Here is a 261,664-nt window from a genome sequence, read left to right as displayed (position 1 = left end):
TTTTTGGCAGTCTTAAACAACTAGAGATTGTTGGAGATGACTCAACTTGTTTTCCAATCTGGAACGTACTGGAGAGATTTCACAATCTCGAAATACTCACACTGCTTTTTTTTTCATTCGACGAAGAGGTATTTTCGGAGGAAGGAAGCTTAGAGAAACATGTGGGGAAGTTGGCAATGATAAAAGAATTAAAGCTGTACCGGCCCTATCATCTGAAGCAGCTGGGCAAACAAGACTCCAAACTTGGCCCCATTTTTCAGTATCTTGAAATTCTGGAAGTATATTATTGTGCGCGGAATGCGGAATCAAGCACACCAAATAATTACTGAAAAATAAAGGACACAAGAATTTACGTGGTTCGGTAATTAAACCTACATCCACGAACGCAAGAAATAATAATTGTTTATTTAACAATTAATAGAATACAATATTTGAGTAACGAATCTCACTTCCCAGAAACTCAAATATACCCAGTACTCTCACACTCTGCAGGAAAGATAAATTCCTCAAACACACTTCTCTCACTTCTCTCAAAAGCTTAGAAACTTATAAGCTTAACAATTTTGGGATAATTTAGAATGGAAGAAGTGTCATCTATTTATAGGGAAAATAATGGCACTATTGCACCAACCCCTTTACTATTCCACCTAACCTAAGCCAATAGTCAATGGTGTCCATTTGGCAAATTTGACAAATTTGCCAACTTTTCATTTTTTCTTCAAATGTTTGGTAGCCATTTGAAATTTTGCATTCATTTTTTAATTTCAATGTCACGTGCATGACTTTTCAACAATTCTCCACCTCGGCGAAAATTTGTCCAAATCTGAGCCGACTACCAACGAACCCTCATCCCCAAAGTGATCCTTCAATAAGGATCCAGAATGACTGTGTCGTTTCGACTGCCTACATACTCAAAATTTGGGATCAAGCCAACCGTAGTTCAAAATTCCCGAAGGACATATCTTTAACACAATCGAAGGATTTGAATTAATTTCAAGCAATGTTGAAACTTAACTCCAGAAACTACCTTCGTCAACATATCTGATGGATTATCTTTGGTATCGATCTTTCTCAACAACACAACACCGCTCTCGATAATCTCTCTCACATAATGATATTTCACATCTATGTGCTTCGTCCGAGCGTGATATGTTTGATTCTTCGCAAGGAATATCGCACTTTGATTATCACAGAAGACCGTAATGTTCTCCTGGATTACTCCCAAATCACCTAACAAGCCTTTCAACCAGATAGCTTCCTTTACAGCTTCAGTTGCTGCCATGTACTCTGCTTCCGTAGTGGACAGAGCAATTGTCGATTGCAAAATTGACCTCCAGCTAACCGGACCTCCACCCAATGTGAATACATAGCCCGTTGTTGATCTTCGCTTGTCAAGGTCTCCAGCAAAATCAGAATCACAATACCCAACACATTGTTGACCACAATCCTTCTTGAACAATAACCCAACATCAACTGTCCCATACAGATATCGAAGAATCCACTTTACTGCAAGCCAGTGACTTTTACCCGGATCGTGCATGTATCTACTAACCATGCTTACTGCTTGAGATATATCGGGCCTTGTACATACCATAGCATACATAAGACTACCCACAGCACTAGCATATGGAACACGAGCCATGTAATCGCGCTCCTCTTGAGATTTAGGACATGAAGAAGAGCTTAATTTGAAATGAGGAGCTAGAGGTGTACATACCGGTTTAGTTTTGTCATCCATACCGAATCTTTCTAGCACTTTCTTCAAATAAGATTTTTGAGTCAACCATACACTCTCATTCTTCTTGTCTCTACAAATCTTCATCCCAAGTATTCTCTGTGCATCACCCAAGTCTTTCATCTCGAACTCAGAAGCCAGCTGCTTCTTTAATCTTTTGATCTCATCTCTATTCTTCGAAGCTATAAGCATATCGTCGACATAGAGTAGCAAATAGATGAAAGCTCTATCTGATAGTCTTCTAAAGTAAACACAATGATCGTGTTCACTTCTGGTGAATTTCTGCCCTTGTATAAATTGATCAAATCTTTTGTACCACTGCCTTGGCGATTGCTTCAGTCCGTACAAAGATTTAATCAACCTACACACATGATTCTCCTTTCCAGCAACTCTGAAACCACAAGGCTGAATCATATAGATTTCCTCCTATAAATCTCCATGTAAGAACGCCGTCTTAACATCCAACTGAGCCAACTCTAACTCATATTCTGCAACTAAGGCAAGTAGGATACGAATGGAAGTATGTTTTACAACTGGAGAGAAAACTTCATTGTAGTCAATACCTTCCTTTTGAGAAAAACATTTTGCCACGAGCCTTGCCTTGTATCGAGGAGTTGTTTGATTCGAAGATCCTTGCTTTTTGGTGTAGACCCATTTATTGCCAATAGCCCTTTTCCCCTTTGGTAACTTTACAAGTTCCCAAGTCTGGTTTTGATGGAGAGATTTCATCTCTTCCTCCATGGCTAGCTTCCACTGATCACTTTCATTGCTGCGTAATGCTTCACCGAAAGTATTGGGGATGTCATCATCAATAACTGGAAGTGCATAGGCTACCACCATATCTTTAGTAAGCCATCCGGGTTTCTTTATCTCTCTTCTTAGCCTCCTTGTTGCTATAAAATTATCATCATCTACATCATCAATTGTTTCTTCATTTTGTGGGACATCAGAAGAAACAACCTCTTCTTCAACTTTAGGTGTCACCTCCATAGTTGAACCATTCTTTGATGTAGAACTAACTGGTACATATGGAGTTGCATCAAACTCCACCCGCTGCAATACCTCTGTGGTCTTGTTCTCCACCTGCTGAGAACTTGAAGCTTTTATCATTGAAGTTTCATCAAATGTGACATCTCTGCTACACACAAACTTTTTGTCTTCGAGATCCCAAAGCTTGAAGCCCTTTACTCCACCTTTGAATCCCACAAAGATGGATTTTCTAGCACGAGGATCCAGTTTACCATCTTTGACATGATAATAAGCTGGACACCCGAATACACGAAGGGAATCATAGTCTTGTGCATGCTTTCCAGACCACATTTCCATAGGAGTTTTACCTCCAATTCCAGCAGAAGGCAACCGATTTACCAAGTGACTTGCGTAGCTCACAGTTTCAGCCCAAAACTTTTTATCTAAACCAGCATTAGATAACATACATCGTACCTTCTCCAGTAAAGTACGATTCATACGCTCAGCCACACCGTTCTGTTGCGGAGTATGTCTCACCGTAAAATGTCTTTTAATACCCTCGTTCTGGCATACTTGCAAGAATGGATCAGAAGTATATTCACCTCATTATCAGATCGTAATACTTTGATCTTTCTGCCAGTTTGAGTCTCCACCAATTTCTTCCACTTCACGAAAATCTCTAGAACCTCATCCTTTGCTTGCATGGTGTACACCCATACACGTCTAGAGAAATCATCAACAAATATAACAAAATAATGGCTTCCACCAATTGATGCAGTCTTGGTTGGTCCCCATACATCACTATGAACATATTCAAGGATCTCACGAGTATCGTGATTAGCTGTACCAAACTTGACCCTTGTTTTCTTGCCTACTACACAATGCTCACAGAAATTTAATTTACAGGTTTTGGTACCTTTTAAGAGTCCATGCCTCATCAGAGTTTGCAAAGACTTCTCTCTTGCATGTCCCAGTCGTACATGCCATAGCTTGGTGGTGTCACTGTGCGCCTCAACAACATTTGCTTCATCAGTTGTACCTCCCTTCAAATAGTACAGATTGTGACGCCGAACCCCTTGCAGAATCACCATAGCCCCATGTGTAAACTTCATTGTGCCATCTTCAATGGTAACTTTGTAACCTTTAGCTTCCAAAGCACCCACAGAAATTAGATTTTTCTTTATCTCTGGAACAAATCTAACCTCTTTGAGTTCTCTGACCATTCCATCAAACATTTTGAGCCGAATTGTTTCTATCCCCATTGTGCGACAAGGTTGATTATTCCCCATCATAACTGCACCGGATTCCAGATTACGAAAATCCGTAAACCATTCCTTAATAGGACACAAATGATAGGTTGCTCCAGTATCAAGTATCCACTCACTCGAACTAGCCACGTATGCTGCAGGAGTAATACTTAGTGAATAATCAGAGTTCTCATCTTTCCGTGCCATGTTTGCTGTTGCTGGTTTCTTCCCATCTCTCTTTTGAGCCTTTGGACAATCTTTTCTCCAATGGCCCTTTTCATGACAAAAGGCACACTCATCTCGAGCAATATTTCTGCTTCTCGATTTGGATCGAGAATTCTTTCCACCACGCTTCTTCTGTTTCTCCATCGCCCAATCTCTGCTCACCAAAGCTTCAGACGATGCTCGTTCAGAATTTTTATCATTATTCCGAATCTCCAAACTAGTCAATGCTATGCAAACATCTTTAAAGACGATCACACTCTTCCCATATATCAAAGTAGTCACAAAATGGCTATATTCCTCTGGTAGTGAGTGTAACAGAATCATAGCATTGACTTCATCTTTAATATCTTCATTAAGATTCTTCAAATCAGCAAGTAACTTTTCAAATCTTGAAACATGATCGTGCATTGACACCCCAGACTTCATTCGAAAGCCATATACTTGGCTCATTGCATGAAGACGATTTTCAGGACTTTTCACCAGGTACTTCTCTTCCAATGTACGCCACAAAGTCACTGCACACTCCTTATCTTTCACCAAGTATTTCACCTCCTTGGTCAAACAAGATCTGATCTGACCACAGGCTTTCTCGTTCATACGATCCCAAATTTCTTCATCATACAAGTGTCTTTTATTTTTCAGAACAACATCGAGATCGATTTGAATAAGGGCATCCATAACTTTGCGCCTCCACATGCCGAAGTTGATTTTCCCATCAAACTTTTCAACATCGATCTTCTGGCCTCCTATAACAGGTGCTGAATAGCGATTTGACAAATCTCGCCTCCCACCTGAATTGTCTCCTGAAATAGTCTCGGTAGATCTCTCCCCAATTCTGGAAGTTTCACCTTCTACCATTTTTCTCAACGAACTATTTCCACTTGAAAAACAGCCTCTATGATGTTAATTTCGCGTGAATAAATGCACCAGGAAAGTTCCCAGGAAACTGGACAGGAACTCAGTCCCAATTAAAAACCAGAATCCTTAGACTCTTATCGCCTTTTTTGACAGAACTTTCCTAGACATGCAAAAATACTTTTGATGGGCTTCATCTAGCATATTCATAATATTTTATCTGCTGTTCCTGTTAAAATTTCTCTACTTTATGATTGCAGAATGCTTGGATACTGATGAAGATTTAAGTCACTCTTCTTCTGTGCACAATTTGAAATAAGGTCGTTTTTCTTTTTTCCTCTATTCAAAGTTTACATTCTGAGGGGTTCTTGTTTCCATCTTCGTGATCTTCTTGTGATTCACTGCATCGTGTCGCTACATCTGTGATAGTATGAGTTACAACTTGTTTGTTTCCTTTGTTTGATCATCGCAAGTTCAAAGACATTTTATTCTAGCTAAGCTCTTTGTATGTATTATAACATTTTTATTCTCAATATATATGACTCAATGAGAGGTCTTTTATTATACATATGTCATGAATTTCTATTGTATTTTGAGATTTGATGGTGTGTTATCGTCCCATTGCAAGGTCTTGTAATCACTCTGATTCTCATTTGAGGAGGTTGGTCTCGTCTATGTGTATGTATTTATATCCACAAGAAATTTGTAAATGGTCTTGTCATTTTCTCATTAAAACATCAGGGCCAGATTTTTAAACTCAGTTCTTCGTGTCATTTTTTAACAATAATAAGGAAGCCCAAGAGAAAATCTAGAAGTCCTAATAAGGACCGCTTCTGCATTGTTCATTTTCTTAATTACCTTCATTATTATTTTCGTTTCCAGTTGATCAAACTTCAGTTCCTTAGCATTAATCTAATTATGTACTTCATCTAGAAATCCTTAATTTACTCATCAAAATGTGAACGCTTAGAAAACTAAGGCACTAAATATAAAGGTACTACCTAAGTTTATCATCACATACGATCACCACTTGATAAACAAATAATCGTAAAAACATATAAATTCAAATTAGTGTATCATTTACACTACAAGAAATAGTAGTATTACCGACCAGACATTTCCACAATATACTTTTTACACTATAAATACTTTTGATGGGCTTCATACTTTTTACACTATAAATACATTCTGCCTTCAAGCAACAACACAACTCCCACTCTAAATGTATTTTATACACTCTCAAACGCACCGTTTTGATTTTTGTTATAAATTTGACGCTGCCATTGTTTTTTTGTTTTTGACAGGCATGGCTTTTCTTTTTAAGCCTTTCCTTTTATCTTTTATAGCCATCTTCCACATCATTTCTCTTCCAAGTAATCTTAAGAAATGCTGTTCTTCTTCCAATTAATCTTTCTTATCATTTCTCTCATTTTATTCGTTCTTCTCTTTTCAAGTCTTCAATCTTATACTCAGTAAATACATTAAACTGCTTTTTCACTTCAGTTCCAGACAACTGAGAAGGTACATGTCCCTACTCTCTAGTTTTATTCAAAGACACTATATTTTCGAAACCTATGATTTGTTGGGAAAAATCAACGGTGACCCACGTGACAAAATTTTCTACTATGTATCAACCAATTAGATCTAGTGCTTTGTTGGCAAACAAGACATGCTTATTTACCTTTAATACTCCACCCAGACAAGTTGCCACTGATAGTTCATAACAATGCTGCAGGTAACTTGAACATTTGATTACGTGATGCACTGTATCATTCCAACCATATCATCATCAGCCACTTCCCTTATAACGAAATATAGATTACAAAACTTATCAAGAAGGACAATAAATTCTTGTACCACCAACAACATTCTCAAATACAAAATCTATGAATTTTTCAACGCCATCAGTATATGACTTGGATATCTATTTGGCAAACCAACCCAACACTTGTCCATGACTATCTCCTTTTAATGCGCTACAAAAATTAGTTCTTCATTTCTACTACTAAACAAGATATTTTCGTGTGTGCACAGTTTTGCAATATAATAAAAAGATCATTTTACAATTTTATGGTTAATTTCATTAGAATTTACATATATGAAAGCAAGCAAAGCCACAAGAATCAGAGAAAAAGATGTGACAATCAAAGTATATAAACAACGATAATTAATGTAAAAAACAGTTTCCAATACCTTCTGTAAAGAAATATCCTCGCCAAGCGCTGAGAACTTCACTTGGCTATCAATTACAGATATATAAAGCCTGTAACCTAGAAATAAAAAATTAGGTCAGCAAGTCCTGAAACATTTTTATAAACCAACATTGGAGATAGCACTCCATTTACAAACAAAATTACAAGCTCAAAACCAAGGTCAGCTCAGCAAAATCATCACCAATTACATTCATCCAACTCAGCTCCTACACTATCCCCAATATATCCAACATTCCCTTCATATTTACAAAAGGTAAGTAATCCTACATATCCCACTCAAGAATGCATAAGTTTCTTCAATCTCAAGTACCTAAAGTTTTCTTCCACGTTTACAAAAATTTCGGCACCATCTCCCTATAATTCTCCTAGCACCCACATAGCTATATAAGTGTTTATGCGTTATGCCAAAACAACACATGACACCCATTCACCTAGTACGTACCCAGAGAACACGAGGAGCAGCTACCGAAAAACCCATTTTTACGTGGGAAAAAACTTCAGCTACTAGCTACCAGAGTGAACTATGCATTCCCAAACTGTCCAAGCCTGGACAATTCAAGAATTATTAATAGACATATGATCCTCACTATCATCCAAAGATGACACTAATAAAACATGTGTCTATTAATAATTTCTTAAACAAGTCTAAGCTTTCAATGCACGTATCAAAAGTTTAAAATTGAATCTGAAATTTGAATAACACATAAATATCATACATCTCTTCAATTTATTCCTGATGCAATGTAGCATTATTTCACATATCATTTCTTTAGCAAAACCATAAAAAATACAAACGATAAATACATTTTCGCACTGATGCAGATTATGTTTACTGAGCAATAAGTTTTAAGTCATTCATGTTGAAATACTTCTTCCTATTCTTTCAACATATAACTAGCACGTACACACAATTAATAAATTAAAAAAAACCTGGTGGTGAATCTTGCAAAATTTTCCTATTTGTGTTTTTTTTTTTTTTTGGGGGGGGGGGGCCACTTTGAATCTTGCAAGTCCTCGGGAGGCCATGTTAAGACAAGGCCAGCTTACTCTTCGGGTATGAAAGATAAAACCTTTTATTTCCTTCTCAGAATAAAAAGAACATTGACAGTGTTAAAAAAAATCAAGAGGATTGAGGCCTCCAGATCCTTACAAATCAAGGGATATTAAAAAAATTTACATAGAGGAGAAAGGTTTTGCTCATTTGTATCTTGTTAGAAGAAATTGATCCAAAGCCTCAATTTTAATTAGCTTCATATAGCCAATGATTAGGTGTTTAAAAACCAATGAATATTTTTATAAGAAATCAACAATATTGTTGAAAGAAAAACCAAATAAAAATAATAAAGCCAATGAATAGATCAAGGCTCTTTATGGTCTAATAACTAATCAAACTAAGTTGTGGGCAAAGGCGAATACATTTGTTTGGTCAATAATAAGCTCAACAAATCACTAATAATCACCTAATCACTATTCCTTATGCTATGCAATATAATGGCCTGGGTAATGGCGCCAAGGCAGACAATAACTAGCTAGCCAGTTATGATAGTTGATTAACTTAACCTACTGGAAATCTGAAGACCAAAACAAAGAAGCTTTGCCTAGAACAAGAATAGGAACATTCATACCCAAAACTAATATACAGGATTAAGAAACTTGATTATATGTATATTTCTGTTCGCCACACTTAAAGAGAATTTTCAAAAGATGCTAAGGTACACCAAATCCCACTATTTCAAACTCATAAACACAAAAAACCATGGCAAAAATTAATGACTATATAAAATAAAATCAGTCATAGGACATTGAGATTAGGACAACTTGATTTGTATACCGTAAAATAACTATATCTGCATAGTGAACTATATTTCTGTTAGAACTCTGAAGTTTTCTATTAAATTTTTTTCTCTGTTACGTAAACCACTTAACTGAAATGCTTAAGCCAATATTGACAATCATAGACATAAAAGTATTAATAGGCTCATTCATGTGAAATGAGCATTATTTCACATATCCTTTAGGTTTTTAAGTCATTCATGTTAAAAAAAAAAATTCATATACTTTCAATATAATCAGTACATACACAATTAATTAATTAAATAAATCTGTTTCAGCTAGTATAGGAACTTAATTAATCAAAGCTAGTAGTTATAGCTAGGACTTGAACGAGGCACCTTTCAATGTTCAAGAAGAGCATCTGAACAGAATGAAAGTCCTTTATAGAAATGGTAATGATGCTTTACATCTACATGCTCTTACACAATATGAACTTTCATTTATTCAAGAACATAACACTACTCCAAGCTCTTATTCTACAAGTCAATTCAGTTTGTAGATGCACGCCATTGTAAAAACTTTTGTATTATAATTTCTGAAAATAGAACATAACATTATTAATATAGAATCAGCAATGTATATAACTTATCAGACAATATAACAAGCACTTGGTGAGCATACAAGATAAACTAAAACAAGTTACAGAAAATGAAACTAAAACCCAAGCTCCGCTATTCATTGTAGAAGCTTTAAACATAAAATTAAAGTAAATCTAATAGCAAAACATTAGAATGGATATTGAAATTAAAGCTAAATTCAATAGTAATTCAAATGAATCCATTTTCAACTTGTAGGAATAAAAAAATATTGCTGGCGGGACAAAAATTGACAATAACGGCTACAATACGAATTAAAAAGAATCAAAATCTATAATTACAAGCTAAGTAAGAGAAGAAACTCATAATCACAGGCTTAACTCAAAAGATGAAAGGAGAATATGATGAAGAAGAAGATGGCTGGTGTTTTACGCCGTTCGCCGGCAACCGGTTAGGCTTACGATGGTGGCTAGTAATACGGAGTCCAGCGAATAGTTTTCTAACTGGAAATAAATTTAAAATTCTATTTGAAAATTGCTAAGTATTTTAGATTTGTACGAATTCATTTTTGTGTGCTGGTGGGATAATAATATATCATAAATTAAATTTTTGGTGTAATTTTCACAATATTGTATTATAAATATGTCTCGTCGAAAGGTTTTGAGATCGTTTTGATCGATCATAATTGATATTTCCACACTTGCAAAAGATGAAATCTAATTATCTTAAGAAATGAGTGCATGAGATATGAAATCAACCATACAATAAAAACAAATTTTATTGCGTCATCCTTCTTGGTTCAAATTTATGGAAACAATAATCCATCTTAAAAAAAATCCTCCGACGCTCAAGTCAGCGATTTGGGTCTACTTGGAAAAATTCGTACCACAATTCACGCAGCTTAATTATGAATACTTTAAACAAAAAGCTTTTAAGTAAATTTATGGGAAAAGAATAAAAAATAACCAATCTTAAAGAAAAATAAATCATGAGTGAAAGAGAAATTTCTCAGTGGTAGAGAGAAAAAGATCCCATGGGTTCAATCACCCAAAGAAAGAGAGATAAAAAGAATCTCCCTATTTCCCTCCCTTTTCCCAAGGTTTTTATAGCAAATTATAGCGGTTTTTATTCTCCCACCTAAAACTCTCAAGAAAACCACTAATTTTCAGCCCACTAAGAATATGGTCTCTAATATTTCGAAGAAAATAAGTTAGATTTGTTTTGACTGAGTCGTGCTTCCTGGTAACCTCCTGGTCAAGTTGATCTACTCAAGGTCACCAAATAATCTCCTGATCGAGGTGATATACTCAAGGTGACCAAATAATCTCTTAGTCAAGATGATATGCTCGAGATCACCAAATAATATCCTGGTCGAGGTGATGTGCTCGAGGTGACCAAATAAACTCCTAGTAGCCTATCAACTATTTTTTCACTTTTTACTTTGAGGAGAGCACGATAATGTATGAGCAAACACCTTATCTTAGTCACCCTATTTCATTTCCCAAACACTTTATATGTGCACTAAATGATAGATACTACATAAATTGGGACACTAGTAACTACGTATCCCAACTATGTAATATTTGTTTGTTACTAACCCAGTCATGGCCTGATATTCTGAATATTATTTAGGATACCATTTCAAGCCCCATAAGGGCTCTTTCCGTTTAAAAAAAAAAGTATGAAATAAATGTAGATTTTTCTTTAGATATTATTAGTGAGAGTACCTTTGGTGGCAATGGTCCGGGATAATTTGGGATTTGACAATTCCACTCTCATCTTAATTATCAAATGGAATGTAAGTATGGATAAACTCATCCTGCTTATATATTTGTGATCAAAATTAGGGCCAATCTCAAACTGCTCACAATCATGTCCTATCCTAACAATCCTGAATGTCTCGAATGCCTCCCTTAATTATCATTTTAATTCTCATTAACATATTTTAAAAATTTCCATATATTAAAATTATTAGGGTCTGACTATCTATACTTTAAAATTTACTATGAACACTCAATTATTTTATCCACTCATCTAATAAATTTAAAAAATTAAGTTTTACTTTGTACACTTTTTAAATAACAAAAACGTATTTACATGAACCTAATAAATTTCTTTAAAAAATTAAATCAATTATTTTTATTTATTCAAAATACTAATAAAACTATTCTGCAGACCGTGAAAGAAAATTTTTAAGAAATTTAGCATATACAACATTGAAATCAATTTATGTTTCAACTAAATTCTTTAACACAATTTTAGTAATTACTTATTGTTTATTAAAGAATGCGTTCACTATTGTTTTTAATTTTGTGCAATCAAAAAAGAAGAAGAAGTTTGGGGTTTAAGATGCATTCAATTTTTAGTGTAACAGTTGTATCAAACCAATAAAAACTAAATGATCCAAAAGTTACAAGTTCCAACACCACCCAAATAAAGGCCCGTTAGGATTGTTTTTGGGAAGCTCAAAAGTGATTTTAAAAACTAAAACCTAATTTTTAGTTTTTTATAATTTTTTAGCAATTATTTTTGGAAAAATCATCTCATCATACAGTGGATTTTGAAAAGTATGGAAGGAATAGTTTTTCAAAATTTGATTTTGAAAATCACTTTCATACTTAATCCAATTCTATATATATATATATATATCCTCATTATATAATAAAAATCCAGAATTATATTTATTAATTAAGAAATAAAATCATTAACTTTAAAAGATTATTATTATTATTACCAATTATATTGAGATAACAAAATAAAGAATAAAATTTAATAATATAAAATATTTATTTTAGTTATCAATAATTATATGTACATAATAAAAATATTTTATATACATGTTTGTAAAAGTGTAAATAAATTTTATTTAGCATTATGTCTAATTTAGTTATTTATATTCTTGCACCTGTTTAAAAATAAGATTTACGAAACACATACAACTGCTTTTAAAACTAAAGTACTTTTAAAAATAAATTTTACTAAATGTTCAGCTGATTCTCTTCACGATTGATCAATTTCTACAGCAGAGCTAACTGTAACTATTTTAAAAATTACAAGATTACCAAAATGACCCTAAATCAAACCAATAAAAATGTCTAAAAGTAACAATAATAAACCAAAGTAAACGTACAAAAATTCATGCATAAATTGATAATCAACAAAAACATCCAAAAGTTCAACTCCAAGTTTTCGGTTCAATTGACATAACCCTTAAATTTCAGAAGGCATAATCAATTTTGTGTCTAATCCTATAAAATTGGAAAATTAAAGAATATTATATACTGATAATTAAATAATATGCAATTAATAATGTTAAACATATTATCAACTAAAATAATTGGGAGAATTGGAGTTCCAATATAAATTCTTTATCTAGTCCCAAATAAAAAATTGGGATTAATTTCAATTTTAAACTGCGACTGCTTTTAAAATTGGTCCTAATAATATGGACAAATCTCATTCTGATCAGTATGGAATCCCAATCCCATACCTTTGGGTATCAATGGTGTTTAGTTGGAGGGATGAGACGGGAAGGAAATGAATTCAAATTCCTTTCACTTTTCTGTTGTTTGGTTTTCACTAATATATGGGAATTAAATTTCTATTGAAATTTAATTTTCATCAAATTGTGCATTTTGAATTCCTCACGGAAGGTTGTAAAATTCAAATTCCCCTCCTATTAGAAATCGAGTCTTCCAAAATTGCTCCTCTCAAATATTTATCAATTATTTTAATTCTTATCAAATAATTCTTATTTATGATTTTATTTTTTCAATTTAAATTGTCACTAAGGATTCTTGACTTACTACCGTAGAAAAGCAAAAATACAATTTATAGATTATGATAATTCTATGTATTGTATGAGAATTGCAATCCAAAAATTTTCCCTACAAAACGATTTTTAATCGACAGCAAATCCATGCTTTCAAATTTAGTCAGCTGAACTAATTTTTGTTTTTTTGGATTAATTTTGAAATGTTGCATACATAACGAGCTGCTATTGAAATTAATGTTAACAACAAAAGTAGATGCAAAAGGAGAAACAAGCATCATGTGCAGTACCAACTGTGAACTACTGTTTTGGAACGACTTTGATGCAGTGGATGGTTGTGTAGGATGCGTAGGGTATCTCTCTAAGGTAATAACTTGAGGGGTAATTTTTAAAAACCTCCCCTAAGGTTTGAGTTTGTTGCAAGTAGATGGCGAGAATCTGTTTATTTGTAAAAAAACCCCTACCGTCAGTTAATTTTAACATTGACCGTTAGTTGACTGTGCAAAGACAATATTGCCCTTAACAACAGTTTGTAGATTGACATAACTAAAAAAAAAATTAAAATTGTTGGCGCGAAAAGCACAAACCCTATTTTTTGACAATTTTATCCTTGTCAATTCCAAAGATTTACAATATCATAGGTAAAGATTATGACTATTTCATTTTCAAGTTTTTAATTTTATCTTTCTTGTAGAAACTTTAGGGAAATATCAATAATTTAAAGAGGATTTTTCAAGTTTTTAATTTTATCTTTCTTGTAAGAACTTTAAGGAAATATCAATAATTTAAAGAGGGTAAAATAACTAACAATTTTAGTTTTTTTTTTAGTTATGTCTGTCTACAAACTATTGTTAAGGGTAATATTTTCTTTGCACAGTCAACTAACGGTCAATGTTAAAATTAACTGACGGTAGGAGATTTTTTACAAATAAATAGATTCTCACCATCTACTTGCAACAAGCTCAAACCTCAGGGGAGGTTTTTAAAAATTACCCTAACTTGAGCTATAAGTACCTATATAGGGTGTATAATATACCATTTCGAAGTTAGCAATGAGGGAAATCTAATCTAATATTGTAGCACCGCATTAGCCTTGTGGTTCGATTGAGAATTCTATTTATTTCATATTAGTTTACAAGTTTAAGTTCTATTTTCCTATTGTTTTCAAGATTTTTATCTTTTTTTCATTTAGATATAGAATTTAAGCAGCATTTATCTTATTTCAGTTAGGAGAATGTTATTATGCAATAATATTTTAGGTTTACTATATTGGTAAATTCGTGATATTTAGGCTTAGTTTAAAAGGAGTCCAAAACCATAATTTTGTTATTCAGACTTTCATTAATAAAATATAAAACTTTCTAAAAGAGAAAATGCTCGTCCGGTACTTGTATTTTAACTTCAATGCACGTTTATGTTGGGGAAAAATTAGGTTTTTAAATTTTTATAAAACCTTTTGAAGATCGCTCTCATATAATATATAAGAATTTGTATTCTAGAAATCGTACCTTGAAAATCTGAGTTTGTTTTTTCCGCTGAAGTGATTTAGGCTCCTAGATCACGATCCGCCACCACCACTCCTGTTAGATCACGATCCGTCACCACCACGCTTGTTAGATCACGAACTGTCTCCAATGATCTTCCAGGTTATGACTCAGGTTCGATCTGCACTTGACGTGTGGGCGCCTTTATCACTACCAAAGCAACTAGCACGAGAAAATTTTTCTCTCAACAATGGAGAGAAAAATCTTTTTCTCTGATCTGTATAAAGTGGCTTCTCCTTTTGCTTTTAAGAAAATAAGCCTTATATATCACCCTTTAGTGAAAACCCTAGGCTCCAAATAATAAAAAACAAAACCCACGTTATTTGCTTTTTCAATAGGGGACCCACCTTGTAAAATAACATAAGGCCCCTTACACAAAAGCTAATTAAATGGAGCCTCTCACTAAATGATATATTTAGGCTTTTGACCCAAATAGCTAGTTATCTTACTTATTAGTCCAGTAGTGGTGCAATCAATTAAATGAGCTAACCCGGAGATCATTTGGGAACATACAATAGTGGCTACAATAATTAGGCCTGTAATTAAACTAGCCCAATTATTTAATTCCAAATCTACTACACTAAAAGATTGGAACTGACTTCCATAATTGTATGCTCGAATAATAATTCGTCCCAAGCCACATTGATTTCTTTACTGCACAATCCTTTGTACCACATCGCTAATTAAATTGATATCTCAACTGTCCAATCAATTTAATAACATCTTATTCCTTGATCCTTACTGATTTTCTCTAATGATCATTTTCAACATACTAAATATGTTGACACACTCTGGCCAGAGAATTCTATGATCAAGTGCCGAAAACCCATCAAGAGATGTGTTGTACAAATTCTATATTGTTAATCCATAACTCCAATACTCATAATTGCTCCCACCAAGATACCGGGTAATCTTGACCACAAGGATGTGTCGTGCCCATTGGTAACTCAAATGGAATAACAATTACAATCATGAAATCATAATTAACTCAAGATTAAGATTACAGTAAAATCAACGCCTATGAGATTTAATAAGTCTGACAGTTATTACAAAGTTAATTAAATCTCATATGTGATCCTGTTCAATGTAGTCGTACTACATCAATAAATTCATACATGATTAAGACAAATCATTCAATGAATTCATTACAGTCTATACCTAAATAAAGTGCCCAACTTTATTTATCAACTGCGAACAAAATTTATTTAATCATAAGATAACTTGTATTTATGTCTTCTGTGAATCCACATGGTGATCACATAAATACATATAATATGATTAAATGGACTTTAATAAAAATATTAATGCAATTAAGATATTTGAATAAAATACCTCATTAATTTTATTAATCAGAAAAAATGTTTATTACAATTAAATAAACACATATGCTTTTAAAGAGCATATTTTCCCAACAGTTTAGTCTTTATATTTTGAAAAATACCTCAATATATCTTGATATTAAATACGTTACATTTTTTCTTTAAATTTTATTTACTTTTACAATAATATCCTAGCAATAATATTCTTAAATTAATTTATTTATTTATAAAAAAGTTAATTGGTAAATTAATCAATAAATATCAATATGAAATAACTAGTATTTTTGTACTTTTACAACAATCTTGCTAATGATTATTTATAAATAAATTAATATCAACCAACTCAAAGTAATGTTTAATATTCTTAAAGCAATCTTACTAATAAATGCATAAAATTATTTATGAAATTAGTCCTAAAACTAAAATAATAACATAATTTTTTTATTAATATTTATTTTGTTTAAGGCTGGCTGGATGAATTACCATTTTTTATTTTCATTAATATTCCCAAAAATATTATTCCAAGAATATTATTGTAAAAAGAAAAAAATAAGGATAGGAATGAAATATATTTCATAGTAGGGGTGTCTTGAGGTTGAGGCACTTTTTAAAATATAAGAACTAAATGTGCTCTTAAGTCAAAATATAGAGATTAAATGAGCATTTATCCCTTTTAAAAAGCTTGTGTTTCTCTATCTTTTCAATCTCAACGCTTTTGTTTCCGTTTCATCATAAGTTCAAATGTTTGGATCTCAGCTTTATGTGCAAATTTTACATCATTGAAGGTCTTTTGATCTGAGTTAAGATCATAAAATTATACTTGCATTGGTCAGGTTATACGAAAATTGTACAAAATAATATTCTTATATAACTGTTGTCCTCTGTTATTATGGAATCCCCAAGTTCTGAAGAAGATCGAAATCAGGTCTCTCTACTGTGAAGCCCCTGGAATAAGAGCTCCAAATGTGTTACCGTTGAAAGCATGGCAGAAAACTTAGTACTTAATTAACACTCTTTATGGCTTCAATATTTTACTTAACATGAAAAATTCTTCCTAGCTTGCATCATTGTGAAGATAAATTGTCGTAGTTCTGACAATGAACAAGTATAAATGTCGACAGAGATAAGTATTGAAGAATTAATGTTACCAGCAATCGATTGGTGTGAGCACCAACAACCATTTTCATATTTAACCCTTTAGAACAGTAACACAAAATATGGCAAGTGGCAACCACATCAAATAATCATATTGTTGATAGAGTTTGAAAGCTTTAATTTGCTGGGCGCGTTGAGTTAGAAACAGTTTGAATGTCAATATTACTCCAAGTGCCTCAACCAAATTTAGAAAAACCATCTGGTTACCTGCACTTTAGTTTAAGCAGCTAATTAAGCTAATTAGCACAAAGTAATTCACCAACTCGTGAGAAATTTCATTAGTAGATCATCATACCTGGGAGGAAACCAGCATCTTGACGCTTTTGTGATCAAGAAAATCTGCCAGAACCCCAATTAATGAAAAAAAATTATTATAACATCATTTACATATAATTTTACAAAATCAACAGGACACTCACAGAGCACCTCCTACAGCTGGACCGGCAGTTTTGGTAAGCGACACTACAGTCATAGCAAGTCCATTAGCAGCTCCTCTTTGATGCTGTTCCTTTTGTTGTGGCATAAACCAACAAATTAAATTTAAACTTTGACACATACAAAATTTGAAAAAGCTGAAAGCATGTAAATGTACTAAACAAACAAAAGAAAAAAACATTTACCACTGCTCTGTTTTGCAGAAGGAATAATCCAGTTATTATAGACACCTGATGTTATAATTCAGGAAGAGTTAAATAGAATTACAACATTTCTAATAAAAAAAGACATAAAATAATTTTATACATACTTGCTGATGGATAATATAACCTAAGTATATGGATCAATGATTAGGATATCCACTTACAGCTAAAACATTTTTCATCACAGAAGCACAGTTTATGAAAAAGGCAAGGCTGAACCCAGATAACATTGCTATGTAAGTGTAACTTGTCAAAAGAGGTATGGATAAAACCTGTACATACATAGAAAATTATGGGACCAAAACCATGAAGAAAAGTATTTTATAAACAGATATGTTTGAAACAAACTATCAAATGGTCCAAATTCCACATGATGTGTTCAAAATTTTACCCCCTGCAATAAGCAGTTTTGTGGGGTTGATGCATGAGAAAACAAGTTAAGAGGAACGAGTAACATTTTCAGTTTCGTAATAAGTATAAATGGGGAGCAAGAGTATCAGTTTTGCACCTGACATGGCAAGAACTTGGCCGACATTTTCAGTTGAATAACTCAGACCCCCGTACTTCCTCGGGCTGACATCCCTAAGTGAAAATGTCTAAAAAAATAGTTGCAACATTTACCCATTTGATTATGATTCAAAAAAATACACAAACGGAGAAATTATTTGGATTGTTAAGATAGTTAAAATGGTTAGTTATTGTTTCAGTTTGTTAAGCAAGATAGGTAGAGTTACTGACGTGTTAGCTGAGCTGGCATAAGTTATTCAACTCTCAGGTGCTTAGAAACCTTGTATAAATACATTTGTAATCAGCTAAAGAATGGATGATTCAGATTTATTCATCAAATCCAGCTCTTAGATGATCTCTGTTCTTTTTTTCATTTTCTCTCATTTTCTTACTTATCAAACAGATTAGAAACTTTAACTTGGTATCAGAGCCTGAGCTATCAATTCTCATGGCTTCGTCAAGGATTTTGTACTTGAGAACAAATAGCAGTTACTCAAAATGTGGCAACCACACCAAATAATCAATTTGTTGAGAAATTTTGAAAGCTTTGCCCGATAAAATTTGAAATTTCTGAAGAAGATTCAGGTCACTCGCGTGCAGCCTCTGGAATAAGAGCTGTGTTACTGTTTAAAAGTTTTCATGCTGTGGGGCTTCCATCTTCATTATTCTTCGAATGCTTTACTTCACTAAATTGACAGCGTTGAAAGTGTAACTAAAACCCTTGTTTTCACAAGCAAACATCGATGAATGAAAAAGAAAGTCTCTCTCGAAGGTAATTGACAGAGGAGCAATCTTCTTACTCTTTAACTAAATATCAGAAATACAAGGTTAAGGCAGCTAGGGTTGGGTAGGAGATGGATCGTTCCCGGATTTCGCCTGCTTCAAGTTGTTGGGCTTTGTGAACCAAGTTGTGTACACGAATTGCCTATGAGGGTCCACATGGTTGCAGACGAGCCTGAGCTTTTGTCTCTCCCTCATGTCTCTCATTTTATGATGAATCAAATTGAACTCCCAACACGGTAGTTCATAAAATATGCTTTTCTTCGTCCAAGTAATCTTTTCATTTCTCTGATTTTGTTCATTCTCCGTTTTTCAAGTCTTCAATCTTAAACTTAATAAGTATATTATTCAACTGCTTTTTCACTTCAGCTCCAGACATCCGAGAAGGTGCTTGTCCCCACTCTCTACTTTTTTCAAAAGGCACTATATTTTCGAAACCTATGATTCGTCGGTAAAAATCGACATTACCGACGTGACAAAATTTTCGACTATGTATCAACCAATTAGATCTAGTGTTTTGTTGGCAAACAAGAAATGCTTATTTGCCTTTAATACTCCACTCAAACAAGTTGGCATATGCTAGAAAGTCACTGATAGTCCATAACAATGCTGCGTGTGAATTGAACATTTGATTACGTGATGTATCATGTATTATTCCAATCATATCATCATCAGCACCCGAGTCATGACCAACCTGTTTCTTGGCTAGATTCCAAAGATGAAGATGGCTCACCATGCAATATCCAGTTTTAATACTTTAAACAAAAACCATTTATAATGATATGGTCTCTTGCAACTTCCCTTAAAACGAAATATTCGACAGTTATTACAAGGATAATAAATTCTTGCATCACCAACAACATTCTCAAATGCAAAATCTATAAATTTTTCAACCCCATCAGTATATAACTTGGATATCAATTTGCCAAACCAACCCAACTCTTCTCCATTACCATCTCCTTTTAATGCACTACAAAAATTAGTTAGATAAATCATTTTAGTTCTTCATTTCTACTACTGACCAAGATATTTTCGTGTGTGCTCAGTTTTGCAATATAATTAAAAAAATCATTATACAATTTTATGGTTAATTTCATTAGAATTTATACATATGAAAGCAAGCAAAGTGACAAGAATCAGAGAAAAAGATGTGAAAATTAAAGTATATATACAACAATAATTAACGTAAAAAACAGTTTCCAATACCTTCTGTAAAGAAATATCCTCACCCACAGCTGAGAACTTCAGTTGGCTATCAATTACAGATATAAAGCCTGTTACCTAGAAACAAAAAATTAGGCCAGCCAGCTGAAACATATTTATAAACCAACATTGGAGATAGTACTCCATTTATAAACAAAATTACAAGCTCAAAGCCAAGTTAACTCAGCAAAACCATAACCGATTACATCCATCCAACTCAGCTCCTTCACTCCCATCAATATGTCCAACACTCCCTTCATATTTACAAAAGGTAAGTGGTCCAATATATCCCTCTCAAGAATGCATGAGTTTCTTCAATCTCAAGTACTTTAAAGTTTTCTTCTACATTTATAGAAATTTCGGCAGCCTCTCCCTATAGTTCTCCAAGCACACGACATAGATATATGAGTGTTTATGTGTTATCTAGTATGCACCCACAGAAGATGAGAAGCAGCCAGCGAAAAACCCATTTTTACGTGGGAAAAAAACTTCAGCTACTAGCTACCATAGAAAACTATGCATTCCCAAACAGTTCAAGCCTAGACAATTCAAGAATTATTAATAGACATATGATCCTCACTATCATCCATAGATGACACTAATAAAACATGTGTCTATTAATAATTTCTTAAACAATCTAAGCTTTCAATGCATGTATTGAAAGTTTAAAATTCAATCTGAAATTTAAATAACACATAAATCTCTTCAATTTATTCCTAATACAATGTAGCATTATTTCGCGTATCATTTCTTAAGCAAATCCATAAAAAATACAAACAATAAATACATTTTCTAGCACTGATGCAGATTATGTTTACTGAGCAATAAGTTTTAAGTCATTCATGTTAAAATACTTTTTCCTATTCTTTCAACATATAACTAGTACGTGCACACAATCAATAAATTAAATATAGCCTGGTTGTGAATCTTGCAAAATCCTTTTTTTTTTTTTTTGGGGGGGGGGGGGGGGCTGCTTGTGAATCTTGGAAATCCTCAGGAAGGCATGTTAAGTCAAGGCCAACTTACCATTAGGGTATGAAAGATATAACTTTTTTTTTTCCCTTTTAAGAGTAAAAAGAACATTGACAGTGTTAAAAAAATCTAGAGGATTTCAGGCCGCCAGATACTACCAAATCAAGGATATTAGAAAAATTTACTTAGAGGATACAGGTTCTGCTCATTTGTATCTTGCTAGAAGAAATTGATCCAAAGCCTCAGTTTCAATTAGCTTCATTATAGCCAATGATTAGGTGTTTAAAAATCAATGAATATTTTTATAAGAAATCAACAGTTTTGTTGACAGAAAAACCTAATAAAAATAACAAAGCCAATGAACAGATTAACGCTCTTTATGGTCTAATAACTAATCAAACTAAGTTGTGGGTAAAGGCGAATATGTTTGTTTGGTCAATAATAAGCTCAATGAGTCACTAATAATCACCTAATCACTATTCCTTATGCTACGCAATGTAATGGCCTGGGTAATGGCAGCAAGGCAGGCAAGAACTAGCTAGCCAGTTATGATAGTTGATTAACAAACTTGATTATATGTATATTTTTGTTTGCCACATTTAAAGAGAATTTTCCAAAGATGCTAAGATACACCAAATCCCACTATTTCCATACTCATAAAAACAAAAAGCCATGGCAAAAATGAATGACTATATAAAATAAAATAGGTCGTAGGACATTGAGATTAAGGCAACATGATTTGTATACCATAAAATAACTATATCTGCATAGTCAATTATATTTCTGTTAGAACTCTAAAGTTTTCCATTAAATTTTTTTCCTTGTTATGTAAACCATTTAACTGAAACGCTTAAGCCAATATTAACAATCATAGGCATACAAGTATTAATAGGCTCGTTCATGTGAAATGAGCATTATTTCACATATCCTTTAGGTTTTTAAGTCATTTAGAAGTCATTCATGATAAAAAAGTTTTCAAATACTTTCAATATAATTAGTACATACACAATTAATTAATTAAATAATTAAATCTGTTTCAGCTAGCACATGAACTTAATTAATCAGAGCTATTAGTTATAGCTAGGACTTGAATGAGGCACCTTCCAAAGTTCAAGAGGAGCATCTGAACAGAATGAAAGCACTTGGTAGAAATGGTAATGATGCTTTACATCTACATGCTCTTACACAATATGAACTTTCATTTATTCAAGAATGCAACATTACTCCAAGCTCTTACTCTACAAGTCAATTCAGTTTGTAGATGCATCCCATTGTAAAAACTTTTATATTATAATTTCTGAAAATGGAACATGAAATTATTATTATAGAATAAGCAATGTTATATAACTTATCAGACAATATAACAAGCACTTGGTGAGCATATAAGATAAACCAAAACAAGTTAATTAGAAAATGAAACTAAGACCCAAGCTCAGCTATTCAATGTAGAAGCTTTAAACATAAAATCAAAGTAAATCTAAATACATAATTGTAAAACATTAGAATGAATGTAGAAATGAAAGCTAAATTCAATAGTAATCCAAATGAATCCATTTGAACTTTGTAAATTCCGCCGAACGAAATTAATTTGAGTGAGCAAAGTCACCAATGGAACAAGAACAGAAGGGCTTCAACTTGTAGGAACAAAAAAATTGCCAGCGGGAGAAAAATTTACATTAACGGCTACAATACGAATTAAAAAATCAAAATCTATAATTACAAGCTAAGAAAGACAAGAAACTCATAATCACAAGCTTACCTGAAACGATGAGAGAGAATAAGATGAAGAAGAAGATCACCGCCGTTTTACGCCATTCTCCGGCAACCAGTAAGGTTTAGGATGCTGGCCCGGCACGCACAAGAGAGAATTTGGGACTTCGGTTTTCAAAATATTGACACCAGCGAATAGTTTTCTATTTAGAAACAAATTTAAAACTTAAAAAAAATAGTATGCCAATTGGCTCTTTACCGTCACGTGGATAGTAACATAAGTGACAGCAGTCTAGCCGTCGCATAACGGTCACAAAAGCAGCTGACTGTTAAAAAGTTGGCGATACATGTAACGGCTGCTTTTGCAAAATTGGTTTAAGGGTCGTTTTGAATTTGGGGTTTAAAATTAATTTTAAAAAATTAAAAGTTAATTTTAGTATTTAGTAAAAAAATTAAAATTATTTTTGTCAAAATCAACTTCTCCTATAGTTGATTTTGAAAAGTAGGGATGGAGTATTTTTTAGATTCTGATTTTGAGAATTAATTTTATCCTTTAATATAATTTTATAAATATCCTCAAAATTATTATGTAAATCCAAAATTATCCTTATTCAACTTGAAAAAAATAATATTTTAATAAATTTTTATTGTAATTCATCAATATAAATTTAATAATATCAATTTGTTGGTCGAATTATTATTAAACTTATTTCACTATATTATAAATTTAATTAACAATTGTTTTAAGGTAAAAATATAAAAAAATCAATATATTATAAATTTTATTTTTAGTAAAAATTATTATAATACATAATTAAAAATATTATATGTACATATTTTTATATGTATAAGTGAATTTTATTCTACATTATATACATTTTAATCATTTGTTTTCTTTCAGCAATTTAACAGTAAAATTTACCAAATTTCCGTAACTGTTTTCAAAATTCACAGTATTTCTAAAAATAAAATTTACCCAACAATTAACTGATTCTTTTCACAGCAAATTATTTCTATAGCACAACTAACAACAATTATTTTAAGAGCTACAGCATTCCAAAACTAAATTTGTACAAATTCATTTTTGTGTGCTCATTGGATAATAATATGTAATAAACTAAATTTCTGGTGTAATTTTGACAATATTGTATTATAAATATGTCTGGTTGAAAGGTGTTGAAATCATTTTGATTTATCATAATTGATATTTATACAGTTGCAAAATATGCCAGATCAAATTTGATTATATTAAGAAATGAGCACATGAAATATGAAATCAACCATACAATAAAATCAAATTTTATCATGTCATCCTTCCTAGTTAAAATTTATGAAAACAATAATCAAATGCATCTATGAATTGGTGTATTCCAACATATGTATTATCAAATTTTTGCTATGTCATAATCCAAATGATTTTGAAATTTTAATAAGCACATAATGATTCTTGAAGATTTAGGAGCCTCCATCCTAAAAAAAAGACTATTCTCAATCTAATTCCTTTAATTTTAAGTTATTAATTATATTATGAAATAAACCCTCTTTACACTAGATTTATTTCACCCCAAGATCTAATTAAGACTCTAAGCAAGTCGTAACAATCACCAGATCAAAGAAAAAGCAACACAAAGAATCAAGAACACAAAGACTTAAGTGGATCATCACCTTTAACAGTGCCTACATCCATTGGAGAACACAACTCAGGGAGTAATTTTATTAAGGTTCAATGGTTACAGAGGTGACAAACACAATACAGAGAACACTCAGAAAAGTTTCACTCTCTCTAATGCTTCCTTATCACTCTCTCTTCAATCGATCTAGATGAAACCAGAACCAGCATATATATCAGCTGTTGCTGGCATTACAGATCCAGATGATTCCCTCCAAAACCAACAAACTTAACTGCTTGATCAAGAGCCTTTCACGTGAAACTTAAGCCCTTCCTAAAACAACAACAAGGCGTGCCGTTTAGACTTAAGACATGCATATGTTACTCACGTGAGAGTTTAATGACCTTGGACGACAGCACCAAGTTGTCGGTTCTGGATCCATGATCAGCTTGAAATGACATGTCACTCGTTTTTCCAACCTTTAAATGACAAATCAATTGACGAGTTTGAGTTCATTTGAGTTTATTTCAACAATCTCCACCTTGAACCCAACACTCATAACTCCCTCTTCTTTGTTTGTTTTCTCCTCATCTGCAGCTTCTTAAAACCTAAAGATTCCTGCTAAATACATGCAAATGATGAACTTGGTAGTGGGCACAACCTTGGTTAACATGTCAGTTAGATTTTCTTCAGTATGAATTTTCAGCAACTTAACAGCCCCCCTTGACACTTCAAGTCTCACAAAGTGTAACTTAACATCTATATGTTTTGTCTTCTCGTGATGAGTTTGATTTTTACTAAGATGTATGGCACTCTGGCTATCACTGTATACTGTTATAGTCCCTTGCTCAGCTCCTAGCTCAGTTATCATGCCTTCAGCAAAATGGCTTCTTTAAAGGCTTCAGCTGCTGCAGTATACTCTGCCTCTGTAGTGGACAAAGCCAATATGTTCTGTAATGTTGCTTTCCAGCTAACTGTGCATCCCCCCAGAGTAAACATATACTCTGTTTGTGACCTCTTTTTATCAAGGTCACCAGCAAAGTCAACATCTACATAACCAATCAATGTGTGTCCATTGCTATCCTTTCGACCATAAATCAAAGTAACCTCCAAAGTCCCTTTGAGGTATCTCATAATCCACTGAACAACTTTCCAATGTCCATAGCCTAGATTTGCCATAAACCTACTTACCATACTCACAACATGTGAGATATTAGGCCTGGTGAGTTTCATGGCGTACATGAGGCTACCCACAACACTTGAGTAGGGTATACAAGCCATTTTTTGTTGTTCTGCATCAGTTTGGGGGCACTGTACAGAAGACAACTTGAAATGGTTTGCCAATGGTGTCTGCACTTGCTTCGCATCATTCATTCCAATCCTCACCAGAACCCTTTTAATGTAGCTCTGTTGAGTTAAAAACAAAACCTTCTTGCTCCTATCCCTGATAATATCCATCCCTAAAATCCTATTAGGTTCCCCAAGTTCCTTCATTTCAAATTTCCTGCTTAAGAGTTTCTTCATATGATCATTTTCTTTCTTGTCATGACATGCAATCAGCATATCATCTACATGCACTAAGAGATATATCATCCTTCCTCCACTTATCTTCTTAAAATACACACAACAATTATAACTACATTTATTAAAGGCATGTGTTATCATGAAGTTGTCAAACCTCAAATACCATTGTCTAGGTGATTGCTTCAAACCATATAGAGACTTCTTAAGTAAACAAACATGATCTTCTTTACCAAAAACCACATACCCCTCTGGCTGCTACATTATAATCTATTCTTGTAACTTACCATGCAAAAAAGTTGTTTTGACATCCATTTACTCAAGATATATGTCCGGAACAGCAACAAGTGCAAGAATAATTTTGATGGAAGCATGTCTCACCACTGGGGAAAAAACTTTAGTGAAGTCAATACCTTCCTTTTGTGTGAAACCCCTTGCCACCAGTTTAGCTTTACATATTCTAAGCTCAACACCAGATATCCCTTCTTTTTATCTTGAAGATTCATTTATAACTTACTATCTTCCTCTTTTCTGGTTTTATAATCATTTCCCAAGTTTTATTCTTCATTAGAGATGTCATCTCCTCATCCATTGCCTTTCTCCATTCCATCTTGCTTTTGCTTGTGATAGCTTCTTGATAAGTCCTAGTTCATCATCATTCAACTTTTAAGTAGCAGTCAAATCATATGCAATTAAATCAACCATTGCATATCTCTTAGGTGGTCTAATAATCTTTCTATTTCTGTCTCTTACCAATTGATAGGTGTCCTCTTCACTTTCTACTGATTCATGCTCAACACCAGCTTCAAGTTCTTTTTTAGCACTCTTAATTTCTAGATCAAGCTTTTTCAAGGTATGAGGCTCCACTTGAAACTTCACTTTATTAGACTCAGCACCTAATTCAGAGTCATTGACAAGACTCCTTGATTGATTCAAGATCTCATATTCATGGAAAGTTACATCTCTATTTATTATACACTGAGGTGGCTTGGAATCAACACACAACAATCTATAGCCTTTGACACCTTCTGGATACCCTAGAAACCTACACTTTAATGCTCTTGGTTCCAACTTATCTTACTTTACATGAGCATATGCTATGCAGCTAAAGATTCTGAGTTTTGAATAGTCAGCTATTCTTCCTGACCACAGTTCCATTGGTTTTTTACATCCTATGGCAGTTGATGGGCTCCTATTGACTAGATAGCATACAATGTTTAAAGTTTCTACCCATAGAGTTTTTGGAAGTTTAGAGTAGATCAACATGCACCTTACTTTCTCCACCAAGGTTCTGTTCATCCTCTTAGCAAGGCCATTTGGTTGAGGAGTATAGGTGATAGTTTTGTGCCTCTAAATCCCATTCTTCTCGTAGTACTCCTTCAAACAACATATTACAGTACTCCAAGCCATTATCTGTCCTCAATGTTTTCACCTTCAAGCCATTATCTGTCCTCAATGTTCCATTGTAGTTCTTTTAAGCCTCTCTCACTCATATGCCCCAGCCTAAAATGCCACAACACTGATTTGTTCCCACCACTATCAGTTACACTTGCCTCTCCAACAGCAGTATGTCCATCCAACACATACAAGCTATTTTCTTTTATATATTTTATAATCACCATTGAGCCTTTAATTATCCTCAACACTTATTTTTTAGCCCTAATGACACAACCTATTGGATCTAGCATGCTAATTGAGATCAGGTTTCTTTTCAAGTCAGGAACAAACCTAACCTGTGTTAATTCCCTCACCACACCATCAAACTTTTTAAGGCTAACAATCCCAATACCAACCACTTTACACATTTAGTTATTACCCATTAAAATCATACCTCATCACACAATTAATATGTAGTAAAATAGCTTCTATTTGGACACATGGAAGGTACAACCTGAGTCAAGAACCCAGTGGCCTTGAAGTTTTTCATTTGAGGCAATGAGCACTCTAGATGTTTCAAAGCTTGCATCTTTTGTGGCTATGGCTGCATTTCTTGTCTTTTCCTTGGTTTCTTTATTTTTGTTCTTTCTTTCAGGGCAATCTCTTTTGAAATGCCATTCTTTATGGCAACAAAAACACTTCAAATGCTTCTATTTGGACATTGATCTGCCTTGTTTCTTTCCCTTGTTTTCCCTTTTTTCAGATATGCCTCTAACCATCAACTCCTCACTTGATTCACTTTTTGGATTATCTTGCTTGTCTTTCAACTTCTTGGTGCCAAGAGTAGATTTAACCTCTTCCAGAGAGAGTGTTTGTCTCCCATATAACAAGGCATCCACAAAGTGCTCGTATGACTTTAGTGAAGAACTAATTAACAGCAGAGCCTTGCTCTCATCACTCAGTCCTTCATCAATGGTTTCCAATTCATCACAAACCTTATTGAACTCATCTATATGCTCATCAAGTGATGCTCCTTCAATTATCTTTACTGAGAACATCGTCTTCTTGATGTAAAGCCAATTAACTAAACACTTTGTCATATACAAATTCTCCAACTTGGCCCATAAACCAGCAACAATCTTTTCTTTCGCCACTTTTTTTATTACAGAGTCACCCAGACTCAGAATAATTGTGCTTCTAGCATTCTTGTCTATCTCTACTGCTTGTTCTGGGGTCTTGGATGATGAAGCTTCATTTCCTTCAAGTTTAGAGATTGGATCTATGGCATCTCCCAGACCCTGAGTGATCAACAAAGCCTCTATCTTGATCTTCCACATATTAAAGTCATTTTGCCCTGTAAACTTCTCAAGATCCACCTTGGAAGCCATTCTTGAACCTTGGAATCAGAATTAAAGCTCTGATACCAATTGTTGTGAAACAAACCCTCTTTACACCATATTTATCTCACCCCAAGATCTAATTAAGACTCTAAGATTTAAAAACCAAGTCTAAGCAAGTCGTAACAATCGCCAGATCAAAGAAAAATCAACACAAATAATCAAGAACACACAAACACTTAAGTGGTTCAGCACCTTTAACAGTGCCTACGTGCACTGGAGAAAACAACTCAGGGAGTAATTTTATTAAGCTTCAATGGTTACAAAGGTGACAAACACAATACAGAGAACACCCAGAAAAGTTTCACTCTCTCTAATGCTTCCTTATCACTCTCTCTTCAATCGATCTAGATGAAACCAGACACAGCATATATATCAGCTGCTGCTGGCATTACTGATCCAGATGATTCCCTCCAAAACTGACAAACTTAACTGCTTGATCAAGAGCCTTTCACGTGAAACTTAAACCCTTCCTAAAACGACGACAAGGCGTGCCGTTTAGACTTAAGACAGGCGTATGTTATTCATGTGAGAGTTTAACGACCTTGGACAACAGCACCAAGTTGTCGGTTCTGGATCCATGATCAGCTTGAAATGACATATCACTCATTTTTCCAACCTTTAGACGACAAATTGATTGACGAGTTTGAGTTCATTTCAACAAATTAAGCTTTCTTACTTATTTTCAAGAGCTAGTTTTGTGATAATTGACAAATATGATTTACAAATACTGTACTTGGCATTTGTGTCGCTAATTAATTAGATTTTAAACTTTATATATTAATTAAGTCAATTAATACCTTATGGGTGCGTTTGGTACACTGCATTGTATTATGCTGTATTGTATTATTTTAATGCTGGTGTATTGTATTATGCTGTATTGCATTAGCATTGTATTATAATAATGTTGTACAATGCTTGGTGCTACACTGTACTGTATTATTTTTTTAATTAATTTAAATTAAATATTATATTATATTAATGTTTTATATTATATTAATATATTTAAATTGCATTAATATTTTATGTTATTATTTATATTATTATTAATTTTAAATTAATATTATTAATATTTATTCATATTTAAATATTTTTATTAGTTATAATAAGTTCTAAATTTATTAATAAATTATAATGTAAAAATTAAAAAATACTATTATTGAATGATAAATTATTTATTTATTAATTTATATTAATAATTATAATGTAAAAACAAATAAAATAAAAATATTATATTAAATTAAAAACTATATTTATTTATTATTTTAGTATTATAATAATAATAAAGCAAAAAGCAAAAGTTAAAAACAAAAGAAAAAAAAAAAAACAAAGCTAATGCGTCAGTTGACGCATTAGGCCCCCACCCCAATCCTTTGCAATTTTGTTCCAAACATGGGTTTGGTATTATTTTAATGTAAATAGTGTTATAATACACCATAATCACATGCACCAAACACACCCTATATGTGCAATAAATGGTAGGTGCCACCTAAACTAGGACACCAATAACTATGTACCTCAAATATGTAATTTATTTGTCACAAACCCAATCATGGGCTGATACTCTTCAAATTATTTAGGATACCAGTTCAAGCCACGTGAGGGCTCTTTCCTATTTGATAAAAAAAATGGAATAGGTGCAGACTTTTCTTTAGATATTTTTAGTGTTTTGGGTAAAGATGGCAATGGTTCGGGAAAGTTTGGAATTCGACAATCACATTCCCATTTTAATTACTCAAATGGCACATAATTATGGACCGAAACTCGTCTTTTTAATATATTTGTGATCAAAATTAGGATCAATCTCGGATAACGTAAAATCCCGTCTCATCTCAACTATTCTAAAATCTAAATGTCTTAATGTCTCCCTTAATTATTAGTTTAATTCTCATCAACATATTAGTAAGATTTTCATATATTAAAAATATTAAGGTCCAATTATTTGTACTTCAAAAATTATTCTGAATACTCAATTATTTTATGTGCTAATCTAATAAATTGTGATTTTCGATTCCTTACCAGAGGGTGAAAAATTAAAAATGTTATCATATTAGAATTTAAATCTTTCAAAATTATCCCTCTCAGTTATTTATCAATTATTTTAATGCTCATAAAACAATTCTTACTTATAATTTTATTTTTTCAGTTTAAATCGTAACTTGAGAATCTAAATTACTATCACAAAAAAAGCAAAGATGTAATTTATAAATTATGATAATTCTATATATTGTAAAAGAGTTACGATTCAAAAATTTTGCTGCAAAATAATTTTTAACCAACAGTAAATTCATTCTCTCAAATTTAGTCAGCTGAACTAATTTTTATTTTTTAACTAATTTTGAAATGTTGCCTACATAACCAGCTGCTACTGAAAATAATGTTAACATGAAAAGTAGAGAAACAGGCGTCACGTGCAGTACTCAATGTGAATTACTCACATGGGATTATTAGAATGAGTTGTTGACAGCTGATCTGTTTGCCCATCATTATTTAAATGCTCGCAACTCTCGTAAACGGGTAAAAGTTCATTTAATTTCTTTATTTTATAATTAGTGTTTATTTAATTTCTGTATTTTTAAAAATATTTTGAAACATTCTTATCGTTAAAGTATTAATATTTCTGCCGTTATTTTTTATTTCTTTTGGCTTACTTTTACAATATTACATTTTTATAATAATTTTTTTGTTTGGATATTAATAAAAAGAAAATAATTAAATTATCAATTTAACCCTAAAAAATAAAAATAAAAAATTTATTAATTTTTTCGCAAGCACCATTTGCACACTTGGTAGTTTGCATACAATTTTTTGACTTTTTTGATAATTTAATTTTTGACAATTAAAAATTAATGTAATTTTTTATTTTTATTTTTTAGAGTTAAATTGGTAATTTAATTATTTTTAATTAATATCTAAACAAAAAAATTATTATAAAAGGGTAATATTGTAAAAGTAAATAAAAAAATAAAAAGTAACAGTAGGGGTATCATACTTTAACAGTAGAGATGCTTCGAGATATTTTTAAAATATAAAAACTAAATAAACACTAATCTTAAAATATAACGACTAAATGAGCTTTTATCCCTCGCAAACAGATGATTTACTCTCTCGAATATATTAAAGCTCTATTTATAGTATCAGGATGGCTTGAGAAATCAAACTTTACGGTAAAAAATCTAGTCAAACAGCCGCTCTCTCAAGCAAATCTTGACAAAAGGAGCACCAATTGCCAATCGTCAACTTGCCATCATGTGGAAGTTACTACTCTCAATGCATGCATTAAAGCCATGCACAGAACTGGCTGTTTTTGCATTTATTGAACATGCGAACATGTCTTCCAAACGTGGCTTCATCTTCAAGGGTCCCGTTACGTTACGTTTAACGTAACGTACATCTCACACACAGCAACAAGTACATCTCACACACAGCAACAATTTTTGTGGTGAAATCCACAACTGTTGCTGTGTGTGGCGTACGTTACGTTAAACGTAACGTAGCGCCAGCCCATCTTCAAATATTTCCACCAACATCGCCGTCTAGTATTTAATTCGATGATTGATTTAATTGATTTGTGGGAAAAGAGGGTTTTCCACAGGAAAAAAGATTGGAATCGGATCAATGAAATCTATAAAATACATGGACAAACAAATTCCACACAGCTAGACTTAAACATAGCGTACACGGCAACATAGCGTACACGGCAGGTTTTGACAATTGATATTTGATTTTATAGCCATGGCTAACTTATATTATTAAGGTTGTGATTAAAATTGAGATTCGACATCTATAAAATATACTAACTATTATAGTTTAAAAATTAAATTAATTTAATTTTATACTTACATGATAAAAAAATTAATAATTTTATTATATTTTTATTTAAATTATTATTTATTATAAATTATAAATTATTAATTCATTATTATATTTTTTTTATAATAATTATAACTTAAAAGTTGTAGTACCTCAATATTATTTATGGCCTAAGAATAGTTACGAATCGGTAGATTTGAAAATCTATAACCGAGTGATGGAAAATAATATGACCAAACTAATAACAGGCTGTAATGAGTCAAAATGTTTTTCAATAATTGGTGGCCAGGGCAATGGTTTGAATATAAAAGCAAGTGACCGAAATCAGTGAACTAGAAATATTGGGTACTCTATTTTAAAGCGACATTAATAATATGAGAAATGATATTTATACCTTCAAAATTTAAAAAAATGATTATATAGATTTCAAGTTCTTAATAAAAGATATTAAAATTCTCTTTTGACTATAATAATTTTTGGTTCTATTAATTCAAAAAAATTAACTCTAATGTTTTATATTAAATAGAAATATAATATTAAAATAAATATAATAATATAAACATTTTAAGGTAATTTTAATATTTAAAAAATATTTTAATACTTTACAATCTTATATTATATTAAACTAAATTTTATAACAATTTTTTTAAAAATTTACATTATTTTGAATATTATATAAAATAATTTAGATATTATGAATACATGAGATATATTTTATTAACTATAAAATCAATTTAACCGAAACATTTAATTAAAATTTTATAATAAATAACATATATTATTAAAATAAATACACTAATTTACATTTTAAAAATTATATTATATATTAAAAGTATCCTAATATTATTAGTCTACTTGACAAATTAAACTGTTTAAATTATATTTGTGTTTATTAAAAAATTTTGAAGTAAAATTTTTAATTACTATTTACAAAAGATATTACAATTAAAGGGGGTTTTGATATTCCTTATTGAAAACTTAAGGATTTACTTGACTTTTTCTCTAAACCTTCGGGTGTAGATATTTTTTCCCCTTAATACTACAAGAATTTGCACAATTTACATTAAAATTTCATTAGGTTGAAAAAAATGAAAAGATTCAATGGTTTAATTAAAATTAATCAATTAAGTCATTAAGTTAAAAAATGAACAGTACCTTAATTTCAAGTTAATAAATTATTAATTTATATAGTAGATCAGTCTTAATATTTTAGTAAATATAAAATATTTATTTTTATTATTAATAAATTTATCAAATTATTAATTTAATATGTTGACCCAATTTGAGACCAATAAAAACTATTATTTAATCCTGGTAATCAATTCATTGAGGTTCAACTATATTTATCATTTTTATTTCAAAAATTGTTTTTTTTTTATTTATGTAACAAATTGCAAAGATTAAAAAGAAATTAATTTTTGCGACCAGCGAGGAACTCTTGAAGCCAGTTGCGTGACCGGACGGGAACTGTTTTCGCTTTTCTCTATCGTAAAGGTAGAGAAATTCTAATTGCTCACTTGTCAAATCTTTGCATACGATGTAAAGGTAGCAAAGAGCCAAAGACCCTTGACTATTTCACAAGTTGACATCACACCAAAGCGACCTCTTGCCAAAGCAACAAAGGAAAAATCTCATTCACTCACGAAAGTGCCAAGGCAACTTGCACTCAGAACAACGACGAGTATCAATCTAATCAAGGAACTGGAGTACCCGTGACTTTTAACGACCACCCACACATTTTTAGCAAAAGCTTTCATTAGCCTTGCCTAATCCCGCAGCCGCAGTTGAAAAAAATATATGTACTGATAAAATTCTTTTACAATGATATTCCATAAAAGTCATTTTCACATAATTTTAAAAATCTCGGTAACAATTTGATCAGTTATAAATAAGAATATGAGTCAATTTGGTAATACTATAACTTTTAAAATAATTATTGTTGATTGTAATATAAAAATAATCAGCTACGACGAAATCAGTTAAACATTTAGTTAAATAAATTTTTAAAAGTACTGTGATTTTTAAAAATAATTAATTTGGTAAATCTTGATGTTAAATTGTTGTAATCATGTAAATGACTCAATTAGATATAATGTTAGTTAAAATTTATTTAAACATTTATAAACATGTGTATAAATTTTTTTTTATAACATATAATAATTGATAGCTAAAATAAATGTTTTATATTATTAATTTTAATTTTAATTTTTTTATCTCAATGTAAGTGGTAGTAATAATATCTTTTAAAATTTAATGATTCTACTTCTTAATTAAAAAGGATAATTTTGAATTTTTATAATATAAATGAGAATATATATAAACTTGTATTAAATATAAGAATGATTTTCAAAATCATCTTTTAAAAAACTATTCCTTACTTTTTAAAATCTATTGTACGATAGAGTAATTTTGCCAAAACTAATTCTTAAAAAATATATCAAATATGAAAATTAATTTTTAACTTTTCAAAATATCTTTTGAGTCTCCCAAAAACAATCCCAAACAAGCCCTAAATTTTATATTGTAATAGTCTAAATTTTTTTAAATTTCTCTTCATGAACTTGCCTCCATAAAATAATAATAATTACCTTTATGTTGTAAAAAATTTATGATAGCTTTTTGAAATTATGTCTATCTCTTTTGTCAATGTTTATATATTCAAGGGAAAAGGACACAGAGACCCCCAACGTTTGAAAAAGGGACACAAAACCCCCTAAGGTTTCAAAAAAGAGACTCAAACCCCCATTTATTACCAGAAATTATAATTTTAAAGTGCAATTACCATTATACCCTTATAGCATATTAAAAAATAATTGTTCATTGTCTAATTTATTCCTATATTATTAATAAAATTACAAATATAACTTCATTATCCAAATTTTCCATTTAATTTTTGTCAAATTTTCTCTTCAACTAAATAAATTGAATCCATTGCTCAAGAATAAAAATAAATTAAATTGATTACTAATATAATAAGAATAAAAATAAATTAAATTGATTACTAATATAATAAGAATAAAAATAAATTAAATTGATTACTAATATAATAAAAATAAACTTAATCCATTTTCGTATATATCAAAATAAAAATAAATTAAATTTATTCCTATATTATTAATAATCCATTGGGTAATGAAGTTATATTTGTAATTTTATTAATAATATAGGAATAAATTGGACAATAAACAATTATTTTTTAATATGCTATAAGGGTATAATGGTAATTGTACTTTAAAATTATAATTTCTGGTAATAAATGGGGGTCTGAGTGTTTTTTGAAACCTTAGGGGGTTTTGTGTCCCTTTTTCAAACGTTGGAGGTCTCTGTGTCCCTTATTCAAACATTGGGGGTCTCTGTGTCCTTTTCCCTATATTCAATTTGACATGTTCTACCAGTTGATTATTAATATAAAGCATACTTTATCTCTATGTCACTTGCACTAAGGTTAACTATACCAAAATAATAAGTTTTTTTAACTAAACCTTAATTAAATTATAACCTTCTCATAAAAATAATTTACTCTTCATATTATAACTATAAAGAGATTTTACCGTACACTCATTTTTTGACTTTAAAAACCCTTCACATGAACTTCAAACGATCACGCCACGCTTTTCATTAGTCTTATTATCTTATACCCTGCAGCCGCTAAACATGTTTAGCTCCATTTTTACTACCACTACCAGCCTTGCAACTCTTATATGGTGCTTCAGTTCGTTGCTTAGTTCACACAGCTTTTCTGTCCACACAAACGAGACAGATCGTGTAGCATTACTTGCTATAAAGTCACAGTTCCATGATCCACTAGAAGTAACAAGTTCGTGGGACACTTCTGTAAACTTATGCCAGTGGACAGGAGTGACTTGTGGTCGTCGGCATCAAAGGGTAACCGAGTTGTATCTGAGGAACCAAAGTCTAGGAGGTACCTTGTCTCCTTATGTTGGCAATCTTAGCTTCCTCAAGTTAATCCACCTGGGAGACAACAATTTCTATGGCGAAATTCCGGATGAGGTTGGTCGTCTTTCCAGACTTGAAACTCTAGTCGTGGCAAATAATTCTTTTTCAGGGAAAATACCAACAAATTTGTCCCGTTGCTCCAACCTCATCAACTTTTTATCCCATAAAAACAACCTCGTGGGAGAAATTCCAGCTGATATCGGTTACAGCAGCTGGTCGAAGCTTGAGAAACTGTCCATTGCTGTCAATCATTTGAGAGGACAGCTCCCTGCTTCCATTGGGAATCTTTCTGCTCTGCAGGCATTTGATGTTGGAGAGAATACACTGCACGGGAGAATTCCTGAAAGTCTTGGTCAATTAAGAAGCTTAAAGTTTCTTAACGTAGAAGAAAATAATTTCTCCGGTATGGTTCCTGTTTCAATTTACAACATCTCATCGCTTGAGATGATTTTTCTACCGGCAAACAGACTCGAAGGTATTCTTCCCCTTAATATAGGTTTCAATCTTCCAAACCTGAAATCTCTTATTGTAGCTCAAAACAATCTGACAGGACCTATCCCACATTCATTGTCCAATGCTTCAAATCTCATGGAGCTTAACCTTGGACAAAATCATTTCACAGGAAAAGTGAGCATAGATTTTAACGGTCTTTCGGATCTAGCTTATCTAAGTTTTGAGGCTAATAATTTAGGAGCTGAGGCTAGCAATGACCTTGATTTTGTATTCTCCCTGACAAACTGTAGCAAATTGGAATGGCTTGGGTTACGTAAGAATCAATTTGGAGGAAACCTGCCGCATTTTATAGCCAATCTCTCAAAAACAATGACCATAATCGACATGGGGGAGAATAAATTATCTGGAACCATACCTCTTGGGATAGGAAATCTTGTCAATCTAAATTTATTTTCTTTACATTTAAACCAATTAATTGGCACTATTCCTCATGTTATCGGTAGTCTTAAAAACTTACAATTACTATATCTGTATGGAAACTCTTTAGAAGGGAACATACCCTCCTCTCTAGGTAATCTAACACTACTAACACAGCTTGCACTGGACTCCAACAACTTGCAAGGAAATATCCCCTCATCCCTTGGAAGTTGTCAGAATTTGATGGAATTGATTGTCTCTCACAATAAGCTTATTGGAACTTTGCCACAACAAATTCTTGAAATAAGGACCCTTTCATTTCAACTAGATTTGTCTAATAACCTTCTCAGTGGCTATCTTCCTTTTCGGGTGGGAAACTTGAAGAATCTCGCTCGATTAGATATTTCCATGAACCATTTTTTTGGTGAGATTCCTGCGACTCTAAGTGCTTGTACAAGCTTAGAATATCTTTATATGGGAGGCAATTCCTTTGGAGGAAGCATCCCTCTTTCTCTGATTTCCTTGAAAAGCTTGAAAGTGTTAGATCTGTCCCGTAACAATTTGTCCGGCAAGATTCCAGAATATCTTGAGAATCTACCATTCTTGCAATATTTGGATCTTTCTTACAATCATTTTGAGGGCCAGGTACCAGCAAAAGGAGTTTTTCACAATAAGACAAGCATTTCACTGGTTGGGAATGAGAATCTTTGTGGAGGGTTGGATGAATTGCATTTACCATCATGTCCTTTGAAAGGATCAAGAAAATCAAAAGTTACTTTCCTAGTCAAAGTGATAATTCCAGTCATTATGTCATGTTTAATCTTATCAGCATGCTTTCTTGTTGTTTATGCTCGAAGAAGGAGATCAGCACACAAAGATTCTAATTCGTTGCTAATAGAACAAAAGTTCCCATTTGTCTCGTACGCGGCGCTAAGGAAGGCAACTAATGAATTTTCAACATCAAACATGATTGGTCAAGGAAGCTTTGGCATTGTTTACAAGGGAATTTTTAGTGAAAATGGAATGGTAGTTGCTGTGAAGGTGATTAATCTTAATCAGAAAGGGGGTTTCAGGAGTTTTGTGGCAGAATGTGAAGCCTTGAGAAATATTCGCCACCGGAATCTCATTAAAATCATCACCATTTGCTCAAGCATTGATTCTAAAGGAGCTGATTTCAAGGCTCTCGTTTACGAATACATGGAAAACGGAAGTCTAGAGGAGTGGTTGCATCAGAGGAATGATCACCTAGAAGCGTGCAGTGTAATTCTCATTCAAAGACTGGACATAGCCATTGATGTAGCTTCTGCAATCGAGTATCTCCACCACCACAGTCAACCACCAATAATTCATGGTGATCTAAAGCCCAGCAATATTCTTTTTGATCATGACATGGTTGCCCATGTGGGTGACTTTGGGCTAGCACGATTTCTATCCGATGGTCCACTAAGTGCTGCTCCTCAATCTCAATCAAGCTCAATTGGGATAAAAGGAACAGTTGGTTATGTAGCTCCAGGTAATTATATATATTCCTCTTTAGATAGATATTTTGATATTGTAATTTTACATTTTTTGAATTAATCTGCTGTTTGTTAGAACTCGTATATGTGCCAACTAACTGAGTAATATATCTAACATGTTTTTTTCAGAGTACGGTACGGGTGGCGAAGTCTCCATGCGAGGTGATGTGTACAGCTTCGGAATTCTTTTGCTAGAAATGTTCACAGGAAAGCGGCCCACGGACAGCATGTTCAATGATGGCTTAACTCTCCATGAATTTGCCAAAAGGGCTTTGCCAGAAGAAGTGGTGAATATTGTTGAGCCTTCACTTCTAACCGAGGAAATTGCAAGAAATAGTGATGGAGAGATAAGAGTCAGGACTGAGCAATGCTTGTCTGCTGTAATTAGAATTGGGGTTTCCTGCTCAATCGAGTCTCCAATTGAGCGAATGGAGATGAGAGATGCTGTGGCAAAATTATGTGCTGCAAGGGAAACCTTTCACGGCAATAGGATTTGATATATCAGAGGAGGTAAAGCCACAAAAAGGCAAAAAATATTTGAATCTTTGGACATGTTTTTAGTTTATTATAATTGGCTGACAAAAGTTTTATAATTTTTTTTTTTTTCTGAATGGGCAAAGCAGAAGGCTGAAGACGGCGGTAACAATGCAAGTAGTAGTAGAAGTTAAGTGTGGCTTTGATCAATTTATGACGGCTGAGTTAGCTTCCAGGTCGAGGCCCCATTTACAATGTTATGAACTACTCTTTTCACTGTTAGAATATTGTAAGACTTTATAAAATCCAAAATTCCTGGATTGATAAATTTTCTTATGATAGCAATTATGTACTAATGTTGTCAGCAATAAGTTCATATGTAACATTAGTTTTTACTTCACATTAAAAAGAAAGTGTGCAAATGTAATATACAATAAAATCTCAATAAATGAATGTTTTATAAATTAATATACTTGATTAAATAACAAAATCTTACGTTCCTAACTTGGGCCAATATACTAAATTAATAATCTCATTAGATACATAAGATAATAATTATGTAGTTGTTATTTCAGAAAATACTTGTACTAAACATTAATAATGGGTCCGACTATGGTGTCCCTGTGACATCATACCCCAATTTTTGTCCTTTTCTTATTAGCTATTACTAACCATTAGATTTAACATAAACGTAGCTTAGTGGCTTAGATGGATTTAATAGTTTATTAAGTCTATAGTCCCTATTATTTGCTTGCACATTAAAAAATGATAAAGTTTCAATATTTTGACACATAACTCCAAATTATTTTAAATTTTCACATTTAAGTCCATTACCTAGTTTGACTTTTTAAAATAATTTATTTTTAAATTTTCATTAATATATATTATTAATTGACTATATAATAGATCTATATATTATTTAATAATCACTATTTATCATATGATAAATTTGATTGCAACCAAATAAATTGACATTTGCTACTCCACTCTTAATATTTTGAATAGTGATTAGTTGCAACATATGCATTTTATGTTTAATCAAGTGCATTATTTTATCCTCCTCTTTGACTTGAAGTTTTAAAAGTCATTATTATAATTGTTATTGGCAGATTTGACACGACTCAATTACTCAACATGAATAAATGAGTGTGGGTTGTTAAATTTGACACGCTTGTTAAATGGTTCGAGTTTGGACTAGTTTAAACTTGTTATGACATGGAATCGAGGGAAAGAGAAAAACAAAGAGAGGAAGAGCTATCACTATTTTCGGCCACTCTATCGACAACAGAAGGTATCGATTGAATCCTTAACCAATGCTAGTCATTCCCTAACCATCATGGTCACTAAATAACTGCTAAAAGACCACCGATCAAGAATGTGAAGAGCTGTGGTACTACCACCTCGATTCGATGAGATTTCGTCGAACTTGTGGCACACTACTGCTTAGTTTTCTCCCTAACGACACCCTCTACAATTTTTAATCACCCATGTCACCAGAAATGGTCAATTTGCCACCATTAAATTCAGCGTGGTCCAAAGCATTTATCTTGACCATTCCAACCACCATCACTTGACTCCCGATCACCATTGACCAACGAGGGCATTTTGATAATTTTATATTTTGATGGTTATTTTTTAATTTGACTTTGTGGATATTTTAATAATATTTTATAGAGGATAGTTTGGTAATTTATGATTTTGAGGGTTGTTTGACAATTTATGATTTTGGGGGTATTTTTGGTAACGTTACAGACATAGGAGTAGCATATTGTGGATAGATGTTCGTTTCGAGTATATTACATACAGTTAGTTGTATTTCACATTTATGGAAAGTAATTATGTCGTATCCTTGATTTAGGAGGAATAGTGAGTGAGAACCATCCTGCAGACATTAATGATAGCCGAGTTTGAGTATTGTCACGGTGAGTGAAATAGGCAAAACCTATTTTTCATATTTTATTATGATTTTAAAGTATAGTAAAGCATGTTTGGGAAATAAGTGTTTAATGCTCCGATCTAATGATTTTCTAGAAATAGCTTTTATTTAAGTATTGATATTTATTATTAAAAAGTATGATTATTGGTTTTATTATCGATTTTGAGTATATACATGAGAGTAATATAAAGAAAAGAAAATCAAATTTAAAGTATGTAATGAAAATGAAATAAGAGTTTAAAGTATGATTAAAATGTTTATGTGTGTATATATATAAGTTTGTTCTCAAACTCGTTGAACAATGCCCTTCCCCTCCAATTACAATTATACAGATGAGATGAGAGGACTTTGAGGCCCGTCTGAACACACAGAGAGGCTTTGGACCGTCTATTTGGGCACTTTTGCCTTTTGGGCGCTTATGCATGAAATATGATGATAACAAAGATTCAGTTACTAAGATACAGATGAGATAGGGGCCTTTGGAGCTCACAGAGGCCTTGGATTATGTGCTTGGGCACCTTTGTCTTTTGGGGACTAGTTTATGCATGCAAAGATATGATAAGATATATAAGATGACACTTCATTGATCTACCGGTGCTAGCTCCGAGGATGACAGTACCTAGAGAATATGTCATTGCATTGCATGTATGAGCTCTAGGTACGACAAGATTATTCCCTTAGGTACTTGTTTTGTGATAATTTCATAATCATGTATTTTATATTGTGATACAATTTCCATGATTATTATGCACCTCTTAATGTATTCTTTTCAATGTCAATTACTTGATTCAAAGGTTAAATAATTTATTCATGTTTCTTACATATAGTTTGATAAAATCATATATAAAAGTGGTATAATTATTTATGGTAAGTTATTTTCAAAAATTATTATCCACTCACCGAGCTCACTGAGTTTTATACTCACCCGTTTTATTATAATTCCCTCCCACCCCTCAGGAGGTTGCAAGACACCAGTTGACTTAGCAACTATAGTATTTTGAATTTTGGCCATGTGATGGTACTAGGAGATATAGATTATATTGTCAGGGCATTTTGATTTCTTATTTTTTGGATTATATAATTTGTAATATTTTTTGTGATTAAAAATAGCTTAATATATGTCAACAGTAGGTATAATATAATCTTTTGATACTTTGTAGATATTTTGGGTAATAATATAGTTGAGGAGGTTGATCAATGAAGTTGGTTGTATACTGATTTATTTGAGAGTGCTTGTTTTACACATTTGCAAGTTGGAAATGTTATATTCAAAGTGGAGACTATCAAATTTTCGGCAAAATCCTTACTAATTAGATTATTATCAGTCAAGTAAGACGATATTACATAGACTCACCTTGTGGAGTTCGGGGTGGGTCATTTCATTAGTCCATCCTCATCTGTTTTATTTATTTATTTATTTAACTATTGACCACTTTAATCATATAAAATTTAATTATAACCTTATCAAAGTTAAGGTAGAAAAAGATTAATCACCATCACAATAAGTCCCAAAAATTTATTTCTCCTTTTGGTTCTAATCATATCATATGTATCATGGCATATACGAATGCAATTGTACCTAGAAATTATGGGTTTAATTTCTTCATGTCTGGAAACACCTAAAAGGTTTGATAGCTGAAGCAGAAAATTTGAGCAATTTATTTGTAATCACGACAATAAAACTAGTAGTGATTGTAAGCAATTATTTTTTCTTACTTATAATTATTATATGCAAATGAATACTAAAATGTTAAGTTATTTCATCATATGCAAAATATAATTCTATGAAACAATAAAATCTAAAAAAACTTTATTGTATAATGGATGTTTGGGAGGTGAGAAAATGAAAGAAAGTAGATCATATGCATGACATCAAGATTATGATGAATCAAGTTGAACTCCCAATACGTTAGTTCATAAAAAATGTTTTTCTTCTTCCAAGTAATCTTATCATTTCTTTCATTTTATTCATTCTCCTCTTTTCAAGTCTTCAATCTTATACTTAGTAAATATATTATTCACCTGCTTTTTCACGTCAGTTCAAGACAACCGAGAAGGCGCTTATCCCTACCCCCTAGTTTTATCAAAAGACACTATATTTTCGAAACCTATGATTCGTTGGTAAGAATCGACCGTAACCCAGTAACAAAATTTTCTATTATGTATCAACCAATTAGATCTAGTATTTTGTTGGCAAACAAGAAATGCTTATTTACCTTTAATACTCTACCCAAACAAGTTGGCATATGTTAGAAAGTCACTGATAGTCCATAACATAACAATGCTGCGTGTAACTTGAACACTTGATTATGTGATGCATCGTGTATCACTCCAACCATACTATCATCAGCGCCCGAGTCATGACTAACCTGTTTCTTAGTTAGATTTCAAAGATGAAGATGGCTCACCCTGCAATATCCAGTTTCAATACTTTAACCAAAAGCCATTTGTAATGATATGGTCTCTTGCCACTTCCCTTATAATGAAATATCGATATTACGACACTTCTTACAAGGACAATAAATTCTTTTATCACCAACAACATTCTCAAATGCAAAATCTATAAATTTTTCAACCCCATCAGTATATGACTTGGATATCTATTTGGCAAACCAACCCAACTCTTGTCCATGACTATCTCCTTTTAATGCACTAGAAAAATTAGTTAAATAAATCATTTTAGTTCTTCATTTCTACTACTAAACAAGATATTTTCGTGTGCGCGCAATTTATAATTAAAAAAAATCATTATACAATTTTATGTTAATCTCATTAGAATGTTTATATATATGAAAGCAAGCAAAGCCACAAGAATCAGAGAAAAAGATGTGAAATTAAAGTATGTATACAATACTAATTAATGTGAAAAACAGTTTCCAATACCTTCTGTAAAGAAATATCCTCACCCACTGCTGAGAACTTCACTTGGCTATCAATTACGAATATATAAAGCCTGTTACCTAGAAATAAAAAATTAGGTCAGCCAGCTGAAACATATTTATAAACCAACATTGGAGATAGTACTCCATTTATAAACAAAATTACAAGACTCAAAACCAAGTCAACTCAGCAAAATCATAACCGATTACATTCATCCCACTCAGCTCCTCCACTCCCATCAATATATCCAACATTCCCTTCATATTACAAAAGGTAAGTGGTCCACTATATCCCACTCAAGAATGCATAAGTTTCTTCAATCTTAAGTATCTAAAGTTTTCCTCTACGTTTATAGAAATTTCGGAAGCATCTCCCTATAGTTCTTCAAGTACATGACATAGATATATGAGTGTCTATGTGTTATCCCAAAACAAAACGACACCCATTCGTTCATCTAGTATGCACCCAGAATATGAGGAGCAGCTACTGAAAAGCCCATTTTTAGTGGGAAAAAAATTTCAGGTACTAGCTACCATAGAAAACTATGCATTACCAAAATGTCCGAGCCTGGATAATTCAAGAATTATTAATAGACATAAGATCCTCACTATCATCCAAAGATGACACTAATAAAACATGTGTCTATCAATAACTTCTTAAAGGAGTTTAAGCTTTCAATGCATGTATCAAAAGTTTAAAATTGAATCTGAAACTTGAATAACACATAAATATCATAAATCTCTTCAATTTATTCCTAATACAATGTAGCATTTTTTCACATTTCATTTCTTAATCAAAACCATAAAAAATACAAACAATAAATACATTTTCTAGCACTGATGCAGACTATGTTTACTGAGCAATAAGTTTTGAGTAATCCATGTTAAAATACTTCTTCCTATACTCTCAACATATAACTAGTACACACACACACAATTAATAACTTAAATGTAACCACGTTGTGAATGTTGCAAAGTCTTCCTATTTGGGTTTTTTTTTTTTTTTTTGCGTTGGGGGGTGGCTAGGCTGCTTGTGAATCTTGCAAATCCTCAGGAAGGCATGTTAAGTCAAAGGCCATTTTACTGTTAGGGTATAAACGATATAACCATTTTTTCCTTTTCAGAATAAAAGGAACATTGGCAGTGCTAAAAAAATCTAGAGGATTTCAGGCCTCCAGGTCCTAACAAATCAAGGATATTAGAAAAATTTGCTTAGAGGAGATAGGTTATCCTCATTTGTTTGTTGTTAGAAGAAAGTGATCCGAAGCCTTAGTTTTAATTAGCTTCATTAAATAGCCAATGATATAAGAAATCAACAATATTGTTGAAAGAAAAACCAAATAAAAATAAGAAAGCCAATGCATAGATTAAGGCTCTTTATTGTCCAGTAACTAATCAAACCAAGTTGTGGGTAAAGGCGAATATGTTTGTTTGGTCAATAATAAGCTCAACAAATCACCAATAATCACATAGTTACTATTCCCTATGCCATGCAATGTAATGGCGTCGGTAATGGCGACAAGGCAGGCAATAACTAGCTAGCCAGTTATGATAGTTGATTAGCTTAACCTACTGGAAATCTGAAGACCAAAATGAAGAAACTTTGCCTAGAACTAGAATAAGAAAACATTCATACCCAAACCTAATATACATGATTAAGAAACTTGATTATATGTATATTTCTGTTTGCCGCATTTAAAGAGAATTTTCGAAAGATGCTAAGGTACACCAAATCCCACTATTTCCATACTCATAAACACAAAAACCATCGTAAAAATGAATGACTATATAAAATAAAATAGGTTGTAGGACATTGAGAATAGGACAACATGATTTATATACCGTAAAATAACTATATCTGCATAGTCAACTATATTTCTATTAAAACTCTAAGGTTTTCCATTAAATTTTTTTCCCTGCTAGGTAAACCACTTAACTGAAACACTTAAGCAGTATTGACAATCATAGACATACACGTATTAATAGGCTCGTTCAAGTGAAATGAGCATTATTTCACATATCCTCTAGGCTTTTAAGTCATTTAGAAGTCATTCATGTTAAACAATTTCTTCATATACTTTCAATATAATTAGTACATACACAATTAACTAATTAATTAATTAAATCTGTTTCAGCTAGCATATGAACTTAATTAATCAGAGCTATTAGTTATAGCTAGGACTTGAATGAGGCACCTTCCAAAGTTCAAGAGGAGCATCTGAACAGAATGAAAGCACTTGGTAGAAATGGTAATGATGCTTTACATCTACATGCTCTTACACAATATGAACTTTCATTTATTCAAGAATGCAACACTACTCCAAGCTCTTACTCTACAAGTCAATTCAGTTTGTAGATGCACCCCATTGTAAAAACTTTTATATTATAATTTCTGAAAATGGAACATGACATTATTATTATATAATCAGCTATGGTATATAACCTATCAGACAATATAACAAGCACTTGGTGAGCATATAAGATAAACTAAAACAAGTTAATTAGAAAATGAAACTAAGACCCAAGCTCAGCTATTCATTGCAGAAGCTTTAAACATAAAATTAAAGTAAATCTAAATACATAATTGTAAAACATTAGAATGAATGTTGAAATGAAAGCTAAATTCAATAGTAATCCAAACGAATCCATTTGAACTTTGTAAATTCTGCAGAACAAAATTAATTTGAGTGAGCAAAGTCACCAATGGAACAAGAACAGAAGCGCTTCAACCTCTAGGAACAAAAAAATATTGCCGGCAGGACAAAATTTGATATTAATGGCTACAATACGAATTAAAGAAATCAAAACCTATTTTTGCAAGCTAAGAAAGAGAAGAAACTCATAATCACAAGGTTACCTGAAACGATGACAGAGAGAATAAGATGAAGAAGAAGATCGCCGCCGTTTTACGCCATTCTCCGGCTACCAGTAAGGTTTAGGATGCTGGCCAGGCACGCACGAGAAAGAACTCGAGACTTTGGTTTTCAAAATATTGACTCCACAAAAGAGTTTTCTATTTAGAAATAAGCGAGTCTCTAAGTTACATTTAACTTAACATACACAGCTCATCTCAACCGTATAAATTACGAGTCTCATAATTTTATGTGGTTGAGATAATTATATAAGTTACGTTTGAATGTAACTTAGCACTTATCTAAAAATAAATTTATAACAGTTCCGATATTCTTACAACATTGAGTACAACAGTTAGCACAAAATGGTGAGTTTTGAGGCAAGCATAAAAGGTCACAGTAAATTCTCAATGCAACATTCTCAACCACAACACATGCTCTCTCATTCTCTCCCTCACGCTCTTCCTCACCAATCCACTAATCTCACTACGCTCCGTTCTTCCTTACCATTCTCACTGTCGGCTACCTCTCTCTACCCCCCATCGATTGCATCTCTCACGGCACCTCACTCTCTCGGCTGTCTCAAAGAGAAAGACCAGATGCTAGTGATGTCATCTCTAGTTCAGAAAAACATATCCCAAAAAGAATTACGTCAAGTTCTATTAGGGGCCATACCAGAGGCAAAAGGAAATGAAATCCAATACATAATATCCCGAACAACAAAACCTAAGAAATAAACTAACAAATAAGTAACATTGACAGCACAAAAATAAATTTCCTTTCAAAAGTCGACACAAGCCAACTATTGCATAAAAGAATTTTGCCTCAATTATTTCGACATCTAACATCCCCAAACACAACCTATTGCTCTATTGTACACTAGCAACCGAAGGAGCTGAGTTTACGGCTGGTAATTATTCTTCACTAATATCTGATGCAATTCACTGATTGTTTTTGGCATCTATATGTGTACAGAATTGATGGTTTCCTTGCTGGTTTCCTCGCTGTACTTAGCATTACTAGGGGAAACTTTTCACCACAATCACAGAAGCTGTCATTTTCTGTTACTAGAGTGGATGGGAATTGCTATTTACTCTATTATGCATCCATAGGTCTTGGATTTGGAGGGGGAAGAGCGAGAGTAACCCACGGCTGTTGGATTTGGAGGGGGGAGAGAGAGAGCCGTGTGTTGTGAGGGAGAACAGAGAGAGCGTGAGGAAGAATGTGAGGGAGAGAGCGTGTACTGTAGTTGAGAACGTGTGTGTTGCAATTGTCGATTACTGTGACCTTTTATATTTGCCATTAAACGCACCGTTCGGTGCTATGTGTTGTGCTTAATGTTGTAAGAGCATCTCTAAAAGTCTCTCTAAATTTTACTCTTTAAATATCTATTTACTTACTTATGTGGTAAATAAAAGGGTAAAAAAATATAATATTCTCTAAAAAAACTCTTCAAATAGAAATAAATTAATATTATTTTAATCAAATAATTATTTTTTTAAAGGAAAAGTCAATAACAATTAAAGTATTTCTCTCTTTTTTTTCAATAAAAAGTAATAAAATACAAATTGAAGAGAGAGAAATTAACTCTCCAAATTTGAAGAGAGAGAATCAATTCTTATTTGAAGAATTTTAATTGAAGTGTCTTTTGGAGCTTTAAATAGTAATGTGACCCTTCAAATAAGTAATAAAATCTTATTTGAAGAGCCTTTTGGTGATGCTCTAAGAGTCTCATTTTCCAATTTATAACTCTAAACTAATAGCATGCCAATTGGCTCTCTACCGTCATGTGGTTAGTAAGGGCGTCAAAAAAGCCTGCCCGGACCGAACCCAGGCAATCCAGTCGGGTAAAACCCGGACCGCATACATAAAAAACCAGACCCCGGGTTTGAAATTCTCAACACCAAAAACCAGGAAGCCAAACTCAGACCCGGTTTTTTAATAAATTAAAAAAATATATATAAATATATAATTATGAATTTTATGATATATTGGATGTTATTTAGATTTATTGTGTGACTATTGTGTTGTTGAATTTATTTTATTTTTCTATAGATTGAATGAGTTCAGGTTAGAAATTGGATGAATTTAGGTATTAGAAAGTAGATTGAAACAATTTTTATTTATTATTTGTGTAAAATTTGCATTGTTAGTATGTTATATATTTGTATTTGACTATTTTCTTTTCTAAAGCTTGAGATTGAATGAATTTATTTGACTATTTTCTTTTTTAAAATTTGCATTGTTAGAGAAATGAAAGAAAAAATTGAAGAAAAAAATTAAAGTTATCACATGCGGGCTTAAAAGCCCGGATCATAAACCCGAGCCCGGACTGCACCCGAAAAAATCAGATTTTAACCCGGGTCTGGTCTTGCGTTTCACTCATCCGATCCGATCCCGGGCAATGCCAAAACCCGGACCGGACCCTGATTTTGCCAAGCTTATTAGTAACATAAGTGAGAGCAGTCTAGCTGTCACATAAATGGTCACAAAAGCAACTGGCTGTTGCAAAGTTTAAGGGTGGCAGAAATCCCCCCGGGGATAGGGATTCTCGGAATTTTTCTCCATTCGGAGAGGGTAAAGATATAATTTTTTATCCAATTTCTTATTAAGGGAAGAGACGAGAATAATTTTTTACCTAGTTTCTTATTCGAGAAAGAGATGAGGATACAGTAGAATCCTCATCCCCTCCTAATTTATTGATTTTAATTTTAATTTTATTTTATAAATTATTTGTAAATAAATAATAAAATGTAAATTATAAAATATAAAATATAAAATATTAGTATAAATAAAAAATATCAAAATAATTATATTATTAAACTTTTAGGCCTAATTGACTGCATTAATATTTGGATGAGAAAGTTATGCTACAGATGAAAGATTTTAATATTTTGAGTTGGTGAAAAACAAATGTCCATAGGTATCATATATTGGCACGAATTGCTAGAGATATTTTGACAATTCCAATTACAACTGTTGCTTCTGAATCAACTTTTAACACCAGTAGTAGAGTATCGTAACACGCTTCATTCAAGCACATTGGAGGATTTAATATGTTGTCAAAGTTGACTACAAGCTTACAATGGCAGTATGAGTTTATTTTACATTGTAATTATATTATATAATAATTAATATTTTTGCTTGTAAGTTACATTACTTCTATTATTTTTATTGTTTTAAATTTGAAATCTGAGGCTATCTTTCAATTTGCCACATTCATCGAGGAAGAACAAGATGAGCAAGAGACGCAAGAGGTAAATACTTTTATTAGAAATATTGATTAAGTATTTATTTATATTTATTTTATTTATTTCATTGTTGATATAAAAGTAATTTCTTTTTTTTTATTGTAGGATTTTGAAAATTGACGAAGATAATTATTGTGGTGATTTATACTTTGTAATGTGACTTTTGTAATGGATTAATGTTAATGTGAGATATATCATCAAACTTTATTTTTATTTAAATTTTTATTTTAATATGATTAAATTAAAATAAAAAACTAAAAACATATCAGTTATTCAGGGATCAATGACCCACAAAGATCCCATATTATTATTCAGGGAGAGGAGGGGATTCCCTAAAGTAATTTTGTCGGGGATAGGGAGAGAGCGATGATATATGCAAAATATCGAGGATAGGTACTGCAAGATTGGTCTCCTCCTCTCCCCTTCCCATTGTCATCCCTAACAAAGTTGGTGATGTAAGTAACGGCCGCTTTTGTAAAATTGTTTTAAGGGCCGTTTATGATTGCTTTTGGGAATAGCATGCAAGATATATACAAAAAATAAAATCGTAGAATAACTTTTACCTCTAATTCGATTTTTCCCTTTTTTTTGGTAAAATATTATGCATTTATATTAAAGTCACTGTATATGATTGGATTATTAAAAGTTATTTGAGAGAATATGAATTGACTTAATAAGTTATTGCGTGATTGATAATGATCAGAGCTTACCCAACTTAGGAGGAACGGGCATTAAGTGGAAAAGACTCGAGGATGACTTTGCAGAGCGATTTCCCACAACACCTTTTTGGCAGTCTTAAACTACTACAAACAGTGGATGATGACTCAACTTGTTTTCCACTTGATTTACTTGAGAGATTTCATAATCTGGAAACTCTCATACGGCGTCGTTGTTCATGCGAAGAGGTATTTTCGAATGGAGGATACTTGAAGAAACATGTGAGGAAGTTTACAATGATAAAACATTTAGATCTGCACAAATTTAATCATCTGAAGCAATTGTGGAAACAAGACTCCAAATTGGACTTCTTTGTTCAATGCCTTGAAATTCTAAATGTACATTATTGTCAAAATCTGTTATATCTTTTGTCTTTGCTGCTAATTCTTTAATTCTTTTCGGTTCTTAAGTTTCTCTGTGATTTGTTCTGGATTGATTCTTTTTGCATCTTGGTTGTTTGATTTGCGATCTTGGCGAGTATTTGGAGTTGATCATTATCGAATCTGTCACTCCAAACTCTACAGCGACTCTTATCAATGTTGGTGTATGGATGCAGAGCAATGAGAGAGGTGGTGATAAATGACGAAGATGGAGCAGCAAATTTTGAAGAAGAGATTGTTTTCACCAAATTGAAGATTTTGTATCTGTATGATTTGGGTAGTCTCACAAGTTTCTGCTGATAGTCTCAGAAGTTTCTGCTCTGCCAATTACACCTTCAAATTCCCATCTTTGGAAGATTTATCTATAATTGGTTGTCCCAAGATGAAGATTTTCACTAAAGGAGAATTAAACGCGCCTCTGAGAGTAAACTTCTACTATGGAGAGAGAGATGATCAACAGCTTTGGGACCAAACTAAATTCGTTAATCATTAGTTTTTAACTTCATTACTGTATGGAAGTCCTGTCAAATTAAATTGCTGCTGTTAAATTTATTAAATCTCTTGCTTCCCTGCAAATCTCTGTGTGCTTTACTTTTAATTGAAACTAATGAATGAAAATTTTACTTTCAGCTGTTGGAGGGGTCCTCATCTTATTCAACGATGTATATGTTTAATTACAAGCGAGTTGTGAATTTGAAAAACAAAGTCCCAGGTAATTCAATTTCATTTCATTTTATTTGATTTCTTGGCTTGTTTTATCGCTTCATCTAAATTGTTTGGAATACACCACTAGTTTATTTTACTTTAATTACAAGCGAGTTGTGAATTTGAAAAACAAAGTCCCAGGTAATTCAATTTCATTTCATTTTATTTGATTTCTTGGCTTGTTTTATCGCTTCATCTAAATTGTTTGGAATACACCACTAGTTTATTTTTACTTTTAGAATGAGTTTTAATGTTTTGTTCTGAGATTTATATGCTTATTTTATATCATTAAAGGTCTTAGTGACTTAGTTTGGTCTTCACTTATTTATTTATTTATTTTTTTGACGGTGTGGCTTTATAATGTGCTATTTTTTTTTTAATTTTGAATTTTATAATTCCTTGAAAATGTCATTGAAAGGGCCAGCACTTTTATGTGGAAACCATCTCATCCTCCTTATTTCAAACTATTAAACAACCAAATGTATCCTAACATATATGTTTAGAATCAATCTACTCATTAAGATATATGGTAATGGTGTCATCTGTTTGCTATAGTTTGATTACAAGAGAACTTTTCCATTTGTTAGTTGCCATCTTTGTTTATGTGTTAATTCAGTCTTCTTCTGTTTGTCCTGTTTCTCTGTTTATTTTGACCTTTCTTTCAAAACTTAGAAGGGATGGAAAGAGCAAGTACTTAGAAATTGCAAGAATTATATCAAATCATGCATATATGCCCCTGCCTATGAACTGTTAGGAACAATTGGATATCATTCCTTGAATAACATAAAACAAAATCTACAGATCATTAAACCATCAAAAGTTAGCTATGAACAACTATATAAAAATCATTTGTTTCTCACCTTTTCGTGAGTCTGAGAAGTTGTAAATTCTACTGAGTTTCTCAGCTTTTTTTTTTTTTTTTCTGACAATTGGAGTTTTTAGTTTATGAAATTTAATGCCTATTTTTCTCACATTGTAAAAGTGTTTTGAAAAGATGGTTTATATTGCACCATAAAAATGTGGTCTGATAAACCAACAGGGGAGTAGTTTGATCCAGTTACGTGAAATGCATGCAAAATAATATTTTCTCTATAGTTACTGAAGAGAATTTTGGTCACTCTGGTGTGCATTATCTGGAATAAAGTCGTTTTCCAGTTTCTTCAAAGTTTATGTGCGGAGGACTTCCGGTTTCCATCTTTATGATATTCTTGACATGTACTTCATTCTGTCTCTCAAGTTCAAATACTAATAAAGATGAGTAAATTCATCATCCGTGTGTCTGCTCTTTCTATGCATTTTGACATTTTTTTATTAATGCGTCTCAATGAGATATCTTGATTATATGTAGCGAATTAATATTCTGGCGTTTTTTGAGATTTGAAGACGTAATAATTTCTCATTGGAAAGCCTTTAATTATTGATTTTCATCAAAGGGGGTTGGTCTTGAATGCAAATGAAATTTGATAAAGGACCTGGACATTTTTTAAAATCATCTAGCCTAGTAGTACTTTATGTGTTGGAAGTGTCCCAGACCGGGAAAGATTTCAACTTGGAGGAATTGACGTAAAGCAAAATGGTCTTCATCATCATATGTATGGCAGCAGGGCCAGCTTCGTAAACTGTCATTTTCTACGAACCAGCTGTTTTTCAAGTTGGATTGCTTCGGAATACTCACAATCTGGAAAAGCTTGTAACCGTACATAGAAATATTTTCACGTGAGGAGGTTGGGGAACATGCTGAGAGGCTCACACATAAAAACCTTTAAAGCTAAAAATGAATTTTGGTGCATTAAAAAATTAAAAAAAATATATCGGAAATATCATATCAGTCATTAAAGTAAATAATGTTATAATATGTGTTTATTTATTCTGAGAAATCACTAATCTGTAATGTATTTTAGAATTCCTCCCGGTGGATAGTGGAGCACTTATGGAAAACAGATTCCATTTATTTCTTCAAAATCTTGAAATTCTAAAGGTATAAAATTGTCGCCACAATTTGATAAATCTTGTACCATCCTCAGCATCTCTCCGAAATCTAACAGCATTTACGCGGCTGTTCGGGACGAATAAGTTAATTAGTATTTACTAACCCCAAACAGCTACGAAGGATACTAAAATTTGGACCCTAGCACTTCATTCGGTGTAAAAGTAGATAAATAGATAGCTGACAATATCACAAACTATTTTAAATTGATTATTAAAGTAATGGAATATATTAAAAATATATATATATATATATATATATACACGCACGAGCGCGCGCACGTATGTATATATAAAATAAATAATATATATAGTCATTTTTTGGTATAGGCGCGTTCATTTTTTCATGCGAACATGCTTTTAAGCCATACAATTTAAGAGAGCTAGTTGAAAGTTAGTTTTTAATGTTATTAAACTAGTTTTTAATGTTATTAAACTACACGGCTTTATAGTTCATTCAACAATAATCCTATTAAACCCTACGGCTTAAGAGGGTGTTTGCATTAAAAAAAAAATGAGGGCACTAGCACCTAATAATGATTATATATATATATCAATTTAAGATTTTAAAGTGCAAGAAAGTCCAAAAAAACTTTAAACAGTGGGGTTTTAAAAATTTTCCGGACCTTTCTTGCACTTTAAGATCCCGGAGGCTCTTGATTAAATCTTCATCATACTTGGAGAAAATTAAATATATATGGAAGGATATTTTCAAGCTTGGTAAGGTCAAATAATTGTGGAGTTAAAAAATTGAATGATGGGCAAGTTCAAACTACAATACAATTTAGAAACTTTTAGCGAAAAATAATAAGTGGAAAAACTTTAAAGTTCATACAAATATGAAATATGTATTATGGGCTTGGCTAAGTTACGGTTCGTGTTAATTTAAGGTTCATGTAACTAACAGCTTTAATGATAAAATTGAATATAACAGTAGTTTTTTTTCACAGAAAAAATTGTCAATATTTTGTGTCAAATAAAAAATTAAAAAATATATGTATTTTGGGCGAAACTTTTTGCGAAAAATAATGAGTGCCAACACTTTATAACTTAATATGTATTTTGGGCTTGGCGAAGTTACGGTTCATGTAATAATCAATTTAATCATTACCGGATAAAATTGAATACATCAGTAGTGTTTTTCCACGGAGATATCGCCAAATTTTGTGTCAAATAAAGAATAAAAACCATAAATACCAGTAGTGTCCGATTTTGAAAGCAAAGCAGCACACATATTAACTACTAGGCTTTGATGGTGGTTGCAGTAAAAAGGATTAAGAGAGAGAGAGAGAGAGAGAGAGAACTTGAAAACTATGGAATGGAAGATAAATCAAAGTTATAAATTTGGACTCAATAGTTTTGATGTTCAATCAAATATGGAGGGGCGATTAGAAATTATCAAAAATTTAGAGGGATTTCAACCGTTCAATTCATTATTAGGCGTTGTAGACTGCAGGGATGCAGAAATTTCCACAGGGACGATGGCCCCGAGGGATCTTCCTCCTTCGGGAGTTTGATAATTTTAGATCTAATTTTTCTATGTGGAGACAAGACTGTGATAAATTAATATGTGTGGGTGTAAGTTACATGAAATATAATTTAGTGTTTGCCCTAATATTTTATTTGGCTCCACATTTTTTTATTTCTATCTTTAGTTTCTATTTTTAATTCATTTTTTTCAAATTTATAGTAAATAAATTTAAAATTTCAATTGTAATAGTGTGATGTAAATAAAAAATATCATAATACATTTATAAAAATAATATAAATAACAGCCAATATAAAGTAAATATAAACACTTTAAAATTGACAAAGATAATTTAATTGATGGTTTATACTATATGACATTTATGGATGAGTTCAACTTTGAAGATTTACTTTTGCTTAATTAGTTCAAAGATTATCTTCTAATTTGATGGAAATGATTTTAATCACTTTAGTTAATTTGATATTTTTTGTGTTAATATGATTTTATATTTTTACTTTAAGATGATTAAATTAAGAAAAAAAAGAAATTAAATAATCAAAGATCGGATGCCATAAGAGATCCCTTTGTATTATTTAGAAACATCCATCCCCTCGTTTCAAGTAATTTTGAAGGAAATGTCTAGAGTACAAAGAGATAGACAGAGTATTAAAGATGAGTATGGGGAAATCAATCCCCTCTCCTTCCCATCTTATTGACATCTTTACATATGAGCCCAAGGGGAAATGCACCGTGCCTGATAAAAGTAAAATTAAAAATAAAAAATTTCTTTTATCAAATCATTCTATGTGGTGGAGATTATTGTATAATCAAGTACACATGGCATTTTTAAAAGATTTTTCTTTATTTAAAGCTCTAAAGGTCTGCCTAAGAGTCTAGGTTGGTGCCGTTCTTCTAGAAGAACAACCCGTATCTTTTGATATTCAAAGTTTGAATATCAAGTTCAAACTTTAAATTTTGAAATAATAATAATAATAAATATAAAAAGTGCCCAAATTTTTAGCTATAAATAGAGGGGTTCACCCCCTCATTTCATTCATTCTATTCTTTTCTTCTTTAGTTCTATAATGAGAGATTAAGAGTTTTATACTCTTGAGTGACTAGTGTTTGGAGAGATTGGGTGTATTAAGGTTTTGAGAAGTGAAACAAAATACTAAAATACTTATAATCCTCATTTCACTAGTAAAGTTTTATCCTTTTGTCCTTACCTATGGGCATAAGTTAAAAGTCGAACCAAATAATTTATGGTGTCCTCAGTGTGCTTGCTCTTCATTTTCTTCCAATTTCATTTTAGTCGCGGCCCTACTTCACAAATTAATTTTCTAATAGTGGTATCAGAGTCGGGTTGTATTTTTTGGGGTCAAGATACTGTTTACATATATTGTACTGTTCATGTATATGATATTGTTTATGTATACAACACTTTATTCATATATACAATTACTGCTCATGTGAAATGGTAGGAATCGATCTTAGCAAAGGTAGCTCGTGGTGAACAATGATGGCGGAAAAATACAAAATTGAGAAGTTCAACAAAAATAATTTTTCGTCATGAAAAATGAAGATGAAGGTTGTATTGAGGAAGAGTAATTGCTTGGCAACAATTGAAGAGAGGCTCACAAAGATAACTGATGATGACAAGTGGAATGAGATAGACAATAATGCCATTGCAAATCTACACATACCACTTTCAAATAAGATATTATTCAATGTGGTAGAGTAAAAGAGAGCAAAGGAAATATGGTTTACTCTCACAAGACTATACGAGGTCAAATCACTACAAAATAAAATCTTTTTAAAGAGGAGGCTTTATACTCTTCGAATAACGGAATCTACATCAGTGATCGACCATATCAACACTTTAAAGACTTTATTTTCATAACTTACAACGTTGGGTCATAAAATAGAGGAAAATGATCATGTAGAGCCTTTACTTCAAGGTTTACCAGATTCGTATGATCAATTCGTCATTAATCTAACTAATAACAATCGAGCAGACAAGTTAGTCTTTGACAATATGGCAGCCTCCGTATTAAATGAGGAGAGTAGCAAAAAATAAAAAAGATAGACAGACAAGTTCGCAGCAAGTAGAAGCGCTATTGATGATGAAATGAAGATCCATGGAACGTGGCCCTAGTGAGAGCCACAATCACAGTAGATCGAAATCAAGAAGTAAGAAGAATGTTAAATGCAACAATTGTGACAAGAAAGAGCATGTCAAGGAAGAGTATTGGAACAACTAGAAAAAAAGAGAGGGTAAAGATCCTGAGTCATCAAATGCTCAAGGGTATGTAGTAAGTACCTCGTATGATGGCAAAATTCTCTACAGTAAGGCAACAACTGCTTCAGAAGGCAGAAAACCACTATATGACGTCTGGCTTATAGACTTAATAGTTGTCTGGCACATGATCTCTCCAAGAGAATGATTTCACAAATATGAACCTATTTCAAGAGAATCTGTATACATAGGTGATAATCATGCCTTTGAGATCATTGATATTGGTACTGTCAAAATAAATATGTTTAATGGTATGGTTCGCACAATTGAGAAGGTAAGACATGTCAAAGACTTGAAAAATATCTCTTGTCTTTAGGACAAATAGATAGCCTTGTGCACAAAACTCATGTAGAAAATGGGATCATAAAGATAGTCAAAGGCACACTTGCATTAATGAAGGTGGAAAAGATCGGTGCTAATCTATTCATGCTTAAATGGAAACACTACAGAAAGCTTTTGTGTGTGTCACATCAAATAGAGAAAATTCAGCGATGATGTGGCATCTTAAACTTGGCCACATGTCGAAACAAAGAAGCAACATAGATGAAAGTTTAGCAGATCCACTTTCAAAAGTAAATGTATTTTAGACTTGATTCATTCTAATGTTTGGGAATCAATTGATATATCTATGGGAGGTGCAAAGTATTTGGTGACTTTTATTGATGATTATTCTAGGAGATATTTAGTGTATCCAATCAAGAAAAGGTCAAATGTATTTCCATTGTTCAAAGAATTCAAAGAATAGATTGAACTTAAATCAGGGCAAGGGATCAAGTGCCTGAGGACAGACAATGGTGGAGAGTATACAGATAGCATGTTTCTTGCATATGTAAGTAAGAAAGTATCTAGAGATAGTTCACAGTGGCATACACTCCTCAATAAAATAGAGTAGTAGAGTGAAAGAACATGACTCTTATAGAAAAAATAAGAGTTATGTTGAGAACTGCTGGTCTACCAACTCATTCTAGGCGGAAGTAGCAAAAACTACTTATTATGTGGTAAGTGGGTCATCATTCAAGGCAATCGGGTTGAAGATTCCAATGGAAAAATGGACAGGAAAGCCAACTGATTACTCTCATCTCAGGCGTTTTGATGTCCTTTTACGTGATATACGATACCCAAGTGAGATTAAAGATGGATCCAAAATCCAAGAGATGTATCTTCTTAGAATCTAGTGAAAGGGTATTATCTGTGGGACCTCAATGCCCACAAGATCGTTATTAGTAGAGATATTGTCTTTGTAGAAGATCAAATGCAAAAGAGAGATATGGATGATAGCACTATTAAAATTTAGAGATTGTGCTAATATATGTTGAAAATAATCTGGAAAATGAAGATTCAGATTTTTTTGAAGCAGCACCAAAGTATGAGAACAAGAACCAATCAAGTCTGAGGCCCCAAAAGTTTGTTGGTCAACTCGTGATAGATAACTGTATGTGTGGCATTTGGATTATGTCACAAATATCAATTTTGCATACTGTCTTTTAATAGAGAATGGAAAGCCATCAACTTTCTATGAAATTTTAAACAGCTCATATGTTACTTTGTGAATGATAGCAATGCAGGAAGAAATTAAGGCTCTACACAAGATTATGACATAGGAACTCGTACTACTACCATATAAAAAAAACCATTGGTTGCAAATGGGTTCACAAGATCAAACGTGATGGTAATAACCTAGTGGAGCGATATCGTGAAAGATTGGTGGTGAAAGAATGTATTAACGTCAATGAGATATTTTCTCCAGTGATTTGACCCAGGACAGTCAGAGTGGTCTTGTCGATGTGTGCTACATTTGACCTATATATGGAGCAGTTAGATGTGAAATTTTCATTTCTTTATGGAGAACTTGAAGGAAAGATTTATATGCTCTAACTAGAAGGTTTTACTAAAAAGGGACACTTGGTTTGTAAGTTGAACAAATCTTTATACGATCTCAAACATGCACCGAGATGTTGATATAAGAGAATTGATCCCTTCATCATAAACCTTGGATACAATAGAATCAGTTTATACTGTTGTACATATTACAACAAGTTTGATAATAATGATTTCATCATTCTACTGTGGTATGTGGATGACATATTGGTAGCAAGCCCCAACAAAGATCGAGTCCAAGAACTGAAGGCACAGTTAACTAGGGAGTTTGAAATAAAAGACTTAGAACCAGCAAACAAGATTTTAGGGATGCAAATTCACCGAGATAGTAATAGCAAGAAGATTTGGCTTTCTACCCCGCCTCCTATTAATTTCAAGTTATTCTTAAGTATTCATCTAGTAATGAAGTAGAGAAGAAGAGATGTTTTGAGTACTGTATGCATCAGCAGTGGAAAATTTAAGGTTCGCTATGATTTGTACAAGTAGTGGGAGCAGTTAGTCGATACATAGCGAATCCTTGCAAAGAACATTGGAAGACTATTAAGAGGATTCTGAGAAATATCAGAGGAACATCAGATGTTGCATTATGTTGCGAAGGATTAGAATTTACTGTCAAGGGCTTTGTGCATTTAGATTTTGCAGAAAATCTTAATAAAAGGAAACCCACTACTGGCTAAGTATTTACACCAGAAGGCGAAATTGTTAGTTGGATTTCAAAATTGCAGACCATTGTGGCTTTATCAACAACAGAAGCAGATTACATAGCAGCTACACAAGCTTGGAAGGGCTATTTGGATACAAAGGTTACTGAAGGAGCTTGGGCATAAAATTTTTTATGGTTTGTGATAGTTAGAATGCAAGGAATCCAACCTTTTATTTCAGGACAAAGAATATAGGAGTACAATATCACTTCTTCGTGAAGTAGTGAAAGATACAAGAGTGGATACCAAGGAGAACTTAACAAATGTTTTGCCCAAGCCTATCAATGCTGATAAATTTGTTTGGAGTAGATCATTTTATGGCCTAGTAGAGACATAAGCAACATGATAGCGACGAAGCAGAAAGGATGGTGTGGAGATTGATTGATTCTCAATCAAATTTCTAAGTGGGAGAATGTCAAAGTCAATGTCACTTTTCTAGAAGAGTGACCAATACCTTTTGATATTCAAAGTTTGAATGTCAAGTTCAAACTTTTAATTTAAAAAAATATATATAAAAATATAAATAGTGCCCAAATTTTTAACTATAAATGAGGGGTTCACCCCTGCATTTCATTCTTTTCTTCTTCAATTCTAGAGTGAGAGACTAAGAGTTTTAATGCTCTTGAGTGATTAGTGTTTTAAGAGATTGAGTGGATTGGGGTTCTGGGAAGTGAAACAAAATATTATAATACTAGTAATCCTCATTTCACCAGTAAAGTTTTATCCTTTTGTCTTTACCCGTAGACGTAGGCTAAAAGTCGAACCATGTAATTTTTGGTGTCCTCTATGTGCTTGTTCTTCATTTTCTTCCAATTTCATTTTAGCTGTGAACCTACTTCACCAGTCAATTTCCTAACACTGATAGGGGCGGATCTGCATTGGGAGTTAAATATATGAAATTTTATTAATTTATGACTTTTTCTAAAAAATTTTTTTTTTGTGACTTATATATGATTTTTAAGCATTTACATTTGAATAGAAAAAGTAATTTTTGTGACTTTTATTGAATAGAAAAAAGTCTAAATAAGAATTAAATATATATTCTAAAAATATTTTTATAAAATATATTTATTTCTTAAACTATAAAATCTAACTACTTTTTTTTTGTTTTTATTTGTGAAAATATAAATATCAAATAACCATATTTAAGATAAATAAGATGTCACTTATATTTGGGTATTAAGAAAAAGAAAAATAAATATATCATTCATATATTTGTACTCAACTCATTCATGCTTACGAAAAATTTATACCTATTCAGATTATAAAAACAAACAAACAAATAAACAAACGCCTTAGCCTAGCGTGGGCAATTGACTTTACTGAAAAATAGTTTTCATTTAATTTTATTTTAATTTATGGAAAATTTTTCTTTTAATGTGGCAATTTCGTAGACGACTTTCTTAGTGGGATTAATTTTATAACGCAATTTTATTTTTCTCACATTTGAAATCTGTAATTGTTTTTATTTTTATTCAAAAGATTATCTTATAAATCAATCTCCAGGCTCCGCCCTTATTTCTAAGTATGAGACGTTCGCATCATTAAAAATGGGGAAGCAGCAACAACCTACTGGCCAATAGTATAGGATAGGAGTTATTAATGCATATCAGCTATTTGGTGAAATGCTCACAAGAAATGGAAATTTGACATGTATGCATTTCTCGAACTTTACCAACAAAACTTTTATAAAAGCATATTTGTGAATGATTTTCCTAAAATTTAATGTTTATCATCTCCAATCTTTTTACTCCTCCAGTCTTGAGTAATTATGGTGTTGCCACCCATGCATGCTTATAGATGCTTTGGTTCCTGAGATAATTAGTTCATCAAATTAGCAGCCTTAGCCTTATATTTGCATTTTATTTTTGTCAACGTTAACTGGTTAAATTGAATCAGAAGTGAAACTGAAATGAAAGTAACTGAATGACCCGAATTTCAAAATAATAATAATTTTGTCAACTAAATGATCCTTCTGTTTGCTTTAGTATTATTTTTTTCCCCCTTATCAATTCAAGTTTGAAAGACAAGCAATGTATGTACCTAAACTGAAGTTTATGGTTTCTCCGTGCTCCTGGTATTACAAGTATCAAAGCTGTGACTTCACATGAACCTTAGCAGAAGCTTCTGTGATATTATTTATGTAGCTTTTAACTTTAACAAAAAGCATATGGATTTTTATTTTTTGACTTGATTTGCCAAGATGACGATGAGTGGAATTCAATTCATTTTCTATTTTTTTATTTTTTTTTCATTCTTTAAAACCAATAATTGTGTTTTGTTGTTGCAATTTAATACATCAATAACATTTATTGAAAAATTGGCTAAATTAAAATGTGTTAACATAATGTACAAAGTAAAATGCAACTTATAATTCATAAAATTTTAGATGCTGATCAGTCTAAATAGAAAGGATGTGTTTCACCTACTCTGTTTTGTACTAATAATCAACTACGCTTACCAAATAATAATCTTTCTGCAACTGTCTGGGGGTGACTTTATTCCCATCCCTTGATCTTTATTTATTTATTCTTTGCTTCACTTCTGAACTTAGCCAAGGAACTTGAACTTTGGCTTTTCAAATGGACTAGTTTTAGCTTTTAATCTCGTCCATGATCTTCATTGTGAAGATGACGAACTATTATTCTTTTATTCTTCACTTGTTGAAGTTACGGAATATATAACTTTCTCAAAATTTTAGCAAATCGTTATTCGTCAGCTTCAGAACCTCATTAAAAAGTCATCCTTTGCACTCGTTCTCAATCAAGAAACACATATGCTCCCTTTTGCTGTCAACTCTCTTGAATTTCACTGGATGAAGAAACCCTTTTCTCTTGGCATCTGTTCTGTTGTAATCTCCAGTCTTTGTTAATTTGTTTCTCTCCATTCCCAATCTAGTTGTGGCCTGTTGTTGTCTCTGTTTGGTTCCATATCTACCCTTTGTACATCCACCGTGTGAAGATAATTTCTTTTTCTCCATCTGTATTACCAGTCAATAGCGCGGTTGTTGTCTCTAATATTGTTTGCATCTTTCTTCTGGTCAATACATAAGTTATTTTGACTGATTCACTTTTCCTCTATTATCTAAATCATTCCTTATATCAATTCAATCACTTTTGAACTACAAACCTTTTCCTTGTTTCCATCTTCTCACCAGATTCACAACAGTTTTTAAGCTTTCTTTGATTGCTCCGCTTCCACAACCAGATACACTTGTCATCTTTGTTGTTTCATTTTCTTTTTTTCATTTTTCATTTTTTTTTTTTTGCCTCTCTCTCTCTCTGTGTTTCGCTCATCGTTTATTTTCATTTCGGAACTTTGAAAAAAAGAGGATCGAAGATGGTGGAAAGCATTGTTACTGTTCTGTTAGAAGTTGTGAAATGCTTCGCTCCTCCAACAGAACGCCAACTTGGTTATTTGCGTAACTATAAAGCCAACTTTGAGAATCTCAAGGCAGAAATAGACAAGCTCAAGGATGAAAGTAAGAGCATTCAGCACAGAGTTTCTGAGGCTGAAAGAAAAGGAGAAAAGATTGAAGAGAAGGTTGAGAACTGGCTGGTTAGTGCGAACAACACCATTGAGCAGGCAGCCAAATTCATTGAAGATGGGGAGACAACAAGTAAGTGATGTTTCAAGGGCTTGTGTCCTAATTTGAAGACCCGCTATCAGCTTAGCAAGAAAGCAGAAACAGAGGTGAAGGCCCTTGTTGAACTCAAAGAAGAAGCTAGGAGATTTGATGATAGAATTTTCTACCGTACCATTGCGGAGGAGGTATGGCTAAAGTCTAACAAAGGTTACGAGGCCATTAAATCAAGACTTTCTACTCTGAAGTCTATACAAGATGCATTGACTGATGTCAATGTCAGCATCGTTGGGGTATACAGCATGGGCGGCATTGGAAAGACAACACTGGTGAAGGAGTTTGCAAGGCAAGCCAGTGAAGAGAAACTCTTTGATCAGGTGGTTTTTTCAGAGGTTTCCCAAACTCCAGACATAAAAAAGATTCAAGGGGAAATTGCAGAGAAACTAGGTCTTGAGTTGTCCGAGGAGGCTGAATCTGGAAGAGCTAGTAGACTTTATGAGCGATTGAAGAAAGAGAAGATGGTCCTTGTGATTCTGGATAACATCTGGAAATATCTTGATTTAGAGACTGTTGGAATTCCTTTTGGCGATGATCATAGAGGTTGCAAATTATTATTAACAGCAAGGGATCGTAATGTCTTGTTAAGTATGGGATGGTCCTTGTGATTCTGGATAACATCTGGAAATATCTTGATTTAGAGACTGTTGGAATTCCTTTTGGCGATGATCATAGAGGTTGCAAATTATTATTAACAGCAAGGGATCGTAATGTCTTGTTAAGTATGGGATCTGAAAATAACTTCTTGATTGGCATTCTAAATGAGCAAGAAGCTTGGAGGTTGTTCAAGATGATGGCTGGTAATTATGTTGACAATCGTGAGTTAAAATCTACAGCAACAAATGTAGAACAAGGCATGTGGAGGTTTGCCTATTGCCCTAACCACAGTAGCAAAGGCACTGAGAAACAAAGAGCAGCCTATGTGGAGGAACGCCTTGCAAGAACTCCAAACGCCTTCAGAGGCAAGCTTCGATGAAGGAGTACCAGTAGAGGCATACTCAACAATTGAGCTAAGTTACAAGTATTTAAGAGGTGAGCAACTCAAGAAAACTTTTTAACTGTGTAGTCTAATTGCACCAACTTCAATTATGGACTTGTTCAAATATAGCATGGGCTTGGGTGCATTTGAAAGTGTCTATAAGCTAGAAGATGCACATAACAAATTACATGCATGGGTCCATCAACTAAGAGACTCTTGTTTGTTGCTTGAGGATGGTAGCAGTAAATTCTTTTCCATGCATGATGTTGTTCGCGATGTTGCCATTTCAATAGCACGTCGTGACAAAATTGCATTTGCGGTGAGAAATGAGGATGTGTGGAACTGGCCAGATGCAGATGCACTAAAAAAATATTTTGCAATTTGTTTAAAAGATAGTATTATTAATGACATTCCTGAAGTGTTGGAATCTACACAACTTGAATTTTTATTCATGTCACCCAAGAACTCTTTTGTTGGGCCCAATGTTCCTGAGAACTTCTTCAAAAGGACGAAAAAGCTTCGGGTTTTGGATTTGACTAGAATGCGGTTATTGTCATCGCCATCTTCAATTGATCTTCTAGTAAATCTTCGGACACTTTGTCTTAATCAAAGCATTTTGGGAGACATGGACACAGTCATTATTGGAAAGTTGGAAAATCTGGAAATCCTTAGCTTTGTGCTGTCTGATATTGTACAGTTACCTAAAGCACTAGGGCAACTGACTAAGCTAAGGCTGTTAGATTTAAGAGACTGTTTCCATCTAAAAGTTATTGCCCCAAATGCCTTATCAAGCTTAATCCGATTAGAAGAATTGTATATGGGTAATTGCTCCGTTGAATGAGAGGTTGAAAGAGCCAACAGTGAAAGAAGTAATGCTAGCCTTGATGAATTGATGCTTTTACCTTGGCTAACCACTCTAGAAATTGATGTTAAAAATGACAGTATTTTACCGGAAGGCTTTTTGGCCAGAAAGCTCGAAAGGTTCAAAATATCCATTGGAAATGAGTCATTCATGCCTCCCAAGAGTGTTACAAGAGAATGGTTTCAAAGCCGGCCGCACTTTTTGATCAACAGTAATCGTGAGAGTTTAAGAGAATTGAAGCTCAAGCTTGATTTTATGGACATTTGCTCCATGAAATTGCAGGGCATCAATAACGTTGAATACCTATGGTTGGACAAGCTGCAAGGTGTCAAGAATGTTCTTTTTGATTTGGACACAGAAGGCTTTTCACAATTGAAGCATCTCCATGTTCAAAATAATCCTAACTTCCTGTGTATCGTGGACTCAATGGAGATGGTAGCTTGTGAAGCCTTTCCTCTTTTGGAGTCACTTATCCTTCACAATTTGATCAACATGGAGAGGATATGTATTGATCAGCTCAAAGTAGAGTCTTTGAACGAACCCAAAATCATACAAGCATATAATTGTGATAAATTGAGTAATATCTTTTGGCTCTTGTTAGAGTGCAATTTATGCACTAGTTTTGCATTGTTTACTTCCCTTAATATCGATGTTTTGCACTTAATAATAATGATTTACTTGTGTTTTACTTTTATAGGTGCAATTCTATTGATTGGTGATAAAATTGAGCTAAAAGATAATGTTTAAGGATGATTGTTCTCTTGGAGAAATTATGAGCGTCAGAAGAACTTTGCTGATAAGGCGTGGGCGCGTGCTGTCAACTGCGGACCTGCAGTTTTTAGTTTAACGTGTTTTGTATTTTTGGTTATTTTTGTAATTACGAATTTAATATTTCAGATATTAGGATTTTATTTTAAATAGAATTCTAAAAGAGAAGAGAGAGAGAGTATTTAAGGGAGGAATCTATTGTGAAAAGGGAGATTGTGGATTGGAGAAAAAGAAACCCTAGATCTTAATTTTTCTCTTCTCTCTATGAAGAACTAAACCTATTTTTCTGGTTGAAGGATAATGAAGCTTTGATTCATCACTACCGTGAGATCTTTCTTATGCTTTAATTGTTTTATTACTTTTTGGGTATTTGTTTATTCTCTGAATTAGTTTCATGATTATGTTTGTTAATTAGGTAATTGGCCACTATTTAATTATCAACTTAATCTATTGTCAATTAAAGGATTCATCGTATGAAGAATTTAATGTTTGTGACAAATAACATAGCAGAGAGTTGTGTTGTGAGAATAAACAATCTAATTTAAATGAATCATCATATGTGTTGATTAGGATTTGGGTCTCTCTGGTTTTTCAGGCTGTCAATTGATTAAATCCTATGATCGTATCTAGGGTTGTCCATTGATTAGGGAAATAACCAACGGTCGTACCTTGGTTATCGACTAGTTAAGGAGAGATTGGCTATTAGAGGGTCTCAATAGCTATAACCGGTCTATTCATAAGTAATAATAATCTATATTTGAATCAATGATCAGTAGTCGAATCAAGCTGAGTTAATTCCTTCAACCAGAGCTTTCTCCAATTTGAATTACAACTTTAATTTGCATTCTTATTATTTTAATTTGATTTTTATTATTGTCAACAAAACCCCCATTTTATGTTTTGCATTTTAAAAGGATTTAAATAATTACCGATCTCTGTGGACACGACCCTGCTCAATCACTATACACAATTTATTTAGAGTAGGAATTTATTTTTGTTGGCTTCGACACCCATCAGCTCTCTACTACAAAATGCCTTCCAAGACTTGAGAGAATTGCAGTTGTTAATTGCAACAAGATGAAAGAGATTTTTGCAATTATGGAAGAAGTTGATAATGCAATTGAGAAGATAGAGTTTGCTCAATTAAGATCTTTGAGTCTGGGGAATCTTCCAGAGGTTACAAATTTCTGCCGTGAAGTAAAGACTCCTTCAGCATCACCAAACAGACCATCGTCGTAAGAGGATACTTCAACTTTGCTTTTCAACGAGAAGGTGCGTAGTGTCACGGGATAAGTATTTTGCGCAGCTAACCCATGCGTCACTTAGACAACTTTGCCGAATATTGCTAAGTAAGCCTAGAGCTTCTCGAACTAGAGAAGAGAGCAATGGAGCCAAATGAGAAAACTTATATTGCACAAAGAGATATTACAATGTTTGAGTTGCTTACAAAACTTGTTGTTGTGTTTGTTGGATACAAATACCTAATGCCATCCCATATTTATAGGGTCGGCTTGCCAAGCTCTAGAGATTCTAGAGAATTCTACCACTTCCTAGCTATTTACATGTGCTGGAATTCTATGGAGAATTCTAGAGTATTTACAAGCTCACATGTGCTAGATTTGCCTAGAACGTTCCGGAATTGGGCCAAGCTAGCACTCTTGGCCTTGTGTTGGCTCTCTAGCCTGAAATTGTGGGCAATTGGGCTAGCGAATTGGGCGGTCCGCAACATCTTCCCCCACCTAAGCTCGCGGCGTCCTCGTCGCGCTCTCGTGCTTGAACCTCTGGATGTGCTCAGTGAACTGCCACAAATCATTTTCACATTCCCAAGTGGCTTCGCTCTTGGGGAGGTTTTTCCACTTCACCAAGTACTCAATGTGTGCTGGCACGCCCCTCCTTGAAACCACGCGGTCCGCAATGATGTAGTCCACATCTTTGTCGAACGCAGTGACAACGGCGGTTGGCGCGCGCCTCGATTCTCCACGACTTGGGTCTCCCATGTCTTCATGATATGGCTTGAGAAGACTCACATGGAAGACCGGATGGATCTTGAGTCTTCTCACACATCGAACAACTCGGAAGGACCCCTTGTAGCGCCTCACTAACCCCTTGTGGACTTTCCGCAACATCTTGAATTGTTGGGGTAGGAGCTTGATCATGACTTGATCACCTTCCTTGTACTCAACATGCCGTTTCCTTGTATCCGCCTATTTCTTCATTTTCCTCGCGGCTTTGTCGAGGTAGGCTCGCGTGATGTCCGCTTCCTCATCCCATTCGCGGGTGACCTTGTGTGCCGCGAGGCTTTTCCCTCCATAAGTCGAGGCTATGGCGTTGGGAGTCATGGGCTGGAATCCCATGATGATCTCGAATGGACCCTTGCCCGTAGCCTCACTTCGCTGCAAGTTATAAGAAAATTGGGCGATGTCAAGTAGTTTCGCCCAATCCCGCTAATGAGCGCTCACATAATGCCTCAAGTACATCTCGAGAAGGCCATTAATGCACTCGGTCTGCCCATCCGTTTGTGGGTGGAAGCTTGTCGAGAACTTGAGATTTGTCCCCAACATCTTGAACAGCTCCGTCCAAAAACGCCCAATGAACCGAGGGTCTCAGTCGCTCACAATGCTCTTCGGAACTCCCCAAAGTTTCACGATGTGCTTAACGAATAGGCGGGCTGCCTCGTCCGCTTTGCAATTGACTGGTGCGGCAATGAATGTGGCGTACTTGCTGTATCGGTCGACAACGACCATGATGCTCCCGCAACCTTCGGACTTGGTTAGCGATGTGATAAAGTCCACAGAGACACTTTCCCATGGCCTTGTTGCTAGTGGTAGCGGCTCCAACAATCCCGCTGGGAGTTGATGATCCACCTTATCTTGTTGGCACACGAGACAAGTTCGCACATATGCCTCAATGTCGTCCCTCATGTGTGGCCAAAAATACGAGGCTTGGACTAGTGCGGTGGTGCGCTTGATTCCTGGGTGACCAGCCCACTTGGAGTCATGGCACTCCTTGATTACTTCCTTCCGTAAGTTTCTCCACCTTGGCACGAGCAGCCGATCTCCCTTGGTGAAGAGGATGCCTTCCTCTTGCCAAAAGCGCCTTGTCTTTCCCTCGTGCACCTTCTCCAGCAAGTCCTTTGCTAGCGGATCTTGTTGGAGGCCTTCCTTGATGCGTGAGACAAGGTCGAACTTCGGTTGGCTCATGCTAAGTGTCGCCAATTCGGCCTTGTGGCTTAGAGCGTCCGCAACGACATTGGCTTTACCCGGTTTGTACTCGAGCCGATAGTCGAATTCCGCAAGGAAGTCTTGCCACCGTGCTTGCTTCGAACTCAACTTCTTTTAAGTTTGGAAGTAGCTTCTCGCCACGTTGTCCGTCATGATCGTGAAGTGTGAGCCAAGTAAGTAATGTCGCCACACTCTTAGACAATGGATAATGGCTGTCATCTCCTTTTCTTGCACCGTGTAGTGGCGTTCCGTATCGTTTAGTTTTCAACTCTCGAACGCTATAGGGTGGCCTTCTTGCATAAGGACTCCACCTATGGCGAAATCCGAGGCGTCCGTTTGAATTTCGAAGGGCTTTGTGTGGTCTGGAAGAGCGAGGACAGGTTCCTCCGAAATTGTCTTCTTCAACTCCTCGAATGCGCGTTGGCACTCTTCGGACCAATACCACGTTCTATTTTTCTTGAGCATATCCGTCAAGGGTGCCGCCTTGGCCGAATAGCCCTTGATGAAGCGGCGATAGTAATTCACCAGTCCAAGGAATGAGCGAAGCTCAGGCACTTTTGAGGGAGGCTCCCAATTGAGGATGGCCTTTACTTTGGCGTTCTCCATCATAATCTTCCCGCCCGCTATCTTGTGGCCAAGGAACTCCACTTCTTGTTGTGCAAATGAGCACTTCTCCAACTTGAGGAAGAGGTCATTGTCTCGAAGTACTTAGAGGACTTGTCGCAAGTGTTGGGCATGATCCTCGAGCGTGGTGCTATACACCACTATGTCGTCCAAGTACACGACCACGAAGTGGTCGAGGAATGGTTGGAGCACCTTATTCATGCGCGTGTAAAATGTGGCGGGTGCATTAGTAAGGCCAAAAGGCATCACAAGGAATTCGAAAGACCCGTAGCTTGTTGTGCACGCTGTCTTCGGTTCGTCTCCATTGGTGATACGCACTTGGTAGTACCCGGAGCGCAAGTCGAGTTTGGTGAAGTACCGCGCTTTGCCAAGTTGGTCGAACAAGTCCGCAATCAAGGGAATCGGATACTTGTTCTTTATGGTGATCTTGTTGAGCGCTCTATAGTCGATGCACATCCGTAACGAGCCATCCTTTTTCTTTTGGAAGAGTACGGGTGCACGGAATGGGGCCTTTGAGGGGCGAATGTAGCCTGCGTCTAGCAAGTTTTTGAGTTGTCTCCGCAACTCCTCTAATTCGGGTGGCGCCATGCGGTAGGGCGCCAAGGCTGGTGGCTTCGCGCCTTGTTCCAGCTTGATCGCATGATCTACCTCTCGTCAAGGTGGGAGCTTCTTAGGAAGTTCTGGAGGCATCATGTCCTTATACTCATTGAGGATGGCTTGAATTCGCGAAGGGACTTGGCTTGGCGACGTTCCGCTATTTCCTTCCTCGTTTAATTCCCGGATGGAGACCAAGAAGCTTGGGTCCTTTTTTAAAGCCCTTTTGAATTGCATGGCGGAGAGTGTCTTCTCCTCGAACTTGCCTCGCTCCGTGGGTACCATGCATGCTTTGCTCCCGTCGAGGATGCTTAGGGAGTTTGTAGCGGGCAGCGGGAAGGCATGGACTTGGTCAAAGAATTTCATGCCGAGAACCATCTTGAAGTCGTCCATGGGCACGATGGAGAAATCAAGCTTTCCGCTTCAAGTACCGAGTGTTATGTGCACGCCTTGTGCAATTCCTACAATTGGCTTGGCGGGTAAGTTTACGGCCTTCATTGTGCCTCCTTCCTTGGTGGCCTTGAGGCCTAAGTGTTTGGCCTCGTCTACGGGCACAAAGTTTTGCGTCGCTCCCGTATCTAGCAGCGCGCGAACGGACTGACCGTTTGCCTTTGCGCTTACATGTATGAGCCCTTTCTTGACGAGTGCGGGCTGTTGGTGATTGAGTGCGCCGAGGCGTTGGAGAGAACCCATGCTGAGTTGGGGTTCCTCCGTGGATATTGCGGGGTTGCTCTTGAGTTGGGCAGCAAGAGCATTAAGCAACCTCTTCTCCGGACGGTTGCGTACCCAATGAGGACCGTTGCATATGAAGCATGGGCTTCGCGACTTTGGCGCCTCTTTCTTGCCCTCCGATTTTCCTTGCCCGCTCTTGTTGCTAGGTGGCTTTTTCTGTCCCCAATCTTTGCGGTTGTTGCCCTTGTCCTTGCGACTCTCTCCCCCACCTTTGTCTTGGTTGGCCTTTTTGTCCTTAGATTGGGTAGAGTATTCGGTGAGCGATTCGGCAACGGTGATGGCGTCGTCAAGTGTTTGAACACCACGCCTATCAAGCTCGGTCTTGGCCCAATCCTTGAGGCCATCTTGGAAGTAGAAGAGTGAATCCTTATCAGACATGTCACTTATCTCCAACATAAGGGTAGTGAACTCGTTGATGTAGTCCTGAATGCTACCCAATTGTTTTAGGCGACGTAGGTGCGCTCGTGCTTCCTTCTCTGCATTGCTTGGGGCGAACTTCTTTCGGAGTTCTTGCTTGAAGTCGGCCCAAGTGTCGATGGTGCAAATGCCCTTACCCATCTTGCCATGCTTGCGACGCCACCATAGTTGTGCAGCGCCTCTAAGGTAGGTGGGTGCAATGCCCACTTTCGATGCCTCATCTCGAACACCCATGGCATCGAAGTATTGATCCAGTCTGAATAGGAAGTTGTCCACGATTGTGGCGTTACATGTGCCATCGTAGGTGTCGAGCTTTGGCACGTCAATGCGGTGCGCATCACTCGAGTTTGCGGAAGCTGGACTTGCGAAGAGTGTGCGCTTATGGCATGCCCAATCCGAGCGGACTTCATCCACTTCCGCAGAGACAGCTCGTATTTCGTCCTGAACAGAATTACAAAGTTTGAGCAACTCATCATGAAAAACACGAAACTCACCTCGGAGAGTGTTCGCTTGCTCTTAGATGAGAGCTTTTGTTGCCACCGTGAACTCGGCGTATTCCCCCTCGAGACCATCCACTAGTTCCTCCAATCCCTCGAGGCTATCTTGAGCGGCGGACAATGTGATTTCGAGAGTAGTCACACAAGGCTCCAGCGCATCCACGGATGGGGTCTTGGACTTGCCGCGAGTCTTGCCTTGGGCGCGTTCTCCCTCTCAGCCGCCGCTTGGTTCCGGTGGAACATCCACACCAACAACACCCTCTTGTGCTACGTTCGAAGGGTTGGCCATTGCTAGTGAACTAACTTGCGTAGGTGCAAACCTTAGCTCTGATACCACTTGTCACGGGATAAGTATTTTGCGCAGCTAACCCGTGCGGCACGTAGACAACTTTGCCGAATGTTGCTAAGTAAGTCTAGAGCTTCTCGAACTAGAAAAGAGAGCAATGGAGCCGAATGAGAAAACTTATATTGCACAAAAGAGATTACAATGCTTGAGTTGCTTACAAAGCTTGTTGTTGTGTTTGTTGGATACAAATGCCTAATGCCATCCCATATTTATAGGGAAGGCTTGCTAAGCTCTAGAGATTCTAGAGAATTCTACCACTTCCTAGCTATTTACATGTGCTGGAATTCTATGGAGAATTCTAGAGTATTTACAAGCTCACATGTGCTAGATTTGCCTAAAACTTTACGGAATTGGGCCAAGCTAGCACTCTTGGCCTTGTGTTGGCTCTCTAGCCTGAAATTGTGGGCAATTGGACTAGCGAATTGGGCGGTCCGCAACAGTAGGCTAACATTTTCTTCATATATATATATATAACAGATTTTATTCTATGATGTGTTCTCTTTTGACGTCATACGTGGAAAATAATTAAATCATTTAAAGAATTGAAAGAAAATGGAAAAAAAGGATAAAAAGAATCTCACGCGCTCACTAATTGAGCTCTTAACAAGTAGTATGAATTAGAATGCATCAAACTCAGTTGCCAGTTGGAAATTGATTCTGACTTGCATTAATTTGTAATCAAAGAAGAAAATTTCAACAAGTGCTTCCCATATGGATATTGGATCTAACAAGAAATTCTTCTTTTTTTTAGGTAGTGTTGCCTAACTTGGAGGCTTTGGAGATATCGGCAATACAATCTAATTATGCACTTCATCTTGAAATCCTTAATTTACTCATCAAAATGTGAACGCTTAGTGTATCATTTTTACACTATAAGAAATAGTTGTATTACCGACCAGACATTTTTAGGTATTGTCATTGACGAGCCGTTGGATAAATATGAAAAGTATCATAACTTGGTGATAAAGAAAATTCGTTTGTCGGAAATGGAATGTCGAGCCCAAAATTACTCTAAACGTGGTAAAGTTAGATTTTGGCCCAATTTCTTTGAAAGTTTTATACATAAAGTACTTTTTTATGTAATTTGTGCAATCTGAAGGGAGGTATTGTAAAATTAACATAAATAAATGTAATATGCCAATACCGTTTAAAACAAAAAAGATATCAGGAAATAGAAAAAAAATAAAAAATAATAATAACAACAACATTAAAAGAAAAAGGAAATTACGGAGAAGAATAATCGCTTCTTGATCTCAACTCTCAATTCTAATACAATCTCTGAATCTCACTTCTCAATGGGGCGAAGGAGGATCTGTCTCCATTCTTCATTCGCATTTACTCTGTGGTAATCAATTCTTCACTCTCACTCACCTTATTTCCTGTAGATTTCTTCATTTTCCTTCACTGTTCGTTTTTAAGGTTCCATTGTATTTCCATTGAGTTTGCAACTGTTCAATTGCTCGATCCTTATTAGTTTTGGGACTTCAATGACCATAGAAGACAAATCTCACAGACAACTCTTCATTCTTTTGTTTACTTCTCTTAATATCGATGTTTTGCACTTAATAATAATGATTTACTTGTGTTTTACTTTTGTAGGTGCAATTCTATTGATTTGTGATAAAATTGAGGTATAAGATGATGTTTAAAGATGATTGTTCTCTTGGAGAAATTTAGAGCGTCAGAAGAACTTTGCTGATAAGGCGTGGGCGCGTGCTGTCAACTACGAACCTGCAGTTTTTAGTTTAACGTGTTTTGTATTTTTGGTTATTTTTGTAATTACGAATTTAATATTTCAGATATTAGTATTTTATTTTAAATAGAATTCTAGAAGAGAAGAGAGAGAGAGTATTTAAGGGAGGAATCTATTGTGAAAAAGTGGGGATTTTTGGAGAAAAGAAAGAAACCCTAGATCTTAATTTTTCTCTTCTCTCTATGAAGAACTAAACCTATTTTTCTGGTTGAAGGATAATGAAGCTTTGATTCATCACTACTGTGAGATCTTTCTTGTGCTTTAATTATTTTATTACTTTTTGGGTATTTGTTTATTCTCTAAATTATTTTCATGATTATGTTTGTTAATTAGGTAATTGGCCACTATTTAATTATCAACTTAATCTATTGTCAATTAAAGGATTCATCGTATGAAGAATTTAATGTTTGTGACAAATAACATAGCAGAGAGTTGTGTTGTGAGAATAAACAATCTAATTTAAATGAATCATCATATGTGTTGATTAGGATTTGGGTCTCTCTGGTTTTTCAGGCCGTCAATTGATTAAATCCTATGATCGTATCTAGGGTTGTCTATTGATTAGGGAAATATCCAACGGTCGTACCTTAGTTATCGACTAGTTAAGGAGAGATTGGCTATTAGAGGGTCTCAATAGCTATAACCGGTCTATTCATAAGTAATAATAATCTATATTTGAATCAATGATCAGTAGTCGAATCAAGCTGAGTTAATTCCTTCAACCAGAGTTTTCTCCAATTTGAATTACAACTTTAATTTGCATTCTTGTTATTTTAATTTGATTTTTATTATTATCAACAATTTCCCCATTTTACGTTTTACGTTTCAAAAGGATTTAAATAATTACCGATCTTTGTGGACACGACCCTGCTCAATCACTATACACAATTTATTTAGAGTAGGAATTTATTTTTGTTGGCTTCGACAACCATCATCGATCCTTATTAGTTTTGGGACTTCAATGACCATAGAAGACAAATCTAACAGACAACTCTTCATTCTTTTGTTTTTGTTTTTTTATTGGCTGATTTATTTACTTATTTCTTTCTCTGATGTCCTAATTTATCCTATGATATTTTAATTGATGTATTACGGTCATGTTATGTTTATGGATGCTTGCTCTACTGTCCTAATTTACAATTAAATTTTACTCGGTCCTTAGCTATCGATTCACAATGGTGTGTCATTAATATGTACTTTTGTCTTATTTTATATTTCATTAACTATTATTTCAACAATTGCTGGAGGTGTCAAATAATGAATTTGTATGAGCTTCAGTCCGAGGTAATTATCATTTTCATTTCGTTTTATTTGATCTCTAGGTTTATTTTATCGTTTCATCTAAATTATTTGGAATGCATCAGCTGATTTATTCTTAATTTTGGAATGAATTTCATGCAACGGATGGTTACTTAGGATGAGTAGAGTATCTCTCTAGGGTTACAACTTAAGCTATAAGTACCTATTTAGGGTGTATAATATACCTTTCGAAGTTCGCGACGAGGGGAATCTAATCTAATACTGTAGCGCCACATTAGCCTAATGGTTCGATTGAAAATTATATTTATTTCATATTATTTTACAAGTTTAAGATCCATTTTCCTATTGCTTTTTGAATTTTTATCTTCTTTTTTTTTAGACAGAGAATTTAAGTAGTATTTATCTTATTTCAGTTAGGAGAATATTATTATATAGTAATATTTTAGGTTTACTTATTTTGGTAAATTCGTGATATTTAGGTTTAGTTTAAAAGGAGTCCAAAACCCTAATTTGGTTATTCAGACTTTCATTAATAAAATATAAAACTTTCTAAAAGAGAAAATGCTCGTCCGGTACCTGTATTTTAACTTCAATGCACGTTTAGTCTTTATATTTTAAAAAATACCTCAATATACCTTGATATTAAATACGTTATATTTTTCTTTAAATTTTATTTACTTTTACAATGATATCCTGGCAATAATATTCTTAAATTAATTTATTTATTTATAAAAAAGTTAATTGACAAACTAATCAATAAATATCAATATGATATAACCAGTATTTTTGTACTTTTACAACAATCTTACTAATAAATGCATAAAAAAATTAATTTACGATATTAGTCCTAAAACTAAAATAATAACATAAAATTTTTTATTAATATTTACTTTGTTTAAGGCTGGCTGGATGAATTACCATTTTTTATTTTCATTAATATTCCCAAAAATATTATTCCAAGAGTATTATTGTAAAAAGAAAAAAAATAAGGGTAGGAATGAAATATATTTCATAGTAGGGGGGTGTCTTGAGGTTGAGGCACTTTTTATAAAATATAAGAACTAAATGCGCTCTTAAATCAAAATATAGAAATTAAATGAGCATTGATCCCTTTTAAAAAGATTGTGTTTCTCTATCTTTTCAATCTCAACGTTTTTGTTTCCGTTTCATCATAAGTTCTAATGTTTGGATCTCAGCTTTATGTGCAAATTTTACATCATTGAAGGTCTTTTGATCTGAGTTAAGATCATAAAATTATACTTGCATTGGTCAGGTTATACGAAAATTGTACAAAATAATATTCTTATATAACTGTTGTCCTCTGTTATTACGGAATCCCCAAGTTCTGAAGAAGATCGAAATCAGGTCTCTCTACTGTGAAGCCCCTGGAATAAGAGCTCCAAATGTGCTACCGTTGATAGCATGGCAGAAAACTTAGTACTTAATTAACACTCTTTATGGCTTCAATATTTTACTTAACATGAAAAATTCTTTCTAGCTTGCATCATTGTGAAGATAAATTGTCGTAGTTCTGACAATGAACAAGTATAAATGTCGACAGAGATAAGTTGAACAATTAATGTTACCAGCAATCGGTTGCTGTGAGCGCCAACCACCATTTTCATATTTAAGCCTTTTGAACAGTAACACAAAATATGGCAAGTGGCAACCACATCAAATAATCAAATTGTTGATAGATTTTGAAAGCTTTAATTTGCTTGATATATATTTAAATATTTCAACAGATGATCTTTTCGCTACTCACGGGGCACGCTGAGTTAGAAACGGTTTGGATGTCAATATTACTCCAAGTGCCTCAACCAAATTCAGAATGAAAAAAAACCATCTGGTTACCTGCACTTTTGTTTAAGCAGCTAATGAAGAATTAGCACGAAATAGTACACAAACTCGCGAGAAATTTCATTAGTAGATCATCATCCTGGGAGGAAACCAGCATCTTGACGCTTTTGTGATCAAGAAAATCTGCCAGAACCCCAATTAATGAAAAAAAAATTATAACATCATTTACATGTAGTTTTACAAAATCAACAGGACACTCACAGAGCACCTCCTACAGCTGGACCGGCAGTTTGGGTAAGCGACACTACAGTCATAGCAAGTCCATTAGCAGCTCCTCTTTGATGCTGTTCCTTTTGTTGTGGCATAAACCAACAAATTAAATTTAAACTTTGACACATACAAAATTTGAAAAAGCTGAAAGCATGTAAATGTACTGAACAAACAAAACAAAAAAAATATTTACCACTGCTCTGTTTTGCAGAAGGAATAATCTAGTTATTATAGACACCTGATGTTATAATTCAGGAAGAGTAAAATAGAATTACAACATTTCTAATAAAAAAAGACATAAAATAATTTTATACATACTTGCTGATGGATAATATAACCTAAGTATATGGATCAATGATTAGGATATCCACTTACAGCTAAAACATTCTTCATCACAGAAGCACAGTTTATCAAAAAGGCAAGGCTGAACCCAGATAGCATTGCTATGTAAGTGTAACTTGTCAAAAGCGGTATCGATAAAACCTGTACATACATAGAAAATTATGGGACCAAAACCATGAAGAAAAGTATTTTATAAACAAATATGTTTGAAACAAACTATCAAATGGTCTAAATGCCACATGGTGTGTTCAAAATTATTGTTCTGTTTTAGTGACAAAACACTCATCCCATGACATTGAGCTATCAATTCTCATGGCTTCGTCACGCTTGAAAGGTTTGGTAGTTGTTCTGTTTTATCTTCAGTTTCATTTGTGATCACAGAAACGTTAGGACTTGCGTGCATGAAAGCACATTAAATCACAGAAATTTTGTGAGAAATGCCTGCAAGTGAAATTTTATCAGCAGTCTTGTAATTTTCTATTTTTGTTGTTGTCGTCATTTTTTTACTACTAGTACTGTTTGAAATTCTAGTATTTTAGATGTGAAATTTATTATATTAGATATTCGAGATATATATGATGCTGAATACAGGGCATGTGTTGTCTAAATTTATTTTATTTTGTTTGCTTCACTTCCAATTTTCAAAAACTTTGAAGAATGCTAAGAGAAGGAGCAAAGGGCTAAAGAGTCAAATGTAACATTGCTATTAATTTGTTAATTGCCATCATTTTAAATTTTTGCACTGTTTGTTCTGTTTACCCATTTATTTCATTTGGTTTGCTTCACATCTATATTTCCTAACTTAGGAAGGCAAGGATTTTGTACTTGAGAACAAATAGCAGTTACTCAAAATGTGGCAACCACACCAAATAATCAATTTGTTGAGAAATTTTGAAAGCTTTGCTTGATAAAATTTGAAAGTTCTGAAGAAGATTCAGGTCACTCGCGTGCAGCCTCTGGAATAAGAGCTGTGTTACTGTTTAAAAGTTTTCATGCTGTGGGGCTTCCATCTTCATTATTGTACGAATGCTTAACTTCACCACATTGACAGCGTTGAAAGTGTAACTAAAACCCTTGCTTTCACAAGCAAGCATCGGTGAATGAAAAAGAAAGTCTCTCTCGAAGGTAATTGACAGAGGAGCAATCTTCTTACTCTTTAACTAAATATCAGAAATACAAGGTTAAGGCAGCTAGGGTTGCGAAGGAGAAGGATCGTTCCCGGATTTGCCTGCTTCAAGTTGTTGGGCTTGGTGAACCAAGTTGTGTACACGAATTGCTTATGAGGGCCCACATGGTTGCAGACAAGCCTGAGCTTTTGTCTCTCCCTCATGTCTCACATTTTATGATGAATCAAATTGAACTCCCAACACGGTAGTTCATAAAATATGCTTTTCTTCTTCCAAGTAATCTTATCATTTCTCTCATTTTATTCATTCTCCACTTTTCAAGTCTTCAATCTTAAACTCAGTAAGTATATTACTCAACTGCTTTTTCACTTCAGCTCCAGACATCCGAGAAGGTGCTTATCCCCACTCTCTAGATTTATCAAAAGGCACTATATTTTCGAAACCTATGATTCGTCAGTAAAAATCGACGTTACCGACGTGACAAAATTTTCTACTATGTATCAACCAATTAGATCTAGTGTTTTGTTGGCAAACAAGAAATGCTTATTTACCTTTAATACTCCACTCAGACAAGTTGGCATGTGCTAGAAAGTCACTGATAGTCCATAACAATGCTGTGTGTGAATTGAATATTTGATTACGTGATGTATCATGTATCATTCCAACCATATCATCATCAGCACCCGAGTCATGACTAACCTGTTTCTTGGTTAGATTCCAAAGATGAAGATGGCTCACCATGCAATATCCAGTTTTAATACTTTAACCAAAAACCATTTATAATGATATGGTCTCTTGCTACTTCCCTTAAAACGAAATATTCGACACTTCTTACAAGGATAATAAATTCTTGCATCACCAACAACATTCACAAATGCAAAATCTATAACTTAGATATCTATTTGCCAAACCAACCCAACTCTTCTCCATTACCATCTCCTTTTAATGCACTACAAAAATTAGTTAGATAAATCATTTTAGTTTTTCATTTCTACTACTGACCAAGATATTTTCGTGTGTGCACAGTTTTGCAATATAATTAAAAAATCATTATACAATTTTATGGTTAATTTCATTAGAATTTATATATATGAAAGCAAGTAAAGCGACAAGAATCAGAGAAAAAGATGTGAAAATTAAAGTATATATACAACAATAATTAATGTAAAAAACAGTTTCCAATACCTTCTGTAAAGAAATATCCTCACCCACAGCTGAGAACTTCAGTTGGTTATCAATTACAGATACAAAGCATGTTACCTAGAAACAAAAAAAAAGGTCAGCCAGCTGAAACATATTTATAAACCAACATTGGAGATAGTACTCCATTTATAAACAAAATTACAAGCTCAAAACCAAGTTAACTCAGCAAAACTATAACCGATTACGTCCATCCAACTCAGCTCCTCCACTCCCATCAATATGTCCAACACTCCCTTCATATTTACAAAAGGTAAGTGGTCCCGTATATCCCTCTCAAGAATGCATAAGTTTCTTCAATCTCAAGTACTTTAAAGTTTTCTTCTACGTTTATAGAAATTTCGGCAGCATCTCCCTTTAGTTCTCCAAGCAACGACATAGATATATGAGTGTTTATGTGTTATCTAGTATGCACCCAAAGAAGATGAGAAGCAGCTTGCGAAAAACTCATTTTTACGTGGGAAAAAAACTTCAGCTACTAGCTACCACCATAGAAAACTATGCATTCCCAAACAGTTCAAGCCTAGAAAATTCAAGAATTATTAATAGGCATATGATCCTCACTATCATCCAAAGATGACACTAATAAAACATGTGTCTATTAATAATTTCTTAAACGATCTAAGCTTTCAATGCATGTATTGAAAGTTTAAAATTCAATCTGAAATTTGAATAACACATAAATATCATAAATCTCTTCAATTTGTTCCTAATACAATGTAGCATTATTACGCGCATCATTTCTTAAGCAAATCCATAAAAAATACAAACAATAAATACATTTTCTAGCACTGATGCAGATTATGTTTACTAAGCAATAAGTTTTAAGTCATTCATGTTAAAATACTTTTTCCTATTCTTTCAACATATAACTAGTACGTGCACACAATTAATAAATTAAATATAACCTGGTTGTGAATCTCGCAAAAATCTTCCTATTTGTTTTTCTTTTTTTTTTTTTTTGGGGGGGGGGGGGGGGGGGGGGGGTGTGTGAGCTGCTTGTGAATCTTGCAAATCCTCGGGAAGGCATGTTAAGTCAAGGCCAACTTACTATTAGGGTATGAAAGATATAACCTTTTTTTTCCCTTTTCAGAGTAAAAAGAACATTGACAGTGTTAAAAAAATCTAGAGGATTTCAGGCCCATATCCTAACAAATCAAGGATATTAGAAAAATTTACTGAGGATATAGTTTATGCTCAATTGTATCTTGCAGGAAGAAATTGATAAGCCTCAGTTTCAATTAGCTTCATTATAGCCAATGATTAGGTGTTTAAAAACCAATGAATATTTTTATAAGAAATCAACCGTATTGTCGGAAGAAAAACCAAATAAAAATAACAAAGCCAATGAACAGACTAATGCTCTTTATGGTCTAATAACTAAAAACCAATGAGTATTTTTATAAGAAATCAACAGTATTGTTGGAAGAAAAACCAAATAAAAATAACAAAGCCAATGAACAGATTAACGCTCTTTATGGTCTAATAACTAATCAAACTAAGTTGTGGGTAAAGGCGAATATGTTTGTTTGGTCAATAATAAGCTCAACGAATCACTAATAAGCACCTAATCACTATTCCTTATGCTATGCAATGTAATGGCCTGGGTAATGGCAGCAAGGCAGGCAAGAACTAGCTAGCCAGTTATGATAGTTGATTAAGAAACTTGATTATATGTATATTTTTGTTTGCCACATTTAAAGAGAATTTTCCAAAGATGCTAAGATACACCAAATCCCACTATTTCCATACTCATAAAAACAAAAAGCCATGGCAAAAATGAATGACTATATAAAATAAAATAGGTCATAGGACATTGAGATTAAGGCAACATGATTTGTATACCATAAAATAACTATATCTGCATAGTCAATTATATTTCTGTTAGAACTCTAAAGTTTTCATTTAAATTTTTTTCCCTGTTATGTAAACCATTTAACTGAAATGCTTAAGCCAATATTAACAATCATAGACATACAAGTATTAATAGGCTCGTTCAAGTGAAATGAGCATTATTTCTCATATCCTTTAGGTTTTTAAGTCATTTAGAAGTCATTCATTATAATTAGTACATAGACAATTATTTAAATAAATAAATCTGTTTCTGCTAGTACAGGAAATTAATTAATCAAAGCTAGTAGTTATAGCTAGGACTTGAATGAGGCACCTTTCAGAGTTCAAGAGGAGCATCTGAACAGAACCTTTATAGAAATGGCAATGACGCTTTACATCTACATGCTCTTACACAATATGGACTTTCATTTATTCAAGAACATAACACTACTCCAAGCTCTTATTCTACAAGTTAATTCAGTTTATATTATAATTTCTGAAAATAGAACGTAACATTATTAATATAGAATCAGCAATATATATAACTTATCAGACAATATAACATGCACTTGGTGAGCATACAAGATAAACAAGTTATCTAGAAAATGAAACTAAAACCCAAGCTCCGCTATTCATTGTAGAAGCTTTAAACATAAAATTAAAGTAAATCTAATAGCAAAACATTAGAATGGATGTTGGAATTAAAGCTAAATTCAATAGTAATTCAAATGAATCCATTTGAACTTTGTAGAACAAAATTAATTTGAGTGAGCAAACACACCAATGGAACAAGAACACAGGGGCTTCAACTTGTAGGAATAAAAACAATTGCTGGCGGGACAAAAATTGACAATAACGACTACAATACGAATTAAAAAGAATCAAAATCTATAATTACAAGCTAAGTAAGAGAAGAAACTCATAATCACAAGCTTAACTCAAAAGATGAAGGGAGAATACGATGAAGAAGAAGATGCCCGGTGTTTTACGCCGTTCGCCGGCAACCAGTTAGGTTTACGATGGAGTCCAGCGAATAGTTTTCTAACTGGAAATAAATTTAAAATTCTAAAATAGTAGTATACCGAACGGCTCTTTACCGTCACGTGGTTAGTAACATATGTGACAGCAGTGTGGCTGTCACATAAAGGGTAACAAAAGCAACTCGGGGTTACAAAGAAGTTAGTGATATACGTAATGGCTGCTTTTGCATTCACATTAGGGGTCACATATACCATATTTTCTTGTAGTATATGGTAAATTCTATTTGAAAATTGCTAAGTATTTTAGATTTGTATGAATTCATTTTTGTGTGCTCGTTGGATAATAATATATAATAAATCAAATTTTTGGTGTAATTTTCACAATATTGTATTATAAATATGTCTCGTTGAAAGGTTTTGAGATCGTTTTGATTTATCATAATTGATATTTCCACATTTGCAAAAGATGCCAAAGAAAATCTGATTATCTTAAGAAATGAGTGCATGAGATATGAAATCAACCATATAATAAAATCAAATTTTATTGTGTCATCCTTCTTGGTTCAAATTTATGGAAACAATAATCAAATGCATCCATGAACTAGCTAGTATATTCCGACACATGTACCATCAAATTTTTGCTATGTCATACTTATATTTTGAAATTTTAATAACAACAATTGGGCCAAGCATATGTTGGTACTTGAAGATTTATAAGCTCCATCCTTGAAAAAATAAGGCTTGACTGTCCTCAATCTAATTCTTTTTGTTTTAAGTTCTTAATTAAGCTTTCTTGCTTGTTTTCAAGAGCCAGTTTTGTAATGATCGACAAACATGATTTGCATATATTGCACTTGGCATTTATGTGTCACTTATTAATTAGATTTAAATTTTATAAATTAATTAAGCTGATTAATACTTTATGTTGATGCAGAAATCTGGTTGAGTTGGTTGTTGACTCAAAACCACATCCCCGCATCAGCAATAAATTTGTTTGGTGAAGAAGCGGCTTATTAATCTTCAAGAAAATCCTCTAACCATGAGCAGATAATTCATGAGCCGATAATCTATGAGCTGCTGATTAGTGAGCACCATGAGCAGATAATCCACGAGCTGCTGATCAGTGAGCACCGTGAGCAGATGTTCTATGAGCAGATGATCCATGAGCAGATAACCCGCGAGCATGCAAGCACAAAGAACAGTCAGGGGGCGCTAGAAGTTTTTCCGGTGAAAACCCTCCGACGCTCAAGTCACAATATTGTATCTAACCAATAAAAACTAAAAGATCCAAAAGTTACAAGTTCTAACACCACCCAAATAAAGGCATGTTAGGATTGTTTTTGGAAAGCTCAAAAGTGATTTTAAAAACTAAAAGCTAATTTTTAATGTTTTATAAATTTAAAAACTAAAAGTTCTAACACCACCCAAATAAAGGCATGTTAGGATTGTTTTTGGGAATCTCAAAAGTGATTTTAAATATTAATGGTGCGTTTACTTCTTGGAATATGAATGAGGTGGAATGGGAATGGGAATGGACTGAGAATGGGAATGGACTGGAAAGAAAATGAGGAATGGGAATGAGATTTCAATGTTTACTTGGCAAAAATAAATGGGAATGAGAATGTGCTGGAATGCAATTGATGTGTTTACTTGGCAAAATAAATGAGAATGAGAATTAATTTACCATAATACCCATAGTATTAATAATTAATAAAAATAATTAATTTATCATTATTGTTGTTATTATTACTATTATTACTATTAAAAATAATATTAACAATAATTAATAATAACTAAATAATAAAGTTAATAAAATATTATTAAATTTTATTAACTTTATTATTTTAGTTATTATTAATTATTGTTAATATTATTTTTATTAATATTATCATTATTAACATTTATTATTATTATTATTATATTTTATTAACTTTATTATTTTAGTTATTATTAATTACTGTTAATATTATTTTCATTAATATTATCATTATTAACATTTATTATTATTATTATTATTATTAAATTTTATTAACTTTATTACTTTAGTTACTATTAATTATTGCTATTTTTATTTTTATTAATATTATCATTATTAAATTTTATTATTATTATTTTAATTAATATCATTTTAATAATAATATTTATACATGTATCTAGATAATGAAAATTACATTATTATTATTATTATTATTAAATTTTATTAACTTTATTATTTTAGTTATTATTACTTATTGTTATTATTATTTTTATTAATAATAATAATAATAACAAAAATAATGATAATATTGTTAATAATGATAAATTAATTATTTTTTATTCATTTTTATTTTTATCATTATTTTTATTGTTAATAATAATAATATTAATAAAAATAATTAATAATAACTAAAATAATAAAGTTAATAAAATTTAATAATAATAATAATATTATTATTATTAATGAAATTTTAAATAATAAAATTAATTGTGATTTGAATGAGGGTAATTTGGAAAATATGAAAAAATTATAGGGATACAAAAGTAAATATATATTCCATTCTCATTCCCTCATTTTTATTCCCAACCCCTCATGGGCTTGGGATTCCCATTCCTTATTCCCAAATTGTGTGAGACCCACACATTTTATTCCCATTCCCAAATTATATTTTGCCAAGTAAACATGGGTTTCATTCTCATTCTTTCATTCACATTCCTCATTGCATGAAGTAAACACACCATAAAAGTTAATTTTTAGTGTTTTATAAATTTTTTTAGTAATTACTTTTGACAAAATCATCTTATCATACAGTAGATTTTAAAAAGTAGGGAAAGAATAGTTTTTCAAATTTTGATTTTGAGAATAACTTTTATACGTAATCCAATTCTATATATATATCCTCATTTTATAATAAAAAAATTATCTTTATTAATTAAGAAATAAATCGTTAACTTTAAAAAATTATTATAATTACCAATTATATTGAGATAACAAAATAGAGAATAAAATTTAATAATATAAAATCTTTATTTTAGTTCTCAATAATTATATGTACATAATAAAAATATGTTATATACATGTTCATAAATTTGTAAATAAATTTTATTTAGCATTATGTCCAATTCAATCATTTATATTCTTGCACCAGTTTAACAATAAGATTTATGAAACACATACGACTGCTTTTATAACTAAAAGTACTTTTAAAAATAAATTTTACTAAATGTTCAGCTGATTCTCTTCACAATTGATCAATTTCTACAGCATAACTAACTGTAATTATTTTAAAAATAGAATTACCAAACTGACCCTAAATCAAACCAATAAAAATGTTTAAAAGTAATAATAATAAACCAAAGTAAATGTACAAAAATTCATGCATAAATTGATAATCAACAAAAACAACCAAAAGTTTAACTCCAAGTTTTCTGTTCAATTGACATAACCCTTAAATTTCAAAAGGCATAATCAATTTTGTGTCTAATCCTATAAAATTAGAAAATTAATGAATTCAAGGGCAAAGCTATATTCAAATTCCTTTCACTTTTCTGTTGTTTGGTTTTCACTAATATATGGGAATTTAATTTCTATTTAAATTTAATTTTCATCAAATTGTGCATTTTGGATTCCCCACCGAAGGCTGTAAAATTCAAATTCCCCTCCTATTAGAAATCGAATCTTCCAAAATTGCTCCTCTCAAATATTTATCAATTATTTTAATTCTTATCAAATAATTCTTATTTATGATTTTATTTTTTCAATTTAAATTGTCACTAAGGAGCCTGACTTACTACCACAGAAAAGCAAAAATACAATTTATAGATTATGATAATTCCATGTATTGTATGAGAATTGCAATCTAAAAATTTTCCCTACAAAACTTTAAAGAAATTATTATTATTACCAATTATGTGGACATAACAAAATAGAGAATAAAATTTAATAATATAAAATATTTATTTTAGTTATCAATAATTATATGTACGTAATAAAAATATTTTATATACGTGTTTGTAAATGTCTAAATAAATTTTATTTAGCATTATGTCCGATTCAGTCATTTACATTCTTGCACCGATTTAACAATAAGATTTATGAAACACATACGACTGCTTTTAAAACTAAATGTACTTTTTAAAATAAAATTTACTAAATGTTCGGTTGATTCTTTTCACGATTTATCAATTTCTACAGCATAGCTAACTGTAATTAATTTTAAAGATACAGGATTACCAAACTAACCCTAAATCAAACCAATAAAAATGTTCAAAAGTAATAATAAGAAACCAAAATAAACGTACAAAAATTCATGCATAAATTGATAATCAACAAAAGCATCCAAAAGTTTTACTCCAAGTTTTTTATTCAATTGACATAACACTTAAATTTCAAAAGGCATAATCAATTTTGTGTCTAATCCTATAAAATTAGAAAATTAAAGAATATTATATACTGATAATTAAATAATATACAATTAATAATGTTTAAAAAATAATGTTAAACATATTGTCAACTAAAATAATTGGGAGAATTGGAGTTCCAAGATAAATTCTTATCGAGTCCCAAATCAACAATTGGGATTAATTTCAATCTTAAACTTCGAAACTCCGACTGCTTTTAAAATTGGTCCTAATAATATGAACAAATCCCATTCTGATCAGTATGGGATCCCAATCCCATACCTTTGGATTTCGATGGTATTTAGTTGGAGGGAGAAGAGAGGAAGGAAATGAATTCAAATTCCTTTCACTTTTCTGTTGTTTGGTTTTCACTAATAAATGGGAATTCAATTTCTATTGAAATTTAATTTTCATCAAATTGTGCATTTTGGATTCCTCACCGAAGACTGTAAAATTCAAATTCCCCTCCGATTAGAAATCGAATCTTCCAAAATTGCTCCTCTAAAATATTTATCAATTATTTTAATTCTTGTCAAATAATTCTTATTTATGATTTTATTTTTTCAATTTAAATCGTCACTAAGGAGTCTAACTTACTACCACAGAAAATCAAAAATACAATTTATAGATTATGATAATTTTACGTATTGTATGAGAATTGCAATCCAAAACTTTTGCCTACAAAACGATTTTTAATCGACAGCAAATACATGCTTTCAAATTTAGTCAGCTGAACTAATTTTTGTTTTTTTGGATTAATTTTGAAATGTTGCATCCATAACGAGCTGGTATTGAAATTAATGTTAACAACAAAAATCGATGCAAAAGGAGAAACAAGCATCATGTGCAGTACCCACTGTGATCTACTCACATTGGAATAAGCATCATGGCCATTAATATTTTGACATTCAATGTTGATTTTGATCCCACTAAATTAAGCCATCAAAAATTGCTGGGAAGGGAGTAATATCTATTTATAACTGGAAATTACTCACCGTACAATGATGATTGGAGCTGCATGTATAATTTATTATTAACAATTAACTTATGAAATGCTTTGAATGTACCTCCTAGGTCGTATATACTACACTAGTTAGGAGAAAATATGATGTTAAATTATTTGATAAATACTTATTATAATTTGAAAAATATGTTACTTTTGTCCTCCACTTTATGATTAAAAATTTAAAATATATATAAATCATTCATTCTATAATCTTGAACTTTATTAAACTTCCAAAAACAATTACTCTATATGATATACTCGGGTGATGTTATTACACTATTATACTGTACAAAATATATTTACTTTCTTATATATAATGGTTCTGACATTCTTATTTTAACAAAGTGATGATATCACTAACAAAACTAAATAACACATATTTCAATACACTAATAAATTAAAAAAATACAGTTCTTAATGCGTTAAAATATATTTTTCTTGTATATTATTGATATTTTCACTTTAACAAAGCGAGGGTCTCCTCACTATAGAAGTACTTTATAAATATTCTTTGTATTTTTGTGAAAATTATTATTTAAAAGTCATATCTTACCAAAGACTAATAGTTTTTATTTTATCACTAGCCGTACTTTTCAAGACAGAACACCTCAATACCATGACCTTAATTTTTGAACTCTGCTGTACAAAGTTGTTGGCTGGTCTATTTAGTTTAGTCTTTCAATTATTTGTCGTTTGAACTGAGATGATCCGCATAAAGCTATATATCAATAATTTCCTAGTGAAACTTCGGAAAAAAATAAAAATCCTCTCATACAGTAGCATTATTTTAATTCTTAGCTTGATTATGTTTTGAGTTAACTTACAGATTATTTAAAATAAAAAGAATATAATTTTTTTAACTAAATATTTTTAAATAATTTTGTTAATTTAATGAGTAATTATACACTTACAAAGTTATGATATAAAATTATATCCCAGAATACTGCTATGTGTTTCTTAGTAATTAACTTTTTATACTATTATTAATGAGATAATTAACTTCAACACCAATAAACAAATTTTATATTAATACATTCTCTAGCTTTATTATCAAATAATCATATGTCATAATCAAAGCAAGCTACCCAGAGCCTACCACTAAAAGATTGATTGAAGGGTTTTCCAAGTTTGAAAATGTTAGTAGCATTGGCAAATGGCAACTTCTAGGAATCTTCCTGCTACAATCAATCATTTAGCAAAATGCCCAAATGACACAAAGTACCTCGCCAACCGTGATGTCACATCATTTATTTATTTGTAAATGAAAAATAAGGTTCCGATCGGAAGAAATCAGCACCTTATAATGCATGATTACCCGTATGTCAAGTTTGGCGATTATAAGTCATCATCACAATAACTTTGGACTTAATATTTAAGTCTCTGTTTGGGACCAATGTATGGCAGTTGGACAACACATCACTCAATTATAGAGTGTGAAATATTGATATTGTTCTTATTATTTTATGTAATGTATAAACTTTTCCTTTTCCTTTTATTTTTGTTTGTTTATTTATTTTTTATACTTAATAAATATAAATTTATTTTTTTAATATTTAACAAATAGTCACGGCCAGACAATAGTGCTAGAGAATAACAAATAATGACCCACATCCTTTTATCTTACAGAAATAATTTCAAATAGTCACGGCTAGACAATATTGCCAGAAAATAACAAACGATGACCCAAATCCTTTTATCTTACAAAAATAATTTCAATTCACAACAACTATGACGTTACATTACCAAATAAACACTAAATAGTTTGATGGTTGTAGTTTATCTTTCATTCAGAGCATGAAGAGTTTGAAATATGATCTCAAAACAAAGAGTACGACATGTCGTGTTCGGTTTACAGAAGAAGTGTACGCCATGTCATCCGAAAACTAAAAGGCACGTATGACAACCAGACGCCGTCATCTCTGATTTGCTTACACTTTAAGGATGAATTCTGGGTTTTGAGTGACAATTAAAAGCTAGAGTGAGAATTAGAGAGAGAGTTATACATTCTTATTTATTCCTAGTCACTTGCTATATTGTGTAGGTCTTTTGTGATTCCAATAATAAAAACGCTCAATATTTTTTTTTATAGAGCAATATTTGTTAAAGCATAAAGAAAGGCAGAAATATTGTAAATCCATCTCAACTTTTCTGTTTATTGCGGTCGCTGCTAGCGCTAGCTGTTTTCTTATTTAACATTATTCTCTTTTACCATCAGCTCTTAGCATTTTCATTGGATCAAGCGACCATTTTCTTGCTTCAATTTCTGATCTCAAAAGCACTTTGATTCTCTTCAGTTACACTGATTTTCTCCTTGTTTTGTACACATATCATTTCTCTTTCCCATTTAGCCTTGATTTGCTTCTACTTGACTATCAATTGCCCAGTCGTTTGAACCTGTTGTATTTTTATTTCGTCCACTTCAAATAGACCCAAAAAAAAAAAGTTAGATAAAAGCCAAAAATCTAATTTGATTTTTAATCTGATTTAGCTAAGATGTCCAATTCAATAGTAAGAGCAATGTTAAGGATCTCAATAATTGAGTCTCAACTTATATAGTAGTCATTTATTAGATGATCAAAATATTAATTTTACTAATTATGAAATTCATTATCTAATAAAAAAATGACAAATAACAATTGGGTCTCAAGTTAGAATTCTACTATCGAAATTCCTAACATTATTCTAATATTGAAAATTCATCAAAATAATATCTATTATCTAAAAAATAAAATAAAAATCTAAAACCATAGATTTACTCTTCAATCTTCGTGATTTGGCTGATTTCTTTTAAAGCTTTGGTTTCTTTATATTTTTATGGGTCATTTTACCGGTACGGGTTTGATTTTCTGACTAAGCTACTGTTTAGTTCTAAGTTTTGGCAATTACCCGGGACTGCTCTGTTTGGTGTGTCATGGACACAATAAGGCTTAGCATTTAAAAATCGGCAGACACGCAACTTCTTGGAATCTTCCGGCAAGTGTTGGATATCGCTGTTCGATAATGATGGCAGCATTTGACTGGTCAAGCTTTAGGTGAAGATATAAATAGCCGGCCGTTTTTGTCTTCATTTTGTAGTCTTTTACTTCGATTATTATTTTCCTTATCTAAAGCATTCCTTATATTAATTCAATCAGTTCTCGAACTAGAAACCTTTTCCTTGTTTCCATCTTCTCACCAGATCCATAACAGTTTTTACTCTTTCTTTCATTTCTCCGCTTCCACAACCGGATAAACTGTCCATCTTCGTTGTTTCGTTTTTTCTTTTTTTCACTCTCTCTGTGTTTCGCTCGTTGTTTATTTTCTTGTCAGAACTTTGAAAAAAAAAAAAAAGGATCCAGGATGGTGGAAAGCATTGTTACTGTTGTTTTAGAATTTTTGAAATGGTTGGCTCCTCCAACAGAACGCCGATTTGGTTATTTGCGTAACTATAAAGCCAACGTTGAGGATCTCAAGGCAGAAATAGACAAGCTCGAGGATGAAAGGAGAAGCATTCAGCACAGGGTTTCTGAGGCTGAAAGAAAAGGGGAAAAGATTGAAGAGAAGGTTGAGAAGTGGCTGGTTCGTGCGAACAACACCATTGAGCAGTCAGCCAAATTCATTGACGATGAGGAGACAACAAATAAACGATGTCTCATGGGCTTGTGTCCTAATTGGAAGACCCGCTATCAGCTTAGCAAGGAAAGAGAAACAAAGGTGAAGGCCATTGTTGAACTCAAAGAAGAAGCTGGGAAATTTGATGATAGAATTTCCTACCGTACCATTCTGGAGGATATATGGCTCAAGTCTCACAAAGGCTACGAGGCCTTCGAATCAAGACTTTCTACTTTGAAGGCCATACAAAATGCATTGATCGATGTTGATGTCAGCATCATTGGGGTCTACGGCATGGGCGGCATTGGAAAGACGACACTGGTGAAGGAGTTTGCAAGGCGAGCCATTGAAGACAAGCTTTACGATAAGGTGGCTTTTTCGGAGGTTACCCAAAGTCCAGACATAAAAAAGATCCAAGAGGAAATTGCGGAAACGTTAGGCCTACAGTTGTCCGAGGAAGCTGAGTCTAGAAGAGCTGGTAGACTATATGAAAGATTGAAGAATGAGAAGAAGATCCTTGTGATTCTGGATAACATCTGGATGTCTCTTGATTTGGGGACTATTGGAATTCCTTTTGGAGTTGAGCACAGAGGATGCAAATTATTATTCACAACAAGAGATCTTGATGTGCTGTTAAGGATGGAATCTGAAAAAAACTTCTCGATTGGCATTTTAAATGAACAAGAAGCCTGGAGATTGTTCAAGATAATGGCTGGTGATTATGTTGAAAATCGTGAGCTAAAATCTACAGCAACAAGTGTAGCCAAGGCATGCGGAGGTTTGCCTATTGCCCTAACCACAGTAGCAAAGGCACTGAGAAAAAAAGAGCTGCCCGTGTGGAAGAATGCGTTGCAAGAACTCCGAACGCCTTCAGAGGCAAGCTTCGACGAAGGAGTACCAGCAGAGGCATACTCAACAATTGAGCTGAGTTACAAGTACATAAGAGGTGAGCAACTCAAGAAAACTTTTTTACTGTGTAGTCTTATTACGCCAGCACCAATTATGGATTTGTTCAAATACAGCATGGGCTTGGGTGTATTTAAAAGTGTCCATAAGCTAGAAGATGCGCATAACAAATTAGATGCATGGGTCCATCAACTAAGAGACTCTGGTTTGTTGCTTGAGGATGGTGGCAGTATATACATTTCTATGCACGATGTTGTTCGCGATGTTGCCATTTCAATTGCATGTCGTGAAAAAATTGGATTTGTGGTGAGAAATGAGGATGATTGGAAATGGCCAAATGCAGATGAATTAAAAAAATATTTTGCAATTTCTTTTAAAGATAGTATTATTAATGACATTCCTGAAGGGTCCGAATCTCTACAACTTGAACTTCTAGTCATGTCTCCCAAGAACTCTTTTGCTGTGCCTAATATTCCTGAGAACTTCTTCAAAAGGACGAAAAAGCTTCGGGTTTTGGATTTGACTAGAATGCGGTTATTGTCATTGCCATCTTCAATTGGTCTTCTAGTAAATCTTCAGACACTCTGTCTTAATCAAAGCATTTTGGGAGGCATAGACATAGCCATTATTGGAAAGTTGGAAAATCTAGAAATCCTCAGCTTTTTGGAATCTGATATTGTAGAGTTGCCTAAAGCACTCGGTCAACTGACTAAGCTAAGGCTGTTAGATTTAACAGACTGTTTCCGTCTGAAAGTTATTGCCCCAAATGTCATATCAAGCTTAATCCGATTAGAAGAATTGTATATGGGTAATTGCTCCATTGAATGGGAGGTTGAAAGAGCCAACAGCAAAAGAAGTAATGCTAGCCTTGATGAATTGATGCATTTACCTCGGCTAACCACTCTAGAAATTGATGTTAAAAATGATAGTATTTTACCAGAAGGCTTTTTGGCAAGAAAGCTCGAAAGGTTCAAAATATCTATTGGAAATGAGTCATTCACACATCCCATGATTGCTGGACAAAATTGGTTTGAAAGTCGGCTGCACTTTTTGATCGACAGTGATCGCAAGAGTTTAAGAGAATTGAAGCTCAAGCTTGCTTTTACGGACATTTGCTCCATGAAATTGCAGGGCATCAATAACGTTGAATACTTATGGTTGGACAAGCTGCAAGGCATCGAGGATGTTCTTTTCAATTTGGACACGAAGGGCTTTTCACAATTGAAGCTTCTCTGGGTTCAAAATAATCCTGACTTTTTTTGCATCGTCGATTCAAGGGCGATGGTCGCTTGTGATGCCTTTCCTCTTTTGGAGTCACTTATCCTTCACAATTTGATCAACATGGAGAGGATATGTATCGATCGGCTCAAAGTAGAGTCTTTCAACAAACTCAAAACCGTAGAAGCATATAATTGTGATAAGTTAAGCAATATCTTTTGGCTCTCCACTACAAAATGCCTTCCAAGACTTGAGAGAATTGCAGTTATTAATTGCAGCAAGATGAAAGAAATTTTTTCAATTGGGGAAGAAGTTGATAATGCCATTGAGAAGATAGAGTTTGCTCAATTAAGATCTTTGAGTCTGGGGAATCTTCCAGAGGTTACAAGTTTTTGCCGCCGTGAGGTGGAGACTCCTTCAGCATCACCGAACAGACAAGTGTCGCAAGAGGAATCGACGACTGTGTATGGCTCCAGCGAAATCACTTGGTAAAGATATTCGCTGCAGATTTATCGCAGAATAATGGGAATGATCAACTTGGTATTCCTGCACAACAGCCCCTATTGCCATTGGAAAAGGTATGAAGCCATTTTCTAGATTTTTTATCTATAGCTTATTTTTAACTTTGAAAAATATGACAAAGTATCGATAAATTAATGCTCAATAAATTGAAAACTTTTATTATACAATAATCTTTGCTAGTCTAGACTAAGGGATCAATGTGGTAGATTAATAATTATATAAACTTTTTCAGGTATAGCATTTGTAAAAGAATCTTGAGCCTTTCCATATAGAAGAATTTACAAAATAAATTAGTAATTTATTATTGTGCAATAAAATAATTTCGAGTCAGTATAAATCAACCTTTTTTCCCTAATTTCTTTTTTACCTCTAAAATTAACATATAAAAAATCATTTAATACTCAATAAATTAAAAACTTTTATTATACAATAATCTTTGCTAGTCTAGACTAAGGGATCAACATGGTAGATTCATAATTATATGAACTTTTTTAGGTATAGCATTTATAAAAGAATCCTCAGTCTTTCCATATAGAAGAACTTACAAAATAAATTAGTAATTTATTATTGTGCAATAAAATAATTTTGAGCCAATATAAATCAACTATTTTCCCTAATTTCTTTTTTTACCTCTAAAATTAACATACAAAATAAATTTTATCAATAATTCAATTTTTTTTAAAAATATAATATAAAACAAATACTATAAAGTTATTGCGTGTGACCGTAGATCATCAATTGACCTCATTAGTTATTATGATTAATGATGATCAGATCGTACCCAACTTGAAGGAACTAGCACTAAGTGGAAAAGATGTGAAGATGATTTTGCAGGCCGATTTCCCACAACACCTTTTTGGCAGTCTTAGAGAACTAGAGATTGCTGCAGATGACTCAGCTTGTTTTCCAATCTGGAACGTACTGGAGAGATTTCACAATCTCGAAATACTCTCACTGTTTTCTTTTTCATCCCACGAAGAGCTATTTTCGATGGAAGGATGCTTAGAGAAACATGTGGGGAAGTTGGCAATGATAAAAAAATTACAGCTGCGCTGGCACTATCATCTGGAGCAGCCGTGCAAACAAGACTCCAAACTTGGCCCCATTTTTCAGTATCTTGAAATTCTAAGAGTAAATTATTGTCAAAGTCTGTTAATTCTATTGCCATCATCATCGGTATCTTTTGGAAACCTAACAAAACTTGTAGCTTTCGGTTGCAAGGAATTGATACACTTGGTAACATCCTCCACAGCAAAAACTCTGGTGCGACTCGTAGCAATAGAAATATATGGATGCAGAGCAATGGCAGAGGTGGTAATAAATGACAAAGATGGAGTTGAAAAAGAAGAGATTGTTTTCCGAAAATTGAAGACGTTGGATCTGGTTGATTTAGATAGCCTCACAAGTTTTTGCTCTGCCAATTACACCTTCAAATTCCCATCTTTACAAGATTTGTATGTGATTGGTTGTCCCAAGATGAAGATTTTTACTACAGGAGAATCAATCACGCCTCCGAGAGTAAACGTCTACTACGGAGAGACAGCGGATCAACGGCGCTGGGCTAATAATGATCTAAACACAACCATACAACAATTACATGCTGAAAAGGTACGGATATACATAGTACTCTCTATCTCCCATGGAAACATTTTACAAAATTTGTTTTTTTAATAAAATATAGATAAGATATTTGTTATAAAGTAAAAGTTTAAATTGATGAATAAGAATTTTATTTTCAGCTGTTGGCGGTGCAGTCGGTGATCTCTACCCATTACTAATTTCATAGGCTTCTTATGACTTGGGAGTTGTGAATTTTTAGAAGAAAGCCTCAGCTGGTAATTAATTTTTATTTCATTTATTTGATCTCATGGCTTGTTTCGCAATTTCATCTGAATTATTTAGAATGGGTCAATCGGCTTACTGTTAAATTTGGAATGCAATTTTAATGATTCGTTCAGACTTTTGTGGACAGATTTTGCATCATTGAATGTCTTCTAGTCTAGTTTAATTTCAGTTTTTTTTCTTTTTTTCTTTTTTTGAGAGTTCCCCTTGTTTTCTAAAATTTTATAATTCCTTGCATACTTTGTATGATAAAATTTCATTAAAAGCCTTCATATTTTATAATTCCTCGAAAACATTATTGCTGTTCTGTTATTTTAGTTTGTTCATTTAGTTTGGTTTGCTTCACACCTATCTTTCTTTGGAAACTTTTTTTTTTTTTGATGATCTTTCCAAATGCTCTTCCCTATGAACACATAATTAAGAACAGCTGAAAATCATTCATCAGATAAAAAATTTAAAATAAACAAAATCTAATCAGAGCATTATGCCTAGAACAAATCCTTAGACCATCAAAGCAAAACTCTTCGCTATGAAAAACTATATTGTGGAAATATTGTTTGAAAATGTTGGATACCAAGAAAGGGACTAATTTGGTCTAGTTTTATGAGAAGTATAGAAGAACGTTGTTTTCTCAGTTTTTCCTGTTAGATCTCTTTACTCTGTGATTGTAGAATGTCTGGATACTGATGAAGATTCAGGTAACTCTTCTCCTGTGCATCATTTGAAATAAGTTTTTTTTTTTTTTTTGGTAATATCTCCTACTGGGTTATAGTTCATACAAAGAGAAATTCTTAAATCAAGCCGGATACTGCTAGAAACAAGTGGGGAAGTAGGCACTGATAAAATGGTTAATCCTGTCCAGACTTAATCATTGAAGCAACTCCAAACTGAACTCCATTTTAAATATCTTGACATTCTAAGACTATTTTACAAGCATTTAAGTCTATTCACATGATCATCTATATCTTTTGGGAATCTAACAGAACTGTTGGTTTTCCATTGCAAGGAATTGTAACATCCGTCCACTACAGCAGAAAGTCTAGTGCGACTCGTATCAATGAAGGTAGCTGGATGCAGGGCAATGACAGAGGTGGTAATAGGTGACGGAGAAGAAGATGGAGCACCAAATTTAAATTCAAAACAAGAGATTGTTTTCAGCAAATTGAAGACATCGATTCTGTGTGATTTAGATAGTCTCACAAGGTTCTGCTCTGCCAATTACGCTTTCAGATAAAGATTCTTGAAATTGTCCTATTTAGAGCTGACATTTCCACAAGAGTTAAAGAGAAATATAAAAAATTCATTAATCGTTAGTTTTTAATTTCATTATTCAATGAAAAGTCCTGTCAAATTAAATTGCAAATCTCAATGTGCAAGTACCTAAATTTACAAAATTTACTTTAAATTAATGAATGAAAGAATTTATTTTCTGCTGTTGGAGGAGTCGTCATCTCTCTCGACATAGTATACGATATGTTTTGATCCCATAGGCTTTTTAATATATTACCTTGTGTTGTTTGATCTCTAGGTTTATTTTATCGTTTCATCTTATTATTTGCAATGCGTCAGTTGGTTTATTTGTTAATTTTGGAATGAAGTTGATGCAGCTGATGGTTGCATAGGATGAGTAGGATATCACTCCTAGATCATAACTTGAGCGGGTATCTATTCGGCTAGAAATTCTGTTTATTTCGTAGTTATTTTACAAAGTTTTAAGTTATTTTCTTATTTTTTTATTATTTTCAATATTTTTATATTTTTTTCTCTAAATATAAGATTTTAAGTATGATTTATTTTATTTTTCTTATTTCAGTTAGGAGAACGTTATTATGTAATAATATTTCAAGTTTGCCTATTTTGATAAATACATAATATTTAGAATTTGTATAAAAAGGGTCCAATACCCTAATTTTGTTATTCAAACTTCTATTAATAAAATTTCAGACTTTTTAAAAAAATTTCTCTATGTTTTCAATCTCAACATCTATGTTTCCCTTTCATCATAAGTTCTAATGTCTGGTTCTGAGCTAGCTTTATGTGCATATTATACACCATTGAAGGTCTTGTGATCGGAGTTATGATCAAAAAATTATGCTCGCTTCTGTCTGGTTGTATGAAAATTGTACAAAATAATATTCTTATATAATTTTTATCCTCCATTGTTACAGAATCCCCAAGCTTCGAATTTTTAAACTTTGAAAGCATGGCAGAAAACTTAGTACTTAATAAGGCTCTGGAATAAGACTCTTTATGGCTTCAATATTTTACTTAACATGAAATTTTCTTTCTAGCTAGCATCATTGTGAAGATAAATTGTGGTAGTTCTGACAGGTACTGCACAATTAATGTTACCAGCAATCAATTGGCGTGAGCACCAACAACCATTTTCATATTTAAGCCTTTAGAAAAGTAACACAAAATATGGCAAGTGGCAACCACATCAAACAATCAAATTGTTGAAAGATTTTGAAAGCTTTAATTTGCTTGACATATATTTGAATATTTCAACAGATGCATCTTTTCTCCACTCACGGGGCACGTTGAGTTAGAAACGGTTTGAATGTCAATATTACTCCAAGTGCCTCCACCGAATTCAGAATGAAAAAAATCATCTGGTTACCTGCACTTTAGTTTAAGCAGTTAACTAAGCTAATTAGCACCAAGTAATTCACAAACTAGTGAGAAATTTCATTAGTAAATTATCATACCTCTTATTATACCATAAACCAACCAATTAATTTAAACTTTGGCACATACAAAATTTGAAAAAGCTGAAAGCATGGAAATGTACTAAACAAACAAAAGAAAATATATTTACCACTGCTCTGTTTTGCAGAAGGAACAATCCAGTTATTATAGACACCTGATGCTACAATTCAGGAAAAGTAAAAAAGAATTACAACAATTCTAATAAAAAAGACAAAATAATTTTATACATACTTGCTGATGGATAATATAACTAGGGATGGCAAAAATCCCCACGGGGACGGGTACCCTCGGGGATTTTTCCCATTCGGGGAGGGTATGGGGATAATTTCATACCCAATTTTTTATTCGGGGAGGGGACGGGGAAATTTTTTTACCCAATTTCTCATTCGGGGAGGGGACGGGGATGAGGTGGAATCCCCATCCCCTACCCATTTCCCTATTTTAATTTTTTAAAATTACTAGTAAATAAATAATAAAATTTAAATTATAAAATTATAAATATTGGTAAAAATAAAAAATATCAAAATATTTATATTATTAAACTTTTAGGCCTAATTAACTAATTAAAGTCCTAAATTTTTATTTAGGACATTAAAAAGACCGAGTAGATTCTAATAGCCAAACATTTTTTTAATTTTAATATTCTTTAAATATTTTAAACTTAAATCTATTTTTTATTTATTTTTAGATGTTATAATTACCCACAATGAATCACAATTTTAATATCTAATTTAATCTAATCTAATATTTACTTTTCATTTGCTCCGATTTAACTATTGTGTTGTAAAGGGAATAGTCCACATTTATAAAGTGCCTACGCCACCATTGAAAAAGTTAGTTTTGAATCTAAATTCGATTTTATTTGTAACAATTTTGTATTAGACTATTAATTTGTTCATGATAGTTTGTAAAAGAAGTTTGTATCCCTTGCATGTTGCGTTACTTACTAATTTAATGTATGTGACTTTTGTAATAGATATTAATGTAAGATATATTTCGAACTTTACTTTTATTTGAGTTTTTTATTTTAATATGATTAACTCAAAATCGAAAAAAAAAATATTAGTTATTCGGGAATCGGGGACCCTCGGGAATCCCCTGTTATTATTCGGGGAGAGAATGAGGATTCTCTCAAGTAATTCTGACGGGGACGGGGAGGGGACGGGGACATACGCAAAATATTGGGGACGGGTACGGGGAGATCGGTCCCCTCCCCTCCCCATTGCCATCCCTAAATATAACCTTAGTATATGGATCAATGATTAGGATATCCACTTACAGATAAAACATTCTTCATCACAGAAGCACAGTTTATCAAAAAGGCAAGGCTGAACCCAGATAGCATTGCTATGTAAGTGTAACTTGTCAAAAGCGGTATCGATAAAACCTGTACATACATAGAAAGTTATGGGACCAAAACCATGAAGAAAAGTATTTTATAAACAGATATGTTTGAAACAAACTATCAAATGGTCCAAATGCCGCATGAGGTGTTCAAAATATTACCCCCTGCAATTCGTGTTATGATTATTGGCCCAATAATCCTCTCGACGTGAGGGTACAGAGTAAGTTGAAAAACAAGGAGAATGAAACCTATAGTAAGTTCAAAATGAGGACAATCGTCAAGCAGTTTTGTGGGGGTGATGCATGCGAAAGCAAGTACAGAAAACAAGTAACATTTTTAGTTTCGTAATAAGTTTGGTGCTGATCGCCCAATATTTCACATGCATATGCCTCGTGGTGTAAGAGAAGTTTGAGCACAAATATTTGCAGGAACTAAATTGGAATTATCAACAAATACCCCCAATCAACGCCTTTATTGGTCCAAGTAAACCATTCAAAGCCCCAAGGAGAAACCTTGTAGCTATGGCCATCCAGAAATTCACACTAAACCCAAAGAGAGTGCTAAAAATAACCCTGTGAGCATTTTAAGACAGACAAGAAATCCAGAAATTGCCGAAGTATCATCAATTTCAAGCTTGATCATATGAAAATAGAAGTCAATAACACTGTGATGCATCCTATTATTATTACAGGCTTTCGACCGCAGCGGTCAGCCACCATTCCCCACAAAACAGATGTTAAAGCTCTGCCAAGCATGTATGAAGACCCTTCAATTTCATCAAGGTATTAAGAGGTTTGTCAGGATGGCTTCTTGAGGAATTTGAAATGTTACATACATATATGTTAATTATTTCGAGGTGCGAACATCTGTACTTTTTAAAGCATAGACTTGGCCCTTTACTGTATAAAGGCGCAAGTCTGCAGTGTAAAACCCTTGTACAGTGCCTTTACAGTGTTGTAAAGCCCTCAATAGAATGTTTTTACAGAGTTGTAAAGGCTCGAGTCTGCACATTTGTACCAAAAAAGGACTCCATACCATGTGTCATTTATTAAACACAATAAAAATACATAAAATAACTCACCCACGTAACCAGCATAGAATCCAATATCTTACTCCCTTTTTGCAATGTGAAAATCCCTAATCTGAAAAGAAATCATAACATACTGCTGTGAAAAAGCAATGAATTGTTTGACAGATAAAACTTGTCTTTTCTTATATTTCTAAGGAAATCAGCAAGCATGATGGAAAAATATAAATTTTCTCACTAGTAACTACTCTGCTGAAGGCAACAACAGTCCACTCACCATAAAATAAAGGAAGGGAAAGAGAGATGCGACCGGCAGAACTGAAAAAAAAAAAAAATCACCAAAGAATTAAGGACAAAACTAGAAGAGCACAATAGGCAAAAATCATTGTAAATGGTTCTCTCAAAAATCATTATATAGAGTTGAAGTTGAAAATTTTACCAGTTGCAAGCACAACAATCCAAATAATAAAAAGCTTGCGAATTGGTAAGCCTCGTTCCGACTCTTTAAGCTTATCAACCTTACAGCCTGAGCAGTTCTCATAATATTTCTTCTTCAGCAGCGGCTCTCTCACTTTCCCCTTCGCCATACTTGAAAAATTTTCAGCTCAAGTAATCGTCTTAGTCTATGCAATCCAATTTCAATGCCTAAATATAAGTACTAGAAAATAAGTAACAAAATCAATGAGCTTAAGGATATAATCGAACTAGAGATATAGTGATCATTTAAAGAATTTTCAACAGAATTCTAAAATCAGTTGATTTTGCAGCTGGATCTTTCACCACCATGGTAATTAAAATTATTGGATCCCATGCAAAACAAAATTTTTTCATTACATGCCCTCATTGCTGACGTCCAATTAATCATTACTCTTATGAGAATAATTTTTGGTGACAAGAACGGCGGCATCCTAGGACGTGACAAAATAGTCACAAAAATCCCTTATTTTAAAAAATGATCATGAAAATTTATCCACGGACACACAAATTCAGGATCTATGTAACTATTTTTAAATACAAAAAGAGGTCTATATATATATTTGAAAATAAGGGATATTCATGATTACCAAGTTAAGCCACGAGATGTCGTGCTGTTTTTTTATTTTTCATTAAATCGTTGTTACACAATTCGACATGTAAAAGTAATTTTTTTTTTTTGAGAGATGGTAACAAACATAGTGACAAAACATCATAGTACCGTCTAATGATGAAACTAATTGTTAATTAATTAATAAAAATACTAAGTGATTGTAACGGTTCCGGTCACAGTCACAGTCAAATACAATTAGGATAATTTAATTTAAATAATGTGTAATTTAGCGTTAGCCCCAATTGTTTCGACATTTTGCATTGTGCCCCCCAATCTTCCGACCATGTTCACCACCCTCATTTCTTTCAAATCTAATGTTAACGGAAAGAAGGGTAGAATGGTAATTAACACAAGATTAAAATAATATATATAATTAAAAAAAAAACCCTTTTTCCTTCACCGCCTCTATAATTGAATTTTGGGTTTGATATCTTTAGTTTTTTAAGATTTTTGATTATTGGGTTTCTTTTTATCGAATTTTCTTAGTATGAATTTATTTTGTAATAGAATTTTACAATGAAATTTGCTCTCAGGGATTTTGGTATCATTAGTTTAGGGTTTCTTTCTATTGGGTTTTATTTGTTTTGGTGGGATTATTGGACTTATTTTGTAATGTACTGATGAATGTGTGTTTGATTTTTTTCTTTCACATTGGAATAATGCTTTGCCTCTGATTTTGTAATTTACTAGGTTTATAATCTTGGGTTCGTAATCCGGAAAAAAATCGTTTCCATATAATTTTAAAAATATTATAATAAATTTTTACTTTTTGATTTAAATTTTATTAGTTGTAAGGATATTTTAGTACTTATATACCCAATTAATTCAAAATAGGGGTAGTATAGTCTTTTAAATTTATAACAGCCTAAACAGTTAGATTAGTTGATTTTTTAATAGAAATAGGGGGAGGTGCACATGGTCAAAAGATGTGGGTGCGCTGTCTGAAATTCAGGAAAAGAGGAATCAAACTGTAAAAGGAATTAGGATACCTAAAAAGAAAGAATGAAAATAACTTTTTTTTTTAATTATTTATGTGGACATTGTGACAAACAAGTGATGTGCATTGTTAATTCAGATTACCCAAAATGTCAAGTCTTTAAAAACGACAACATTACATGATTCAAGAGAAGCCTATCACTTTGAGATTAATTTAATTAAAAAAAGTTCTGTTTGCTTAATACTAAAATGTCACGCGCAAGTTGTCCTGGACTAGAGAGTCGTTCACCCGTACTTACACCCAAAAGTCACGAGGATCAAAACCAGATCTGTCACTGCATTTGCTTGAAAAATGATTTTACTAACAATAGGATCTCGTGTTTCGATAGCTTTCTAAGTGGTTTATTTATAGGTATTCAAAATATAAATTATTGCTATGATTATAGAAAATATTGTCTTTTTTTTGTAATTTTTATTAAAATTTTGCGACAATTGTTTGGCTGGAATTTTTTTTTAATAAGAAAAATAGTGATCTCACACTGATCCATAGTTGAGCCAATTACCTAGTTAAAAGCTACCTCCATATTTTTTTATTTTTACCCTAATGCATGTCTGATTCTTTTAAAATTTTACGTTATATATATTAAAAAAAATTATAATTTTATCATTGAAAAATTAATGACAGACATCTTTTGAATAATTTTTTTTTTGAAAAATACAGAGCTAGAGATAATGCTATAATTGATTGAATAAGAAGGCTACAACTTGATGATAACTTTATTGCAATGTTGCGTGATCTCAATATATTATTGGCTTTTGTGTGAGTAAAAGTTGCTGGCTCGTGTTTTACTAATTTGCCTTTGTATTTGACTGGCTCGACAAAGAATCGATTTACCTCATACTCAAATTACAAACATCGAAACCGGATCTGTCATTACGTTAATTGGCCTCCTAAAATAATCAATCACTTTCTCTTTAGTCTACCATCCACTCTTTCCAGTCGCTTAGTTTCATTCTAATCATCTAAACGGCTCTTTGCTACTGTTTCTTCTATTCGTCATTGTTCTTGTTCTGTTATTATTTAGCTTTGCTCACTCCTCAGTCTCATTTCTTATTCTGTACCCATCAGCTCTTTTAGCTCTTTACGTCGTGATAGAAACCTTTTCTTGTTTCCTTCATCTCATCTGAAAAACACAATTGCTTGTCCTATCGCTGTCTCTTTGTTTTTACTTTCCTTTGGCCTTCTTCGCTTCTACGTTTTTGTCAGGCTTCGAGATGCTGGAAATCATTGTGACTATCGTCTTGGAACTTGTAAAATGCTTGGCTCCTCCAACTGCACGCCAACTTGTTTATTTGCGAAAGCGGAACTACAATGCCAACTTTGAGAATATCAAGGCGGAAATGGAGAAGTTAAAGGTTGAACGTACGAGCATTCAGCGCAGGGTTTCAGAGGCGAAAGAAAAAGGGGAAGAGATTGAAGAGAAGGCTGAAAAGTGGCTGGTTAGTGCGAAGTGCGAACGGCATCATTGACCGGGCAGCCAAATTCATTGAAGATGAGGAGTCAACGAATAAGCGCTGTGTCAAGGGCTTGAGTCCTATTTGGAAGAGTCGCTATCAGCTTAGCAAGAAAGCAGAGACGTAGGTGAAGGCCATTATTGAACTTGGAGAAGAAGTTAAGAAGTTTGATACTGTTTCCCACCGTACCATTCGGGATCAGATATGGCTTAAGTCTAGCAATGGTTAGGAGGCCTTCGAATCAAGACTTTCTACTTTGCAGTCTATAAAAAATGCATTGACGGAGGCGAATGTCAGCATTATTGGGGTGTACGGCATAGGCGGCATTAGAAAGACCACACTGGTGAAGGAGTTTGCTAGGCAAGCCAGGGAAAAGAAGCTGTTTTATCGGGTGGTTTTATCAGAGGTTTCATAAACTCCAGAGGTAAAAAAGATTCAAGGGGAAATTGCAGAGAAGTTAGGTCTGGAGTTGTCCGATGAAGCTGAATATAGAAGAGCTAGCAAGCTGTATGAACGATTGAAGAGTGAGAATAAGATTCTTGTGATTCTAGATAATATCTGGAAACATCTTGAATTGGAGACGGTTGGAATTCCTTTTGGCAATAATCATAAAGTATGTAGACTGTTGCTGACAGCAAGAGATAATAATGTGCTTTTAAGTATGGGCTCCAAAGATAACTTTTTGATTGGCAATCTAACTGAACAAGAAGCCTGGAGATTGTTTAAGATAATGAATGGTGATGATGTTGAAAATTGTAAGTTCAAGTCCACAGCAATTAATGTAGCTAAGGCATGTGGAGGTTTGCCAATTGCGTTGACTACTGTAGCGAGGGCACTGAGAAACAAGTCTCCGTGAATGGAAGAATGCCTTGCGAGAGCTCCGAACGCCTTCAATGGTAAACTTCGAAGGTGTGCCCGCAGAGACTTATTCAAGTATTGAGCTGAGTTTCAATTATTTAAAAGGTGAGCAAGTCAAGAAATTTTTTCTGCTTTGTAGTCTAGTAGGTAACAGTGTTTGGTTTTCAGACTTATTTAGATACTCCATGGGTTTGGGCATATTTCAAGGAGTCAACATTCCCTTCATATTTACCAAAGGTAAGTGATAAATCCTACATATCCCACTCAAGAATGCATAAGTTTCTTCAATTTCAAGTACCTAAAGTTTTCTTCTACGTTTATAAAAATTTCAGCACCATCTCCCTATAATTCTCCAAGCTCACGAGATAGCCATATAAGTGTTTATGCGTTATGCCAAAACAACACATGACACCCATTCACCTAGTACGTACCCAGAGAACACGAGGAACAGCTACCGAAAAACCCATTTTTACGTGGGAAAAAACCTTCAGCTACTAGCTACCAGAGAGAACCATGCATTCCCAAACTGTCCAAGACTGGACAATTCAAGAATTATTAATAGACATATGATCCTCACTATCATCCAAAGATGACACTAATAAAACATGTGTCTATTAATAATTTCTTAAACAAGTCTAAGCTTTCAATGCACGTATGAAAAGTTTAAAATTGAATCTGAAATTTGAATAACACATAAATATCATAAATCTCTTCAATTTATTCCTGATACAATGTAGCATCATTTCACATATCATTTCTTAAGCAAAACCATAAAAAGTACAAACGATAAATACATTTTCGCACTGATGCAGATTATGTTTACTGAGCAATAAGTTTTAAGTCATTCATGTTGAAATACTTCTGCCTATTCTTTCAACATATAACTAGTACGTACACAATTAATAAATTAAAAAAAAAAACTGGTGGTGAATCTTGCAAAATCTTCCTTTTTTTTTTTTTTCTTCTTTTTTTTTGGGGGGGGGGGGGTGGGGGGAGCTATGAATCTTGCAAATCCTCAAGAAGCTATGTTAAGACAAGGCCAGCTTACTATTAGGGTATGAAAGATAAAACCTTTTATTTCCTTTTCAGAATAAAAAGAACATTGACAGTGTTAAAAAAAATCTAGAGGATTTCAGGCCTCCAGATCCTTACAAATCAAGGATATTAAAAAAATTTACTTAGAGGAGAAAGGTTATGCTCATTTGTATCTTGTTAGAAGAAATTGATCCAAAGCCTCAGTTTTAATTTGCTTCATATAGCCAATGATTAGGTGTTTAAAAACCAATGAATATTTTTATAAGAAATCAACAATATTGTTGAAAGAAAAACCAAATAAAAATAATATAGCCAATGAATAGATCAAGGCTCTTTGTGGTCTAAAACTAATCAAACTAAGTTGTGGGCAAAGGCGAATATGTTTGTTTGGTCAATAATAAGCTCAAGAAATCACTAATAATCACCTAATCACTATTCCTTATGCTATGCAATATAATGGCCTGGGTAATGGGGCCAAGGCAGACAATAACTAGTTAAGCCAGTTATGATAGTTGATTAACTTAACCTACTGGAAATCTGAAGACCAAAACGAAGAAGCTTTGCCTAGAACTAGAATAGGAACATTCATACCCAAAACTAATATACACGATTAAGAAACTTGATTATATGTATATTTCTGTTGGCCACACTGAAAGAGAATTTTCAAAAGATGCTAAGGTACACCAAATCCCACTATTTCATACCCATAAACACAAAAAACCAAGGCAAAAATTAATGACTATATAAAATAAAATCGGTGATAGGACATTGAGATTAGGACAACTTGATTTGTATACCGTAAAATAACTAAATCTGCATGGTGAACTATATTTCTGTTAGAACTCTGAAGTTTTCTATTAAATTTTTTTCTCTGTTAGGTAAACCACTTAACTGAAATGCTTAAGCCAATATTGACAATCATAGACATAAAAGTATTAATAGGCTCATTCAAGTGAAATGAGCATTATTTCGCGCATCCTTTAGGTTTTTAAGTCATTTAGAAGTCATTCATGTTAAAAAAAAAAAGTTTCATATACTTTCAATATAATTAGTATATACACAATTAATTCTATAAATAAATCTGTTTCAGCTAGTATTGGAACTTAATTAATCAAAGCTAGTAGTTATAGCTAGGACTTGAACGAGACACCTTTCAAAGTTCAAGAAGAGTATCTGAACAGAATGAAAGCACTTTGTAGATATGGTAATGATGCTTTACATCTACATGCTCTTACACAATATGAACTTTCATTTACTCCAAGCTCTTATTCTACAAGTCAATTCAGTTTGTAGATGCACGCCATTGTAAAAGCTTTTGTATTATAATTTCTGAAAATAGAACATAACATTATTAATATAGAATCAGCAATGTATATAACTTATCAGACAATATAACAAGCACTTGGTACAAGATAAACTAAAACAAGTTATCTAGAAAATGAAACTAAAACCCAAGCTCCGCTATTCATTGTAGAAGCTTTAAACATAAAATTAAAGTAAATCTAATAGCAAAACATTAGAATGGATATTGAAATTAAAGCTAAATTCAATAGTAATTCAAATGAATCCATTTGAACTTTGTAAATTCCGCAGAACAAAATTAATTTGAGTGAGCAAACTCACCAATGGAACAAGAACACAGGGGCTTCAACTTGTAGGAATAAAAAAATATTGCTGGCGGGACAAAAATTGACAATAACGGCTACAATACGAAATAAAAAAAATCAAAATCTATAATTGCAAGCTAAGTATGAGAAGAAACTATAATCACAAGCTTACCTCAAAAGATGAAGGGAGAATACGATGAAGAAGAAGATGGCCGGCGTTTTACGCCGTTCGCTGGCAACCAGTTACGTTTAGGCCACGGAGTCCAGCGAATAGTTTTCTAACTGGAAATAAATTTAAAATTCTAAAATATTAGTATACCGAACGGCTCTTCGCCGTCACGCGGTTCGTAACATATGTGACAGCAGTGTGGCCGTCACATAAAGGGTAACAAAAGCAACTCGGAGTTAAGTATGATTTAGAAGTTAGTGATATGCGTAATGGCTGCTTTTGCATTCATATTAGGGGTCACATATACCCTCTTTTCTTGTAGTACATGGTAAATTCTATTTGAAAATTGCTCAATATTTTAGATTTGTACGAAATCATTTTTGTGTGCTAGTTGGATAATAATATATAATAAATTAAATTTTTAGTGTAATTTTCACAATATTGTATTAGACATATGTCTCGTTGAAAGGTTTTTAAATCGTTTTGATTGATCATAATTGATATTTCGATAGTTGCAAAAGATGCCAGAGAAAATTTGATTATCTTAAAAAATGAGTGCATGAGATATGAAATCAACCATACCATAAAATCAAATTTTATCGTGTCGTCCTTCCTGGTTCAAATTTATGGAAACAATAATCAAATGCACCCATGAACTAGTATATTCCGACATATGTACGATCAAATTTTTGCTATATCATACTTATATATGTATATTGAAATTTTAGTAACAACAATTGGGCCAAGCGTATGTTGGTACTTGAAGATTTATAAGCTCCATTCTTGAAAAAATAAGGCTCGACTATTCTCAATCTAATTCTTTTTGTTTTAAGTTCTTAATTAAGCTTTCTTGCTTGTTTTCAAGAGCCAGTTTTGTAATGATCCACAAACATGATTTGCATATACAATATTGCACTTGGCATTTATGTATCACTTATTAATTAGATTTAAATTTTATAAATTAATTAAGCTGATTAATATTTTATATGTGCACTAAATGATAGATACTACATAAATTGGGACACTATAACTACGTATCCCAACTATGTAATATTTGTTTGTCACAAACCCAATCATGACCTGATATTCTGAATATTATTTAGGATACCATTTCAAGCCCCATGAGGGCTCTTTCCATTAAAAAAAAAGTATGAAATAGATGTAGATTTTTCTTTAGATATTATTAGTGAGAGTACCCTTGGTGGCAGTGATCCGGGATTATTTGGGATTTGACAATTCCACTCTCATCTTAATTATCAAATGGAATGTAAGTAGAGATAAACTCGTCCTGTTTATATATTTGTGATCAAAATTAGGACCAATATCTAACCACTCACAATCATGTCCCATCCTAACTATCCTGAATGTCTCGATTGCCTCCCTTAATTATCTTTTTAATTCTCATTAACATAATAGCAAAATTTGCATATATTAAATTAGGGTCCGACTATCTATACTTTAAAAATCATTATGAACACTCAATTATTTATGCACTCAGCTGATAAATTTAAAAAATAAAGTTTTACTTTCTACGCTTTTTTTAGGAGTACTTTCTACACTTTTTAAAATAACAAAAACATCTTTACATGAACCTAATAAGTTTATTTAAAAAAATTAAATCAACTATTTTTATTTATTTAAAATACTAATAAAAATATTTAGCAAACCGTGAAAGAAAGTTTTTAAGCAATTTAACACGATTTTATTTATTACTTATTGTTTATTAAAGAATGTGTTCACTATTGTTTTTAATTTTGTTAGTCAAAAAGAAGAAGAAGAAGTTTGGGTTTAAGATACATTTAATTTTTAGTGTAACAGTTGTAATATATAGCTTTATTTACCCAAGTGGGCAATACATTTAATTTTTAGTGTAATAGTTTTATTCAAACAACGCTTTTAAAACTAAAAGTACTTTTAAAAATAAATTTTACTAAATGTTCAGCTGATTCTCTTGACGATTGATCAATTTCTACAGCATAGCTAATTGTAATTATTTTAAAAGCTACAGGATTACCAAATTGACCCTAAATCAAACCAATAAAAATGTTTAAAAGTAATAATTATAAACCAAAGTAAACGTACAAAAATTCATGCATAAATTGATAATCAACAAAAACATCCACAAGTTTACCTCCAAGTTTTCTATTCAATTGACATAACCCTTAAATTTCAAAAGGCATAATCAATTTTGTGTCTAATCCTATAAAATTAGAAAATTAAAGAATATCATATACTGATAATTAAATAATATGCAATTAATAATGTTAAAAAAATAATGTTAAACACATTGTCAACTAAAATAATTGGGAGAATTGGAGTTCCAAGATAAATTCTTATCTAGTCCCAAATCAACAATTGGGATTAACGAGCTGCTATTGAAATTAATGTTAACAACAAAAATAGATGCAAAAGGAGAAACAGGCATCATGTGCAGTACCCACTGTGAACTGCTCACAAGTTGTTGGCAGCTGGTCAAAAATTCAATGTTGATTTTGATCCCACTAAATTAAGTCATCAAAAATTGCTGGGAAGGGAGTAATATCTATTTATAACTGGAAATTACTCACCGTACAATGATGATTGGAGCTGCATATATCATTTATCATTAACAACTAACTTATGAAATGCTTTGAATGTATCTCCTAGGTCGTATTATTTACTATACTAGTTAGGAGAAATTGCAATGTTAAATTATTTGATAAATACTTATTATAATTTGAAAATATGTTAATTTTGTCGTCCATTTATGATAAAATTTTTTTATAATATATAAAAATCATTCATTCTATAATCTTGAACTTTATTAAAGTTTGAAAAACTATTACTCTATATGATATAATAGTGTGATGTTATTACACTATTATACCATATAAAATATATTTGCTTTCTTAAATTTTAATAAAGTCTAGGTCTTGGACAGAAGCACTTTATAGATGTATATATAATGATTCTCTAGTAACGACATTCTCATTTTAACAAAGTAATGATATCACTAACAAACTAAATAACACATATTTCAATAAACCAATAGATAAAAAAATAATTTTTAATGTGTTAAAATATGTCTTTTATATATTATTGATATTTTCACTTTAACAAAGTGAGGGTCTCCTCACTATAGAAGTACTTTATAAATATTCTTTGTATTTTTGTGAAAATTATTATTTAAATATCATATCTTACCAAAGACTATTAGTTTTTATTTTATTACTACGCTATACTTTTCAAGATAGAACACCTTAATACCATGACCTTAATTTTTGAACTCTCTTGTACAAAGTTGTTGGCTGGTCTATTTAGCTTAGTCTTTCAATTATTTGTCGTTTGAATTGAGATGATCCGAATAAAGCTATGTATCAATAATTTCCTAGTGAAACTTCGAGAAAAAAAAAATCCTCTCATACAGTAGCATTATTTTAATTCTCAGCTTGATTATGTTTTGAGTTAACTTATAGATTATTTGAAATGAAAATAATATAATTTATTTTTTCCAACTGAAATTTTTAAATAATTTTATTAGTTTGATGAGTAAGTATACACTTACAAAGTTATGATATAAAATTATATCTCAGAATACTGCTATGTGTTTCTTAGTAATTAACTTTTTATACTATTATTAATGAGATAATTAACTTCAACACCAATAAACAAATTTTATATTAATACATCCTCTAGCTTTATTATCAAATAATCATATGTCATAATCAATCCAAGCTACCAGAGCCTACCACTAAAAGATTGATTGAAGGGTTTTCCAAGTTTGAAAATGTTAGTAGCATTGGCAAATGGCAACTTCTAGGAATCTTCCTGCTACAATCAATCATTTAGTGAAATGCCCAAATGACACAAAGGACCCCACCAACCGTGAAGTCACATCATTTGTTTATTTGTAAATGAAAAATAAGGTTCCGATCGGAAGAAATCAGTGCCTTATAATGCATGATTACCCGTATGTCAAGTTTGGTGATTATAAGTCATCATCACAATAACTTTGGACTTTATTATTTAAGTCTCTGTTTAGAACTAATGTATGGCAGTTGGATAACACATCACTCAATTATAGAGTGTGAAATATTGATATTGTTCTTATTATTTTATGTAATGTATAAACATTTCCTTTTATTTTTGTTTGTTTATTTATTTTTTATACTTAATAAATATAAATTTATTTTTTTTAATATTTAACAAATAGTCACGGCCAGACAATATTGCTAGAGAATAACAAATGATGACCCAAATCCTTTTATCTTACAGAAATAATTTCAATTCACAACAACTATGACGTTACATTACCAAATAAACACTAAGGTGACGTTTGTTTTTTTGTCTGAAATCTGAATAGACCTGAATTAGTCTGAATTCTGAATAGATTTAAATTTCTGAATCTGAATAATATATTTATTTTTTCATCTGAATCTCGAAAAATAAGTATTAAGTTGTTTGTTTTTTTCAACTGAAAAAGCTAAAAATATGTACTTTTACATTTGTATCCTTATTAAATTTGAATGTCAAATAAATAATATATTAAATATCACAATATTTTAACATTTATAAGTAAAACTATATTCAAGTGAATACATAATTATTTTGAAATTTTAATATATAAAATACCATAAATTTCAAATTTTATCGTATATAATATAAGAAAGAAAAAATAGGGATATTTTTATGTGGGGTAAATGTCTGTGGGTGAGTTTTGGGATAGACATGAAAAATAAATTATAAAACATGGAGATTTTTGACATTAGTAAGTAATTGACTTAATTCAAATTTTTTCATTAAGTAAAAAGCCAAAAAAATTGGCTTATTTTATTAAGTCAAAATTATCTAAAAAGTCTCATTAAGTTATAAAAACAAACACCTCTAATTAACTTAATTAATTAAGTTAAGTCACTTTAAGTCATTAAGTTAAAAAACAAACGCCACCTAAATATTTTGATGATTGTAGTTTATCTTTCATTCATAACATGAAGAGTTTGAAATACAATCTCAAAATAAAGAGTACGACATGTCGTGTTGGGTTTACAGAAGAAGTGTACGCCATGTCATCCGGAAACTAAAAAGCACGTATGACAACCACACGCTGTCATCTCGGATTTGCTTACACTTTAGGGATAAATATTGTAAATCCATCTCAAAGTTTCTGTTTATTGTGGTCGCTGCTAGAGCTAGCTGTTTTCTTATTTAACTTTGTTCCCTTTTGGCGTCAGCTCTTTGCATTTTCATTGGATCAAGCGACCCTTTTCTTGTTTCAATTTCTGATCTCAAAAGCACTTTAATTCTCTTTTGTTACACTATTTTTCTCCTTGTTTTGCACTAATATCATTTCTCTTTCCCATTTAGCCTTGATTTGCTTCTACTTGACTATCAATTGCCCAGTCGTTGACCCTGTTATATTTTTATTTCGTTCACTTCAAAGAGACCAAAAAAAAAAAAAGAGATGTTGAATAAAGCCTAAAATCTAATTTGATTTTTAATTTGATTTAGCTAAGATGCCCAATATAATACTAAGAGCAATTTTAAGGATCCTAATAATTGAATCCCAATTGATATGGTAGTCATTTATTAGATGATCCAAATATTAATTTTACTAATGATGAAATTCATTATCCAATGAAAAAATGACACATATCAATTGGGTTTCAAGTTAGAATTCTACTATTAGAATTTCTAACATTATTCTAATATTAAAAAATTCATCAAAATAATATCTATTATCTAAAAAAATAAAATAAAAATTTAAAACCATAGATTTACTCTTCAATCTTCGTGATTTGGCTGATTTCTTTTAAAGCTTTGGTTTATTTAGAGGTGCAAGGAGAAATAGTAATAAGATTAAAAAAGCAAAAATTTTTATTTCCTTATATTTTTATCGGTCATTTTACCGGTACTGGCGTTTGATTTTCTGACTCAGCTACTGTTTAGTTCTGAGTTTTGGCAATTACCTTGACCGCTCTGTTTTGTGTATCATCAACACAATGAGGCTTAGCATCTAAAAGTCGATAGCCATGCAACTTCTTGGAATCTTGGTGCACGTGTTGGATGTCGACTGTTCGATAATGATGGCAGCATTTGACTGGAGTGTCGTTGACGCTGTGGAATAAGGAGCGCATGTCTCAAAATTTTGGCGAAGATATTGTCAGATTGCAACGGTTGCGGCAAACCATTTTGTCTTTTTTTTTTATTAATTACACCACTATCTTATGTTTTATGAAAAAATTGAATAGACACTAGAATTTACAAAATTTTATATATAAGTCCCCTTTTTTGGGATAAAATAGCTTTAAAAAAAATTTGAATGTTATTATTAGTATTATTTATTAATGTCATTATTATAATATTAATAATAATAATATTATTATTAAAATTTATTAATTTAATTGTTATGATTATTTTAATTAAGTCATTATTATTATTTTTTAATTTTATTACTGTCATTAATATTAATTTTATTACTATTATTAAAATATATTAACTTTATTATTTTAATTAATGTTAATTATTGTTATTATTATTTTATTAATATTAATATTATTAAAATTTATTAGTTTTATTATTTTAATTGTTATGTTATTATTAATGTCGTCCACATCATCATCATCATTAAACTTTGTAGATTTTTTTTAAGTAATACTATTGTTATTACTATTATTTTACCTTAATTGAGCATTGAATAGATTTTAATTATATTTTTATTTTTATTATAATAAATAAAAACATAAAAGTAAATTATACTATCATATTATTTTATTATATCATATTATATTTATATAAAAATAATTAATATAAAAATAATAATTTAATATAATTAATAATAAATTTAAATAATGTTAGTTTAATATTAATATAAAATTAATGCAGTACAATGTAATACCAATTACCAAATGTTGTACAAATATTATTATAATTTATTACTAATGTAATGTAACATAATACAATATACCTATATTAAATAATGCAATACAATATAATACAATACAGTATGCCAAACGGACCCTTAATTCTTTGAGTGATAATGGTCTAGAGAGATGTAGAGAAAGTAAAAATAATCATGGTAGAATCTTTTGCAATGGTTGATTAGCCATCATCAAAAAGTTTAAGGAAACATAATAAAAATTAAGTAACCACCCTACATTTAAAAGAGTAATTAGAAACCAATAAATTTAGTATTCAATTATTTTTATCAAGAATAAATAATAATTTATCAATACAACAAGCTTCACAAGCTCAAATATCTAAAAAAAAAAATGGTATGATTCTCAGGAAACATAAACTCAAATGCCTTCAAAATATTCTTTAAAAAATCAAACTAATTTCCTTTTATGTTATTCTTTATTTATATTTCTATGATTTTGTTGGGCTACATTTAAAATTTTTAAATATTAAAATGACTTCTTTAAATTTCAAGAGTAATATTAGTATTTTATAGGTAAATTAACATATATTATATACAAATAAACTAACATGTCAACTAATATTAAAAATAAAAATGTAATAAAAAAGTAAATTTTTGTAATATTAAAATAATAAAATTTTAGAACCTGAGACTTTTTACAATTCCTTATTTTGAAATTTCACCTTTTTTATTTTATAATTTTATGAAGTATTGCAAGGTTACTAACCTATATTCTTCACACATATTTAGTTTATTTATTCTATATTAAATATAACAGGTCCGCCTACCTTGCAACAGTTGCACGGTACCCTAAATTTTGTGTTTTTCTAATTTAGCCATATCTAATAGCTAAAGTGTTCAACGTGTTCAATTGGTTATTAACACTTAAGTCTCTACCGTTTATTATAATATCATAAAAACAAAATTTTTTAAATATTTATTTATATAACTCCTATTGTTTTAAATTTTTTAAAATTTGATCCATTAGCCTAACTTGATCATAAAAATGATTGATGGCGTAAAGATAATAATGTAATATCACATAAAAATTTTTAAACACATGAAAAATTGATAAATGTAAATATTATTTTTTTATAATATATTAAATTTATTATTTTAATTAATGTTAATTATTGTTATTATTATTTTATTAATAATAATAACAACTAATTTGTGTTTTTCTTTTAAGGCTGATTTGCAAGCATGTTATTACAGAATCAAAGAAAAAGTAAGGGTAGGATTATATTGTGCTTACTGAAAAAGGTGTCTTGAGGGACTAAACGGTACTTAATTCAAAATATAAAGACTAAACAAATATTTACCATTATTTAAGCTGAAATAGTGTATTTTAATTAGTTCGGGATTTGATTCAATGTAAATATCATTTTCCTTCATGAAATACCTACAGAGAATCATAGATTTTGGAGAAAAGAAAGTTACACCCTAAGGTTTGGGAAATAGTTATGTAGACGCCTAAATTTTTAATAAGGAATACCAAATACCTCTTTTGACTATAATACCCTTTGACTCTATTAACCGAAAAAAATTGACTCCTATGATTTATAATAAACAGAAATATAATACTGAAATAAATATAAAATATTAACATTTTAAAACAACTTCAGTTTAGGAAAATATTTTTATACTTTACAATCTTACATTATATTAGACTAAATTTTATAATAAATAAGAACATAATATTAAAATAAATTTTATAAAATTTTTCAATATTCTAAATTTATTTTTATTTTAAAATAAATTTTATATTAAAATAATTTCAAGATTATTAGTACATGAGATATATTTTATTAATTTTAAATTCTATTTAACCCCAAAGATTTATTTAATATTTTTATGATAAATAAAAATATATTATTAAAATAAATATAATATTTTTTATTTAAAAAATATTTTAATATTATTAGTCTATTAGACAAATTAAACTATTTAACTTATATTTATATTTATTAAAAACTCTTAAAGTCATTTTTTTTTCTCAGTACAAAAAGTATTATAGTCAAAGAAAAATTTTGGTTACTGAAAACTTAGAGATTTAAGTGACTATTTCTTCACATCTCGGAGTATAGGTGTCTTTTCCTATAGGTATTAGAATAAGGGCCACATGTCTGTATGTAAATAGCAAGTAGTGGCAGACCTACAGCTGGGCTAGACTAGGCTGTAGCTTGATCTAGAACAATAAAAAATCATTTATACACCTTGTTTTCTTATAATTTTTTTATAAAAACAGAGTTGTTATTTTATTTTTATATATGTCCCTAACTCAGGTATTCTTACGTTTTCATCAATTTAGTTTAACAATAGAGTTTTTACTTTATACTAAAATATTTTCCTAACTCAATTACCCTTATATTTTCATCAATTTAGTATAACAATTGAGCTATTATTTTATATTCAAATATGTCCCTAATTCAATTGTATTATTTCCAATTGAAATTAGTGACTTGTTTTATAAAATGATTAAATTATATACTTATTGGATAGATTGAAAACATTAGGGAGCTAAAATATTATTATTGCTTTAATTTATTTTAAAAAACTTCTAATTGAAAAAAATATAAATCAATGTAATATAACATCGTTACTAGCATTAAAAGTACTTACGAAAACAATATATAATAACAATTATCAACATTTTCATAAACATTTTATGTGAATTTTCAGATTCTATTTATTAGTTACATTAACTACGAGAAGAAGTTAGAAAATAAAATTTAGGTATTTTGAGGAACTTTAATAGAAGAATCATCAACATCTACTTCTATAAAGAAAGTCAGTGCACTGGCAATGAAACAACGATATCCAAATAACTTTTTGTTGAATTGAATTTAGTTTATTACTAAAACTTTTGACTAATAATACTTTTATAATTCGAAAGAATGAATGAATTTTAATTTTTTAAATTTATTTAAGCTTGGTAATAGAGTACTTGACTTCAAACAAAAAAGTTTTACTTGTAATCTTTAATTAATTTTAATCACATGTACTGATCTAATTTAGTTTGAAATTCTTAATTGATTTATTAATCCTTATATAATTACATGTTATTATAGGTAGCAATATCAGATTCCATAATTGAAAAATAGTGTTTTGATATTTGAATTGCCTTTTGATTTCTATTCTTTTCTTATAATTATTTTTGTTTATAATACATATTCATAGGGATAAAGTTCTCCATGTTTCCCCTCATTTAATATACCTCTTTTTACTTATAAATTTTTATGTTCACTTCAAAACATAAATTTTAAAATTTAACCCGAAGAATATTAAGTCTTGGATCTGCACAGATAGCAAGTTAAGTCACATCCTTTTATCTTTTTATTTTCATTTTATAAATAAATAAATAATGCATATTGAATTAGGATCACGCGTCTGAAATCTTTACGTGAAGATTTTGTTAAACACCTTGTAAAAAAATAATATGAATAGTGAAAGCTAGCACATGGGTCACAATGTCACATGGCCTGCCGCTGTATGAATATACAGTGAAAGGATATCGCAGTTGTAATGTAACGCATATTCACAAAAGCTTTGTTGATGAAGTCTATTTCTTCACTTAGCTTAGACGTGGTGAGCTTGTCTAGTACTCTAATGCTGCTTTATAATGTGGGGGCAGAGCAGTAAATTTCAAAGAAATAATTTTCTCTTTTGATGTTTTGTCGTTATAGTTGACTGAGACGAGAAAGAAATAATTGCTCGTTTGGATATTCTCTATATTGTAAAAGAATTGCTTCAAAGCAGTTTTACCAGTTATAATTCATCAGCTCCTACTCTTTGCGTTCAATTCTCAATCAAGAAACCCTCTCCTGACTTTCAGCTTTTAACCTCGAACACGCTCTGATTCTGTTTATTGTACCCACTGCTATTGCTAGCTGTTCCCTTATTTTGCTTTGCTCCCTTCTGCCATCAGCACTCAATTCTCAATCAAGAAGCCCTTTTCTTGTTTCAAGTTGCTGATCTCAACAACACTAAATTTTAATCGTCATAGCTTGAACATCAATCAAGAAGCCCTTTTCTGTTACACTGATTTTTTTCCTTCTTATGCTCAAATACAATTTCTCTTTCTAATTTGGTCTCGTTCCCGTTCGCCGTCATCTGTTTGTTCTTCGCTTCTTCATTGATTAACAATTGTCCAGTCGTTTCACCTGTTCTTTTTCTGTTTCTTTCACTTCAGATCAATCCATCCTCGCACACCCCCCCCCCCCCCCAAAAAAAAAAGAAAAAAGAAAAAAGATTGATGGTGATGGAATGCATTGTTACTGTCGTTTTAGAGGTTGCAAAATGCTTGGCTCCTCCAACACAACAACAACTTCGTTATTTGCGTAGCTTCAATGCCAACTTTGAGAATCTCAAGGCTGAAATCGAGAATCTCAAGGATAAAAGTAGGAGCATTCAGCGCAGAGTTTCAGAGGCTGAAAGAAAAGGAGAAAAGATTGAAGAGGAGGTTGAGAAATGGCTGGTTAATGCGAACAAGATCATAGAGCATGCAGACAAATTCATTCACGACGAGGAGGCAACAAATATGCGATGTCTCAAGGGTGTGTGTCCTAATCTGAAGACCCGCTATCAGCTTAGCAAGAAAGCAGAGGCAGAGGTGAAGGCACTTGTCAAAATCCGAGAAGAAGTTGGGAGATTTGATGATAGAATTTCCTACCGTACCATTCCGGAGGAGATTTGGCTCAAGTCTCACAAAGGCTACGAGGCCTTCGAATCAAGACTTCCTATTTTGGAGGCTATAAAAAACGCATTGATCGATGTTAATGTCAGCATCATTGGGGTGTACGGCATGGGCGGCATTGGAAAGACGACACTGGTGAAGAAGGTCGCCAGGCAAGCTATGGAAGACAAGCTCTTTGATATGGTGGTCTTTTCAGAGGTTTTGCAGACTCCAGACATAAAAAAGATTCAACAGGAAATTGCCGAGAAGTTGGGCCTGGAGTTGCCCGAGGAAGTTGAATCTCGAAGAGCAAGTAGAATATTTGAGCGATTGAGAGATGAGAAGATCCTTGTGGTTTTAGACAACATCTGGAAACACCTTGATTTGGAGACCGTTGGAATTCCTTTTGGAGAAGACCATAAAGGATGCAAACTACTGCTGACAGCAAGAGATCGTAGTGTCCTCTTAAAAATGGGATCTAAAGACAACTTCTTGATTAACAATTTAAATGATGAAGAAGCATGGAGATTGTTTAAGATGATGGCCGGTGATGATGTTGAAAATCGTGAGTTGAAATCTACAGCAATAGACGTCGCCAGGGCATGTGGAGGTTTGCCCGTTGCCTTGACTACAGTAGCAAAGGCATTGAGAGGCAAGAGTCTGCATGAATGGAAGAATTCCTTGCGAGAACTCCGAACGCCTTCAATGGGAAACTTCGAAGGAGTGTCTGCAGAGACTTATTCAAGTATTGAACTGAGTTTCAAGTATTTAAAAGGTGGGCAACTCAAGGAACTTTTTCGGCTCTGCAGTCTAATGGGTAACAGTATCCCTACTTTGAAATTGCTTAAATACTCCATGGGTTTGGGTATATTTAAAGGAGTCAATAAGATGGAAGATGCACGAAACAAGTTATATGCGTTGGTACATGAACTTAGAGACTCTTGTTTGTTGCTTGAGGGTGATAGCAATAAACTAGTTTCAATGCATGATGTTGTTCGTGATGTCGCCATATCAATTGCATGCCGAGACCAACATGTATTTGTGGTGGAAAACGAGGATGTGTGGGACTGGCCAGATGAGGATGCACTTCGAAAATGCAATGCTATCTCTTTAATAAATAATAGTAATCGTGAATTTCCTGAAGGATTAGAATACCCAAACCTTGAATTTTTATATATCTCTCTCAAAGATTCTTCTCGTGAAATTAATATTCCTGGGAACTTTTTTGTAGGGATGAAAAAGCTTAGAGTTCTAGATTTTACTCGAATGCAGTTTTCTTCATTTCCATCTTCAATTGATCTTCTAGTAAATCTTCACTCACTATGTCTGGATCAAAGTGCGCTGGGGGACATAGCAATCATTGGGAAGTTGAAGAATCTAGAAATCCTCAGCTTTTTGGAATCTGATATTGTAGAGTTGCCTAAAGCACTCGGTCAACTGACTAAGCTAAGGCTGTTAGATTTAACAGACTGTTTCCGTCTGAAAGTTATTGCCCCAAATGTCATATCAAGCTTAATCCGATTAGAAGAATTGTATATGGGTAATTGCTCCATTGAATGGGAGGTTGAAAGAGCCAACAGCAAAAGAAGTAATGCTAGCCTTGATGAATTGATGCATTTACCTCGGCTAACCACTCTAGAAATTGAGGTTAAAAATGAGAGTATGTTACCAGAAGGCTTTTTGGCCAGAAAGCGCGAAAGGTTCAAAATACATATTGGAAATGGGTTATTCACACATCCCATGATTGCTGGACAAAATTGGTTCCAAAGTCGGCCGCACTTTTTTATCAACCGTGATCGCAAGAGTTTAAGAGCATTGAAGCTGAAGCTTGCTTTTACGGACATTTGCTCCATGAAATTGCAGGGCGTCAATAACGTTGAATACTTATTGTTGGACAAGCTGCGAGGTGTCAAGAACGTTCTTTTCAATTTGGACACGGAGGGCTTTTCACAATTGAAGGTTCTCTGGGTTCAAAATAATCCTGACTTCTTTTGCATCGTCGATTCAAGGGCGATGGTCGCTTGTGATGCCTTTCCTCTTTTGGAGTCACTTGGCCTTCACAATTTGATCAACATGGAGAGGATATGTATTGATCGGCTCAAAGTAGAGTCCTTCAACGAACTCAAAATCATACAAGCATATAATTGTGATAAATTGAGTAATATCTTTTGGCTCTCTACAACAAAATGCCTTCCAAGACTTGAGAGAATTGCAGTTATTAATTGCAGCAAGATGAAAGAGATTTTTGCAATTGGGGAAGAAGTTGATAATGCAATTGAGAAGATAGAGTTTGCTCAATTAAGATCTTTGAGTCTGGGGAATCTTCCAGAGGTTACAAGTTTTTGCCGTGAAGTAAAGACTCCTTCAGCATCACCAAACAGACCAGCGTCGCAAGAGGAATCGACGACTACGTATAGCTCCAGCGAAATCACTTTGGATACTTCAACTCTGCTTTTCAACGAGAAGGTGCGTAGGCTAACATTTTCTTTATATATATATATATAACAGACTTTATTCTATCATGCGTTCTGTTTTGATGTCATACGTGGAAAATAATTAAATCATTTAAAGAATTGAAAGAAAATGGAAAAAAAAGGATAAAAAGAATCTCACGCGCTCACTAATTGAGCTCTTAACAAGTAGTATGAATTAGAATGCATACTCAGCTGTCATATGGATCAAAGAAGAAAATTTCAACAAGTGCTTCCCATATGGAAATTGGATCCAACGAGAAATTCTTATTTTTTTAGGTTGCGTTGCCTAACTTGGAGGCTTTGGAGATATCTGAAATTAATGTCGACAAGATTTGGCACTACAATCATCTTCCGGTCATGTTTCCTCGCTTTCAAAATTTAACACGATTGACTGTGCAGCGTTGTCACAAATTAAAATACATATTTTCAGCGTCTATGATCGGAAGCCTTAAGCAGCTCCAACACCTAGAAGTATGCTTATGTGAGGATTTACAGGAGATCATTTCTGAAAACAGAGCAGATCAAGTGATCCCTCATTTTGTCTTTCCACAGCTCACCACTCTGAGACTCCAACATCTACCAAAATTTAGATGTTTGTACCCTGGAATGCATACTTTGGAATGGCCCGCGCTAGAAATGCTTTTAGTGCATCGCTGTGACAAATTAAAGATATTCGCTGCAGATTTATCGCAGAATAATGAGAATGATCAACTTGGTATTCCTGCACAACAGCCCCTATTGCCGTTGGAAAAGGTATGAAGTCATTTTCTAGATTTTTTATCAATAGCTTATTTTTAACTTTGAAAAATATGAGAAAGCATCGATAAATTAATACTCAATAAATTAAAAATTTTTATTATACAATAATCTTTGCTAGTCTAGACTAGGGGATCAATGTGGTAGATTAATAATTATATGAACTGTTTTAGGTATAGCATTTATAAAAGAATCCTTAGTCTTTCCATATAGAAGAACTTACAAAATAAATTAGTAATTTATTATTGTGCAATAAAATAATTTCGAGCCAGTAGAAATCAACCTTTTTTCCCTAATTTCTTTTTTACCTCTAAAATTAACATATAAAATAAATTTTATCAATAATTATATTTTTTTAAAAAATATAATATAAAACAAATACTATAAAGTCACTGCGATGTGACCGTAGATCATCAATTGACCTCATTAGTTATTATGATTAATGATGATCAGATCGTACCCAACTTGAAGGAACTATCACTAAGTGGAAAAGATGTGAAGATGATTTTGCAGGCCGATTTCCCACAACACCTTTTTGGCAGTCTTAAACAACTAGAGATTGTTGGAGATGACTCAGCTTGTTTTCCAATCGGGAACGTACTGGAGAGATTTCACAATCTCGAAATACTCACACTGTGTAATTTTTCATCCCACGAAGAGGTATTTTCGATGGAAGGATGCTTAGAGAAACATGTCGGGAAGTTGGCAATGATAAAAGAATTACAGCTGCACCGGCACTATCATCTGAAGCAGCTGTGCAAACAAGACTCCAAACTTGGCCCCATTTTTCAGTATCTTGAAATTCTAAGAGTACATCATTGTCAAAGTCTGTTAATTCTATTGCCATCATCATCGGTATCTTTTCGGAACCTAACAAAACTTGTAGCTTTGGGTTGCAAGAAATTGATACACTTAGTAACATCCTCCACAGCAAAAACTCTAGTGCGACTCATATCACTTTATGTATACGGATGCAGAGCAATGACAGAGGTGGTAATAAATGACAAAGACGGGGTTGAAAAAGAAGAGATTGTTTTCCGCAAATTGAAGAGGTTGGAACTGCGTGATTTAGACAGCCTCACAAGTTTCTGCTCTGCCAATTACACCTTTGAATTCCCATCTTTGCAAGAGTTGTGTGTGATTGGTTGTCCCAAGATGAATTTTTTCACTACAGGAGAATCAATCACGCCTCCAAGAGTAAACGTCTGGTATGGAGAAACATCGAATCAACGGCGTTGGGCTAGTAATGATCTTAACACGACCATACAACAATTACATGCTGAGAAGGTACGTATGTACATATTACTCTCTATCTCCCATGATAAATTTTTACAAAATTTGCTTTTTCTTTTTAAATAAAATATAGATAAAATGTTTGTTATAAAGTAAAAGTTTAAATTGATGAATAAGAATGTTATTTTCAGCTGTTGGCGGTGCCGTCGATACGCTCTATGCAGTACGACTAATTTCATAGGCTTCTTATGACTTGGAGTTGCGAATTTTTAGAAGAAAGTCTCAACTGGTAATTAATTTTTATTTCATTTATTTAATCCCATGGCTTGTTTCGCAATATCATCTGAATTATTTAGAATGGGTCCCTCGGTTTACTGTTAAATTTGCAATGCAATTTTAATGATCCTTTCAGACTTTTATGGACAGATTTTGCATAATTGAATGTCTTTTAGTCTAGTTTAATTTGAGTCTTTTTTTTTTTTTTTTTGCGAGCTCCCCTCGTCTTCTAAAATTTTGTAACTCCTTGCATACGTTTTTATGATAAAATTTCATTAAAAGCCTTCGCATTTTTTAAATCCTTGAAAACGTGCATACTTTTTCCTTTCTTTCTTTGCCAATTATTTATCGTCATCATTGCTGTTCTTTTATTTTACTTTGTGCTCTGTTTGTTCATTGGGTTTGCTTTTCTTCACACCTATATTTCCTTGGAAAGTTAGAAGGCAAGGAAAGTACTTAGAAAATGTTCTTCCCTATGAACACATAATTAAAGAACAGCTGAATATCATTAATCGGATTAAAAAAATTAAAAAAAAAAAAAGTAATCAGTGCATATTCATAATATTTTCTCTGCTGTTCCTGTTAAAATTTCTCTACTCTATGATTGCAGAATGTTTGGATACTGATGAAGATTTAAGTCACTCGTCCTCTGTGAATAAGGTCGTTTTCCTTTTTTCCTCTATTCAAAGTTTACATTCTGAGGGGTTCCCGTTTCGATCTTCGTGATCTTCTTGTGATTCACTGCATTGTGTCGCTACATCTGTGATAGTGTGAGTTGCAACACGTCTGTTTCCTTTGTTTGATCATCGCAAGTCCAAAGACATTTCATTCTAGCTAAGCTCTTTGTATGTATTAAAAAAAATTTATTCTCAATATATATGACTCAATGAGTGGTCTTTTATTATATATATGTCATGAATTTCTATTGTATTTTGAGATTTGATGGTGTATTATTGTCTCATTGAAAGGTCTTGTAATCACTCTGATTCTCATTTGAGGAGGTTGGTCTCGTCTATGTGTATGTATTTATATCCACAAGAAATTTGATAAATGGTCTTGTCGTTTTATCATTAAAACATCTAGTGCTTCATAGGTTGGAGGGCTACCAGGCATCAGGGCCAGATTTTTAAACTCAAAGTTATTCGTGTCATTTACCCATTTGATTATCAAATAGTCATAAAAGCATATAAATTCAAGTTAGTGTATCATTTGTACACAATATACTAAAACTAACACAAGAACTTGGCCGACATTTTCAGTTGAATAACTCAGACCCTCGGGCTGACAGCCCAAAGTGAAATATCTAAAAAAAATAGTTTGCTCCACGTCTATCTTTCCTAACTTAGGAAGGCAAGGATTTTGAAAGCTTTGCTTGATAAAATTTGAAAGTTCTGAAGAAGATTCAGGTCACTCGCGTGCAGCCTCTGGAATAAGAGCTGTGTTACTGTTTAAAAGTTTTCATGCTCTGGAATAAAATTTGCTTTACTGTGTTACTGGTCAACTTCATTATTCTACTAATGCTTTACTTCATCTTCATTGTATCACTACATTGACAGCGTTGACAGTGTAACTAAAACCCTTGCGTTCACAAGCAATTTTGATCACATTAAACTTTTAAGAAATTATCTTTTATAGCCATCTTCCATATTATTAGGAGGAGTCGTTTTCACTATTTTTAAGAAATTTTGATCACATTAAACTTTTGATCTGAGTTCATAACAAAAATCAAAACGGTGCATGACATCAAGATTATGATGAATCAAATTGAACTCCCAATACGTTAGTTCATAAAAAATGCTTTTCTTCTTCCAAGTAATCTTATCATTTCTTTCATTTTATTCATTCTCCTCTTTTCTCCTCTTTTCAAGTCTTCAATCTTAAGTACATTACTGAACTGGTTTTTCACCTCGGCTCCAGACAACCGAGAAGGTGCTTGTCCCCACTCTCTAGTTTTATCAGATGGCACTATATTTTCGGAACCTATGATTTGTTGGTAAAAATCGACGGTGACCCACGTGACAATTTTCTACTATGTATCAACCAATTAGATCTAGTGTTTTGTTGGCAAACAAGAAATACTTATTTACCTTTAATACTCCACCCAAACAAGTTGGCATATGCTAGAAAGTCGGAGATAGTCCATAACAATGCTGCGTGTGACTTGAACATTTGATTACGTGATGCATTATGCATCATTCCAACCATACTAGCATCACTACCCGAGTCATGACTAACCTGTTTCTTAGTTAGATTTCAAAGATGAAGATGGCTCACCCTCCAATATCCAGTTTTAATACTTTAACCAATAGCCATTTATAATGATATGGTCTCTTGCTACTTTCCTTATAATGAAATATCGATATTACGACACTTCTAAAGGGCAATAAATTCTTTTATCACCAACAACATTCTCAAATGCAAAATCTATAAATTTTTTGACCCCATCAGTATATGAATTGGATATCTATTTGGCAAACCAACCCAACTCTGGTCCATGACTATCTCCTTTTAATGCACTAGAAAAATTAGTTAAATAAATCACTTTAATTCTTCATTTCTACTACTAAACAAGATATTTTCATGTGTGCGCAGTTTCGCAATATAATAAAAAAATTATTATACAATTTTATGGTTTTATATATATGGAAGCAAGCAAAGCCACAAGAATCAGAGAAAAAGATGTGAAAATTAAAGTATATATACAATAATAATTAATCTAAAAAACAGTTTGCAATACCTTCTGTAAAGAAATATCCTCACCCACTGCTGAGAACTTCACTTGGCTATCAATTACAGATATATAAAGCCTGTTACCTAGAAACAAAAAATTAGGTCAGCCAGCTGAAACATATTTATAAACCAACATTGGAGATAGTACTCCATTTATAAACAAAATTACAAGACTCAAAACCAAGTCGACTCAGCAAAATCATAACCGATTACATTCATCCCACTCAGCTCCTCCACTCCCATCAATATATCCAACATTCCCTTCATATTTACAAAAGGTAAGTGGTCCTATATATCCCACTCAAGAATGCATAAGTTTCTTCAATCTTAAGTATCTAAAGTTTTCCTCTACGTTTATAGAAACTTCGGAAGCATCTCCCTATAGTTCTTCAAGTACACGACATAGATATATGAGTGTTTATGTGTTATGCCAAAACAACACATGACACCCATTTGTCTAGTATGCACCCAGAAAACATGAGGAGCAGCTGCGGAAAAACCCATTTTTACGTGGGAAAAAAATTTCAGGCACTAGCTGCCATAGAAATCTATGCATTACCAAACTGTCCAAGCCTAGATAATTCAAGAATTATTAATAGACATAAGATCCTCACTATCATCCAAAAGATGACACTAATAAAACATGTGTCTATTAATAATTTCTTAAAGGAGTTTAAGCTTTCAATGCATGTATCAAAAGTTTAAAATTGAATCTGAAACTTGAATAACACATAAAAATCATAAATCTCTTCAATTTATTCCTAATAAAATGTAGCATTTTTTCACATTTCATTTCTTAAGCAAAACCATAAAAAATTACAAACAATAAATACATTTTCTAGCACTGATGCACATTATGTTTACTGAGCAATAAGTTTTAAGTCATTCATATTAAAATACTTCTTCCTATTCTATCAACAAATAACTAGTACGTACACACAATTAATAAATTAAATGTAACCTGGTTGTGAATCTTGCAAAGTCTTCCTATTTGGTTTTTTTTTTTTTGGTGGTGGTTGGGGGGGGGGGGGGGGTGTGCTCATTTGTATGTTGTTAACAGAAATTGATCCAAAGCCTCAGTTTTAATTAGCTTCATTATAGCCAATGATTAGGTGTTTAAAAACCAATGAATATTTTTTATAAGAAATCAACAATATTGTTGAAAGAAAAACCAAATAAAAATAATAAAGCAATGCATAGATTAAGGCTCTTTATTATCTAATAACTAATCAAACTAAGTTGTGGGTAAAGGCGAATATGTTTGTTTGGCCAATAATAAACTCAAGGAATCACCAATAATCACCTAGTTACTATTCCTTATGCCATGCAATGTAATGGCGTCGGTAATGGCGACAAGGCAGGCAATAACTAGCTAGCTAGTTATGATAGTTGCGTAACTTAACCTACTGGAAATCTGAAGACCAAAATGAAGAAACTCTGTCTAGAACTAGAATAGGAAAACATTCATACCCAAAACAAATATACATGATTAAGAAACTTGATTATATGTATATTTTTGTTTGCCACACCAAATCCCACTATTTCCATACTCATAAGCACAAAAAACCATCGCAAAAATGAATGACCATATAAAATAAAATAGGTCGTAGGACATTGAGTATAGGACAATATGATTTATGTACCGTAAAATAACTATATCTGCAGTCAACTATATTTCTGTTAGAACTCTAAAGTTTTCCATTAAATTTTTTCCCCTGTTAGGTAAACCACTTAACTGAAACACTTAAGCAAGATTGACAATCATAGACATAAAAGTATTAGGCTCGTTCAAGTGAAATGAGCATTATTTCACATATCCTTTAGGCTTTTAAGTCATTTAGAAGTCATTCATGTTAAACAATTTCTTCATATACTTTCAATATAATTAGTACATACACAATTAATTAATTAAATAAATCTGTTTCAGCTAGCACAGGAACTTAAGCAATCAGAGCTATTAGTTATAGCTAGGACTTGAATGAGGCACCTTTCAAAGTTCAAGAGGAGCATCTGAACAGAATGAAAGCATTTTGTAGAAATGGTAGTGATGCTTTACATCTACATGCTCTTACACAATATGAACTTTCATTTATTCAAGAACATAACACTAATCCAAGCTCTTACTCTACAAGTCAATTCAGTTTGTAGATGCAAGCCATTGTAAAAACTTTTGTGCTATAATTTCCGTAAATGGAACATGACATTACTAATATAGAATCAGCAATGTTATATAACTTATCAGACAATATAACAAGCACTCGGCGAGCATATAAGATAAACTAAAACAAGTTAATTAGAAAATGAAACTAAAACCAGAGCTCCGCTATTCATTGTAGAAGCTTTAAACATAAAATTAAAGTAAATCTAAATACATGATTGTAAAACATTAGAATGAATGTTGAAATGAAAGCTAAATTCAATAGTAATCCAAATGAATCCATTTGAACTTTGTAAATTCCGCAGAACAAAATTAATTTGAGTGAGCAAAGTCACCAATGGAACAAGAACAGAAGGGCTTCAACTTCTAGGAACAAGAAATATTGCCGGCGGGACAAAAATTGACATTAATGGTTACAATACGAATTAAAGAAATCAAAACCTATAATTACAAGCTAAGAAAGAGAAGAAACTCATAATCACAAGCTTACCTGAAACGATGAGAGAGATAATAAGATGAAGAAGAAGATCGCCGCCGTTTTACGCCATTCTCCGGCTACCAGTAAGGTTTAGGATGGTCAGGCACGCACGAGAGAGAATTTGGGATTTTGGTTTTGAAAATATTGACTTCAGCAAATAGTTTTCTATTTAGAAACAAATTTATAACTCTACCGTCAAAATAATAGTATGCCAATTGGCTCTCTACCGTCACGTGGTTAGTAACATAAGTGAGAGCAGTCTAGCAGATATTCCCGCGGGGACATGACCCTCGAGATTTTCCCAATTCAGGAGGGTATATGAATTGCTAGAGATATTTTGGCAATTCTAATTACAAATGTTGCTTCTGAATTAGCTTTTAGCACCAGTGTTAGAGTACCGTAACACGCTTTATTCAAGCACATTGGAGGCTTTAATATGTTGTCAAAGTTGACTACAAGCTTACAATGGCAGTATGAGTTTATTTTACATTGTAATTATATTATATAATTATTAATATTTTCACTTAGAATTTACATTACTTATATTATTTTTGTTGTTTTAAATTTGAAATCTGAGGCTATCTCTCAATTTGTCACATTCCTCGAGGAAGAACAAGAAGAGTAGGAGACACAAGAGGTAAATACTTTTATTAGAAATATTGATTAAGTATCTATATTCATTTCATTTATCTCATTGTTGATATAAAAGTAATTTCTTTTTTTTTATTATATGATTTTGAAGATTGCCGAAGATAATTATTATGGTGATTTATACTTTGTAATGTGACTTTTGTAATAGATTAATGTTAATGTAAGATATATCGTCAAACTTTATTTTTATTTTTTATTTTAACATGATTAAATTAAAATTTAAAACTAAAACGTATCAATTATTCGACAATCGAGGACCTTTAAGGATCCCCTATTATTATTTGGGGAGGGGAGGGGGATTCCCTAAAGTAATTTTGTCGGGAATGGGAAGAGGACATGGATATATGCAGAATATCGGGAATGGGTACGGGGAGATCAGTCTCTTCCCCTCCCCTTCCCATTGCCATTCCTAACAAAGTTGGCAACATATGTACCGGCCGCTTTTGTAAAATTGCTTTAAGGGTCGTTTGGGATTGCTTTTGGGAATAGCATGCAAGATATAAAAAGTAAAATCGTAGAATAACTTTTACCTCTAATTCGATTTTTTCTTCTTTTTTGTAAATTATTATGCATTTATATTAAAGTCACTGTGTATGATTGGATTATTAAAAGTTATTTGAGAGAATATGAATTGACTTAATAAGTTATTACGTGATTGATGATGATCAGAGCTTACCCAACTGGCATTAAGTGGAAAAGACTCGAGGATGACTTTGCAGAGCGATTTCCCACAACACCTTTTTGGCAGTCTTAAACTACTACAAACAGTGGATGATGACTCAACTTGTTTTCCACTTGATTTACTTGAGAGATTTCATAATCTGGAAACTCTCATACGGCGTCGTTGTTCATGCGAAGAGGTATTTTCGAATGGAGGATACTTGAAGAAACATGTGAGGAAGTTTACAATGATAAAACATTTAGATCTGCACAAATTTAATCATCTGAAGCAATTGTGGAAACAAGACTCCAAATTGGACTCCTTTATTCAATGCCTTGAAATTCTAAATGTACATTATTGTCAAAATCTGTTAATTCTATTGTCTTTGCTGCTAATTCTTTAATTCTTTTCGGTTCTTAAGTTTCTCTGTGATTTGTTCTGGATTGATTCTTTTTGCATCTTGGTTGTTTGATTTGCGATCTTGGCGAGTATTTGGAGTTGATCATTATCGAATCTGTCACTCCAAACTCTACAGCGACTCTTATCAATGTTGGTGTATGGATGCAGAGCAATGAGAGAGGTGGTGATAAATGACGAAGATGGAGCAGCAAATTTTGAAGAAGAGATTGTTTTCACCAAATTGAAGATTTTGTATCTGTATGATTTGGGTAGTCTCACAAGTTTCTGCTGATAGTCTCAGAAGTTTCTGCTCTGCCAATTACACCTTCAAGGAATCTTTGGAAGATTTATCTATAATTGGTTGTCCCAAGATGAAGATTTTCACTAAAGGAGAATTAAACGCGCCTCTGAGAGTAAACTTCTACTATGGAGAGAGAGATGATCAACAGCTTTGGGACCAAACTAAATTCGTTAATCATTAGTTTTTAACTTCATTACTGTATGGAAGTCCTGTCAAATTAAATTGCTGCTGTTAAATTTATTAAATCTCTTGCTTCCCTGCAAATCTCTGTGTGCTTTAATTTTAATTGAAACTAATGAATGAAAATTTTACTTTCAGCTGTTGGAGGGGTCCTCATCTTATTCAACGATGTATGTGTCCTAATGGCATTGGCATTTTACTTTAATTACAAGCGAGTTGTGAATTTGAAAAACAAAGTCCCGGTTAATTCAATTTCATTTCATTTTATTTGATTTCTTGGCTTGTTTTATTGCTTCATCTAAATTGTTTGGAATACACCACTAGTTTATTTTTACTTTTAGAATGAGTTTTAATGTTTTGTTATGAGATTTATATGCTTATTTTATATCATTAAAGGTCTTAGTGACTTATCTATTTATTTATTTTTATATCATTAAAGGTCTTCACTTATTTATTTATTTATTTTTTTTGACGGTGTGGCTTTATAATGTGCTATTTTTTTTTTAATTTTGAATTTTATAATTCCTTGAAAATGTCATTGAAAGGGCCAGCACTTTTATGTGGAAACCATCTCATCCTCCTTATTTCAAACTATTAAACAACCAAATGTATCCTAACATATATGTTTAGAATCAATCTACTCATTAAGATATATGGTAATGGTGTCATCTGTTTGCTATAGTTTGATTACAAGAGAACTTTTCCATTTGTTAGTTGCCATCTTTGTTGATCTGTTAATTCAGTCTTCTTCTGTTTGTCCTGTTTCTCTGTTTATTTCAACCTTTCTCTCAAAACTTAGAAGGTATGGAAAGAGCAAGTACTTAGAAATTGCAAGAATTATATCAAATCATGCATATATGCCCCTGCCTATGAACTCTTAGGAACAATCGAATATCTTTCCTTGAATAACATAAAACAAAATCTACAGATCATTAAACCATCAAAAGTTAGCTATGAACAACTATATAAAAATCATTTGTTTCTCACCTTTTTTTTTTTTTGACAATTGGAGGTTTTAGTTTATGAAATTTAATGCCTATATTTCTCACATTGTATAAGTGTTTTGAAAAGATGGTTTATATTGCACCATAAAAATGTGGTCTGATAAACCAACAGGGGAGTAGTTTGATCCAGTTACGTGAAATGCATGCAAAATAATATTTTCTCTATAGTTACTGAAGAGAATTTTGGTCACTCTGGTGTGCATTATCTGGAATAAAGTCGTTTTCCAGTTTCTTCAAAGTTTATGTGCGGAGGACTTCCGGTTTCCATCTTTATGATATTCTTGACATGTACTTCATTCTGTCTCTCAAGTTCAAATACTAATAAAGATGAGTAAATTCATCATCCGTGTGTCTGCTCTTTCTATGCATTTTGACATTTTTTTATTAATGCGTCTCAATGAGATATCTTGATTATATGTAGCGAATTAATATTCTGGCGTTTTTTGAGATTTGAAGACGTAATAATTTCTCATTGGAAAGCCTTTAATTATTGATTTTCATTAAAGGGGATTGGTCTTGAATGCAAATGAAATTTGATAAAGGACCTTCACATTTTTTAAAATCATCTAGCCTAGTAGTACTTTATGTGTTGGAAGTGTCCCAGACCGAGAAAGATTTCAACTTGGAGGAATTGACATAAAGCAAAATGGTCTTTATCAATCATCATCATATGTATGGCAGCAGGGCCAGCTTCGTAAACTGTCATTTTCTACGAACCAGCTGTTTTTCAAGTTGGATTGCTTCGGAATACTCACAATCTGGAAAAGCTTCTAACCGTGCATAGAAATATTTTCACGTGAGGAGGTTGGGGAACATGCTGAGAGGCTCACACATAAAAACCTTAAAAGCTAAAAATGAATTTTGGTGCATTAAAAATTTTAAAATATATCAAAAGTATCATATCAGTCATACGATAAGTAAATAATGTTATAACATGTGTTTATTTATTCTGAAAAATCACTAATCTGTAATGTATTTTAGAATTCCTCCTGGTGGATAGTGGAGCACTTATGGAAAACAGATTCCATTTATTTCTTCAAAATCTTGAAATTCTAAAGGTATAAAAATGTCGCCACAATTTGATAAATCTTGTCCATCCTCAGCATCGATCTCTCTGAAATCTAACAGCATTTATGCGGCTGTTCGGGACGAATAAGCTAATTAGTATTTACTAACCCCAAACAGTTGAGAAGGATACTAAAATTTGGACCCTAGCACTTCATTCGGTGTAAATAACTAACTAAACGTAGATAAATAAATAGCTGAAAATATCACAAACTATTTTAAATTGATTATTAAAGTAATGGAATATATTAAAAAGATATATATATATATATATATACACGAGCGCGCGCGTATGTATATATAAAATAAATAATATATATAGTCCTTTTTTGGTATAAGCGCGTTCATTTTTTCATGCGAATATGCTTTTAAGCCATACAATTTAAGAGAGCTAATTGAAAATTAGTTTTTAATGTTATTAAACTGCACGGCTTTATAGTTCATTCAACAATAATCCTATTAAACCCTACGTCTTAAGAGGGTGTTTGCATTAAAAAAAAATGAGGGCACTAGCACCTAATAATGATTATATATATATATATATATCAATTCAAAATTTTAAAGTGCAAGAAAGTCCAAAAGAACTTTAAACTGTGGGGTTTTAAAAATTTTCCGGACCTTTCTTGCACTTTAAGATCCTGGAGGCTCTTGATTAAATCTTCATCATACTTGGAGAAAATTAAATATGTATGGAAGGATATTTTCAAGCTTGGTAAGGTCAAATAATTGTGGAGTTAAAAAATTGAATGATGGGCAAGTTCAAACTACAATACAATTTAGAAACTTTTAGCGAAAAATAATAAGTGAAAAAACTTTAAAGTTCATACAAATATGAAATATGTATTATGGGCTTGGCTAAGTTACGGTTCGTGTTAATTTAAGGTTCATGTAACTAACAACTTTAATGATAAAATTGAATATAACAGTAGTTTTTTTCACAGAAAAAATTGTCAATATTTTGTGTCAAATAAAAAATTAAAAAAATATATCTATTTTGGGCGAAACTTTTTGTGAAAAATAATGAGTGCTAACACTTTATAACTTAATATGTATTTTAGGCTTGGCGAAGTTACGGTTCATATAACTTAATATGATTTTATATTTTTACTTTAAGATGTAAGAAAAAAAAAAGAAATTAAATAATCAGAGATCAGATACCATCGGAGATCCCTTTGTATTATTTAGACACATCCATCCCCTCCTTTCAAGTAATTTTGAAGGAAATGTCTAGAGTACAAAGAGATAGACAGAGTATTAAAGATGAGTATGGAGAAATCAATCCCCTCTCCTTCCCTTCTTATTGACATCCTTACATATGAGCCCAAGAGGAAATGCACCGTGCCTGATAAAAGTAAAATTAAAAATAAAAATTTTCTTTTATCAAATCATTCTATAGTGGAGATTATTGTATAATCAAGTACACATGGCATTTTTAAAAGCTTTTTCTTTATTTAAAGCTCTAAAGGTCTGCCTAAGAGTCAAGGTTGGTGCCGTTCTTCTAGAAGAACAACCCGCATCTTTTGATATTCAAAGTAGCAAGTTCAAACTTTAAATTTTGAAATAATAATAATAATAATAATAAATATAAAAAGTGCCCAAATTTTTTGCTATAAATAGAGGGGTTCACCCCCTCATTTCATTCATTCCATTCTTTTCTTCTTTACTTCTATAATGAGAGATTAAGAGTTTTATACTCTTGAGTGACTAGTGTTTGGAGAGATTAGGTGTATTAAGATTTTGAGAAGTGAAACAAAATACTAAAATACTTATAATCCTCATTTCACTAGTAAAGTTGTATCCTTTTGTCCTTGCCTATGGGCATAAGTTAAAAGCCGAACCAAATAATTTATGGTATCGTCTATGTGCTTGTTCTTCATTTTCTTCCAATTTCATTTTAGTTGTGACCCTACTTCACCAATCTATTTCCTAATAGTGGTATCAGAGCCGGGTTGTATTTTTTGGGGTTGATATACTGTTCACATATATTGTACTGTTCATGTATATGATATTGTTTCAGTATACGACACTTTATTCATATATACAGTTACTGCTCATGTGAAATGGTAGGAATCGATCTTAGCAAAGGTAGCTTGTGGTGAAAAACGATGGCGGAAAAATACAAAATTGAGAAGTTCAACAGAAATAATTTTTTGTCATGAAAAATGAAGATGAAAGTTGTATTGAGGAAGAGTAATTGATTGGCAGCAATTGAAGAGAGGCTCATAGAGATAACTGATGATGACAAGTGGAATGAGATAGACAACAATGCCATTGCAGATCTACACTTACCACTTTCAGATAGGGTATTATTCAATATGGTAGAGTAAAAGAGAGCAAAGGAAATATGGTTTACTCTCACAAGACTACACGAGGTCAAATCACTACAAAATAAAATCTTCTTAAAGAGGAGGCTTTATACTCTTCGAATGGCGGAATCTACATCAGTGATCGACCATATCAATACTTTAAAGACTTTATTTTCATGACTTACAACGTTGGGTCATAAAATAGAGGAAAATGAACATGTGGAGCTTTTACTTCAATGTTTACCAGAGTCGTATGATCAATTCGTCATTAATCTAACTAATAACAATCGAGCAGACAATTTAGTCTTTGACAATATGGCAGCCTCCGTATTAAATGAGGAGAGTAGCAAAAAATAAAAAAGATAGACAGACGAGTTCGTAGCAAGTAGAAGCGTTATTGGTGATGAAAGGAAGATCCATGGAACGTGGCCCTAGTAAGAGCCATAATCACGGTAGATCAAAATCAAGAAGTAAGAAGAATGTCAAATGCAACAACTGTGGCAAGAAAGGGCATGTCAAGGAAGAATATTGGAACAACTAGAAGAGAATAGAGGGTAAAGATCCTGAGTCATCAAATGCTCAGGGGTATGTAGTAAGTACCTCGTATGATGGAAAAGTTCTCTACAGTAAGGCAACAACTGCTTTAGAATGCAGAAAACCACTATCTGATGTTTGGCTTATAGACTTAATAGTTTCCTGGCACATGATCTCTCCAAGAGAATGATTTCACAAATATGAACCTATTTCAAGAGAATCTGTATACATAGGTGATGATCATGCCTTTGAGATCACTGATATTGGTAATATCAAAATAAATATGTTTAATGGTACGGTTCGCACAATTGAGATGGTAAGACATGTCAAAGACTTGAAAAATATCTCGTCTTTAGGACAAATAGATAGTCTTGCGCACAAAACTTATGTAGAAAATGGGATCATAAAGATAGTCAAAGGCGCACTTGCATTAATGAAGGTGGAAAAGATCGGTGCTAATTTATTCATGCTTAAAGGGAAACACTACAGAAAGCTTTTGTGTGTGTCACATCAAATAAAGAAAATTCAGCGATGATGTGGCATCTTAAACTTGGCCACATGTCGAAACAAGGAAGCAACAAAGATGAAAGTTTAACAGATCCACTTTCAAAAGTAAATGTATTTTAGACTTGATTCATTATCATGTTTGGGAATCACTTGATATATCTATGGGAGGTACAAAATACTTGGTGACTTTTATTGATGATTATTCTAGGAGATATTGGGTGTATCCAATCAAGAAAAAGTCAAATGTATTTCCATTGTTCAAAGAATTCAAATTGTAGATTGAACTTAAATCAGGGCAAGGGATCAAGTGTTTGAGGACAGACAATGGTGGAGAGTATACAGATAGCATGTTTCTTGCATATTGTTAGAGTGCAATTTATGCACTAGTTTTGCATTGTTTACTTCCCTTAATATCGATGTTTTGCACTTAATAATAGTGATTTACTTGTGTTTTATTTTTGTAGATGCAATTCTATTGATTGGTGCTAAAATTGAGCTACAAGATAATGTTTAAGGATGATTGTTCTCTTGGAGAAATTATGAGCGTCAGAAGAACTTTGTTGATAAGGCGTGGGCGCGTGCTGTCAACTACGTGTTAGCCTAAAGGGCTATACATAATGTAATTTTGATGATAACAAACATATGTATTGAGTGATTTAATAAATATTGTATTTCACATTTTTACTAGTTTTTGAAGGATAATATTTATACAAGTAAATCAAGTGAAATCAAGATTGAAGACACTCAACGGACAATGGCGACATCAAGAATAGTTTAGAGCTCAACGAACAAATTAGTGCAATAAATTCTTGTAAAGCCGGTATGATTTAATTGATGTTTGATTTAGCATTTGAGAAGCTCAAGAAATTAATTTAATTAAATAATTTTCATAAACTAAAAGTTTTTGTTTTTATAAAGAAAAGTATTTTGTGAATTTAAGTAATTTGGACTTAAATGCTAAGATTTGAAATCTTTGATTTTAATAAGTATTAAATTTCGGAGTTGGACGTTTTTACAAACATTTGAAATGTTTTGGGCCATACTATAATTTATGAATATTTTGGACTAAAGTGAAAGATTTTGAGAACTTTGAAAAATATAGGTATTATGTTGAAAAGGACCTTTGTGTGAAACAAGAAAATCTTTGGGGCCATATCATAATTTCAGAAAGTTTGAGAAAGACATCTATTTTTATGAAGTTCTGAAATTGGACCTATTTGCAAAGTTTTCTGACGTTTTGGGCCATAGTATAATTATAGAAAGTTTTGGGCTAAAGTGTAATTTTAGTGAACAGTAGTACTGTAGCAAAATTCAAAAATAACGGTAATATTACTGTTCCTGAGCGGCTAGCCGGATAATCAAGCGGCTAACCGCTTGAGCGCTGGAATTTGCCTATAACGGCTAGTTTTTGGGCTTTCACTATAAAAACTCAACTCAAACTTCATTTTAAGAACTAACACAAGCAAATATAAGATCATATAACATATATTGAGCTTCCATTTCGTAAATCATCATTTGTTGAATCATCATTGAGCTATAATTTGTATATCCACTCTTAAAGAGAGATTCATTGTTGTATTTATCATTTCTCATCAAATTGTGAGAGTACAAGTGTGAGAGACACTTGGGGTGAAGAGATTGGAGATATAATCTCTTGTTGTAAAGGTTCATTGACACCTTGAAGTCAATTGTAATCGTTTGAAGCCTTGGAAAGGCTTGGATAGTGAAATCCTCAAGCCCGGTGTGCTTGGAGGCGTGGACGTAGGCGGGGATTGCCGAACCACGTAAAAATCCTTGAGTTTGCTTTCTCTTCCCTTGCTCATTTATTATATTGCTTTCATTGAATTTATTGTTTTCGAATTGATTAAGGCATTAGATTACTTGTTGTGTGGATTTGCTAGGATAATTTTTAAATTTCCAATTCACCCCCCCTCTTGGGTTGCACACTTATATTTCATTTGGTATCAGAGCGAGGTGCTCTTGTGTAGACTTAACCGTCTAGAGTTAAAGATCTATAGCAACCCAAATTAGCTCAACCATCATGGAAGGCCAATCTATCACTAGACCTCCATTCTTTGATGGTAATGACTATCCTTATTGGAAAACTAGGATGAGAGTATTTTTACAAGCCTTAGATTATGAACTATGGGAAATAGTTTGTGATGGTTCATTCATTCCTAGGAAGAATGTTTTAAGTGAATTGGATAAGAAAAATATGTCTTTAAATTCCAAGGCTATGAATGCTTTATTTTGTGCCTTAGATAAAAATGAATTTCATAGAGTTTCAAATTGTTCTAATGCTTATGAAATTTGGAGAAAACTTGAAATTGTGTATGAGGAGACTACAAAGGAGGAGGAATTTCATGAAGTGTCGAATTTGGCACTTATGGCAATTGGAGATGACTCGAATGATGAACTTGAAGAGGTAAATGATCTTCCTACATATGATGAATTACATGATGCTTTTAAAGAATTGCATGATAATTGGATAAAAATTGGTAAAAAGAATGCATGTTTTAAAAAGAAAATGGTAGAGCTCACAAATGAAAATGAATCTCTATGTGCAAAGATTACATGCCTAGAATTAGAGAATAAAACATTGCATGATAGAGTTGCATTATCAAATGAGAAATCTAGCACTTCACACAAGCATCTAGAATCACATGTAAATGACTTGAAAAATGAAAATGATGCTTTACAAAAATGCAATGGTTCATTAAATGAAAAGATTAAAGGACTAGAGTTAGATAATAAAATTTTGCATGATAGAATTGCATCATTTAAATGCAAACAAAGTACTTCATATGAGCATGAAAAATCACATGTTGGTGAATTGATGAAAGAAAATGAAGTGCTTAAGAAAAAGAGTAATGAGCTCAACGAAATTGTGTTAAAATTCACAAATGGTCAAAAGAACTTAGAAAAATTACTAAGCACTCAAAAATGTATGTTTGATAAAGGAGGACTTGGGTATAAGCCTTATTTGAAACAAAAATATTATAAGAATTATTTTGTTAAGGCTACCTCCACAAGTGATCATAAGATTATTTGTCATTATTGTAATGGAAATGGTCATATGAGTTTTAGATGTCCAGTTAAGAGAAATGTGTATTATGGAGCAAAATGTATTTGGGTTCCAAAAGAAACTAAATCTAACGTTCAAGGACCTAAGAGTATTTGGGTACCAAAGCACACAACTTGAATTTGTTTTGTAGGTACCACAATCAAGGAATGGTGGAGAAGTTCCTTGATGGAAGCTTGTGTGGATAATCATTTGAGCATGATCTAAGAGAAAAAGATGAGGCAAGATGATTTAATTATTTTGGTAACAATTCTTGCCATATTAATTTTGTTGAATGAATCATGATAAATGAAATTGCGAAAGTATGCTTGTATGTTTACATGATGGAATTATCATTGTGTGTAATATTGAGTGATTTATCATGATGGATTTGTTTGATGTTAATGTTTATGAAGTGTTTAAGCATGATAGTTAAGTGGTGTGTTTAATTTATTCACTTTTGAATGTTTATATGTTTAATTATTGTGAAAATCTCTAGTCTGCACAAGTTGTAATGAATTGGTCATAACTCCTTCTAGAGAACTCCAAATCCAGCTCTGTAAAATTTATTGGAAAGCTAACTTAATTATCTTTCCAACGGTATATAGTTTGTACATTACTTCTGGCTCAATCAATACAGTTTTTATTCCGAATTTGACCCTTCTGCATTTTATTTTTGAATGCTTATAAGCACTCCAAATCAAGTCTGCACATGTTGTAATGAATTGGTCATAACTCCTTCTAGAGAACTCCAAATCCATCTCTGTAAAATTTATTGGAAAGCTAACTTAATTATCTTTCCAACGGTATATAGCTTGCATGTTAATTCTGGCTCAATCAATACAGTTTTTATTTCGAAGTTGACCTTTCTGCATTTTCTTAAGTTTTGAATGCTTATATGCTTCATGATTGTATGCTTGATGGATGGATTATTTGTTTGAATTAATTATCTTTTGGATGTTTAAAATCATGAATTGTGCATTAAATTGGCTCTTGAGATGTTTCGGGATCACAAAATGATCACGGAATTGATAGAAACAAGCCGAAAAGCAAGTAGAGTGCAAGTGGACAGCAACCAGGCGGCTAGCCGCTTGGAAAACTGTCCCAAACCCGAGAGCAAGCGGCTAGCCGCTTGCCCCCAAGCGGCTAGCCGCTTGGTCACTGGTTGGGAAATTTTTTTTGTTTGTTCTTCTTCCTTCGTGATTTTTCTGCACATGTTTCTCTTCTCTCACCAAAACCGTGAACATCCTCTCCATTTTCACCTCCATTTTCTTCCTTTTTCATCCATTTTCATGCCCAAATCAACCATTCAAACTAATACCCATGCATTTCATCTTCATTAAACACTTCTCCATCATGATTTCTTCACTTATTTTTCACCATTTCATCATCATCTCTCACGAGTGAACAGTACCTCACCATTTCTCTCTCAAAATTCTTCATCTTTCACTCATTTTCTTGTTAAAATCAATTATCCAAATCATTATTCATCCATTACTCCTTCAATTTTCGTTCTCAAAACTTCATTTCATCAACTCTCCACATTAAACCCAAAATCAAAAACCTAACTCTACCCGTTTCTCTCTCTACATTTTCAAGCTTCCTTTAGCCCATTTTTGATCCAATCTAACTCATATGTTAGCTTCATTCATCTCTAGGATCAATTTTCTTGGCTCAAACAAATCCATTTCACTCAATTTTTGTTAAACCCAAAATTGCATATTTAAGCTCTTTTTAATCCACTTTTGATCCAATCATCACCATCCATTATCTTAAATCATCTCTTGGATCAATATAATCGGTTTAAAATCATTCATTTCACTCATTATTTTACAAAACCGAATTTGTGCATTTTGGGTATATGCACCTACATTTTCATATGCATAATTATGGATTGTGGATGATGGTTGTTTAATATTTGGATATGTTATATTTGGATGATGTTTTATGCTTAAGTCTTATGTGTTGCTTGATAACTTGGTGGAGTTGTTGGTTTGTTATACTTATTAAACCTTATATGGAAGTATTTTTAACTATGTTGTGTATTTGAGGATTTGTCCATTTTAAGGGGAGACTCTGACGAAATTTTTTCTCGCACAAAATTGGTAATATCTTTATCGAATTATTTTTGATGCTTTTGTTTCAATTGTATCTATCTATTTTTTTATGATAAAGGGGGAGATAAAAATGATATGTTTTTGGATAATATGCATTTTGGATAAATTTTTTAATTGGCCATATATTTAGGGGGAGCATATAATATGATTTTGGATAATATGCATTTTGAGCATTCTTTTGATGGCATGATGGTTCATGATCATTTAATGGTTAATTGGATGTTTGGTTATTATATATATTTTTTTTATTAACCATTGACATATTATTGATCTTAGCATGAATTTCTAATAATTTTGATGATGAAGGGGGAGAAGTCATGTATTTTGAATATAGAGACATATAATATGTATTTTGATATTGAAGTATTTATGAATGGTTTTGAAATATTAAGGGGGAGTTTTTGTTTTGAATTTGATTTATATGTTTAATTATATATGCCATGTATTAAGGGGGAGTATAAATGTCAAAATACATGAGATGTTTGTCATCATCAAAAAGGGGGAGATTGTTAGCCTAAAGGACTATACATAATGTAATTTTGATGATAACAAACATATGTATTGAGTGATTTAATAAATATTGTATTTCACATTTTTACTAGTTTTTGAAGGATAATATTTATACAAGTAAATCAAGTGAAATCAAGATTGAAGACACTCAACGGACAATGGCGACATCAAGAATAGTTTAGAGCTCAACGAACAAATTAGTGCAATAAATTCTTGTAAAGCCGGTATGATTTAATTGATGTTTGATTTAGCATTTGAGAAGCTCAAGAAATTAATTTAATTAAATAATTTTCATAAACTAAAAGTTTTTGTTTTTATAAAGAAAAGTATTTTGTGAATTTAAGTAATTTGGACTTAAATGCTAAGATTTGAAATCTTTGATTTTAATAAGTATTAAATTTCGGAGTTGGACGTTTTTACAAACATTTGAAATGTTTTGGGCCATACTATAATTTATGAATATTTTGGACTAAAGTGAAAGATTTTGAGAACTTTGAAAAATATAGGTATTATGTTGAAAAGGACCTTTGTGTGAAACAAGAAAATCTTTGGGGCCATATCATAATTTCAGAAAGTTTGAGAAAGACATCTATTTTTATGAAGTTCTGAAATTGGACCTATTTGCAAAGTTTTCTGACGTTTTGGGCCATAGTATAATTATAGAAAGTTTTGGGCTAAAGTGTAATTTTAGTGAACAGTAGTACTGTAGCAAAATTCAAAAATAACGGTAATATTACTGTTCCTGAGCGGCTAGCCGGATAATCAAGCGGCTAACCGCTTGAGCGCTGGAATTTGCCTATAACGGCTAGTTTTTGGGCTTTCACTATAAAAACTCAACTCAAACTTCATTTTAAGAACTAACACAAGCAAATATAAGATCATATAACATATATTGAGCTTCCATTTCGTAAATCATCATTTGTTGAATCATCATTGAGCTATAATTTGTATATCCACTCTTAAAGAGAGATTCATTGTTGTATTTATCATTTCTCATCAAATTGTGAGAGTACAAGTGTGAGAGACACTTGGGGTGAAGAGATTGGAGATATAATCTCTTGTTGTAAAGGTTCATTGACACCTTGAAGTCAATTGTAATCGTTTGAAGCCTTGGAAAGGCTTGGATAGTGAAATCCTCAAGCCCGGTGTGCTTGGAGGCGTGGACGTAGGCGGGGATTGCCGAACCACGTAAAAATCCTTGAGTTTGCTTTCTCTTCCCTTGCTCATTTATTATTGTGCTTTCATTGAATTTATTGTTTTCGAATTGATTAAGGCATTAGATTACTTGTTGTGTGGATTTGCTAGGATAATTTTTAAATTTCCAATTCACCCCCCCTCTTGGGTTGCACACTTATATTTCACTACGAACCTGTAGTTTTTAGTTTAACGTGTTTTATATTTTTGGTTATTTTTGTAATTACGAATTTAATATTTCAGATATTAGTATTTTATTAAAAAGAACTCTAGAGGAGAAGGGAGAGAGAGTATTTAAGGGAGGAATCTATTGTGAAAAGGAAGAGACTTTTTTTTAAAAGAAAGAAACCCTAGATCTAAATTTTTCTCTTCTCTCTATGAAGAACTAAACCTATTATTCTGGTTGAAGGTTAATGAAGCTTTGATTCATCACTACTGTGAAATCTTTCTTATGCTTTAATTGTTTTATTGCTTTTTGGGTATTTGTTTATTCTCTGAATTATTTTCATGAATATGCTTGTTAATTAGATAACTGGCCACTATTTAATTATCAACTTAATCTATTGTCAATTAAAGGATTCATCGTATGAAGATTTTAATGTTTGTGACAAATAACATAGCAGTGAGTTGTGTTATGAGAATAAACAATCTAATTTAAATGAACCATCATATGCATTTGTTGATTAGGATTTGGGTCTCTTTGATTTTTCAAGCTGTCAATTGATTAAATCGTATGATCGTATCTAGGATTGTCTATTGATTAGGGAAATAACCAACAGTCGTACCTTGGTTATCGACTAGTTAAGGAGAGATTGGCTATTAGAGGGTCTCAGTAGCTATAACCGGTCTATTCATAAGTAGTAATAATTTATATTTGAATCAATGATCAGTGGTCGAATCAAGCTGAGTTAATTCCTTCAACCAAAGCTTTCTCCAATTTGAATTACAATTTTAATTTGCGTTCTTGTTATTTTAATTTGATTTTTATTATTGTCAATAATTCCCCCATTTTGCATTTTATATTTTAAAAAGATTTAAATAATTACCGATCTCTGTAGACATGACCCTGCTCAATCATTATACACAATTTATTTAGAGTAGGTATTTATTTTTGCTGGCTTCGACAACCATCAAATTTTGGCGTCGTTACCGGGGATTGGTGTCATTTATTTAATCATTTTTACATTTTACTTGGTGTATGGTTCGTTCTTCTCATACAGGTACACTTTCGTTTGATCCTGAAATTGAGAAGACAGCTCGCCAGCTGAGACAGTAGACGAAGCGAGCTAAGCAACGATCCTCGTCGCTTTTGCTTTCTAAAACAGATACGGTGCCTGATTTGGTTGAATCATCTAGCGATTCAGAAGAACAAGTGATGGATAGAGCTGCACCTGTAGAAAGAACTCTTAGAGAGTTAGCTGAACCAGACTTGAATCATCAACCACTCTACATTCAATATGTAGACTTGGAGGTAAATTTTGAATTAAAGTTTGGTCTTATTCATTTATTACCCAAGTTTCATGGTTTTGCAGGTGAAGATCCTCATAAACATCTCAAGGAGTTTCATGTTGTATGTTCAAGTATGAGACCACAAGGCGTGACTGAAGAGCAGATTAAGCTGCGTGCTTTTCCGTTCTCTTTAGATGGGCTAGCTAAAGACTGGTTGTACTACTTGCCTCCTGAATCGATTACAATGTGGAATGGTTTGAAGAAGCAGTTCCTTGAGAAGTACTTTCCTGCTTCAAGAGCTGCCAACATCAGAAAAGACATTTGTGGGATCAGACAACTTCCTGGGGAGACTTTGTATGAGTATTGTAAGCGATTTAAACAATTGTGTGCCAGCTATCCTCAGCATCAGATTTCTGATCAACTTCTTATTCAATATTTTTTTCTGATCAACTTCTTATTCAATATTTTTACGAAGGACTGTCATTGATGGATATGAGTATGATAAATGCTGCTAGTGGAGGCGTGTTAATGAACAAGACCCCTACTCAAGCAAGGGAGTTGATCTCAAATATGGCTGTCAATGTACAACAATTTGGCAGCAGACAAAATCCCACTTCAAGGAAGGTGAATGAGGTAAATATTTCTTCTGTTGAACAACGTTTAGATAAACTTACTTCTCTTGTGGAAAAGTTTGTTGTAGGTAATGTGCAACAGGTGAAGACTTGTGGCATTTGTTACAATATGGGTCATTCAACTGATATGTGTCCTACTCTTTAAGAAAAACCCGTTGAACAAGCCAATGCAGTTGGAGGATTTCCAGGCATGCCTCAGAGGAGGTATGATCCTTATACACAAACATACAATCCGGGATGGAAGGATCATCCCAACTTCCGCTATGGAGTTAGGCCGTCAGGATTCCCACAACAGTATCCACCAAGACAACCAGCACCTCCACAGTCAAACTCCAAGTCAGGTATATCTCTTGAAGAAATTGTTAAATCACTTGCGACTAACATTCAACAATTTCAGCAGGCAACTACAACAAGCATTCAGAATTTGGAGAGCCAAATGAGTCAATTGACGACTACAATGAGCCGTCTAGAGTCTCAAGTATCAGGGAGATTGCCTTCACAATCTGAGGTGAATTCAAAGCAAAACACTAGTGCTGTCATCCTTAGAAGTGGGAAGGAGTTGCAAGAGCGTAGTAAGAAAGTGACAAAGCATATAGAAGATGAGCTTGAGAAGAATGAATTGATGCCTAAATCTCAAGATGCACAACCCACCAAAGCGAAACCTCTACCTGTGGTTATACCTCCTCCTTTTCCAAGCCGGTTTGTAAAATCCAAGAAGGAGGAACAAGAGAAAGACATCCTTGAGACATTTTGCAAGGTTGAGGTAAATATTCCCTTATTAGATGCTATAAAACAAATACCTCGATATGCTAAATTCCTTAAGGAACTGTGCACCTCCAAGAGAAAATTAAGAGGAGATGAAAGAGTTCACATGGGGGAGAATGTTTTAGCAGTTCTCCAAAAGAAACTACCTTATAAGTGCAAGGATCTAGGTATGTTTACTATCCCTTACAAAATTAGTAGTGTTAGAGTTGAGAAGGCTATGTTAGATCTAGGAGCTTCTATTAATGTCATGCCTCGTTCTATTTATTCATCTTTGAATGTTGGTGCATTAAAAGAAACTGGCGTGATAATTCAACTAGCTGATAGGTCTAATGCATATCCTGATGGGGTATTAGAGGATGTCTTAGTACAAGTTAATGAGTTGGTTTTTCCTGTTGATTTTTATGTACTTGATATGGAAGAGGATAACTCCTCTAATTCTGTCCCAATTTTGCTAGGAAGACCTTTTCTTAAGATTGCGAGAACTAAAATGGATATACATAAAGAGACTCTCACTATGAAGTTTGATAGAGAGGTTATAGAGTTCCATATGTATGATGCCATGAAATATTCTAATGAGGAACATTCAGTATTTTCTGTGGTTATTATTAACCCTATAGTGCATGAAGTTTTTTATTTAGATGTTGAAGATTCATTGGTAGCTGTTTTAAATAACAGTTTGGGCCTCAAAGGATTGCAAAAGGCTGAAAATGAGTTTGTTTTAAATTTTGTATTGCAAGAGACAATTTATGAATTAAACTCTTTGAGAACTTTAACTCATCATATGTCTTATATTGAATTACCCTCATCTCATGCAAAACTTCTTTCATCTAATTTGCAGGCACCGAAAATAGAGCTTAAACCATTGCCGAGTCATCTAAAGTACATGTTTTTAGGAGATGGTGAGACACTTTCGGTGATTATCTCTTTAAAACTTAGTACTTTAGAGGAAGAAAAGCTTATTAGAATGTTGAAGGATTACAAAAAGGCTATTTGGTGGACAATTGCAGATATTAAAGGGATAAGTCCGTCCACGTGCATGCATAGAATATTGTTGGAGGAAGATGCCAAACCTTCGACTCAAGCTCAACGCCGTTTGAATCCATTCATGATGGAAGTAGTGAAGAAAAAAATTTTGAAACTTCTTGATGCAGGTACAATCTATCCAATTTCGGATAGCAAATGGGTAAGTCCGGTACAAGTGGTACCGAAGAAAACTAGTATAACAATTGTTGAGAATTCTTATGGTGAGTTAGTACCCACCCGAGTTCAGAATGGGTGGAGGGTTTGTATTGATTTTAGAAAGCTTAATTCACTCACTAGGAAAGATCATTTTCTTATTCCTTTTATTGATCAGATGTTTGAAAGGTTGGCAGGAAAATCTCACTTTTGTTGTCTTGATGGCTATTCAAGTTTTCATCAGATACCAGTTGCGCCTGAGGATCGGGAGAATACTATCTTCACATGTCCTCTTGAAACCTTTGCGTACCGACGTATGCCATTTGGTCTTTGTAACGCTCACGCCACTTTTCAGAGGTGCATGGTCAGTATTTTTTCATACTATGTAGAAAACACTATAGAGGTATTTATGGACGATTTTACAGTCTATGTTGATTCTTTCAATGATTGTCTCTATAATCTGAAAAAAGTGCTTGAAAGATGCATTGAAACAAACCTTGTCTTGAATTATGAAAAATGTCATTTTATGGTAGATCAAGGCATTATTTTGGGTCATGTAGTCTCTGCTAGAGGAGTTGAGGTAGATAAAGCTAAGATAGATGTTATTAAATCTTTACCTTATCCCACATGTGTGCGGGAAGTTCGTTCTTTCCTTGGTCACGCAGGTTTCTATTGACGATTTATTAACGATTTATTAAGTCAATAACTTCTTCAGAAAGATGTGACGTTTGATTTTAATGAAGCATGCAAGGTAGCATTTGATAAGCTTAAGGAGTTATTGACTTCAGCTCCAATTATATAGCCACCTGACTGGAGCCTCCCTTTTGAGATAATGTGCAATGCCAGTAATTATGTTGTTGGTACTATTCTGGGACAAAGGGTTGGAAGGGATGCTCACGTGATATATTACACATCAAGGACACTTGATAGTGCTCAGTGCAATTACTCAACAACGGAAAAAGAACTTTTAGCTATTGTTTTTGCTTTAGAAAAATCTCGTTCATATTTATTGGGTACCAAAGTGATTGTTTTTTTTTACCATGCAGCTCTCAGATATTTGCTCGCCAAGAAAGAAGCGAAGTCGAGACTCATCTGCTAGATCCTACTACTTCAAGGGTTCAACTTGGAGATCCGTGACAAGAAAGGAGCAGAAAACTTAGTTGCAGACCACCTTAGTAGATTGACCACGAGTGAAGAAGCAGCACCTTTGAAGGATCATTTTCCAGATGAGCATCTCTTTGTAACTCAAGGTATGGTTCCTTGGTACGTTGACATTGTCAATTACTTAGTTACAAGAACACTGCTTAGTGATCTGACGAGGGCTAAAAAAGATAAAATTAAGAGCGATGCTAAATACTATGTTTGAGATGACCCTTATTTGTGGAAACATTGCTCGGACCAAGTCATCAGAAGGTACGTATCTGAGTTTGAAATTCCTTCTATTCTTCAGTTTTGTCACTCATGTGCATGTAGTGGTCATTTGGTCCCAAAAGGACAGCATCCAAGGTGTTAGAATGTGGTTTATTTTGGCCTAATTTATTTCGTGATTCATACGTGTTTTGTAAGTCGTGTGAGAATTGTCAAAAGACTGGTAATTTAAGTCATAGAAATCAAATGCCACCTACCCCTATTCTTGTGTGTGAAATATTCGATGTGTGGGGCATTGATTTTATGGGACCTTTTCCCTCATCTTTTGGCAATGCTTATATTCTTTTAGCAGTGGATTACATTTCTAAGTGGGTAGAGGTTAAGGCCACCCGGACTGACAATGCTAAAGTTGTTGTAGATTTTGTCAAGTCTAATATTTTTGCCAGGTTTGGTGTACTGAGAGCGGTGATAAGTGATAGAGGCACTCATTTCTGTAATCGAGTGGTGGAGGCTTTGTTCAAGAGATATCATGTTACCCACTGAGTGTCTACCGCCTATCATCCACAGACAAGTGGACAAGCTGAGATATCAAACAGAGAAATCAAGTCTATTCTTGAAAAGACAGTTAGTCCAAATCGAAAGGATTGGAGTTTGCGATTAGATGATGCATTGTGGGCATATCGCACCGCTTACAAAACTCCCATAGGTATGTCTCCTTATCGTTTAGTATTTGGTAAGCCTTGTCATTTACCTGTAGAGCTTGAGCACAGAGCATACTGGGCGGTTAAGCAATGCAATATGCGGATGGATGAAGCCGAAAAGCAAAGGAAGTTGCAGCTGCAAGAGTTGGAGGAGATTATAAACGAATCCTATGAGAGTTCACGATTTTACAAGCAAAAGATGAAGCCATTTCATTACAGAATGATTTTGAGAAATGAGTTCTCTGTTGGTCAAGTTCTTCTTTTTCATTCTAAGCTTAATTTTTTTCCTGGTAAATTACGTTCTCGTTGGGTAGGACCTTTTATTGTTACTAATGTTTTTTTCCATGGTGCAGTTGAGATTCGGAGTCCGACCTCTGATAAAGTTTTTAAGGTTAATGGTCATAGCTTAAAACCTTTTTATGAAGGTTTTTCAGTGAATATTGTAGAGGAAGTGGCTCTCGAGAGTCTCATTTATGGAGATTGATGCAAGAATGTGTCTAACCAAAGACATAAAACAAAGGCGCTTTTTGGGAGGCAACCCAAATGATTTATTTATTTTGGTTTTGTTATATCTTCTGTTTTTAATTTTGATTCAGATTTTTTTAAAATAATGTTTTTGCTTATTTTGGCCAGAAGAAAATTTTTGATAAGGCGTGCCCACGCCTTAACTAATAAGTACTTCTGTGATTTTTAAAGTAAAATGGTTTTAAGGCTTGCCCATATGCTTATTAAAAAAGTACTTCTGAAATTTTTAATGTCTCAAGTGATTCATCATTAAAAAAAATTATTATTTTATTTACTTATTATATTTTTATTTAAAAAAAAAACAAAAACCAAAAAACTAGGTTTTTTTCTTTCTTTTATTTTTTTATTTATTTAAAAAAATTTTAAAAATAAAAATAAAAAACGAAAAAAAAATTCACCAGAATTTGTTTTCTTCTCCAGCCGCTTGCAGCACACCAACAACACACCAACCCGCGTGAACTAGCAAGCATCTCCAGCAGCAACCAGCTCCATCCCGTGGCGCACAGCACCAGCATCACTAGCGCAAGCACCAGTATCCCACGCGCAACTCCGCGCTGAAATCAGTCGCGCAGTATTCCGCGCGCAGTTTCATCCATAACCATCCCGCGACCATCAAGCACCAGCGCGCGCGCGCAAGCATCTCGCGAGCACCACCAACGTCCAGTAACACTCCCACAACCTAAGCCCGCGTCTCCAGCGCACAAGCACACCAGCAGTCCCGCGCACAGCACCAGTATCAATCACCATCCGAGCGCAACCTGACCAGCATCACCAGCGCAAGCAACCAATGTCAACCCAGCAGCGCGCATCCGCAACCAGCCCGTGCACATCCAGCTCCAACCCGCACAGCACAACCATCCGCGAGCAACCTGAACCAGCAACCGTGTACTTGTAAGCTCCAGCCGAGCAGCAAATGTCCGCAACCAGCCCACGCCCTGCATTCCAGCCGCATGAATCGAAACCCGTGAGTGAAATTACTGTAATAATGCCGAAGAGGAAAGCATCAACTTCCAAGTCATCAACGTCTAAAAAGAAACCCGTCGCAAAGAAATCCAATATTGCCGCTCCCACTACGGTTCCATGGAACACAGTTTCAGATTCACGCCAAGCCGTGAGACAAAGATCGAAACATGGAAAAGGCATGAGTGTTTTGCCACTTGCGGAATCCAATCTCAGAGGATGCCTCACATTCATCCTCACATTCACGACTCAACAAGAGAAAGAAAGGTACAAAGATATTTCTAAGCAAAAAATACTTCCAGCTAAGTATATTCATTACCCGACTCTTGAAAAATTGAATATTAAGAATAACTTTGATTCTTTGATAGATAAGATTGGTTTGCGTAAGTTTGTTGATGTTGATTGTTTGGGTTATGTTGATTTGATTAGGGAGTTCTATGCTACTTTTCAATTTAATATACCGAATGATTTTACTTTGCATACTCCAGATGTTATAAAATTTAGGTTAATGGGACGAAATGTTTCACAATCTATCACAGATTTTAACCTAGCTTTAGGATTCATTGATGATGATTATTCTTCTAGTGATGCATATTTAGGAACAACTTGTGACTTTAGAAAAAATTTTGAGCCTTATGGTCTTTGGCGTAATTTATCAGTTGATCACAATGCCTATGACTCGAGTAAATCAAAGAGTTCTTTCTTACGTGATCCTGTTTTGAAATATGTGCATCGGTTCTTAGCATATAATTTTTTAGGAAAGAAAGATCACTCCAGAGTTTTCTCTAAAACTGATTTTTATTTTATCTGGTATATGTTAAATGATGTGAGGCCTAATTTAGGTTTTTGGTTAGCAGATCAATTTCAAAGTGTGCTTAAACGGTATAGGACTTTATTTCTTGGTCCATACATTACTCTGTTAGCTATAAACTTATGTGTGCTTGATCTTGACAATAATGATTTGCATCCTACTTGCAAAAATGAATTTTTGGATATGTTTGTGTTTGAAAGAACAGGTGTGGTCGAATTCAAGGAGGGGAGATTTCAGTTTACTGAACCAGGACCCACTCAACCTCCAAAGAAGCTTTATGCTAGGAGTGGTGCTACCTCTGATGACGAGTTTGATGACGAAACTGCTGCCCCACCAACTATTCCTTCTACATCTGCACCACCTTTGAGCATTCAGTTAGAGAAATAGAGCACAAGCTGAACAAGATGGAGCAGAATTTGGCCGCATACTTCGAGAGTGTGGGATTTATCCCACCATTGCCGCCAAGCCGATAGACGTTATGTGGATCAAAGCTCACAATTTAGGGAAGTTTTTGCCTTTAATCTTTTATCCTTACTCTTTAATTTTTATGTGAGCTTTGATTATCTTACATTGGGGACAATGTAAGTTCTTGGTGTGGAGGAGGGATTTTTACAATATTGATGTCTGGAAGTATTATTTTCACTCTACTCATCCTTAAATGATTTTGGAGTTAATATGCTTCATATATTATTATTTTTCTTTTCTTTTCTTTCTCACTACTCTTTTCCCATCTATCTCAAATTCTTTTCTTTCTCACTACTCTTTTCCCATCTATCTCAAATTATTCACATCTATTTTTATTTTATCATATTCTTTCATCACTAACATTTTATCTTTTATTTTTTTTATTACTACATACATCTTTCTCATTTATTATCCTTTTTACCTTTCCTTTTATATATCATTCATACCTTCTTCTCATTCTACACCACTATTAATGGTTGATTCATTTGAAGAGTGTATATGATTTAATGGCAAATTTACCAACTTTGTGAGGATTTGAGCCTATGAGAAACCACTTTGCTCTAATTATTTTTGTTATGTGAATATCAATCTTAGTTTGTTTATCCTAGAACTTGCTTTGTTATGCATGTTGAAGCCACATTACGGGATTTTATGCATTAAAATGATAAGGGCAAACCACTTTCCATTTATCTATTCTCACATTTTTCTTCTTTTTCTCCACCCACAAACCTTTATTTGTTATCTTTGTTTGAGCTTTAACCATTACCCATCTAATTCTCTCCGTTTACTTAACCATTTTTCTTCTTTTTTAGCCTCAATTTAAGGAGATTTTTAGACTCATTGTGTGGATATATTTTGTATATATTTTGTTGCTTTTTCTACTTTGTATTAAAGTTTCTCAATTAGATCAACAAGCATTATGCTTGAATTAAATTGTGCAAGGTTCATTTCTTTTGTTTGATTAACAAAAAATAAAAAAAAATCGAGAAAAAAAGTTTACATTATTGGCGACTTGAGTAGAAATAAGCGTTTTGATATCATAAAGTTCGTTCAATGAGTTCATTCTTCTCATTTTGATTAGGGATCACAACCCTGCTTAATCACTATACACAATTTATTTAGAGTAGGTATTTATTTTTGCTGGCTTCGACAACCATCACATATGTAAGCAAGAAAGTATCTAGAGATAGTTCACGGTGGCAGACACTCCTCAATAAAATAGAATAGTAGAGTGAAAGAACAGAGTTATGTTGAGAACTGCTGGTCTACCAACTCATTCTAAGCGGAAGTAGCAAAAACTATTTATTATGTGGTAAGTGAGTCATCATTCAAGGCAATCGGGTTGAAGATTCCAATGGAAAAGTGGACAGGAAAGCCAACTGATTACTCTCATCTCAGGCATTTTGATGTCCTTTTACGTGATATACAATACCCAAGTGAGATTAAAGATGGATCCAAAATCCAAGAGATGTATCTTCTTAGGATATATTGATGGAGTTAAAGGGTATTATCTGTGGGACCTCAATGCCCACAAGATTGTTATTAGCAGAGATATTATCTTTATAGAAGATCAAATGCAAAAGAGAGATATGGATGATAGCACTATAAAAATTCAGAGATTGTGCTAATATATGTTGAAAATAATCTCGAAAATGAAGATTCAGATTTTTTTGAAGCAGCACCAAAGTATGAGAATAAGAACCAATTGAGTCTGAGGCCAAAAAATTTTGTTGGTCAACTCGTGATAGACAACTGTCAGTGTGGCATTTGGATTATGTCACAGATATCAATTTTGCATACTGTCTTTTAATAGAGAATGGAAAGCCATCAACTTTCCATGAAACTTTAAACAGCTCAGATGTTGCTTTGTGAATGATAGCAATGCAAGAAAAAATTAAGGCTCTACACAAGAAAATGACATAGGAACTCGTACTACTACCATATGAAAAAAAAATCATTGGTTGTAAATGGGTCCACAAGATCAAACGTGATGGTAATAACATAGTGGAGCGGTATCGTGAAAGATTGGTGGTAAAAGAATATGCTTAGAAAGACTGTATTAACTTCAATGAGATATTTTCTCCAGTGATTTGACCCAGGACAGTCAGAGTGGTCTTGTCGATGTGTGCTACATTTAACTTATATTTGGAGCAGTTCGATGTGAAAATTGCATTTTTTCGTGGAGAACTTGAACAAAAGATTTATATGCTCTAACTAGAAGGTTTTACTAAAAAGGAACACTTGGTTTGCAAGTTGAATAAATCTCTATACGATCTCAAACATGCACCGAGATGTTGATATAAGAGATTTAATCCCTTCATTATGAACCTTGGATACAATAGAATCAGTTCAGACTGTTGTATATATTACAACAAGTTTGATAATAATGATTTCATCATTCTACTGTGGTATGTGGATGACATATTGGTAGCAGACCCCAACAAAGATCAAGTCCAAGAACTGAAGGCACAGTTAACTAGGAAGTTTCAAATAAAAGACTTAGAACCAGCAAATAAGATTTTAGGGATGCAAATTCACCGAGATAGTAATAGCAAGAAGATTTGGCTTTCTACCCTGCCTCCTATTAATTTCAAGTTATCCTTAAGTATTCATCTAGTAATGAAGTAGAGAAGAAGATATGTCTTGAGTACTCTATGCATCAGCAGTGGAAAATTTAAGGTTCGCTATGATTTGTACAAGTAATGGAAGCGATCAGTCGATACATAGCGAATCTTTGCAAAGAACATTGGAAGACTATTATGAGGATTCTGAGATATATCAAAGGAACATCAGATGTTGCATTATGTTACGAAGGATTAGAATTAATGTCAAAGGCTATGTGCATTTAGATTTTGCAGAAAATCTTAATAAAAGGAAATCCACTACCGGCTAAGTATTTACACCAGAAGGAGAAATTGTTAGTTGGATTTCAAAATTGCAGACCATTGTGGCTTTAACAACAACAAAAGCAGATTACATAGCAGCTATACAAGCTTGGAAGGGTTATTTGGATACAAAGGTTACTGAAGGAGCTTGGGCATAAAAATTTTTATGGCTTGTGAAAGTTAGAATGCAAGGAATCCAACCTTTCATTCCAGGACAAAGAATATAAGAGTACAATATCACTTCTTCGTGAAGTAGTGAAAGATACAAGAGAGGATACCAAGGAGAACTTAACAAACGTTTTGCCCAAGCCTATCAATGCTGATAAATTTGTTTGGAGTAGATCATTTTATGGCCTAGTAGAGACATAAGCAACATGATAGCGGCGAAGCAGAAAGGATGGTGTGGAGATTGATTGATTCTCAATCAAATTTCTAAGTGGGAGAATGTCAAAGTCAATGTCGCTTTTCTAGAAGAGCGACCAATACCTTTTGATATTCAAAGTTTGAAAATAGTTTTCATTTAATTTTATTTTAATTTATGGAAAAAATTTCTTTTAATGTGGCAATTTCGTAGACCACTTTCTTAGTGGGATTAATTTTATAACGCAATTTTATTTTTCTCACATTGGAAATCTGTAATTGTACACAATGTTGCTTCTTATCTTATAAATCAATCTCCAGGCTCCGCCCTTATTTCTAAGTATGAGACGTTCGCATCATTAAAAATCGGGAAGCAGCAACAACCTACTGGCTGATGGCATAGGATAGGAGTTGTTAATGCATATCAACTATTTTGTGAAATGCTCACAAGAAATGGAAATTTGACATGTATGCATTTCTCGAACTTTACCAACAAAACTTTTATAAAAGCATATTTGTGAATGATTTTCCTAAAATTTAATGTTTATCATCTCCAATCTTTTTACTCCTCCAGTCTTGAGTAATTATGGTGTTGCCACCCATGCATGCTTATAGATGCTTTGGTTCCAGAGATAATTAGTTCATCAAATTAGCAGCCTTAGCCTCATATTTGCATTTTATTTTTGTCAACGTTAACTGGTTAAATTGAATCAGAAGTGAAACTGAAATGAAAGTAACTGAATGACCCGAATTTCAAAATAATAATAATTTTGTCAACTAAATGATCCTTCTGTTTGCTTTAGTATTATTTTTTTCCCCCTTATCAATTCAAGTTTGAAAGGCAAGAAATGTATGTACCTAAACTGAAGTTTATGGTTTCTCCGTGCTCCTTGTATTACAAGTATCAAAGCTGTGACTTCACATGAACCTTAGCAGAAGCTTCTGTGATATTATTTATGTAGCTTTTAACTTTAACAAAAGCATATGGATTTTTATTTTTTGACTTGATTTGCCAAGATGACAATGAGTGGAATTCAATTCATTTTCTATTTTTTTATTTTTTTTTTCATTCTTTAAAACCAATAATTGTGTTTTGTTGTTGCAATTTAATACATCAATAACATTTATTGAAAAATTGGCTAAATTAAAATGTGTTAACATAATGTACAAAGTAAAATGCAACATATAATTCATAAAATTTTAGATGGTGATCAGTCTAAATAGAAAGGATGTGTTTCACCTACTCTGTTTTGTACTAATAATCAACTACGCTTACCAAATAATAATCTTTCTGCAACTGTCTGGGGGTGACTTTATTCCCATCCCTTGATCTTTATTTATTTATTCTTTGCTTCACTTCTGAACTTAGCCAAGGAACTTGAACTTTGGCTTTTCAAATGGACTAGTTTTAGCTTTTAATCTCGTCCATGATCTTCATTGTGAAGATGACGAACTATTATTCTTTTATTCTTCACTTGTTGAAGTTACGGAATATATAACTTTCTCAAAACCCTTTTCTCTTGGCATATGTTCTGTTGTAATCTCCAGTCTTGGTTAATTTGTTTCTCTCTATTCCCAATCTAGTTGTGGCATGTTGTTGTCTCTGTTTGGTTCCATATCTACCCTTTGTACTTCCACCGTGTGAAGATATTTCTTTTTCTCCATCTCTTTTACCAGTCAATAGCGCGTGTTTGGTAACGGAAAAAGGAGGAAAAAAAGGAGAGTGGGGGCATTACTTTTATCTCATCCTTAACTTCCGAAAGTGGGAGAGAACAAAGGGGGAAAGAGGGGAGTGGGGAGTTAGCTAGGGGGGCTTTTTGGGCTCTCTTCCTCTCATGGAAAATTCTTTCTTTGACACTCTACTTTCTGTAAATTACTCGAAAAGCCTTGGGTTTTAAGGCAATGTTTATTAAGCCACATGAGTGGTGGCACAAGTTTTTCCGAAAGGCCTAGAAACTAACTTGAGTGTCGGAGGGTTCACGCCGGAAAAACTTCCGGCGCCTCTAACTTTCTTCTATGATTTCAGGTATTCGTAGGTTAATCGCTAGTGGTTGCAGGACATCTTGACGATTGACCAATCGATTCTCTACCAAATAAATCTAATACTGGTGTAGAAATCTGACATTAAGTCGCTGATAGACTAGATCAGATTTGGGCATCAACAGCGCGGTTGTTGTCTCTAATATTGTTTGCATCTTTCTTCTGGTCAATACATAAGTTATTTTGACTGATTCACTTTTCCTCTATTATCTAAATCATTCCTTGTATCAATTCAATCACTTTTGAACTAGAAACCTTTTCCTTGTTTCCATCTTCTCACCAGATTCACAACAGTTTTTAAGCTTTCTTTGATTTCTCCGCTTCCACAACCAGATACACTTGTCATCTTTGTTGTTTCATTTTCTTTTTTTCGTTTTTCTTTTTTCTTTTTTTTTTTTGCCTCTCTTTCTCTCTGTGTTTCGCTCGTCGTTTATTTTCATTTCGGAACTTTGAAAAAAAGAGGATCGAAGATGGTGGAAAGCATTGTTACTGTTCTGTTAGAAGTTGTGAAATGCTTCGCTCCTCCAACAGAACGCCAACTTTGTTATTTGCGTAACTATAAAGCCAACTTTGAGAATCTCAAGGCCGAAATAGACAAGCTCAAGGATGAAAGTAAGAGCATTCAGCACAGAGTTTCTGAGGCTGAAAGAAAAGGAGAAAAGATTGAAGAGAAGGTTGAGAACTGGCTGGTTAGTGCGAACAACACCATTGAGCAGGCAGCCAAATTCATTGAAGATGGGGAGACAACAAGTAAGCGATGTTTCAAGGGCTTGTGTCCTAATTTCAAGACCCGCTATCAGCTTAGCAAGAAAGCAGAAACAGAGGTGAAGGCCCTTGTTGAACTCAAAGAAGAAGCTAGGAGATTTGATGCTAGAATTTTCTACCGTACCATTGCAGAGGAGGTATGGCTAAAGTCTAACAAAGGTTACGAGGCCTTTAAATCAAGACTTTCTACTCTGAAGTCTAGACAAGATGCATTGACTGATGTCAATGTCAGCATCGTTGGGGTATACGGCATGGGTGGCATTGGAAAGACAACACTGGTGAAGGAGTTTGCAAGGCAAGCCAGTGAAGAGAAACTCTTTGATCAGGTGGTTTTTTCAGAGGTTTCCCAAACTGCAGACATAAAAAAGATTCAAGGGGAAATTGCAGAGAAACTAGGTCTGGAGTTGTCTGAGGAGGCTGAATCTAGAAGAGCTAGTAGACTTTATGAACGATTGAAGAAAGAGAAGATGATCCTTGTGATTCTGGATAACATCTGGAAATATCTTGATTTAGAGACTGTTGGAATTCCTTTTGACGATGATCATAGAGGATGCAAATTATTATTAACAGCAAGGGATCGTAATGTCTTGTTAAGTATGAGATCTGAAAATAACTTCTTGATTGGCATTCTAAATGAGCAAGAAGCTTGGAGGTTGTTCAAGATAATGGCTGGTAATTTTGTTGAAAATCGTGAGTTAAAATCTACAGCAACAAATGTAGCCAAGGCATGTGGAGGTTTGCCTATTGCTCTAACCACAGTAGCAAAGGCACTGAGAAACAAAGAGCTGCTTGTGTGGAAGAACGCCTTGCAAGAACTCCAAACGCCTTCAGAGGCAAGCTTCGATGGAGTACCAGTAGAGGCATACTCAACAATTGAGCTAAGTTACAAGTATTTAAGAGGTGAGCAACTCAAGAAAACTTTTTTACTGTGTAGTCTAATTACACCAACTTCAATTATGGACTTGTTCAAATATAGCATGGGCTTGGGTGCATTTGAAAGTGTCCATAAGCTAGAAGATGCACATAACAAATTACATGCATGGGTCCATCAACTAAGAGACTCTTGTTTGTTGCTTGAGGATGGTAGCAATAAATTCTTTTCCATGCATGATGTTGTTCGCGATGTTGCCATTTCAATAGCAAGTCGTGACAAAATTGCATTTGCGGTGAGAAATGAGGATGTATGGAACTGGCCAGATGCAGATGCACTAAAAAAATATTTTGCAATTTGTTTAAAAGATAGTATTATTAATGACATTCCTGAAGTGTTGGAATCTACACAACTTGAATTTTTATTCATGTCACCCAAGAACTCTTTTGTTGGGCCCAATGTTCCTGAGAACTTCTTCAAAAGGACGAAAAAGCTTCGGGTTTTGGATTTGACTAGAATGCGGTTATTGTCATTGCCATCTTCAATTGATCTTCTAGTAAATCTTCGGACACTTTGTCTTAATCAAAGCATTTTGGGAGACATGGACACAGCCATTATTGGAAAGTTGGAAAATCTAGATGTTAAGCAAATAAAAGCACCAGGTCGGCCATGCTACTATTTCCACCCCGGCATGAATCACCTCAGCCAAATGGTACGAGCAGAACAGGGGGTAAGATGAGCTGATCAGAGACGAATACCGACTAGAGTCATATACCGAGCCGGTACCCGTCCCCCAAAAAGCGGAAACACGATCCCACAGAATCGCGGTAGTTGCGCTTTTCCCAGAACCGTTGTGGGAGATGCGAGATCCCACGTTTGCCCACAATGTAGCAGTTAAAATCCCATGAGAGGCTACCACTACCCGAAAAAGGGGGGATGAAGGATAAACGGAAAACGTGAGACAGGAGGCGGCTATAAAAGGGAGAGAAATCGATGAGGAAGAGGACAAAAAAAAGAGGGGAGAGAGGGAAAACGCTGCCAAATTGAAACCAGACAATTTTATTACAAACTTCAAGCAAATTAGAACTACTCTTGAATCAAAATTTAACTGTTTTCCCGTAAACACCTTGTGCTAACTTAGGCATCGGAGGGTTTACGCCGGCAAAACCACCGGCGTCTCTGATCCATTTTTAGTGAGCGCAGGTCTATTGAGGGAAAGGAGGACGATTCCAATCCCAGTGGTTCGAGCAACATTAGATAACACAAGCGTTGGTGAAAGAATCTGATCAGTCAAAGGCGTGCAAATTGGAGGAATCTGATCGGTCAAAGGGCGAGCAGATTTAAGCATCAATATTTTGGCACCGTTTGTGGGGAGCTAGATAAAAAGCTACCACCGAATTAGTAGTTACCGAAAAAACAGCGAACTGTTAGGCATGGATGTGACAAGGAAGGACGCTTTGAGGGAGGATAACGAAGCTGGGGAGACAGTCACTCTCCGGGAAATTGCAAATGAAGCCCGAGAGAAGATGATGCAAGATAGACTGGAGCGGATGGAGAAACAAATGGAGACTCTCGCAACCATATTGTTCGAGCTGAGGGATGAGCGGAGAAGGGATTAGGAAACCCCCGTGGGAAGAGATGAAGTTGGAGCAGAACCCAACCTCCGGAGGCGTAGAGTCGAGGAAACCCCTCCGCCCGCAGACCAACCTAATGGGGTGCATCCCCACAGAAGTACTGGTCAGGTCCCGGGAGAACGCGTGGATGAAGGGAGGGACCAACCTCGCCCCGGACGAGTCCTGGAAGCCAATGGCCGAGGTGCCAGTGTTGACGAAGGAGAGCTCAGACAGCGGTTACACAATGCCGAGCTGGAACGAGACCATATAGCTGCACGTGATCCTGACCGTGCCGTAGAATTGGAGGGGGAGGTGCGCAGATTGGCGCAGGTGATAGAGGAGATACAGGGCAAGAGAAAGCCCCCGAGCTGGAGGATAATGCTAGATGAAGAATCTCTGTTATCAACTGAGATCATGAGTACCATAATCCCAAGAGATTTCCGCTTCCCCGACCTCAAATACTCTGGGCGAAATGACCCGCTGGTGCACATTGAGCATTTCAACGACATGACGGGTGTGCAGGGGCTGACACCAGCTTAGAGGTGCAGGGTGTTCCTGTTGACATTAGAGGGACGAGCCCGAGAATGATACCGCAAGCTGCCCCGAGGAAGTATAAAAGGGTATGAGCAGATGTGCCAGGAGTTGGCCGAGCAGTTCCGAGGGGCAGTGGCCCCAGAGGACGATATGATGGAACTGATGGGGATGAAACAGGAGGAGCATGAATCCCTTCGAGATTTTGTAAAAAGATATCACCGAGCCGTGCTGGATCTGGGAGCTTTTAATCACCCGCAGGCGTTGAGGGGATTAAAAGAAGGTGTAAGAATCGGTCGGCTGTGGTATAACTTAAGAAGCCCCCTTGTACAGAATTACTCGTCGGGGTATGAGCAGGCGAGGCCAGATATAGAAATCGAAGAGGAGAAATCGGCAAGAATAAAAAGTGAACAGCTGGACGAGCTGAGGTGAAAGGAACGGAGAGCCCCGACAGGGAACGGGTCGGGAAAACGAGCTGGAGAATCTTCAGTGATGGGCGGAATATCGGCTCGGTCCCACCCTTACCCCATAGCTCCGAGATCATAGCAGTTCCAGCACAACCGGGCTCAACCTCCGCTTCCCCCATTTTCGGATTGGCAACGAGAATTCCGGCAGATGGCTGCCCACCCCTATCACAACACTCCCAGAGCATCACATGCAACCAATTCCAGGGCTAGTCGACCAGATCAGTTAGCGACTGTGCCAGCCCGAGGTGACATTCATGATAACCGAGCAGTTCAGCTAATAGACCAGAGCTTGGCGTATAGACAGTACACTCCGTTAAAGATCTCCATGAAGGAATTGTATGAGAGGATCGAGGGACGAGGCTTGCCGTACCCTCCAGCCCCAATAACAAAACCGACTCACCGACGGGATAAGAGCAGATTCTGCAAGTTCCACGACACTCATGGTCACACTATCAGCCAATGTCGGGACCTGAAGATTCAGGTGGAGGATTTGGTGAGGAACCGATACTTGGACGAGTATGTAGATGGAATGTCCCCTGTCATGGAATCACAATATACACGGGATGAAGGGGTTGAGAGGGATTTGGAACGTGAATAGCCGACCATCCGTGTAATAGCAGGAGGGCCAACATTGGCCGGGGATTCGAACAGGGCACGAAAGAACTATGGGAGATATGCCCTGACTAGCAAAGAAGTGCTTTTCAATTTGCCGGCAACCAAGAAGGCAAAAGTGTGGCAAGTTCCCATTATATGGACAGATGACGATGAAGAGGGTATCTTATATCCGCATGAGGATGCATTGGTGATCAAGGCAATGGTGGCCGGTATAGAATTGCGACGAATACTAGTAGACACAGGCAGCTCGGTTGACATCCTGTTTAAGTCGGCTCTAGATGATATGGGGATCGCAGACTTGAAATTGGAGCGGACAAATACATCCTTAAAGGGATTTGGAGGGGGACGGTTAACTCCCATGGGGATCATCGAACTCCCAATTACTATGGGGACAAAGCCATTTGAAAGAACAATGATGCTGGATTTTGTCGTGGTAGAGGAAAGAAGCCCTTACCAGATGATACTGGGGAGACCATTCATGAGGATAAGCCAATGCGTTGTATCCACACATTACTTGGCACTGAAATACAGAGTAAATGGGGTGGTTGGCGTAGTAAAAGGCGACCAGAGGATGGCAAGGAGTTGTTATGCTACAGCGGCCAAGGAGACACTGCAGGTTACCTCTCTAGATAATCGAGGAGACTCTAAAAAGGGCCGCCAAGAGCCTGTTGAGAAACTGGAGGAAGTTGCAGTAAGCAAAAGCAACCCAAGCAGAGTAGTGAAGATCGGGTCAGGATTGGTTGGGGCAGTAAAAGGCGAACTGATAAATTGCCTACAGTCTCATGCGGATATATTCGCATGGTCTCATGAAGATATGCCCGGAATTGATCGCGGGGTAGCTTGCCACAAGTTGGCAATCAAGAAGGGGGCAAGGCCGGTGAGACAGAAGAGGAGATGCTTCAACTAGGAAAGGTACGAGGCAATAAACGCCGAGGTGGAAAAGCTATTGAAAGCAGGATTTATAAGGGAAGGGGCCTCACAGAAAGTGGCCCAGTGTCAGCAAAGGGTCACGCGTTATTACAACAAGAATGTACGCGTGAGGCAGTTCCGAGCAGGAGATTGGGTACTTAGGAATGTGAATCAAAATACTAGGGATCCCAACCATGGTGCTCTTGGCCCAAAATGGGAAGGCCCGTATAGAGTAATACGAGCCACGGGACCAGGAGCTTATGAGTTAGCATACCCAGATGGGCGAGACGTGAAGAGGTAGTGGAACGCCGAGCACTTAAAGAAGTATTTCCAGTAAGCAAAATACTCTACTAAATCTTCAATTTGATAAGTTATATTTGTCAAATGCATGGTGGCTTGGTGCACATGCATATATTTTGTATTTTTGTAACGCATTCAAATTTCAATAAAGATGAATTCAGTATGGAATCCCCCGGCTAATAAGCCCACAAAAATCTTACTAAGGCAAGTAAGTGCCTACTTCTGCTCGGTCAACGAAAGACCAGCAGCTAAATTTACGAAGATTCTACTAAGGCAAGTAAGTGCCTACTTCTGCTCGGTCAACGAAAGACCAGCAGCTAAATTTATGAAGATTCTACTAAGGCAAGTAAGTGCCTACTTCTGCTCGGTCAACGAAAGACCAGCAACTAAATTTACAAAGATTCTACTAAGGCAAGTAAGTGCCTACTTCTGCTCGGTCAACGAAAGACCAGCAGTTAAATTTACGAAGATTCTACTAAGGCAAGTAAGTGCCTACTTCTGCTCGGTCAACGAAAGACCAGCAGCTAAATCTACGAAGATTCTACTAAGGCAAGTAAGTGCCTACTTCTGCTCGGTCAACGAAAGATCAACAGCTAATTCTACAAAAATCTTACTAAGGCAAGTAAGTGCCTACTTCTGCTTGGTCAACGAAAGATCAGCAGCTAAATTTATGAAGATTCTACCAAGGCAAGTAAGTGCCTACTTCTGCTCGGTCAACGAAAGATCAGCAGCTAAATTTACGAAGATTCTACCAAGGCAAGTGCGTGCCTACTTCTGCTCGGTCAACGAAAGACCAGCAACTAATTCTACAAAAAATCTTACTAAGGCAAGTAAGTGCCTACTTCTGCTCGGTCAACGAAAGATCAGCAGCTAAATTTACGAAGATTCTACCAAGGCAAGTAAGTGCCTACTTCTGCTCGGTCAACGAAAGACCAGCAGCGAATTCTACAAAAAATCCTATTAAGGCAAGTAAGTGCCTAGTTCGGCTCGGTCAATGAAGACAAGCAACCAGTTTTATGGAAATTTTACTAAGGCAAGTAAATGCCTACTCCTGCTCAGTCCGCTAAGGAACCAGCAGGCAAAATCAGATAAGTTGTCCAATTATTTTTCAGAAACAATCTATGAGCAAAAACTAGACAAGAAAGCAAATAAAAAGCATCTAAAAATTTATAAATATTCAATTGTTTACAAAACAAATGCAAATCTAGAGTTTATACAAAAATAGGCTCAAAGCTTAGCAGAGTCAACGGCTCCAGCAGCTGAAGGATCAGCGAGCTCGGAAAGCAAGGGATCAGCAACATCAGGAGGTGGGAGATCAGCAATGCCGGGAGGAGGAGGCATGGGCCCTTGACCCACTTCGAAAGGACGTCCCCCAGCTTCCCCCTCTTGCACCCCATCCAAAGGAGCCTCCACCTGATCCTGCTCACCTTGCTCCTTGTCCGCCTGGCCAACCTCTGCCATATACCGCTGCACTCCAGCCTCCAACTTGCTCATGTCCAGCTCGGGATATTCTCCCTGAAGCACAGACATGATACACTTATAGGAGAAAGCAACCCCCGAGTCATACTCGGCATCCAACCGATCGTCCACATCAACGGATTTGCCTTTCTCCTCAGCCAGCTGCTCATTCAGGGATTTGATTTCTCCCTCAAAGGCGGTCCTCAAAGTATCTCTTTCACTTTGAGTTACCTGAAGGTCCGACTTCAGGCCATCCAACTCACCCTCAAACCTGGAGGCAGTAGACTCAGCAACTGCAACTTTCTCCTCCAGCTCTGTAATCTGCTTGTTCAGCTCGGCTAGTTTCTCCTTGGAGCGGTCAGCAGATTCATCTTTCTTTTTCAACTCCTGATTGTCAGCTTGAAGCTTCTTCTCATGACGCGCGGACCCGGTCTTGTAGCACGAGACCATTGTGGACAACCTGAAGGAGACTCTCTGAACAGAAGCAGCTAACTCGGAGAGGCTCATGCTCTCGATGTCCTTCACCATCTTGGGCCCAACCGATTTTTTATAATCCTTCTGATATGGGCTCAGGTAGTCACCTTGATCCCGAGATGGAAGAGGAGAAGATCGGTCCCCAGACTGCAAGCGGACCTCAGGACTCTTGTCGTAGGTTTTCTCCCCACCACTCTTACGAGGTGGAGGAGGGGGCAGAGCAGGAACAGGCGCCTTGGAAGGACCGACACTGGGTTTCTTTGGAGGAGGGGGAAGGTTGCTGGAGCTACTCGGAGCCCGACCACGCTTCCTGCTCATCGAGCTGAGGATCTTGTTATCCATTCCAGCGGCTATGTCTACTAGGCCCGAACCGACCAGGTTTGTTGGCGACAGGAGGTCTTGGCAGGTAGACGCGTTCAACAGAGCAGTTTCCACCTGAAGCAAAGGTCGATCTTCAAGCCCCCCGATCAAACCCCACGACTCTGAAATAGCAAAAGAGGTTAAAGAACTCAATAAGTGACAGTTTGAGAAAGAATATAGGCAAAAAATGAACGACTTGGGGTGACAAACTGCGTTGGAAGGTAAATATCACCACCCAACGAACGGAGTACTGAACACCACTTTCCCCCAGCAAAGAAGAATTTGTTCTTCCAATTTTTGCACAAGGAGGGGAAACCAGTGATTGGCTTTCTCTTTGCGGAACTGGACATGAAGTAATACCAGCCCGCCTCCCTTGGGCTGCTCGCAGCTGATACAGATGTTTCACTTCAACAAGGGAAGGCTCCTCCGACCCGCACCTCTTCCACAACACAAACATTGCCGAGAGAACCCTCCACCCGTTATGGTGTAGCTGACCTGGGGCCAGGTGCATACCCCCCAATATTTTGGCAAAATAACGCTGAAGGGGCAGCCGAGCTCCTAGTTTGAAACTCTCTAGGTGCATTGTCACATACTCCCGTGGAGGCCGACTAGGAACGTCACCCTTCCCAGGAACTACAAGGAGAACCTCCTCAGGAATGTCGTAGAGGTTCCTAAGCTTGAATAAGTCAGTTTGGGTGGTGGCACAGGCTATGTAATCAATAGGGTAGGAATCAGCCTCCACCCTATGGCCAAGATTCCTTTTCTTAGCAGGACCGCTCGGTCCGGAACTGCTCCCCTCACCATCGCCAACTCCTTCAGGGATCCCAACCCCACCAGAGCTGTGGTTTTCACCAGATCCCGACGCAGGTCCACCTATATTCCCTACAAGCTCTAGTTCGGGAGAGGAAGAGATAACCAAGGGGCATGGGTACTCAAGGGTATCCCTGCCATGGGAAGGACCTACATTACTGGAGGGACCTAAGAAATCGGTGGGTATTGACACGTTGAGGCCTGAATCCCCTGATTCTTCAGCATCCTCATCAACAATTAATTTTCTTTTTCGGTTTGACATATCGAAACCTCAAAAGAAAACAAAGAAAACTCGAGTATATGGACACAAAAAGGGCAACACAGAACCCAATCAACAACAACCAGAGGAGAAGTTAAAGGCAATACCTGGATTGAACTGGCACTGATAGCGCGACCATGATAGAGAAAAAATCCAGTGAGTGGATACTCCAGACACGAGAAGTGTAAGCAAAGTTCAGAGAGGGAGTTAGTTAACGACGAAGAGATGAATAACAAAGCGATGAAGATATAAGTCTAGGGATTTGAAACGAAAAGGGGGAAATGAAAGCATTTAAGTGATAGAGACGCCAGCTCACTCACCGTACATCAAGGACAGATAGCCCGTCGTTTCAAATTTCAAATACGAAGAGTCGGGAGATGCCACATCACCAATCGTTATAAGAGGCCAGGCTAGATGCAAGCCCAGATACGCAATGGACATACTCATTTAGGCCCATGCTCAGGTCAAAATCTCCCCTGAAGAAAAATGATACCTCAGGTCCATCCCGGTAGACGGAAGACCAGAGGAGAAGCCCCCGGATTGGTAAGATTTGACTATCAGTTTCTACTCTTGACTCATTTCACTCACAAGACCAGAAACTGGGGGACTGGTGTTAAGCAAATAAAAGCACCAGGTCGGCCATGCTACTATTTCCACCCCGGCATGAATCACCTCAGCCAAATGGTACGAGCAGAACAGGGGGTAACATGAGCTGATCAGAGACGAATACCGACCAGAGTCATATACTGAGCCGGTACCCGTCCCCCAAAAAGCAGAAACACGATCCCACAGAATCGCGGTAGTTGCGCTTTTCCCAGAACCGTTGTGGGAGATGCGAGATCCCACGTTTGCCCACAATGTAGCAGTTAAAATCCCATGAGAGGCTACCACTACCCGAAAAAGGGGGGATGAAGGATAAACGGAAAACGTGAGACAGGGGGCGGCTATAAAAGGGAGAGAAATCGATGAGGAAGAGGACAAAAAAAAGAGGGGAGAAAGGGAAAACGCTGCCAAATTGAAACCAGACAATTTTATTACAAACTTCGAGCAAATTAGAACTACTCTTGAATCAAAATTTAACTGTTTTCCCGTAAACACCTTGTGCTAACTTAGGCATCGGAGGGTTTACGCCGGCAAAACCACCGGCGTCTCTGATCCATTTTTAGTGAGCGCAGGTCTATTGAGGGAAAGGAGGACGATTCCAATCCCAGTGGTTCGAGCAACATTAGATAACACAAGCGTTGGTGAAAGAATCTGATCAGTCAAAGGCGTGCAAATTAGAGGAATCTGGTCGGTCAAAGGGCGAGCAGATTTAAGCATCAACACTAGAAATCCTTAGCTTTGTGCGGTCTGATATTGTACAGTTACCTAAAGCACTAGGGCAACTGACTAAGCTAAGGCTGTTAGATTTAAGAGACTGTTTCCATCTAAAAGTTATTGCCCGAAATGTCTTATCGAGCTTAATCCGATTAGAAGAATTGTATATGGGTAATTGCTTCGTTGAATGGGAGGTTGAAAGAGCCAACAGTGAAAGAAGTAATGCTAGCCTTGATGAATTGATGCATTTACCTCGGCTAACCACTCTAGAAATTGATGTTAAAAATGATAGTATTTTACCAGAAGGCTTTTTGGCAAGAAAGCTCGAAAGGTTCAAAATATCTATTGGAAATGAGTCATTCACACATCCCATGATTGCTGGACAAAATTGGTTTGAAAGTCGGCTGCACTTTTTGATCGACAGTGATCGCAAGAGTTTAAGAGAATTGAAGCTCAAGCTTGCTTTTACGGACATTTGCTCCATGAAATTGCAGGGCATCAATAACGTTGAATACTTATTGTTGGACAAGCTGCGAGGTATCAAGAACGTTCTTTTCAATTTGGACACGGAGGGCTTTTCACAATTGAAGGTTCTCTGGGTTCAAAATAATCCTGACTTCTTTTGCATCGTCGATTCAAGGGAGATGGTCGCTTGTGATGCCTTTCCTCTTTTGGAGTCACTTATCCTTCACAATTTGATCAACATGGAGAGGATATGTATTGATCTGCTCAAAGTAGAGTCTTTCAACGAACTGAAAAACATAGAAGCATATAATTGTGATAAATTGAGTAATATCTTTTGGCTCTCTACTACAAAATGCCTTCCAAGACTTGAGAGAATTGCAGTTGTTAACTGCAGCAAGATGAAAGAGATTTTTGCAATTGGGGAAGAAGTTGATAATGCAATTGAGAAGATAGAGTTTGCTCAATTAAGATCTTTGAGTCTGGGGAATTTTCCAGAGGTTACAAATTTCTGCCGTGAAGTAAAGACTCCTTCAGCATCACCAAACAGACCATCGTCGCACACAAGCTCGCCCGCGAATGGCATGAGGAAGCGGACATCACGCGAGCCTACCTCGACAAAGCCGCGAGGAAAATGAAGAAATGGGCGGATACAAGGAGACGGCATGTTAAATACAAGGAAGGAGATCAAGTCATGATCAAGCTCCTACCCCAACAATTCAAGACATTGCGGAAAGTCCACAAGGGGTTAGTGAGGCACTACGAGGGACCCTTCCGAGTTGTTCGACGTGTGGGCAACGTCTCATATCAACTCCAACTTCCGCCAAGACTCAAGATCCATCCGGTCTTCCATGTGAGCCTTCTCAAGCCATATCACGAAGACATGGGAGAACCAAGTCGCGGAGAATCGAGGCACGCGCCAACTGCCGTTGTCACCGCGTTCGACAAAGATGTGGACTACATCATTGCGGACCGCACGATTTCGAGGAGGGGCGTGCCAGCACATAACGAGTACTTGGTGAAGTGGAAAAACCTCCCCGAGAGCAAAGCCACTTGGGAACGTGAAGATGACTTATGGCAATTCGCTGAGCACATCCAGAATTTCAAGCACGAGAGCGCGACGAGGACGCCGCGAGCTTAAGTGGGGGAGGATGTTGCGGACCGCCCAATTCGCTAGCCCAATTGCCCACAATTTCGGGCTAGAGAGCCAACACAAGGCCAAGAGTGCTAGCTTGGCCCAATTCTGGAAAGTTCTAGGCAATTCTAGCACATGTGAGCTTGCAAATACTCTAGAATTCTCCTTACAATTCCAGCACATGTAAATAGCTAGGAAATGGTAGAATTCTCTAGAATCTCTAGAGCTTGGCAAGCCTCCCCCTATAAATATGGGATGGCATTAGGCATTTGTATCCAACAAACACAACAACAAGCATTGTAATCTATCTTTGTGCAATACAATTTCTCTTATTCGGCTCAATTGCTCTCTTCTCTAGTTCGAGAAGCTCTAGGCTTACTTAGCAACATTCGGCAAAGTTGTCTAAGTGCCGCACGGGTTAGCTGTGCAAAATACTCATCTCGTGACAAGTGGTATCAGAGCTAAGGTTTGCACGCACGCAAGTTAGCTCACGAAGCACAATGAAGGCAGTAAACTCACCCGCCAAGCCAATTGCGGGAATTGCACAAGGCGTGCACTTAACACTCGGTACGTGGAGCGGAAAGCTTGATTTCTCCATCGTCCCCATGGATGACTTCAAGATGGTCCTCGGCATGGAATTTTCGACCAAGTCCATGCCTTCCCACTGCCCGCTACAAACTCCCTAAGCATCCTCGACGGGAGCAAAGCATGCATGGTACCCACGGAGCTAGGCAAGTCCGAGGAGAAGACACTCTCCGCCATGCAATTCAAAAGGGCTTTCAAGAAGGACCCAAGCTTCTTGGTCTCCATCCGGGAACTAAACAAGGAAGGAAAGAGCAGAACGTCGCCAAGCCAAGTCCCTTCGCGAATTCAAGCCGTCCTCAATGAATACAAGGATGTGATGCCTCTGGAACTTCCGAAGAAGCTCCCACCTCGGCGAGAGGTAGATCATGCGATCGAGCTGTAACAAAGCGCGAAGCCACCAGTCTTGGTGCCCTACCGCATGGCGCCACCCGAATTAGAGGAGTTGCGGAGACAACTCAAAGACTTGCTGGACGTAGGCTACATTCGCCCCTCAAAGGCCCTATTCAGTGCACCGGTCCTCTTCCAAAAGAAAAAGGATGGATCGCTGCGGATGTACATCGACTATAGAGCGCTCAACAAGATCACCATCAAGAACAAGTATCTGATTCCCTTGATCGCGGACTTGTTCGACCAACTTGGCAAAGTGCGGTACTTCACCAAACTTGACTTGCGCTCCGGGTACTACCAAGTGCGCATCGCCAAGGGAGACGAACTGAAGATAGCGTGCACTACAAGGTACGGGTCTTTCGAATTTCTTGTGATGCCTTTTGGCCTTACTAATGCACATGTTACATTTTGCACGTTCATGAACAAGATACTCCAACCATTCCTCGACCGCTTCGTGGTCGTGTACTTGGACGACATAGTGGTGTATAGCACCACGCTCGAGGATCATGCCCAACACTTATGACAAGTCCTCCAAGTACTCCGAGACAACGAGCTCTTCCTCAAGTTGGAGAAGTGCTCGTTTGCCCAACAAGAAGTGGAGTTCCTTAGCCACAAGGTTGCGGGCCGAAAGATCATGGTGGAGAATGCCAAAGTAAAGGCCATCCTCGAATGGGAACCTCCCTCGAAAGTACCCGAGCTTCGCTCATTCCTTGGGTTGGTGAACTGCTACCGCCGCTTCATCAAGGGCTACTCAGCCAAGGCGGCACCCTTGACGGATATGCTCAAGAAAAACAGAACATGGCATTGGTCCGAAGAGTGCCAACATGCATTCGATCGTTGAAGAAGGCAATTTCGGAGAAACCCATCCACGCTCTTCTGGACCACACTAAACCCTTCGAAGTTCAAACGGATGCCTCGGATTTCGCCATAGGTGGAGTCCTTATGCAAGAAGGCCATCCCATAGCGTTCGAGAGTCGAAAGCTAAACGATACGGAATGCCGCTACACGGTGCAAGAGAAAGAGATGACCGCAATCATACATTGCTTGCGGGTGTGGCGGCATTACTTGCTAGGCTCTCACTTCATGATTATGACGGACAATGTAGCGACGAGCTACTTTCAAACACAAAAAAAGTTGAGCCCGAAGCAAGCACGGTGGCAAGATTTCCTTACGGAATTCGACTATTGGCTCGAGTACAAACCGAGGAAAGCCAATGTCGTTGCGGACACTCTAAGCCATAAGGCCGAATTGGCGACAATTAGCATGAGCCAACCAAAGTCTGACCTTGTCTCACGCATCAAGGAAGGCCTCCAACAAGATCCGCTAGCAAAGGATTTGCTGGAGAAGGTGCTCGAAGGCAAGACAAGGTGATTTTGGCAAGAGGAAGGCATGCTCCACACCAAGGGAGATCGGCTGTTCGTGCCAAGGTGGGGAAACTTACGGAAGGAGGTAATCAAGGAGTGCCATGACTCTAAGTGGGCTGGTCACCCAGGAATCGAGCGCACCACCGCACTAGTTCAAGCCTCGTATTTTTGGCCGCACATGAGGGACGACATCGAAGCAGATGTGCGAACTTGTCTTGTGTGCCAACAAGACAAGGTGGATCATCAACGTCCAGCAGGATTATTGGAGCCGCTACCACTAGCAACAAGTCCATTGGAAAATGTCTCCATGGACTTCATTACTTCGCTGCCCAAATCTGAAGGTTGCGGAAGCATCATGATCGTTGTCGACCGATACAGCAAGTACACCACATTCATTGCCGCACCAATCGATTGTAAAGCGGACGAGGCAGCCCGCCTATTCATCAAGCACATTGTGAAGCTTTGGGGAGTTCCAAGGAGCATTGTGAGCGACCGAGACCCTCGGTTCACTGGGCGTTTTTGGACGGAGCTCTTTAAGATGTTGGGGACCGATCTCAAGTTCTCGACAAGATTCCACCCACAAACGGATGGGCAGACCGAGTGCATCAATGGCCTCCTCGAAATGTACTTGAGGCATTATGTGAGCTCTCATCAGTGGGATTGGGCGAAGCTACTCGACATCGCCCAATTTTATTATAACTTGCAGCGAAGTGAGGCTACGGGAAAGAGTCTGTTCGAGATCATCATGGGATTCCAGCCCATGACCCCCAACGCCATAGCCTCGACTTACGGCGGGAAAAGCCCCGCGGCACACAAGCTCGCCCGCGAATGGCATGAGGAAGCGCACATCACGGGAGCCTACCTCGACAAAGCCGCGAGGAAAATGAAGAAATGGGCGGATACAAGGAGACGGCATGTTGAGTACAAGGAATGAGATCAAGTCATGATCAAGCTCCTACCCCAACAATTCAAGACGTTGCGGAAAGTCCACAAGGGGTTAGTGAGGCGCTACGAGGGACCCTTCTGAGTTGTTCGACGTGTGGGCAATGTCTCATATCAACTCCAACTTCCGCCAAGACTCAAGATCCATCCGGTCTTCCATGTGAGCCTTCTCAAGCCATATCACGAAGACATGGGAGAACCAAGTCGCGGTGAATCGAGGCGCGTGCCAACTGCCGTTGTCACCACGTTCGACAAAGATGTGGACTACATCATTGTGGACCGCACAGTTTCGAGGAGGGGCGTGCCAGCACATAGCGAGTACTTGGTGAAGTGGAAAAACCTCCCTGAGAGCGAAGCCACTTGGGAACATGAAGATCACTTGTCGCAATTCGCTGAGCACATCCAGAATTTCAAGCACGAGAGCGCGACGAGGACGTCGCGAGCTTAAGTGGGGGAGGATGTTGCGGACCGCCCATATCGCTAGCCCAATTGCCCACAATTTCGGGTTAGAGAGCCAACACAAGGCCAAGAGTGCTAGCTTGGCCCAATTCCGGAAAGTTCTAGGCAATTCTAGCACATGTGAGCTTGCAAATACTCTAGAATTCTCCTTACAATTCCAGCACATGTAAATAGATAGGAAATGGTAGAATTCTCTAGAATCTCTAGAGCTTGGTAAGCCTCCCCTATAAATATGGGATAGCATTAGGCATTTGTATCCAACAAACACAACAACAAGCATTGTAATCTATCTTTGTGCAATACAATTCTCTTATTCGGCTCAATTACTCTCTTCTCTAGTTCGAGAAGCTCTAGGCTTACTTAGCAACATTCGGCAAAGTTGTCTAAGTGCCGCACGGGTTAGCTGCGCAAAATACTCATCCCGTGATAGTAGGCTAACATTTTCTTCATATATAGATATATATATATAACAGATTTTATTCTATCATGCGTTCTCTTTTGACGTCATACGTGGAAAATAATTAAATCATTTAAGAATTGAAAGAAAATGGAAAAAAGGATAAAAAGAATCTCACACGCTCACTAATTGAGCTCTTAACAAGTAGTATGAATTAAAATGCATCAAACTCAGCTGTCAGTTGGAAATTGATTCTGACTTGCATTAATTTGTAATCAAAGAAGAAAATTTCAACAAGTGCTTCCCATATAGAGATTGGATCTAACGATAAATTCTTATTTTTTTAGGTTGCGTTGCCTAACTTGGAGGCTTTGGAGATATCTGCAATTAATGTCAACAAGATTTGGCACTACAATCAAATTCTGGCGGCCGTGTTTCCTCACTTTCAAAGTTTAACACGATTAGTTGTGTGGTACTGTGACAAACTGAAATACATATTTTCAGCGTCTATGATCGGAAACCTCAAGCAGCTCCAGCACTTAGATATACGCTTCTGTGAGGATTTACAGGAGATCGTTTCTGAAAACAGAGCAGATGAAGTGATCCTTATTTTGTCTTTCCACAGCTCACCGTTCTGATACTCCAAGGTCTACCAAAACTTAGATGTTTATACCCAGGAATGCATACTTCGGAATGGCCAGCACTAGAAAATTTTGCCGTGTGTCGTTGTGACAAATTAAAGATATTTGCTGCAGATTTATCGCAGAATAAAGAGAATAATCAACTTGATATTCCTGCACAACAGCCCTTATTGCCGTTCGAAAAGGTATGAAGTCATTTTCTAGATATTTTTTTTTCAATAGCTCATTGACGACTTTTGACTTTGAAAAATGTAACAAAACATTGATAAATTAATACTTAATAAATTGAAAATTTTTATTACATAATAATCTTTGCTAGTCTTGACTAAGGGATCAATGTGGGAGATTAATAATTATATGAACTTTTTTAGGTATAGCATTATAAAAGAATCCTTAGTTTTTCTTTATACAACGACTTACAAAATAAATTAATAATTTATTGTTGTGAAATAAAATATTTTCATGCAAATATAAATCAACCATTTTTCCCTAATTTCTTTTTTACCTCTAAAATTAACATATAAAAAATCATATAATGAATTTTATCACTAATTCAATTTTTTTTGGGGGTAAAATTAATATAAAACAGATACTATAAAGTTACTGCTTGTGATTGGATTACTCAAAATCATTTGAGAGAACATCAATTGACCTCATTAGTTATTATGATTTATGATGATCAGATCTTACCCAACTTGAAGGACCTATCATTGAATGGAAAAGACGTAAAGATGATTTTGCAGGCCGATTTCCCACAACACCTTTTTGGCAGTCTTAAACAACTAGAGATTGCCGAAGATAACTCAGCTTGTTTTCCAATCTGGAATGTACTTGAGAGATTTCACAATCTTGAAATACTCTCACTGTTTCAATTTTCATTCCACGAAGAGGTATTTTCGGAGGAAGGAAGCTTAGAGAAACATGCGGGGAAGTTGGCAATGATAAAAACATTAGAGCTGCGCTGGCACTATCATCTGAAGCAGCTGTGCAAACAAGACTCCAAACTTGGCCCCATTTTTCAGTATCTTGAAATTCTAAAAGCATATCATTGTCAAAGTCTGTTAATTCTATTGCCATCATCATCGGTATCTTTTCAGAACCTAACAGCTCTGGTGGCTTTCGGTTGCAAGAAATTGTTACACATGGTAACATCCTCCACAGCAAAAACTCTGGTGCGACTCGTAGCAAAAGAAATATATGGATGCCGAGCAATGGCAGAGGTGGTAATAAATGACAAAGATGGAGTTGAAAAAGAAGAGATTGTTTTCCGCAAATTAAAGACGTTGGAACTGCGTGATTTAGATAGCCTCACAAGTTTCTGCTCTGCCAATTACACCTTCCAATTCCCATCTTTGCAAGAGTTGTGGGTGATTGGTTGTCCCAAGATGAAGATTTTCACTACAGGAGAATCAATCACGCCTCTAAGAGTAAACATCTGCTATGGAGAGACAGTGGATCAACGGCGCTGGGCTAATAATGATCTAAACACAACCATACAACATTACATGCTGAGAAGGTACGTATATACATATTACTCTTATCTCCCATGATAAATTTTTACAAAATTTTCTTTCTTAAATACAATATAGATAAGATATTTGATGAATAAGAATTTTACTTTCAGCTGTTGGCGGTGTCGTCGTCATACTCTACGCAGTACGACTAATTTCATAGGCTTCTTATGACTTGGAGTTGCAAATTTTTAGAAGAAAGTCTCAACTGGTAATTAATTTTTATTTCATTTATTTATGGCTTGTTTCGCAATTTCATCTGAATTATTTAGAATGGGTCCCTCGGTTTACTGTTAAATTTGCAATGCAATTTTAATGATCCTTTCAGACTTTTATGGACAGATTTTGCATAGTTGAATGTCTTTTTAGTCTACTTTAATTTGAGTTTTTCATTTTTTTTTGAGAGCTCCCCTTGTTTTCTAAAATTTTATAATTCCTTGCATACTTTTTATGATAAAATTTCATTAAAAGCCTTCATATTTTATAATTCCTTGAAAACGTGCATACTTTTTCCTTTTTTTCTTTGCCAATTATTTATTGTCATCATTGCTGTTCTTTTATTTTAGTTTGTGCTCTGTTTGTTCATTGGGTTTGCTTTTCGGAAAGTTAGAAGGCAAGGAAAGTACTTAGAAAATGTTCTTCCCTATGAACACATAATTAACAGCTGAATATCATTCATTGGATTAAAAAAAATTAAAATAAAAAAAAAAAGTAATCAGCCCATTATTCCCAGAACAAATCCTTAAACCATCAAACGTTAGCTATGAACAAGTATATTGGTCTATAGCATATTCATAATATTTTTTCTGCTGTTCCTGTTAAAATTTCTCTACTCTGTGATTGCAGAATGTCTGGATACTGATGAAGATTTAAGTCACTCTTCTTCTATGAATAAGGTCGTTTTTCTTTTTTCCTCTATTCAAAATTTCCATTGTGAGGGGTTCCCATTTCCATCTTCGTGATCTTCTTGTGATAGTATGAGTTACAACCTGTCTGTTTCCTTTATTTGATCATCGCAAGTTCAAAGACATTTTATTCTAGCTAAGCTTTGTGTATGTATTAGAACATTTTTATTCTCAATATATATGACTCAATGAGAGGTCTTTTATTATATATATGTCGTGAATTTCTATTGTATTTTGACATTTGATGGTGTATCATTGTCTCATTGCAAGGTCTTGTAATCACTCTGATTCTCATTTGGGGAGGTTGGTCTCGTCGATGTGTATGTGTTTATATCCACAAGAAATTTGATAAATGGTCTTGTCATTTTCTCATCAAAACATCTGGTGCTTCATATGTTGGAGGGCTACCAGGCATCAGGGCCAGATTTTTAAACTCAAAGTTCTTCGTGTCATTTTTTAACAATAATAAGGAAAGCCCAAGAGAAAATCTAGAAGTCCTAATAAGGAGCCGCTTCTGCATATATTGTTCATTTTCTTAATTACCTTTATTATTATTTTCGTTTTCAATCGATCAAACTTCAGTTTCTTAGCATTAATCTAATTATGTACTTCATCTTGAAATCCTTAATTTACTCATCAAAATGTGAACGCTTAGTGTATCATTTTTACACTATAAGAAATAGTCGTATTACCGACCAGACATTTCCCCAATATACTATTCAAAATAAGTACTTTTTACGAAGTTATTGTCATTGACGAGCCGTTGGATAAATATGAAAAGTATCATACCTTGGTGATAAAGAAAAGTCTAAACTTAGTAAAGTTAGAGTAATTTTTAAGGTTCCATTGTATATCCATTGAGTTTGCAACTGTTCAATTGCTCGATCCTTATTAGTTTTGGGACTTCAATGACCATAGAAGAAGATTCTCACAGACAACTCTTCCTGCTTTTGTCTTTGTTTTTTTATTTGTTTATGCATGTTTCCTTTTCTGATTTATTTACTTGTTTCTTTCTCTGATGTCCTAATTTATCCTATGATATTTTAATTGATGTATTACGTTCATGTTATGTTTATGGATGCTTGCTCTACTGTCCTAATTTACAATTAAATTTTACTCGGTCCTTAGCTATCGATTCACAATGGTGTGTCATTAATATGTACTTTTGTCTTATTTTATATTTCATTAACTATTATTTCAACAATTGCTGGAGGTGTCAAATAATGAATTTGTATGAGCTTCAGTCCGAGGTAATTATCATTTTCATTTCATTTTATTTTATCTCTAGGTTTATTTTATCGTTTCATCTAAATTATTTGGAATGCATCAGCTGATTTATTCTTAATTTTGGAACGAATTTCATGCAACGGATGGTTACGTAGGATGAGTAGAGTATCTCTCTAGGGTCACAACTTAAGCTATAAGTACCTATTTAGGGTGTATAATATACCTTTCGAAGTTCGCGACGAGGGGAATCTAATCTAATACTGTAGCGCCACATTAGCCTAATGGTTCAATTGAAAATTATATTTATTTCATATTATTTTACAAGTTTAAGATCCATTTTCCTATTGCTTTTAGAATTTTTATCTTCTTTTTTTTTAGACAGAGAATTTAAGTAGCATTTATCTTATTTCAGTTAGGAGAATATTATTATATAGTAATATTTTAGGTTTACTTATTTTGGTAAATTCGTGATATTTAGGTTTAGTTTAAAAGGAGTCCAAAACCCTAATTTGGTTATTCAGACTTTCATTAATAAAATATAAAACTTTCTAAAAGAGAAAATGCTCGTCCGGTACCTGTATTTTAACTTCAATACACGTTTAGTCTTTATATTTTAAAAAATACCTCAATATACCTTGATATTAAATGCGTTATATTTTTTCTTCAAATTTTATTTACTTTTACAATGATATCCTGGCAATAATATTCTTAAATTAATTTATTTATTTATAAAAAAGTTAATTGACAAATTAATCAATAAATATCAATATGATATAACCAGTATTTTTGTACTTTTACAACAATCTTACTAATAAATGCATAAAAAATTAATTTACGATATTAGTCCTAAAACTAAAATAATAACATAAAATTTTTTATTAATATTTACTTTGTTTAAGGCTGGCTGGATGAATTACCATTTTTTATTTTCATTAATATTCCCAAAAATATTATTCCAAGAGTATTATTGTAAAAAGAAAAAAAAATAAGGGTAGGAATGAAATATATTTCATAGTAGGGGGGTGTCTTGAGGTTGAGGCACTTTTTATAAAATATAAGAACTAAATGCGCTCTTAAATCAAAATATAGAAATTAAATGAGCATTTATCCCTTTTAAAAAGCTTGTGTTTCTCTATCTTTTCAATCTCAACGTTTTTGTTTCCGTTTCATCATAAGTTCTAATGTTTGGATCTCAGCTTTATGTGCAAATTTTACATCATTGAAGGTCTTTTGATCTGAGTTAAGATCATAAAATTATACTTGCATTGGTCAGGTTTTACGAAAATTGTACAAAATAATATTCTTATATAACTGTTGTCCTCTGTTATTACGGAATCCCCAAGTTCTGAAGAAGATCGAAATCAGGTCTCTCTACTGTGAAGCCCCTGGAATAAGAGCTCCAAATGTGTTACCGTTGAAAGCATGGTAGAAAACTTAGTACTCAATTAAGACTCTTTATGGCTTCAATGTTTTACTTAACATGAAAAATTCTTTCTAGCTTGCATCATTGTGAAGATAAATTGTCGTAGTTCTGACAATGAACAAGTATAAATGTCGACAGAGATAAGTATTGAACAATTAATGTTACCAGCAATCGGTTGCTGTGAGCGCCAACCACCATTTTCATATTTAAGCCTTTTGAACAGTAACACAAAATATGGCAAGTGGCAACCACATCAAAAAATCAAATTGTTGATAGATTTTGAAAGCTTTAATTTGCTTGATATATATTTGAATATTTCAACAGATGATCTTTTCGCTACTCACGGGGCACGCTGAGTTAGAAACGGTTTGGATGTCAATATTACTCCAAGTGCCTCAACCAAATTGAGAATGAAAAAAACCATCTGGTTACCTGCACTTTAGTTTAAGCAGCTAATGAAGCTAATTAGCATGAAATAGTACACAAACTCGCGAGAAATTTCATTAGTAGATAATCATACCTGGGAGGAAACCAGCATCTTGACGCTTTTGTGACCAAGAAAATCTGCCAGAACCCCAATTAATGAAAAAAAAATTATAACATCATTTACATATAATTTTACAAAATCAATAGGACACTCACAGAGCACCTCCTACAGCTGGACTGGCAGTTTTGGTAAGCGACACTACAGTCATAGCAAGTCCATTGGCAGCTCCTCTTTGATGCTGTTCCTGTTATTGTGGCATAAACCAACAAATTAAATTTAAACTTTGACACATACAAAATTTGAAAAAGCTGAAATCGTGGAAATGTAATAAACAAACAAAAGATACAAAATATTTACCACTGCTCTGTCTTGCAGAAGGAATAATCCAGTTATTATAGACACCTGATGTTATAATTTGGGAAGAGTAAAATAGAATTACAACATTGCTAATAAAAAAGGCATAAAATAATTTTATACATACTTGCTTATGGATATGGATCAATGATTAGGATATCCACTTACAGATAAAACGTTCTTCATTACAGAAGCACAGTTTATCAGTAAGGCACGGCTGAACCCAGATAACATTGCTATGTAAGCTTAACTTGTCAAAAGAGGTATTGATAAAACCTACACATTTATAGAAAATTATGTAACCAAAACCATGAAGAAAAGTGTTTTATAAACATATATGCTTGAAACAAACTGTCAAATGGTCCAAACGCCACACGGTGAGTTCAAGATTTTACCCCTGCAATGCGTGTTATGATTATTGGCCCAATAATCCGCTCGATGTAAGGGTATAGAGTGAGTTGAAAAACAAGGAGGCTGAAACCTACGGTGGGTTCAAAATGAGGACAATCGTCAAGCAGTTTTTTCAGGGTGATACATGAGAAAACTAGTAACATTTTCAGTTTCGTAACAACAAGTATAAATGGGGAATACAAGTAATGGGAATTGTAAAAGTGTAAAGAGTAATGTGTGTGTGCGTGGGGAAGAGAGATTACACAAGAGTGAAAAACAAAATTATGTGATAAAAAGAAAAAAGAAAAAGGTTTAAGTGCGAGTCTGAGTATTTAATTTTGAGAAAAAAAAGGAGAGTTTAGATTTTTTTTCCAGAAAAGGGATAGAATTTAAGAGGAATAATTGCGAGTGAAAACAAATTAAAAAAAGAGTTTTTTTTTTGGGTAGTTTATTCTATAGTTAAAAAAAAATAATTGTGTTAGTTTTGTTTTGTATGTATATTTGTTTATTTACTTGAATTGTGAAAAAAAAGAAAGAAAAAAAAGAAGAAAAAAAAGAAGCAAAGAAAAAAATGTCAGACGAAGAATCCAACTAAGTTATAGGAGCATTCGCAACAAGAGAATCAATTGATGCACTTGAAACTAGATTACAAAATTTAGAAGTCATGCTTATGAATTTGACTCAACACTTCCTTGGCGGGCAAAACAATAATTTCCAACAACAAAAGGCGAGTTGAAGTTGGAGCGGAACCAAGACAATCCAATATTCCTCAAGGAAATTTCATACTTCACCGGAATCAACTTTTCGACGAAGATTCTAATGAAGACGATGAAGGACCAGTGCCACCAGAAAATAACCAAGGGCCTCGACAAATTGACTATCGAATGAAAATTGAAATTCCACAATTTGATGGCCTATTCATGATCGAGGAATTTCTTGATTGGCTAGCTGAAGTTGAAAAATTCTTTGACTATTGGGGGGGGGGGGGGCTGAGGAGCACATGAAAGTCAAATTGGTGGCCTATCGACTCAAAGGAGGTGCCGCTTGCTTGGTGGGATCAATTACAAACAACACAAATTCGACAAGGAAAGCACAAAGTTCGAACTTGGCAACGCATGAGAAAATTAATGATTGAGCATTTTCTTCCTCCAGATTATGAGCAAACACTTTTCAGTCGGTATAAACATTGTTGGCAAGCCAACCGAATAGTACATGAGTATGTTACAGAATTTCACAGACTTGCTGCATGTGTGGATGTTCGTGAGACTGAAAATCAAAAGATTTTGAGGTTCATTGATGGACTTCGCACCAATATTCAAGATGAAGTATTCAAGCAGTCACATCACACTCTGTCTAGTGCAATATAACTAGTCTTGAAGATTGAAGCACAACTTAACAAAAGAGGCACTCATATTCAAGTTTCTTCACAATCTTCTGTACCACCACAGAAGCTTGACTAGAATAAAGGAAAGATAATAGCCAGACCACGTGAAGAAGTACCTAGGCCAAATTTCTCCCAGAACCAACCAGCGGGACAATTACAAAATGAACCAGTGAACAAATCCAAATCCAATAATCCCTATGCAGTCCTAAGAGGAAACAAATGTTATCGTTGCGGTCAGACGGGTCATTACTCTAATCAGTGTCGACAAAGTAAACCGGTCAACTTGGCCACACATGATGATGACATTGAAGAAGAGGAGTATCCGGAGGATGATGAGTATGAAAAAGAAGACGAATCAGAGGAGTTCACCTATAAAGCTGAAGGAGTATCATTAGTAATAAGACAACTAATGTATCCTAAAGAAGGATGAAAGCATTCAACGACATAACATCTTCAAAACACGATCCATTGTCAGCCAATGGGTATGTGATCTTATCATTGATTGTGGGAGCAGCGAGAACATAGTATCCAAGACCATGTAGATAAATTGCAATTACCAACTCAGCCACACCCAACTCCATACAGCATTGGGTGGATTAAAGATGTTGGCGAGACAAATGTGACCGAACAATGTCGTGTTCTTTTCTCTATTGGTAAGTATAAAGACGAGGTAATGTGTGATGTTGTTGATATGGATGCTTGTCATATGTTATTTGGTCGTCCTTGGCAATTTGATTTAAATACAGCATAATGGCAAAAATAACACTTATACATTTTATAAAGACAACATGAAGTTTATTCCTGCCCCAATGAAGCAGTCTAACACTCCAATATGCTCAAAGATCGGGAACAACCTTCTTTTGGTGCCCAAAGATGTTCTTATCTCACAAAGTGTACCGGACTCAATGTAACCTTTATTGCAGAATTCACTGATGTTGTTCCCGATGAATTACCAATCGGATTACCTCCACTTAGAGATATCCAGCACCACATTGATCTTATTCCTGGAGTAAGCTTACCAAACTTACCACACTACTGCATGAGCCCTAAAGAATATGAGATTCTGCATGAACAAGTTGAAGATCTTCTCAAGAAAGGGCTGGCTCGAGAAAGTATGAGCCATGTAGTTGTACCCACACTTCTAACTCCAAAAAAAAAATGGAAGCTAGAGGATGTGCATAAATAGTCGATCCATTAACAAGATTACGGTACGATATCATTTTCCTATTCCTCGATTAGACGATATGCTTAACAGATTAGGAGGGTGAAAATTATTTTCTAAGATTGATCTACGAAGTGGGTAACATCAAATTCGGATTCGCCCTGGTGGTGAGTGGAAGACAGCGTTTAAAACTCATGAGGGTCTGTACGAGTGGCTAGTTATGTCCTTTGGTCTATTGAATGCTTCAAGCACTTTCATGAGGTTAATGAATCAGGTATTTCAACCTTTCATTGGAAAATTTATTGTTTATTTTGATGACATCTTAATTTATAGCCATAGCGAGGAAGATCATATTCAACATTTGAAGGAAGTATTTGAGGTGTTATGAAAGAACAATTTGTATGCCAATCTTAAAAAATGTAGCTTTATAAAAGACAACTTAATTTTTTTGGGCTTTGTTGTGAGTGCAAACGGAATCAAAGTCGATCAAGAAAATGTGAAAGCTATTCGAGAATGGTCGACACCGAAGACAATTTCAGATGTTTGAAGTTTTCATGGCCTCGCAACCTTTTACAGACAATTTGTGAAGGACTTCAGCACCATAGCTGCACCGCTTACAGACTGTTTGAAGAAAAAACAATTTGTTTGGACAAAAACAGTATAACAAAGCTTTACGGTCTTGAAGGAAAAGCTTACAAATGCACCTATGCTTACACTTCCTGACTTTAACAAGACTTTGGAAGTCAATTATAATGCTTCTGGAGTGGGAACTGGAGCTGTTCTATCTCAAGAAATGAAGCCAACCGCCTTTTTCAGTGAGAAGCTCAGCGAAGCCAGAAAGAAATGGTCAACATATGAGCAAGAATTATATGCAATTGTTCGCACTTTGCAACAATGAGAGCCATACCTAATTAAAAAAGAATTCATCATAAACACGAATCATCAAGCTCTCAAGTATCTCAACAGTTCCTTTAAAGCCAATCGAATGCATGCGAGATGGATTGCCTCCATTCAGAAGTTCACTTTCTCTCTCAAACACAATTCAGGCCAATTGAACAAAGTCGTTGATGCACTAAGTCGTCGAGTTATGTTATTGACTAGTGTTCATAATGAAATAATTGGTTTTGATTATTCAAAAAATTTGTATGCACATGACGAGGATTTTCATTAAGAATGAAAAAAGTGCACTAGCGGAGTTACAAGTAAAAACCAATTACATAATGGAATTTTATTCTTTGAAGATCGTCTATGTATTCCACAAGGATCACTAAGAGAACACATCATTCAAGAGCTACACGCTGGAGGTTTAGGAGGTCACATGGGACATGACAAAACCATTTTATTAGTAGAAGCTCGATATTTCTAGCCTCATCTCAAACGTGATATTGAGAAATTTGTCAAACTTTGTTATATATGCTAGGCTGCAAAAGGACAAGCTCAGAATATTGGGTTATACATGCCACTTCCTATTCCAAATGCACCTTGGGAAGACTTGTCCATGGATTTCATTTTAGGATTACCAAGAACACAGAAAGGTTCAGATTCTATCTTTGTTGTGGTAGATCATTTTTCTAAAATGGCTCATTTTATTCCATGCAGGAAATCTTCGGATTCCACCTACATTACCCAACTACTCTTTCGAGAAATTGTTCGTCTACATGGATTGCCAAAGACAATAGTTTCTGATCGAGATAGCAAATTTCTTAGTCATGTTTGGCGTATTTTATGGAAAAGACATGATACAACTTTACAATTTAGTAGCACTTGTCATCTACAAACAGATGGGCAAATTGAAGTCACCAATTGCACACTGGGTAATATCTTGTGATGCTTAGTTAAAGAAAACCCAAGACAATGGGAGAATGTTTTACTACAAGTTGAATTTGCTTAAACCAATGTGCCTAATCGTTCTAGTGGTAAATCTCCATTTGAAGTTGTTTATATTTGTCCTCCATTGCACACTTTAGACTTGGTTCCTTTACCAAAGCTTCTTGGAATGAGCGTCGTTGCTGATCATCTAATCGATAAAGTGATCAATGTACATGGAGAGGTATAAAAGAAAATGGAAGAATCTACCACAAAATATAAGTCATTGCTGACAAGCACAGAAGATTCAAGTCATATAAAGTGGGTGATTATTTCATTGTACATCTGTGCAAAGAATGAGTTCCCGTAGGAGAATACAGTAAGCTCAAGCAGAAGAAAATTGGTCCTTTTTGCATCCTTTAAAAGATTAATGATAATGTCTATATCATTGATCTCCCCGAACACTATGCCATTTCTAACACTTTCAATGTTCAAGATTTGTACGAGTATCATGGTCCAAAACAAATTACTTGACTAACTCGAGGATGAGTTGTCTTTAAGAGGGGAAGAAACTGATGCAGCATAAAACACAGGGGCCCAAATAGTGAATTACAGTTAGTGTGTTGAGTGTTATTAGTTGATTACAATTGGTGTGTTTTATTGAGTGGAATGAGGGCCCAAATAGTGGATTACAGTTGGTGTGTTGCGTGTTATTAGTGGATTACAGTTGATGTGTTTTATTGAGTGGAATGTAGTAGGTGGAGCTGAGTATGAGTACTATAAATATGTGCTAAATTCATTGTAAATGGCATCCAATCTCCCCAAAGAAAATTGATCATTTTCGCATCCTTCAAAAGATTAATGATAATGTCTATATCATCAATCTTCCCGAACACTATGCCATTTCTAACACTTTCAATGTTCAAGATTTGTACGAGTATCATGGTCCAAAACAAATTACTTGACTAACTCGAGGATGAGTTGTCTTTAAGAGGGGAAGAAACTGATGCAGCATAAAACACGGGGGCCCAAATAGTGGATTACAGTTAGTGTGTTGAGTGTTATTAGTCAATTACAGTTGGTGTGTTTTATTGAGTGTAATGAGGGCCCAAATAGTGGATTATAGTTGGTGTGTTGAGTGTTATTAGTGGATTATAGTTGATGTGTTTTATTGAGTAGAATGTAGTAGGTGGAGCTGAGTATGAGTACTATAAATATGTGTTAAATCCATTGTAAATGGCATCAAATCTTCAATCAAAAGTTTGAGTTTTCTCGTTTCAAATTCTAATTCAAAATTTGTTATACCTTTTTTCTCTTCGTGAGAACGCAAGTTAGAGCGACATCTAGCAAACCGCTGCGTCACTTCAATTTCATCATGGTATTAAGAGGTTTGTTCGGATAACTTCTTGAGGAATTTGAAGTGTTATATTGGTCATACATACATACATATATATACACACACATACATACATATATACATCCATACATTTAGATATGTAAATCGTTTCAGGTGCGAACATATGTACTTTTTAAAGCATAGACTTGGCCCTTTACAGTTGTAAAGACGTTGTGAAGCGTTTGTACAGTGCGTTTACAGTGTTGTAAAGTCTCGGTAGAATGTCTTTGTAGCGTTGTAAAAGCTTGAGCCTGCACTTTATAAGGTGTGGACAGTCGTACCAAAGACGGACTCCATACTGTGTGTCATTTATTAAATACAATAAAAAAACATAGAATAACTCACCCACGTAACCAACATAGAATCCAATACTTTCCTCCTTTTTTGTAATGTGAAAATCCCTAATCTGAAAAGAAATCATAAATGACTGCTGTGAAAAAGCAATGAATTATTAGACATATTAAACTTGTCTTTTCTTATATTTATCAGAAAATCACCAAGCATGATAGGAAAAAATAAATTTTCTCACTAATAACCACTACGCTGAAGGCAATAATAATCCACTCACCATAAAATAAAGGAAGGGAAAGAGAGATGCGACCGGCAAAACTGAAAAAAAAAATCACAAAAGAATTGAAAATCGTTGTAAATGGTTCTCTCCAAAATCATTATATCGAGTTGAAGTTGAAAAATTTACCAGTTGCAAGCACAACAATCCAAATAATTAAAAGCTTACGAATTGGTAAGCCTCGTTCCAACTCTTTTAGCTTATCCACCTTACAGCCTGAGCAGTTCTCATTATATTTCTTCTTCAATAGCGGCTCCCTCACTTTCCCCTCCGCCATACTTGAAAAATTTTCAGCTCAAGTAATCGTCTTAGTCTATGCAATCCAATTTCAATGCTTAAATATAAGTACTTAGAAAGGAAGTAACAAAATCAGTACAAAAGAATCAATAAGCTTAAGGATATAGTAGAACTAGAGATATAGTGATCATTTAAAGAATTTTCAATAGAATTGTAAAATCAGTTGATTTTGCAGCTGGGTCTGTCACCACCATGGTAATTAAAATTATTGGATCCCATGCAAAACAAAATTTTTTCATTACATGCCCTCATTGCTGACGTCCAATTAATCATGACTCTTAATGAGAATAATTTTTGGTGACAAGAACAGCGGCATCCTTGGATGTGGCAAAATAGTCACAAAAATCCCTTACTTTAAAAAATGATCATGAAAATTTATCCAGGGACACACAAATTCAGGATCTATGTAACTATTTTAAATACAAAAAGAGGTCTATATATATTAAAAAAGAGGTTGTATGTTCATTTTTGAAAATAAGGGATATTCATGATTACCTTGTTAAGCCACGAGATGTCGTCCTGTTTTTTAATTTTTCATTAAATCTTTGTTACACGATTTGACATTTACAGTAATTTTTTTTTAAAGAGATGGTAACAAACATAGTGACAAAACTATCATAGTACTGTCTAATGATGAAACTAATTGTTAATTAATGAATAAAATTACAAAGTGATTGTCACGGTCCCGGTCACAATCACAAAGAAATACAATTAGGATAATTTAATTTAAATAAAGTGTAATTTAGTGTCAGCCCTTAGTTGTTTCGACATTTTGCATTGTGCCCCCAATCTTTCGACCATGTGCACCACACCCCCATTTCTTTCAAATATACCGTTAACAGAAAGAAGGGTAGAATGATAATTTTCATAAGATTAAAATAATATATATATAATTTAAAAAAGAAAACCCTTTTTTTCCTTCTTTTTTTTTTGTTCCTTCTTCTTCTCCTCCTTCTTCTTCTCCTTATTGCCTTTCACTGTTGCTGCCTGCTGGTATGATGTGTCACCGTCTTGAATGAACAATAACAAAACGGTGCACACGCTGTGATCTGCCGTCTTAGTTGCCACCACTCGAAATCGTCGCCTCTGTCGCTGCACGAAATGCCGATGCTACCGTCTTCTTTGCCACCTCTATAATTTAATTTTGGGTTTGATACCTTTAATTTTAGGGTTTTTGTTTATTGGGTTTCTTTTATTGAATTTTCTTAGTATGAATTTATTTTGTAAGAGAATTTTACAATGAAATCTGCTCTCAGGGATTTTGGTATCATTAGTTTAGGGTTTCTTTCTTATTGGGTTTTGTTTGTTTTGGTGGGATTATTGGACTTATTTTGTAATGTACCGAATGATTTTGTGTTTGATTTTCTTCTTTCACACTCGAATCATGCTTTGCCTCTGATTTTGTAATTTACTCGGTTTATAATCTTGGGTTCGTAATCCCGGGGAAAAAAAATCGTTTCCATATAATTTACAAAATATTATAATAAATTTTTATTTTTTGATGTAAATTTTATAAGTTGTAAGGGTATTTCAATACTTATATAGTACTCAATTTATTTCAAAATGGAGGTAGTACAGTCTTTTAAATTCATAACAGCCTAAACAGTTAGAATTAACTGATTTTTTAATAGAAATAGGGGTGAGGTACACATGGTCAAAAGATGTGGGTGTGCAGTGTGAAATACTGAAATAATTGGGGGCTGATGCTTAACTACCCTTAAATAAATTATTAATTTAATGGAAGGAACAAAATTCAGAGAAAGAGGAATCAAACTGCAAAAGGACTTGGATACTTGAAAAGAAAGAATGAAAAGAACTTTTTTTTAATTATTTATTTGGACATTGTTACAAACAAGTGATGTGCATTGTTAATTCAGATTACCACAAAATGTTAAGTCTTTAAAAACGACAACATTTCATGAGTCATGAGGTTGAATTTTGAATCGAAGGAAATTGTTTCAGTTCTTTCGTAGAATTTTAATAATTTTTTTAATTAAATCCAATAATGATTTTTCCTTTCATCCAAAAGGTGATGTATGGTTTGCAAATATGTGAGAAAATGAGAGGAGAGGAAAGTGGAGGAAAAGAGAGAAAAGAAGAGGAGAGGAGAGGAAAATACATCTGTTATAGAATTATATAAAGGAAGAAAATCTCTTTTTTCTTTTTTATTTAGACAGTTTTTAGGCTTAAGTGCTAACTTCCAATATTTATCATGAATATAATTCAAAAAATTAAACAGTAATTTTATCTAATAATTTTACATAAATAATTAATAAAAACTATTTTAAGTAACTTATTTATATTTATAATTAAATTTTATTAACATAATTTATATTATAATTAATTTAAGTAATTATAATTACCATAATTTGTTTATAAATAAATCCTAATATAATATAAATGATTTCTTCATCAATATATTATAATTTTAAATTTCATTTAAAGAACCAAGAAAAGGAAATGGAGCCACCGTATTCAGCCACCATACTTCATCGTCGCCGCTGCCACACCATCTCATATAGGGTCCTAAATGAAAAGAAAATGATCAGAAATTGATGAACTCCTTTAGCCAAAAAATTTGATACTTTTTCGGATCTACTAAAAAATTTTAATTTTTTTTTTAATTGGATTTGAACAACATACATTGATTTTTTTGACCTCAACGACAACATAATAATCTTGTTCGTCGGACGACAAGTCCAATAGTATTAGTAATGACACTGCAAGTGCCAGTGGCCGCGACAATGGCGGCAGTCTGGCAGCGGTCCAGCAATTATTAATTTATGTTCTATATTTTCATATTAAATAAATAAATAAATGTAATTATTTTGTTAAGTTTTTTAAATCATTACTTAAATTTAATTAATATAAAATTATTAATAATATTAAACAGATAAAATATAACTTTTAAATAATAATTATTTGATGACATTAAACAAGTCAAAAAATTGAAGGGGTAATTTTGGAAGCTTTGGTTTCCAATAGAAGATGAATTTGAATTCTTCATTCCTTGGTTTAATATTTAAATTGTACATTATGATCAATATTAAATTATAATAGAAATTAAATTCTTATATATTTTTTCCAACCAAACAACGAAAATAATAAATAAATTTAAATTACTTTCCTCTCCTCCACCCTCTATTTCCAACCAAACATGAACGCTGAATTATTAATTTTTACTTCAATCCAAGCCTTTTTGTCTAGGAGCTTCTTTTTGGGAATTTTTACTTTGCAACTAGTGTTTAGGGTGCGTTTGGGCCAGCTGTGCTGCTTAGTACCCCTATTTTATCATTTAGTGATTTAACCATTAAATATGACCAAAGAGGCAAAGAGTTGCACAACCGCCCAGCTGTGTTTGCATGGTTATTAACATTGTCATCCGTGGTGTTTGCTGAAAAATTAGAAAAGTCAAAGGTTTCTAAATATTGACATATATATCCGGATTGTTTCAATTTCTTTTACACTTAAATCCATTGACTTAATTTGACTATTAGAATGAGTATCTGTGTATCGATAATAATGTATTCTCATGTAAACATTTTAAAGTGTATGAAGAATTAACATGTATTAATAAATATTTTTATAACATAATATCTATTTAATATACAATAAGTTATTTGAATTCATCAATCAAAATAGAATACATAATAAAAATATATTAATTTGTTATAATAATAATATATGACTAAAATGAACATGTATATACCTAAATTAATTTTTTTTAATAATACCATTAATGAACACGTTGCGTAATTCCTAAGGTATGTTTAATTAATTTTTAATTTTAATATTAATATCTTCATGTGTATGATAGTTGAATTTCATTTATATTATTTTTTTATTCCGATTTAGCAGTTTAGTACCCATGGACTTTATCCTCAATTTTTTTTTCTTTTTTTCATAAACTCTAACCTAATAAAATAGTTTTAATTAAAACCATTATATTTTAGAAAAAGATTTTTTCATCGACAATAATCCTACTATGATTCTTTGGTCTATATAGTAGTGTGATTTAAAAGAATTTATTTTTTATAGATGCCATTGAATAAAGATTCATGGCCCTTAAAATTTTATTATTTATAAACTCACCATACATGTTCTCTTAAATTCTTGAGCTAAATCTTTTCTAGGGAACTTTTTTTTTCGAATTTATATGAATGACTATTCCTATGTTAAATAAAGGACAACATAGGTAGAGAATAAATTGTTGTAAATTATAGATGTTTATCCTTTCTTCTTAATATTTTATTATAGTATAAGGTTATTTGAACCCACCAAATTACTCTCTGCACCCAATTACTCTAGAAATCTATAGCCTAAATTTAAAAATTAAAATTTGATTATGTATACCTCGTAATACCGAAAATAACCCCAATTTAATTTTTTTAATAATAAAATTATTTTCTTCTGCTTTTTTTTAATCAAAATTAATATTTTATAGACTGAATAATCTTACAAAGTGTGGACAATAAAGATGAACAAAGAAGTGCTTTAAGGTTCTAAAAATTCAACTCTTAATTTGATAGCAATAAACATTCATTTATCTCTTTATTATTCATTTTTACTTGTAATTGAAAAGGACGTGCTTTGCCTTTGTTTTACTGTTAATTCATGATCATTGTGCAATTCTTCATATATGTACACTTCTATGTTATCATTGTGCAATTCTTCATATATATACACTTCTATGTTTATGCAATTTTTAAATATTCCTCCATTGAAGGATTCCATAAAAGCCAACTCATGTCTCGTGAAATTAATGCTAAAACTTGCTTAAATTAAAAGTCTCCCAATAACAAATGCAGAGGGAAATTCAATTTGATTCCTTTGTTGCAATCTGTTTTTACACCAATTTTCTTTTTATTTTTGAATGAATATTATTTGTTTACGATGAAATTATGTTTTAGCTTAAAATAAATTTTGAAATTAAATTAGGATAAGAATAAAAGAAAAGTATAATTAATTAAGTATATATCTTATCCTTAATAGTAAATTATTTCGTATGCATTTGAGTAATAGAAATTTTAATTAAAACATAGGTGTAAAAAGTATTTTGAAGTCAAATAGCCTAATCTTAATTAAAAGGAGGTACTATGGGTATTTTTATGATTTAAATATACACAACCCTTAATTTTTTTTCTAAGAGCAAAATTTTATTAATAGTCAGCTGAATGGTATAAGTATAAAAAATTAAAAATGAATAGGACTTGAGTGTCAAAATTTAGAAATACCATTTATTTTTTTAATTTTTTAAAAAAGTATACTGTAGTTCTCAAATTTTGTTTAGATCAAACGAACTCTATTTAAAGTGCAACTTTATAAGTTTATTATAAATAAATCTCTTTTCTCATGTCTAATAGTCCAAAAGTAATGTTAAATGGAGAAAATCAGGCTCATTATGGAGGAGAGTTGAAGAATGGAAAAATAAAATTATCGTTATAACTAAATTGTAAATAAGAAAGAATGCAAGCAAGGGATTCAATCAAAAAAAGACAAAAGAGGGGTACGGTGTTATAGGGGTACCGAAGCTTTGCCCTTCTTGTTGAGCTTGATATTTATTTTTAGTTATTTTTTAATTTTTTGTCCTTTACAAAGACATGATGACTCTAAGCATTTTAGACATTTTTAACCCTAATGGCAAATGTTAGTTTAGTACATATATTTTGATTTAAGTGTTCATTTAATTTTATATTTATAAGTTACCTAAAACACCCCTGCTATTAAATATGTCACACGCTTACCCTTACTTTTTCATTTCTTTTATAATAACACCTTTACAAAACTTTTTTATTATTCTTTTACTTTTAAGATTCATTTGGTAAAATAATTATTAGTAAAATTATTGTAAAAATATTAGACATTACTTTAAGTAGGCTAATATTAATTTATTTATAAAAAATTATTAGTAAGATTGTTTAATAGATACAAAAAATATTAGTTCTTTCACACTTATATTTATTGGTTAATTTGCTAATTAATTTTTTATAAATAAATAAATTAATGTCAAGAATATTGTTGCAATATTATTATTGTAAAAGAAAAGAAACAAACAATGATAAGAATGTAACATATTGAACAGTAAGAGTGTTTTTTACGCACTTTTTAAAATTTAGAGATTAAACGAACACTTATATCAAAATTTAGGAATTAAACGAGCATTTACCCAATCAATTACAATCATAATTTATAATGTTGATATTCGAGATTAATTACACTCATAAGAGGCCAACTATAATGAAAGGGCACTGCTATACCAACAAATTTTAGTAACATTGTAAAAATGGCAATAAGAATAGCCTGGAACAGCTAATAGGTACAAAGAAAATTAGCAATAATCAATTGGCGAGAGCATCATCATCATCATCATCATCATCATCATAAGTTTATAGCTACCCCAAAGAAATAACTTGGTTGAAGCATTCCGAAAACTTAATTGGCTTGAAAATTAAAAGGATCTTTCTCTAGTCGCGGCGTTGAACTAAAAACGGCTTGAATGTTATCAATACTCCAATTGCCTAACCACGTTTAAAATGAAGAAAATCATCTGGGAACCTCAACTCAAACTACTGGCATAAAATAATAGCATTGGTAGGACCTAGCTGGCATTACAATTGAAAAACTACTGGAATAAAATAATTTTTGGCGAGTGGAAGAGTATTTATGCTTTCAGTAAAAACTAATGAATAAATAAATATTGGATCGACAACCATAAATATCTTGAAAAAAAAAAAAAAGAATAGAACACAGAAGAAAAGCAAAAGCACCATCTGCATAAAGAACCAAGAATAACAACTGAATCTCTCTACTTTTATTAATTAATAACAACCAAGTTTAGTTAAGAAAAAGACCAAAAAAAAAAAAAAGACAACAATTTTTCTGAATCATAAAAAGTAAACCCGTATGAGGCAATTCATCAAGCACGAAGCCTGCATTCGAAACAAAAACGAATAACACTTAAGACAAAGCGGATTTCACCAACAGAGCTACGAATTTGGTAGAAAATATTAGACGTTCCTAGCCTAAAAGAAAAACCAAAACATTATTCCCAAATTCATTCAAATCCAAAAGTAAATACATAAAATCAACATTTAATTCGCCAGTACACCTAAATTACTCTAGAAATTCAAATTTATTGCTAATTAAACATTATAAAATAAAATCAAAACTAAAAACAAAAATATGTCGACAATCAAATCAAAAGCAATACCTCTAATTCGATTCCAAGAGTCTCAGGCACGGGTCGCACGATAGAGTGAACGAGCTTGCTAATTGTTCTGCCTCTATTTACAAGCTTAACCATTCTTTTGCTCAAGTCAATGTGACCTTTTAGCTTGTCACACAGACCATGACGGCTCGATGCGGCTGACTTTGATGATGCTAAGAATACGACTCTATAAGATCTCCAAGAAAATGATAAATCCTTTTGAAGTTGTTGTGCTTGAGAAGGCGAGCATTTAGGGTTTAGACATTGATGAAATCGAAAGAAAAAACTACAAAAATTGAGAAAGAGAGAGTGTGTTTTGACCTAGAGCTTGGATCTTCAACTCAACTGTTTTGCTTCTGGTTCGATCTATCATTAAGAGGCTAGAGAGGTTGGGCTGCCTGATCTGTTTCTGCTTTTGGTTTTGGGCCTTTGTTTTATTTTGGTATTTTGTTTTGTTGAGATACTGTGTCAAGAAAGAGAGGGAAACGATTTTTTGAAGAAAGAGAAGATGAAGACTTAATAATTTATCTAAATTTTATGTCCAAAACGACATCGTTAAGAATAAATGAAATAATAAATTTAAAAATCAAATAAAATATAAAATCTTCGCATGAGTGAAGGTTTATGATCCTATAATATCAATAACTGTTGATGCTGGTACGTTAAAAATGTTAAAAACTACGTAAGTCATCAAATACTGATATTCTTTTATTTAATATTAAACCTAATATTAGCGAATGGAGAAATTTTATAATTCATTAGTAGTAATATAATCGATTGATGTATGCATGACATGTATAATTAAATTTAATGTAACTATTATTTTACATAATGATCTTTCACAATAAATACATGAATATCACAGTATCATTTACTTATTATATAACTATTATAATACTTCTAATGTATTATAAAATTTCTCCAAAAAAATGTCATTTTTCTTCTACCAATAATGTATACTTAATATTAATATTTTCGTTCAATCATACAAGGTTGGTAACTTTAATTGCAGTAACTGATTCAAATTCAGTAGATGTTTCCATTAGATATGTTTTTTTACTGCATTGCATAAATCGATGAAGACCCGTGTTGGGCTTACATATTGCTTCCATTGGGCTGGACTATATCGGAACAGCGGCCTACACAAGTATACAACATAAATCAAACCCGGCTCCCGCCTGTTTTTAGACATGTTTGCACTATATTTATTTGATGATGATAATAATAATAGTTTAAAAACATATGTTTATATTTTTCAAATATTGTATTGGTCAGCATATCTTTGCTCGCTCCTCAACTACACTTTTCTTACAATTGCTCGTTTGCATGCGGTCGTTAAACTCATTTTATAGGAAATTTAGTACCACTTCAGTCTTCCTCTTTCGAGCTACGTAGTGGTACAAGAATCTCCCGTAACAATTTTTAGTTTAGTATAGATCTACCATCAAAGTTTTAAAATCGACATAAAAAATTTATTCTTCCCCAAGAATGCCTGAGAATAGGCTTGGTCTTTTAGATTTTCTATTAAATGAAAGTGTTGACCAATTTGACCATATAAAATTATAATTTCATCCTTTAATTATAACGAATAATTAATGTAAAATGATAAATGTCCATAAACTTTATTTTAATTTTCTTTTCTTACCCTTTGCTCTCTCTCTCCCCTTTCTAACAAATGCTGTCCAGTTAAAAAATTTCGAAAGACTTCATTTTTAATTTTTAATCGATTATAAATTTTCATAATCAATCTTTTCTTTTTCTGGTCTACTGAATCTGTTGGTTCGAAAGAGAGTGCTTTCGACGCACAAACCATATTTAGAAGCTTTGGAGTTTGGACTACTAGGATTAGGCATTAATTGAACTTTGGGTCGTTATAACTTGATGGAACGTAATTCAGAAATGTATAATGGAGGTTTCCTTAAGGTCGATAATTCAGTACTGTGTTTATTTATTAAATCTTTAGCAATAACAAAGGCAACAATTTTTTTTTCTACCTGAAATAAAATTCTTTGATTAACAAAGAAATATCTAACAAAAGGGTACTTTTTCCAGCCAAGACAATCACGGTTTGAACTATTAATTATTTGTGGTCTTTCCATTACTCGAGGCACCAAATCAAAAAGTGAAAAAAAGAAAAAAAATTACTTAAGGCACAATCCTGTGACTTTTCAACCTATTAATCCATGTGATAAACGAATTCTTAGAGTTCCTGAAACCCAAGAACCCGTGCTCCTTACTCTTGTTCATACTAACAAAATAACCCGCACCAATATTCAACACCACATCTGCATATGACCAAACGGCAACCTCATTCAATTTTGTTGGCTGCAGCTGATTCTCTCTCACAATCTCCTCCCACACACTTTCTTTACCTTTCATAACTTCCTCCAATCTCACCCTCTCACTACCCATTTCTTCTCCAAACCCATAATTCTCAATCTCAAACTGCTCAGCCAACACTTTCCATAAATGCTTCCACTTAAAAACATCTCCATTGGTGCAATTGAAAGCTTCGTTTCTTGCATTAGGAGCCACTGCCGCCCAAATTTCCTGCTCCGCAACCAACTCTGCGTCTGAAAATTCTTGGAAACCTTCCCAAGCATCTCTAGTCCCATGAAATACAAGAGGACCACCTTCGTGTTTACAAATAGCTGCGTACACGCAGAGAGTGCCTATAATATTCATCAAACTATAAGGTGAAAACCCAAATATTCCGGAAGGTCGGTGTATGGACCAAGTCAAACCCCGTCTTTTGTCAACTTCTTCAAACAATATATCTTCCTGATTATAGTAAAAAAGTGGTACGTTTAGTCTTGGCAAATCCTCAGTAAAAGGCGGATCGTGAGACGGTATCTTGCCAATACATTCGAATGGACCGACGTAATGTTTGCCTCCCGTTTGGAGACAGATGTGGCGGAGATTAGGCGCATTCGGGATTACAGAACGGAGCACGTTACGAAACATGGGGCCGTTGATCTGACAATTCTCGGCTTCAGTGCGACGGCTGGCCCACGTCACATAGAATATGTGGGTGACGTCAGCGAGTTTTGAGAGTTTGGCTTGCGTATCGTCTGGGTCGGAAACGTCGCATTGGATGTAATCAATAGGGTACTTGGCGTTCCAGTCAGGCCTGGGACGTCGCGCCACCCCGTAGATCTTCCACGGGCCACCGGGGGTATCTGGTCGGGGCAAAATCTCCGCTAGGCTGTTGCCTACAATTCCTGTCACGCCTACTACAAGTCCCACGTTCTGGTAGTCTTGAAGTCGCGCATCTTCTTCCAATTTGTTCTGTACAGCGAAAATTAAACAAACATTATTTTAAATATCAGCATGTTTCGTGTATGTATAAGCTTTTCAAGTGAAGAGACTTAATTAGAGGGTTGATCTTTACCTTAGCAGCACCAATACTACCTGCCCAGCGCCAGCTCATTTTTTGGTGAATCTGGAAAATTGATGATAAGTTTGGAGACTGCTTATATATAAACAATAATACGAACACTTTCTAGAAGGTAATTTTCCGTTGAAGTTAGATAATGTGAATATGTGATCAATAATGAAAGATCTAATATCATAATGTGTGGTGAAATGTGGTTCCGGCCAAAGGCCAAGCTTCGTACTGTCATTGTCAGTCAGTTTGCTTTCCCACAGTTTTCAAGCTCGGTGCCAACTCAAATAAATAAGTAGGCCAGTGTCGGTGACCATTGCGATAAAATCGCCCTATGTTTATTACGGAAGTTTCAGTACGTGGACCCTGAGTTTTAAACCTAAAATCAAATATGTCTCTTCACTTTTATAATTTGCTTAAGACACACCAGTCCTGTAACTTTTCGGATTTCAATATCAGTTTTGGGACAAAAAGAGTCCTTCAATTTGCATTTTCAGTATCACAACAACTATTATATACTAAATAGCTGTAACTTTTAAGATATAACTGCCCAACTTTAATATCAAATAAGGCCTTGAAGCCCGATCGAAATTGCTTTTGGGAGTTCTCAAAAGTAATTTTGAAAAACTAAATGTCAATTTTGGTGTTTGACAATTTTTTTTTTAAATTATTTTTAGCAAAATCACCCCGTCCTATAGCAGGTTTTGAAAAGCGTGGAAGAAGTATCTTTTCATAATCGGATTTTGAAAATCAGTTTTACAGTTAATACAATTTCATATATATATTCAATTATATTATAAAAATCTAAAATTATCCTTATTAATTAGGAAATAAAATCATTAATTTAAAGAGATTATTATTACCAATTATATTAAGATAACCAAATAAAAAATAAAATCAATAATTTAAAATATTTATTTTAGTTATCAATTATTATATACACACAATAAAAAAAATTTCATACATGTTTATAAATGCGTAAATAAATTTTATTCAACATTGTGTTCAATTGATTTATTTATATTTTTACAGCAGTTTAATAGTAAAATTTACTAAACACAAACGACTACTTTTAAAATTTGCAGTAATTTTAAAAATAAAATTTATCAAATATTTAACTGATTCTCTTTACAACTAATTATTTTTACAGTACTGTTAACAGTAATTATTTTAAAAACTACAACACTATTAAACTGATTTTTAATTTGTTTGGCTTCTTAAAAGGTCTGATATTGAGACAATTGACCTATTTATATGGCAATAATTGACATGATTCTAGAAGCCAAAACATCAATTTTTTTTTCGTATCAAATGGTGTGAAATGAACGCAACATGCATTTGTAGTCTATTGAAATATCAAAATTGTCCTCAAATCGTAAATCTCAGTCATTTACACCCAGGAACCTAGGACGAGTGATTATGAAACTCGATATATGAATAAATGAAAAATTCATTTTTTTTCCTCCTAAATTTTAGGAAATAGTTAAAGATGTTCATATGAATGAATGGAAGATTTTTTTTCCCTTTCTCATCACATTAATTTAGGTGAATATTCATGAGGTTTATTTGAATGAACACTTTTTTTCTCAATAAATCTGCCATCATGAAAAAAGTTTTGGCTCTTGTGTATAATTTGAAAATCATAGAAAAAATATATCAATAAAGTAATTCTACATAATTTATGGTTACCAATGCTCATTTAATCCACTAGGCAAACTTATGCAAATAATAAGAAGAGAGACGTCGCATTTAATTTAGAAGTTGTTTCTCATTTAAGCCCTATTGGATATTCAAATGCTATAGCATAGTAAGAAAAAAGAAAAAGAAGTTGCAACTATTAAATAAAAGTTGATAATGTATAATAAAATAATTATTAAATAATAATTTGACAAAAATAATAAAGACACTATAGGTTTTGTCATACAAGTGTGGGATCAAATCAACTTAATTTCTAAGCCGCAATAGCTAGTGTTTACTAAACACTTTGGTACTGTAACTTTTAAGCTACAGCTGCCCAACTTTAATACTAAACAATGGTTTCAGTTATTGAGGTGTCAAATTATTGAGACATTTGACTTGTTTACAAGGTAATAATAATAGACATGACTCTAGAAGCTAAACCATCAATTTTTGTAATGTACTGATGAATGTGTGTTTGATTTTCTTCTTTCACATTGGAATCATGCTTTGCCTATGATTTTATAATTTACTAGGTTTATAATCTTGGGTTCGTAATCCGGAAAAAAATCGTTTCCATATAATTTTAAAAATATTATAATAAATTTGTACTTTTTGATATAAATTTTATAAGTTGTAACGGTATTTTAGTACTTATATACCCAATTCATTTCAAAATAGGGGTAGTATAGTCTTTTAAATTTATAACAGCCTAAACAGTTAGAATTAGTTGATTTTTTAACGGAAATAGGGGCGAGGTGCACATGATCGAAAAGTAATGATATAGCCACAAACTCTTGTACAAACTTATTTTGTACAAATTGATGTGGCATGATAAGATTGGTTGAATTAAATATCACTTGGCCCACATGATTTGTTTTTATTATTTTATATTTTCATTCAACCAATGAATTAATACCACATCAGTTTGTACAAAATAAGTTTGTACAAGAGTTTGTGGCTGTATCATTACTCCATGATCGAAAGATGTGGGTGCGTTGTGTGAAATACTGAACAATTGGGGGCTGATGCTTAATTACCCTTAAATAAATTCTTAGTTTAATGGAAGGAAAAAAATTCAGGAAAAGAGGAATCAAACTGCAAAAGGAATTAGGATACTTGAAAAGAAAGAATGAAAATAACTTTTTTTTTAAAATTATTTATTTGGACATTGTGACAAACAAGTGATGTGCATTGTTAATTCAGATTACCCAAAATGTCAAGTCTTTAAAAACGACAACATTACATGATTCACGAGAAGCCTATCACTTTGAGATTAATTTAATTAAAAAAAGTTCCGTTTGCTTAATACTAAAATGTCACGCGCAAGTTGTCCTGGACTAGAGAGTTGTTCACCCGTACTTACACCCAAAAGTCACGAGGATCAAAACCAGATCTGTCACTGCATTTGCTTGAAAAATGATTTTATTAACAATACTGCAATAGGTTCTCGTGTTTCGATAGCTTTCTAAGTGGTTTATTTACAGGTATTCAAAATATAAATTATTGCTATGATTTTAGAAAATATTGTCTTTTTTGTAATTTATATTAAAATTTTGCGACAATTGTTTGGCTGGAATTTTTTTTTATAAGAAAAATAGTGATCTCACACTGATCCATAGTTGAGCCAATTACCTAGTTAAAAGCTACCTCCATATTTTTTATTTTTACCCTAATGTATGTCTGATTCTTTTAATTTTACGTTATATATATTAAACAAAAATTATAATTTTAATCATTGAAAAACTAATGACAGACATCTTTTGAATAATTTTTTTTTGAAAAATACAGAGCTAGAGATAATGCTATAATTGATTGAATAAGAAGGCTACAACTTGATGATAACTTTATTGCAATGTTGCGTGATCTCAATATATTATTGGCTTATGTGTGAGTAAAAGTTGTTGGCTCTTGTTTTACTAATTTGCCTTTGTATTTGACTGGCTCGACAAAGAATCGATTTACCTCATACTCAAATTACAAACATCGAAACCTGATCTGTCATTACGTTAATTGGCCTCATAAAATAATCAATCACTTTCTCTTTAGTCTACCATCCACTCTTTCCAGTCGCTTAGTTTCATTCTAATCATCTAAACGGCTCTTTGCTACTGTTTCTTCTATTCGTCATTGTTCTTGTTCTGTTATTATTTAGCTTTGCTCACTCCTCAGTCTCATTTCTTATTCTGTACCCATCAGCTCTTTTAGCTCTTTACGTCGTGATAGAAATCCTTTTCTTGTTTCCTTTATTTCATCTGAAAAACACGAACTGCCTGTCCTATCGCTGTCTCTTTGTTTTTACTTTCCTTTGGCTTTCTTAGCTTCTACGTTTTTGTCAGGATTCGAGATGCTGGAAATCATTGTGACTATTGTCTTGGAACTTGTAAAATGCTTGGCTCCTCCAACTGAACGCCAACTTGTGCATTTGCGAAAGCGGAACTACAATGCCAACTTTGAGAATATCAAGGCGGAAATGGAGAAGTTGAAGGTTGAACGTACGAGCATTCAGCACAGAGTTTCAGAGGCAGAAGAAAAAGGGGAAGAGATTGAAGAGAAGGTTGAAAAGTGGCAGGTTAGTGCGAACGGCATCATTGACCGGCAGCCAGATTCATTGAAGATGAGGAGTCAACAAATAAGTGTTGTCTCAAGGGCTTGTGTCCTAATTTAAAGACCCGCTATCAGCTTAGAAAGAAAGCAGAGACGGAGGTGAAGGCCATTATTGAGCTTGGAGAAGAAATTAAGAAGTTTGATATTGTTTCCCACCGTACCATTCGGGAGATATATGGCTTAAGTCTAGCAATGGTTACGAGGCCTTCGAATCAAGACTTTCTAGTTTGCAGTCTATAAAAAATGCATTGACGGAGGCGAATGTCAGTATGGAGGAGGAGGTCAATCCCCGGGGAGGCAGGTCTTTGACAACGATGACGGAGTGGTGAATGCAGAGGAAAGGGAACTCCAGCAACACCTGTATGATGTCGAGCAAGAACGAGATCAGGTGGCAGCACGTGACCCTGGTCGTGCCATACAGCTAGAGGAAGAAGTACGCAGACTAGCGCAGATAATAGATGACATGCAAGGACAGAGCAGAGCACCTGGTTGGAGGATAATGCTGGACGGTGAATCCCCCCTCTCGACAGAAGTCATGAGTGCAGTCATTCCGAGGGATTTTCGCTTCCCAGACCTCAAGTACTCGAGGCGAACCGATCCATTGGTGCACATAGAGCGCTTCAACGATATAACTGGAGTGCAGAGATTATCTCAAGCTCAAAGGTGTAGGGTGTTCCCACTGTCTCTAGAGGGACAAGCACGTGAGTGGTACCAGAAGCTTCCTCGTGGGAGCATTAAGTCATTCGAGCAGATATGCCAGGAATTTGCAGAGCAGTTTCGGGGGGGCAATGGCACCTGAAGATGATATGATGGAGCTGACGAGCATGAAGCAAGGAGAGGATGAAACCCTTTGGGAGTTCATCAAAAGGTTCCATTGCGCTGTCCTCGATTTGGGGGCTTTCAACCATCCCCAAGCATTGAGGGGACTGAAAGAAGAGGTGAAGATAGGACGCCTGTGGTACAATTTGAGGAGTCCAATCATTCAGTCATACTCTGCCGCTTACGAACAGACTCCGACTTGGCCGAATTATCCCTTGCGTCAACATTTCTTCCACCAACCGCTCGATCTCTTATTTCTGAAAATGGGGATACCGATAAGGGCGAACATAGACTGGTCCAGGACCCGGCTAAAGCGAAATCCGATGGTCTTGGCCTCGCGAGGGCGGTAGTCCTATTGGAGTTTCAAAAACATCACAGAAGTCAGTAAGTAAAGAACTCAGACCATCATTCTGTGTTACCTCATGGATTGCTGTTGGCTCTTGGTCTGCTGTAATTGAGCAGAGTTGTAAGATAATCCCTCGACCTTGATTTTGCCTTAATGTTTTCTGAATTGTGTCTCCCTCAAGAGCTTTAAATTCTGAAATAGTGGAACCTCGTAAGATCACCCGATGCCTATCTTTAGTAAATTGCATTTCCATTTTGTCAAAATCCCAAAGATTAGGACCAAGAGTGCACAACCACTGCGCCCCCAACACTGCATCACATCCTTCTAGAGAAAGAAGGTAGAAATATGCTTTAATTTTTGTTCCCTGTAATTGCAATTGAACTCCTTTACAATGACTTGGACTAGTCAATTTCTCCCCATTGGCAACTATCACACTAAGTAGACAACCTTGCTCAGGCTTAAGTCCCGCAATTTTTGCAAATTTGTGATGAATAAAATTATGAGTTGAACCAGAATCAATTAAAATAGTCAATGGGACTTTACTAATACTTGACTGAAGTCGCATTGTTTGTGGAGAGTGGGCTCTAGCCAGAGCATGCAACGAAATAACAGGAGTCTCTTTTACAATGTCTCTCTCCTCTGTACAGTCTTCTAACTCTTCCGTCTCTTCAGCCTCGATGAAGAACAATTTCTTACATTTGTGTCTATAGGTATACTTCTCATCGTAATTATAGCACAATCCTTGTTCCTGCCGTCGTTGAAGTTTTGTTGGGGAGATGCGAACTGGTAGTGTACAGTCAGAAGTGAAGTGTCGGGAGAAATTTAATGTGCCCAAATGTGAGTTAGAATTTCGTCCAAAGGAGGAGAGTGGTGTAATTATAGGTCGTTTAACTTCTTTTGTCTTAATCTCATAAGTACGGGCCAACCCAACTGCTGCACTCAAGTTTGGAGGATTTTGCACTTGCACATCAATTCGTATCCCCTCTTTTAGCCCACTTATAAAACACTCTGCTTCCTGCTTGTCTGTTAAGGTTCCAGCTTGGGCTAATAACCTCTCAAATCGAGTCTAATACTCTGACACAGTTCCTGTCTGTTTAAGCTTGCATAATTCACCAAAGGAATCCTCATATTCGACGGAGCCAAATCGCTCTACCAAACCTACCTTCATACCTTCCCATGTGACAAAATGTCCTTGATTCTTACGATGTTGATACCATAGCTATGCATCCTTCTCTAAATGATATGCTGCCAATCAGACTTGATTGTTAGGAGCCGTTCCTTAGAAATCAAAGAATTGCTCTGCCCTGCAAATCCATAACGTTGGATCTTCAGAGTCATCATAACGTGGAAAATCCAACTCAGCAAGCTTTGGAGCCATCCAACCTCCTGCTTCACCAAAACCACCCTGTCCCTGTGGTCCTCGATTCCTATTGATGGATCCCTCATCCGGTATGTTTAATCAGGAGTTCATTTTGTCATCATCGCCTTCGTCTGCTGTAGGAGTCGTTCTTGCCCAGAACTAAGGTTCTCTACTTGATTCTCTAGTCGCTGAAGGCACTGATCATCAGCCATTAGCGGCTCTGATACCATGATGTCACGATCGGTTCTAATGGCTTGACTACGTCCCCTTCCTCGAGTTATGTTGTAGTGGCAATGAATAACGATAGAGAAATAATGATAGAACAACTAACAAAGAATTTGGTTTGATTCTCAATGCTCATTTTATTGAATAAATTATGCCCAATTTATACATTGCTACTCACTACAACTTGACAACAAAAGCGCAACTCACAACTAGAAAATAGCAATAGTAACTAAGAAATAGCAAGTAAATCATATTCTTGCCTATTATTCGGACTAGTGACCCACTACTTTGATTGACTCAACAAAACAAATAAACTAAAATGATGACTCATGACAGGGTACACCATTATCCGAACCATGATTTTCATACCTAACTTGATTACCCGTTCCTTTCTGTATGATCATTTTATCACTCGGATCCTTAAACAATTTAAGGTTCCGATTAATGAACCATCGTGTAAACCTTCTAAGAGCATCGGGGATGAAGCTATATATGCCTTAGGATTTGAGTGAAGTAATGGCACTTGGGTAAAATTCATTGAAAACAAGTATGTGGTTCTTGCTCCGAGTGATGATCGGCCACTCAACGATGTGGTTCCTGCTGATCAACTTCTTGATTTCTCGTTTCCATTTCGAGGTCAGCGTAGACGTCGAGGCCCTTCAGTGTCTACCTCTGCTCATGATGCCTTTGCATCTGAATTACCACCTCTAGAGCCTCCTGCCTCTGATGAGATTACTCTTCAGCAGCTTATGAATGAAGTGAGGACACTCTCTGTGTAGTAGTCCAGCTTTCAGCAACATATTCTTGATGAGCACCAGCGTCTCTCACAGCAGCATCAGCAGCTTATTTAAGGACAACGCCTCCTCTTTGAGTATTTTGGTATTCCATATCCATTTCCACCTCCACCACCACCATCCTCACCACCCCAATAGTCTTTTATGCTTGTATTTGGACAAAACAACTTTTACTGCTTTATGTTCTTTTATTTGCCATTTCGCTGATATGGATGTTTGTTATGAGCTTAGATTGTGTCTGTTTTGGATGATATGGATTTGATATGGTTGTTTGTTATGTTCTTCTCTAATGTTTTTGGATAATTTTAAACTAATGTGCTTGTCTTGAGATTTTGATAATTGATAGGGGGAGCTTTTACTCTTTTTGATGATGAAGGGGGAGATATATAATTAAGGGGGAAATATGGTAGATATGATTGTTATGAAAAAATATTCATATGCATTTATGCAGGGAGAGCATTTTAAATTTTTGCAATTAGTTTTTAATCCTGCAATATTAAGGGGAAATTTTTCATAACTAAATCAAAATTTTAGTATGTGTTTTGTCATCATCCAAAAGGGGGAGATAGTTAGCCTATATGGCCATAAATATTGATTTTGATGATAACAAACCACAAGTTTTAGATAAACAAATAATTATACATTGTGTTTTTATAACAAGAGAATAAGTTTATGCAGTTAGTTGTTTTTCAAGATGTGGACGAAAATGAAAGAGTTTTGCTATCTTTGATTTTAATAAATATTGTTTTGAATTTCGGATTTGGGTTTATTTAAAAATATTTAAATATTTTAGGCCATATTATAATTTCATACATTTTGGGCCATATCATAAGTTCAGCAAGTTTTGAGAACAACAAGCATTATTTAGAAATTCTGAAATTGGACCTATTTGAACAGTTTCATAACGTTATGGGCCATAATGTAGTTATAGAAAGTTTTGAGGTAAAACTATAATTTTAAAAGATAGTTCACTGTAGCAGTAACTGTAGCAAGCAGCTAACTGGATTTGACAAGCGGTAGACTGGATTTTGGGCAGTAGCTTACTGGAATGAAAGCGGCTAACCGGATTCCGAAAGCAGCGTACTAGATGTTCTAAAATTCAAATATTTACTGTAACAGTAACATAAAAGTGGCTAACTGGATTCTGTAAGCGGCAAGCTGGTTATCATCATAAAGCTAATAACGGCTAGTTTTTGAGCTCAAACTATGTAAACTAAAATCCAGTTCATTTTCAAGCTCTCTTGCAAGCAAAAACGAAAAGCACACAACATATATTGAGCTCTCATTTCACAAATCATCATACTTTGAATTATCTTTGTACTTCAATTTGTATATCTACTCTTTAAGAGAGTTTTTATTGTAATCTTCATTTCCTCATAAATTTGTGAGTGTATAAGTGTGAGAAACACTTAGTTGAAGAGATTGGGAGATAATCTCTTTGTTGTAAAGATTCATTGTCACCTTAAAAGTCAATTGTAAGCTTTTGAAGCCTTGGAAGGCTTGGATAGTGAAATCCTCAAGCTTGGGTTGCTTGGAGGCGTGGACGTAGGCGGGAATTACCGAACCACGTGAAAATCCTTGTGTTTTTTTTCTCTTCCCTTACTCATTTATTATTGTGCTTTATTAAATTTATTGTTTTCGAATTTATTAAGGCATTAGATTGGATTGTTGTGTGGTTTGGCTAGAACAAGTTATAAAATACCAATTCACCCCCCCTTTTGGGTTGTATGTCACTATGTCGATATGATTTTTCATTTATATACTAGAGAATCTATTATATCTTTAGTAATTTTGTCAAAATTATTATTTAAAATTTATATTACTACATACTATTAACTTTTGTTTTATAGTTGTAGTTTTTTTCCACAGCAATTATAATTTAAAAGTTACAGTACCTCAATCCCAAACGCACCCTTAAAAGGTAAGGAAAGTACTTTATAAAATGTTCTTGCCTATGAACACATAATTAAAAATAGCTGAATATCATTGATCATAAAAAAAGAAAAAAAATCCAATCAGCGCATTATACCCAGAACAAGTCCTTAAATCATTAAAGGTTATCTATCAACAACTAAATTGTGGATATATTGTTTGAAAACGTTGGATAGCATAATAAAAAAAAATCAAGTTTTCACAAACAAAAAGGGGACTAATTAGGTCTAGTTTTGTGAAAAGTATAGAAGCACAATATTTTCTCTATTGTTCTTGCTAAAATTTATCTACTTTATGGTTGTAGACTGTCTGGATATATACTGATGAAGATTCAAGTAACTCTTCTTTTGTGCATCATTTGAAATAAGGTCGTTTTTATTTTTCCTTTTATTCAAAGTTTATATCTAAGGGTTTCCCATATCCATCTTCGTGTTCTTCTTGTAAGTTTGTTTTGAAAATTTAATTAATCTTGGTAAATTTATTGTCTTATAAGTTTAATTTTGAAGGTAAGTTTGTTTTGGTTTCTCTTTATTTTTGAATAAGCACTTAACAATACATAATTATAAATCACTTTCATTTTATTACAAGATATGATGCTAGTCAATTATCTAAAAGGTCTAAATTAGAATTCGAAAAAAAGACGCGGGAAGATAGGAATAAAATCTAGAAGCTCATTTTTAATAATTTCTTAATTTTAGAATAGTTGGTTTTTTAGCTTTATTTATCGAATACTAGACCATGGATGAAATCTTCATGTTACAATATATTTATATTTAATTTTAATAAGTTTCATTTCAAGTTTTATCTTTCTTTTTTAATTTTTAATTTGATTTGACATTCAAATTTTCAACTTGATCAACCAACCCAATGATTTAAGTATTGGGTTAGATTGGGTTCAAAATATTTATTGGGTTAGGTTAGGTTAATTTTATTTCAACTTATTTAATAGTGGGTTGAGTTTGGTTTTCATAAACCCTATCTAACCCAACTCATACTCAGCTACTCTCACCGTCACCCTTACATATGAGCTCAAGAGAAAATGCACAGTGCCGCGAAATTATAAACATAAAATGAAAAAGAAAAATTTTCGCTTATCAAATCATTTTCTGTTGTGGAGATTATTGCATAATCAAGTACACTTGTGGTCTGTCTAACCGGGGGTGGATCATTACTTAGCTTAGCGTGGGCAATCGACGTTACTTAAAAATAATTTTCAATTGATTTTATTTTACTTTATGGAAAATTCTCTTCTAGTGGGGGCAATTTTCTAGACTACTTTTTGTAGTAAGACTAAGTAAATTTAATTAACATTAAGACTTTTGAAAATTTACAAGGAGAAGAATATACAGAACAACTGATATTGCATATTACGTAAGCGCATGCAATTAGTAAGAAAACTGTGGCATTTAATTCAGAATATCCGCAAAAATTATGCAGTAGACTAACATTTTGTAGACTGTTGTCATAATAATTAATTTTATGAACTCAGTTTTATTTTTCCCAACCGACCGAGAGTATAGTGTAGGTGTTGTTAATGCATATCAGCTATTTGGTGAAATGGTCACAAGAAATGGAAATTTATTAAGTTCGCATTTCTCAGACTTTACTTACAAAACTTTTATAGAAGCATGTTTGTGAATGAATGAGTATCATCGCTTTAACTTTAATAAACATTAGATTATAGCAAAAATTTTGTTCAAGTTGTGGAGATGACAATTGTATTAATTACCATGAAAACTTAATTCAACTTATAAAATTTTTGAAGTGTTACGTTAATAGTAGATTATTGTTGCTTTCTACTTGGTCTTTTTGGTTGAATGAAATGGTATGAATCTGTGGATTCTGCATTGAAGCATATAAATTCTGAAGATACGGATACCAATTAAATCTTTTATTATCATGACCTAATCTCCAATCTTTTTACTCCACTCTTTGAGTAATTATTATGTTGCCACCCATGCATGCTTATAAATGCTTTAATTCCTGAGATAATTAGTTCATCAAAATAGCAACCTTACCCTTTTATTACCATTTTATTTTGTCAACATTAACCAGTTAAATTGAATCAAAAGTGAAAGCGAAAATGAAAATGACTGAATAACCTGAATTTCAAAATAACAATAATTTTGGCAAGTTTTAGAGACAAGTAATGCATATACCTAAACTGAAGTTTATGCTTTGTGCTCCTTATATTGCAAGTATCAAATCAAAATTCGGTCCTTGGATGATCGTGACTAGGAAAGGAAACTACAGAGGTAATAAAGGAAGTATCGATGCTAAGGAGCCTAATCACGATAGCGTTGGTAAGTGGAGTGGAGGTTCCAGATTTGGTGTATTGCATGAGGAAAGTGAATTGGAAAATGACTCAGTGGAGATTTCAAATATGGCTGTTACTATAGCTAAACACATGAAGACCTTTGCTCCCTCTAAAAAGAAAGATAAGATTATTTCACATGGTTCTAATGACTCTACCAAACTTGAAGACTTCCGACTAAGCGCATAATAGATAATAGAATCATAATCTGCAATTAACTCGACCCATCTACATTGTCTCAAATTTAATTCCTTCTACGTGTATAAGTACTTCAGGCTTTTGTGGTCTATATAAATCTCACAAGTAGCTCCATATAAATAATGTCTCCAAGTCTTTTGTACCTGATGGAAGTGTAAGAATCGGAGTTGAAGCCAACCTTTTCTTGAGTTCTTGGAAACTTTGTTCACAATCATCTTTCCAATCAAATATCGTTTTCGTCCTTGTCAGTTCGTTAGAGGTAAAGCTATCTTGGAAAAACTCTCAATGAATCTGCGGTAATAACCGGCAATGCCAAGAAAACTTTTGACCTCAAATATATTGGTCGGACGCTCCCAATTCAATACAGCTTTTATTTTCTAGGAATCCATATAATTGCCGTCAGCAGAAATCACACGGCCCAAGAATGCAACTCTGTCTAACTAGAATTGACATTTACTAAATTTACCATAAAGCTGCCAATGTCTCAAAGTTTGTAAAGCAATCCTCAAATGTTCCGCATGTTCCTCTTTGCTGCGTGATGATATAAAGATATCATCAATAAATACAATAACAAACTAGTCCAAATAAGGATGAAACACCTGGTTCATAAGATCCATAAATGCTGCAGGGGCATTAGTTAACTCAAATGACATCATCAAAAACTTATAATGTCCATAACAGGTCCTTAATACGATTTTGGGTACATCAACATCTGTAATCTTCAATTGATGATAACCGGAACGTAAATCTATCTTCAAGAAAATTGTCGCACCTTGTAGCTGATCAAACAAATCATCAATCTGAGGAAGTGAATATTTGTTACAAATAGTGACTTTATTTAACTGCATGTAATCTATACACAATCTCATAGTTTTGTCCTTCTTCGTCACATATAATCACGGTACTCCCCACAGAGACACATTAGGTCTAATGAAGCCCTTGTCAACTAATTCTTATAACTATAACCTTAAACTCTCATAGCTTTAATGGAGCCATCCTATATGCGGCCATAAAAATAAGGGGTTGTGCCTAGAATCAAATCAGGTGGAAAACCAGGAAGGTCATCACTGACTGACTGGGTTGTCAATAACATAAGCCAAATAAGCAAAACAACCCTTTCTGAGTAATAATCTAGCATAAATAACAGATATCATAGAAGAAGGCATGATCTGTCGTTCACCAGAGAAAAGATGTCAGATTATCTAGATTTCCTAAAAGTTGCTTTTTTCCTAAAACATACCATTATAGCATGATGATTGGCTAGCCAATTGTTGGTTAATTTAACTCGATTGTTGTTGATGTCAACGTGCAAGTGTACACAACAAGTAATAAAGTAATCAATATTCAAGATCGTCTCCACAGGGACTGTTGTTACTAGAAATGCTACAGCAATCACGATAGTGCAAACTTCCTTCTATATAACAGGAATACAAATAAAGTTGATTGACTAATAAAATTAACAACGTAATAAAGTAACTGTAATAAAACTCTCTTAATGCTTTGACTGTTTTGTTGAAACTAACACCAGTTGCTGCAGCAATTCCTATAGCACTGGGCAGAATTATTTTGCATCCTCAACTGTCGTTTGTTGGACTTCTCATACCCTTACACAACCTAACAATGACCAGTTGGGCATTATGGACATATACTCTCTCTACCCTACAAGGTGAATCCTATATCTAGTTCATCACAAATCTTAAATCTTAATTCAAGTGTGGCCCTTTTGGGACTCAAGTTAAACTCAATTAAGGAAACTTACATTAAGATCAAGTATTACTCTAATAATTTCCACTAAGACATGCCCTTTTGTGGCTCTCTCTTAACTTAAACCATTACATGGGAGGTCAACCAAAATAATGATTGGAATACAAGCTGTTAAAGTAAAATGCTACAACAATATTACAACAACTCATAAGAACAGTCAAGAACCCATTTAGATCGTTTGTCACTCAACTACAATCAAATTTAGTTCATAACTTGTAAAAGAAATACCAGTAGCAAACTATCAGCCATGAAATACATCGTTTCAATCAAAGAGGAAGGGAACAAGTAAAGAATGATGAAAATTGAATCCAAATAGTTCTGTAGATTTCTTCAATGATGCAGACTTGTCTCTCTTGAATTCTACTTCTTCCTTATTTTCTCTTGATTTCTTCGATGTTAATTCATCGCCACCCTTTCATATGATGCATGCTCTTTTTATAATTGAAAATTAGGGTAAACGGAAACCTAGGGCGTGCATGAGTCAGATTAGGAAACTACAGATCACAATTTTGCAAGTATCCCGTAAAATTTTCTCTGTCGTTGTTCCAGGATTACTACAGAAATGATTGCTACAACAACGACTACTACAACTGCACTGTTCCAGATTTGTTTCAAGTCTTTTGTGGCTAAGTTCTTTTTCATCTTTTGCAAGTCTATTGCATCAGCATTCCTTCCTTGAAACTTGAGCTTCCGAACACCTACAATTATGCACATAATCTAGGCACGAATTATTCTAAATCAAACAAAATTTATTACGACTAAACTAAAATGAATGTTTATGCAAAATGTAACAAAAATGCAATGGAAACACAACATTTACTCTCTAAATAATATCGATTTAAGTCTAAAAGTACCTTGATAACTCTCATTTCCTAAAGTTATCACCAATGCATATGTAGCATAGCATCGAAATCATGAATATCTAACAGAATCAGTTTTGCTACCATATATTTATTACCCACTCTTATTGTATAATTTTGAAATAAACTCTCAACTGACAAAGAATTACCGAGCAGTGTAGCCATTACAATAGTACAATCTAATGGCCTCATCTTTTTATCCGCATGCATGGCAAATGTGCAAGAAATGAAAAAATGTATAAACCCCAGATCAATTAAAATACATGCCTTACAGTCAAATATAGTCAAAATACTTGTCACAATATCTAGAGTGGCATGGGCCTCCTGTTGAGTCAAGGCAAATACACGTGCCTTGGTATATGGTCTGCTTGGTTGGCTCCTTTATTGACTATCGATAGTCTCTCATGCATTTGACTGAGACCTACTGGAAAATATGGGTCCTCCTCTTTAGAAACCTCTTCGCCTCGTAACTGACTACTACCACTTCGAAGATAGCAAAGATCTTGCCCTGACATAAAACTGCTGCTCAAGGTCAAGTTTGGACAATCCTTCTTCAAGTGTCCCAGTTGTCCACACTAAAAGTAACATGGCGAACCACTCAAATACTATCCCCTGTGAAGTTTCCCACAAACATTACACTGAGGACAATTGCCTCTACTAATATTGCAACTCTGTTGAGCGCTTTCATAACTACTAGAAGGTCTCTCCCCTCTAAGAAACTTTGGTCGTTGATCGTACTGCTGGCTAGTTGAGAAATTTCAGTGCTCCACTTCTCTCTTTTGGGTTCTATTACTGAGTTCACTAACTAGCCAGGTAAAGTCTCATTTTTGCTATTGCGGCTCAACCTTTTGTATTTCTCTACGACTCCTCTCGATTCTCGTAGCGACTTTAACTAAGGTGCCAAAATCTATACATTCTGCTTTGATTACTATAATCCTTATATCCTCTTGAAGACCCCATTCAAACCGTCAATATTTCTCTCTCTCATTTGGTACCACAAATGGGGCAAATCTCAATAGCTTAGAAAATTTATGCTCATTCTCTTCTGCTGTCATAAATCCCTAAACAAGTGTCATAAATTCATTCATCATGTCCTCCTAATAAATATTGGGAAAGAATTTATCAGTAAACTTTCTCTGAAAATCTATCCAGGAAACAGCTCCATGTCCCTCATATCGACGTAACATAAACATCCACCAATGATATGCATTACCCTCTTGTAGAAACCCAATGAAGGATAGCCTTTCTTCATTAGTCAATCTCATCACATCAAAAATCCTCGACAGTTTGATTAACAATGATTATGAACTCACTAGGTCAGTCATGCCCTCAAAAGTCATAGCCCCTAAATCATTAGCACACTCAATGGTGTTTTGTGTACCTGTACGAACTTCAACCTCTCTTCGAGCAACATTAGCAACAAACCCTTCAAATCTATCCATAAATTAATCCATAGTAAGTCTCGCTACTAGCTCCTGATAAATATTTGTGTTTTGCTAGGGTTGAGGTTGTGACTCATACGTATGTATTACTGACTTACCTACAGTCTCTCCTAAGGGTTCATGTCTATTGTCCGGTTGTGGATGTGAACCCAGATCTGCTACAGATCTCGTGCGGGGTAAGCCACGTCTACGCATCCTGATATCTATAAAATGTCATGATATCATTATATGACGTATAAATATATATGCGTCATGTAATAGTCTATAGAGTCTATAACTTAGGCTCTTATATTAAAATGACACGACCAGCCCCGGTGAACTAATAACTAAAACTCATGGCACACATTTAATCTATGAGAATATATAAAAATGGTCTATGATATAAACACACAACAACCTCTATGTCTCATCCGAAAATATATATTCAAAACTTGCACAGTTTATGTCTCATTATACATATACTAACATTATATGTATATAAAAACATAAGCAACATAAACATGCTCAAAATGCAAGACATTGAGCAATGTGTCTCATGACCCAACCTCAATTAACTAGAACAGATCTGCACGAAAACCTACGGAATCAGGGGAGAAATAGGGTAAATAGGGAAATAATGAGATTGCGGCTTAGTGAGTGGATATAATTTATATATATAAAAATAAAGTAGCATACTAGGGTATATACAAAATCATGTAACATAACTCTACACTGAATGTAATGCATCATCAAACATGGAAATCATACGTACACGACAAAACTGCACCAAATAGTACCCAGGGAAAATAACTCTCAATACTTACCGAGATCATTATCGCATTAGTAAAGTGGGGGAAAAACTACTCGATATCCGGTGAAATTTAACTACATCACACGGGTAGAGTAACCAAGCTCTCAAAATGCATGTGCAGAGTCTACAAGGAAAGATAAATATATGGTGACTGGCAATCACATCTCATGACTCAATAAAACATATAATATGCGTACATACAATTATAACATGATATTAAATCATGTTATCAAACATAAATGGTTCATGAAATATATAATAGTAATAATAATATACGCTCATAAATCTTGTTTCACTCTAGGGTTCATTGGGGCTCCTGTGGGTCTCTAGATTCTTGGATTTCTCTTAAAATACAGGGTTCAAAAATTAATAGTTAGAACTGATATAAAAACTTATATGTATGATGTAAATTAAATCATAACTACTTAAATTTCATAAATCTATTGCCTCCTAACTCACTGAATATATAACTAAATGCCCAATTCTATTTCCCGTAATATTCCCTCTTAATTCCACTTCTAATCTTCTTTTCCACTTTCAACTCCTTGATTTTTCTTTTTCTCTTTTCCCCACTCTCGGCTTCTTTTTTTTTTTCTTTCTCCTTTCTCTTCTTCACTTTCTTATTCCTTTTCGTTTTCCTTTATTTGCTCTAGGTGCTCGAATTGATAAAATGAGCCAGTTGTCAAAATGTTACATTATATAGCCACCAAATGGCACTGAATGCAAGCAAGCAGCTCTCACTTTTAAATATATATAAGCACCGCTTGAAGAATTCAAGCATGTAGCTGGCTATTTCCTACTAATCCATGTGTGCTACACGGTTTGACCACCGTCCCATCCTTATTCGTTTAAACAACGGGGATACAAGAGCCAAAGGTTCGAAGCCGTTTAGATTCCTTGCTTCTTTGCTTACTAACAATTGTTTTTCTAGTTTTGTTTCTCAGGTGTGGAATAAAGATGCAGACTATAATAGCTTGTCAAGGAGTTTACCGATAAAATTGATCACTGGAATAGGAATGAGTTTGGAAATATTTTTAAGCGCAAATGAAATATCTTAGCTAGACTTGGTGGAATTAAAAAAGCTTTGAAGTTTCACCCTTCGGAAAATCTATTAAATTTGAAATTTAATCTTAGTAAAGAGCTTGATGATATTCTCAATCAAGAAGAATTATTATGGCATAAAAAATCTTGCAGTGACTGAGTCCAATTTGGAGATAGAAATACTTCCTTTTTCCACAAAAAAAGGGCTAGAAGAAGACAAAACAAAATTGTTTTGATAAAAAATGATCAGGGCCAGTGGATTTCGGATAAGGATGAGCTAAAAGCTCTTGCTATTAATTTTTTTACTAATTTGTACACGAATGATGCTATTTCTATTAAGGGCAACCTTATTCCTAATGATTGTCCTTGTATTGATATAGATAAGTACCACGTCATAGAGAGATCGGTGGATGATGAAGAAATATGTGCTACTGTTTTTAGCATGAAACCTTTAAAGGCGCCGAGAATTGACGGCCTACATGCTATTTTTTACCAATCTCAATGGAAGGTGGTCGGCAAGTCAGCTTGCAAGCAAATCATAGATATTTTCAATGGAAGGACTGTACCTGACAGTTTTAACAAGACATTGATCGTTCTTATCCCAAAAACTGACAATCCGACTAGTTTAAAACTTTTCCGCCCTATTAGCCTTTGCACTGTAATGTCCAAGACAATTATTAAAATCATTGCTAATAGACTAAAGACGTTTCTCCCTAATCTTGTAGGTCCACATCAAACTAGTTTTGTCCTAGGGCGGCACATCATCGAAAATATTATCCTCACCTAGGAGTTTATTCATAGTATGAGACGAAAGACAGCCAAGCGAGGGTTTATGGATATCAAAGTTGTTTTGGAAAATGCTTATGACAAATTAATCTAGGATTTTTTCAATGAAACTTTGGTTTTAGTGGGTCTTTCTACCAATTTTATATAGATTATTATGGAGTGCATTATTTCCTGTTTCATGCAACTGATTTGGAATGGCAAGCTTACTGATCCTTTTAGGCGTTCAAGAGGGATTCCTCAGGGGGACCTTATTTCTCCCTACATATTTTTTTCTTGTATTGAACGACTTAGCCACATTATGTAACATCCCAAAAATTTACCCATGACAGCACAAGGGTAAAATTAGAATGAAACCTCACATCGTTTATTCTTATTAATAAATTTTAAGGTAAACAATCATTATTCATACTCCAACTGAATCCTTAAATAAAACATCTAAAATAAAGTCTCCAAAAAAAAGTCTCTAATTCAAAATAAAAAGTCTAGCCAAATTTAATCTTTAAAGCAACTCCAAAGATCCATTAAAAAAAAAAAATCCCCATCTAAGTACCCAAGCTGCATCTCTAATCAATTTGCAAAGTATTAGAGACATGGGGTGAGTCGTCAACTCGATAAGCAAATCCATGCGCAATATTTGAGAACCTTTGTCATTATACCTTTAAACATTTTATAGCATCTTATAATAACATCTTCATTTAGCATAAGGGATAGACTCATGTAAAAGCATTAAAAGCATTAAACATTCATAAAAATATTAAAACATAAACATTTGGTAGCTCATGCCTCGTAGTCATCATCATTCATCATTCAAGGTACTATACCCCATATTGCTCCTCGTTCAGGATAGTATACCCCGCATTGTTCATAGCATCATTGTACACAAGATGATCATCATACCAGAAAGCTGGCCACAGCACATTATATAACATCATAACATTTGCATCATACACATTACTAAAGACTATGAGCCAAAACAATTTTAAATCCACCTTACATCCTTTCATAAATAGCATTTAAAGTCTTCTAAAACATTTAAGAACCTTTCTTTCATCATTTAACTCTTTTAGAAAATTCTTTAAGAAAACATTTTGTTTAAGAAAATTAATTTCTTAAGAAAAATTCATTTTAAAATACATTTATATGTACATTCATTTAAAAGTGTTATATTTTACAAAATTCATTTAAATATTTTAGAAATTAGTTTTGTAAAATTTTTTATTAAAACATAATTCTTATAATAAAAATTGCATTTATGATAAAGCACATCATGCATGAATCTGCTTACCTCGATTCGCCATAATCAACTCAATACTTCAAGAAAAAATCAACGAGCTCACCCACATCCCATAATCATCATAAAAATATTCTTATCAATATTACCTCTAACCTTAAACATAATCCCAATTATCCTTAAATCATAGGCACTTATACTAGCTCAATACTTATAAATATTATAGACATAAACATGAGTATCCTACACATGCTGATTTTTAATAACCTATACAGATGTTGGAAAACCATGAAAATTTACAGAGGTACTGTGAACACACATAGCATTGCATAACAAATTTCACAAAAATAAGCACAAGTGAAAGCCAAGACAGAATATTGATCTTTCGCCAAATTAACAAAACTGTCCAGCATTGACCAAAACAGACCTTTACCACTTAGGAAATTCATAAACTATTCTCCAGTATTCGAAATAATCCGTTTCTTTTTTCTAATTACAGTAGACATATTCAGAAAGCATATAATTGAAATTCATAATTTTTGGACACCTGAAACTATTTTAAAAGCATTTTATTTCCAAGAACATCTAACCTATCCAGAAAATTCCAGATTTGAAGACAGAACTTGAAAACTTCATACCTTTTATTTTACATGCCCAAAAATCGCGATTCCAATTTTTAAAGACCGGGGAAAGTTTGAAATTTCATTATAAAATCCTAAAATGTCATATAATGTTCATAAACTAGCCCAAACTATTACATATTTCAGCTTCTGCAATTCTGAGAAACAGTTTCCAGATCTGCAGCAGCCGCATGTTATGATTTTTAACCATAATGAATAAAATCACAAAATTAAATATGCAGTCATACGAGACATAGATCTGCTGATACAAAATCACCATAATTTTTAAAGATGTGTAACTTTACAGAAAAATTTTCCAAAAGCAAGAACCGCTGCTGAAAATCAGAATTTTCTAGCACCAGTAACCCAACTTTGAAAAACAAAATCATAACAATTTGCATACTCAGAGGATTTCAACATAAAACCTATCAATGGAAAGCTTAGGATGTCTAGTTCCATGACATGTAAACGCATTCATATGATTCTAAATAAAGAAAACGATTTGAAGCAAAGAATGCAGACTGTTAATATCATCACAGCATTAAAACACACATATATTACCCAAATCATACTACAAGTAATTAAAGGCTGACAATTAATAAAAATAAATCATATAAGTCAAAGAAATACTTAGTACCTTAAGGCAAACATCAAGCAAAGAAGTTATAAAACTTTCATATAAGTCAAAGACTTATGTTTCTTTCTTTTTTTTTTAGGATTTGTAACGGTGTAGAAAATAAAAGATAGCTTCCTCTTAAATACTTTTGGTAACTAATAAATACTTTAAAATAAATAAAAAGTAAGAAAACATGAGTTTTAAGAAAATTCCTTTTTTAATTAAAGCTAATAACCTACGTAACTTATCTAAAACAAATTGATAAGTTTTACGCGCACACAAACACCCAATATTAACTATTCTAACCAATTTAATAAGGGTAAAAGAGGAAAGCAAATAACAAATGTTACACATTATCAACCTAGAAGTTCAGCAGAAGCGATGTAAACCCATAAGACTTTCTCGGAAAGGTATACCATTTACTCACCCTTTTTTTTTACGATCTTCTTCTTCTTCTTTTAGAGGATTCTTCTGAGCGGGGGTGGTGATCATCGAAATTCGAGATAACTTTTGCTGCATATCGGGAGAAAAACTTAGCGAAGAAAAAACTTGAATATATTTTTCAAAGAATGTGGAGTTTGCATTGGCAAAGGAAATTGGTGAATTAAGTGGCTTTTCAATTTCAAAGAATTTGGGGAGGTATTTTGGTATGCCAAATCTTCATAGCCGTGTTACCAATAAAACATATCATGAGATTCTTGATCGAGTCGACACAACACTACTAGAAAAATGGTCTTTACTGACTTTAGAATAGTGTCAGAAATTACTTTCACTGACACTTGTTAATTGTGTCAGTAATCTGGGAGTCAGAAAAATAGTGACACTTGTAATTGGTGTTAGTGATTACTGTTACTATAGTATTACCAGATTTATGACACTAAGGTATTAGTAATTACTGATAATGATCACTTGTTAAAAGTTACTTTCACCATAGTATCACAAAATATTATGACACTATAGTAATAGTATTTACTAACAATTATTACATGTCAATAGTTTGTTTTACACTGGGATATGACATGATAGAATAAACGGATACTAACACTTTAGTGTCAGCAATTTGTAATACTATAGCATCACTAATATTATGATGCTGAATCATTTTTTAGCGTTAATGGCTTCGATTAAATGGTGCCGAAATTATTGTTGTTACTCGATTATTTTCATTATTCTTTTAGTTTTGCCAATCAAATAATGGTATTCAAAGAAAATCTATTCAAATTAAACTAAAGTACAAATTTGAATAATTAAATATAAGTATATAATATTCCTACCAACATTTAAATAGGTATCAAATAAAATAGTAATACAAATATCCAAAATATTATTTGAAAACATGTCAAATATTTACATGAACACATAATGACAGTTTGCAGGAAACAATCAGTACATCTACTCTTTGATCCTTGCCTTTCCCTTCACCTTTGCCACCTATAATTGCAGTATATAGAATCAATTAGCTACTATGCTACAAAAATCAATTCTTTGATATTTACAAGCAAAAATATAATTTACCTCATTATTGTATGCTACAAGTAACTTTGCAACATACATCACCCATTGATCGCGAAGTTGCGAAAGATCGTCCATAGTGTACTCATTACAGTCCTTGAACTTCAAAAATAAAGCAACAAAATATATTCATATATTATAGAATCTGTCCTAAAATAGAAGAACACAATAAAAACATATATTTTTAAGTTTGCCAGGATTAACATCAAAACTGAAGAACATGCAAATAAATTGTATTACCATAGCAAACAACGGTTACCAAAGCTGTCTAAGAAGCTGATAATTTATAATATATTATTTGCTTTACTCAATATTACTTCTAACACTCAGCACTGGGATTTATATGCTTTATATATGTACATGCAGCAGCTCCAATCATTGCTCAATAATACTTTAACACTGAACACTGAGATTTATATGCATTCTATTTGTACATGCAACAACTCTAGTCATTTGGTTTACACTAAAGTGCCTTAAATACATAGTAGAACACAGTAAAAATTGGCATTAATTTTTCCAAACATGTTGAATGCATTCAGTAAAATGGTATATAGCGTTATAGCTTTTACCTATAATAAATATGGCAAATGAAGTGTATGTGATTATCCTAAACATACACAACACTTCCTCTAATCCCTAGCACAAGATATGATTATATTGCTAGTTTCAAGCATAAAGCAGCAAACTGTTCACCCATTAACCATCTTTACAATTCACTTAAGAAAATCCATTTGACAATGCATTCTTCGAACAAATATTAAACAAGTTTTGGAGAAACTCACATTGTTTTCAAGAATGCACAAATCGCGAACAATATCCTGGATGTACTTCATCACATAGTAACCACATTCAAAGGTTCCAGCTTGTTTCGGACACTAAAAAAAAAAAAAAAAACTTAGTTTCAAATATACTGATGAAGTAACAATGGAAATCATAACTTTGTTTCATTAATACCTTCACAGAGACCCACTGCACAACCTTCATTTTATTACTCTTCACTTGATGCATTGTTATCCCACTATAAATAATAAATAACAGATGCAACAAATTAATCTACAACATAAAAAATTAATAAAGAATTAAGTAAACTAATTAAACTTACTCATTCACCATTTGCATCAACTCATCATCAGGATTATCACCTAATGGATCAAGATAATAAATTTTTCGCCTCACCATATCAATTGCTACTAGCACCCAGTGGCCACTAAACAAACAAGTTAAAAAAAAAAATAGATTACAAGATAAAATTAAATAATTTATGTTAAAAAATAAAATAGACAAAAAATAAATAAACTATACCCTGGGTTATATGGGAAGACAATTATTTGGGCTATTTGAATCTTGTCCAAAAGGTCTGAAATATAGGAACACCTATTTGGGTAGCTTGCTTGACTTGGGTGTAACTTAGCTATGCATCCAAATTGAATTGGAATAACACCACTGCCATTATCCATCTCTTCATACAAGTGTCTATTAAAAAAAAGAAACTTTCATGGCATGAATATAAGAAATAAATAAATGACAGTTTGCAAAATCAGAAAACATAGTAAAAACATAAATCAAGTTTTTTATTTCTTACTTGATCCATATCTCCAAAACAGAATTTGAGAGCTCTGTAAACTCAATGACTTCATTGCAAATCTGCTCGTCCAATCTGCTCTCCCAGTAGACACCAAAAGTCTTCAAATCATGGGCAATCATAATCGTCCGTGGCAGGGAGCTCTCAATCATCAAAGAAAAGATGTTCATTTGTGAACTTTTGTTCTCTTTTCTTGCTTTCACAGCTCCACGGGTATTCTTTCTCAGAACCAGTTTCCTTGCTGTCACTGGTTTTACAACAACGGGTTCCTTTGTTGTTCGTTTCTGTTCATACAGATATACCACGGCATTTGTAGGAGACCTTCGGCCATCCACTTTTCTCTTTGAAGGAGTTAATCTTGGAGATCTTCTTGGGGTGATTTTTGAAGTGTCTTCACAAACTACTGGGGGTGGATTCTTTGCAGGGGATGGCAGGGGAGGTGTGTTGATGTTTTTGTCAGGTTTTGGACAAACAGTGGGGTCATTGGTCACTGACTTTGGACTAACTTTGGTCACCGACTTGGGGGTAGCTTTGGGGTTGTTGTTGGTCACTGATTTTGGGGTAGCTTTGGGGTTGTTGGTCACTGACTTTGGAGTAACTTTGCTGGGTGATCGACGATCTATCTCCATCTTAACACTGCAACCACCTTTGGAGTTAGGAAAGTTGGAACTGCCAACTTCAGTGTTGTTGCGGGCGTTGATCCTTGCATTCATTTGATCTAATTGAGCTTGCATAAACTGAAAACTCTACTGATACATTCTCCGTTCTCGTGCCAACTCCGTGGGGTCAGGGACATTGAAATACATGGATGGGGTGATGAATTGACCCAATCCTTGCACCCGACTTCCATTAGGCTTCTTTTGAAGTGCTTCACCTAGGATATCATTCGGTCCTTGGGATTGGAATGTTCCCTGCTCAACTTGACTTCTTAGCTCACTCTACAAAATAAATACAAAAATAATTTGATCAAAATTAGGAATAAAAAAATAAATAATTTAAATAATGATAGTGGTGGTGGAAACTTACAATTCTCTCAGCCACTTGCTGCACTTCAGGTGTATAAGTTCCATCTTTTCTCCTATGAGCCAATAACCAGGCTTCACTGCGGTCAATCTCGCGCTCAGTAACTCCGAGGTCCAACTGCTGTAATAATTCAACAAAAATTGAATTGAAAACTGGTATGAATCATCCTATTATTTGTATTGAAAATGTCATAAGTTTGTATAGAGTGGTTATTATACTTACTCTTTTATGCAACAACCCAGCATATCCTGTGCTGCCCAAGTGATGATTGTACATATTCTTTGCTCTTTTTTCCTTTGCTGCCTTACTTTTTTCCTGCACAAAGCGGATATTGATTAAAATGGTTACATGAACTCAATAATATTATCTAACTAACATAATTTTAAACATACCTGAAAGGCTTCAGATAAAACCTTATCAACAAAGCTCTTCCAGTCCTCTTTTCTAATGCCTTCATACTCAAGAGGAGGCTTTTTCAGTGAACTCAAGTTGTTTGCATTGGGCAGAATATATTCATTGGCCAACTTACATTTAAAGCCCCTTAATGCAATTCCCATCCACTTGAACACTTGGGTTTTCGCCTTAAGACTCAACTTAAACTTTTCCTGAAAATGAGTCCATAACGTCTCCTTGATGTCTAGTGGCACTTTCCTCCAATCATCATAGATAATTGGAACTCTTTCGCGTACAATCACCCCAATGTAGTTCCTCAGATCATTTCTCTTTTTGCCAACTGGAACTCCGTAGGAATTGTACATAACCTCAGTGTCGTCACTAGCTCCTCTCTGCAAGTCTTTCTTCTTTGTAAGGTTTCGTCTTGGTCTGCCTTCTAGATCTGGATCAAATGTTGGCTCCTCTTTTTCTGTCATGTCTCCAACAAACCTGCAAATACATCAAAGTGGATGAGTGCACCGCATACCAATCTAATATCCTAATATAATAATAAAATAATAAAAAACAAATTTGTTGGTGACTTACAGGAAGTAGTGGTAATAAGGCATAGTAGTTGGATTATTCATTTTCCGCACCAATATTTACAAGAAAAACATCAACAACTACTCTGACACAAACTCCTCATCACCCAAACCTAACTTACATTCTGGAAAATTGTTGGATAATGGTGCATACTCATTGATGCCATCACACAAGTCCTCATTTGAATAATGACATTTTGAGCTCACTGAACAAACAACTGATTTACTATTATCTAACTGATCTTTCACATAAAACACTTGCTTTGCATGACGAGCTAGAATGAAACAGTCAGATTTGTAGCCTATTCGATCTAAATTGACTATAGTGAACCCTAACTCATCAACATTAACCCCTCTATCATCTACCCAATCGCACTTGAAAAGTACGTTCTTAACCCCTAGATAATCAAGCTGCCAAATTTCACTGACAACCCCATAAAAAGGCATATCCCCAGAATGAGGATTTTTGTCTTTCGAACTTGAAATCTGTAAAGTGTTAGCAACTACATAAACGCCACTGTTTTGTGTTATGCGGTTGCTGTCCCGATCTCTTATAGCAAAATTAAAACCATTAATACAGTAGCCATCATATGTAACCACGCTTGAGCGGGGTTTGCTTGCCAGCCACCATACTTTTTCGTCAACCACTACATTATTTGCTTTATCAGTTGTTACCTATTGTTCAATTAATAAAATCACAATAATTAGTTGAAAGAGAAAAGTTTGTGTGCTTTTACTTGGATACTTTTATTAGATCTAATGAAGTTAATCTAACCTTTTGTTTCAGCCAATCAGCAAACGTACGGGAGTGCTCGGTTGGCAACCATAAAGGCTTTTTTAATTGACGAGGGTGTGTTGATTGCAATAAGGCCAAATGCTCCCTAAAATTATACCAACAGAATTATTAAAATTGAAAAAAAATTAACGAAAAAGAGGTTCAAATTTTCAGTCACATACTCTATGTATGGTTGAATCTCGGGGTTGTTCACCAGAACACATCGGTGCGCTTGCGCCAATGTAGGGCCATCAACCACCTTAATATTTGCACCTCCGAGTGGCCTTTCGACTGTAAAATCAATTAGACAACCAGTAGGTAGTCCGATTGAATTACAATTTGAAAGGTATTCAACACAAAATTCAAGTGGTTCCTCAGCAATATAGCACTCTGCAATGCAACCTTCAGGACGGTATCGGTTGCGTACATAGCCCTTTATAGGTTTCATTTCTCTCTCAAATGGATACATCCATCGAAGGTAAACCGGGCCACATAATCTAACTTCTTCAACTAGATGGACTGTTAAATGGACCATTATATCGAAGAAGGCAGGTAGGAAAGATTGTTCTAAATTGTATAAGGTGATTGTAAGTTCTTTTTGTAATTGGTCTAGAGAATTGGGCTCTACTACCTTAGAACACAAAGAATTAAAGAAGAGGCACAACCTGATTATGACAGATCTGACATTTTGAGGTAAACAATTTCGAATTGCTAATGGTAGTAGTTGTTGCATCAAGGTATGACAATCATGAGACTTAAGCCCGTGAAGACAACAATCTTCCATTGAAACAATATTTCTAAAATTAGAACAATAGCCATCAGGAACTTTAACACTTTGCAAGGTTTCACAGAACATTTTTTTTTCCTTCTTACTTAAAGTGTACGGGGCAGGGGGCAGGACTTTGTTTTGTTCATCAGGAGCTAATACAATCAATGCTTTGTTAATTTTTTCTCTAAGGTCTGGATGTGTAAGATCTTTTCTAGCATTAATTCCATCTTTTGTTTTCCCCGGTTGTTGGAGTAATGTGCCATAGATGCTCTCGCATACATTTTTCTCAATATGCATCACATCTAGTTGATGGCGAACTAACAAATGCTCCCAATATTCTAAATCAAAGAAGATTGATCTCTTTTTGTACAGCAACTGAGCTACATCCCCTTTACCCTCACCCTCACCTTCAATCTCACTATCTCCCTCACACTCACCCTCAACCTCACCCTCACCCTCACCCTCACCCTCAACATCACCCTCACCCTCACCTTTACCCTTACTGTTACCCTTACTGTTACCCTCACCTTTACCCTTATTGTGACCCTCAACCTCGCCCCGTTTACGCTTTTTTTGGACCTTTTTCCCAAACTTGGTGTCAATGTCAGCCACCAAGTTTAAGATACTTGTACCAGACAAAGGCTTAGGAGAATTTTCAATAAACAGCCTATGACCCATATATGACATTTTCCGACTATGCGGTAGCCAACATGCACATGTGTTTATCCCACAAACTGGACAACCATAATACCCCTTAACAGTACACCCAGACAAGTTTCCATAAGCTGGAAAATCACTAATTGTCCACAGCAACACAGCTCGTAAATTAAAAGTTTGTTTCCTATAACCATCAAACACATCAACGCCTACATCCCATAGGGTTTTTAAGTCCTCAATCAATGGTGCTAGGTATACATCTATGTCATTTCCAGGTTGTTTAGGACCAGATATCAGTAGAGACAACATCATAAATTTTCTTTTCATACACAGCCACGGAGGAAGGTTATATGTTATTAATGTAACAGGCCAACAATTATAAGTAGTGCTAAGTGTGCTATGTGGGTTAATCCCATCAAATGATAAAGCGAACCGAAGATTTCTCGGCTCTTGGGCAAAATCAGGCCATTTCTTGTCAATTAACTGCCAAGCTAGTGAATCTACTGGGTGGCGAAGCTTGCCATCTCTAATTCTTTTATTTTCATGCCATGTTAAGTTCTCAGCAGTTTGTGGTGATTGAAACATTCTTTTCAACCTAGGAATTATAGAAAAATACCATAACACCTTTTTAGGGACCCCCTTTCTAATTTTTTTTTATCCATCTTTTCTTATTTGCCACCTAGATGCTCCACACCTTGGGCATTCACTAAGATTCTCGAACTCATTCCTATAAAGAATGCAATCATTTCGACATGCATGTATTTTCTCATAATCTAAGCCTAATAGCTTCATTATTTTTCTGGCCTCATACATGGACTTAGGCAAACTATTATCATTTGGCAATATCTCATTAAGCACTTCCAATAAAACTGAAAACCCACTATCAGACCAACCATAAAGTCCTTTTATATTGTACAGTTTCATTAGACTCGATAACTTTAAATGCTTTGAACCCGGATATAGGGGCTTTTCAGCATCTTCAAGCACATTCTTAAAAGAACTAGGATCTTTATGACAATGCTCAAAAGCATCATGAACCATGTCATCTACATAACTATAATCTGGACATCTAAAACGTTGATTTTGTGGCTGGTCTTGGCATTTTATAGAGGTAGGTTTCCGGTCCACCTCACCATGCCAATTCCAAACTAAATAATTTTCTAGAAAACCTTTTTTAAATAGATGTAGCCTCACTTGTTGAGGACTCAAAAACTCCATATTACAACAAGTGGTACAAGGACATCTAATTGACATTCTATTTTCAGAATTAAGAATGGCAAACTCCAAGAAATCATCAACCCCATCACTATACTCATCAGACAATCTATCACAGAATATCCAAGTTTTGTCCATAACTTGTATTGTTACCTGTTCATTTGTTAGATGTTGTTAGTTTAATAAGTTTACTTAAATTGCACAAATAACTCCAAACTTTAGGTTTAAATTAAAAAATACAAATTGCAAAATAAATCTAAATTCTATTTGTTTAGACTCACTTAAATATATGTACGCATTCAGCAACCCAACAGAGCATATATGTAAGCATTCAGCAACCCAACAGAGCATATATCTAAGTATTCAGCAACCCAACAGAGCATACATGTACACATTCAACAAGCCAACAGAGCATACATGTACACATTCACCAAGCCAGCAAATCTAACTTACATGTACACATTCAGCAAGCCAACAAAACATGCCACATCCACATTTTTCAAAATTTCTTTTTCATATTAGAACAAACAAAAGTATATATTAGAATAAAAAATTTTATTCCAGAACAGTCTATGCAACAAAAACGAAAGTAAAACTATGCATGTCAATATTTAAAACATCTCAGTACAAGTAAAACTCAGAACACAACGATAATATAAATTGAAAGTAAGTGAGTGATTTAAAAGAATTACCAAATGAAGACAGCTGTTACACTGTAAACTTTTGTGATTCTTCAAAAGCAACAGATTGTTAATTACTATGTCAGAGAGCTGTACAAGGGAAATCGCATAAAAAAAGATTAAGGACAATACTTGTTGTTGTTGAAGGGTTTGCATGTGAGATATTGCATTTATACTAAGTCTAGCAAGTACATTACAGGGAAAGGATTGATGAATTGACCCTTTGTTAATATGTATCTTTATCAAGCGCTAATTAAATGGAATAAGTTAGGCCCAAAATTAAAAGCATCATGCAAAATTTAAAATGCAATTTCGAGAAATGGGGAAAATGAGAAAAACCCAAATCTACATTGACATTGTATCCATCAATTCCAGTTAAAGTGTACATGAAATTCAAAGTCCAGTGACAAGGCAACTAAAGAAAGAGACGAAAGAAAACTGATTTGAATCAGGCACTTATAAAACTACTCTTAGTTAAAGACTCTAGTACAATAATTCAACTTTAGTTACCTTTACCTCTCTGTTAGGTTTTCCCAGGTCCTAAAGTATAAACAATCAAGATTACAAAAAAAAAACTAAGAATTTTAAAACTCATTCTACAGTTAAACCGCAACAAAACAACATGCATGAGGAAAATAGGCACTGTAAATTGGAAACATAATAATTAAAAATAAATAAAAATGAATAAATGGCACCTTCAGAAACGAATTTATCGCAGTGAAGAGAGAGAGACAGAGAGAACCGAATCGTGATAGAAATGAATTCCTCTGCTTCGAGCTTGGTTGGGATCGACGTGAAGTTTGATTACAGTGAGGGATATGATTTTAGGATTTGGTTTACTTAGCTTTGACAGAGAAGGAGAACCGAGTGGTGAAAGACTGATGAGTGAATGACTTAGAAAAAAATTAGCTTCGATTTTGGTCTTAGGCTTGTATAAAACGATGCGTTTTACTTATCTTTATTTTTCCTAAGTGAAACGATACCGTTTTTAACTGAAAATATATTATTTACTAATAAATTTTCAGCCAAAACCCGCTAAAATTTTCAATGAGCCGCGCTCAATACATTTCAAGAGCTTCATATTAAAATTATAATATTCTACTAATTCAGTTGCATAACTAACAAAAGGTCAGAACGGTTTCAATTTTAAACTTAAATGCTTTGGCTTTGGAAAGTCCTGGGTTTGAAAATCAGTTTGGAACGAAATTTATATTTTATTTTCTTTTACTGATACCTTAGTGTCACCAAGAAAAAAGACCAATGGTCTTTTTCTTAAACTTAAATGTTCCGATGTTCGAGGTCCCAGGTTCGAATTCCATCTGTTACATGATTAGAATTATTTTATTTTTATTACTAATACTTTAGTGTCAGCGATTTCTGATGTCACAATTACAGACACCATAGTATCATTAATTTGTGATACATATGTGTTAAACACGGAAAATGGCCCATATGTATACAAATACTGATACTTTGTATTAAAGTGTCACAAACCAAGTGTCAGTAAAGACCATTTTTCTAGTAGTACAAGGCTCTCAGAATGGAATGTGAAGCACCTTTCTTTTGCTGAAAGGCTTACTCTTGCTCAAGCAGTGATCCAAGCCTTGCCCATTTACTCTATGCAAACCACAAAGATTCTGAGGGCTACTCAAGGAAAAATTGATTGTATCTATCACCGTTTTATATAGAGTAGGAACGGTGAAAGAAACAGCAAGTCCATGGTCAGTTGGGATAGCATCTCTCAACCTAAAATCAAAGGTGGTCTTGGATTAAAAAAATCCTTCCCAAATGAATGAAGCCTTATTAATGAAGATTGGATGGGATATTATTGTTTCCCCTACAAGTCTGTGGACTAAGGTTTTATGCTCGAAATATGGTGTTGAGAATGACAATTTCCCCACAGAGCTACCTACAAAATATGGCTCTTATGAGTGGCGTGCAATGGGTACGGTTTGGCAATAAGTTTTGAATGGTGTCTGTTGGCAAGTTGGAAATTGTAACGCCACAAATTTCCATAATATTAAACTATGGAAATTGGGCTTTCATTGATAATTATGGGTGGCCTATAACCCTTATTAAGAAAGGGATACTAAATTATAAATAGAGGTTATTTATGAGATAGTTTTGGAAAAGGGTTATTTTTCCTAATTAAATAGGGTTTCTTAAGACTCCCTATAAATTCATACTTTTTCCCTTCCATAACCCTAAGTCCACAACGTTTATTCTTCTTCTCTGCTGCTCTTTACGCTCCTACCCAAATCTTAGGATTCAAACCTTTATTTAGGAGAGAATCAAAGCGACGGGTAAGTTATTCTCCCTATTCTCAACAGATTTCTAATCACTCTATCTAAGGTTTATATTGGCACGATTCTAGATGGTTATAGATCATAATGCATGATTTAGAATGTATTTAGGCTTTGTTTAGAGTTTTGATTTATTATGAGTTTAGTTAATCAATCCTTGACGTATTAAGCACAGGATAATTCTGGACAGCATGAGTATCTCGAATTGAAACCTATATTTTCTGAACGATTTTTCTTATGAAATTTATATTTCTGGAAACTAGACATGTAGGGCTTCTTGATTAAATTTTATTTCATTAAATTCGACTTCGTTTTCAATTTTATATGTATTTTCGAAATAGAAACCACTGCACTGGAAAACTGCGATTCCAGCATTGCGATTGGATTCACAAGATTATTTGTACCACCAAATGAACTCGGAAAATTCTGAAGGTTTATATGTAGGTTAATATATTTGTCTAGGATTCTCATTTTTAATTTCATAATTTTCTGATTAGTATTTTATTTTATAAAAATCACAGAACCCGTTCTGTTTGGTTTAGGTTATGTGAAAACAGTTTCGAATTTGTTGAGAAATAAATAGTTTTGAAAATGTTTTTGATATCGGATCCTCTTGTAAATTTTACATGGGGTACTCATGGATGTACAGAATAGTTTCATATAATTTTATATCATTCTGAGTTTTAGATTAAGAGTTAAAATTCTGAGAATCAGACGTGTACGGATATGAATTAGAAAATCAGATTCTTAGAATAAGTTATTAATTGTCATATCTTGTGTTTGTTTAAGGTATTGAAGGTGATTGAGGCTCTTAGAAGCTTAGAGGTGTGTTAATTCAAATTCATTTGTCGAGGTAAGTAACTTCATTCCTAGTATACTGGATATGTATAAGTATTTTGATATTATTATTATAAGTATAAATATTTTTATACTATTTAAAGGATTAATTGATTTTGATAACAAAATTAGTTTTATGCAAATGTTTTTAAACCTAAATTCTTTTTAACAAAGTATTTTATAAATGCTTTTTTAACATGTAAATTATTTTATGACATGACAACCTTTTATGATTTTATCTTTAAAATGTTATGCAAGCCTAAATTATCGATATGGACTTTTATGAAACCGATACAAATGTTTTGTACCTATGTTTGATTTCAATTATTGATGATTGTATGAGATTCCTAATGTTTTAGCTCATTATCCGTAGTTATTCTGATTCTGATTCTGATTCTGATCGTAATATACGATATATCTGTCTGGACCAGTACTAGGTTTCTATTCTGAGTGTGCACACGATATTCTGATTCTGTTTCTGGCCGGGTCACTGGGACTATAGGTGACACTATGTGACATGAGCTAACTTTTTGTTTTCTGTATACGTATTATATGATTTGCTTCGTAAGTAAATATACTTTTGGATATTCTGAATTATTAAGAATTTATGTTATGTTATCATGATATATCGTTTTTTGAAAATTATGGATTATGATATATGTTTTAATTAAAAGAAGGCTTGCAATATTTTTGGTATCGATAGGCCTAGTGTGTTAGGAATGGTTTTACTTACCGAGTTGACGGCTCACCCCTCGTCATTACTTTTTGCAGATTAAGTTTCTTTTGAGAGGTGCACTTAGCTTTGGAGTTAGTAATTTTCAGTTTCCGTTTGCCATTTGAATAAGAGGAGGAATAGACTCGTGTTTCTATTTAGTTATTTCTATTATGAACGTGTAATTTGGAGTTTGAGACTTTTGTTATTATTTTTATGTCCTCGGGAGAGATTATTTAGTATTAGACGTTTGAATTTGTGGATTTATTTGAATAAGAATTGGAAGTATTTCAGTTTGAAACTTACGAGTAAAGATTATGATTTGTGAGTAACCTCCTTCTTCACGTGCTCCGCACGTGTTAGATTTGGGGTGTTACAGAAATCGTTCAAAAATTCGTTTCTAGAAAGATTGTTGGGTGATGCAAAGTGTGATATTGAAAGATCATGCTTTGAGGCTGATTCCAAGCAAGATGCTTGAAGATTCTATTGCGGATTATGTTGACAATAATGGGCAGCGGAATTGGAATGCTTTTAATAGTTATCTTCTCCACAGCTTAGTGCTCCAAATGTAAGAGCAGGTTTTGATCGGGGTTTCTCAAATAAAGGCAATTTTACAGTGAAGTCTGCATATCATAGCATTACAAGCAACTCATCCATTCCTATCTGCTCGGAATGGAACCTTATTTGGAGTTGGAAAGTGTCAAAACTTTCTTTTGGTTGGTTATTCAAGATAAATTAAAGACCAAAGAGGAGCTTGCCAGAAGACTTGTTGTGGCCGAGAGTCAATGTGAGAGGTGCAAAGCTAGTGTAGAAGACTCTCTCCACGCTCTTAAAGACTCTGTGGTAGCCAAGCATATTTGGTTAGCATTAGTCCCTCCTAACCAAAGGGATAATTTTTTCTCCTTGAACTTAAAGGATTAGTTCCACACTAATTTAAAATCATATCGTTTTGATCGTTATAGAGTAGATTGGTCCTCTATTTTTGGTATAGCAGTTTGGCGTTCGTGGTTTTGGCGAAATCAAGCTTTATTCAAGAATGTGCAGAATAGTAATCGCAGTATTATTATGGATATTATGGCCAGAGCTGAAAAATTGCCACAAAACTATGATGAATTTGATCAAGCCTGGAACATCAAAGGTTGTGAACGACTTTGGTTGGAAACCGCCTCCTAATAATGTTTTCAAATTGAATACAGATTGTGGTTGCAGGAGTTTGAACGCTGCAGCAGATGGTGGATTATTAAGAAACGCCAATGGTGGATTATTAAGAAACGCCAATGGGGATTGGGTTGCTGGAGTCTGTGCTAACATTGGTATCAGTTCCGTTATTAATGCTGAACTCTGGGGATTATTTTATGGTCTTAATATGGCATGGAAACTGGGGGTTCGGAAGTTGTTGGTTGAGGTTGATGGCAAGTGCATTATTCAGCTGATTGTTCCTTGGTTAAATCATGATATGTACGGAATTGTATTCCCGCGTTTTGTTTCGGTTTAGCCTTTTTGGCTTCTTTGGTATCCCAGAAAAAAAAAATCAAACCTATGCTTCACATCAACCTTAACAGAATCTATGTAGCTTTTAACTTTAACAGAAGCATATGGATTTTATGTTTTTTGACCTAATTTTCCAACATGAAGGTGAGTGTAGTTCCATTCATTTTCTACTTTTGCATTCTTTTTTCATTGTTTAAAACCAGTAATTCTGTTCTGTTTGTTGCAATTTAATACATCAATAATATTTACTGCAAAATTGGCAAAATTAAAATGTGGTACATAATGTAAAAAGTAAAATGCAACACATAATTCATAAAATTTTAGATGCTGATCAGTCAAGTAGTAAGGTTGTGTTTCACCTACTCTGTTTTGTACTAATAACCTACTAGATTTACCGAATAATAATTTTAATAATGTCAGCAGAAATCTTTCTGCAACTGTCTGGAGATGACTTTATTCCCATCCCTTGATCATTACTCATTTATTTATTTATTCTTAGCTTCACTTCTGAGCTTAGCAAAGGAACTTGAACTTTGGCTTTTCAAATGGGTCACTTTTGTTTTTAATCTCGCCCATGATCTTCATCGTGAAGATGACAAACCATTATTCTTTATTCTTCACTTTTGCTTTTAATCTCGCCCATGATCTTCATCGTGAAGATGACAAACCATTATTCTTTATTCTTCACTTGTTGAAGTTATAGAATATATAACATTCTTAAAATTTTAGCAAATCGTTATTCTTCAGCTTCAGCACCTCATTAAAAAGTCATTCTTTGAACATATTCTCAATCAAGAAAAACATATGCGTTTGTTCGTTGTAGTCACTGTTGTTTTGTTATTAATGTTTGCTCCCTATTGCCGTTAACTCTCTTGAGCTTCACAGGATCAGGAAACCCTTTTCTCTTGGCATCTGTTTTGTTGTAATCTCTCAGTCCTTGTTGATTAGTTTCTCTCCACTCCCAATTTAGTTGTGTCCTGCTGTTGTCTCTGTTTTGTTCCATATCTACTCTCTGCACTTCTGCTGTGTCAAGACATCTTCTTTTGTTCATTCGGTTGTGGTCTATAATATATTTTTCATCTTTCTTTTGGTCTATGCTTAAGTTATTTTGAGTGGTTCCTTTCTCCTTTATTATCTAAATCGCTCCTTATATTTATTCAATCAGTTGTTACGCTTTCTTTCATTTCTCCGCTTCCACAACCAGATAAACTGTCCATCTTTGTTGTTTCTTCTTTTTTCTCTTCTGTGGTTGGCTCTTGTTTATTTGCTTTTCAGAACTCAAAAAAAAAAATAGAAGGATCAAAGATGGTGGAAAGCATTATTACTGTTGTTTTGGAAGTTGTGAAATACTTGGCTCCTCCAGCAGAACGCCAACTTGGTTATTTACGTAACTATAAAGCCAACTTTGAGAATCTCAGGGCAAAATTTGATGAACTCAAGGATGAAAGTAGGAGCATTCAGCACAGAGTTTCTGAGGCCGAAAGAAAAGGAGAAAAGATTGAAGAGAAGGTTGAAAAGTGGCTGGTTAGTGCGAACGACATCATTGACAGGGCAGCCAAATTCATTGAAAATGAGGAGTCAACGAATAAGCGTTGTCTCAAGGGCTTGTGTCCTAATTTGAAGACCCGCTATCAGCTTAGCAAGAAAGCAGAGACAGAAATGAAGGCCCTTGTTGAACTTGGAGGAGAAGTAAAGAAGTTTGATATTGTTTCCCACCGTACCATTCCGGAGGAGATTTGGCTCAAGTCTCACAAAGGCTACGAGGCCTTCGAATCAAGACGTTCTACTTTGGAGGCTATAAAAAACGCATTGATCGATGTTAATGTCAGCATCATTGGGGTGTACGGCAGCATCATTGGGGTGTACGGCATGGGCGGCATTGGAAAGACGACACTGGTGAAGGAGGTCTCCAGGCAAGCTATCGAAGCCAAGCTCTTTGATATGGTGGTCTTTTCAGAGGTTTCGCAAACTCCAGACATAAAAAAGATTCAACAGGAAATTGCCGAGAAGTTGGGCCTGGAGTTGCGCGAGGAAGTTGAATCTAGAAGAGCAAGTAGACTATTTGAGCGATTGAGAAATGAGAAGAAGATCCTTGTAGTTTTAGATAACATCTGGAAACACCTTGATTTGGAGACAGTTGGAATTCCTTTTGGAGAAGATCATAAAGGATGCAAACTACTGCTGACGGCAAGAGATCGTAGTGTCCTCTTGAAAATGGGATCTGAAGACAACTTTTTGATAAACAATTTAAAAGAAGAAGAAGCCGGGAGATTGTTAAAGATGATGGCCGGTGATGATGTTGAAAATCGTGAGTTGAAATCTACAGCAATAGACGTCGCCAGGGCATGTGGAGGTTTGCCCATTGCCTTGAGTACGGTAGCAAAGGCATTGAGAGGCAAGAGTCTGCATGAATGGAAGAATTCCTTGCGAGAACTCCGAACGCCTTCAATGGTGAACTTCGAAGGAGTGTCTGCAGAGACTTATTCAAGTATTGAGCTGAGTTTCAACCAATTAAAAGGTGAGCAACTCAAGAAGATTTTTTTGCTCTGTAGTCTAATGGGTAACCGTATTCTTACTTTGGACTTGTTTAAGTACTCCATGGGTTTGGGTATATTTAAAGGAGTCAATAAGATGGAAGATGCACGAGACAAATTATATGCATCGGTCCATGAACTTAGAGACTCTTGTTTGTTGCTTGAGGGTGACAGCAATGAAGAATTTTCAATGCATGATGTTGTTCGCGATGTCGCAATATCAGTTGCATGCCGCCACCAATATGTGTTTTCGGTGAGAAATGAGGATGTGTGGGACTGGCCAGATGAGGACGCACTTCGAAAATGCAATGCTATCTCTTTAAGAAATAATAGTAATCGTGAATTTCCTGAAGGATTAGAATGCCCAAACCTTGAATTTTTATATATCTCTCTCAAAGATTTTTCTCTTGAAATCAATATTCCTGAGAACTTTTTTGTAGGGATGAAAAAGCTTAGAGTTCTAGATTTTACTCGAATGCAGTTTTCTTCATTTCCATCTTCAATTGATCTTCTAGTAAATCTTCACTCACTATGTCTGGATCAAAGTGCGCTGGGGGACATAGCAATCATTGGGAAGTTGAAGAATCTAGAAATCCTCAGCTTTTTGGAATCTGATATTGTAGAGTTGCCTAAAGCACTCGGTCAACTGACTAAGCTAAGGCTGTTAGATTTAACAGACTGTTTCCGTCTGAAAGTTATTGCCCCAAATGTCATATCAAGCTTAATCCGATTAGAAGAATTGTATATGGGTAATTGCTCCATTGAATGGGAGGTTGAAAGAGCCAACAGCAAAAGAAGTAATGCTAGCCTTGATGAATTGATGCATTTACCTCGGCTAACCACTCTAGAAATTGATGATAAAAATGATAGTATTTTACCAGAAGGCTTTTTGGCAAGAAAGCTCGAAAGGTTCAAAATATCTATTGGAAATGAGTCATTCACACATCCCATGATTGCTGGACAAAATTGGTTTGAAAGTCGGCTGCACTTTTTGATCGACAGTGATCGCAAGAGTTTAAGAGAATTGAAGCTCAAGCTTGCTTTTACGGACATTTGCTCCATGAAATTGCAGGGCGTCAATAACGTTGAATACTTATTGTTGGACAAGATGCGAGGTATCAAGAACGTTCTTTTCAATTTGGACACGGAGGGCTTTTCACAATTGAAGGTTCTCTGGGTTCAAAATAATCCTGACATCTTTTGTATCGTCGATTCAAGGGAGATGGTCGCTTGTGATGCCTTTCCTCTTTTGGAGTCACTTATCCTTCACAATTTGATCAACATGGAGAGGATATGTGTTGATCGGCTCAAAGTAGAGTCTTTCAACGAACTCAAAACCATAGAAGCATATAATTGTGATAAGTTGAGTAATATCTTTTGGCTCTCTACTGCAAAATGCCTTCCAAGACTTGAGAGAATTGCAGTTATTAATTGCAGCAAGATGAAAGAGATTTTTGCAGTTGGGGAAGAAGTTGATAATGCAATTGAGAAGATAGAGTTTGCTCAATTAAGATCTTTGAGTCTGGGGAATCTTCCAGAGGTTACAAGTTTTTGCCGTGAGGTGGAGACTCCTTCAGCATCACCAAACAGACCAGTGTCGCAAGAGGAATCGACGACTATGTATAGCTCCAGCGAAATCACTTTGGATATTTCAACTCTGCTTTTCAACGAGAAGGTGCGTAGGCTAACATTTTCTTTATTCTATCATGCGTTCTGTTTTGATGTCATACGTGGAAAATAATTAAATCATTTAAAGAATGGAAAGAAAATGGAAAAAAAGGATAAAAGGAATCTCACGCGCTCACTAATTGAGCTCTTAACAAGTAGTATGAATTAGAATGCATCAAACTCAGCTGTCAGTTGGAAGTTGATTCTGACTTGCATTAATTTGTAATCAAAGAAGAAAATTTCAACAAGTGCTTCCCATATGGATATTGGATCTAACGAGAAATTCTTATTTTTTTAGGTTGCGTTGCCTAACTTGGAGGCTTTGGAGATATCTGATATTAATGTCGACAAGATTTGGCACTACAATGAAATTCCGGCAGCCGTGTTTCCTCACTTTCAAAGTTTAACACGATTAGTTGTGTGGTACTGTGACAAACTGAAATACATATTTGTAGCGTCTATGATCGGAAGCCTCAAGCAGCTCCAACACCTAGATATACGCTTCTGTGAGGATTTACAAGAGATCATTTCTGAAAACAGAGCAGATCAAGTGATCCCTTATTTTGTCTTTCCACAGCTCACCACTCTGATACTCCAAGATCTACCAAAACTTAGATGTTTATACCCAGGAATGCATACTTCGGAATGGCCAGCACTAGAAATTCTTTTAGTGTGTGGTTGTGACAAATTGAAGATAATCGCTGCAGATTTATCGCAGAATAATGAGAATGATCAACTTGGTATTCCTGCACAACAGCCCGTATTGCCGTTGGAAAAGGTATGAAGTCATTTTCTAGATTTTTTATCAATAGCTTATTTTTAACTTTGAAAAATATGACAAAGCTTCGATAAATTAATACTCAATAAATTAAAAACTTTTATTATACAATAATCTTTGCTAGTCTAGACTAAGGGATCAATGTGGTAGATTAATAATTATATGAACTGTTTTAGGTATAGCATTTATAAAAGAATCCTTAGTCTTTCCATATAGAAGAACTTACAAAATAAATTAGTAATTTATTATTGTGCAATAAAATAATTTCGAGCTAGTATAAATCAACCTTTTTTCCCTAATTTCTTTTTTACCTCTAAAATTAACATATAAAATAAATTTTATCAATAATTCAATTTTTTTAAAAATATAATATAAAACAAATACTATAAAGTCACTGCGTTTGACCGTAGATCATCAATTGACCTCATTAGTTATTATGATTGATGATGATCAGATCGTACCCAACTTGAAGGAACTATCACTAAGTGGAAAAGATGTGAAGATGATTTTGCAGGCCGATTTCCCACAACACCTTTTTGGCAGTCTTAGAAAACTAGAGATTACCGAAGATAACTCAGCTTGTTTTCCAATCTGGAACGTACTGGAGAGATTTCACAATCTTGAAAAACTCATACTGTCTTTTTTTGCATTCAACGAAGAGGTATTTTCGGAGGAAGGAAGCTTAGAGAAACATGTGGGGAAGTTGGCAATGATAAAAACATTAGAGCTGCACCGGCACTATCATCTGAAGCAGCTGTGCAAACAAGACTCCAAACTTGACCCCATTTTTCAGTTTCTTGAAATTCTAAAAGTATATAAATGTCAAAGTCTGTTAATTCTATTGCCATCATCATCGGTATCTTTTCGGAAACTAACAAAACTTTTAGCTTTCGGTTGCAAGGAATTGATACACTTGGTAACATCCTCCACAGCAAAAACTCTAGTGCAACTCGTCACAGTGCGTATACGTGGATGCAGAGCAATGACAGAGGTGGTAATAAATGACAAAGATGGAGTTGAAAAAGAAGAGATTGTTTTCCGCAAATTGAAGACGTTGGAACTGCTTGATTTAGATAGCCTAACAAGTTTCTGCTCTGCCAATTACACCTTCAAATTCCCATCTTTGGAATATCTGGAAGTGATTGGTTGTCCCAAGATGAAGACTTTCACTACAGGAGAATCAAGCACGCCTCCGAGAGTAAATGTCTGGTATGGAGAGACATCGAATCAACGGCGTTGGGCTAATAATGATCTTAACACGACCATACAACAATTACATGCTGAGAAGGTACGGATATACATGTTACTCTCTATCCCCCATGGAAAAATTTTACAAAATTTGCTTTTTCTTTTTAAATAAGATATTGATAAGATAGTTGTTATAAAGTTAGTTTAAATTGATGAATAAGAATTTTATTTTCAGCTGTTGGCGGAGTCGTCGTCATACTCTGGATTACGACTAATTTCATTGGCTTCTTATGACTTGGAGTTACGAATTTGAAGAAGAAAGTCCCAGCTGGTAATTAATTCTTATTTTATTTATTTGATCTCGTGGGTTGTTTCACAATTTCATCTCAATTATTTAGAATGGGTCACTTGGTTTACTGTTAAACTTGCAATGCAATTTTAATGATCCTTTCAGACTTTTATGGATAGATTTTGCATAATTGAATGTCTTTTTAGTCTAGTTTAATTTGAGTCTTTTTTTTTTTTGCGAGCTCCCCTCGTCTTATAAAATTTTATAACTCCTTGCATGCGTTTTTATGATAAAATTTCATTAAAAGCCTTCGTATTTTTTAAATCCTTGAAAACGTGCATACTTTTTCCTTTCTTTCTTTGCCAATTATTTATCGTCATCATCGCTGTTCTTTTATTTTAGTTTATGCTCTGTTTGTTGATTGGGTTTGCTTTTCTTCACACCTATATTTACTTGGAAAGTTAGAAGGCAAGGAAAGTACTTAGAAAATGTTCTTCCCTATGAACACATAATTAAAGAACAGCTGAATATCATTAATCGGATTAAAAAAATTAAAAAAAAAAAACGTAATCAGTGCATTGTTCCTATAACAAATCCTTAAACCATCAAATGTTAGCTATGAACAAGTATATTGAGGAAATATTGTTTGAAAATATTTCATAAAAAATCAAGTTTTCACAAACCAAAAAGGGACTAATTTGGTCTAGCATATTCATAATATTTTCTCCACTGTTCCTGTTAAAATTTCTCTACTCTATGATTGCAGAATGTTTGGATACTGATGACGATTTAAGTCACTCTTCTTCTGTGCGCAATTTGAAATAAGGTCGTTTTTCTTTATTCCTCTATTCAAAGTTTACATTCTGAGGGGTTCCCGTTTCCATCTTCGTGATCTTCTTGTGATTCACTGCATCGTGTCGCTACATCTGTGATAGTGTGAGTTGCAACCTGTCTGTTTCCTTTGTTTGATCATCGCAAGTCCAAAGACATTTCATTCTAGCTAAGCTCTTTGTATGTATTAAAAAAAATTTATTCTCAATATATATGACTCAATGAGAGGTCTTTTATTATATATATGTCATGAATTTCTATTGTATTTTGAGATTTGATGGTGTATTATTGTCTCATTGCAAGGTCTTGTAATCACTCTGATTCTCATTTGAGGAGGCTGGTCTCGTCTATGTGTATGTATTTATATCCACAAGAAATTTGATAAATGGTCTTGTCATTTTCTCATTAAAACATCTAGTGCTTCATATGTTGGAGGGCTACCAGGCATCAGGGCCAGATTTTTAAACTCAGTTCTTCGTGTCATTTTTTAACAATAATAAGGAAGCCCAAGAGAAAATCTAGAAGTCCTAATAAGGACCGCTTCTGCATTGTTCATTTTCTTAATTACCTTCATTATTATTTTCGTTTTCAGTTGATCAAACTTCAGTTCCTTAGCATTAATCTAATTATGTACTTCATCTAGAAATCCTTAATTTACTCATCATAATGTGAACGCTTAGAACACTAAGGCAATAAATATAAAGGTACGACCTAAGTTTATCATCACATATGATCACCACTTGATAATCAAATAATCATAAAAGCATATAAATTCAAATTAGTGTATCATTTACACTACAAGAAATAGTTGTATTACCGACCAGACATTTCCACAATATACTTTTTACACTATAAATACTTTCGATGGGCTTCATCTTTGGTTTCGGCTTCGTCGACAAATATCTCACAAACATTCTGCCTTCAAGCAACAACACAACTCCCACTCTAAATGTATTTTATACACTCTCAAACGCACCGTTTTGATTTTTGTTATAAATTTGACGCTGCCATTGTTTTTTTTTGTTTTTGACAGGAGTGGCTTTTCTTTTTAAGCCTTTCCTTTTATCTTTTATAGCCATCTTCCACATCATTTCTCTTCCATGTAATCTTAAGAAATGCTGTTGTTCTTCCAAGTAATCTTATCATTTCTCATTCGTTCTTCTCTTTTCAAGTCTTCAATCTTATACTCAGTAAATACATTAAACTGCTTTTTCACTTCAGTTCCAGACAACTGAGAAGGTGCTTGTCCCTACTCTCTAGTTTTATTCAAAGACACTATATTTTCGAAGCCTATGATTTGGTGGGAAAAATCGACGGTGACCCACGTGACAAAATTTTCTACTATGTATCAACCAATTAGATCCAGTGCTTTGTTGGCAAACAAGACATGCTTATTTACCTTTAATACTCCACCCAGACAAGTTGCCACTGATAGTTCATAACAATGCTGCGTGTAACTTGAACATTTGATTACGTGATGCACTGTATCATTCCAACCATATCATCATCAGCCACTTCCCTTATAACGAAATACAGATTACAACACTTATCAAGAAGGACAATAAATTCTTGTACCACCAACAACATTCTCAAATACAAAATCTATAAATTTTTCAACGCCATCAGTATATGACTTGGATATCTATTTGGCAAACCAACCCAACACTTGTCCATGACTATCTCCTTTTAATGCGCGACAAAAATTAGTTCTTGATTTCTACTACTAAACAAGATATTTTCGTGTGTGCACAGTTTTGCAATATAATAAAAAGATCATTTTACAATTTTATGGTTAATTTCATTAGAATTTACATATATGAAAGCAAGCAAAGCCACAAGAATCAGAGAAAAAGATGTGACAATCAAAGTATATAATCAACGATAATTAATGTAAAAAACAGTTTCCAATACCTTCTGTAAAGAAATATCCTTGCCAAGTGCTGAGAACTTCACTTGGCTATCAATTACAGATATATAAAGCCTGTAACCTAGAAACAAAAAATTAGGTCAGCAAGTCCTGAAACATTTTTATAAACCAACATTGGAGATAGCACTCCATTTACAAACAAAATTACAAGCTCAAAACCAAGGTCAGCTCAGCAAAATCATCACCAATTACATTCATCCAACTCAGCTCCTACACTATCCCCAATATAACCAACATTCCCTTCATATTTACAAACAAAATTACAAGCTCAAAACCAAGGTCAGCTCAGCAAAATCATCACCAATTACATTCATCCAACTCAGCTCCTACACTATCCCCAATATATCCAACATTCCCTTCATATTTACAAAAGTAAGTAATCCTACATATCCCACTCAAGAATGCATAAGTTTCTTCAATCTCAAGTACCTAAAGTTTTCTTCCACGTTTATAAAAATTTCGGCACCATCTCCCTATAATTCTCCAAGCACACGACATAGCTATATAAGTGTTTATGCGTTATGCCAAAACAACACATGACACCCATTCACCTAGTACGTACCCAAAGAACACGAGGAGCAGCTACCGAAAAACCCATTTTTACGTGGGAAAAAACTTCCGCTACTAGCTACCAGAGTGAACTATGCATTCCCAAACTGTCCAAGCCTGGACAATTCAAGAATTATTAATAGACATATGATCCTCACTATCATCTAAAGATGACACTAATAAAACATGTGTCTATTAATAATTTCTTAAACAAGTCTAAGCTTTCAATGCACGTATCAAAAGTTTAAAATTGAATCTGAAATTTGAATAACACATAAATATCATAAATCTCTTCAATTTATTCCTGATGCAATGTAGCATTATTTCACATATCATTTCTTTAGCAAAACCATAAAAAATACAAACGATAAATACATTTTCGCACTGATGCAGATTATGTTTACTGAGCAATAAGTTTTAAGTCATTCATGTTGAAATACTTCTTCCTATTCTTTCAACATATAACTAGCACGTACACACAATTAATAAATTAAAAAAAACCTGGTGGTGAATCTTGCAAAATCTTCCTATTTGTGTTTTTTATATTTTTTTTGGGGTGGGGGGCACTATGAATCTTGCAAGTCCTCGGGAGGCCATGTTAAGACAAGGCCAGCTTACTATTCGGGTATGAAAGATAAAACCTTTTATTTCCTTCTCAGAATAAAAAGAACATTGACAGTGTTAAAAAAAATCAAGAGGATTCACGCCTCCAGATCCTTACAAATCAAGGGATATTAAAAAAATTTACTTAGAGGAGAAAGGTTTTGCTCATTTGTATCTTGTTAGAAGAAATTGATCCAAAGCCTCAGTTTTAATTAGCTTAATATAGCCAATGATTAGGTGTTTAAAAACCAATGAATATTTTTATAAGAAATCAACAATGTTGTTGAAAGAAAAACCAAATAAAAATAATAAAGCCAATGAATAGATCAAGGCTCTTTATGGTCTAATAACTAATCAAACTAAGTTGTGGGCAAAGGCGAATACATTTGTTTGGTCAATAATAAGCTCAACAAATCACTAATAATCACCTAATCACTATTCCTTATGCTATGCAATATAATGGCCTGGGTAGTGGGGCCAAGGCAGACAATAACTAGCTAGCCAGTTATGATAGTTGATTAACTTAACCTACTGGAAATCTGAAGACCAAAACAAAGAAGCTTTGCCTAGAACTAGAATAGGAACATTCATACCCAAAACTAATATACAGGATTAAGAAACTTTGATTATATGTATATTTCTGTTGGCCACACTTAAAGAGAATTTTCAAAAGATGCTAAGGTACACCAAATCCCACTATTTCAAACTCATAAACACAAAAAACCATGGCAAAAATTAATGACTATATAAAATAAAATCGGTCATAGGACATTGAGATTAGGACAACTTGATTTGTATATCGTAAAATAACTATATCTGCATAGTGAGAGAGAAAAAGATCCCACGGGTTCAGTCACCCAAAGAGAGAGAGAGATAAAAAGAATCTCCCTATTTCCCTCCCTTTCCCAGGGTTTTTATAGCAAATTATAGCGGTTTTTATCCTCTCACCTAAAACTCTCAAGAAAATCACTAATTTTCAGCCCACTAAGAATATGATCCCTAATATTTTAAAGAAAATAAGTGAGATTTGTTTTGACTGAGTCGTGCTTCCTGGTAACCTCCTGATCAAGATGATCTACTCGAGGTCACCAAATAATCTCCTGGTCGAGGTGATATACTCAAGGTGACCAAATAATCTCTTAGTCAAGATGATGTGCTCGAGATCACCAAATAATATCCTGGTCGAAGTGATGTGCTCGAGGTGACTAAATAAACTCCTAGTAGCCTACCAACTATTTTTTCACTTTTTACTTTGAGAAGAGCACGATAATGTATGAGCAAACACTTTATCTTGGTCACCCTATTTCATGTCCCAAACACTTTATATGTGCACTAAATGATAGATACTTCATAAATTGGGACACTAGTAACTACGTATCCCAACTATGTAATATTTGTTTGTTACAAACCCAGTCATGGCCTGATATTCTAAATATTATTTAGGATACCATTTCAAGCCCCATAAGGGCTCTTTCCATTTAAAAAAAAAAAGTATGAAATAGATGTAGATTTTTTTTTAGATATTATCAGTGAGAGTACCTTTGGTGGCAATGGTCCGGGATAATTTGGGATTTGACAATTCCACTCTCATCTTAATTATCAAATGGAATGTAAGTATGGATAAACATCCTGCTTATATATTTGTGATCAAAATTAGGGCCAATCTCAAACCACTCACAATCATGTCCTATCCTAACAATCCTGAATGTCTCGAATGCCTCCCTTAATTATCATTTTAATTCTCATTAACATATTTTCAAAATTTCCATATATTAAAAATATTAGGGCCTAACTATCTATACTTTAAAATTTACTATGAACACTCAATTATTTTATCCACTCATCTAATAAATTTAAAAAATTAAGTTTTACTTTGTACACTTTTTAAATAACAAAAACGTATTTACATGAACCTAATAAATTTCTTTAAAAATTAAATCAATTATTTTTATATATTCAAAATACTAATAAAACTATTCAGCAGACCGTGAAAGAAAATTTTTAAGAAATTTAGCATATACAACATTGAAATCAATTTATGTTTCAACTAAATTCTTTAACACAATTTTAGTAATTACTTATTGTTTATTAAAGAATGCGTTCACTATTGTTTTTAATTTTGTGCAATCAAAAAAGAAGAAGAAGAAGTTTGGGGTTTAAGATACATTCAATTTTTAGTGTAACAGTTGTATCAAACCAATAAAAACTAAATGATCCAAAAGTTATAAGCTCCTACACCACCCAAATAAAGGCCCGTTAGGATTGTTTTTGGGAAGCTCAAAAGTGATTTTAAAAACTAAAACCTAATTTTTAGTGTTTTATAATTTTTTAGCAATTATTTTTGGAAAAATCATCTCATCATACAGAGGATTTTGAGAAGTATGGAAGGAATAGTTTTTCAAAATTTGATTTTGAAAATCACTTTTATACTTAATCCAATTATATATATATATCCTCATTCTATAATAAAAATCCAGAATTATCTTTATTAATTAAGAAATAAAATCATTAACTTTAAGAGATTATTATTATTACCAATTTTATTGAGATAACAAAATAAAGAATAAAATTTAATAATATAAAATATTTATTTTAGTTATCAATAATTATATGTACATAATAAAAATATTTTATATACATGTTTGTAAATGTGTAAATAAATTTTATTTAGCATTATGTCCAATTTAGTTATTTATATTCTTGCACCTGTTTAAAAATAAGATTTACGAAACACATACAACTGCTTTTAAAACTAAAGTACTTTTAAAAATAAATTTTACTAAATGTTCAGCTGATTCTCTTCACGATTTATCAATTTCTATAGCATAGCTAACTGTAACTATTTTAAAAATTACAAGATTACCAAAATGACCCTAAATCAAACCAATAAAAATGTCTAAAAGTAACAATAATAAACCAAAGTAAACATACAAAAATTCATGCATAAATTGATAATCAACAAAAACATCCAAAAGTTCAACTCCAAGTTTTCTGTTCAATTGACATAACCCTTAAATTTCAGAAGGCATAATCAATTTTGTGTCTAATCCTATAAAATTGGAAAATTAAAGAATATTATATACTGATAATTAAATAATATGCAATTAATAATGTTAAACATATTATCAACTAAAATAATTGGGAGAATTGGAGTTCCAATATAAATTCTTATCTAGTCCCAAATAAAAAATTGGGATTAATTTCAATTTTAAACTCCGACTGCTTTTAAAATTGGTCCTAATAATATGGACAAATCCCATTTTGATCAGTATGGAATCCCAATCCCATACCTTTGGGTATCGATGGTGTTTAGTTGGAGGGATGAGACGGGAAGGAAATGAATTCAAATTCCTTTCACTTTTTTGTTGTTTGGTTTTCACTAATGTATGGGAATTCAATTTCTATTGAAATTTAATTTTCATCAAATTGTGCATTTTGGATTCCTCATGGAAGGTTGTAAAATTCAAATTCCCCTCCTATTAGAAATCGAGTCTTCCAAAATTGCTCCTCTCAAATATTTATCAATTATTTTAATTCTTATCAAATAATTCTTATTTATGATTTTATTTTTTCAATTTAAATTTGTCACTAAGGATTCTTGACTTACTACCGTAGAAAAGCAAAAATACAAGTAGGATTCTTGACTTACTACCGTAGAAAAGCAAAAATACAATTTATAGATTATGATAATTCTATGTATTGTATGAGAATAGCAATCCAAAAATTTTCCCTACAAAACGATTTTTAATCGACAGCAAATCCATGCTTTCAAATTTAGTCAGCTGAACTAATTTTTGTTTTTTTGGATTAATTTTGAAATGTTGCATACATAATGAGCTGCTATTGAAATTAATGTTAACAACAAAAGTAGATGCAAAAGGAGAAACAAGCATCATGTGCAGTACCAACTGTGAACTACTGTTTTGGAACGACTTTGATGCAATGGATGGTTGTGTAGGATGCGTAGGGTATCTCTCTAAGGTAATAACTTGAGCTATAAGTAGGGGTGGGCATAAACCCACAACCGATGGGTTTACCCAAACCCAATCCAAATAAAATATTTTGGGTTGGATAAATCATGAAATGGGTTAAATTTGGATTTTTATGAAAGAAACTATTTTACAATGGTTTGGGTATGGTTTACCCATGGGTCATGAACAAATTCAAAATAACATATTAATGAAAAATAAATTAAACAAAATAAAAGGATAAATCAATATTTTAATAATAATTTTTTATTAGAAATTATTATTATATAATAATTATACTACTAATAATTATTATTATATAGTAAGTATGCTACTACTAATTATTATTATATAATAATAATAGAAGTGCTGCATAGGGCAAATACATATGCAATTGGTTGTACAATACACTATTATATAACAATTTTTTACGGTCTCAACTTGAGTTAAAAGACTAAATTAACATTTTAATAAATTACTCAAACAATATTTTTATGAAATCCTCTAATATAATTTTATAATCCTATTTGTATTGTAACTTACTAAAATTAAAAATGTAATTGATTATAAGATTTTATCAAATAAAATATGATTCTATTGTTATTTTTTAATTAAATTTAAACCTAATTAGATTTCATGTCTAATTTTTCTTACTGCATTTAAAATTTTGGCATTTTTTCTAATTACAATAAATTTTAGATTTATTTCTCGGAAGATTTAAATTTATAAAATTAAATAATTTAATTTTGATGGATTGCTTTGATACTTGAGTTGAGATATCTTATCTTACTTTAATTTGTATTGACATTGGTAGAATTTATGTTGTAATATGGTTAATATTTAAGAACAAAGTTATTGTAAAATCCATTATTCATAATTTTTATCCACTATATTTTTTCGTATTTTAATATTAATTTAATAATTAATATTAATTAATAATTATTATAATTTGATATAGTTAAATTTATTAAAATAAAAAATATTTTAATTATAAAATTCAAACCAAACCCAAATGGGTTGGTTTGGATTGGGTTAAAAATATTTAAGTTGGTTTGGGTTGAACCCAAAATTTTATGGTTTGGGTTGGATTGACTTAAAATCCAACCAAAACTAACCCATGCCCACCCCTAGCTATAAGTACCTATATAGGGTGTATAATATACCATTTCGAAGTTAGCAATGAGGGAAATCTAATCTACTACTGTAGCACCGCATTAGCCTCGTGGTTCGATTGAGAATTCTATTTATTTCATATTAGTTTACAAGTTTAAGTTCTATTTTCCTATTGTTTTCAAGATTTTTATCTTTTTTTCATTTAGATATAGAATTGAAGTAGTATTTATCTTATTTCAGTTAGGAGAATGTTATTATGCAGTAATATTTTAGGTTTACTATATTGGTAAATTCATGATATTTAGGCTTAGTTTAAAAGGAGTCCAAAACCCTAATTTTGTTATTCAGACTTTCATTAATAAAATATAAAATTTTCTAAGAGAGAAAATGCTCGTTTGGTATCTGTATTTTAATTTCAGTGCTTGTTTAGTCTTTATATTTTGAAAAATACCTCAATATACCTTGATATTAAATACGTTGCATTTTTTCCTTAAATTTTATTTACTTTTACAATAATTTCTTGGCAATAATATTCTTAAATTAATTAATTTATTTATAAAAAAGTTAATTGCCAAATTAATCAATAAATATCAATATGAAATAACTAGTATTTTTTGTACTTTTATAACAATCTTGCTAATAATTATTTATAAATAAATTAATATCAGCCAACTTAAAGTAATGTATATTCTTAAAGCAGTCTTACTAATAAATGCATAAAAAAATTTAATTTACGAAATTAGTCCTAAAACTAAAATAATAACATAAAAGTTTTTATTAATATTTATTTTGTTTAAGGCTGGCTGGATGAATTACCATTTTTTCATTAATATTCCCAGAAATATTATTCCAAGAGTATTATTGTAAAAAGAAAAAAAAATAAGGTTACCTGCACTTTAATTTAAGCAGCTGATTAAGTTAATTAGCACCAAGTAATTCACATACTAGTGATAAATTTCATTAGTAAATCATCATACCTGGGAGGAAACCAGCATCTTGACGCTTTTGTGACCAAGAAAATCTGCCAGAACCCGATTAATCAAGTTGTTACCAAACAAATGATCAATTTAATCATGCCTTAGTTTTTAATTTTTTAATTTTTTAATTTTTTTTTTTTGGGGAGAGGGGGTGGGGGAGACAATAAAAATTATGACATCATTTACATATAATTCTACAAAATCAATAGGACGCTTACATAGCACCTCCTACAGCTGGACCAGCAGTTTTGGTAAGCGACTCTACAGTCATAGCAGTCCATTGGCAGCTCCTCTTTGATGCTGTTCCTGTTGTTGCCATAAACCAACAAATTAAATTTAAACTTTGACACATACAAAATTTGAAAAAGTTGAAATCATGGAAATGTACTAGACAAACAAAAGAAAAAAATATTTACCACTGCTCTGTTTTGCAGAAGGAATAATCCAGTTATTATAGACACCTGCTGTTATAATTCAGGAAGAGTAAAAAAGAATTACAACATTTCTAATAAAAAAGACATAAAATAATTTTATACATACTTGCTTATGGATATGGATCAATGATTAGGATATCCACTTACAGATAAAACATTCTTCATTACAGAAGCACAGTTTATCAATAAGGCACGGCTGAACCCAGATAACATTGCTATGTAACTTGTCAAAAGAGGTATCGATAAAACCTGTACATACATAGACAATTACGTAACCAAATCCATGAAGAAAAGTATTTTATAAACAAATATGTTTGAAACAAACTATCAAATGGTCTAAATGCCACATGGTGTGTTCAAAATTTTACCCCTTCAATGAGCAGTTTTGTGGGGTTGATGCATGAGAAAACAAGTTAAGAAGAACGAGTAACATTTTCAGTTTTGCACTTGAGATGGCAAGAACTTTGCCGACATTTTCAGTTGAATAACTCAGACCCCCGTACTTCCTCGGGCTGACATCCTAAAGTGAAAATATCTAAAAAAATAGTTGCAACATTTATCCATTTGATTATGATTCAAAAAAGTACACAAATGGAGAAATTATTGGGATTGTTAAGATAGTTAAAATGGTTAGTTATTGTTTCAGTTTGTTAAGCAAGATAGTTAGAGTTACTGACGTGTTAGCTGACCTGGCATGAGTTAGTTATTTTGTTAGCAGTTTGTTAGTGCACACTGCTCAACTCTCAGGTGCTTAGCTCGAGCATATAGAATCTGAAATGTTCAGGAACCTTGTATAAATACATTTGCAATCAGCTAATGAATGGATGATTCATATTTACTTATCAAATCCAGCTCTTAGATGATCTCTGTTCTTTCTTTCATTTTCTCTCATTTTCTTACTTACCAAACAGATTAGAAACTTTTACTTGGTATCAAAGCCTGAGCTATCAATTCTCATGGCTTCGTCAAGCTTGAAAGGTTTGGTAGTTGTTCTGTTTTATCTTCAGTTTCATTTTGTGATCACAGAAACGTTAGGACTTGCGTTCATGAAAGCACATTAAATCACGGAAATTTTGTCAGACATGCATGCAAATGAAATTTTATCAGCAGTCTTGTAATTTTCTATTTTTGTTGTTGTCATCATTTTTTCACTACTAGTACTGTTTGAAATTCTAGTATTTTAGATGTGAAATTTATTATGTTAGATATTCGAGATATCTATGATGCTGAATACAGGGCATGTGTTGTCTAAATTTATTTTATTTTGTTTGCTTCACATCCTATTTTCAAAAACTTTGAAGAATGCTAAGAGAAGGAACAAAGGGCTAAAGAGTCAAAATGTAACATTGCTATTAATTTGTTAATTGCCATCATTTTTAATTTTTGCCCTGCTTGTTCTGTTTACCCATTTATTTCATTTGGTTTGCTCCACATCTATCTTTCCTAACTTAGGAAGGCAAGGATTTTGAAATCTTTGCTTGATAAAATTTGAAAGTTCTGAAGAAGATTCAGGTCACTCGTGTGCAGACTCTGGAATAAGAGCTGTGTTACTGTTTAAAAGTTTTCATGCTCTGGAATAAAATATGCTTTACTGTGTTACTGGTCAACTTCATTATTCTACTAATGCTTTACGTCATCTTCATTGCATCACTACATTGACAGCGTTGACAGTGTAACTAAAACCCTTGCGTTCACAAGCAATTTTGATCACATTAAACTTTTAAGAAGTTATCTTTTATAGCCATCTTCCGTATTATTAGGAGGAGGAGTCGTTTTCACTATTTTTAAGAAATTTTGATCACATTAAACTTTTGATCTGAGTTCATAACAAAAATCAAAACGGTGCATGACATCAAGATTATGATGAATCAAATTGATCTCCCAATACGTTAGTTCATAAAAAAATGCTTTTCTTCTTCCAAGTAATCTTGTCATTTCTTTCATTTTATTCATTCTCCTCTTTTCAAGTCTTCAATCTTATACTCAGTAAGTACATTACTGAACTGCTTTTTCACCTCAGCTCCAGACAACCGAGAAGGTGCTTGTCCCCACTCCAGTTTTATCAGATGGCACTATATTTTAGGAACCTATGATTTGTTGGTAAAAATCGACGGTGACCCACGTGACAATTTTCTACTATGTATCAACCAATTAGATCTAGTGTTTTGTTGGCAAACAAGAAATGCTTATTTACCTTTAATACTCCACCCAAACAAATTGGCATATGCTAGAAAGTCGGAGATAGTCCATAACAATGCTGCGTGTGACTTGAACATTTGATTACGTGATGCATTATGCATCATTCCAACCATACTAGCATCACTACCCGAGTCATGACTAACCTGTTTCTTAGTTAGATTTCAAAGATCAAGATGGCTCACCCTCCAATATCCAGTTTTAATACTTTAACCAATTGCCATTTATAATGATATGGTCTCTTGCCACTTTCCTTATAATGAAATATCGATATTACGACACTTCTTAGAAGGGCAATAAATTCTTTTATCACCAACAACATTCTCAAATGCAAAATCTATAAATTTTTTGACCCCATCAGTATATGAATTGGATATCTATTTGGCAAACCAACCCAACTCTGGTCCATGACTATCTCCTTTTAATGCACTAGAAAAATTAGTTAAATAAATCACTTTAATTCTTCATTTCTACTACTAAACAAGATATTTTCATGTGTGCGCAGTTTCGCAATATAATAAAAAAAATTATTATACAATTTTATGGTTTTATATATATGGAAGCAAGCAAAGCCACAAGAATCAAAGAAAAAGATGTGAAAATTAAAGTATATATACAATAATAATTAATCTAAAAAACAGTTTGCAATACCTTCTGTAAAGAAATATCCTCACCCACTGCTGAGAACTTCACTTGGCTATCAATTACAGATATATAAAGCCTGTTACCTAGAAACAAAAAATTAGGTCAGCCAGCTGAAACATATTTATAAACCAACATTGGAGATAGTACTCCATTTATAAAAAAAATTACAAGACTCAAAACCAAGTCAACTCAGCAAAATCATAACCGATTACATTCATCCCACTCAGCTCCTCCACTCCCATCAATATATCCAACATTCCCTTCATATTTACAAAAGGTAAGTGGTCCTATATATCCCACTCAAGAATGCATAAGTTTCTTCAATCTTAAGTATCTAAAGTTTTCCTCTACGTTTATAGAAACTTCGGAAGCATCTCCCTATAGTTCTTCAAGTACACGACATAGATATATGAGTGTTTATGAGTTATGCCAAAACAACACATGACACCCATTTGTCTAGTATGCACCCAGAGGACATGAGGAGCAGCTGCTGAAAAACCCATTTTTACGTGGGAAAAAAATTTCAGGCACTAGCTAACATAGAAAACTATGCATTACCAAACTGTCCAAGCCTAGATAATTCAAGAATTATTAATAGACATAAGATCCTCACTATCATCCAGAAGATGACACTAATAAAACATGTGTCTATTAATAATTTCTTAAAGGAGTTTAAGCTTTCAATGCATGTATCAAAAGTTTAAAATTGAATCTGAAACTTGAATAACACATAAAAATCATAAATCTCTTCATTTTATTCCTAATACAATGTAGCATTTTTTCACATTTCATTTCTTAAGCAAAACCATAAAAAATTACAAACAATAAATACATTTTCTAGCACTGATGCACATTATGTTTACTGAGCAATAAGTTTTAAGTCATTCATATTAAAATACTTCTTCCTATTCTATCAACAAATAACTAGTAAGTACACACAATTAATAAATTAAATGTAACCTGGTTGTGAATCTTGCAAAGTCTTCCTATTTGTTTTTTTTTTTTTGGTGGCGGGGGGGGGGGGGGGGTGGGATGGGGGGGGGGAGGGGGTGGTTATGCTCATTTGTATGTTGTTAACAGAAATTGATCCAAAGCCTCAGTTTTAATTAGCTTCATTATAGCCAATGATTAGGTGTTTAAAAACCAATGAATATTTTTTATAAGAAATCAACAATATTGTTGAAAGAAAAACCAAATAAAAATAATAAAGCAACGCATAGATTAAGGCTCTTTATTATCTAATAACTAATCAAACTAAGTTGTGGGCAAAGGCGAATATGTTTGTTTGGCCAATAATAAACTCAAGGAATCACCAATAATCACCTAGTTACTATTCCTTATGCCATGCAATGTAATGGCGTCGGTAATGGCGACAAGGCAGGCAATAACTAGCTAGCTAGTTATGATAGTTGCTTAACTTAACCTACTGGAAATCTGAAGACCAAAATGAAGAAACTTTGCCTAGAACTAGAATAGGAAAACATTCATACCCAAAACCAATATACATGATTAAGAAACTTGATTATATGTATATTTTTGTTTGCCACACCAAATCCCACTATTTCCATACTCATAAGCACAAAAAACCATCGCAAAAATGAATGACCATATAAAATAAAATAGGTCGTAGGACATTGAGAATTGGACAATATGATTTATGTACCGTAAAATAACTATATCTGCAGTCAACTATATTTCTGTTAGAACTCTAAAGTTTTCCATTAAATTTTTTTCCCTGTTAGGTAAACCACTTAACTGAAACACTTAAGCAAGATTGACAATCATAGACATACAAGTATTAATAGGCTCGTTCAAGTGAAATGAGCATTGTTTCACATATCCTTTAGGCTTTTAAGTCATTTAGAAGTCATTCATGTTAAACAATTTCTTCATATACTTTCAAAATAATTAGTACATACACAATTAATTAATTAAATAAATCTGTTTCAGCTAGCACAGGAACTTAAGCAATCAGAGCTAGTAGTTATAGCTAGGACTTGAATGAGGCACCTTTCAAAGTTCAAGAGGAGCATCTGAACAGAATGAAAGCAGTTTGTAGAAATGGTAGTGATGCTTTACATCTACATGCTTTTACACAATATGAACTTTCATTTATTCAAGAACATAACACTAATCCAAGCTCTTACTCTACAAGTCAATTCAGTTTGTAGATGCAAGCCATTGTAAAAACTTTTGTGTTATAATTTCCGAAAATGGAACATGACATTACTAATAAAGAATCAGCAATGTTATATAACTTATCAGACAATATAACAAGCACTTGGTGAGCATATAAGATAAACTAAAACAAGTTAATTAGAAAATGAAACTAAAACCCAAGCTCCGCTATTCATTGTAGAAGCTTTAAACATAAAATTAAAGTAAATCTAATAGCAAAACATTAGAATGGATGTTGGAATTAAAGCTAAATTCAATAGTAATCCAAATGAATCCATTTGAACTTCGTAAACTCCGCAGAAAAAAATTAATTTGAGTGAGCAAACTCACCAATGGCACAAGAACAGAAGGGCTTCAACTTCTAGGAACAAAAAAATTGCCGGTGGGACAAAAATTGACATTAATGGCTACAATACGAATTAAAGAAATCAAAACCTATAATTACAAGCTAAGAAAGAGAAGAAACTCATAATCACAAGCTTACCTGAAACGATGAGAGAGAGAATAAGATGAAGAAGAAGATCGCTGCCGTTTTACGCCATTCTCCGGCTACCAGTAAGGTTTAGGATGGCCAGGCACGCACGAGAGAGAATTTGGGACTTTGGTTTTCAAAATATTGACTTCAGCAAATAGTTTTCTATTTAGAAACAAATTTATAACTCCACCGTCAAAATAGGACCAACTACCGTAGATCATTGAATCTAGTCCACAATTGTCACCGTAACTAAATTTAATGGTTGGATTAGTATCATATAACTGTGACATCATAACTGGACTCGTCAAAATAATAGTACGCCAATTGGCTCTCTACCGTCACATGGTTAGTAACATAAGTGAGAGCAATCTAACCGTCACATAAACGGTCACAAAAGCAACTGACTGTTACAAATTTAGGAATGGCACATATTGTCGTGGGGATATGACCCTCGAGATTTTCCCAATTCAGGAGGGTGCATAATTTTTTACTTAATTTTTTATTTAGAAAGGGGATGGAGATATTTTTTTACCTAATTTTTTTATCCAATTTCTTATTCAGAGAAAGAATGAGGATGCGGCAGAATCCCTATCCCCCTTCTAATTTTTTAATTTAATTTTAATTTTTTTAAAATTATTTGTAAATAAATAATAAAATATTAAATATTAGTATAAATAAAAAAATTAAAAAAAGTATATTATTAAAATTTAGGCCTAATTGACTACATTAATATTTGGATGAGAAAGTTATGCTTAGGATGAAAGATTTTAATATTTTGAGTTGGTGTAAAATAAATGTCTATAGATATCCTATACTGGCACGAATTGCTAGAGATATTTTGGCAATTTTAATTACAAATGTTGCTTCTAAATTAGCTTTTAGCACCAGTGGTAGAGTACCGTAACACGCTTTATTCAAGCACATTGGAGGCTTTAATATGTTGTCAAAGTTTACTACAAGCTTACAATGACAGTATGAGTTTATTTTTCATTATAATTATATTATATAATTATTAATATTTTCACTTAGAATTTACATTACTTATATTATTTTTATTGTTTTAAATTTGAAATATGAGGCTATCTCTCAATTTGTCACATTCCTCGAGGAAGAACAAGAAGAGTAGGAGACACAAGAGGTAAATACTTTTATTAGAAATATTTATTAAGTATCTATATTCATTTCATTTATCTCATTGTTGATATAAAAGTAATTTCTTTTTTTTTTATTATATGATTTTGAAGATTGCTAAAGATAATTATTATCGTGATTTATACTTTGTAATGTGACTTTTGTAATAGATTAATGTTAATGTAAGATATATCGTCAAACTTTATTTTTATTTTTATTTTAATATGATTAAATTAAAATTTAAAACTAAAACCGTATCAGTTATTCGAAGAATCGAGAACCTTTAAGGATCCCCTATTATTATTTGGGGAGGGGAGGGGATTCCCTAAAGCAATTTTGTTGGGAATGGGAAGAGGCTAGGGATATATGCAGAATATCACGAATGGGTACGGGGAGGTCGGTCTCTTCCCCTCCCCTTCCCATTGCCATTCCTAACAAAGTTGGCAATACATGTACGGCCGCTTTTGTAAAATTGCTTTAAGGGTCGTTTGGGATTGCTTTTGGGAATAGCATGCAAGATATATATAAAAAATAAAATCGTAGAATAACTTTTACCTCTAATTCGATTTTTTCTTCTTTTTTGTAAATTATTATGCATTTATAATAAAGTCACTGTGTATGATTGGATTATTAAAAGTTATTTGAGAGAATATGAATTGACTTAATAAGTTATTACGTGATTGATGATCCACTTCTTCTACTTTTCCTACGAGCTCCCCAATTCCCGTACATATTTCTTCATCCATGCACATAATGGGGACATTTTTAATTTGCACCCAAAATGATACATGTGTGAATAATTGTGCTGTAATCTCCCCAATGCCATCTGGTTCTTTTAAGACAATCAGAGATTGATTAAAGTGCCATGGTCCTCCTGCCAGAATCCTCTTTTTATCCACTTCATTCCTGAATTTAAAAATGAAGATGTTGTCCCCCAGATTCTCGATTTTCACTTCCTTTTTCGTTTGCCACACCTGATTCAATGCAGTTCTTAGCCCCTCTGTGTTTACATTCCTTGTGTGCAGCACCTTGCCAACTAAACATTCTGCTGCTATTTGCGCCCCTTTTTCTTTTACTCTTCCTTTAAAAGAGAATTTATTTCCCTATGCCTTTTCTAAAGATATTGACTTGCACCTCCGAATTAACTCCTCCGTGTCCATTCCAAGCAGATATGTCCACTTGGGTTTGTTGGGAGCAGTTATTACACCATTGATGATTTCTTCTACAACTGACTGACTATGAACTTTGCTGAGAAAGTTTTGATAAAATGAGTGATTCGCTCTTTACAGTAGACTATGATTTGAACATAAAACAATTAATACACTTAAAAAAGAAAAAAGACACTCACGAAGAGCGAGTTTTGGAGCTAAGACAAGCTCAGTTATTACTTCTATTCTCTAAGTTTTCTCTGAGAGAGAAAACTTTTGGAGAGAGAAGACGAGAAAACCCATTGGAGGTTTTAATATGTTGTCAAAGTTGACTACAAGCTTACAATGGCAGTATGAGTTTA

The 261,664-nt window shown here is 33.9% G+C and overlaps 6 protein-coding genes, 6 long non-coding RNA genes and 1 pseudogene across 20 annotated transcripts; 5 read left to right on the top strand and 8 right to left on the bottom strand.

The window, feature by feature from the left end:
* Positions 1-17,697: 17,697 nt before the first annotated feature.
* Positions 17,698-18,047, bottom strand: LOC127902772 (uncharacterized). The gene is made up of 3 exons (XR_008055348.1): positions 18,024-18,047; positions 17,823-17,911; positions 17,698-17,742 (listed from the first exon to the last, which is right to left on the bottom strand). It is a non-coding gene; the product is annotated as an uncharacterized LOC127902772 (long non-coding RNA).
* A 2,037-nt stretch (positions 18,048-20,084) lies between these two features.
* LOC102623130 (uncharacterized) lies at positions 20,085-23,455 on the bottom strand. Of its 2 annotated transcripts, none has more exons than XR_008055322.1 (3): positions 23,263-23,455; positions 20,535-20,904; positions 20,085-20,298 (listed from the first exon to the last, which is right to left on the bottom strand). It is a non-coding gene; the product is annotated as an uncharacterized LOC102623130 (long non-coding RNA). The 2 variants fall into 2 exon arrangements; XR_008055321.1 differs by having other exon boundaries at positions 20,535-20,609; positions 23,263-23,441.
* Positions 23,456-36,527: 13,072 nt separating this feature from the next.
* Positions 36,528-40,217, top strand: LOC127902748 (putative receptor-like protein kinase At3g47110). Its single transcript, XM_052442736.1, has 3 exons — positions 36,528-39,271; positions 39,405-39,785; positions 39,899-40,217. Exons 1-2 carry the CDS (start codon positions 36,586-36,588, stop codon positions 39,770-39,772), a joined length of 3,054 nt encoding a protein of 1,017 aa, XP_052298696.1. The 5' UTR covers positions 36,528-36,585; the 3' UTR covers positions 39,773-39,785; positions 39,899-40,217.
* A 23,149-nt stretch (positions 40,218-63,366) lies between these two features.
* LOC127902288 (disease resistance protein At4g27190-like) lies at positions 63,367-68,286 on the top strand (annotated as a pseudogene).
* Positions 68,287-80,032: 11,746 nt separating this feature from the next.
* On the bottom strand, positions 80,033-110,099 carry LOC112497494 (uncharacterized). Its single transcript, XR_008055328.1, has 5 exons — positions 109,797-110,099; positions 109,641-109,719; positions 108,910-109,346; positions 81,216-83,169; positions 80,033-80,980 (listed from the first exon to the last, which is right to left on the bottom strand). It is a non-coding gene; the product is annotated as an uncharacterized LOC112497494 (long non-coding RNA).
* LOC102609285 (probable disease resistance protein At4g27220) lies at positions 92,533-178,550 on the top strand. 6 transcript variants are annotated; one of them, XM_052442739.1, is made up of 5 exons: positions 92,533-95,719; positions 96,438-97,271; positions 97,403-97,498; positions 98,512-98,708; positions 178,532-178,550. In XM_052442739.1, exon 1 carries the CDS (start codon positions 92,766-92,768, stop codon positions 95,631-95,633), a length of 2,868 nt encoding a protein of 955 aa, XP_052298699.1. In that variant the 5' UTR covers positions 92,533-92,765; the 3' UTR covers positions 95,634-95,719; positions 96,438-97,271; positions 97,403-97,498; positions 98,512-98,708; positions 178,532-178,550. The 6 variants fall into 6 exon arrangements, with proteins under 6 accessions (XP_052298699.1, XP_052298698.1, XP_052298700.1 ...); XM_052442738.1 differs by lacking the exon at positions 178,532-178,550 and having other exon boundaries at positions 96,438-96,794; positions 96,871-97,271; positions 98,512-98,948; XM_052442740.1 differs by lacking the exon at positions 178,532-178,550 and having other exon boundaries at positions 96,486-97,271; positions 98,512-98,948.
* On the top strand, positions 120,609-244,202 carry LOC112497626 (disease resistance protein RPS5-like). The gene is made up of 5 exons (XM_052442729.1): positions 120,609-123,829; positions 124,114-124,590; positions 125,047-125,880; positions 178,841-178,938; positions 243,894-244,202. The coding sequence occupies exons 1-4, from the start codon at positions 120,944-120,946 to the stop codon at positions 178,880-178,882; spliced, it is 4,239 nt and encodes a 1,412-aa protein (XP_052298689.1). The 5' UTR covers positions 120,609-120,943; the 3' UTR covers positions 178,883-178,938; positions 243,894-244,202.
* LOC127902767 (uncharacterized) lies at positions 128,716-131,726 on the bottom strand. Its single transcript, XR_008055341.1, has 2 exons — positions 131,481-131,726; positions 128,716-128,916 (listed from the first exon to the last, which is right to left on the bottom strand). It is a non-coding gene; the product is annotated as an uncharacterized LOC127902767 (long non-coding RNA).
* LOC102612033 (protein ZINC INDUCED FACILITATOR 1-like) lies at positions 182,623-183,357 on the bottom strand. The gene is made up of 5 exons (XM_052441141.1): positions 183,292-183,357; positions 183,127-183,171; positions 182,925-183,013; positions 182,803-182,846; positions 182,623-182,714 (listed from the first exon to the last, which is right to left on the bottom strand). Exons 1-5 carry the CDS (start codon positions 183,355-183,357, stop codon positions 182,623-182,625), a joined length of 336 nt encoding a protein of 111 aa, XP_052297101.1.
* Positions 196,916-197,818, bottom strand: LOC107176077 (uncharacterized). The gene is made up of 2 exons (XR_001507506.2): positions 197,337-197,818; positions 196,916-197,055 (listed from the first exon to the last, which is right to left on the bottom strand). It is a non-coding gene; the product is annotated as an uncharacterized LOC107176077 (long non-coding RNA).
* LOC102609467 (3-oxo-Delta(4,5)-steroid 5-beta-reductase-like) lies at positions 199,247-200,886 on the bottom strand. Its single transcript, XM_052442753.1, has 2 exons — positions 200,725-200,886; positions 199,247-200,621 (listed from the first exon to the last, which is right to left on the bottom strand). Exons 1-2 carry the CDS (start codon positions 200,761-200,763, stop codon positions 199,479-199,481), a joined length of 1,182 nt encoding a protein of 393 aa, XP_052298713.1. The 5' UTR covers positions 200,764-200,886; the 3' UTR covers positions 199,247-199,478.
* Positions 237,976-243,224, top strand: LOC102625130 (disease resistance protein At4g27190-like). The gene is made up of 4 exons (XM_052441140.1): positions 237,976-240,879; positions 241,171-241,650; positions 242,105-242,938; positions 243,074-243,224. The coding sequence occupies exons 1-4, from the start codon at positions 237,976-237,978 to the stop codon at positions 243,149-243,151; spliced, it is 4,296 nt and encodes a 1,431-aa protein (XP_052297100.1). The 3' UTR covers positions 243,152-243,224.
* Positions 244,203-253,676: 9,474 nt separating the features above from the next.
* Positions 253,677-259,218, bottom strand: LOC127902758 (uncharacterized). 3 transcript variants are annotated; one of them, XR_008055327.1, is made up of 4 exons: positions 259,033-259,218; positions 258,879-258,955; positions 256,377-256,453; positions 253,677-253,778 (listed from the first exon to the last, which is right to left on the bottom strand). It is a non-coding gene; the product is annotated as an uncharacterized LOC127902758 (long non-coding RNA). The 3 variants fall into 3 exon arrangements; XR_008055325.1 differs by lacking the exon at positions 253,677-253,778 and having other exon boundaries at positions 256,168-256,453; XR_008055326.1 differs by lacking the exon at positions 253,677-253,778 and having other exon boundaries at positions 256,168-256,446.
* Positions 259,219-261,664: the final 2,446 nt, after the last annotated feature.

This window comes from Citrus sinensis, chromosome 5 (assembly GCF_022201045.2).
Source record: "Citrus sinensis cultivar Valencia sweet orange chromosome 5, DVS_A1.0, whole genome shotgun sequence".
Taxonomy (NCBI): Eukaryota; Viridiplantae; Streptophyta; class Magnoliopsida; order Sapindales; family Rutaceae; genus Citrus; species Citrus sinensis.
This window is presented reverse-complemented; position numbering and strand designations above follow the sequence as displayed.

Coding starts and splice junctions, on each gene's coding strand:
- LOC127902748 (XM_052442736.1), top strand. CDS start 36,586: ATGTTTAGCTCCATTTTTACTACCACTACCAGCCTTGCAACTCTTATA. Junction 39,272..39,404: donor AGTTGGTTATGTAGCTCCAG/GTAATTATATAT, acceptor TGTTTTTTTCAG/AGTACGGTACGGGTGGCGAA.
- LOC102609285 (XM_052442739.1), top strand. CDS start 92,766: ATGGTGGAAAGCATTGTTACTGTTGTTTTAGAATTTTTGAAATGGTTG.
- LOC112497626 (XM_052442729.1), top strand. CDS start 120,944: ATGGTGATGGAATGCATTGTTACTGTCGTTTTAGAGGTTGCAAAATGC. Junction 124,591..125,046: donor CCCTATTGCCGTTGGAAAAG/GTATGAAGTCAT, acceptor AATGATGATCAG/ATCGTACCCAACTTGAAGGA. Junction 125,881..178,840: donor AACAATTACATGCTGAGAAG/GTACGTATGTAC, acceptor TTTTACTTTCAG/CTGTTGGCGGTGTCGTCGTC.
- LOC102612033 (XM_052441141.1), bottom strand. CDS start 183,357: ATGTTATCTGGGTTCAGCCGTGCCTTACTGATAAACTGTGCTTCTGTA. Junction 183,172..183,291: donor TAATGAAGAACGTTTTATCT/GTAAGTGGATAT, acceptor TTATAACATCAG/GTGTCTATAATAACTGGATT. Junction 182,847..182,924: donor CCAGCTGTAGGAGGTGCTCT/GTGAGTGTCCTA, acceptor GGGTTCTGGCAG/ATTTTCTTGGTCACAAAAGC.
- LOC102609467 (XM_052442753.1), bottom strand. CDS start 200,763: ATGAGCTGGCGCTGGGCAGGTAGTATTGGTGCTGCTAAG. Junction 200,622..200,724: donor GTAGTATTGGTGCTGCTAAG/GTAAAGATCAAC, acceptor TTCGCTGTACAG/AACAAATTGGAAGAAGATGC.
- LOC102625130 (XM_052441140.1), top strand. CDS start 237,976: ATGGTGGAAAGCATTATTACTGTTGTTTTGGAAGTTGTGAAATACTTG. Junction 240,880..241,170: donor CTCTGCTTTTCAACGAGAAG/GTGCGTAGGCTA, acceptor TTATTTTTTTAG/GTTGCGTTGCCTAACTTGGA. Junction 241,651..242,104: donor CCGTATTGCCGTTGGAAAAG/GTATGAAGTCAT, acceptor GATGATGATCAG/ATCGTACCCAACTTGAAGGA.